Here is a 258,006-nt window from a genome sequence, read left to right as displayed (position 1 = left end):
CTAGATCCCTAGGTGGACAGAAATACCCTGAATAGGTGTGATCTGGATTGAAGATCCGCAAAAGAATCTAGAAACGAATGAGAATAAAAAAATCTAGAACAAGTGTTCTCTATATTGAAGTTCGTGAAAAGAATCTAGAGCCCATTCAGGACAGAATTCCCCAGAATATGTGTGATCTGGATTGAAGATCCAGAAAAGATTCAAGAAATGAATGGGAATAAAAACTTCTAGAACAAGTGTTGTCTGGATTGGAGATCGTTAAAATAATCTAGAATCCAATGCGGATAGAAATGTGTGGAAAAAGTTTGATTTGTATTGATGATCCAGAAAAGATTCAAGAAATGAAAGGGAATAAAAAATTCTAGAATAAGTGTTCTCTGGATTGGAGATCGTTAAAATAATCTAGAACCCAATATGTACAGAAATACCCAAAATAAGTGTGATTTGGATTGAAGATCCACGAATGGTTCTAGAAATGAATGAGAATAAAAAAATCTAGAACAAGTGTTCTCTGGATTGAAGATTGTGAAAAGAATCTACAACCCAATGCGGACAGAAATACCCAGAATAGGATCTCGTATTAGGTATTTTTGTCCATTGTTTTCTGTATCCTTTATCCAGATACCACTTTTTGTAAGGATTCCTATCCGTATTCTTTTCTAGATTGTGTTCTGGATCTTCAATCCAGGTCACACTTGTTCTACATTTTATTATCCCCAATTTTTCCTAGATATTTTTCTGGATCTTCTATCCAGATAACACTTGTTATAGATTTGATTCTCTTCATTTTTTTCTAGATTTTTTCTGGACCATTAATCTAGAGAATACTTTTTCTAAGTAATTTTGTCCCCATTCTTTTTTAGATTCTTTTGTGGATCTTCAATCCAGAGATCTGAATAACACTTATTCTGGGTATTTCTGTCCACATTGGGTTTTAGATTCTTTTCTGGATCTTTGATCCAGATCACACTTGTTCTAGGATTTTTTTAATTGTCATTCGTTTCTTGATTCTTTTCTACATCTTCAATCCAAATAACACTAATTCTGCATATTTCTGTCCACAGTAGGTTCTAGATTCTTTTCAGGATCTTCTATCCAGATTACACTTATTCTGGATATTTCTGTCCACATTGGGTTCTAGAATATTTTCTGGATCTTCTATCCAGATAACACTTGTTCTACATTTTTTTAAATTATCATTCGTTTCTAGATTCTTTCCAGGATCTTCATTCCAGATAACACTTATTCTGGGTATTTCATTCCTGCCTGGGGTTCTACATTCTTTTCAGGGTATTCAATCAAAATAACACTTGTTCTAGATTTTTTTATTCTCATTCATTTCTACATTCTTTTCTGGATCTTCAATCCAGATAACACTTATTCTGGATATTTCTGTCCACATTGGGTTCTAGATTATTTTTTGTATCTTCAATCCAGAGAACACTTTTTCTAGGTATTTCTGTTTTCATTATTTTCTAGATTCTTTTAATATATATTCTTTAAAATAAGTAAAAAACCCTTGAGTGTTCTCAGAGTGGATAATATCATTATATTCAATCGTTTGAGTTTTCTTTTTTGAGTTTTTTCTTTTTATTTATAACTTTTTATTGACAGAACCCATGCCAGGGTAAATTTTTACAACATTATCCCTTGCACTCATCTCTGTTCCGACTTTTCCCCTCTCTCTCTCCTTCCCCTTCCCCAGATGGCAAGCAGTCTTATACATGTTAAATATTTTGCAGTATATCCTAGTTATAATATATGTGTCCAGAACTAAACAGTTCTCTTGTTGCTCAGGGAGAATGTGATTCAGAAGGTAGAAATAACCTGGGAGGAGAAACAAAAATGCAAGCAGTTTACATTCATTTCCTAGTGTTGTTTCTTTGGTTGTAGCTGCTTCTGTCCATCCTTGATCAATTGAAACTGAGTCAGATCTTCTCTTTCTCGAAGAAATCCACTTCCATCAGAATACATCTTCATACACTGTTGTTGTTGAGGTATATAGTGATCTCCTGGTCCTGCTCATTTCACTCAGCATCATTTCATGTAAGTCTCACCAATTCTCACTGTATTCATCCTGCTGGTCATTTCTTACACAATAATAATCTTCCATAACATTCATATACCACAATTTACTCAACCATTCTCCAATTGATGGGCATCCATTCATTTTCCAGCTTCTAGCCACTACAAACAGGGCTGCCACAAACATTTTGGCATATACAGGTCCCTTTCCTTTCTTTAGTATCTCTTTGGGGTATAAGCCCAGTAGAAACACTGCTGGATCAAAGGATATGCACAGTTTGATAACTTTTTGGGCATAGTTCCAAATTGCTCTCCAGAATGGCTGAATATATTCACAATTCCACTAACAATGTATCAATGTCCCTGTTTTCCCACATCCCCTCCAACATTCCGCGTTATCTTTCCCTGTCATTCTAGCCAATCTGACAGGTGTGTAGTGGTATCTCAGAGTTGTCTTAATTTGTATTTCTCTGATTAATAATGATTTGGAGCATACTTTCATATGGCTAGAAATAGTTTTAAATTCTTTGTCTGAGAATTGTCTGTTCATATCCTTTGACCATTTATCAATTGGAGAGTGGCTTGATTTAGTATAAATTAGAGTCAATTCTCTATATATTTTGGAGATGAGGCCTTTATCAGAACCTTTGACTGTAAAAATATTTTCCCAGTTTGTTGCTTCCCTTCTAATCTTGCCTGCATTAGTTTTGTTTGTACAAAAACTTTTCAATTTGATATAATCAAAATTTTCTATTTTGTAATCAATAGTGATCTCTAGTTCTTCTTTGGTCACAAATTCCTTCCTCTTCCACAGGTGTGAGAGATAAACTATCCTATGCTCTTCCAATTTATTTATGATCTCATTCTTTAGGCCTAGATCATGAACCCATTTTGACCTTATTTTGGTGTATGGTGTTAAGTGTGGGTCAATGCCTAGTTTCTGCCATACTAATTTCCAATTTTCCCAGCAATTTTTCTCAAATAATGCATTCTTATCCCCAAAACTGGGGTCTTTGGGTTTGTCAAACACTAGATAATTAAAGTTATTGGCTGTTTTGTCCTTTGAACCTAACCTCTTCCATTGATCAACTAGTCTATTTCTTAGCCAATACCAGATGGTTGTAGTAACCGCTGCCTTATAATATAATTTTAGATCTGGTACAGCTAGGCCACCTTCATTTGATTTTTTTTTCATTAATTCCCTTGAAATTCTTGACATTTTGTTTTTCCATATGAACTTTGTTATTTTTTCTAGGTCATCAAAATAGTTTTTTTGGAGTCTGATTGGTATAGCGCTAAACAAATACATTAGTTTAGGTAGTATTGTCATCTTTATTATATTTGCTCACTCAATCCAAGAGATTTAATATTTTTCCAGTTGGTTAGATCAGACTTAATTTGTGTGGAAAGTGTTTTGTAGTTTTGCTCATAAAGTTTCTGATTTTCCCTTGGCCGATAGATTCCTAAATATTTTATACAATTAGTAGTTACTTTAAATGGAATTTCTCTTTGTAACTCTGACTGTTGGGTTTTGTTAGTGATATATAAGAATGCTGATGACTTATGTGGGTTTATTTTATAACCTGCAACTTTGCTAAAGTTGTGGATTATTTCTAATAACTTTTTAGTAGAATTTCTGGGGTTCTCTAAGTATACCATCATATCATCAGCAAAGAGTGATAATTTGGTTTCTTCATTGCCTGTTCTTATTCCTTTAATCTCTTTCTCAACTCTTATTGCCAAAGCTAGCATTTCTAATACAATATTAAATAGTAACAGTGATAGTGGGCAACCTTGTTTTACTCCTGATCTTATTGGGAATAGTTGCAGTTTGTCCCCATTACATGTGATGCTTACTGCTGGTTTTAAATAGATGCTGCTGATTATTTTTAAGAAAAGTCCATTTATTCCTATACTCTCAAAGTGTTTTTAATAGGAATGGATGTTGTATTGTATCAAATGCTTTTTCTGCATCTATTGAGATTTTCATATGGTTTTTGTTACTTTGATTATTAATGTGACCAATTATACTGATAGTTTTCCTACTATTGAACTAGCCCTGCATTCCTGGTATAAATCCTACTTGATCGTGGTGTATTATCTTGGGGATAATTTTCTGTAGTCTTTTTGCTAATATTTTATTTAAGATTTTAGCATCAATATTCATTAGGGAGATCGGTCTATAATTTTCTTTCTCTGTTTTCAACCTACCTTGTTTAGGTATCAGTACCATGCCTGTGTCATAAAAGGAATTTGGTAGGACTCCTTAATTCCCTATTTTTTCAAATAGTTTATAAAGCATTGGGACTAATTAATTGTTCTTTGAATGTTTGGTAGAATTCACATGTAAATCTATCTGGTCCTGGGGATTTTTTTTTTTTAGGGAGTTGGTTAATAGCTTGTTCTATTTCTTTTTCTGAAATAGGACTATTTAAGCATTTTACTTCCTCCTCTGATAATTTGGGAAGCCTATATTTTTGGAGGTAGTCATCCATTTTGCTTAGGTTATCAAATTTATTGGCATAAAGTTGGGCAAAGTAACCCCTTATTATTTCTTTAATTTCCTCTTCATTGGTGGAAAGGTCTCCCTTTTCATTTTTAAGACTACTAATTTGATTTTCCTCTCTCCTTTTTCTATCCAAAGGTTTATCAATTTTATTGGTTTTTTCATAAAACCAACTCTTAGTTTTATTTATTAGTTCAATAGTTTTTTTACTTTCAATATTATTAATTTTTTCCTTTTAATTTTAGTATTTCAAGTTTAGTAATTGATTTGGGGGTTTTAATTTGTTCTTTTCTAGCTTTTTAAATTGCAAGCCCAATTCATTGAGCTTCTCTTTCTCTACTTTATTCAAGTAAGCCTTTAAGGATATAAAATTTCCCCTTATTACCACTTTGGCTGCATCCCATAAATTTTGGTATGATGTCTCACCGTTGTCATTATCTTGAGTAAATTATTAATTGTGTCTATAATTTGCTGTTTCACCCAATCATTCTTTAAGATGAGATTATTTAGTTTCCAATTACTTTTTGGTCTATTTACACCTAACTTTTTGTTGAATGTAAGTTTTTATTGCATTGTGATCTGAAAAGAAGGCATTTACTATTTCTGCCTTCCTGCATTTAATTTTGAGGTCTTTATGTCCTAATATATGGCCAATTTTTGTGTAGGTTCCATGAACTGCTGAGAAGAAAGTATACTCCTTTCTGTCACCATTCAGTTTTCTCCAGAGATCTATCATACCTAATTTTTCTAATATTCTATTTACCTCTTTAATTTCTTTCTTATTTGTTTTGTGGTTTGATTCATCTAAATCTGAGAGTGCAAGATTGAGATCTCCCACTATTATAGTTTTGCTGTCTATTTCTTTTCGCAGCTCTCTTAACTTCTCCTTTAGGAAATTAGATGCTATACCACTTGGTGCATATATGTTTAATACTGATATTGCTTCATTGTCTATAGTACCCTTTAGCAAGATATAGTTTCCTTCCTTATCTCTTTTAATTAGATCAATTTTTGCTTTTGCTTGATCTGAGATAAGGATGGCTACCCCTGCTTTTTTTGACTTTACCTGAAGCATAATAGATTCTGCTCCAGCCTTTTACCTATACTCTGTATCTATCTCCCAGGTTTTAAATCTACCTGTAAACAACATATTGTAGGGTTATGACTTTTGATCCAGTCTACTATCCGCCTCCTCTTTATGGGCGAATTCATCCCATTCACATTTACGTTTAAAATTACTAATTTTGTATTTCCTGCAATCCTAATATCCCCAGATTATGTTTTTCTTTTTTTTGCCCTCCTTCCCCCTTCCCTAGTATTAAACTTATGGGCTCCACATGTGTCACACAGCTCTCTCTCTTTAGGATCCTTCCCTCCTCCCTTTGAATCCCTTCCCCTTTCTTGTGCCCTTCCCTTTTCCTCTCCCACTTTTTAATGAGGTGAGAGAATATTTTCTGTAAAACAAATATGTCAATTATTTCCTCTTTGAACCAACTATGATGAGAGTAAGATTCCCACAGTGTTCCTCCCCCTCTCTAAGTTCCCCCAGATATAACAGGTTTCCTTTGCCTCATCATCTCATGTAGTTTCCCTCTTTTTATCTCCCCTTTTCCCTTTTTCTGACACTGTCCCCTTTCCATTTATACTTCCCTTTTTATGCTATATCAGTAAAATCAAATTATACATGTGGTTTTTATGTATATCCACAACAAAAATACAGTTCTCAAGAGTTCCTTTTACCTTTTTCTACTTCTTTTGAGTCCTGTTGTTGGAGATCAAATTTTTAAGTCTGGTTTTTTCCTTAGAAACAGATGGAATGCCTCCGTTTCATTACATGTCCATCTTCTTCCATGGAAAAAATGCTCAGCTTAGCTGGGTAATTTATTCTTAGCTGCATTCCAAGTTCTTTTGCTTTTTGGAATATCAAATTCCAGGATCGAAGGATCCTTCAATGTTGAGGCAGCCAGATCATATTGCTTTTTTAAAAATAGCTTGTTGGAGGGTATATGGGAAAACTGGGATACTAATACATTGTTGGTGGAGTTGTTGGTGGAGTTTTGAGCTGACCCAACTATTCTGGAGAGTAATATGAAACAATGCCCAAAGGAATATCAAACTGTGCATACCCTTTGACCCAGCAGTGTTTTTACTGAGCTTATATCCCAAAGGGATCATAAAGGAGGGAAAGGGACCCACATATGCAAAAATGTTTGTGGCAACCCTTTTTGTAGTGGCAAGAAACTGGAAACTGAGGGGACATCCGTCAGTTGGAGAATGGCCGAATAAGTTATAGTATATTAATGCTATGGAATATTATTGTTCTCTAAGAAATGATCAGCAGGATGATTTCAGAGAGGCCTGAAGAGACTTACATGAACTGATGCTGAGTGAAGTGAGTAGAATCAGAATCACTTTGTACACAGCAAAAACAAAATTATGGGGTGAGCAGTTCTGATGGATATAACTCTTTTCAACATGAGATGATGCAGGCCAGGTCCAAAGGTCTTGTGATGGAGGGAGCCATTTGCATGCAGAGAGAGTTTTGTAGGGACTGAATTTCCTGCATTATTGTATCAAAGTTCTCTTTTTGGTCACAGCTTTCAGACAGTCCAATTATTTTTATATTTTCTCTTCTTGATCTGTCCTCCAGATCTGTCATTTTTCTTATAAGATGTTTCACATTCTATTCTATTTTTTTTCATTCTTTACAATATGTTTTGTTATTTCTTGATCTCTCATCATTTCACTGGCTTCCCCTTACCCAATTCTAATTTTCAAAGAATTATTTTCATCTTTGAAACTCTGTACCTCCTTTTCTAGTTGCTTAACTTTTCCCCCCATTGAAAACATCTTCACAGTTAAAGGTTCTGATAAAGGCCTCATTTCCAAAATATATAGAAAATTGACTCTAATTTATGAGAAATCAAGCCATTCTCCAATTGATAAATGGTCAAAGGATATGAACAGACAATTTTCAGATGATGAAATTGAAACTATTTCCACTCATATGAAAGAGTGTTTCAAATCACTATTGATCAGAGAAATGCAAATTAAGACAACTCTGAGATACCACTACACACCTGTCAGATTGGCTAAGATGACAGGAAAAAATAATGATGAATGTTGGAGGGGATGCGGGAAAACTGGGACACTGAGGCATTGTTGGTGGAACTGTGAATACAGCCAGCCATTCTGGAGAGCAATCTGGAATTATACCCAAAAAGTTATCAAACCCTTTGATCCAGCAGTGCTACTACTGGGCTTAAACCCCAAAGAGATAATAAAGAAGGGAAAGGGACCTGTATGTGCCAAAATGTTTGTGGCAGCCCTGTCTGTAGTGGCTAGAAACTGGAAAATGAATGGATGCCCATCAACTGGAGAATGGTTGGTTAAATTGTGGTATATGAATGTTATGGAATATTATTGTTCTGTAAGAAATGATGAGCAGGAGGAATACAGAGAGGCTTGGAGAGACTTACATGAGCTGATGCTAAATGAAATGAGCAGAACCAGTAGATCATTATATACTTCAACAACAATACTGTATGAAGATGTATTCTGATGGAAGTGGATTTCTTTGACAAAGAGACCTAACTCAGTGTCAATTGATCAAGGATGGACAGAAGCAGCTACACCCAAAGAAAAAACACTGGGAAAAGAATGTAAACTGTTTCCATTTTTGTTTTTCTTCCTGGGTTATTTCTACCTTCTGAATCCAATTCTCCCTGTGCAACAAGAGAACTGTTCGGTTCTGCACACATATATTGTATCTAGGATATACTGCGACATATTCAGCATATATAGGACTGCTTGCCATCTAGGGGAGAGGGTGGAGGGAGGGAGAGGAAAAATCGGAACAGAAGTGAGTGCAAGGGATAATGTTGTAAAAAATTACCCTGGCATGGGTTCTGTCAATAAAAAGTTATAATAATAATAATAATAAAAAACTTTTCCCTCCATAATCTTGTTTTTCTTGGATGGTTATTATTTTAAAATTTTTAATTTTTAATTTTTCCTTTTTTTAAAATTGTTTTTTGAGTTTTTCTATAAAATTTCTGAATGGGGAGTTATTTCACATTATTTTGGGGGATAGAACCTTTTTTTACTTCAGCATCCTCCTCTGAAGATGAACTCTGGTCTTCCCTGTTCCCATATGTTTCAAGGGTGGGATTCTTTTTTCTTTGCTTGTTCATTTTTTTAATAAGAGGTATTAATGGAGTGAGGGAATGGTCCCTTCAGTTCTTCCCTCTGACCAGAAATTCCAAAGCAAGAGCTCCATCCTCTTGCAAGTGCCCACAGCCAGCAGTGTCCCTGCCCAGCTGCCTCAGCCAAAATAATCTAATTAAAAACAAAAAAGAAAGTATATTTTTCATGTGAGATTAAATTTTTATTCTGGTTTAATTTGTAATTGGGCTATTGCCCAATCCTAATACTTTCAAAAAATAAAAATACAATAACAACAACAATGAAAACAAACAAACAAAAAACCTCTGATATCCTCAACCATACAGCCAAAAGAGTATGATAAAAGTTTGATTATTTAATAATTAGCCAAAAAATCTTAGAATAACAGAAACTTAACAGGCTGAAACAAAGGTAATTCCTCTTTTGATAAAGACTGCTATTGTTATTACATTTATGGTAATCAGTATAGTCTTTTTCACAAATAAGTAAGATGTTCAGTACTGAGGATTCCGAAGGGGCACCACTTTAAAATCATTATATCAACAAAAGTGTAATATATTCGTTTCTAAATAAATTAAAATAAAATAAATCTGCTATTTATATCACAGTTAACAATAATTAATATGCTGCTTTTTTCTAAAGCTGTTAAGTACATAGGATTTTAAATAATTTTATTAATAATGTTGAGGTTCAAAAGGAGACCCCAAAAGATTAGGGGTTTGCAGACCAATGTTGCGAGGTGTCTCAAAAGAATTTGCAGGCTTGAACCCATATTCAAGTCAAGGGGCAAAATTTATTGTAATTTTAATACGAATTGAAGCAGGCTAAGTTCCAAAAGAATTTAACAAAGAATAAGAGTAAGGAGATAATTTGTAGGACACAGTTAGCTCAGAGCTTACTTATTTGCTATTTTTATGGCTTTCAGGTAGATTTGAGGGGTGGTGTATTCATTATTATCTCAGGAACTTGGTTATCACTGACCAACAGATTATCTGTCAGCCAGTAATGTTTTTAGGACTATTCTAAGGCTAGAAGACTTTAGAATCATTGACAGATTGTCAGAATAATAGCACTCTAAGGTAAGAGGGTCTCAGGAGCACTAATATATCTTTCCTAAAGTCTAAGGGAAGAAATATTATTATATTTCTAGGCCAGAAAACTTTTACAATTATCAACAAACAGATTATTAGAACAGTAGCATTCTAAGGTGGGGGCAGGGAACCTCCTTACTGCTGTGTGTGTGTGTGTGTGTGTGTGTGTGTGTGTGTATATATATATATATATATATATGTATAGGTATGTGCATATATATATAGTATAGAAGCTGTATTCCATCAGTAAGTCACATTTGCATCACAATGAATTACAAATAAATGAAAAAAATTAATTCTAATATGTCACAGTTAGATAAAACCTTAGAACATAAATTTTTTTGGTTTCCAGGTAATTTTCAGGGAAGAATATTGCAGCTGAAAGAGTTTAAAATACAGAATTTTCTATTTGGGAGGTAAGTACTGATTATAAATGTCACAACTTGTGTTGAACATAGAAGTAAGACCTGGGAGGAATTTATAATATACAATGTCTGAGCTTGTATGAAATTTTTAATCAGAGAATACTCAGCTGGATTGGGACAAGTTTAAAATGTTAATTAGGACTTTGTTATCACTAAATTGAACAATGTTCAAAATCAGTGGGATTGGGAGTAGCCATGGAGAAGATATAATACCACTGGAGGAACTGAGCAAGACAGAGATTAGAGAACAATTTAATAGTTTATTAAATGAAGAGATTTACTGGGACCAAATGATCCATGTTTGGTCCCAGGGCTGAACAAGAATATCGTTTCAAAGAATCCAGCTCTGAATATCAGACAGCAAGACTCTTTTATAGGATAACAAAAACAATGACCTAATGGGGGAAGTTCCTGGATGGGGATAACCTAATGGGGGGAAGCTCCTAGGATGACATAATGGAGGGAGGTACTGGAGAGGTTACTGATATTTTAATGGTATCTAAAATGGATAGACTTTTATCCTGTCAAACATTAAGAAGGAATGATTATAGTCTAAAGATATAAAACCTTTATCTCATCGAACATTAAGAGGGAAAGGTTACTTGTCAGGAATAAAGAAATCATAGAATTTAGAATTGACAGAGACCTTAGGGGACTTTTAGAAAGAGTGTTGAACTCAATAATCTATATGGTCCCTTCCAAATTGGAAAATTCATAATGTCAAAAAATGATTTGACAAAATGCAACTGGTCATCAGTGTATAGGGAGTAGGGCTTGGAGTTAGGAAGAATTAAGTTCACATTCATCCTCAGATACTCAAATAGCTGTGTCATCCAATATTAACTGCCTGTTTCCTTAACTGTAAAATGGTAATCATCACATATAGGTGCTTAATGTTTGTTCCATTTTGTTTGACCCTTGTAAGAGTCCTCTGCCTACCTTAGATTTTTCAAGTTGAGGCCTTTGATTCTTGTAGTATCCCAGTAGGGGATACTTTTTTAAAAAATAGATTTCTTACTTCCAACATTAGCAAGATTCTCAACAGAGCCCACACTGTATAATTCAAGCCATTTTCCCCTTCACTTTCTGCCCTGTAATCAGAGTAGTCACTTGAGCAAATCTAATTAGGAGGACATAGTAACATCTCCTTTCCTTGTAATTTAAAATACAACTCCATACAAGACAAAACAAAAGTATATTACTATCAAATGGATGTTAACTGTGGAATTTCACTGGAAGGAAGGTTAAAAACTTGACAGGGGTGAAACAGAATCAGCCTTCAATAAAATGGTGAATTCTCTGTCTCTAGTGCTTTCAGATTTCTCTTGCCACGGGGCTCTTGGGGAGGCTTCCCATCATCTGTCTTCATGCTATCAGGATAGCAAGGAGAGTTACCTGTAGGGTAGGAAGGTAGGCCAAGAAGTGCAATCTCTGAATCTGTTGGGTGAAAGAAGCTCAAGCTTACTGTAGAGTTGACATGACTGACAAAACAGAAGTGTCAAAAGGGTCAAATGAGCCCTCTTTGTGAAATAATAATATAACTATGAAGAGTTTGGTTACCAATGTGGTTTTCTCTATGTGTCTTTGTGTTCTTTTATGTAGTGTCTGGCCCTGGAGAGAGGTTTTTTTGTTGATTTGTTTTATATAGTGGGCAGTACCTCAAATTGCTGGAGCTCTTAAGACAACATGCTCCTCAAGCCTGAGCAGTTAGGGGGAAAAAAAAGAGGGAAAGGTTATAACCTGAGGCAGAGGAACTAAATAGGACAATTAGAGAAACTGGTTCAGGACATTAAAAGGGACCCGTGGCACAACAAAGAGAATGAGAAATGTAGAACTCTTAGAAAAAGGTCTGTTAGAGAGAATAGAGCCCTATGATCCAAAATGCCCTAATTAAGTAGTCTTAGAACATAGATTTCCCCAACTGAGATGGTCTGTAGAATTGATGAGGTTACTGGTAGTGAAGAGGTTCTAGAATTGGGATGGGGAATCCCCTCTGATTGGCACAGGTCTAATGCAAAAGAATTCATAAACCCGAAAAGTCTGTGTGGCAAAAGGGATTTTTATTGGCACTGAGAAGCCAGCTTTGCTAGGAAGACAGACTTCTTAGTGGCAAAAGGTGAGCAAAAGTCCTGGCAGGCAGCCTTGCCAAGAAAAGTGCTTCCTTGGCAAAGCAAATTCCTGTTTTGGACTTCTGCAAAGATTTGGAGTTCAGAGTTGTCTGAGGCTTGGGCTTCCATTCAAAATTGAATGAGATTCCTTCAATGTTATCAATACCTGGGGCTTAGATTTCCAGTTGAAAACAGATTACTTATCTTGGAGTTTAGGGCTATCAGGCAGAGATTTCCAACTGAATAAAATTACTTAACTGGGGAGGAGGGCGTTGTCTGGGAAAGGTATGCTTTTCCCAGGGGAGAGCCTGAGACCTGAGTCACCTTTCTTTTACAGATTAAGGGGGACACAGTTTCATGGTTCACCCCCATCATTTCCATGGTGGCCTAGTGGTTAGGATTCAGGTTTCAGGGTTCACCCCCATCAGAATGAAGGTGTTTTGTTATGTACCCAGTGAGCCAAAATAATTGTATGGGCACTTTAACTTGAGAAGCATTAATTGTATGAATTTGATTTGAGATAAAAATTTCAAGTTATGTTAACATAGTAGTAATGCTTGAATTAAAACACCTCCTGCATCACACTGTAATGTAAGCAAAAGGTATAAATTCTATGCACATAATCTTGTCACCAAAGAACCAAACCAAAACACAAAATATATTTCTTCCCAATTCCTTCATCAGCCAAGACTTCCTTTTCAATTTTAGTATTAATAATGAATGTGGAACATTTTTAAAATGTATTAATTGACCAGTAATTAAAAGGGACATTGTTTGTTGTGCTATTAATTTTTTTAAATTAATGACACTAATGAGCTATAATTTTAAAAAGCAGAGGAAAAAAGTGAAAAGGAAAAAAAATGCCTATCATAGAACAAGATTGGGCATTAGAACACAGATTATCAGAACAAGATTACCCTTTAAACTATATAGTGTCAGACCATGAGAGCTCTAAGAACATAAATCTTCAGAGCTAAGAGAGGATTTAGAATACTCAATATTATAGCTTGAAAAAAAATTTTTCCAGTGACAATAGTATTTTATTTTTCCAAATACATGTAAAGATAATTTTCAACATTCATTTTTGTAAGATCTTGAGTTCCAAATTTTTTTCCTTCCCTACTTCTTCCTCCCCAAGATAGCAAACAATCTGAATAGCTTATACTTGACAGTACTTGGAATCATATTTTCACATTTGTGTCATGTTGTACAAGAAAAATCAAACAAAAAGAGAAAAAAATGCATGAGAAAGAAAATGCAAACAAGAAAAAATGAAAATATTATGCTTTGAGTCACATTCAGTTTTCTAGTTCTCTCTCTAGATGCAGATGGCATTTTCCATCCCAAGTCTATTGGAATTGTCTTGGATCATATTATTACTAAGAAGAGCTAAATCCTGCTATGCCTCAGTTCTCTTTAACTGTTCTGACTTGGTTTCCCCTGAACTAGTTTCCTTTGTCTCAGTTTCCTTAGCTGTTCTGTTAAATCCCCTTAGTCGTAAAAACCCACTTTAGTCCATTAAGACTGGGAACCTTTTACTCTAAGGTTATAAATTGCTAGCAAGATAAACAAGAGAGCAGAACTCCTGACCCTCCCCAGTCCTCAAGAATTTACAATATCCCTCTAAAATATTCCAAGATACCTCACTTGTTGAGGTCAGGAACCGAATGTTGAGGTGTAGACCACATGTTGAGGTCTACATTTGGGGTACCTAAATGAAATTAGGGTTTAGTTAAGGTCTAGTGGCAGGTTTGGGGTACAGGGAGTCAAACAGAGTTCCCCTGCAACCCCCTTAGATTTGGGGCAAGGATACGGCGGTATAGAAGCAGCAGCGGGGATTCCCAATAAAAGCATTTATTAGCCCAGAGAGCTAGATTAATAAAAGAGGTTTATTATTGAGTTTAGAAGTAGGAGATAGGTGAAGGTAGAGATAAAGAGGGCACTGGACAGAGGCTCCAGTGGACAGAGGGTCCTCACATGGCGACCATGTTTGGAATCTCTGCAAAGAGGGGTTCCCAGTGTGGTCCTTTTAAGTCGGAGACTTAGCTCTAGGGGCTTTGGGGTGTAGCCCCAAAGTTGGCTCAGATCTGGGTGGGGCTGGGATAGGTCCGGACCTTCTATTGGAATTCAAAGGGACCAGGATTTGTGAGTCAAAGGGTAATTTACATTAGCTAGGGGGGTTGGGAATCAAAGATTGGAATCTTTCCCCCATCACACTGACATCTTTATCTCGGGGTATTCAGACATCCTGTCTCTGGGGCTTTTAGGAGTTATGGTCTCCCCCCAACCTGACAGAAGCCTTCCCGCCTTTTTTTGGGTCCTTTGTCTAAAGAATATTTAAGGTCCTGAGATACACCCATTCGGGGCTGCATTCTTTGAGATGACAGCCCTGGGACCAACATGGTTTCCTTGGTCCCAGTATATCTTTATCTCTCTCCTGCCTCAGTTTCTCTGGCATTACAATCCTAGTTGATCATCATATAATCTTGCTGTTATTGTGTACAATGTTCTTGGAAAACATTTTTTAAAAATGTTTATGAATTCAAAGTATTGGGAAGAACAGTTTCATTTTAAAAAAATAACAACTAAACTATTTTGGCAGGAGATAAAACATTTATTTCAGAATAATTTATATCAGTACAATGAATAAGTTTTGATTAAAACTCAGGTCCTTAATTACACAGCTAAATAAGAAAGATGAAAGTATTGTGCTTTATTTGGCTTTTAAAACATACACACAGAAAATAATGTAATTTCTCCAATTACTTCATTGTGTAATACTGCTATTGCTATTAATATTAATGATAATAAACACTGAATATTTTTTAAAATAATGTTAAATACTTAAAAATGAAAGGTACCATCATTCATTTTAAATTATTGTAATTAAAGACATGAAACTTATAGCAGGGTTGTTCTTTAGAAGATAGACTATCTGGTCTAGCTGGATGGTGACTTTTTAGGGAGAATGCTGGAGTTGGAAAGGGCTTAGAATATAGAATTTCAGAGCTTGGAGGGCAATTCAGACTCTGAATGTCAAAACTTGAAGCAGAATATGAAGCTTACATCAGTTTTAGAAGAGCATTTAGAACATATAATTGCTGAGCTGCATGTGCTCCTGGAACTTGGAATATCAGACTTGATGGGGACCTTATAACTCAGAATGTGGGAGAATTTTATTTTATTTTATTTTTGATTAAAGCTGTTTATTTTCTTTTTTTTATTGTGTAGTAAATTTATATATTTGTAAATCACATTTCTTTATAAATCATGTGGGGAGAGAAAAATAGGAGCAAAAGGGCAAAACCATACATGGAAGAGATTTAAAAAAAAACAGAAAAACAGAAAAAAGAAGTGAGCGTAGCATGTGTTGATTTACATTTAGTCTCTTTAAATCTTTTTCTGGATGCAGATGGCACTTTCTATCTAAAATCTATTGGGATTGCTTCAGATCACTGAATCACTGAAAAGAACCAATCCTTTCATAGTTGATCATTGCATATTCTTAATGTTATTGTATACAATGTATTCCTAGTTCTGCTTGTTTTGCTCAGCATCAATTCATGTAAATCTTTCCAGGCCTTTTATAATCAGCTTGTTCATCATTTTTTATAGAACAATAATATTCCATTAGCTTTGTGTACCACAGCTTGTTCACCACTCCCCAATTGGTGGACATTCACTCCTTTTCCAATTCTTTGCTACTACAAAAAGAGCTGCTAGAAACATGTGGGTTCTTTTCCCTCCTTTATGATTTCCTTGGGTTACAGACCCAATAATGGCACTGCTAGGTCAAAGGGTATGCACAGTTTTATAGTCCTTTGGGCATAGTTCTAGATTACTTTCCAGAATGGTTGGCTTATTCCATTTAAAGCTGGAGAATACAAATTGGCTCCTAGAACCTTAGCACATACACTGTCAAGACTGGGAACAGACATAGAAGAGAATTTCAGAGGTAAGACAACCCTTAATGTCAAAAATAGCAGTGTCCTTAAAAAGCACAGTATGTTCAACCTCTGAACCACAGAGTTGCAAAATTGGAAGGTCTCTTTAGAACACACAATATCATTGCTGGGAAGTTTTTTGTCTCTTTGTTTTTAATTTGCTCAGTCTGGCATGGGGAAGGCTAGTGTTAGACATACTGCTCTAATGCCTGCATTCCTCTTTGTTCAGATTAGATCCTGGGATGAAATGAAACATTAGAAAATCATTCACCATTTAATAGGTTTACCTTGCTCTAACAAAGCAAGGATACAATGGATACAATGACAGTTATTCTTCGCACAAACTCTCTCATCTCCATATTGATATGTTGGATAAGGTGACTAGTCTGAGGGACTTAGATTCTATATATGTGCCTGGCCCTTAGAGGATCAGCAAGTTTCAGGAAGGTTTTGTTTTAAACCTGCCCCATGGAGGCTAGAGATTAGAGTGGGTAGGGAAACTGGGACCAATCAGATTCTGGGGACAGCTTTGTCTAATTTTAGGTAAATCTTCCCAATGTTATGAATGGGGGAAAGAAACTGACTTAGGGAAATGCCCTAATAAAATGCCCTAAACACCTGTCACCCTTTGTTGGCAAGATCCTAAAGATCTGATATCAGATCTTCCACAATTTAAATGCTTACAGGGCTGACAGTCCTGCTGAAATGGGGAGTACAAAGGGTAGAAAGTGGAAAAGAGAAAAAAAAAAACCCCACAAGATTGTGGAGAATAAAAATCAAGTACTTTTCTAACAACCACATCATTGACATTTTTGGTCTTAGTCAGCAGTTCTTCCTCACATAGCTAGTTAAGAGATCATTGTATTCAATGTATTCTTGTATTCAACCAGTCTAGATCCCTATCTAAATACTGAGACTTTCTTTGAGTAATTATCCATTGAACATTTCCTGGCCACATGCCAAAACTACCCCCTTCCTGAAAGCCACATCAGTGGAATGATGCAAAATCTCCCCCTTTAGAAACCTTTGTGGAAGGGCTGACCTTTTTCTTCCACAGGGGTTTAATAGAGACTGTCAGGAACCAACACCTCCTCCTTTAACAGTCTTTGTTCAGGTGGCCTTCTCCCCTCCCCAAAAGCAACTGCACTCTTAGTTAAATATTTCAACGAATTGATTAGATCCTGCGGACGTGATAAACACACCTGTTTGAAGAAGAATGCTTCAGAGCACAATGATCCGAGGGGTCCCAGGAAGAACATTAACCACAGAGCACAATGATCCAAGGGGTCCTAGGAAGAACATTAACTACAAGGACCATGTGAACTTTGACACAGAGATAATGGTCTCACGTAGCAGTATAGCATAAAAACAACACCCATTGCATGAATAAAGTTGAGCTGTGACAAAATTTGCTCGGTCTCCCTCCTCTTTCTCGCCCGTTTCTCTTTCAGGCTGGGTCCCCCTCGATCCCCCGAATAACTGAGTCCCGCTGGACGGGACAAGAGACTCTTTCTCATGCTCATCCAGTGACTCAGAAATACTACAAAGTAAACTAAGAAATCCCTTGTCTTTCAGGTCAAAAAAGCCCACCAAAATTATATAGTGATAGCTCCTCCTCTCCCTTGCAATTAAAAAGTAAGGCACTTTCCAACAATACAGCCTTTTGATTCCCCAAATCCCTTTTGTGGAAGTTGTCCCGACTATCCCAAAAGAAAGGAAGTTTTCCAGTTGTGGAGAACCTCAGATACTTCTCCAGAGCATATAGAGCCCTTTGCGGGGGATGTTTCTAAGCTAAGGGAACTCTGCATTGCAGAAAGAAATGACTAGGGAGGATCAGCTATAACTATATCCAAAATTCATACTTTCTTATTAGATAAATCTAACTGGAGATGATCTCAGAAACCACTAGATTAGAAAACCCTTTTCCTTCCCATTGTGGCATTGATTTGTCACAGACATGGATTCTATAAAGTTGGAAGCTCATCTGGACTATCAGATGCATAATGATGCAGCTGTTGACTAGCAGAGGCAAACTTCTGTTGTTCTTGAAACAGTTTCAACCTGCTCTTTGACTTGCCCCACAAATAAGCACATGCACTGTGAGGTATCAGAATAATTCTTCCATTGGTCGATTCCAAAGGGGAGGCTTTTCAGTATACAATCCTGTATGATCCAGATCCCAGATTACTTGGCCAGACCTATGGCCACTGCCCCGGAATTACTACAGATGAAGATCTTCTATGCTCCACACCTCAAGGCTTTTAGATGTCTAGTATACAGATTGGAATTCCACCCACTAGAAGGACTTGCCAGGACTGCCATTCCCTTAATTATCTCCCATATTTTAGGTATATCTCCAATTTCAGTACATACTTCATTCGATTTCAATTTAAGAATGAGATGAGGCACTGTAAATCACTGAAAATTTATCAAATCAAGTTTACTTTGCCAAACAAGCAAGGATACGCAGGAAGGATACAATGGCACTTAGCTCTAGCTTTGGTAGAAGAGGCTTCCCCAATATCTGATAACAGTGATTCTCATGGTCTTGGGCACCCATTAAGTCCCAAAAGCCCACACCACATGCAGGTGGAATTTTTTATGCTTTATGACCAAAAAGGTCCATGAGGAATGCTGAGATTGTTCAGGTTGTTTGAGGGGAGGAAACTATCTTGTTACTGGATTATTGGAAATTGAACTCCAATTGCATATTTCTCTCTTGTAGCAGATGGAACTGCCAGAGAAACTGAGGCAAGATAGAGATTGGTTTTTAATCTTTTAATGTGGAGAGTTTAGACTAGCCAACCGAATGGAACTCCCGTTCAAAACTATTTAGTATAGAGTGACGGTGGCACAGCATTTATATAGGACTGTAACTAGCAAAGCCTAAAGTAATAACCAGATGCATACAATGATGGGAATGGGCTTGGGATCTATACAATGGTGGGAACAGGATGCATACAGTGATGGGAATGGTCTTAAGGGGACCTTCCAGAGTCAGTATTTTAGGAGAATAATAACTGATCTTATCTGTAGAAGCACCTCACAGGTGTAATGCCCAAGTAAACAGAAGAACAGAAATAGGCAAGGTCACTCTGTGGTTATGCTTGTCACTTTGATCTAGTGTGTGAGGCTAAGTTCAGCTTCTCATGAGAAACTTACAGGGTCCTTTTTGGTTCAGCAGAACCCTAGATTAAATAGGCAAAATGGGTGTTCCTTAGGCGTTAAGTCCTTACAGGTGAGAGTCAGGAAGACCTGAGTTCAAATACTATCTCAGACGCTAGTTTTGTTACCCTGGGCAAGTCAAACAGTGATCATACTAATATCTATCTCATAGTATTGTTGTCAGGTTCAAATTAAATCACATTTATAAATCACCTAGCAGTGTCTGACATATATTTGGTGCTCAATAAAGGCTTGTTCCCTTCTGCCAAACAGCTAAATGTAACTCCTCTCTCTATTCCCATTGTGCCATATAACATCAGTACTTACCTAAACCACCACTGTTCCAACTTCCTGCTCAAATGTCACCAATTGATCAGCCCACATCTGCACGATTGCTTGTCAGGGAAATCCATGGCTAAAGTCTGAAACCATTAAGGCAGGGCTTTACCCAGATCTAACTGCCATTGAGACTGAAGTGTTATTGGGCTGCAAGCTGTTGGGGGGAGGGGCATAATCTAAATTATTAAGCCCATTTCTTTTAAACCGTCACCCCTTTCATCTTCATTTTCTATCAGCATGCACTCCTTGGACTGGATTCTACCACCCTCTATTCCTTTCATCTTTCTTTTGTTTTGTTTCCCTTCATTATGTAGTAAGCTCCTTGAAGGCTGAAACTGCTTTATTCCCATCTGTATCCACCCAAGTCTGGCATAAGCTAAATGCTTAATAAATGCTTATTGACTGAGTCCCTCCCATGCAGATTGGGGAACTTGCTGCAATGGGAATTCATCTTTAAAAGTGCAAACATATCTCCATCTTAGCCACTTAAAAGAAGACTAAGTGCATTCCTGGCTGGAAACTCTGGTAATTTAAGTTGATTATAAAAGTTGAATCTCAAAGAGTTCCCCAGGCTAGAGAAGGCAGCGATAACTCCATTCGACCAGTGACCCAAGGATTTGATTTTGCCCTAATACAAGAACATGCAACAAGGCCAAGGGGCATCGGTTCCCTGGATACAGCTTCTTTTTGCCTCCCCTCCCTCGCTCGCTCTCACGGAAAACAACAGGGTCAGCGAGAGACCAACCTACTGGGAGAGGAACAATCAACTGCCAAGGATAGCTTTGTCCTAGCCTATCAGAGGTTGGTGGGGAAATGGGGAAAGGCAGCTAAAGGAAATCGGATCCTAGAGGCAGCCATGTTAGCTTTGAAGGCAGAAAGGGGGTGGGAAAAGGAAATCGTCAGAAGATCGAGGGCCAATCAGATCCCAGAAGCAGCTTTATTGTTGGCCTATCCCATGTTTGTTGCTAAGGTGGAAGGTGGATGGGTAGGAAACTACGGCACTGACTGCGCCAATCAGGAGGTCTGAGACGCAGTTTTGTCCTTGGCCTATCCCATGTTTATTGCTAAATTGTAAGGTGGGTGGGTAGGAAACTGCAGCACTGACCGCGCCAATCAGGTTACAGATGCAGCTTTGTCCTTGGCCTATCGCCTGTTTGTTGCTAAGTTGGAAGGTGGATGGGTAGGAAACTGCAGCACCGGTTGCACCAATCAGGTTCCAGACGCAGCTTTGTCCTCTGCCTAACCAGTTTTTGTGGTGAAGGTGGATGGGCTAGTATTCAGCTCCTCTGATGTGCTTTTGTCAGGTCCCAGAGGCAGCTTTGTCCTCGGCCTATCCAACACGAATGTGGAGGGGGGGAGGAATGAAGTGCAGCAGAGAATCCAGGGCCAGCCAGGTACCAGGGGCAGCTTTGTCCTCGGCCTATCCCATGTTGGCTGGTAAGGTGGAAGGTGGATGGGAAAGGAATCTGCGCCACTTATCTGCGTCCATCAGGTCTGAGAGGCAGTTTTGTCCACGGAGTTACTGCTGTGAAATTGGAAGGTGGGTGGGTAAAGTAAGCTTTGCCAGGAAAGCTGGAAGCTAATCAGGTCTCAAAGGCAGCTTTATGCTAGGCCTAGCCGGTGTTGGCCGAGGAGGGGAAAGTGGAATAGAGGAAGGAAAAGTGCGTCATAGGATTCTGGGCCTGTCAGTTGTGGGTTTTTTTTTTTTTTTTTTTTTCCCCTTTCTTCCAGACGTGTAGCCGGTGTTCGCCGCGGAAATGGAAGAAGAGCAAGGGATGGAAAGTGCATCATTAGGATTCGGGGCCTTTCAGTTTTGTGCTAGAGCTAGCCGGTGTTGTCCGAGGAGGGGAAAGGGGAGCAGAGGAAGGAAAGTGCGTCATCGGATTCTGGGCCTGTCAGTTTTTTTCCCCCAGACATGTAGCCTGTGTTCGCCGCGGAAGTGGAAGAAGAGCAAGGGATGGAAAGTGCATCGTTAGGATTCGGGGCCTTTCAGTTTTGTGCTAGAGCTAGCCGGTGTTGTCCGAGGAGGGGAAAGGGGAGCAGAGGAAGGAAAGTGCGTCATCGGATTCTGGGCCTGTCAGTTTTTTTCCCCCAGACGTGTAGCCTGTGTTCGCCGCGGAAGTGGAAGAAGAGCAATGGAAGGAAAGTGCGTCATAGATTCGGGAACAGTTTTGTTGTTGTTGTTTTGTTTTTAACCCAGACTTAGCCGTTGTTGGCCGCGGAGGGGAAAGGAGAGCAAGCGAAAGAAAATGCGTCATAGGATCCGGGGTCTGCCAGATCCCAGAGGTAGCTTTATTCCAGGCCTATTTAGTATTCATTGCGGAGGTAAAAGGAAGGAAAGAAAATTCTTTGTAGACTCCGAGGCCTCTCAGATCCTAAGAGGCAGCTTTATTCTAGGTCTATTTCTCAAATGTTCGTTGCGGACTTGGTAGGTGGCGGAGCGGGGGTTGGGGGAGGGAGGAAAGAGAGGAAGAAAATGCGTCATAGAATCCTGAGCCTGTCAAGTCCTTCAGGTAGCTTTGTTCTAGTCCTTGACAGTGTTTGCTGCGAAGGTGGAAGGAGGGAGGGGAAAGAATTTACGTCAGAGAATCCAGAATCAATCATGTTTCAGAGGCAGTTTTGTCCTCGCCCTAGCCAGTGTTTGCCGCAGAGGAGGAGGGAGAGGGAGAAGAGTGGCAGCTTTATTCTAAACCTTGCCTGTGTTTGCAGCGAACTTGCGAAAGGGGGAAGGAAGTTACGTCATAGAATCCAGGACCAATCTGATCGCGGGAGGGGCAGAGTCTTCAGCCTATACAGTATTTGCTGCGGACGTTGGGGGTGGGGTGGGGAAATTATGTCATAGAATCCAAGACCAATCAGGTCGTAGGAGCCTATCTCCTATATTACCTGCAAAGGTGGAAGAGAGCTAACGGGGAAGGTGAGGCCGAGACAAAAGCCAATCAGAACCTAGAGTCAGCTTTGTCGTCTTTGAGGTAAATCATCTTTTAACTGTGGGTAGGTGGGAGAAGAGAAGCTGCGTCTTCGTTAGTTACATCTCAGAAGACGAAAATTTAGCTCTGTGGACAGCCTTAATGTGATAAGACTTATTCATTATTATAATTGGTAATGAATGGGGGACTTTTTTTTTAAGGTGTCACATAGGAATTAAAAGGGATACTATTTGTGATTTTAAATCATTGGATTGTTGATATATGAGCCATATGATAAGATTAAAAATGAATGAAAATTGAAAAGGGGAAAACCCTGAAAGGTTAGAGCATGGTGGGTCTTTAAAACCCATAATCTCATAGCTGGATTGTTGTTATCTCCCCACCCCACCCCTTTTTTTTTTTTTTTTGAATGTGCTGAATTGGACAAGGTATTGGGATTCACACCTTAATTTTGAAAAATAATAAAAGATCCTTTGGTATGAAACATTATTTTAATATAATTTGTATCAGCACAGGGGGTGATGCTCTGAATTAAAGCTCAGTTCCAGAACCACACAGCCAAAGAGGAAAGATGGAAATGCACTGTTATATGTTGGGGGGAAAAAAGGTAATTATTTTCATGGCACTGATCAGGTAAGATTTAATTAATAATTCATTTCTATTTATGGGGGGGGTAAAGTGTATCTGAGGTTTGAAAGAGTGTATATGAGATTTAAAAGAAATACCATTTGTGTGCTTAGCAATCTGAAGGGATTACTAAGAAAAATATACAATGCTATAAAATATAAATAAATAGGTTAAAAAGTACAAACATCCTAGCAAATTAAAGTTGAGTGGGACCTCGGGTAAGTCCTTAGAACATAGCATATCAGAGCTAGAAGGTGCTTTTTGAGTAGTGAATGTTAGAGTGTGAAGAGAATAATTTAGAATATAGTATTTCAGATATGAGAAGGCAATTGAGGCTCTTAAAATGTCAGAATTGGGAATGAACATAGAAACCAGAATACCAGATCCAGCTAGATTCTTATAACCTAAAATTTCTGAGGTGGTAGGTGTTTAGAATCTAGAGTGCCAGACCTGAAAGGATCTTGAGAACAAGGAGAATCGAAAATAGGAAGAAAATTAAAACTCAGAAAGTAGGAGATCAGAACTGAGAAGCCAGGATGACAGCTGCTGGGACCTTCAAATGTCAATGAATGTCAGAACTAAGGGTGTCCTTCAAACCATTTAATATCAGAGCTTTAAATAAGTCAGAAAGACCTTTGGGATACACAATATAATTTTACTTAGCAAGTTATTGAAAGGGATAGGTTCCTTTAAAAATACTGAAGTACATTTTTTGACATGCAAAATGTATTTCAATTAGTTATACCAGCCCAGTTTTGATATTCTGAACTAAAAGACAGCTCTTAAAACTTGAAGAAAGGTATATAAAAGTCTAGTGCTTTCTCTAAATACCAAAAAAAAAATTTCCTAGTTTAGCCTTGATCAGTTAACACTGCTAATGATATTAATGCTATTGATAATGAATTGTTTACATTTATTGAAAAATATAAAGAATTAATGTTTGAAAGGGTCATCATTTATGCTGGATTGTTAAGAAAAATCTACTGTTATAAAAAGAAAAGAAAAAACCTTGGGTCAGAGCTTGGTGAGGCTTTTAAACATAAAATGTGAAGACTGGAAGTACCTTTCAGAGTAAAATAGTGCAAGTGGGAAAAAGCTTTACAATAGAAAATCTCAGACTTGGGCTAAATTGAGAGTGAACATAGAAGCCAGAATATTAGACCTGGGAGGGGACTTAGACCATGGAATATACATGTTCCTTCTGTAGTTGGGAGATATCTTAGCATCTAAAATGACTAAGCTGAAAGGGTTTCTAGACAAGGGAATGTCAGAAGTAGGTAAGAAAAGAATGTCAGAAAGTAGGGAGATGGTCACAGTTTAATTACAGAAATTATCAAAGCCAGTGGGCTTCATATAGAGCATGAAATTTCTGACCTAGGAGACATAAATTTAGAGGAACCTTATAAGAAAGGAAGGGGAAGATGGTCAGAGAATCATCAGAACTATCAGAGCCCATAGCCCATTAAGAGATAGAATGGTAGGCCTGGGACTAGCCCTTGAGAGGAGAATCTCAGAAGTGGTAGGACGCTTAGAACACACAGTATCATTAGCTGGGCTTCAGATTATTTTATTTGCTTCATTGAGTGAATGAATTATTGGAAATGACTGATTAAATTTTAAAAAGAATTACAAATTACAATTGTGATCAAGAACAGTAATAAATACAGTTCTTTATCTCACCACCAAAAACAATAATTCCCTCTGTGACCTTGATCAGGTAAGACTGCCATTGAAGGAAATAAAGTGTAAAAAGCTTCAAAATTCATGCTTTTAAATCATGGTAATTCTAAGACACATATGCATTGTGATAAAATCAAAATGAATAAATAAATGTCAAGGGTAAAAATAAATCCCTAATAGATCCAAGCTGGGTAAAGTCTTAGAGTACACTGTATTAACCCAGGGAGGTTCTTTTGAAGGGCACTATATGGGAAAATAGCGGAAGAATGCTTAGAATACAAAATTTCAGAACTGAGAAAATAGTTGAAACACTGTCAAAAATGTGAGTGACTATAAAAACCAGAATATCAAACCTGACTCTACTCTTGGAAAGTAGAATTTTTGAGCCTGGAGGCATCTTAGAGTCAAGGATACTTGATTTTAACTGAAAAGATCTTGAGAACAGGAAATATCAGAAATAGAAAGGAGCTATAAAACTAATCAAGCAGAAGACAGTAAGAGCCTGAGAACCCAGAATGACAGAGTCTTAGAAAAAATATTAGAACAGTGAGAGGCCTTTGAACACAGAAAGTTGAATCACAGACTATTAGAGCTGGGAAGGCCCTTGTAACTGACTGTCAGAGTTAAGAAGGTACTGAGAACAGGAAATATCATAACTAGAAGAAAGGGTTTTGGTGTGGTGTTTAGTTTAGTTTAGTTTTTGATTTTTGCTTTTTACTGTGCTTACTGAGAGGCAAGGTGTTAGGAATGACAGTTCCAAATGATATATTTGGTATGAGGTGAAATATTTATTTCATTATAATTTATAGCAACACAGTGGTGATACTCTGAATTAAAACATGTTCCAAATCATGTAGCCAAAGGGCAAAAGTAACTTTCTTTGGCTTCCCAACAAACCAAAAACAAACAAATAAAAACATAATTCCATGCAGTGACTTCCCCTGGAAAGACTCCTATTGCTATTTTTTTAGATTTTTCAGTACACAGGATTTTAAATCACTGTATTGCTAAGACATATGTAATTTAATAAAAATTAAAATGAATATGTAAATTAAAGGTAAAGAAGAAGCCTAGAATATTAAAAGAGTGAGGAGGGGCTTAAGACAACAAGGCTAAGAGATTCTTTAGATTCAGAACATGAAATATCTCATTTGGAGATATGTCTTTTAAGAGAATACACCAGAAACTGGCTATAGTTTAAAATAACAAATTTTGGAGATGGGGTGACCTAAGAATCACAGAATGTCTGAGTGGGGAAGGCCCTCAAAACATAGATTGTGAGAGCTGGGAAGGGCCTTCCAATGCATAATATCATAGCAAGGAAGAAGGTTTTTAAAATATGTTCATGGGTCAATGTATTGGGAAGGAAAGTGAGCAAAAAGGTATTGGGTGGAATAGGTAAATTAAAAAAAAAAAACTGGTAACAATGTATATTTATACAATGAGATGTAACATATGTTTCAATATAATTTAATTCTGCACAATTTTGACATTCTGAATTAAAAGTTAGGTACTGAACTTCGTCGCCAAAATGGAAAGGTGAACATACAGTTGTCTTGTTTGGATTCCCCCCCCCAAAAAAAAAAAAATTCTAAGCATGGATCAGGTAAGATTGTTATGGATATTAATATTGTGTGATGCCGGGCATAGAATACTGGACGTGGAATCAGGAAGACCTAAGCTTAAATTTGACCTCAGACACTTACTTTGCTGTGTGACCCAGGACATGATTTGGTTGCTTTCTTTTGAAAAATATAAATTGTTAAATATATGAGATTTTATTAAAAAGGACATCATTTGTGTTTTTTAATCACTGTATTGCTAAATATATGCAATGTAATAAAGATGAAAAAATAAAGTAAAAAGAGAACCTTATGTTATCAGAGAAGGAACAGGACTATGAGGTTCTTTAGAATATGGAATGTCTGACTTGGAAGTGCCTTTCAAGACAATATACTGAAGGCTGGATATAGCTTAGAATGGTGCATTTCAGAGGTGGAAATGATTTAATCACAGAATGTCAGAGTAAGGAGAGCCCTTAAAACAGATTGTCAGAGCTGGGAAGACTGGGAAGAAGTTTTCGGAGGACCAGAGTATTGAAAGGGACAGATAAATTTTTAAAGATAATATGTGGTATATGATATGAGATAATATTTATTTTGATATAATTTATTTCTGCACAATTTTGATGCTCTGAATGAAAAGTCAGGTCCTGAACTACACTGCCAAAATGGAAAGGCAAACATATAATGCCTTAATTGGATACCAAAAAAAAAAAAAATTCCAAGTATGGATCAGGTAAGATTGCTCTGGATATTAATGTTATTTATGTGCTGCAGTGTATAGGGAGATTGACCTGGAATCAGGAAGGCTTAAATTCAAATGTGGCCTTAGACACTTGCTATGTGAGCCAGGACATGAATTAGTTTTATTGAATAATGTAAAGTCTTAAGTTCACAAGACTTAAAAGGATACCACCTTGTGCTTTAACATCATTGTAAACATATGCAATATCATAAAATAAATAGGCAAAGGAGAAGAGAAATAGTCCTAGAAGGTCAGAATGAGTTTGGGTCATAGTCCAAAATACTGTAGAAGGAGTAAGGGACAGGTAGAATTTTGAAGGTGAGAGATAGTTTTAGCTAACAATTTCACAGATGGGAGTTTAGGCTACAATCTAATTTGCATGACCAAATTGAAATTGGGAACAGATGCTAGGATATCAAACCTGGGAAGATAATTAAGAACATGATGGAAGATTCTTAGCATCCAGAAACCTGGAATATCCCAGTTTGGAGGGATTTTCTAACATAGGAAGCCTGTAAGAAATTAGGACATAGAATATACGGCCTGGAAATCGCGCTAAAGAGGAGAATCTCAGTGCTGAAGGGGGACTTAAAACACACAGTCTCAAAAGGTAGAGTACAGTGGTTTTTTTTTTATTTGCTCAGGGCTAAATCATTGGGGGGAATGATTAATTTAGAAAGAAGAACAACAAAGCTTATTTATGATATGTATGTGATGCATCATGCATTTCAACATAATTTAAGTCAGCACAGTTTTGGTACTCCGAATAAAAGTCAGGTTTTGAACCACAGACACAAAAAAGAATAGTAACAATATTTTGCTATATCTGGCTGCCAAAAAAAAGTAATTCTCTGTATGACCTTGATCAGGTCAGAGTGCCATTGATACCAGTGTTATTGGAAATGAATTGGTTGAATTTATTGAAGGAAATAAAGTTTTAAATATTCAAGATTCAAAAGGGGATGCAAGTTGTATTTTTAAATTGTTACATGGAAAGAACAAAAACTCTTGAAGATCAGAGTTGGGTGGAACAGTGAAACTTAGACTGTTAGTGCAAGGAGGTCCTTAGAGCATGGAATGTTTGTACTAGATGTGCCTTTTGAAGGGTGAATGTTAGAGCAGGAAGAGCAGTCTGGATACTGAATATCAGAACTTTGAGTGGTCATAGAAGTCAAAATATGTGAACTGGGAGGGCACTTAGAATATAAAAGGTCTGAGCCTGGAAACCTCCTATAATTAAGAAGCTGAAAGGATCTTAAGAAGAGGGTGGATTTTAAATGTGGAAGGGATATTAAAACTCATATAGTTGGAAATGAAGAGCAGGTGAGAATCCAGAATGTCGAAGCTAGTGGGACCTTAGAACATGAATCCCATAGCTTGGTAGGCCCTTTCACAAAAGGATACCAGAATTAAGGAGGTCTTGAAACACAGGGGATGGCAAGGTTAGAGGAAGGCTCAAAAATTATTTCTGAGTACTGCTTTGATTGGGTAAGAATAAAATTGATACTAATGTTGTTGACAATAATTGGTTGTTTTTATTGAAAACATAAAGTACTTTATATTTAAAAGCACCACTGTTTGTGCTTTTAAATCACTGTATGGCCAAAGAACATATGCAGTGTCAAAAAAAGGAAAAGAAAAATCCCTAGGAGGTCAGAGTTGCCTGAGACTTCAGAATATAGAATGTCCAGTTTGGGAGGTCCTTAGAGAATATAAAAGCACTTGACTAAAGTTAAAATTTGAAAATTCAGTTATTTTATCAGGCTAAATAAAAAGGACTAGTTCATGCAGTATTTTAGTCACAAAGACATCTGGTGTCATTAAAATATAGAGTTTCTTTAAAAAGATGTTAATTGCACAAGATCTAAAAGACATTTTTTGTGCTTTTAAATCATATTACTGAGACCCATGTGCAGCATAGGTATAAAAAAAGGAAAAAAAATATCTCCAATGTCAGATCCAGATGGGACCAAGGATTATTAAAACACAGAATGTGTGGATGTCGTAGGTATCTTTCAAGAGAGCATGTTGGAAGTAGGAGAGTTTAGAATACAGTTTCAGAGTTCAGATAGTCAAAATTGGGAATTGACATAGAAGAATGACTATCAGATCTGGGAGGAAACTTGGAATACAGTGTTTGTGAGCAAAGCAACCTCTTAGAATCAAGAATGCCTGAGCTGGATGGGTCTCTAGAACATGGAATATCAGATGTAGAAAAGGACCTTATTTATAATTCATAAAAGTGGGAGATGTTCAGGACCAGAGATAAAATTGTCAAGAGCTTGGCATATCTTAGCACACAGAGTGTCAAGTCTGGGAGTAAACACAAAAGAGAAAACAGCTAGGAGAACCCTTCCAAGACAGAATATTAGAACTAGGAGTGGCCATAACACCAGAAGGTTTCAGGGATGGGATTGCTCTTAATGCTTAAAATCCAGAGGTAAGTGGAGTCTTCAAAACATAATAGCAAAGCTGAGAAAGCATTATGTTTTGTTTTGTTCTAATCTCATTGAACCAAGGTATAGTCAGGTGGGTTTTTTAAAAAGCAGTGATAGAATGATATGAAATAGTGATTTCAATGAAATTTATATCAGTAAAGAATGATGATGTTCCAAATTAAAATTCAGGCCACAAAATTAAAGGAGAAAAATATAGTGCCTTCGTTGTATTGCCCTCCCCCCCCCCCCAACACACACACGGAATGATTCCATGCAATTCCTTAACAGACTTAGAACACAAATTATCAAAGCTAGAAAAGGCCCTAAATTGCATATTATAACTGGGAACAACTTTAGTTTGTATTACGTCATCCAAGATATTGGGAAGGAACAGGTTAATTAAAAATTAATAAAGTCCATTCTTGGCATAGTATACAACATTTATTTCAATATAATTTATATCAGAATAGTTATAATGTTTTGAATTAAAAGGGGTTGTACCATGCCTTATCTGGCTACCAGGAAAAAGTAGTGTCATGTAGATTCTTGATTAGATAAGACTGCTCTTGAGAGAAATAGTTATTTGTACTTAATTGACTATATTTATTGAAGAAATAAAGTGTTAAGGAAGGGTGTATTTATGAATGTTTAACAATGGAGGGGGGGGGATTGACACATGACACATTTAATCTGCTCTAATAACATTTTTTTCTATCACTTTGAACCTAGACAATAAACAAAATAAATCAAGCTTTAATTTTTAGCTTTTGTCAGTTTCCAACATGTAAATGATTACAGTAAAGATTTTAATATTAGGCTTTCACAATCCAGTAGAGGCTGGCTAGAGCAAACCACCGTTAAGTATACAAAATTTAAAAGGAAAATGCTTTTTTATATTACTGGATGACTGAGAACCATAATCAACGTCACAGAATAAACAGAAAATATCCCAGTTTCATGGGGCCTTCGAAGATGAGAATTGGGAGGTGTCTTTGAAGAATACAGAATTTCAGAGGGGAACTTAGGAATGTATGAACTAGGAAGCATCTTCTAGTACAGCATGACTAAATTGAAATTGCCAGGGGATTATTAGAAGGTAGAACGATCTTCCTCTGGTTACAGAAATTGTTAGAGCTTACAGGACCTTAGGAGACAATAGCATATTTATTGTCTTTTAGCAACAAAAATGGGCTGATGGAACCCATAACCCTATGCTTTGGAGACACCTTATAACTCAGGAAATACGAGATGGTCAGTCTGAGAATCTAAATTGTCAAAGCCCATGAAACCTTTGAACAAAGAATGTCAAGCGAGGAAATAGCTCTGGAGAAGGGAGTGTCTTGGTGTTGAGGCCACATTTAAAACAAAAGACCATAAGTCTAAGGGAGCCCTCAGAACACAGAATATTAGAAATTGGAATAATTTTAAAATCCCACAGTGTGAGAGCTGGGAGGGCTCTTAACATACTATACTATATCATCATATACTATCATATCTGGGGCAGAATGGTTTTGTTTAATTCATAGACCAAGGTACTGGGTGGGGAAAGTTATTTCTTTAATATTAAATATTTAATATAATTTATGTCAGCACTATTGCACCATCTTAAACTGAATTACAAATCTGATCCTGAACCATAGTGACAAAGGAAAAGGTGATATATGCAGTCTTAACTGAATACCAAAAGAAAAATAACTACAGTGATGGTAACACTGATATTAATAGGCCTATTAATGAGTTGGCTGTGTTGAGGGAAAAAAATTGAGTGTAAACAAGATTCAAGGGGAGTTTCATTTGTATTTTAAATAATTGGATTGTTAAATTACATGGAGTGCAACCAAGTTTTTAAATTTAAAGGGAAAAATAAGATTGAAGCAGAGACAAGTTTATTGAATACCAGGGAAAATGTTGAAGTGGGAGAGCACTTAGAATATAGACTTTCATATATGTAAAAGTCCAAACATTAAATAGAACTAAGAATGGGCAACACTCTTAGAATACAATGTCCAAGGTGTCCTGGCATCTAGAATGCCTTAGTTGAAAGGAACTCCACCTCAATAGTAAAAGTGTGGAGGTACCTTAAAGCTCAGAAAACAGATGTTGAAAAAAGAGTATCCAGAATCTTGGGTTCAGTGGACCAAGTGGGACCTAGGATTCAGAACATCAGGCCTGGGCATACCTTTAAATAGGTTAATATCAGAGCTGAGAGGACACTTTGAGCAGGAGTTAACATTTAAAGTAGCCTTAAAACCACAGGTTGTCAAGAGTTAGGAGGGCCCTTAGAATGTAGTTAGAGTTGAAAGGGACTTTATAAGCCAAGTGCCATGGCTGAGAAGGAGTTATGGGGTTTTTAAATATATGATACAGATAGACATATTAGTATAATTTTTATCAGCATAGTTTTGATGCTGAGTTAAAACTTGTGTCATGTAACCATATAAAGAGGAGAGGTAAAAATAAAGAGCTTCATTCAAACCAAACAAAATTCTGTTTACTTCCTTGATTAGGTAAGGCAGCTGCTGAGCAGTTCTTCTTATATAAATTGTCAGAATGCTTTGGACCTTAGCCTACAGAATGTTCAAAGCAGAAGTCCTCTAAAATAACTATGTCTGAACTAAATGGAGCCCTAGATAGCAAAGATCTTGTGAGATGGGAGATGGTCAGAATTACAGAACAAATTATCAGTGGGTTCTGGGTAAATGGAGTGTCAGTCCTGGGAGTAGCCATCAAAAATAGAATGTCAAAGGGGTGCTTAGAACAGGGCTGTCAGTACTAGGAGAGCCATTCCTACCCAATTTTTGGAACAGGAATGATCTTAAAACCTCAATGACAGTACTAAGACTTTTAGCATATATCCTGTTATCTGGGAAGTTTTTATAAATTTGCTCAGTGTGCTAAAGTATAAGTATTATAATTTTTAAAGGCAATATCATACCAGCAAGATGGTGATGCCCTGAATTCAAACTTGGGTGAATTCAAACAGTCAGAAAATGAAGTACCTTAATTTCATACTGTGCCTTGTTGCAAAACAGTAGTAGTAGGGACTGTCACTGATATGAAGGGACCCTATAATTGGAAAGATGGTCAGAGTTGCAAGGAAGGAAACATTGTTTATTTTTGTACTTGCTTTGTGCCAGGTGCTGTGCAAGTATTTAATTTAATCTAAAGCTTTATTTAGATCATATTTCTATACTAATCTAAATTGTCCCCATGGGACTTTGACATACAAAGTATTCTACTCAGGCATATTTTTAGAGAGAAGAATGTCAAGAACTGGGGGGTCACTTAGAACAAGGGGCTATCATAGATAGGAGATCTTAAAAAGCAATGTCAGATCTAGGTATGACCTTAAAACCACAGAATATGAGCTGAATGGGCTTTTATAACAGTGGGGAGGAGCCTGAGAATACAATATTGTGGATGGGAAGAAGTCTTTAAAAAATTTGCTTAGTGGGGGTAGCTGGGTGGCACAGTGGATAGAGCACCAGCCCTAAAGTCAGGAGGACCTGAGTTTGGCCTCAGATACTTAATACTTCCTCGATGTGTGACCCTGGGCAAGTCACTCAACCCCAATTGCCTCAGCAAAAAAAAGAAAAGAAAATTGCTCAGTGGTCTAAAGTATTGCAAGGAATTGTTTAATTTTGTGAAGATAAAGTGAATGGTGTGATATACAACATTTCAGTATAATTTATATTGGTACAGTATTCATGCTACAAATTAACAATAAATATGAACCACATAAGAAAGGAAAAATAAAATAGTGCCTGCTCTGGCTGCTAATTTTAATTTCCTGCACTGTTTTATTCAGGCAAGGAATTGTCTTGAAATTGTCATTGGTAATGAAGTTTGTATATGGGAAGGGATAAAATCATTTTGATGTTAAGTTACTGAATTACTAAGAAACATGTATTGCCATAAAATTAAATAAAAAGGACAAAAACAGGAGTAGGTCAGAACTAGATGGTGCCTAGAACAAAATGTCAGCCCTGGAAGGTTTTTAGAGTATAGAATATTTGATTAGGCTGTAACTATCAAGGGAGAATGTTGGGGATTTGGAGAATATAGAAATTGAAAGCTGGGAGGACTGTTAGTTTAGAAGGTCTGAATTGGGAGTAAACTTAGAAGCTAAGTTCAGAACACTTAGACCATAGCTTTTCTGAATTGGAAGGTGTCTTGGAATCGAAAATGTCCAGCTTGGATGACACCCTAGAACTTGGAATAGCTGAAATAAAGGGGGCTTATAAAACAGTGAGCAAGCCTGAGAAAACAAGGTGTCAAGTCAGTGGAGATTGAGAACATAGATTGTTGAGCCTTGGAGTACCCATAGAGAGGAAACACAGACCTGGGAGGTGACATTAAAAAGAAAGTATATCAGAGCTTGGAAAAAAGCTTTAGAACACAATGTTAGAAGTACCCTTAAAATCATAGATTATCATTGATGAGAAACTTTACAGAGGTGAAAGAATCCTTAAAGTATACATTATCATTGAGGCTTTTTTTTTTTAACCTCTAAAGTTGGTGAAGGTAATCAAGACACATTAATTAAAGAAAAACAACACCAAAGTGTATGGTATGTGATATAACATTTATTTCAATGTACAGTAGTGGTGCTTTAAATTAAAACGGGTCCTGAGCCTCACAGCCAAAGAAAAAAAAATGTAGACTTAATTAATTTTTCTAAAAAATAAAGTATATGGCATAATATGCAACACTTCAATATAATTTATATTGGCATAATATTCATCCTCTGAATTAAAATTTTAGGTTTGAATAACATAGGAGAAGAAAAATAAAAGCAGTAAAAGTCTACTGCCTTTTCTGGTTCAAAGACAATTCTGTTCAATGCCTTGATCAAAACATGGCTATTGATACTACTATTTTTGGTAAGGAATGGGGAGTATTTAATGAAAAAAATTAAGTTTTTGTATATAGCATTTAAAAGGAACATCATTTGCACTTTTAAAATATTGTATTACTAAGTTATTTATGAAATACAAGAAAATAAATAATTCCTAGAAGACCAGAGCAGGTTGGGTCATGATACAGAGAATATCTGGGCTGGGTTAGCCTTTCAAAGAAGAAAGTTGAAATTGGGAGAAACTTTATTATACAGTATATGCCAGCTAGAAGGGCACTTAGAATATGGGATATCAGAATTCTTAGAATGAAGACTGTCAGAAGTGGGAGTGACCTAAAAAGCATGGAATGCAATAGATGGGAAGGGTATTAGAACTCAGATGTTCTGAGCTGGGAACACATTGTGATATCTCTGCAACATTTATTTTTACGGAATTTATATCAGTGCACTGGAGATTCTTTGAATCAAAACTTAGGTCCTTAACCACACTGCTAGAAAGGAAAAGAAAGTGTGTGGTGCCTTTTCTGGCTCAAAACAAATTCCAAAAAAGCAATTTCCAGGAAGTGTCCTAATTTGGGAAAATTGCTAACGATATTACTATTATAGATAATAAAGAAACAGTACTTATTGATTTAAAAAAAAAAAAAAGCTTTTAACTACATAGGACATTAAAACTATTTTAAATCAATTTATTGCTAAGAAATATTCCGTATAAAAATGATAGAAAAAAATAGCCTACTATGTCAGAGCAAGATTGGAACGGAGAAAATAAGATTGTCAAAATGGGGAGGGTCCTTAGATTATCAGAACTGAGACAACTAGATAGAATCAGGAAGACCTGAGTTCAAATACAGCCTCGCAAACTTCCTAGCTTTAAGACCCTGGGCAAAGTCAATATCTGCCTCAGTTTCCTCAGTTTGATTAATGATAACAGCTACCTGATAGGAGTGTTGTAAGGATCAAATGGAGTAAAATGAGATATGTCAAGCCCTTAACAAAGTGACTGGCATATAATAGATACTTAACAAAACTTCCCTTAGAATCAAGAATGACTGAGCTGGAAGGAACCTTTCAAGGGAGAATGAGTGTTGGAGAGAGGAAAGCTTAAAATGTAGAATTTCAGAGCTGGGATTCCCATCTAAGCACCTCAGTGTTAGGATAGGAAGTGAATAAAGAAGCCAGAATATCAGATCTGGGAGGGTACTTAAAATAGGGAATATTTGAGCTAAGAGTTGTTTTAGAATCAATAAGTTGTGTGATAGCTAGAGCCCTACAGAGGTAAGAAGGCAATTATAACACGAAGTATGAGCTAATTAGACTAGCCTTAGAGCACACACCTTGAGTCTGGGGAGTTTAGATCATAGAATTTAAGTCTTAGAGTTAGCCAGAAAGAAGGGAATGTCAGATTGATAGGTGCTTAGAACTAGGGATATCAGCGCTAGGAGAGCTAGACCACAGAATGTCAGAGCTGGAATGGACCGTAGAATGTAGATCTTTAAACTTGTGGGGTTCTTTAGAGCAGTGATACCAAGCTCAAAAATTAATCTCTGCTGACTGCATACTGACTTAATGACATTTGAATCTGATAGTGGCTCTATGCTCAGGATTTTACTGCTCTGAGTTTGACATTTCTGTTTTAGAACACATTCCACAGCTAGAAATGGAGAGTTTTTTTTGTTGATTTGTGGGGGTGGGGGGGTGAGTAAGTGAAAATAATGCAGTAATCAGGTTAATTTGCAAAATAATTGAAATGTATGTGATGTTTTATGCAACTAAATGTTTCAGTGTCATAGCAACACAAGATTGATGCTCTGAATTAGGATCAGGTATTGAATCACAAAGCCAAAAAAAAAAAAAAAAAGTGAAAATATACTGCTTTATATGGCAAAAACAAAACACCCTACAAAAAAATCATGCAATGCTTGAATCCAATAAGATTTTTGATTGATATTAATATTATTGATGTTGACAAAGGGGAGTATTTATTGGAAAAAATACATGACATAAAAAGAACATCATTTGCCTTTTAAATTATTATTTTGTAAAACAATGTTAACATGTTATGATAGAATAAAATTAAATAAAAGGAAAAAATTCTGGAAGAGCAGAACTGGATAGGGTATCAAAGCATAAAATATCAGGATCTACTTAGCACACAGGATGCCTGGACAAAGAGGTGATTTTCAACAGAAAATGTTGGATTTGGTAGATGATTTAAAGTACAGAATTTCAGTTCTTTCTGGGTATTGAGTATCAGAAAGAAAGTTTGAAATACAGTCAAAATATCAGAGTTGGTAGATCCCTTAGAACAAGCTCTGAGTTGTCTTAAAATAGAATAATTCTGAGCTGGATGAGGTCCAGAATCCTAGAATATAGGAAGTGAATGAAGCAAGAGATATCTTAGAAGACAATGGGAGGTAGACTGAGCTGAGATGGTAGAACTGTGGCACATAGATGTGAAGCCTGGAAGTGGGCATTGGTAGGAAGATTTTGGAGTACTGCGAGTTAAAAATTCTCAGATTTGTTAATGGCAGTAAGACAGACAATACAGATCTGAGAAAGGTTTTTTGTTGTTTTGTTTTTTTTAGTGTATTCAGTGAGTCAAGGTATTGGGAAGCATAAGTAAATCTAAAAACCAAAAAGCATATTTTGGTTTATTATACAAAATTTCCATATCATCGCCTTGATGAGGTATTTAAAACTCAGATCCTAAAACAAAACAACCAAATGGGATTGTGGGGAAATGTAGTACATTATTTGACCTCCTCCCCACCCCCTACCCCCCCAAAAAAGGATGAAAAAAGTAATTCTATGGAGTGCCTTGATCTGGCAAGATATTACTGTTATTATTAAGAAGCAACAGATCTTTTTTGCAAAAAAAAGTAGGTGTTAAGTACTTGGGTATTAAAAAAAGACACCAGTTGTGCATTTTTAATATTGTATTGCTAAGAAACATACATTACACCAAAATAAGTATTAAGAAATGAAAAGAAAAACTCCCTAGGATGTCAAAGCAGAGTAGATTCTAGATGTCTAGGCTGGAAGAGCTTGTCAAAAGAAAATGTTGAAGGTGGGAGAGAACTTAGAATGGAGAATTTGAGAACTAGAGGACAGTCCTGCCTCTTAATGGCAAATATACTGTGAGCACACAGAGAAACTAGAATAGCAGAATTGGGAGAGCATCTATGAACTGAGAGGTATGTTCAAATCTTGTGCTTGAGCTGAATGGGACTCTAGAATATCAGAGCCTGGGCATTCAGGGACCCTATAACATTGACAGTGGTCTATGTTGAGAGTCTATGAAACATTAGAGCTGTTAGGACATGTAGAACAGAGAATATCAAAAGGAGGAGGAGCCTTAAAATAACAGAATATCAGTGATGGAATAAATGTTAGAATATAGAACTTCTGACTTGCGAGGGACTTTAAAAGAAGCAGTGGTATAGCAGGGAAGAGTATTTTTCTTATTAATGTGCCCAGTGAGTCAATGTATTGGCACCTGCAAATAAATTTTTAAAAATAATTAAAAAGTTTGTTTATGGTAAATAATAAACATTAATTTTCATGTAATTTATTTCAGTGAGGTGGTGCAGCTCTGTATTAAAACTCAGGGACCGAATTAACAGCCAAAAGGGATTGGTGAAAATGTAGTGCCTTATTCAGATCCATAAAAGAAAAAAAAAGGGCAAAAAAGTGATTCCATTCAGTGCCTTGATCTGGTAAGGACTGATATTCTTGTCATTATTACTGGTAATGAGTGACAAGTTGAGTGACAAGTTTTTGTTGAAAACTATAAGGTGTTAAGTAAATAAAATTTAAAAGGGACACTATTTATGCTTTTAAAATACCATTTTTTCCCCTACAAAATCAGTTTTTATTCAAACAATAGAAAAAATGATAACTAGCTATTTGGATTTATCTAAAAAACAATCAGAACATGTTCATGTTTATTAGATTTTTTTTATTCTTGAAATAAAATGCTTAAATGCAGTTAAAAGTCAGAAAAATCTTTTTTTTTAAACAGCTTTTTATTTACAAGTTATATGTATGGGTAATTTTACAGCATTGACAATTTCCACACCTTTTGTTCCAATTTTTCCCCTCTTTCCCCCCACCCCTTCCCCTAGACGGCAGGATGACCAGTCTTAGATGTTAAATATATTAAAGTATAAATTAGATACACAATAAGTATACATGACCAAACCATTATTTTGCTGTACAAAAAGAATCGGACTCTGAAATATTGTACAATTAGCCTGTGAAGGAAATCCAAAATGCAGGTAGGCAAAAATATAGGGATTGGGAATTCAATGTAATGGTTCTTAGTCATCTCCCAGAGTTCTTTTGCTGGGCGTAGCTGGTTCAGTTCATAAAATACCATATTGATAAGACATTTGGATGTCCAGTTAGACATCTTAAATTCAACATATCTAAAACTGAACTTATTATCTTTGCCCCTTACTCCTCTTCCTCCTCCCACCTTCCCTATTACTGTAGAGTATAACACTGTTCTCACAGTCCTTCAGTATCAAACCCTTGGAGTGATCCTGAACTTTTCCTTTTCTTTTACCCCCCAAGTCCAATTCATTGACAAGGCCTATCAATTTCATTTTTGCACTCTCAAATAAATACCTTCTCTCCTCTGCCTCTGTTTCCACTCTGACAAAGGCTAGACTATTACAGTAGCTTGACGATTGATCTGGCTGCCTCAAGTCTCTCCCCACTCCAAACCATTTTTCATTCAGTCACCAAAAGTGTCTGTGGTAAAGGTCAGATACAACCATGTCACTTCTCTGCTCAATAAACTCCAGTAGGTCCTTGTCACCCTCAGAATCGAACACAAAATCCTGTTTAATGCCAAAAGTCTTTCACAATCTCCCCTCGCCCTTCTTGCCTGTCAGTGTTTCTTATACTTTGATGTAAATCAGTTCAGTGACATTCCTCGCCTTGCTGTTCCATAAACAAAACATGGTTCTGAGAATTTTTTCTGGCTTTGACTAACCCCCATGCTTGAAATGCCTATTTTTTCCATTCATCCTCACCTCCTGGCTTCTCTGGCTTCCTTTAAGTCCCATTTAAAATCCTATCTTCATAGGATATCTTTTGTAGCCTCTCAATTCTAGTGCTTATCCTCAATTACATCTTATTTATTCTGTATACAGTTGTTTGTATCAGATTGCTTACTGTTCTTAGATAGTAAATTCCTTGAGGAAAGGAACTAGGGTTTTTTTTAGTACGATTTGGCACATAGTCAAGTAGACACTTTATAAATGTTTATTGACTGACAATATGTAATGTAATAAAATAAATATTAAGAAATGAAAAGATAAGTTCCTAGCATGTCAGAGGAGGTAAGACCTTAAATAATACACTGAGCTGGGAGGTACATTTGGTAGCCCAAACTCCAGATTGTTAGAAGTGGAAGAGAGCTTTGAGCACTGAGGAAAGTCCTGGCCCTGAATAGCAGACTAAGAAGGGGATAGAGAAGCCAGAATATCAGATATGAGCGCGCATTTAGAACTTAGCACTCTCGCACCTGGAGTGTCTGGGTAAGGTATAGGATACATTCCAACACAGAAAGTAAAAGATGATCTGAATCTTAGACTAGACTGTCAGAGTGTCAGGCCTGAGTGTGTGCATAGAGAGGAGAATGTCTGAGCTAGAAGAACAATAGAATAGAGTAGGTCAGAAGTAGGAATGGCCTGAAAACCAAAGATATAGGTCAACCTTAATATATAGATCTTACTTGTGAGGGACTGATCCAAAGAATACACAGTATCATAGTGAGAAATGTTCTGCTGTTGTGTTTTTTAATGTGTTCAGTAGGTTAAATACTGGTATTGGGAAGCACCAGTTTATTTATAAAATAAGAAAGTGAAATTATGCCATGATATGTAACATTAATTTCTACCTAATTCATTTCAGCTCAGTGGTGAACCTTTGAATTAAAACTCAGGTATTAAACCAATACAGCCAAAGAGGAAATGTGGGGAATGCTGTGCCTTCTGTGGCTCTAAAATAAGGAAAACCAGGCAAAAAAAATCTCATTCAGTGCCTTGTTCTGGTAAGTCTGCAGTTGAAATGGAATTATTATTGGATAATAAATGAGGAATCTGTGGAGAACAATAAGATGTTAAGTTCGTAGGTTTTAAAAGCAACACTGTGTTAAGAAACATAAGCAGTGTAATATAATAAATAGTAAGAAAAGAGAAGGAAAAATTCCTAGGATCCTAGATGATCGTTTGGGAGCTGCTTTTGAAAGGAGAATGTTGGAGTGAGGGATTGTTTAGAATGGAGAATTTGAGAACTGGTAGATGGTCTTGCCTCTGAATGGCAGCTTATGCAGGGGGGCACACAGAGAGGCCAGGACAACCAAGCTGGGAGAACATTCAGAAGGGAGCACTGTGAGCTGGAAGGAATGTTCTGGTGCAGAATGTATGAGCTGTGTGTGGCCTTAGAATTTGCACTATCAGAGGCGGGCATTCAGGAGGACCCTATAACACAGAAAGTGGGTGGTGGTGAATGTTTTGAGAACTCAGATTGTCAGGATCTACAGACCTTAGCACGGAGAATATCAGGTCTGAGAATGGAATAGATAGAAGGATGGAAGAGCAAGGAGAGCCCTTAGAAAAGAGAATTTCAGATGCAAGAGTGGCCTTAAAATCACAGAATGTAAGAGATGGGCAGCTGACCTGTGAAGGGTCATGTTGGAGGAAGAGTATCTTTTTAATGTACACATTGGGTTGAGGTATTGGGAAGCAAGAAATTTAAAAACAATGAGAAAGTGCAATTTTGTGAAGATATTCAGCATTAATTTCTGTATGATTTCTTTCAGCTCAGTGGTGATCCTTTGAATTAAAACTCAGGTATTAAACTAATATAACTAAAGAGCAAAGAGGGAAATGATGTGCCTTCTGTAGCTCTAAAATAAGGAAAACCAGGCAAAAAATAATCCCATGCAGTGCCTTGTTCTGGTAAGTCCACAACTGACATTATTATTATTGGATAATGAATGAAGAATCTTAGTTGAAAACAAAAAGGTATTAAGTACATAGTTAAGTACATCTGTTTAAAACAGATACCTTATTCATCTGGTCTTTGAAACTAATGTGTTGCTAAGATACACACACACACACACACACACATATACTCTGAAAAATGAAAAAATCCTGAGCGCGTCAGAAGTTGATAGGATTTTATATCCTAACTAGCGAGGCAAAGAGGTGCTTTTCAAATGATATTAGTAGAGGTAGGACAGAGCTTAAAATAGCTAATGTGAGAGCTGGAGGGTAGTCCTGTCTTTGAATGTTGAAACTTGCAGTGGTCTTCAGGTGAATCTGGCAGAGCTTTTAGGATATAACATTTGTGAGCTGGGAGGTATGTCCCAGTCCAGAATGACTAAGCTGGGTGGGGCCCTAGAACCTGGAATATCAGAGGTGGGCATTTAGAGGAACCTGTAACTCAGAAAATAGAAGACGGTGAACATCTTGAGGAAACAAAGTAATAGCTCCTGAGGCATCTTCATACTCAGAACATCAGACTTGCAGCTAGTCTTGGAGGAGAGAATGGCAGAACTACAAAGGCACTCTGAACACGGATAACAGAGCTCATGAAGCCCTTAGAATCAAGTCGGAGTGAACTTAAAATACCAGAATATCAGTGATGGGGTAGCCCTTTAGAATATAGATCTTCTGACCTGTGTAGAACTTTAGCATAAATAATACATATGGGGGAAGTGCTCAGGAGGTTAAGGTATTGGGAAGCATCAGTAAATTTGAAAACAAGTGAAATGATGCCACAATATATGGCATTAATTTCTGTATAATTCCTTTCAGCTCTATGGTCATCCTTTGGACTAAAGCTCAGGTATTTAACCAATATATCCAAAGAAAAAAAGGGGGAAATACAGTGCCTTCTCAGGCTCCATAAAGTGGAAAAAAACCGGGTAAAATATGCAGTGCCTTGATTTGGTAAGATGGTTATTATTGTTTTTGCTATTATGGGGACAGTTTAATGAAAGCCAAACCCGTAGGATTTAAATTTAGTACATAGAATTTTAAAAGGGGGCATCACTGGTTCTTTTAGAACATTGTTTTTGTAGTGGAGTATAATGAAAAGTAATAAATGAGAAAAATTCTTGGATATCGAAATTAGTAAAGTCTCAGAACAAAGAATGACAGTGCTGGGAAGGCCCTTGGAATCTAGGATGTCTGGGTTGGCAGGTATTTGTAAACAGAATGTTTAGATGTGGGAAAGAACTTAGAAGAGAGAATTTGTGTGCTGGAGGGACTCTGGGCTCTGAAATGGCAGAATAGGCAATAGCCACAGCAGCCAGAATATATCAGATCTGAGAGAGCATTTAGAACAAAGATATTCTGATCTGGAAGATATCTGAGAATCCAGAATGCTGAGACTTAGAAGGGGCCCTAGAACCTTGTATGTCAGACATATTCAGGAGAACTTATAACACAAAAAGTGGAAGGTGGTCAGAGCCTGAGAACACAAACTGGCAGAGAAAACTCAGAAGATCTTAATACAGAGAATGTCAGGCTTGGGAGTTGCTTAGAGAGGAGAATGTCAGAACCTCTAGGACCTTTTGAACAAGCTCTAGAAGAGCCCTTAGAACACAATATGTAAGAAGTAAGAGTGGTCTTGAAAAATTACCGAATGGCATAGATGAGGCTCTCAGAACATACTTCCCAATCAATCAATAAACATTATTGTTGAAATTATTATAGTTAATATAATAAATATATAAGTAGTTATTAAACACTTACTATATGTATATTCTGCCCTATGAGGGACTGTTAAAGAACGCACAGTATTATAGTGAGAAATGTTCTTCTGTTGTGTTTTTTTAATGTGCTCAATAGGTTGAGTACTGGTATTGGGAAGCACCAGTTTATTTACAAAATAAGGAAGTGAAATTATACCATGATATGTAACATTAATTTCTACCTAATTCATTTCAGCTCAGTGGTGAACCTTTGAATTAAAACTCAGGTATTAAACCAGTACAGCCAAAGAGGAAATGTGGGGAATGCTGTGCCTTCTGTGGCTCTAAAATAAGGAAAACCAGGCAAAAAAAAGTCTCATTCAGTGCCTTGTTCTGGTAAGTCTGCAGTTGAAATGGAGTTATTATTGGATAATAAATGAGGAATCTGTGGAGAACAATAAGATGTTAAGTTCATAGGTTTTTAAAGCAACACTGTGTTAAGAAACATAAGCAGTGTAATATAATAAATAGTAAGAAAGGAGAAGGAAAAATCCCTAGGATCCTAGATGATTGTTTGGGAGCTGCTTTTAAAAGGAGAATGTTGGAGTGGGGGATTGTTTAGAATGGAGAATTTGAGAACTGGTAGATGGTCTTGCCTCTGAATGGCAGCTTATGCAGGGGGGCACACAGAGAGGCCAGGACAACCAAGCTGGGAGAACATTCAGAAGGGAGCACCGTGAGCTGGAAGGAATGTTCTGGTGCAGAATGTACGAGCTGTGTGTGGCTTTAGAATTTGCACTATCAGAGGCGGGCATTCAGGAGGACCCTATAACACAGAAAGTGGGTGGTGGTGAATGTTTTGAGAACTCAGATTGTCAGGATCTACAGACCTTAGCACGGAGAATATCAGGTCTGAGAATGGAATAGATAGAAGGATGGAAGAGCAAGGAGAGCCCTTAGAAAAGAGAATTTCAGATGCAAGAGTGGCCTTAAAATCACAGAATGTAAGAGATGGGCAGCTGACCTGTGAAGGGTTCTAGAACAAACTGTCATGTTGGAGGAGGAGGATCTTTTTAATATACATATTGGGTTGAAGTATTGGGAAGCAGGAAATTTAAAAACAATGAGAAAGTGCAATTTTGTGAAGATATTCAGCATTAATTTCTGTATAATTTCTTTCAGCTCAGTGGTGATCCTTTGAATTAAAACTCAGGTATTAAACTAATACAACTAAAGAGCAAAGAGGGAAATGCAGTGCCTTCTCAGGCTCCATAAATAGGAAACAAAACGGGTATTAAAATTATTTCCATACAGTGCCTTTTTTTGGTAAGACTGCCACTCTTAATACTGCATGAGTTTTCATGTATAATTGATATTATGTTGCTTGCCTTCTCAATGGAGGGGTGGTGGAAGGATGGAGGGAAATTTAGAACTCAGATTTTAAAAATACAACTATTAAGAATAAGTGAAAATTTAACAAAAAATGCCTGACCTGGGAATAGGATTCAAGGACCTGCAATGTCAGAGGTGGAGAGACTGAGAGACGACAACACAAATTGTCAGAGCCCAGGCAATCTAATTGCTTTGAATATCAGTCTTGATTGTTGCATGCAAAGAAGAATGTCAGAATTTCTAGGATATTTTGGACAATAGACATTAGAACTAGGCATACACTTAGAACACCTGTGAGGCACTCTAGAACACAGATAACATATTGAAGAAAGGTGTTTATTTTTAATGTGCCCAGTGGGTTAAGGTATTGGGGAGCACCAGTAAATTTATAAACAATAAGGAAGTGAAATTATGCCATGGTATGTAACTTTAATTTTCATAAAATTCATTACAGCTCAGTGGTGAACCTTTGAATTAAACTCAGGTATTAAACCAATACAGCCAAAGAAGAAAGGGAAAAATGTAGTGCCTTCTCTGGCTCCATAAACAGGAAACAAAACGGGTATTAAACTATTTCCATGCAGTGCCTTGATTTGGTAAGACTGATATTAATGCTTTTGCTACTATGGGGAGTGCTTAATGAAAGAAAAATAATTGTTTAGTAGATTGAATTTAAAAGGGACATCATTGGCTCTTTTAGATTATTGTCTTACTAAGCCCCACATACAGTGGGACATAATAAAATATAGATGGGAGGAAAAAAACCCACATTTGGATATTAGAAAAGGGTGAAACCTCAGAACATAGAATAACAGAATTCTGTAGAACTTAATAGGTCTAGGTTAGTGAGGGAGGGAAATGCCTTTCAACACAAAATTTTAAATGTGGGAGAAAATTTAGAAAAGAGAATTTGATAGCTGTGAGGGCTGTGGACTATGAATGGTAGAATAGACAGTATTCATAGCAAGCATATATGTATTGTGTGTGTGTGTATATATGCTGGGTCTGGATGGGACCTTAGAACCTCAAATATCAGAAGTGATGGGATTTTCTTTTGGGGGGGAGGTATCATTTTATTCAACCTTATTATTTATCCAGCCCATGCATGTGTGCTTTAAGAGACAGCTAGGTGTCAAGGTAGATAGAGCTCTGGGCCTGGAATCAGGAAAATCTGAGTTCACATCCAACATTAAACAGGTACTAGTTGTGTGACCCTGTTTGCCAGAGTGAATGTCATCCACAGGACAGCTGTGGGATCAGAGGTGAAAGAAGATCATATTGGGGAACACATTTTTTGGTTTTATTTTTTAAAATGTGCTTAGTGGGGTTTGGGTATTAGGAAATACAAATAAAATGAAAAATAATTAGAAAGTATAATCATGCCATGTTATTTAATGTTAATTTCCATGTAATTCATTTCAGCTCAGTGGTGAACCTTTGAATTAAAACTCAGGTATTAAACCAATACAACTAAAGAGCAAAGAGGGAAATGCTGTGCCTTCTGTGGCTCTAAAATAAGGAAAAAGCAGGCAAAAAAGTAATCCCATGCAGTACCTTTATCTGGTAAGAATGTTATTGATATTATTATTAGTAATAATGAATTAGGAGTTGAAAAATAATCAGTAAACATACATTAAGGGCCTACTATGTATTAGGCACTGTTTTAAGTTTTGAGAATAAAAAAGACACAAGACAGTACCTGCCCTTAGGAGGTTTAAAATCTATTGGGGGAGCCAAGATGAATACATCTAAGCAAAGGAAATTTTATGTAGGGTAAATAGGAAATGATTAACAGAGGGAGGGCACTGAAATGAAGAAGGGTTAAAAGAAGACTTTCTATAGATTGTGAGGCTTTAGTTGGGACTTAGAGGAAGCCAAGGAAATTGGGAGTCAGGGCCTAGGAGGGAGACCATTTTAAACCTGGGGGAGCAACTAGAGATAATGTCTAGTGCCATCCCTTGGCACTAGAGATGGAGGGTTTTATTGGTGGTGGAACAGCCAGAAAGCTGGCACCACTAGTTCAAAGAGTTCATGTTTGAGTGTAAGATTTTACAAGATGGAAATGTAGAAGGGATTAGGTTATAAAGTATTTGATATGCTCTGGCATTTTATATTTGATCCTTAAATATAAGGTTTTTATAAATGTGGGTTTTAAAAGGGATACCAGTTGTGCTTTTAAAATACTGTATTACTAAAATACATATGCAGTGTGCTTAAATAAATATTACAAAATGAAAAGAAAAAAATCCCTACGATGCCAGACTGGGAAGGATTCTTGATTTCTAGGCTGGAGGTACCTTTCAGAAGAGAATGGTGCAGATGAGAGAGAACTTAGAATGGAGAATGTGAGAACTGGAGGGCAGCCCTACCTCTAAATGAAAGTGTATGCATGTGTAACACAGAATGGCCGGAATAGCAGAATGGGGAGAACATTTAGAACCAGTATTTGTGAACTGGGAGTTATGTTCAAATCTAGGATGCCTGAGCTAGACATGGAGCCCTAGAACATTCAGGATACCTTGTAACACAGAAAGGGAGTGATAGGCAGAGTTTATGAACACTAATTGTCAAGACACTTTAGGGTGGGAGTAGGCATGCACAAAAGTATCAGAGATAGGAGGATATTTACAACAAAGATTTAAGAGCTAGATGAGCCCTTAGAAACAGGTCTTCTGGCCTGTGAGGGACTGCAAAATAAACTATTGCATATTTTTTAGTGTGCTTTGTGTGTTAAAGTATAAGAAAATAATAGTAAATTGAAAAACAATAAAACAGTGGTGTTATGATATTAATTTCTGTATAATTTCTTTCAGCTCAGTGGTGATCCTTTGAATTAAAACTCAGGTACTAAACCAATTCAGCCAAAGAGGAGAGGGGGAGATGCAGTGCCTTCTCAGGCTCCATAAAGAGGAAACAAAACGGGTATTAAAATTATTTCCATGCAGCGCTTTGATTTGGTAAGACTACCATTATTGATAACTGCTACTATGGGGGCTATTTAATGAAAAAAAAATGTTTCATACATAGGATTTAAAAGGGACCTAATTTATGCTTTCACACTTGCTAAGTCCCATGTGTGATAGAACATAATAAAAATAAATGAAAAAAATAGCCTTGGAGATCAGAAATGAGTGGGACCTCAAAACAAAGAATGATAGTGCTGGGAGCATCCTTAGAACCTAGGATGTTTAGGTTGGCAGGTACCTGTAAACACAAAATGTTAAATGTGAGAGAAAACTTAGAATAGAGAATTTATGTGCTGGTAGGGGAGGCAGAGGAGAACTCCGGCTCTGAATAGTACAATAGGCAAGAGCCACAGCAGCCAGATTATATCAGATCTAGGAGAATATTTAGAACAAAGCTGTTCTGATCTGAACTGTATCTTAAAATCCACAATTTGTTGGGACCCATTACCTGGAATGTCTGGGACAGAGGGAGGGAGACTGAAGGATTCTTACAACAAAGAAAGTAAGAGATGGTCAGAACCTGAGAATTCAGATTGTCATAACCAAGGCAACCTTATTAGCACTCCAAATGTCAGATCTGAGAGTTGCATTGAGACTAGAATGTCAGAACCTCTAGGGTATTTTGAAGAAGGGATATCAGAATAAAGAAAGCCTTCAAAACACAGAATATTACAGACGGATGGATTTTTCTAACATTTTGATCTGTGATGAGCTTTAGAAGAAACAGCATCATAGTGGGGGCAAAGTTTTTAATATGCTTTATGGGTCTATATATTGCAAAGTACAAATAAAGTTTAAAAACAGCAAAATGCTATATTTGTGATATTATCTGCAAAATTAATTTTTATATAATTTATTTCAGCGCAGTGGTGCAGCTCTGTATTAAAACTCAGGGACTGAACCAATACAGCCAAAGGGGATTGGTGAAAATGAAGTGCCTTATTTTGTTCCACAAAAAGAAAAAAAACGGGCAAAAAAGTAATTGCAGAAGTGCCTTGTTCTGGTAAGACTGTGATTAATATTACTATTAATTGGTAATGAATGATAAGTCTTTGTTAATAATAATAAAGAGTTAAGTACCTAGGTTTTAAAAGGGAAGCCACCTGTCTTTTTAAATTACTGTGTTGCTAAAACATATTTGTGTGTGTGTATATATATATAGATGCATATATACATACATATACATATATGTATTGTAATAAAATAAAAAGAAATTAATGGAAAAAAAAATTCCTAGGATGTAGGGCTTTAGCTCAGAGATACCTAGGATGGGAGGTGTGTTTCCGAAGAGAAAGTTAGAGGTAAGAAAGAGAGCTTATAATGGAGAATATGAGAGCTAGTGGGTTGTCCTGCCTCTGAATGATAGTATACACAGAGGGCAGACAGAGAGGTCAGAACAGCCAGGAGAGAAGCATGGAGAATATTCAGAAGGGAGCACCTGTGAGCTGGGAGGAATGTTCCAGTGCAGAATGTGTGAACTAGGTGTGGGCCTAGAATTTACAATATCAGAAGTGGGCATTCAGGAGAACCCTATAACACAGAAAGTGGGTGATGGTGAATGTCAGAGAACATATTATCAGGGTGTGGGAAAAGAGAATGTCAGGCATAGGGAAGAAAATATTTGAACCATTAGGGTTATAGAGAAGAAGGGAAACCAGAGCTAGCAGCACAGAGGATGTTAAAAGTAAGAATGGCTGGGACATCACGGAATGTCACAGATGAGAATGCCTTTATAATATGTCTTCAGACTTCCAAGGCTCACAGTACCATAACTGGGATGGCGAGTTTGTTTTTATAAAAGTACTCAGTGGGCCTAGTTATTGAGCAGCACAGGTTAAGTTTAAAAACACTGATAAACTATATTAAAACATGTCTAAAGTAGAAGTAGCCCCCAAAATCTCAGAATACTTGGACTGGCTTGAGTCCAAGCTTGAGACTGGCTTAAAAGATAGTAGCTCTTCTGAGCTGAGAGGCACCTTAAAACACATAGTAGAGCTTCAAAGAATGGTTTTTGTCCTCGGGGAGAACAAGTGAACAAAGGTAGGAGGGAGAGACAGATTCAGTTAAAAAAGAATACCAAAAGTTTATTTATCTTATAAAATGGAATATTTATTTAAGCATAATTTATATTAAGATCAAGGTGATGCATGAATTGAAACTAAAATCTTAAACCAGATAGCTAAAAAAAACGATGAAAATACAAGTGTCTTATGTGACTTGAAAAGAAAGGCAAAAAAAAAAATTATTACATGTAATTTTTGATATAATAAGATTGCTATTGAAATGACTACTCCTAATGGGAAATATTCACCGATTTCCATCATGTGTTAAGTAGTGTACTTAAAGCTAAAATAGAAATTGCTTTTAAATAATCCCATTGCTAAGATATTTAGACTGCAGTAAGATAAAAATAAATTCAATAATGAAAAGAAAAAAATCCAAACTTGTGAGGAAGATGGTGATATAGAACATTGATTGTCAGGTCTGAGAGAGACTCTTGCCTGGGAAGTATCATGTAAGGAAAACTATTGGCAGTGGAGAAGACATTTGAATACAGATTTTTAGAGCTGGCTAAGCAGATTTGGGAGTGAAAAATGAAGCCAAGGTAGGTAATAAATGGAGATGGATATGTGGTATAGAGAATATCGAAGGTGGATGAGGTACTGTAGCCTGAAATATAGATTTTTTTTTTAAGGTTGGAAGGGGACTGAGAATGCAGAAAGTAGGAGATGGTGAGAAGCTGAGAACACAAATTGTTGTGGCTGATAGAAGCCTAACAAATAGACTGTCAGATGAGAGAGTAACCAAAGAATACAGAATGTTTCATCTAAAAAGTGCTTTTTAAAAAACTAAAAATAGATGTTGGAAATGAGAGAGAACTAAAACATCTGGAGTTTTAAAAAAAAATTTCAGTGTAATCTTTGAAAAGATGAAGTTTTTTGATGTACTTAGAAGGCCAAGGAATGAACGGAGATAGCTTGACTAAAAACCCAGTAATAAAGGATATTTGTTGTTTAAATGCAGAACTTATTAAAATTTAGGTCCTAGACCACAGAGCCAAAAGTATAAGTTTAAAATCTTGGAGCTTTGTATGGCTCCAAAAAATAAAAATCTCCTAACAAGAGAAGTGATAGGGCATTAATCAGATAATGTTGATATAACTACTTAAAGAAGGGAGGCATTGATTTGATTAAATGCAGCTCCTTAATTATGTAATATTGCTATTGGTCATAGAGAATATATAATAGTAAAATGGTAATTGTGAAATTGCATGTTTAAAAGATCCAACATTGGTGTTTTTTCAGTCATCAATTTTCTAAGACATTTGCAATATGAACAAATAAAAATAAACATTAAAAAACCCTCAAATTTTAGCGCAGAGTGGGCAGTAGAACATAGAATGTCAGAGCTATTAGGGTTCTTAGCACATAGAACATTATAGCCTTTCAAGGGACAATAGTGAAGGGGACAGAGAAGAGGATTTCAGAAAAGGGAAAGCAGTCTTGAATGTCACAAATAGGAATGGACATTGAAGACAGAATATCAGATCAGAGAGGGTATTATAATATAAGATAACTGAATTTGAAAGAAATTTATCATCTAGACTACCAGATCTCAATAGGGACCAAGAGCCTATATTATGAGAGGTATTAGGGATTTAGAAGAAAGAGAGTGAGAGATAGAGCCACTTGACTGAGCCAGTCAGTGGGTTCTAAATTTTTAGTGTGAGAGGGTTCTGAAAGAATCAAGCTTATAAAGAGCCAACATTTTCAGATCTGAAAGGTGTCTAAGAACTCTCAATGAATTCCTTGAGATCAGTTTTTTGTAATATTCTCAGGGGACTGAAGAATAGAGAGAGACAGGATAATTAGAATTCCAGTAAGAGCTTGGAGGAAATTTAGAATCCAGACTGTTGGATCTGGATGAACCCTGTAAGAGGTAAGAGAGACTTTAGAAGGCATTTTGCCCCCATTTAGATAGAGAGATAGAGTGATAGGAAAAAATAGTATTAGTCATTGGAACCTTAGTAGATAGACTCAAGGGTCTAAGAGTAGAGGTAGTGAAGGGAATGGGAAAGCTGGGAGGGCTACCTAAAAACAAAGGATATCATATCAGGATAGCACATGAAATGTTGAATTTCTGGTTTGAAACTGTTCTAAAAGAACAGAACTAGGAAATGCCATAGAATCTAGATTTTATAAACTGGAAGGAGCCTTGAAACACTAAATCATAGCCTTGGGTTGTTTTATATTCTCTGGTTGATAAGACATGGAGAGAGACAGGGTAGGTGACACCCTAGTAAGAAATGATATTTGTGGCTTGAAATGCTACCTTTATTTCCATATAATGTATATACAAAGGATGGTAAACAACCCCTGAACAACACAGCCAAAGGTAAAAATTTATAATCCAGTACCTTATGTGATTTTAAGAAATAAAAACACTCTCAGAACATAAGCAGTTCTTTGTACTATGCTAATAAGGTTAGACAAATGAATCAGTTCCTTGATTACTTAAGCCGGCCAGTGGTAATAACTAGAGAATATTTATTGCCCACAACAACTTTTGAAAATAATGAATTAAAAGGGAGCTCATAGAAAACTGAATGTCTGATCTCTGAGGGGAATGACATTAGAGAGCCAAGGGGACAACAATTTGCATTTTCAGAGGCAGTATGGGCAGTAGAACTTTCAATGTCTTTCTTGAGAATATGTTTTTTTTGGTTGTTTTATTTTTGTTTTGTTTTGTTTTATTCTCAGATGACCGAGGGAGAGGGAGAGAGAGAGAGAGAGAGAGAGAGAGAGAGAGAGAGAGAGAGAGAGAGAGACAGGGACAGGTTAGTAAAAATTCCAGTGAGATCTTGGAAGAAATTTACAATCCAGACTACAGGATCTTGATGAGCTTTAGAACCATGAACTTGTAAAAGAGGAAAAACTTTCAAAGACAGAAAGTGGGAGATGGGACAGTGCCAGGGAACTAAAATCCTCCAGGCCAATGTGATCTTAGTCTATAGACTTTGATACCTGAAGGAAGACATAAATAAGAGCTTATCTGAGCCAGTGGGGGAAAAGGAGATTAAAGGAGTGAGGAGGATGGGAATCTAGAACAAGAGATAACATCAGGAGAGAAGATAGAATTCTGAATTTCTACTTTGGAACTGTTATCAAAAAAGGAAGTATTGATAAGATTAGGGTTCCTGGTGGTCAGGGAGCTAAATGATGAGGTTAGTAGCACGTTTGGGGTTCAGGGAACCAAATGAAGAGGTTTGCTCCCCTAAACTTTTTTTTTTTTTTTTTTTTTTTAGAATTTTTTTTTAGGATTCAACACAGGGCAGGGAGTTGTGGGAACCCCCTTCTGGCGGCACAGAGGTCCTTCATAAAGGAATTTATGAACCCGAAAAGCTAGATCGATAAAAAGTTTATTATTGGCATTGGGAAGTCTGCCTGTGCTATGCATGAATAGAAAGACTGAATTCCTTAGTGGCAAGATCCCAGCAGAGAAGTAAAGTTTCTAGTAGAGAAATCCCAACAGAGAGGTATAAAGTCTTGTTAGGGAAATAGGTGAGACAGATAAAGAGTGGGTAATGCTGAAAGAGAATTTCATTTCAGTGGGCAGAGGTTGCTGCTATGCATGGCATGGCATGTTAGGTCTTCTGCAAGGACTGAGCCCCAAGTTGGCTCATTTTATGGCTACAAGCTGGGGTTTGCTCTTGATGGGGGCTGGTCAGCTTGAGCTGGAATTTGAATAGAACTGAATGAGTCTCTGGGCTTATCTTTTAATTTAATAGGGTTGGGATTCTCCAGCTCTGGACTCAACTAACCCCACCTCGATAACAGAATAAAGTTGTTTATCCTGTTTCCCTCGGGTGGGGTCTTTTACAGAGGCCAGAATTCAAGGAGAACCTCTCCTTCAAGGAATTTTAGAGAGAGTTTCAGGGCTCCCCCCTCGTCAGTGTCACAGAACCTAGATTTTCAGAGGTGGAAGGGGCCTCAGAACTCTCATTGACATCTTTGAGAACATGGTTTTTTTATGTTCTCAGGTTACCAAAACATGCTGAGAGACAGATTAATTGAAACTCTAGTAACAAAGGACATTTTGGCTTGAAATGCTACCTTTATTTCCATATAATTTATATCAGGAGAGTGGTCATTGTCTGCATTAAAATTTATTTCCTGAACAACATACCAAATGTATAAATTCTAGTCAAGTACTTCATATGGCTCCAAGAAGTTTAAAAAAATCCCATAAGAGAACTGATTACTTTTAGTGGACTGATTACATTAGACTTCTATTAATATTCCTGTTATTCAAAATGGATCAAGAATATTAACTTGCTACCATAGTTTTTAAATACAAGGTAGTTTTTCAAAGAGAAACAATATGTGCTGTCACTTTACAACTAAGACCATGGGTGGTGCAATAAGAGAAAAATGCACCTTTAAATGCATAGAGCATCATTGGAGGGATTACTTTGGAACATGAAGTGACAGAACTATTGAGGGTCACAGACAGTTTGGACTGAGAGGTACTATTCATGGGAGGAGAATATAGAGTACAGACTATTAGAGCTGAAATTTCGGAAAGTCATATATAAAAAACAAAATCAAACCCACAAAATAATGGCTATTAATGTCATTCTCTGATAATTGTTAATTACACAATACGCAATGGCTAAGGAACTTTTAGTGCCTACAATAAATTTTGAAGAAGAGTTTCTCTCAAAAGTTGCCCATCAAATGCTGAATATAGAGGTATCTGAAATTTTAGAGGTAAGAGAGGCAATAGGATTTAGCAGAATGGGCCTGAGAAATGTTAATTTCACCCTTAAAAAGATGTGTATTTTATATTTTATTTTTAAAGGATAGGGAGAGATTAATTGAAACTTCATTAAGATCCTGGAAGAAATTTAGAATCTAAATTGTAGAATCTGTATGACCAGTAGAATCTGGAATATGAGAGTTAGAAGGGAATTTCACAGAAAGTGGGAAAAGAATAGAGCCATAGGAAAAAAAATTTAGTTTGAGCCAGTGGGACCTTAGTATGTAGACTCTGAGAACTGAGAGTAGCCATAGAATAAAGAGAATGTGAGAAGTAGGAGGATACCTAGAAGGAAAATATCTGTCTTAGCAAGAAAACCCATAGAATGTTGAGTGTTTTGCTTAGAACTCTTCTGAAAGAACAGAGCTAGGAGCTGTCATAGAATCTAGATTTTCAGAAATAGGAGGAGCGTTAGAATGCTCAATAGCATTATTTAAAATATAGGTTATTTTATGTTCTCAAGTCAACAAGGCATTGGGAGAAACAAAATAATTGAAACCGTAGTAAGAAATGATATTTGTGACTTGAAGTGTACCCTTATTTCCACATAATTTGTATCAGGAAAGTGGTGATTGTCTGAATAAAAACTTTAGTTCTGAACAACATAGCCAAAGGTTAAGTTTATAACCTAGTACCTTGTATGACTCTAAAAAATAAAAACAAGCGATTCCTTGTAGTGCACTGATTAGGTTAGACCAAAATAAAAATGACCATCTGTTTGATTCCTTTTAGTTCTTGAATACTTAAGATTGCTATGGTTATAACTAGGGAATATTTATTGTCTACAATAATTTGAAGAATAGTGCATTTAAAAGAGAACACCTAGAATGCTGAATATCTGATTTCTGAAGGGGATGAAATTAGATAAAAAGGGGCAATAGAACTTATATTTTCAGAGACAGTATGGGCCATAGAATTCTGAATATTATCCTTGATATCATAGATTTTTTTTTTTAAATATTCTCAGTTGGACAATGAATAGAGACAGGTTAATAAATATTTAAGTTAGAGCTTAGAAGAAATTTAGAATCCATACTGTGAAATCTAGATGAGATCTAGAACCTGAAATATGAGAAGGAAGAAGGATTTTTGAAGACAGTAAATGGGAGATGTACAGGGCCAAGGAATTAAAATAATTTGGGTTAATGGGGTCTTAATACATTGGAATGTTTGATTTGGGGTTTGGAACTAGGTGGTGCCATAGAACCTAGATTTTCAGAACTGGATGGTGCCTTAGAATGATCAGTGGCATCTTTGAAAACATGACTTACTTTATGTCTTCAGGTTGACAAGGCATGGACAAGATAATCAGAACCTTAAATTATATTTGTGGCTTGAAATGCTATCATTATTTCTGTATAATATATCTCAGGAATGTAGTGATGGTCTGAATTGAAACTCAGCTATCAAACTCCACAGCTAAATGTGTAAGTTTATCATCAAAGACTTTACATATTTCTAAGTAGTAAAAACAATTTTCTGACAAGATAAATGATTCTTTGTAGTGCCATAATCAGATTAGATTTCTGATAATATATCCAATACTATTCCAGTTATAATAATATTTCTGGACGTGATTCAAATGCGGACTCAATTCCATAAAGTATTAAGTAAAGGAATTTCAAAAAGAGAGATCATTTGTGCTGCAGTATTATGACTAAGACCTATGGTCAGTACAATAAGAGAAAAATCAATAAATAGAATATAATAGAAGGGTCTTCTCTTAGAATATAACGTCAGAGGGTTCTTCTGAAGATCCTTAAAACATAAAAAAATCTAGACTGAAAAGTGCCATTTATGAAGAATTTTCCAGGAAGAAGAGAGCTAAGACTACAATTCAATATTCAAGTTGGGAGGATAGAACTACACAGTATTAAATTAACCAAAAATTAAAATGAAAACCAAATCAAAATGGTCATCAATTTGATTTTTTGCAGATCCTTGATTATTTAAGTCTACTATTGGTAACTAGGCATAACTTTTGAAGAAGAGTGCTTTTAAAAAGGAGCACATTGAATACTGATATCTGGTCTTGTGGGGGGGTCTCAAATTTGAAAGCTAAGGAGATTGATATGACTCAGTTTGAGCCAAAAAACTCTTAATTTTATCCTTGAGAAAATTACTCTTATGTTTTCAGAGTAACAGGACATTTATAAAACCTTAGTAACAAAGGATATTTGTTACTTGAAATGCTACTTATTTCATATAATTTTATCAGGTTATTTGAATTAAAACTCAGGTCCCAAACTACAAAGCAAAAGGTATAATTTTATCATCAAGTATCTTATAGGATGTCAAATTATCTTTTGACAATACAAGTGGTTCTGATCCTTCTGTTGTCAGGAATAGATAGGCATTATCTATTATAAGTCCTGAATATAAGGTATTTCAAAGATAAGCCATTTGTATTGTCACTTTATGACTAATATCTATGGATAGTACAATAAGAGAAAAACAAACATAGATAGACTATCAAAGAAGGGTTCACCCTTGGCAGGTAATTTGCTAGAAATATAGGGATCTTTAGCACATAGAAAAGCTTAAGAAATACCATCTGTTGGTGGGGGTTTTTTTCCAGGAAATACAAACTGTTAATGCTGGGAGAGCAGAAACCACACCATATAAAAGCAAAATGAAAAACACAAAATGGTGGCCATCAATTCCACTCTGTGCATATCCTGAATTATTCTACTTCTATTATTAATGAGTAGGGAATGCTCACTGCCTATAATAAATTTTTAAGTATGAATTTTAAGAGGAAAGAGGGGCAATAGAACTTAGATTTTCAGAGCCAGCATTGTCCTTAGAAATCTCAGTGTCATCATTGAGAAGATCAATTCTAAAAAAATATATTTTCAGTTAACCAAGGAATAGAGAGACAGATTGAGTCTCCATTAAGATCACAGAAGAAATTTCTAATCTAGACTGCAGGTTCTGAATGACCTGTAAAAGTTGGGATATAAAAAGTAGGAAAGAATTTCACCAAAAGAAAGTAGAAGGGCAGAGCCTTAGAATAAAACTACTTTGAGCCAGTGGGATCTTAGTAAAATGACTAGAAGACCTGAGAGAAACCATAGAGAAACTAATATTGGAGCTGGGAATGCACATAAAACAAGGGAGAACCCATAGAATGTTCTGAAAGAATAGAGCTAAGAGGTAGAACCTCAGTGACATTCTTGAGAACATACATGAAGAGAAACAGGATAGTTAAAATCAGTAAGAAACGATATTTATGACTTAGAATGCTACCTTTGTTTCCATATAATTTATATCAGGAGAATGATGATTGTCTCAATTAAAACTTAGCTCCTGAACCACAGAGCCCACTGTAGAAGTTTATAATCAAATACCTTATTTGTGTCTATAAAGTGTAAACATTCCCTTAAGACAAATGTTTTCTTGTAGTGACCAGTCAGGTTAGGCTTCTTTTGATATTCCTCTTATTAGGAATGAATGGAGAGTATTTACTAAATACCTTAATAAGGTTTTAAGTACTAGGCATTTATTTCAAAGAGACATAATTTGTGTTATCACTTTGTGACTAACACAATAAAAGAAAAATATGCAAGTCAATTAAACAAATGGAACATCTTAGATGCCTTTGGGACATAGAGTCAGAACTATGGGAGTCCTCAGCACATAGAGAGGCTGACTAGTTTGAGAGTTGCCATCTAAGGCAAATTATTCCTGGGAGACAAAGGAAGCTTAGAGTACAGACTCTTTAATCTGAGAGAGCAGAACTTTACCATTAAAAAAAAATCAAAATTTCAAAAAAATGGTCATCAATTTCATTCCATATGGATACATAATTACTAAATTCTATTTGGGAGTTTGGGACTAACTAGGAAATATTTATTGCCTTCAATAACTTTTGAAGACTAGTACATTTAAAAGGAAATACAGGGAATACAGTCTCATCTCAGTGGGACATGAATGAAATTAGTGAAGAAGAGAAATAGAACTTAAATTTTCTGAGGCAATATGGGTAATAGAACTTTTTTTTTTTTTTTTTTTTTTTTTTGGCTGAGACAGTTGGAGTTAAGTGACAAGTCACACAGCTAGGAAGTATTAAGTGTCTGAGGCCAGTTTTGAAATCAGGTACTCCTGACTTCAGGGCTGGTGTTATATCTGCTAAGCTGCCCCAGTAATAGAACTTTCAGTGTCATCTCTGTGATAAGAAACTGTTGAGGCCCCAAAACAATAATAATGGCTAGTATTTCTATAACACATCAAGGTTTGCAAAAAAATTTTATCCTCAACAGCCTTGGGAGGTAGGTAATTATTACTTATCCCCATTCTATAGATAAGAAAATAAAGGCTAATGGAAGTAAAATGACTCCAGCAGAGTCACACAGCTTAATAATTACCTGAGGCAGAATTTAGAGTCTTTCTGACTTCAGAATTTTTGTTGTTGTTTTCCACTGGCAAATTGAGGCAGGTTAATTGAAATTCCAATGAGTTCTTGGCAGAAATTTACAATCCAGACTGGGGGATTTAGATAAGCCATAGTAAACTGGAATATGAGAAGCAAGAGGGACTTTGGAGACAGAAAATGGGAGATGGACAGTACCAAGGAACCAGAATAATTTGAGTCAATGGGAACTTAGTACAGAAACCATGGGATTTTAAAGTATTCAGAATTAAGAGATATGAGATTGGCAGTGGAGGGAGATGTGTAGAGCATGTAGAAGAAGGAATGACAAAATAGCAGAGCCCACTCCAAGGCTGTATTTCTGGTTTGGACCTATTCTGAAAGGATAGAACTAGGAAGTATAATAGAACCTAGATTTTTAGAGCTGGAAGGAAACTCAGAATGCTCAATGGCATCCTTGAGAACATTTCATGGTAAGATTTGTAGGAAATTATATGACTTGAAATGTTACTATTATTTCCATATAATATATATCAGGAGAATGTTTATTATCTTCATCAAAATTAAGGCAGCAGACCATGTAGCCAAATACATAAATTTATCTTCAAAAGCCTTGTATGTCACTAAGAAGTAAAAACAATCTCCCACTAGGACAAGTAATTCTTGTAGTGCCTTGATCAGGTTAGATTTCTTTTGATATTCCTGTTACTTCAAATGAATCAAGAATATTTACCCATTACCATAAGTGCAAGTCTTGTCAAAGAAAGTGCATTTGTGCTGTCATTCTATGACTAAGACTCATTGACAGTACAAGAACAGAAAAATAAACAAAACACTAAATGGATAGAATATCATAGGAGGATTAGCCCTTAGAAGAAAATGTGACAGAACTGTGAAGCTTTTTATCATATGAAAAGGTACCATTAGAAGGTACCTTTTTTTAGAAGGCACCATTCATGGGAGAATTTTCCAGATAGAAGACAGCTTAGAGACATAGAAAAATAGAAAAACAAAACAAAAATAAATGGTCATTTTGTTTCTTTGCAAATCCTTGCTTACTTAAGACTGCTATTGGTAATGACTAGGAAGTGTTTGTCGCCCACAATAACTTTTGAAGTACAATGCCTTTAAAAGGGAGCATCTGGAATTCTGAATGTCTGATCTTGGAGGAGTGTAAGATTAGGGAGGTAATATAGGAGCTATATAACTTTGATTTTTCAGAGGCATTGTAGGCTATAGAACTCTCCATTTTATCTTTGAGAAGATGGGTTTCTTTTATGTTGCCAGGGCATCAGAGCAGAAAGAGAGACAGATTAAGTGGAACCCTAGTGACAAAGGATATCTATAGCTTGAAGAGCTACCTTTTATCCCATACAACTTATTTCAGCAGAGCAACAAATTTTTGACTTAAAACCCAGATCCTGGCCACAGATTCAATAATATAATTTTATCATCTAGAGACTTCTATGGTCCCCAGTAATGATAACAATCTCCCAACAAGACACACAATTCCTTAAAGTGCTCTAATCAGGTAAAACTGTAATTGATATTCCTGTTATTGAGAAAGGACAGAGATATGATACCAATACATTGAAAAGGTCATCAATTGGATTCCTTTCAGTTTCTTTAAATTACTAGGGAGTATTTATGATCTACAATACATTTTGAAGTTGTTGTTCAGTCGTTTTAGTTGTGTCTGACTCTACAGATGGAGAAACAGGGAAACAGGGTTAAGTAACAGGGTGATACAACTAGTAAGTGAGTCTGGATTTGAACTCCGGAAGATATCAAAGCAGTAAGAAGAATAGAATATTGACTTTCCAGTTTGGAATAGAGAAGTCTTATGGAACCTAGATTTTCAGTTTCAGTTCCTTAGAATCCTCAGTGACATCCTTGAGAACATAGGTTATTTTATTTTCTTAAGTCAACAAAACATGTAGAAAGACAGAAACCATATTTGAAAAACCTATAATAATGGTCATAAGTTTTGTTCTATGCAGATCCTTAATTACTTGGTACTATGATTGGTATTGACTAGTAATTGTTTGTTGCCAATAAAATTTGAAGTGCAGTGTCTTTACACAGTACCACATCAAATACTGAATATGTGATGTTGTTGAGGTCTGAAATTATGATAAGGTAAAGGGGATGATAGAATTGGGATTTTCACAGTCAGTATAGACCTTAGATATCTAAATGTCAATTTTTAAAAGGTGACCATTTTTATGTTCTCAGAGGGCCAGAGAAAAGATACAAATGTAACCTTAACAAAGAATGATCATGACTTGAAAAAGTACCTCTCTTTCCATATTATTTATATTGAGAGAGTAGCAGTTGAATTAAAACTTAGGTTTTAATGATATCACCAAAGGTACAAGTTAACAATTCTGTACCTTATTTATCTCTAAGAAGTAAAAATTGAATTTCTAATATTATGTGACTGTTATTCATATCAGATTATTTATTTACTACCTTAAGTTTTTAAGTGCAAGGCATTTCAAGAGAGTCCATTTGTGCTGTCACTTTACAAGATCCCTGGACAGTGAAAAAAGAGAAAACCAAACCAATAAATGTATGGAATATCATAAGATAATCTGTCCTTAGAACATATAGTATCAGAGTTATGATCATAGGTCTCTCGGCACAAAGAAAGTCTTAATTGGGAGGTGTCATTTCAAGGGAGAATTTTCCAGATAGAATTGATCTTATACTATACTACATAATATACTGTAGTATATAGTTTAGTATACTTATACTATAGAATATATACTCTTAGAGCTGAGAGGTCACAATAGCATCAGTTTAAAAACTTTTTTTTCCCTCAATTTAATTCTTTTCAATTCTTTTATGACTTAAATTAGCTATTGGTAGATGTGAAATTAGGGAGGTGTAGAAGAGGCAACAGAACTTCAGAGACAGTATGAGCCATAGAACTCTCAATGTCTTCCTTGAAAACTTGAGGTTGTTTGGGGTTTGTTTTTAGTTGTCCAAAGGAGAGAGAAAGACAGGTTAATAGACACTCCACTGAGATCTTGAAAGAAATTTAGAATATAGACTGTGGGATCTGGATAAGCCCTAGTACCTGGAATATGAGAGGGAGGAAGTACTTTTGAGAAAAGAAAATATGAGATATTACCATTATTTCCATATTTATATCAGGAAAGTGGAGATTGTCTGAATTAAAATTCAGGTCTCAAACTACACAGCTAAAGATATGTGTTTACAATCAAGTACCTTATTTGTTTTAAGAAATTAATAGCATCTTGAACAGGTTAGATTATTTTTTTTATTTTTCTCAAATACATGTATTTTTTTTTAAACATTTGTCTTGTAAAAGTTTGAGTTCCAAATTCTGTCCCTCCTTCCATTCATCCCCTCCCTTCTCCTTGATAATGCAAGCATACATGTGAAGTCATTCAAAACATATTTCTATATTAGCCATGTTCCCAAAGAAAACACAGACAAAAAAAAAGAGAGAGAGAGAAAGCAAACAAACAAAAAAGTATGCTTCCATCACATTCTTTCTCTGGAAGTGGATAACATTTTTTATCAAACAGCATTTGAAATTGTCTTGGATCATTGTAAAGCTCGGAATTGCTAAATCATTCCCAGGTATACATATAGTGTTGCTGTTAGTGTGTACAATGTTCTCCTAGTTTTTCTCACTTCACTTTGTGTCAATCTTTGCAATTTTTTCTGAAACCATCCAGTTCATCATTTCTTACAGCACAGCACTATTCCATTATAATCATACCACAACTTGTTCACCCATTTCCACATGGGGATCTTCTCAATTTCCAATTCTTTGGCACCACTTTTCCTTTTAATTTGATTTGGGTGTAGCTTTTTAGAATGGTTGGACTCACAGCTCCACCAACAGTGCATTATTGTCTCAATTTTTCCACATTCCGTCCAACATTTGTCATTTTCCTTTTCTGTCCTGCTAGTCAATTTTGATATGTGTGATGTGGTATCTCAGAATTATTTTAATTTGCATTTCTCTATTCAGTAATAATTTGGAGCATTTTTTTTTCATATAACCACAGAAAGCTTTGATTTCTTCTTCTAAAGACTGTCTATTCATTTCCTCTGGCCATTTACCAATTGAAGAATAATATGCATTCTTTTAAATTGACTAATTTCTCTCTGTGTTTGAGAAATTTCATCAGAGAAACTTACTGTGAATATTCTCCCCACTCAATTTCTGCTTTTATTCTAATCTTGTCTTCATTGGTTTTGTTCATGTAAAACCTTTTAAATTGAATATAATCAAAATTATGCCTTTTTCATTCCATAATTCTATTTCATTTAGTCATGATCTTTTCATTTATTCATAGATCTGACAGGTAAAGTTTTCCATGCTTCCTTAATGTTCTTATGATATCACCCTTTATTTCTAAATCATGTACACATTTTGAGCTTCTCTTAGTGTACAAGTATGTGTGGTATCTGGTAAATTTCTTTCCAGTTTTCCCAGCAATTTTTGTTAATAGTGAGTTTTTGTTCCAGAAGTTGGAGTTTATCAAACACTAGATCATTATGGTAATTTACTATTGTATATTGCATACCTAGTCTATTTCTACTCTATTAGCTAGTATCAGATTGTTTTGATGATTACCACTTTGTAATACACTTTGAAATCTGGTATGCCAGGTGGACCACCTTTCTTTACTTTTTAAATTGATTTTCTTGATATTCTTGACCTTTTGCTCTTCCAGATCAATTTTGTTATGATTTTTTTCTAGCTCTATAAAATTTTTTGGTAGTTTTATTGGTATGATGCTGGATAGGTAAATTAGTTTAGATGGAATCACTATTTTTATTGTATTGACTTGGCCTACTCATGAGAAATTAATATTTTTCCATTTGTGTATATCTGACTTTATTTGTGTGAAAAGTGTTTTACAATTGTGTTCATATACTTCTGGGGTTGTCTTGGCAGGTAGACTCCCAAGTATTTTATATTGTCTGTAGTTATTTTAAATGATGGAATTTCTCTTTCTATCTCTTTTTGCTGGACTTGGTTTTATGCATATATAAAATTGCTAATGGTTTATATTAAATTCAGCAGCTCCACTGAAGCTGTTAATTATTTCGGCCAATTTTTTAGTTGATTTTTCTAGAATTTTCTAAATATGCCATAAATTATCTGCAAAGAGTGATGGTTTTGTTTCCTTATTATTTATTCTAATTCCGTCAGTTTCTTTTTCTTCTCTTATTACCATAACTAGCATTTCTATTTATTTATTTAATATTTTTCCCAGTTATATTCAAAATTTTTAAAAATTGTATTTGTTTCTAAAATTTTTGAATTCTAGGTTCTCTCCCTTATCCTTAGCCACAATTAAGAAACTACTTGTGAAGTTATACAAAACATTTCCATAAAAATCAAGTTGTAGGGGAAAAAAAAGCATAGATATCTCACCCTAATGAAATAAAAACCTTCAAGAAAAATTGTTAAAAAGAGAGAGAGAATACTTCATTCTGTATTCAGACACAATCAGTTCCCTCTCTGAGAATGGATAAGATTTTTCATCATTAGTCTTTCTGAATAGTCTTGGATGATTGTACTAATGAGAATAGCAAAGCCATTCACAACTGGTCGTCCTGGACATTGCTATTACTTTGTAGACAGTACAATTCATTTTGCTTGTGTTCATGGAGAACTTCCCAGGTTTTTTTTTTTCCTTGAGAGTATCCTCCTCATCATATAGCTAGCATTTCTAGGACAATAATGAATAATAGTAGCGATGATGGATATCCTTGCTTCACCCATGATCTTATTGGCAAATTTTCTAGATTATCTTCATTATAGATAATATTTGTTTATGATTTTCATAGATACTACTCATCATTTTAAGGAAAACTCCATTTATTCCTATTTTTTCTAATGTTTTAATTGGAATGAGTGTTGTTTTATCAAAAGCTTTTTTGCATCTATTGAAATAATATCATTTTTGTTGGTTTTGTTATTGACATAGTCAGTTATGGTGGTGGTTGTTTTAATTTTGAATTACTCCTGCATTCCTGGTATAAATTCTACCTGATCATAATGTATGTATGAGCGTTATGATATATTGCTGTGATCTCCTTGCAAGTATTGTATTTAAAATTTTTGCATCAGTATTCATTAGGGAAATTGTCTATCTTTTTTCTCTGTTTTTGTCCTTGCAGATCCTTAATTACTTCTTTTGATAATTACTAAGATTTATGCTGCATATCTGATCTCAAAAGGGTCTGAGATTAGAGAAGTAAGAAGGGCTATATATCTTAGATTTTCATAGGCAATATGGGTTATCAAACCGTCCATATCATCCTTGAGAAGATGGGCCAAAGGTATACATTTCTCATGAGGGCCTTGTATTTTCAGGTCACCAAGGCATGAAGAAAGACTGGTTAAATGAAACTTGAGTAACAAAAGCTATTTATGGCTTGAAATGTTACTTCTGTTACCACATAGTTTATATCAAGAGAGAGGTTATTGTCTGAACTAAAACTCAGATCCTGAACCACATGGCCAAAGGTATATGTTTATCATTAAGTGTTTTATACAGCTACAAGTAACAATCCACAAAGAGAACATATGATTTCTTTTGGTGCCGTGATTAATTAAGGCTGCTATTGATATTCTTGTAACTGGGAATGGGTGGAGAATATTGATTCACTACCATAAAATACTAGATATAAAACATTTCAGAGAGACCATTTGTACTGTCCCTTTAAAGCTATGACCTATGGATAGTGCAATAAAAAAATAAACCACTAAATGGATATAATATCACAGAATTAGAATATTTTGATTCAGAGCTAGGGGGATCCCATAGCACATAGAAAATCTTGACTGGCAGGTGCCATTCAAGGGAGAGTATTCTAGTTACAATTGAGCTTAGAGTATAGACTGTTAGAGTTAGGAAGAAAGAAATGCAAAATAAAAAAAAAAAAAAAAAACTGCTCATTAAATTGATTTCTTGCTTACCCTTGATTACTTAATAGCAGCAATGACTATGGACATTTATTGCCTAAAATAACTTTTGAAAAACAGTACATTTAAAAGGAATCACATAGAATGTTGAATGTCTGATCTCAGAGGGAAATGATAGAATATCACAGAAGGGTCTGCTCTTAATGGGGATGCTGCTGCTTAGATTTTTCAGAGACATGGAATATAGAACTCTCCTTTCAGTCCTTGAGAAATAAGAATTATTTTATAGTTTCAGGGCCCCAAGGCATGGAAACAGATAGGTTAAATGAAATCTTGTAACAATGGATAGTTTCGTCCTGAAATGCTCTTATTTTCATATAATTTACCTAAGGAGAGTGGTGATTATCTGAATTAAAATTCAGGTCACAGACCACTGAGTGAAAAGTATAAGTTTAACATCTAGGGTCTTATTTGACTCCCAGAATTTTTAAAAAAAAAAAAAACCTTTTGACAAGACAAATAATTCATTTTAGTGCCTTGAACAGGGAAGACTGCTCTAGCTATTCCTGTTGTTAGGAGAGGATAGAGAGTATTTATTGATCATAGTAGCTTTTGAAGAACAGTGAATTTAAAAATGAGTTAAATTATTAAATATCTGATATTAGAAGAGTCTGGAATTACAGAGCTAAGAGGGATAATAAAACTTAATTTTTTCAGAACTGTAGAAATCCCAATGTCATCTTGGGAAAATAGGTTTTATTTTTATGTTCTCAGGTAGTCAGGAAGAGAGAGACAGACAGCTAGATGGCGCAGTGGATAGAGCACTGGTCCTGGAGTCAGGAGGACCCGAGTTCAAATTTGGATTCAGACACTTAACACTTATTAGCTGTGTGATCCTGGGCAAGTCACTTAACCCCAATTGCCTCGCAGAAAAAGAAAAAAAAAAAAGGAAAAAGAGAGAAGTTAATTGAAACTCCAGAGAGAACTTGAAAGAAATTTAGAATTTAGTCTGCAGGATCTAGATCAGACCCAGAACCTGGAATAAGAGGTAGGAAGGAATTTCACCACAAGAAAGTAAGAGAGGACAGAGCCACACAACAAAATTGTCTGAACCAATGAGAACTTAATACATAGACTATTGGAACTGATAATAGCCTTATATGTCTCCAGTGCCCCAACAAAACAAGTGATTCCTTGTAGTTCCTTGATCATATTCCTCTTATTCAGAATATATACAGAACATATATGCAGAATATTTACTCACTACCATAAGGTTTAAATACGAGACATTTTATAGAAATATCACTTGTCCTATCACTTTATGACTGAGATGCATGGACAGTGCAGTAAGAAAAAAATAAACCAATGAATGGCTAGAATATCAGAGGCATCCGCTCTTAGAACATATAATCTCAGACCTATGAGGATTCTTAGCATATAGAAAATCTTTTCAGGGAGATGTCACATTTAAGGGAAAACAATCCAAGTAGAAGACAGCTTAAGAGTATAGACTATTTCAAGATAGAACAGGAGAACTGTACCTCATACAAAAAAAAAAAAAGAACACAAAAAGATGTTTATTAATTTTATTCCAACCAGATCCTTCATTACTCAATGCCACTATTGGTAATGACTACAAAATAATTATTGCCTACAATAATTTTTAAAGAGTAATTCTTTAAAGGGAGTACACAGAATGCTAAATACCTAGTGTAAGAGTGCTCTCAAAACTGATGTTAATTGAAGTGAGTAAACCAAGAGAACATTGTACACAACAACAACAACATTAGGTGATGATCAACTATGATAAATTTGGTTCTTTTCAACAATGAGGTGATTCAAGTCAATTACAATAGACTTGTGATGGAGGGAGCCATCTGCATCCAGAAAAAGGAATATGGAGACTGAATGTGAATCACAACATAGTATTTTCACCTTTTTTGTTGTTGTTTGTGAAGCTTTTTTATCTTTGTCATTTTTTTCCCTTTTTGATCTGTTTTTTCTTGTGCAGCATGATAAATGTGGAAATATGTTTAGAAGAATTGCATATGTTTAGCTTATATTGGATTACTTGCTGTCTAAAGGAGGGGGGTAGGTAGAAGGGAGGAAGGGAGAAAAATTTGAAACTCAAGGTTTTACAAGGGTGAATGTTGAAAACTATTTTTGCATGTATTTTGAAAATAAAACCTATTAATAAAAAAGTGCTCTCAAATTAGGTTAGAGAGGTGATAGAACTTAAGTTTTCTTTGAGAAGATAGGAAGTTTTTGTTAATAGGTGGCCAAGAAATAGCAAAAGTCAGACTATTTGAGATCCTTAAAATAATTTGAAGTCTAGGCTGTATGATCTGGATGAGCTTTAGAACCTGGAATATAAGAGGTAGGAAAGAGTTTTAAAACACAGCAAGTAGAAGAAAGACAGATATGGTCACTGGGACCTGAGAGTAACCATAAGAAATAGAATGTGATACCTGGGTGGCCAGGACAAGTGGGATCCAAGACAAGAGTAGAAAAGTCTATTATTGAATGTTAAATTTCTGGTTTTGGCAATGTTCTGAAAGAAGATAGGAGTTGTTATAGAATCTAGGTTTCTGACTGGAAGGGGTAGAAATCTCAATGACATTGTTGAGAACATGGTTTTCTTTATGTTCTCAGGCCATCAAGGCATGAAAACAGGATAATTGAAACACTACTAAGAAAGGGTAGTTGTGGCTCAAAATGCTACCTTTATAACCAGATAATTTATATCAGGAGAGAGGAGATTGTTGTACTTAAAAAAACCCAGGGTCCAAATTACCAGCCAAAGGTATGTTTATAATCAAGTATTGTATATGGCTTGAGGAAGTAAAAACAGTTGCCCTCAAAAAAATAATTCCTTTTAGTGACCTGATCAGTTCAGACTGCTATTGATATTCCTCTTATTTGGAGTAAATGGAGAAGATTTATTCCCTACTATAACATTTTAAGTACAAGTCATGTCGAAGAAAAACCATTTGTGTTGTCACTTTACAAGTAAGACTTATGGGCAGAGCAAAACATGAAAAATAAAGCACTAAATGGATAGAATATCACAGAAGGATCTGCTCTTAGAAGAGAATGTATCAGAGCTGTGAGGATCTTTATCATATACAAAGTCTTGGGAGGCACAATTCATGAGAGAATTTTCTTGGAAGAAGAGAGCTTAGAGTACAGAATATTAAAGCCAGGGGAAGAGGGAGAGAACCACACATTATTATTAAAAAAGAAAAAGGTCACCAATTTTATTCTTTGCAAATGCTCTATTACTGAAGATTGATATTAGTGATGACTAAGAGTACTTATTGCTTACAATTACATTTAAAGAGCAATATATTTAAAAGGGAGCATATAGAATTCTCAATATCTTCTCTTATATGGGTCTGAAATTGAAGATGTAAAAGGAGTGATTGATCTTTGATTTTCTGTGGCATTGTGAGCCACAGAATTCTTTGTGTTATCTTTGAGAAGATGGGCTAGTTTATGGTTTCAGGGCACCAGAGCAGGGATAAAGAGGTTAAATGGAATCCCAGTAACAAAGGATAATTATATTTTGAAATGCTGTCTTTATTCTCATATAGTTTATATCAGCAAAAGAGCAATCAATTGTCCAAGGTCTTAGACAAAAGAGCCAAAAGTATACATTTCTCATATAGGACCTTATATGGGTTCAAGTAATAAAAACAATCCCCCAACAAGACATGGGGTTTCTTGCAGTGCCCTGATCAGTTAAGATTGTTATTGATATTCCTATTATTGGGAACAGAGAGAAGAGTATTGATTCACGTACCATTAAATAGTACAAGGAATTTCAAAGAGAGACTATTGGAGCTGTGATTTTATTATTAAGACCTATGGGCCATGAATTAAGAGAAAAATAAACTAATAAAAGAATAAGAGAGTCACTGCTTAGAAAATAATGTTTCAGAGCTCTTAAAGCTCCTTATGTAACACAGAAAATCTTAACTAGGAGGTATTATTCACAAAATAGAGCTGGGAGAGCACAGCTTCATTATATAAATATAGGGGAAAATAGGGTCCCTATTCCTTTAATATTCCTTTAAGTTCTTCAGACTGCTATTGGTATTGACTAGAGAATATGTATTACCCATAATAATTTTTGAAGAACAGTGCATTTAAAAGGGAGTATATAAGAGGGGTCTTAAATTAGAGAGGTAAGAGAGTAAATAGAACTTAGGTTCTGACAATCAGCATAGAGCAAGGGAATCTCAATGTCATCTTGGCGAAGATGTGTTTTGTTTTTGTTTGTTTTTAATGCTTTCAGTGGGGCAAGGAATAGAAAGACACAGTCTAATTGAAACTCCATTAAATCATGGAAGAAATTTAGGATCTAGGCTGCAGGATCTAAATAACCTGTAAAACTTGGAATAAAAGATAGGAAGAATTGCTCAGAAAGAAGAAGGAGAAATCTAAAGAACAAAAATAGTCTGAGCTGATGGAATTATGTATGTAGATTAGGGGACCTTAGAGTAACAATAAAGAAGAGAATATGAAAGCTGAAAGGACAGCTAAGAACAAGGGATATCAGAGCAGGAAAACCAATAGAGTGTTGAATTTCTGGCTTGGAATTGTTGTGAAATGTCAGGGTAATAGAAACTAGATTTTCTAAGTTTGAAGGGACCTTAGAACACTCAATGGCATCTTCGGAAAATGAATAATTTTCTGTTCTCAAAGCAATGAGACTTAGAGAGAGACAGGTTAATTGAAATTCTAGGAAAAAAAATTTATTTTATATTTATATTTGTGTCTTGAAATGCTGCCATTATTTCCACATAATACATATTAGGAGTGTGGTGATTGTTTGAATTATAATTCAGATATCGGACAACACATCCAACAAATAAGTTTATCATCAACAGCTTTATATGTTTTTAAGAAGTGAAAACAATGCCTTGTGATGACAGTTTATTTCTTGTCCTAAAACTGTCCAACCCTGATCAGGTTGGATTTATTGATATTCCTGTTATTTGGAATGGATCAAGAATGTTTATTCACTAACCTAAAGTTTTAAATACAAAGTATTTCAAAGTGAGGATAGAAAGCCACCATATATATAAGTAGAAGCAAAAGTATGGCCATCAGTTTGATTCCTTTCATTTCCTTGATTAGTTAAGGCTGCTGTTGGTATTAACTTGGGAATATTTATTACATTTAAAATTTTTGAAAAAGATTGCATTTAAAAGCTCACACATGGAAAGCTAAGTGTATAGGGGAAAAAAATCAATAGAATTTAGATTTTCAAAACCAGCACAGGCCTTAGAAATTTCAATGTCAACCTTGAGAAAATGAATATTTTTTTGTTCCCAATGGACCAAAGGGGAGAGAAAGAATAGTTAATTCAAACTCTAATAGGAGCATGGAAGAAATTTAGAATCCAGACTGTCTGATTGTGATGAATCCTAGAATCTGAAATATGAGAGATCAGAAGGAATCTTTTAAAATGAAATGGGGAGAACAGAGCCATAGAACAAAATAGTTTAAGCCAGTAAGATCTTAGTACCTAGATTATGGGATCTGAGAGAAGCATAGAAGAAAGAACTCCTGGAACACAGTGCATGAGAGCCCATTGTTCTGAAAGAACAGACCTAAAAGGTGAACCTTGATTCTCAGATCTGGAAAGGGGCCTTAGCATACTCAATAGCATCTTTGAGAACCTGGATTTCTCTATGTTCTCAGAGCACCAAGGTATGGTTAATTGAAACCTTAAAAAAGAAAAAAAATATTTGTAACTTGAAATGGTTTCTTTATTTCTACATAATCGTAATCAGGAGAATATTGCCTCCCTGCATTAAAACTCAGATTGCAGAACAGAGAACTACAGGTATAAGCTTACAATCTAGCTCATTATATGGCTCCAAGAACTAAAAGTGATCTCTTGACAAGACTGTACTGCCCTGCTTGCATATTATTGCTGTTCATATTCCTCTTATTGTGAATGGATGGAGAGTATTTACTCACTACCATAAGGATTAACAAAGAGAGACTGTGCTGTCATTTTATGACTAAGTTCCATGGGCAGGGCAATAAATGTTAAATGAACAAACCTATAAATGGATAAAATATGGGAAATTTTGCCCTTGGCTAAGAGGTCTTTTGCACATAGAAAGGCTTGACTGGAAAGTGCCATTTAAGGGAGAATTTTTCAGGTATAAGAGAGATTAAAGTATATTCTGTTACAGCTTGAAAGGAAGAACTATACTATATTTTAAAAAAAAAAAGAAAAACAGAAAATTGGTTATCAGTTTGATTCCTTGCAGATCTTTGATTTCTTAAAAATGTTATTGGTATTGACTAGGGAACATTAATTATTCACAATAACTTTGAAGTATAGAACATTGAAAAGAGAATATGTGGAATAGTGATTGACCTCAGAAGAGTCTGAAATTAGAGAGGAAGGAGAGGTGATAAAACATCTTCGGAGTTAGTACAGCCAATATAAATCTCATTGTCATCCTTGAGTAAATGAAAAGTTTTATGCTCCCAGTAGGTCAAGAAGTAAGTATGGTTAATTTAAACTCCAGTAAGAGCATGGAAGAAATTTAGAATCCTGACTGTGTGATGATTGCAGTGAGCCCTAGAACCTAGAATATGAGAAGCAGGAGGGTCTTGAGAAGGCAGAAGGTAGCAGAATTTCAGCCACAGAACAAAAATAGGATGAGGCAAATGGGATCTTATTAAGTAGATTCTGAGATCTGAGAGTATCCAAAAAGGAGGAAATGTGAGAGCTGGAAGGGCACATAGACCAATAGGTGTCAGAAGAGGAGAGCACATAGAAAGTGGTATTTCAGGTTTGGAATTGTTCTGTGAGAACAGAGCTAGAATGTTTAATAGAAACTATTTTTTAGAGTAGAAGGGACCTTAGAACTCTCATTTTCATCTTTGATAATAACTTTTTTTTAAACAACTTTTTATTGACAGAACCCATGCCAGGGTAATTTTTTACAACATTATCCCTTGCACTCACTTCTGTTCCGATTTCCCCCCCCCTCCCTCAACCCCCTCCCCCAGATGGCAAGCAGTCCTATACATGTTAAATAGGTTACAGTAGATCTTGGATACAATATATGTGTGCAGAACCGTACAGTTCTCTTGTTGCTCAGGGAGAATAGGATTTAGAAGGTAAAACTAACCCGGGAAGAAGAACAAAAATGCAAGCAGTTTACATTCATTTCTTAGTGTTTTTTCTTTGGGTGTAGCTGCTTCTGTCCATCCTTGATCAATTGAAACTAAGTTAGATCTTCTCTTTGTTGAAGAAATCCATGTCCATCAGAATACATCCTCATACAGTATCGTTGACAATAACTTTTTTAAGTTGTCAGGACACCAAGGCTTGGGGTGAGACAGGTTAATTGATCTTTTAATACTGAAATTAGTATATTTAGTTGTATATATAGTTATAAGGAAGTATATATTATGAGAGTGATGATTTGTCTGATTTAAAACTCAGGTCTCAGACCACAGAACCAAATATATAAGTTTACAATTGAGTATCTTATATAGCTCCCAGAAATAAACACAGTTTCTGACAAGACATGTGATTGTAGTTCCAAGATCAGATAAGGCTTTTTTTGATATTCCTATTATTGGAAAAGGATGAAGAATGTTTACTCACTACTGTGAGGTTTTAAGTATTAGGCGTTTCAGAGATTTGTGCCGTTACTTTGTGATTAAGGGCATGCGCAATAAGAGAAATTTTTTTAAAAAAAGATAAATGGATAGAATATCATGGGAGTGTTTGCCCTCAGAACATATAATGTCTAGGATAAGGAGCCTTAGTACAAAGAAAGGATTATTTGGGAGGTGATATTCAAGGGATTATTTTCCAGGGAAAAGAGAGCTTAAAATAGAGATTTTTAGAGGTGGTAAAGCACAATTAAAAAAACACAAATATAAAAATATAGTCATCAGTTTGATTCCATGCATATCCTTATTTATTCACTACTGCTATTGGCAACAACTGAAGAGTATTTATTGCCCACAGTAACTTTTGAGGTACAATATTTTTTTAAAACACATTGACTGCTGAATGTCTGATATAAGAGGGGTCTGAAATTACAGAGGTAAGAACAATAGAATTTAGATTTTCAGAGCCAACATGAGCCATAGAAATCTCAGTGTCATTCTTGATAAGATGAATTTTTAATATATTTAAGGATCCATGCAGAAGAGATAGGTTAATTATAATTCAAGTTAGAGCTGGACAAAATTCAGAGGGTCAACTTTTGGATCTGGATTAATCCTAATCATGGAATATCAGTCATTTGGAGAGGTTTTGGGGAAAAAAAAGTTGAAAGGACAGAATGAAGCATAAAAAATAGTTGGAGCCAGTGGGTATAATAAAAAACGTGGGTCATGAGTATAGCCAGAGGAAATGTTCTCACATTGTAAAGGTATGAAGAACAAAGGATATCAGGGAAGGGAGCACATAGAATGTGGAATTTTTGGTGTGAGAGAGTTTCACAAGCACAGAGCTTTGAAGTACTATAGAACCTGTATTTTCTGACCTGGAAGTTGTCTTTAGAATTCTCAATGGCATCTTTCAGAAGATGGATTTTTTAATGTTCTCAGGACACCAAGGCATGTAAAAGATGTAATTTCTATCAGGAGAGTAGTGATTGAATTAAAACTTTGGTCCCCAATCACACAGCCAAAGGTATAAGTTTATAATCAAGTATTATATGTACCTTTAAGGAATAAAAATGATTCCTTAAGACAGGTGATTCTTGTAGTGTGATGCTGATCAAGTTAGACATGCATTGATATTCCTTAAATTAAAATACCTTAGTGTTTTAAGTACAAGTCTTTTCAAAAGAGGCCATTTCTACTGTCATTTTATTACTAAGATTTAAATGTGCTGTAAGAGAAAATAAATAGCATTTAGAAATTAATATGTCAAGAGATATATGATTCCTCAGCACATAGAAAGGCTTGGTTGGAAGGTGTTATCCCTTAGAAAATTTTCCAAATATAAGAGAATTTGGAGTATTAAGTATTAGAGCTGGGAGTTCAGAACTACACAATATTAAAAAGAACAAGAAAAATGATCATCAATTTAATTCCTTGCTGATCCTTGATTGTTCAGCATTGCTGTTGGTAATGAATAGGGGTCGTTACTGTCCACAATAACTTTTGAAGTATGATACATGTACAATAGAGCGCCTGGAATGCTAAATGTCTGATCTCACAGAGGTGTGAAATTTGAGGGAAGAGAAGGGATAAAATTTAGATTTTCAGAGGCATTGTGGGCCATAGAACATTATATGTCATCCTTTATAAAAATGAGTTATTTCCTACTTGAAGGTCAAGTAAGAAAATTATTTGTGGCTGGAAATGCTACCATTATTTCTATATATAGTATATACCAGGAGAGTATAATTGTCTGAATTAAAATTCAGATACTAGACCACACAATCAAAAATAGAAGTCTGTCATTGAGAGTCTTATTTAACTTTAAAAAGTAAAAACAATCCATAACACAAGTCACTCTTTGTATTGATCCCATAGAGATGGAGCAAGAGTATAGACTGAGTACTAGGTACTTACGCTTTGAAACAAAGACCAGTTGTGCTATTGCTTTATAAGGAAGACCCACAGGCAGTGCAATAAGAGAAAAAGAAATAAACTAATGAATGTACAACAAAGGAGGGTCTGCTTTTAGAACATATAGCGTCCGAGCACATAGAAAAGCTTGATTGGGTTGTCATTCAAGGGAGAATTCTTCAGGTATAAATAAGAGCCTAGAGTAAAGACTGTTAGATTTATCAGGGCAGGACTACATGATATAAAAATAAGAAAAGAATCCTTGGGGCAGCTAGGTGGCACAGTGGATAAAGTACCAGCCCTGAAGTCAGGAGGACCTGAGTTCAAATGTGCTCTCAGACACTTAACACTTCCTAGCTGTGAGGCAAGTCACTTAACCCCAGTTGCCTCAGCAAATAAACAAATAAATAAATAAGAAAAAAATCCTCTTCTCTACCTCCCACCCCACAATGGTCATCATTTTGCTTCTTTCAGTTCCTTGATTACTTAAGACTATTAATGGCTCATGAAAGACTGCAGGATCTAGATGAACTTTAGAACTTAGAATATGAAAGGTAGGAGGGAGTTTCAAAGCGTGGGAGAAAGCTTTAGCCATAGAAGAAAAATAGTTTGGGCCAGTATGGCCTTAATATATAGAACAGGCATTCTGAGAATAGCCATAGAAAAGAAAATGTTAGAATTGGGAGGGCATCCACAATTAGGGATTTTAGAGCAGGAAAACACAAAGAATATTGAATTTCTTGTTTGGAACTGTTCAGAAAGAACAGAGCTAAGAGGTGAGAGAACCTAGATTTTCAGAGCTGGAAAGGGCCTTAGAATTTTCAGTGACATTCTTGAAAATATGTATTATTTCATCTTCTCAAATGGAAAAGACATGAAAAGATAGAGGTTAATTGAAATCCTTCGTTAAAATGATATTTGTGACTTGAAATGCTACCTTTATTTCCACACAATATATATAGAGAGAGTTGTGTGGTTCAGAAATGGTGAGGGATCACCACTCAATAAAAAAAAGCTGGAGAGATCTCTAGAAGCAAAGCAAAGTTTATTATACATTCTCACGAGAAGGGCGTCCCACCCATCGAGCAGACAGTCGAAGGGAGGAAGCATGGTAGGGAGCAGGGTCAACACTTTTAATCTCTAATGCAAATACCCCCTCCCACCACTGACCCTCATCCTTATTGGCTGAGGATCTTACATTCTAAATGTGGGAACTACTCAAGAAATTGAACTTGACCAATAAGTACATAGTTGCCAATATTTGACTGAAATAGGGAGACACTGATGTCATAGGGGGATAGCAGGAAGGGGACTTAAGTATGCCCTTGAGTCAATGCTTAAAGTCCATCAGGCCTACTCAAACTCTGAAGTAGATGAAGTCTTACTCGATTTTCACAACTGTCTTGAAAGATCTCACCTCATCTCGTTCAGAGGGATAATTTTCTAAATTAAAACTCAGGTACCAGACCACACAAAGTTATAAATTTATTATCAAGGGCCTTTTATATTTCTAAAAAATGAAAACAATCTGCTAATACAACAAGTGATTCCTTATAGTGCCCTTCTCAGGTTGGATTTAAAATTGATATTTCTATGACTGGAAATGGATAAAAAATATTTAAGGTACACCATAAAGCATCAATGATAGGGGAACTTCAAACTAAGACTATGTCGCTTTATGTGACTAAGTCCCATGGTCAGTGCAGTAAAAGAAAAATAATCAAATCAATAAATGGATAAAATAACATAGAATGGGTTGCCCTTAGAACATATAGTGTCAAAACTATGAAGTTCCTTAGCACATAGAAAGGCTGGACATTTGGAGGTGCCATTCAAGGCCAAATATTTCAGGTAGAACAGAAATTGCATACCATTAGAGCTGAGCGGCCAAAACTGCACCATGTAAAAGTAGGGGAAAAAAAATTGGTCATCAGTCTGAACCTTGCAGATCCTTGATTATTTCATACGATATTGATAATGATTTGGGAATAGTTACCACTAATAACCATTGAAGTACATTGCTTTTAAAAGAATATATACATTATGTATACTAACTGCATGATATAGGAGTCTTACAGAGGTAAGAGGGGCTATAGAATGTTGATTTTGAGAGCTAATATGATAGAACCTCTATTTTCAGAACCTGTATTTGTTGTTGTTCAGTCATTTCTATTGTGTTCTACTCTTTGTGGCCCTATTTGGGGTTTTCTTGGTGGAGATACTGGAGTAGATTGCCATTTCCTTCTTCAGTTCATTTTACAGATGAGGAAACTGAGGCATTCAAGTGACTTGCACAAGTTTACACTATTTGAGGTCAAATTTTCACACAGGAAGATGGGTCTTATTTAATTCCTTGACTGGTATACTATTTACTGCAGTGCCACCTAGCAGTCTATATAGATAGAACTAATATTTTAAAGAGCTGGAAGATGCCTTAGAACTTTAAACTAACTTAAACTTTAGAAGATGGATTTCTTATGTTTTTAGGTCACTAAAGCATGGAGAGAGACAGGTTAATTGAAACTCTAGGAGCAAAAGATATTTATGGCTTGAAATGCTACCTTTATTACCTGATAACTTCTACAAGGAGAGGGAAGCTAGATGGTGTAGTGAATAGAACACTCGTCCTGGAGTCAAGAGATCCTAAGTTCAAATCTGGTTTCAGACATTTAACCCTTTCTAACTGTGGGACCCTGGACAAGCCACTTAACCCTAATTGCCTCACAAAAAAGAAAAAAAAATTATATAAGGACAGTGGTAATTGTTTGAATTAAAACTCAGGTCTCCAAACATAAAATAGCCAAATGTATAAGTATATAACCTACTACCTTATATGCCTCTAGGAAATAAAAACAATTCCCCCAAGATAAATAATTCCTAAAAACATAATGATCAGGTTAGACTTTTATTCATATTCCTGGTATTGGGAATTAATTAGTAATACTCATTACCATAAGGTTTCAAGTCCAAGGTATGCCAAAGTAAAGCCATTTATACTGTTACTTTGCTACTATAGGCAATGCAGCAAGAAAAAAAGTAATTAAATTGATAAATGAATAGAATATGAAAGTATTCCCTTTTCTCCAGTTAGAATTAGAAAAAAAATAGAGGATAAACTATTGGATCTAGATGAGGTCTAAACCTGAACTATCAAAGTTAGGAGGGACTTTGGAAGAAAAAAGTTGTGAGATGCACAGAGCCAGTGAATGAAAAATAGTGTGAGCCAGGAGGCAGCAGTATATAGAACATAGATCACAAGACTCGCCAGAAAGGAGAAAAAGTGAGATCCAGGAGGGTACCTAAAACAAAGAATATCAGTGATAGATAAGACTGCTCTCAATATCCTGTTATTGGGAAGTAATTGACAGTATTTATTCACTATCATAACTTAACATAGGGGCAATTCAGTAAAGGAAAAATAATCTCTGAAATGGATAGAATTCATAGGAGTGTTTACCTTTAAAACAAACTATGTCAGAACTAGGACAATCCTTAGCACATAGGTAGTCTGAAATAGGAGGTACCATTCATGGGAGAATATTCCAGGGAAGTACTGAATCAGGGCTACCCGATCATGATGAGTTGTAGAACCTAGAATGAGAAATTGGAGAGACTTTAGAACATAGAAAGTGATAGCTGGACAGAGCCATAGAACAAAAAGTATTCTGAGCCAGTAGGACCTTACTGCTAGAGTGTGGAACCTGAGAGTTGCCATAGAGAAGAGAACATGAGAGCTGGAAGGGCATTTAGAATAAGCAGTGTCAGAGCTAGAGGGCACACAGACCATGGGATTTCTGGTATGAATGGCTTCTGTAAGAACAGAGCTAGAAGGTGTTATAGAACCTAGGTTAATAATCTAATAATGTAGATTATTAGAGTTAGTAAGTCTTATACCAAAACATAGAAAGGGACAGGGTATTTGAAACCCTACTTCCAAATGAAATTGGAGGTTTGATCTGCTATATTTATGTCCAAATAATTTATATCAAGAGAGAAGTGAGTGCCATAATTTAAAATCAAGCCCAAGATCATAGAACCAAAGGTGTAAGTTTACAATCTAGTACTTTACATGGCTCCACAAAATAAAAACAGTCCCTGACAAGACACCTTATTCTTTGTAGTACCCTGATCAAATAAGACTACTATTGATTTCCTTTTTGGGGATATGGATGGAAAATATTTAATATCTACTCTAAACTTTTAAGTACTTCAAAGAAAGGCTGTTTGATTTTATAACCTCCATACTAAACAAATGACTCCTTATGGAGCCTTAATCAGATCAAATTACTATTTATATTACTATTATTGGAAATGGATAGAGAGGATTGATTGATTATTGTAAAGTACAGTGCATTTTTTTCCTCAGTAGTATTTTATTTTTCCAAATACATGTAAAGGTAGTTTTCAACATTCATTTTTGTAAGATTTTGTGTTTGAAATTTTTCTCCCTCCCCCCTTACCTCCACCCTATCCATGAAATACATGAATATGAAATACAGTGCATTTCAAAGGGAGATCATTTGTGCTGTTACTTTATATTAAAATCCATGGATAGTGCAAGAAGAGAAAAATAAACCAGTAAGTGAATAGAATATGTCACAGGAATATTTGTCCTTGGACTATAAGATATCAGAGAATGTGAGTCCTTGGTACATGAAAAGTCTTGGTTGGGAAGTGCCATTCAAGAAAGATATTCCAGGTGGAAGACAGTTTAGAGTATAGAATAGAAGAGCTGGAAGGGTATAAGTGCATGATAGAAAAAGTAAAATTCCAAAAAATGGTCATCAATTTCATTCTATGCAGATTCTTGATGACATAAGATTGCTATCAGTAATGAATAGCAAGCATTTTTTGCCTAAAATAACTTTTCCAGGACAATGTGTTAAAAAGACATTCTTTTTTTGAAGCGTATTGCTAACGAACATTTGCAGTCTACTTAAACCAGTAAAAATAAAAAATGATGAGGGAAAAAGCCTAGAATTTTGGAGCCAGGTGGGGCATAGAATATATTAAGACTGTTAGAGTCCTTAGCACACAAAGTGTCATGGCAGAGAGTGGTGAGAAGATAGCATAATTTTGGAACAAGAATAGACAGAATGTCACAAATGGCCACTGAAGGCAGAATATCAGCCGGAGAAGGCATGTGAAAAAATAGAATATCTGAACTTAGATTAAATTTAGAATTCAGACTGCCAGATCTGGTTTGAGCCTTAGATCCTAGAATATGAGGGAGGAGTTACTTTAGAAGATATAAATGGGAGATAGAGCCAGAGAATAAAGATGATCTGAACCATTGGGACCTTCTTGCACAGACTGTGGATCTTAAATGAAACCAGAGAAGAGAATGAGAGAGTGAGAGGGCACCTAGAACAAAGGATAGTAGAACAAGAGAGCACATAGGATTTTGATTTTTTGGGGGGTGTGGGAGGATTATGTAGCAACAGAGCTAAGATACAGCTTAGTTCTTCTTTCTTTTTTATGTCTGACAAAGTAAGCCTTATTTTCCTTTGAGTTAACCTTGCCATAATGTCTTTTTTAATTTTAAAATTTTATTTAGTATTTTATTTTTCCTGTTACATGTAAAAATCATTTTTTAGCATTCATTTCTAAAACTTTTGAGTTCCAGATTCTTTCCTTTCCTCTCTTCCCACCCATTCCCTGCATTGTGAGAATGCAAGCAGTTTGATATAGGTTGTACATATGCAAGTCACTACCATAATAGTCATGTTGTGAAAGAAAACTTAAGAAAAAAGTATGCTTCAATCTCCCAACACCATCAGTTCTTTCTCTGGAAATAGATAGCATTTTTCATTCATAAATCCTTGGATCATTGTATTGCTGAGGGAGAGTTAAGTCATTCACAGCTGATCATCTTTGAATATTGCTGTTACTTTGTACACAGTACATTTTACTTTGCATCAATTCATGGAAGTCTTTCCAGAGGACCTAGATTTTCAAAATTGGAAACCATTTCTGAGGGTGCCAAGGTATGGAAAGAAATGGCTTAATTGAAACTTTGAAACTCTTGTAAGAAATGATATTTTTGTGGCTACATTTATTTTCAAATAATTCATATTATGAGCGTGGCAATTGTCTGAATTAAAACTCAGATTCTGGTCCAGACAGTCCAAGGCATAGGTTTATATTCAAGATCCATATGTGATTCCAAGAAATAAAAACAATCCCTGACAAGATATGTGATTTCATGTAGTTCCAAGATAAGGTAAGATTCTATTGATATTTCTGTTATTGAGAATGGCTAGAGATTATTAATTGACTATTATAAGATATCAAAGGAAGATCATTTGTGTTGTCCCTTTTTTACCCCTGAGCAATGCAATTGGAAAAAAATACACAAACTGATAAATCTGGATATCTTAGGAGAATTGACCTTTAGACCACAAACTTTCAAGGCTCTTAATCCTCAACATATAGAAAATCTTGTTTAGGGAGTACCATATTAGGGAGAAAATTTGAGGGAGAGGAGAGTTTAATTGGAAGGGAAGAACTGCATAGTAAAAAACCACGAAATCAAATCAGACAAACAACTGGGCATCAATTGGATTTGATCTAGTTCCCTGAAGGCTTTAGGACTGCTACTAGTGAAAAATAGGGAGTATTTATTGACTATAATAAAATGTAAAGGACAGTGTATTTAAAAGTGACAATATTGCTGCTTTTAAATCATCATGTTTCTAGGATATATTAGCAGTATGATTATGTAAAAATAAATAAATAGATAAAAAAGAAAGAAGATTTTAAAGTAGAGTAAGATCTTAGAACATAGTATATCAGGGCTGTTAAGAGTCCTCTGAATGTACAAAGTCTTGATCAGAAAGTACCTTTCAAGGGAAAATGTAAGTAGGAAAGAAAATTGTAAATTTTAGTACAAAGAAGGCAGTCTGACCTTGAATTTCAAAACTGAGAATATACATTGAAGACAGAATATGAAACCTGAGACAGTATGTAATACATAGGATGTCTGAGTTTGAAGGAAATTTAGAATCCAGAATGCTTGATTTGTATTGGGCCCTAGTCTCTGGTATATCAGAGGTAGGAGGGACTTTAAAAGATAGAAAGTGGGAGATTGACAGAACCTGAGAAGAAAAATTGTCTGAGCCTAGCACTTCAGTATATAGACTAAGAAGCTTGAGAGTAACCACAGAGAAGAGAATATCAGACCTGGGAGGGCACTGGAAAAGAGACTATCAGAACTAAGAGATTACATAGAATGCTGAATGTCAGCTTTAGGAATGGTCTGAAAAGGACACAGTATTCAAGCTGAGAGAGGACTTAGAACATTGATTTTCACAGTTGACATGGGCCTTAGAATTTACAGGATCACAGTTGAAAAGGACCTCATTTTTATGTGCTCAGTGGACAATAAATATATTCATGGAGAACATAAGAGTAAAAACAACATAGTTTATTTATGGTCAGAATTACAGCAGTTATTTTCAATATGCTTTAGATTAACACAGTGGTGTTACTGTGAATTATAGCTCAGTTCCCCAACTATCTCAGAAAGGTGAAATAATTAAAATATAGGTCTTATCAGGGGCAGCTAGGTGGCACAGTAGATAGAGCACCGGCCCTGAAATCAGGAGAACCTGAGTTCAAATCAGATCTCAGATACTTAATACTTCCTAGCTGTGTGATCCTGGGTAAGTCACTTAACCCCGATTGCCTCAGCAAAAAAAAAAATATATATATATATACACACACACACACACAGAGGGAAGGAAGGAGGAAGAGAGGGAGAGAGAGAGAAAGGTCTTATCTATCTCTAAAAAAAGATTGATTCTCCACACTTCCTTAGTGTGATAGAGTATGAGGAATAGAAAGTTCTGTGCTCTATAAGCAAAGCAGAATTGTGGGAATGCAAAACAAATGTGAGATGTGCACATTTAGAAATATCTCCTTCCTGTTTGTGCCCTACCTTCTAAGCTCAGATTAATTTGATCAGCCATGGCCAGATATACTGTACATTGACCCCAACACCATGTTATAATTTTGGTCCTCTTTGAGCATGAAGGAGAAATAACACCATTTTATTTAAAAGATAAGATATTTTCACTTTTAAGCCAGTGGCTTGTTGAGACATATAAAGTTCATTAAGACAAGAAGAAATCGAGAAATGAAAAGAAAACCATACAATTTTAGAGCAGGTAGTACCTTAGACAAGTGGTATTAAGCTCACATAGAGAACCACAAAATTGTAAGAATCCCCTTGGACTGCATATTGAATTATTTTTTAAATATAATGTTACCTATTTCTTATTGTATTTTTATTTATTTTTTTAAATATTTACATTTTTACATGTTTTAAATGTTCACATTTACATTTTAATCTGATTTGACTACACTTCAACTATTGTGAGTCTAAAGCCACATGTTTGATACCTTTGCCTTATATAATAGAAAGCAGGATTTTTCTGTTTTCTTAGCACATAGAAAGCCTTATCTGAAAGGCGTTTTTGAAATAAGAATGTTAGAGGATGAGAATATTAGAAGTTATAATATTAGTTTGCTGAGCAGAACCACAGAGTGAACATTTAAGCCAGACTATGAGGCTTGGGAGAGTCTAAGGTACATAGAATGTTTAACCTTGGAGGAAAATTAGAACAAAGAATACATAAGATAGATGGTTCCTGAAACCTGAAAGATGGGAAGTAAGAAGTGCCTTAGAACACCTAAAGTAGCCGATGGTGAGTGCCTGAGAACGCAGAGTGAATGTTAGAGCTAATTGGACCTTAGCTCAAGGGACTTAAGACCTGGGAGCCCTCACAAAATAGAGTGTTTGATCTAGGAGGCTCCTTAAAAGCAAAACTAATCTCAGAAGTGAGGGGAACACCATAGAATATAGATCTTCAGAGCTAGGCAGTGCTTTAGAACTCTCAACATTATTTTGTAGTCAGTGGCCTAAGGCATGGAGAGGGACAGTCTAATAGACAACTCAATAACAAAAGATATTTGTGGTTTGAAATAGATAATTTATTTCCTAACATTTATATCGGGAGAATAGTGACTCTGATACATTTGACTCTGAATTAATTTGCCTCTCTATATCTCTTGTTTTTTCAACTGTAAAATGCCAGTAACAACAGTACTCAAATCATAGGGTTGTTGTGAGGATAAAAATAACATATTTAATGTACTAGCACAGTGCCTAGTATGCAGTAGACACCATATAAATAATTATTCCTTTCCCCTCTCTTTTTAGATCATTGTATTGCTGAGGTATAATTAGTTTTGTTTGTTTTTTTGAGGTATAATCAGTTTAATAAGATAAAATTAAATACTAAATGAAAAGAAAATTCTAGAATTTTAGGATAGATATTGCCTTTGACCATAAGCTATCAAAGTTGTTAGTCTTGGCCTTTAAGTGTTATTGAAAGAAAAATGTAGCTAGAGAAAAGTTTCGAATACAGAGTTATTAGAGCCAGTTGAGCAGAACTGAGAATGAACAGTGAAGAAAACAGAATGTGGTATACAGTATTTGAACTGCCAAGAAATTTAGAATGAAAAATGCCTATCATGGATGGGATTTTAGAAGCTAGAATATCAGAGATAGGAGATGCCTTAGAGCACACTTAAACTATCTCTGATTCTTGGCAAATCACTTAACCTCACTTTGACTAAGTTTTCTCAATTGTAAATATAGGGGTAAGAATAGCACCTGCCTCAAAGAATTGTTTTGAGAATCAAATGAGACAATTTTTGCAAAAGTGTTAACATGATGCCTGGTACATAATAGGCACAATATAAATGCTTATTCTCTTATGAGACTCAAAAAACCAAAAACTACTTATTTTTTTAAGAAGTGATTCCTTGATCACTTAAGACTACTTATTGAAATTGCTGCTATTGATAATAGATGGAGAGTATTTATTGACTACTGTAAGATATCAGGTTCATTCCATTTCAGAGAGAAACCACTTGCATTTTCACTTACTGTCTTAATAGTCCAACATTCAGTGTAATCAGAGAAAAAACAAGTTACAGGAGGATGGGACATAAGAACAGAGAATGTCAGCGCTGAGAGAGACTGTAGAACAGGGAGTGTCCGAGCTTAGAATAGTATGACAGGACTGGGCTGGGTTTTAGAACAGAAACTGTCAAAATTGGGAGAGGCCTTAGCACAGAGAAAATCTTTGTTGGAAGGTACTATTCAAGGGAGAATATTGGAGGTGAGAGAGAAGATAGAATAGAGAATTTAAGAACAAAGAAGGTAGTCTGGACCTTGAATGTCACAACTGGGAGTAGACATTGATTAAAAATATTAGACCTGGGAGAGGATGTAATATACAGAATATCTGAACTTGGAAGAAATTGGGAAACCAGACTGCCTGATCTGCATGAGTCTTAGAACCTATAATATGAGAGGCAAAAGGGACAGTAAAACACAGAAAATGGAAGATGATCTAAGCCTGAGAACACAAATGATCTAAGCCAGTGTACCATAGTACACTGGTAGTAGGCATAGAGAAGACAGTGTGAGAGATGTGATGGCATGTAAAGCCAGGATTATCAGAGTATAGAATGTTCAGTGACTTGGGAGGAACCTTAAAAAAATGTCAGAGCTGAGGAAGTGAGGGGATATAGTAGATTTTTAGTGCTGAGTAGTATAATTTTTGAAGAGATTATTTTTATGTGCTCAGTTGGTTAAGGCATGCAGTATTTATTTTCATATAATTTATATCAGACAATGTTGGTTATGTGAATTAAAACTTGGGTCCTGGATCACAGAGCTAAAAGGCATAAATTTAAAATCTTGCCCCAGATGTGGCTCCAGAAATTAAAGCAAGACACATGATTCCTCATAGTTTCCTGATTAGGTAGGACTACTAGTGATATGATTATCATTATTACTAAAAGTTGAAGAGTTTTTATTTAAAAGGAGACTGTTTATGCTATCAATTTTTTGCTAACACCAATATGCAGTGTAATAAAAGAAAAACAAATAAGGAGGAACACTAACATTTTATAAGAGATGTGGACCTTAGAATTTAAAATGTTAGAAGAGCTGGGAGAATATTTAATATATAAAATTTCTTGGCTTAGATGTTCCTTTCAAGGGAGATTAATTTTTTTTTTCTTAGAACACAGAAATAGCAGGGCTTAGGATTGTCTTGTCTGCGCTTGACAGTGCCTTTCAAGAGTATATATAGGAAGGTAGATAGCACTTAGAATAGAGAATTTCAGGGCTGGAATGGCAGTCAGGATCTGAGTAGCAGATCTGGGAGTTGACAAAGAAGTCAGAATATCAAATATCAGAAAGCACCTTGAATTTCGAATGTCTGAACTTGGATACAATTTCAAGTAGGAGCTGGATGGGTGGCTTTAAATCTGGAATATCACATGTGGTAGGGCCTTTAGGACATAGGCACAATACAAACTGTTCTCTTTATTGTGACAGCACACAGAATGTAGGCTTGAAAATAACTAGAGAAGAGAATGTCAGAGGTACTTGGATCCTTAGAATAGGCAATCTCAGAGGCAGGAAAGCTCTTTAATGTCAGAACCAGCAATAACCTTAAAAACCACAAAATGACAGAGCTAGGAAGGGCCTTAGAAGATGCTATCATTTCTGGAAAGGAAGTGTTTTGGTTTTTTTTTGTTTTTTTTTAATGTTCTCAGTAGCCAAGATGTTATGAAGGTTAGATAAAATTTAAAATCAAGTTTGCTTATGGTATAAGATGCAATCTATCAGCAACATGATGATATCCTGAATGAAAAACTTAGGTCCTGAACCACGCAGAGCCTATTTTGACTTCTCCCAAAAAATGTAGGAAAGAAAGCGGGGGGAGTAATCCTATGCAGAAATGGGGAAAGACTGCTATGATTATTACTATCATTGTAAATGAAGAAATAGTATTTATTGAAAAAAATAAGGTAAGTACACAGGATATAAAAGGTTTAAAAGGTACATACCATCTGTGACTTAAAATAATTCTACCATAATACATATAAGTAATGTAATAAAACCCAATAACTAAACAAAAAAAAATGCCCTAGAATATCAGAGGAGGAACATTAAATATCAGTGCCAGGTTAACCTTTAGAAAGTAGGAAGGCCTTAAAAACACAATGTCAGGAGGAGGAACATCTTTAAAACCTGTGAGGGCTCTTAGGACATAGATTATTTCAACTTAGAACACAATGTCATCATTGATGGGAAGGAGGTTTCAATGGTTTTTTCAAGATATTAGGATTTTAAAATGATGAAGTATCTTTTGTGGCCTGAGATGCATCATTTGTTTGAATACAATTTATATCAGCACAATAGTGATGCTCGGAATTAAAACTCAGGTGGTGAACCACACAAAGAGGAAATGTGAACATACTGTGCCTAATCTGGCTCCTCCCTTCCCCCCCCCCCCGCCTAAAAAAAAAAAGAAAAGGAAAAAACCCCTACAAAAAAAGTAATCCCACACAGGGCCTTGAAGGGTAAGATAGCTGTTGTTATTCCTATTATTCTTAATGAATGGAGAGTATGTATTGAAAAAAAAAATAAGGTAAGTTCACAGGATTTAAAGGGGACAATATTTGGGATTTTAAATAATTTTATTTTTAAGACTTGTACCTAAAGTAATAAAACTGAACCAATAAATGAAAGGGGAAAAAACCTTTGATTATCCAAAAAAAAAGTCAGGAACCAAAATGTCAGAGCTGGGATGGTCTTTAGAACATGCAGTGTTTGGCCTTTCAGGAGAACATCTGGCATCTGGATAAAGCTTAGAGTAGAGAAATTCGACATTTGGATAGTAGTTATTAATTTGAATGTTGGAGGTTTAAATAGAAGCTATAATATCTAATCTGGGAAGGCACTGAGACTGTCTCAGCTTGGAAGCAAGTTTATATTAAGTGCCTGACTTTGAATGGGTCTCCAGTCTGGAATATGGAAGGGGGAGGGTGTTTAGAACCTGAATTGTCTAATTTAATGGGATCTGAGCCTATAGAATGTCTTGTCTGAGGGTAGCCAGAGGGAACATAATGTTAGAGCAGGTAAGACTCTTGGGAATATCAGAGCCAGGAGATGCTTTGCAACAGTCACCAAGTAAAATGAGTGTCCAAGCTGGGAAGATGGACTCTTAGAGCACATATTAGCAGATTGGAATTGGACCTGAGAACACACAGCATCATCCCAGGGAAGGAGCTTTGTTGATATGCTCAGGGGTCCAAGATATTGGGAGTCACAGGTAAATTTAAAAGGCAACAACAAGTTCTCTTTATGGTATGAGATGCATATTTATTTGAGTTTAATTTCTAGTAGCACAGTATTGACATCTAAAATAAAACCCAGGTCTTGGGGTCCATAATCGAAGAGAAAAGGTGACAATATAGTGCCTTTAATAGCCCTTACCCCTACTCCCACCCCCACCAAATGTCCTTGAAAAACAATAATTCTGTGTACTGCCTTGACCTGGTTAGGCTGTTATCAGCATTCCTATTGCCAGTGAATGGAGAATATTTATTGGAAAATATAAGGTAAGTGTACAAGATGTGAAAGCAACATCATTTGGGATTTTAAATTATTGTATTGTTAAGATACATATAAGGTAGTAGAATATAAAACTTAAAAAATAAGTTAGAATTTAAAATACTCTAAAATATGAGAGGTAGAAGGACCTAAGAACATAGAATGTCTGGTAGTGAATGTACCTTTGAAAAGGATAAACTGGAGGTTGGAGGAAGTTTTGAATATAGAATTCTAAAACTGAAGTTTGGGCAATCTGGCAGTCCAGACTCAAAATGTCAAAACAAGTTGTTGATAAGAAAGTCAGAATATCAGGCCTGGGAAAGAATATAGAACACAAAATGAATGGGCTGAGAGGAAATTTAGAATCCAGAAGGTTGAGTGGAAACCTGGAACCTAGAAGATCAACCATGGAAGGGATTCTAAAACACAGAAGGCAAGAGAGGATTAGAATGTGAGAGCAAGATTGTCTAAATCCCAGGAAGCAAAGTATACAGAATATCAAGTTTGGGAGTAGCAGGAGATAAGGGAATTGTAGAGCCAGGAAGACACATGGAGTAAGCTTAGTACATGAGATTTAGGAAGGCCCTTAGAAAACACACTGTCAAAACTAGGAGTGCCCTTAATACCTTGGAGAGCTCTTAGAGCATGGATTGGCAAAATTGAAATGATACTGAGTATATACAATAACATCTCTGAGAAGGAATTTTGTTGATATCCTTAGGTTTCTGAGCTTTAGGATGGGGCATGTAAATTTAAACAGTAATAAAATATATATTATGAGAGGCAACATATGTTTCAGTATAATTTATATCAGCATAGTGATGGTGCTCCATATTAAAATTCTGATTCTCTGTCACATTGTCAAAGGGAAAAGGATATTCATTGCCTTGCCTTACCTTACTTAGGGAAAAAAATGAAAAGCCTTGGCAGAAATAGTACTTTTAGTGTATTGCTTTAATCCGATCTGCTATTGCTATTATTGAAACTAGGTGGTAAGTGCATAGGAGCTAAAAGGCATATCATTTCCTCTTTTTTTAAATCATTATGTTGACAAGGCTCATATTCAGTTTATTAAAATAAAAATAAGTAGATAATAGAAAAAGAAAAAAAATCTGAAATATCATACCCACTTGTGGCCATAGAACATAGAATTCAGGCCTAGGGAGCAGGGGCCTTTAAATCTGGGTTTGTGAGATCAGAAAGCTTAGAATGGAGAATTATCAGAGATGAGAGGGTAACCAGGACTCAAAATGATAGACCTAGGAGTAGTCACAGAAGTCAAAGTATCAGATCTGAAACGGTACTTAGAACACAGGATTTCAGAAGTTGGAGAACATAAAGAATCAAGAATGCCTGGATTAGCTGAAGCCCTGGAAGCTAGACTATCTGATCTGGGAGGACCCTTAGTCACAATATGTCAAACATTGGTCATGCCCACAAAACTCCCAAGTGCTTCCTTAGCTAGCTTAAAATGAAATTGAGAACTACAAAACAAAATCAGTGAAAACACAGTACAACATAGATAACATTGCATTTAAAATCAAGTTCATATATGACGCTCTAGGATCCTTAGGTAGAGACCCTTATTTCTAGTGAGTTTGTCACCACTGTCTTAGACCACAGAAAGTGGGGGATGATCAGAGCCTACAAGCACAAATTGTCCAAGTTGTTAGGATGTTAACAAAGCCAAGACCAGAGCTGAAAGTGGTCATATCATCCCAGAGATATGAAATTCAGAGCTGGGAAGGTCTTAAAAGAAGGGAATCTTAAGAGTCAGGAGAGCCATTCCCATACTGAATGTTAGCACCAGGAGCTTCCTTAAAACCAAGAATTTCAGAGCTGGAAGAGCTCATAGAAAAGGGATTCTGAGAAATGAAAAGGGCCTTGGAACACCTAATGTCATACGTGGAAAGAAGGGTTGTTGTTGTTTTTTTATTTGCCATATGACATAAGTATTGGGAGGGACAGGTAAATTTATTTTTAAAAATACAAAGTGTATTTATGGTATGAGATGCAACATATATTTCAATATAATTTCTATCAGCACAATTGTGATACTCTGAATTAAAACTCAGGTCCTGAACCACACAACCAAAGAAGAAAGGGGAACATACAATGCCTAATCTGGTTCAAAATTAAAAAAAAAAAAAAAAAAAAAAAAAAGTAATTACATGCATTGCCATGACGGGGTAAGACTGCTGTTGATATTACTATTATTGTTAATAAATGTGGAATATTTATTGAAAAAAATAAGGTAAGTACACAGGATTTTAAAGAAATATCATTTGAGATTTTCAATAATTGTATTGCTAAGATAGATATGTGATATAATAAAAGTGAATAAGTAACTGATAAAAATAAAACCCCTAGACTATTCAAGGAGGGAGGAAATTTAAAATGTAAACTATCAGGAAAGGAAGATCTTCAGAAGCCAGAATAGCTGAGCTTGGAGTTGCCTTTCAGGTTAAGGTATTGAGTAGAAGATACAGACTTTCAGCCCTGGGAAGGCAGTTTGGGTCTGAATGTCAGAACTGGGTGTTGACACAGAAGCCAGGATATCAGACCTAGAAGGGGACGAAAAGCATGGACTGGCTTGAGAGTGGAGGCAGTTTAAAATCAGACATGCTGGTTAAGGTGTGAGAACCTGGAATTTTAGTGGTTGAAGGAAACCTCAAATACAGAAAATAGGTTAGAGTCTGAGAACACATATTGTAAGAATCATCATTTATATAAGTGCAGTGATGTTGCTCTGAATTAAAGCCCATCCTGAACCACACACCCAAAAAGAAAAAGTGAAATATAGTACTTCATCTAGTTAAAAAATTTAACTCCATGATCTGTCTTGTTTCGTTAGGACTGCTTTTGACATTTGTATTATTGGTAATGAATTGGGAGTATTTTTGAAATAAATAAGGTAGGTGTTAAGTACAGAGTATTTAAAAGGGATCTCATTTTTTCTTTTGAATCATGTTGTTTAGAGATATTCAGTGTTATAAAATAAAAGGAAATGAGATTGAGGGGAAAAAAAAAACAACATAGACTATCATACTAGGATGTGGCCTTATACCAGAGAATTTGAGGACCCTTAGAACATATAATATCTGGATTAGAATATGCCTTTCTAGATAAAATAGAGTGATTGCTAAAGAGTTTAGAAGGCAGTCAAGCGTTCTTTATGACAGTAATGGAAGTTAACCACATAAAAGCCAATAATATAGATCAGGGTAGTCACTTGGAACATCGAATGGCTCAATTTGAAGGAAATTTAAACAACAGTGCCTTGAGCCCTGGAATATCAGAAGCTGAAGAGACCTTAGATCCCAGAGAGTAGGAGGTGATCTGAACCTGAGAACACAAATTGTGCAAATCAGTGGGCCATTAGGAAAAAAAAAAAAACGTTGGACCTCAGAGAAAATTTAGAGAAGAGATTGTCAGAACTGGTAAGGTTCTTAAATAGACTATCAAAACTAGGAAGGAAATTTGCTTTTTTAAATTTAGATGCTCAGTGGGCAAGGTATTTATTTATTTATTTTGCTAAGGCAATTGGGGTTAAGTGACTTGCCTAGGGTCACACAGCAAGGAAGTGTTAAGTGTCTGAGGCCAGATTTGAACTCGGGTCCTCCTGACTTCAGGGCTGATGCTCTAACCACTGTACCACCTAGCTGCCCCTGGGCACAGTATTTCGATGAAAAATAAATTAAAGAAAACAATAAATGGCAAAAAATATTCATAGGATTAAATACAACATATATTTCAATGTTACTTATATCCAGCACAATGGTGATGCTGGAAACTAAGTCAAATTTTGAACTCCACAAAGATCTAAGTTGAATAGACTGGGCGTAATAGGGCTTAAAAACAAAACCAAAAAAGCAAAGTCAAAAAAAAGTCAATAAAAAAGTAATTCCTTACAGTGACTTGCTAGGGTAAAACTACTGTTACTATTATTGTTAATGAATGGGGACTATTTATTGTTTTAAAAAACCAAATACCAAACAAAACAAAGGTAAGTACATAGAATTCAAAAAGGCATCATTTTTTATTTTAAATTATTATTTTTGCTAAGATATATGTAACAAAATGTAATGAAACTAAACAAACAAAATTAAAAGAAAAAAATCCTAGATTGTGAGAGGAGGGGGCAGCATTAGAACATAAAATATTCTTACACTGTCTAGTCTTAATGGTTCCTTTCAAGAAAATATATTGGAGGTGGAATAAATTTAGAATAGAGAATATTAGCACAGAGATATCAGATCCAGGCCTGAATATCAGAACTAGGAGTTGACACAGAAGCCAGAATATGAGACTTGAGAGCACACATAAAATATAACCTATATGAATGTGCAGGAAATCTGGACTCTAGAATCCCTGAGATGAATGAAGTCCTAAAACCTGAAATACCAGAGGTAGAAGGGACTTGAGAAAACACAACAGCAATTGGACTGACCCTGAGAATACAGCAGCAGTAGGATCTTGGCACAGAAAATATTAAACCTGAGACTAACCATAGAGAATGTGAGAGCTGGGAACGTACATAGAACAAGGAATACCACAGTTAATCAGCATCATACTGATTCTCCATATTACAATTTACATCTCCAAACCCAGCCAGTAAGGAAAGGTTAACATATATTGTCCAAAAGAAAACAGTGAAAGAAAAAAAAAACTGACCAGAAAATTTCATGCAGTGTTTTGAAAGGTAAGGGCCACTGTAGGTACAACTGTTTTTAATCAACAGAGAGTATTTGTTGGGAGAAAAAAGTTAATTTAAAAGGATACAATTTTTCAATTTTAAGTCATTGTTCTGAGACCTATGTATAATTCAATATAATAAAGGGGGAAAAACAGAAGAGGGAGGGGTACTTTGAAGATAAAATGACAAGGCTGAGAAGATCTTTACAAAATACAATGTATATCTTGGAAGTTGGCTAGAGCTAAGAATAGAGACTTTCTGTCCTGGGAAGCCAATTCCGCTCTTGAGTGTCAAAACTGGAAGTTGACATAGAAGCTAAAATATCAGATATATGAGCCCATCTAGAAGATAAAATATCTGAGCTTGGAGGCAATTTAGAATCAAGAATCCAAAAGCTGCATGAGACCAAGTGAGAAAAGATCAAGACTTAAAAACATTGATTGTTCAATTGGGTGGGATCTGAGAATTTTGAAGGTCAGACCCCAGAGAAACCATAGAGAAGAGAATATCCTAGCCCTCAGGGAAGATTAAGCAAGGGATATCGGAGCCAGAAAACTGGAGAGTGTCAGAGGGAGGATGCTGTTGAGAATATACATTGTCATATTGCTGAGAAATAGTTTGATTAATGTGCTCCTGGTAAGGAACAGGTATATTTTTTTAAATTATATTTAGGGTACATGATGCACCAAATGTTTCATGAAGATGCTCTGAATTAGAATTCACATATTGAGTCACAAAATCAAAGTGGAAAGGTCACCATATAGTACCTAATCTGACTCAAAAAAAAAATGAAAATAATTTCATGCAGATTCTTGAAGGCTGAAGGCTACTGTAAATATTATTGTTAATGTTAGTGAAAGCTGGGAACGTACATAGAACAAGGAATACCACAGTTAATCAGCATCATACTGATTCTCCATATTACAATTTACATCTCCAAACCCAGCCAGTAAGGAAAGGTTAACATATATTGTCCAAAAGGAAACAGTGAAAGAAAAAAAAAACTGACCAGAAAATTTCATGCAGTGTTTTGAAAGGTAAGGGCCACTGTAGGTACAACTGTTTTTAATCAACAGAGAGTATTTGTTGGGAGAAAAAAGTTAATTTAAAAGTACACACTATTGAAAAGGGAAACAATTGTGATTTTAAAGAATTATATTACTAAGACACATATAATACAATAAATTGGATAAAGAAGTAAAAAAAAGAAAAAGACCCAAGAATATCTGAGGAGAGAGGATTTTTGAAAATAAAATCATAAATCTGAGAAGGTTTATAGAACACAACTTTTTACTTGGATGTACATTTCAAGAACATATATTGGAAGGTAGAGAGCTTAGAACAGAGAATTTTACTGTGGGACAATAGTCTAGACTCCAAATATCAAAACATGAAAGACAGTATATCAGACCTTGATTATCATAAAATGAAAGGACTTGAAGGTGAGTTAACCTGAGCCAGATTGAACCCTGAAACCTGGAATATCTAACCTGGAAAGGACTTTAGAACAACAAAACGTGAGAGTTGGTCAGAGCCAGAGAACAAAAATTGAAAAACTCCATGAGATGTGAGTGCAAAGAATTTAGGGCCTGGGAGAAGCCACAGAGAAGAAAGTGTCAGAGCTGGCATAAAGAACAAGGGATATGTATTTAGGAAAGCCCCTAGATTATATAATGTCAGGGCTAATTTTGGCCATATCAGCCATTCAGATTTGAGACGGCTCTTAGAACATAGATTATTATACTTGAGGTGGTCCAGGTAACATACAATATCATCCTTGGCAAAGAGTTTTATTCATTTGCTCAGGATTCCAAACTATGAGGAGGAAAACATAAATCTCAAAAACAATCACAAAGGATATTTTTAGTATAAGATACATATAATTTATAAAAGGACAATTACAGTGGTCTGAATTAAACCGTCCTTGAATCAACCAAATTGGTTAGTTAAAAATATATTTGATTTACTTAAAACAAACCTGTCAGACTAATTCTTTGCCAAAAAAAAAATCTGATTAAGACTACTTGCCATATTGCTTTAATTGGCAATTAAACAAATTGTTTCAATAAAAACTCGCTTTGAAAAATGAGATTTTAAACCATATTATTGCTAAGACGTTTTATTTGCTATAATAAAGCAAAATAAATTAATGAAAAGAAAAAACAGCCATTGAATGTCACAGAAATGAGATGTCTGAACTTAAAATGACAGAACTGGGAGGTTTTAGAACATAAAATGTCTGATATAGAAGCATATCAAGAGAATATTGGAGCATAGAAAGAGCTAAAATATAGAATTTCAGACCTGGGAGAGAAGGTAGGACATAGAATGTTTGAATTTGGAGGAAAACTTAAAATCAAGAATGCCTAATATGAATCCTCTGAAAGCCATAATAGTAAAAGTGGGAAAGATCTTAGAACATAGAATCTGTGAGATGTTAAGAGTTTGAAAAGAGAACTTGTCTGATTTCATGGAATGCAAGGACATGGAAATGTCAGTCCTGGGAATCAAATAAGATGATATTTGTAAAGCACTTTAGCATAGTTCCTAGAACATGGTGGGTGCTCTATAAATTTTACATTAAATTAATACTAGGAAAGCATTTAGAACATACAATACCAAGACTCTTTAAAAAAGTATCACAGTTGACAGAGTTCTTAGACACACATTTGTCAGGGCTGAGAAGGTCCTGTGAACACAAAGTGTCATTGCTGTTAAGGAGTCTTCTCAATAGGATCAGAGGTCCAAGTCATGGAGAAGGATAGGAAAAATTTTAAAATAATAGAGCATATTTATGGTATGTAGTATAATATACATGTACATACATACTTATTTCAATATAATTTAATATTAGTTCAGTGGTGATGCTCTGAATTAAAATTTGTGTCCTGCAACTTACAGAGTTGCATATTTGAAAACACAGTAAGTGTATAAGTATCTTCAAGGTTTACAGCTGCAGTGGATGTCACTATTACTGGGGTTTTTTTTGTTTTTGTTTTTTTTTTTTGCTGAGGCAATTGGGGTTAAATGACTTGCCCAAGGTCACACAGCCAGGAAGTGTTAAGTGTCTGAGACCAGATTTGAAGATTTGAATAAAGAACACATTATTCAAAGGAAAAACAATTTATGCTCTTAAATAACTTGAATTTAATATAACTAAACTGAAGAAATCAATGAAAAAACAACCTTAAAATGATAGAGCTCTGAGAAGCTTTAGAAACTGCAATGTATGACTTGGGGCTATCTTCCAAGGTAACTTTTTGGGGGATCGATAGAGTGAAGAATATTAGTTAGGATGGCAGTCCAAATTGCATATCAGAACAGGGAGTGGGCTAGTCATATCCGGAATATGAGAATTGAAAAGGCATGTCTAATATAGAATGGCAATTCAGAATCAGTCGGGCAAGAGCTAGCTGGGGCCCTTCAACCTAGAATATCAAACTTGGGAATAGGGATTTTAAATCATAGCAAGTAAGATGATTATAAGCAGAGTGCAGAGATTGTTTGATTCTACCGTGTCTGAGCACAGAATATGTCAGATCTGGGAGAAGCTATAGAGAAGAGAACTTCAGAGCAGGCAAGCTGAAGTGGTGAAAGCTAGTTAAAATCTGTAGAAGTTACTATCTCAGTATTATTTGTGGCCATAAATGGTATCAAAGCTAGGTGGACTTTAGAACATGGATCATCAATGTTTAGATGGTCCTTATTAGTAGGAGCAAGTTTTGTTTCTATGTTCAGAGTTTCAACTATAAGGAATGACTGGAAATGTAAACAGCAATAATATTACATATTTAGTGTTTAGCATATAATTCAGTGTAATTTATGGCAGCACAATGTTGATCCTTTGAATTAAAACTTATGTACTGCTGAGAAAAGTGAGAATATCATGCTTAATTAGGTTCTACTCACCCCTCCAAAAAAAGAAAAGGAAAAATAACTAAAAACAGTAATTATATGCATTGTCTTGAAAGGTTAAACCTATTTTAAATATCACTATTGTTAATGTCTGAAAAATACAGAGAATTAAAATGAGAAAGAGTGTGTTAAGTAATTTCATTGCTGGCACATGCAGTTTTAATATAGTAAAAAGTGAATAAATAAGTGAAATCGAAAAAGTAATGCTAGAATATCAGAGCCAGGAAGTGACTTTAATCATAAAGTGACAGGACTAGAAATGCCTTTAGAAAGTAAAATGTCTGACATGGAGGTGCCTTTTAAGCAAATGTATTGGAAATTAGAGCCTAAAAGAGAGAATTCCAATATTGGATGGCAATCCAGGCTCTATGTATGAAAACTAGCAGTTGATATAAAAGCAAAACTATCAAACTTGGGAGAGCATGTGGGATATAAAATAAGTTTGGAGAAAATTTAGAATCAAGAGTGCTTAAACCTGAACTATCAAAGGTAAGCTTAGAACAATAGTAAAAAGTAGTCATGGGAAAAGAACAGAAATTGTGAGATTCCTTGGGAAGTAAGCATGTCAAGTCTGGAAGAAACTCTAGAAAAGAATGTCTAGGTATAGTGGATAGAACAAGAGCCAGGGAAGCTCTTAGAACATACAAGTTCTAGACTAATAGTTGAAAAACCACAGTGTCCAAGCTAGGAGTGCTACTAGAACACAGATTCTCTGAACTTGGATTATAGGTCCCACAGCATCATTGCTGGAATTGATGTTGTTTCTGGGTTCAGTTTCCACTTAACGAGGAAATACAGATAAAAGTAAACAATAAAAAATTATAGTGTTATGAGGTGCAATATATAATACAGTATAATTACATTAGCATAATTGAATTAAAACATCTCACATCATACAGTAGTAGAAGAAATTTGCATATACAGAGCCTGATCAAAATTATAAGTAAACTGATGAAAAGAAAAAAATAACTGATAAAAAGTGAATTATGCAGTGTTTTCAAGGGATAAAGCTGCAGTTCATATTACTATTATTGTTCATGAATGGGCTATATTCATTGGAAAGAATAAGGTAAGTTTGCAGGATTCATAAGGGAAATTATTTGTGATCTTAAATATTTGTATTGTAATAAACATGTCATTTGACATAAAAATAAATGAGGGAAAAATGCTCTAGTACATCAGAGAAACAAAATAGCTGGGATGGGAGAAATTTTAGTGAATGCAATGTGTGATTTAGAGGTGCCTTTTAAGATCATATAGTGAAGTGTGATTAGAAATTAGAATGGGTTGGGATGGTAGGCCAAAATCTGAATATGAAAACTGGGAGATAACATGGTAGCCAGACTATGAGACTTGAGAAGATGTGTCCAATAGAGAATGTCCAAGCTTGGACAATTTAGGCTGCTTAGAATCAGTAGGGCTTGAGGTTGATTCCATTCCATACAGAAATAATAATAATATGTACCAAGCACTCTGTTTAACATTAGGGATACAAATAAGAAAAAAGAAAATTGGCCTCCAACCTGGAGACAGTGGAAGCTGGAAGATGACAGAACCTGGGGAAGGCCAGCAGAAAGAGGCAGGGAAATCTTATTCCCTGGAGTTGATACTAAGTAGAGCTAAGGTTGCAATGCAGAGTGAACTATAATGTCCAGGTCTAGGCTTTTTAAAAGAGTAACTTTGGATGGAGTTTAGTGCTCTACCCTCCAGTTCTCAAGTCAGAAGGGAGATGGAGAAAATGGGAAGTGGTCATGAGAACAGTGATTGATTTTTTTTTTTTTTTTAGAGGCACTCAGGGTTAAGTAACTTGCCCAGGGTCACACAGCTAGGACGTGTTAAGTGTCTGAGACACTTCAAATCTGTTTGAACTCAAGTCCTCCCGACTTCAGGGCTGGTGCTCTATCCACTGCACCACCTAGCTGCCCCCAGTGATTGATTCTATGGGATGTAAACACATAGGATGGAGGGCCTGGGAGAAGATAGAACAGAATGCCAGAGTAAGCAGGGCACTTAGGGGATGTAAACCAGGAAAACCCTGGAAATTATGATTTTAGGATTAACTTTGGCCATAACATCACAGAGTGTCAGAGCTGAGAAATCCCTTATAATATAGGTTGTAAAAGCTTGGATGCATCTGAAGAATACATATAACATTGCTGGGAAGGAGCTTTTCTGCTCAGAGTTTCAATTTGGGGGGAGTGGTGACTAAATTTATAAATCTAATGCTAATGCTCTGATTTTAAAAGTTAGATCCTGAGACACAGCCAATGAGGAAAGGTAAAAGTATATTACCTTAGCTGTGTGATAATAAGAAAAAAAAATATGCTGAGGATCATAAAGTTCCATGCACTTCCTTGCTCTGTTAAGATTATTATTGATATTTCTATTATTTGTAATGAATGGGGAGTGTTTTAAACAAAATTATAAGTACCCAATTTTAATGTGGATACCATTTGTGATACTATATATAATTTAATAAAATTGAATAAGTGAAAAGGGTAATAAAACAAACATTAATGGAGTTTAAATTTTTAAAAAAGACAGCTGGCACGTTCTTTAGAAGATATATTTTACTTGGCGATACATTTCAAGAGAATATAGAGTGTAGAATGGAGGGTTTTTGCATAGCTATAGCAGTCTAAACTTAGGGTACTGGAAAAGTTTTCAAATAGAAGCCAGAATACCTGACTTCAGAAGGGATATAAAGAACAAATCATTTCAACATGTGAGGTATCTTAAAAAACAGAATATGGGAGATGTTCTGTGCCTGAGAACAGAAATTGTCTGATTAAGTGAGTTGTGAGCATGCAGAATGCAGATCTAGGAGCAGCCAGAGAGAAAAGAAGGGTAGAGCTGGCAAAGACCTTAGAGGAAGGGCTAGAAGAGCCAGGAAAGACCTTAGCACATACAAGTTCAAACTAGTTTGGGCTATCAAACCACACAATGTCAGAGTTGGGGGGACTCTTACAACAAATGTGAGCAATCAGATGGGCCTGAGAATACATAATAACATTGCTGAGAAGGAGTTTTGTTTTTGAGCTTAGTTGCAAAGTTATGATGATAGATGAGTAATTTTGGATGACATAAAAAGTTTCTTTAGGTTTTGAGAAGCAAGAGTATTTATTTTGGTTTGGTGATTCTTGTAGTTAAAACATGTTTTATATCACTCAGTCAGAGACTAAAGATCGACATATGGTGCCTAGTCTAATTAAAACAAAAAAGAAAGAAAAGAAGAAAAAAACCCGAAAACTATAATTGCACAGTGTCTTATTGCTGTAGATATCACTATTATTAATGAATAAATACTGTTAAAAAATAAAGAACGCAGAATTCAAAAGAAAAATCTATGCTCTCAAATGAGAACATATACGTACATTCATGTAATTTAATATACCTTATATACATATTTCTAATTTTATTTTCCAAATCTGAAGAAATAAGTGAAAAGAAAAAAAAAACCTTGGAATCAGAGGAGGTAGGAGACTTTGACTATAACATGCCCCAGCTGAGAGGGAACATTCATAATAGTGTCTGACTTGGAGGTACTTTTCAAGAGAATATGTTGGAGATTGGAGAGAGCTCAGAATAGAGATTTCCAATGCTGGGATAGCAGTCCTGGCCCTTAGTATGAAAAGTAATAGTCAACATAAAAGCTAGAATATCAGATTTGGGAGAGAGTATAGAACAGAAATAAATGAGTTTGGAAGCAATTCAGAACCAAGAAGACCTGAGCTGAATGGAATCCTAGAATGACAACAGTGGGAGAGGATTTAGAACACAGAAAAGGAGAGAACAGAAATTGTTTGATTTTGTGTGATATGCGAGTCTGGGAAAAGCCAGAGAAGAGAGAGTGCTATAGCAGGCAAGACATTTAGAAGAAAGGATATCAGAACTAGGAAAGTCCTTATACAATTTCAAGACTACTTTGGGCTACACTACCAATATCAGAGCTAGGAGGGCTCCTAGAACAATGATGATGAGAGTTCAAGAACACATAATATCATGTGCTCAGAGATTTATGGGCAAAACAAGTTAAGTTTAAAAAATTTATATATAGAATAAAATACACCTATGTGACAGTAGACTATCAATAAGCACAATGGTGATCCTTTGAATTAAAACTCATGTTCTGAATCATACAACCAAAGTGGGCAAAGTGCCTAATCTGGGTTAACAGGAAAATGTTGAAAAGTGGGAGGGAAAATAGCAAAAAGTAAAAATATTGTTTTTTTCCAAGGATTTCCATTGTTCCTTAGCGGGGTCTATTTATTAGTGGAAAAACGTGGTAAGTATACAGGATTTACAAGGGAAACATTTTGTATTTTTAAATAATTGCATTGCATATATATGTCATTCAATTTATTAACACACAAAAAAAGTGAAAAACGAAAACATTCCCTCAAATAACACTGGAGTGGGGGAACTTAGACCATAAAATGACAGAGCTTGCAAATAGATGAGTGCATAGATTGCTGATTTGGAGATGTATCTCAAGATAATATATTGGAGATTGGAGAGTTTAGAATGGATGATTTCTATACTGGGATACCAGTCCGCGCTCAAAATGTTAGAAATTGCTTTTTATTTAAAAAAAAAAAAAAAAAAAAAAAAAAAGCTAGACTCTCAGTCATGAGAGGATGCATGTAAAATGTAGAATGTCTGAACTTGTATACAATGTAAGGTCTCAGAGCCTCACCCTGGGTCCCGTCATATCAAAGGTTGGAACTTTATAACATGGAAGTTAGAAGATGTTCCATGCCTACAAACAAGAATTGTCAGAGTGAGATATTTACATGTAGAATGCATGCCTAGGAGAAGCCAGAGAAAAGAAAAGGGTAAAACTGACAGAAAAGTTAAGGAAGATATAGGAGAACCAAGAAAAGCCTTAGCACATACACATTTAGGACTAATCTGGGCCATCAAACCACATAGTATCATAGCTGAGAGGCCTCCTAGAATACTTTCAGAACTCTGATGATCCTGAGAATACCTTGTCTTGTTTCTCTGCTAAGGGATTCAAGTCGGGATGAAGCATTAAGTTAAAAGAATTTCCAAGTATATTTATGGTATGAAATACATACCATGTAATAACTATATGCACAGTGATGATCTATAAATAAAAACTCATTCTGAATACACAGGCAAAGTAGAACTTTAAATATACCATGCTTAATCCAGATGTAAAGGGAAAAATGAAAAAAATAGAACTGACCAAAAACTTAATTGCAGTGTTTTCAAGTGGTAAGGCTGTTATTACATAATACCATTATTGTTCGTGAATGGACCATTATTTGTTTATTAAAAGATTATAAGGACACAGGAATCAGAAAAGATACAGTTTATGATCAGATGTTTATTAGGAATGCAATACTGATTAAGTGAAAAGAAAAAAAAAATAGAATATCAGAGGAGGGAGGTGCTATGCAGACCATAAAATAACTAGGCTGGAAAACTCTTTAGAAAATAAAATGTCTGACTTGGAGATGCCTTTTGAGAGAATGTATTAAAAGTTAGAGCTCAGAATGGAGAATTTTGAGGTTAGAATGGCAGTCCAGGATCTGAGTATCAGAACTGGACATTGACATATAATATGTCACAATGTGAGACTTGAAAAGGTATGCCCAATGTAGAATGTTTGAGTATGGTGATAACTTAGAATCCAGAACTGGATGAAACTTTCTCACTGGGATCTCCAAATTTGGGCAAGATTTTAGAATACAGAAAATGAGGGACGTTCAGAGCTTGATAATAGAAACAGTCTTATTCTGAGAGATGTGACCGCATATGATATCAGGCCTGGCAGATGCCAGACAGAAAAGAATGACAGTGCACTGAGAAGGAGGAATATCAGAAGTAGAAATTTAGAAATTTAGCAACTTAAGGGCTAGCAGTGATTATAAAACTGCAGTGGAGTCTAGTTTCTGCTCAGAGGTCCAATATTACAGGAGATTTAAATTTTTAAAAATATATAAAATGTATTTAGAGTATGACATATAATATATGCTTCAATATAATTCCTACCAGTACCATGCTGATATTTTGATTAAAAAGTCAGATCCCAAAATAGCCACTAAGGAAAACTAAAATACCCCAGCAGGATGAAAAATCTGAAGAAAACAAAATATATGTGTGTGAGAGAGACTGTTAATATTTCTGTTATTGGTAATGAATGAGGAGTGGTTTTCTTTTTTAATACGGATTTAAGTATACAATTTTAATAGGGACACCATTTGCAATTTTAAATAATTATACTGGCATATGTAATTTAATAAAACAATAGATAATTGAAAAGGAAAAAAATTAAAAGCCCTTGAATATTACCAAAACGAGAAGCCTTTGAACTTAAAATAACATAGCTAAAAAATGTTTTAGAGAACAAAATGTAAATTTTGAGATCCATTGCAAGAGAATATGCTAGTGGCTGCAGAATGGTCTAAGTTTAACATGATAAAAATGGGTCTTCAAAAAGAAGCCAGAATTACAGTGAGGAAGGCATATAGAACAAATAATATTGAAGGAGTGAAGGACCTTAAAACCCAAAATGTGTGACATGGTAAGAGAGTGCAATCTAGTTATGAGATGTGAGCCCACAAAATGTTGGATCTGGGAAGAACCATGGAGAGGGGAATGTTAGAACTTGGAGGAAGGGCTAAAAAATTCAGAAAAGGCCTTAGGATACACTCTTTCAGGACTAGTTTGGGCCATCCACACATACAGTGTCAGAGCTGGGAGGGCTCTTGGAACAAGAATTATAAGAGTTGTGATGATCCTGAGAACTCACAAAAAGTATTGCTGGAGAAAAGTTTTATTTATGTGCTCAAAACTGCAACTTACAGGGAAAGATAGGATTTGTAAACAATAGTAACTAAGGATATTTAGAGTTTGACATGAAACTTATATTTTATTATAACTGATATTAACACAACTGAAAGCCTCTGAATTAATTTTCAAGTCCTGTATCACATAGTCAATATTAGAGAGTAAATATATTAATCCGCTTCTAATAAAAAAATAGAATTTGATGCTAATTTTTAAAAAAGAAAGGAAAAGAAAAAATAGACTGTGCAGTAATTATATTTAGTGTATTGAAGGGTTAAGGCTGCTAAATATATCACTACTGTTGTTAATGAATGGTCAGTATTCGCTGAAAAAATAAAACAAATACATAGAATTTGAAAGAGAAACATTTTCTATTTTCAAATGATTATATTGCTTATATACACAATATGTGTACATATACATTTATATGTATATGTATGTAGTTTAATAAAATTGAAGACATAAGTGAAAAGTTCACATATCCTTAAGAATATCCGAAGAGGAAGGGGACTTTGACCATAAAATTACATGGATGAAAGCATCCTTCCATAGTAGTGTCTGATTTGGAGGTGCCTTCAATTGCAAGTTGGATAGCGATTTCCAGTGCAGGGAAAGTAAACCCTTGCTCTAAGTATAAAAAGAAGGAATTGAGGGGCAGCTAAGGGGCGCAGTGGGTAGAGCACCAGCCCTGAAGTCAGGAGGATCTGAGTTCAAATCTTATCTCAGACACTTAAACACTTCCTAGCTGTGTGACCCTGGGCAAGTCACTTAACCTCAATTGCCTCAGCCAAAAAAAGAAGGAATTGACACGAAAGCCAAAATACCAGATCTAGATTATATAGAACATAGAATTGTTGAGGGGTGAAATAACTTAACAGCAATTGGGGTTCCCAGGCTGGTATCGCAAGTTTTGTGAAAATATTTGCAGTCCCAGTCTCCAAGCAAGATTTGGCAAAAAGGGTTTATTTTCACTGAGTTCTTTCTCTCAGTGGGCCCCTTCCTGATTAGGAAAATAGCAAAGATTGGGTTACAGAGTTTTGATTTTATTTAGCTTTCTATGGCTTGGGGGCTAGGGAGCAATTTGAGGGGCTAATTTCCAAATCAATAAGGGTAGTGATCTTTCCCAGGCCAAACTGATTCCCATATCAATTGGAGGTGGGAGTTTCCCTGTGGGAACCAGGTAGGAAGGTGGGAATCATTTTAGGAATTTTCCTAGAGACCTGGAAGGGTTGAGATTGAGGGTTTTTCTAACCCAGGTCCACCCCCACCCCCCAGAGATTAGGGGCACACAGTGTCCTATTACGTCAGAATGACCTTGGAAACACCAAGACTGTGAGCCTACAGGGGCCTTAGAACTTGGAATATCAAACATGGGGAGATTTAAAACACAGAAAGGTAGTGATAGGTCAGAACCATAGAATAGAAATTGTCTGATTATGTAGGATTTGAGCATAGAGGATGCGGGGCCTGGGGGAAGCTATAGAAGAGAGAATGGCAGAGCAGACAGGGCACTTGGAAGAAGGGTTAGCAGAGCCAGGAATTCTATAGAACATACATTATCAGGTCTTGGTTTGGATAAAACTACACAGTATTATCTTTGAAAGTGCTTTTAAAACATAGATTAGCAGAGCTCCCATGAGTCTGAGAATGCACATTATGATTGCTGAGGAGGAATCTTGTTTATGTGCTCAAAGGTCCATGTTATGGGAATGGTAAGTTAAATTTTAAAATACTTAAAATATATGATTTGAAATGCAACATGTATGTCAATATAATATCTATAAGCATAATGGTGACCCTCTGAATTAAAATTCATGTCCTGAATCACACAGCCAAAATGGAAATGCCTCATCTGGATTAAAAAGGAAAGCAATGAAAAGAAGAATTAATGATTTAAAAAAAGTAAATTCATACAACATTTTAAAGGATCCCTTACGTAAGCCTGCAGTATCAGATCTAGGTGATGACAACCAAGAGTGAGCCAGCAGTTCAATGGCTCTGAATCTGAAGAACCTCTTAACAGGCTGAGACTGAGTTGATCAGCAGTCTACACACACTCAAATCATACACAAGCAAATGGAACCAAACCCAGTCAGGAATTTGCAGAGCACAGACCAGGAGGACAGTGACCACTCCCTCTCTTCCAGCTCACACTACTTTGGAAACATTGAAAACTTTTAGGCCCCTAGACTGAGCTGTGAAAGCATCAGAAGGACACAAAAGACAGAAGCTCAGGCCAGTCATTCTCCCTGGAGGTGAGCAGAGCCCTACTCTAACAAGTCTAAATTCAAGAAATATTGCTGGGAAATGACCAAACAACAACAAAAAGAACCTGATCATAAACAGCTACTATGGGGACAGGGAAGCTCAAGAAACGGTCAGAAGAATATAATGATTTGAAAACATCTCTAAGTAAAGACTCAAAGAAAATGCAGATTGAGCATAAACCCACCAAAAATTCCTAGAAGAAATAAAAAAAGAAAAAGATTTTAAAAATAGAAAGCAAACAAAATGGTTTTAAAAATCAAGAGCAGAAGAGGAAAAATTGGGAAAGAGGAGCTATGCTAGAAATTATGAAAAGAGATTTAACAGGTTAGTAAAAGAAATACCAAAAATACCAAAGAAAATAATTCCTTTTAAGTCACAACTACCCTAATGATAAAAGAGGTACAAAACTTCACTGAACCTTAAAAATTGGAACTAATCAAGTAGAAACCAATTATACCAGAGACATCAAGAAACAGTAAAACAAAGTCAAAAAACTAAAGAAGAAGAAAATGTAAACTATTTCATGTGAAAAACAACTGACCTGGAAAATAAATCAAAAAGAGAGAATTTTAAGAACTACTGGAATACCTGAAAGCTATGAACATAACAAACTGGCATCTTAGAACCTTAGTGCAAAGTAAAAATTGAAAAAGCAATTAACATCACTCTGAAAGAAATTTCAAAATAAAAACTGTATCCCATAAATAGCCTTTGAAGCATAGATTAAAATTAATTGAAAACTAAATAAACTAATGAGTGGGTCAAATAACAAATCATGGGAACAATCGATTTCATCAACAATAACAATTATGAGATAACATAGCAAAATTTGTGAGATGCATTCCAAGCAATATTCAGGAGGAAATTTATATCTCAATACTTAGAACAGTCAAAGAGTTTTCCTGAGATCAAAGAATCAACAACAATAGCAAAAAGACAACAGACCCTAGAAAAACAAATTTAAAAGCCCCAAATAAACATCAAAATAGTAATTCTGAAAATCAAAGGAGAGCTAAATTGAAAGTTTAAAAAATAATCTAATAAAAACAGGAGCTATTTTTTTTGTTGTAAAAAAAAAAGATAAACCATTTGTAAATTTGATTTAAAAGGGAGTGGGAGGGCAGCTAGGTGGCAAGTATATAGAGTACCAACTTTGGAGTCAGAGGGACATGAGTTCAAAACTGGCCTTAGAGACTTACTACCTATGTGTAAATCTGGGCAAATCACTCAACCTAGTTGCTTCAGACTATCACAATATATCACAAAGATCATACACCATGACTATATGTATACCATGGGATGTATACCAAAAATTCAGGGTGAGTCCAATATTCTTTAGACTATATTATCAATAAAACCCAGCAAAAGGGGCAGCCCTGAAGTCAGGAAGACCCAAGTTCAAATCTGGCCTCAGACACTTAACACTTCCTAACTGTGTGATCCTGGGCAAGTCACTTAACCCAGTTTCCTCAGAGGGAAAAAAAAACAGCAGGAAGGGAAAGAGAAATTCCATTTAAAATAATTACAGACAATATACAATGTTTGAGTCTGTCTGCTAAATATACCCAAACTATATGAACACATTTATAAAACACCACGCAAACGAACATCTAAATAATTGGGAAAATATTAATTACTAACAGGTAAGCCAAGCCAATATAATAAAAATGACAGTACTACCTAAATTAATTTACTTAGTGTCATACTAATCAATATATCAACATATTTTATAGAGGTAGAAAAAATAAAATTCATCTGGAAGAATAAAAGGCCAAGAATATCAAAGGAATCAATGACAAAAAATCAGAAGGGGGCTCAACAGTACCAGACCTTAAGTTATACTACAAAGTAGTAATCATCGAAACAGTTTTCTACTAGATAAAATATAATAGAGTGTTGAGTCAAATGTATAAAAATGACAGTCATTCCAAATTGTTAAATGGCCAAGGAATATAAACGGGCAGTTTTCAGAGGAAGACCTCAAAGATATAAACAAACATGTAAAATGCTCTAAATAGCATAATTAGAGAAATATAAATGAAAATAACCCTAAGGTATCATCTTACATTCATAAGATTGACTAAGATAACAATAAAAAAAAAAATGACATTTCTGTAGGGGATGTGACAAAACCATCACATAATAATGGTGGAACTATGTATCACAACTATTCTGAACTATAAAAACATGCATGCCCTTTGACTTAGCCGTTTTGTTTATACCACAACGAAATCAAAGAAAAAGGACAGTGAACCATATGTTTAAAAAATATATAGCATCTCTTTGTGGTGGCAAAGAAATGATAAAGGGGATGGTTCCACAGAAATATGGGAAGACTTAATGGAATAGATACAAAGTGAAGTAACAGACTCAGGAATGTGATGTAAGCAGTAACAGCAATTCAACTATGGAAGACTTTTGTAACTGATCAACACAATAACCCACCACAGTTCCAAAGGATTCATGATGAAGCATGCTATCCATCTCCAGATAGAAAAGCAATGGACTCAGTATAGACTGAAGCAGATTTTTTTCTTTCTTTTTCTTTTTCTTGTGTGTATGTGTTTTTTGTTTTGTTTTGTTTTTAAGAACATTGCTAAGGCAGACATTTGTTTTCAATGGCTTCATATTTGTTAAAAGTTTTGTATTTTTACCTTCTTATTGGTCGGGGAAGAGGGTGGAGGGGAGGGAAAAATTTTGAAAATGAAAATAAAACTGAATTTTAAAAAAAGAAAATTAGAATTCCTGGGCTTGGAAATGCCTTTCAAGAGAACATATTGGAGAATTCTAGCCAGAACTTAGAATGCAGAATTTCAGTGATGAGATGGCAGTCCAGGCTTAAAGTATCAAAAAAACCAGAATGAGACTTTAAGAAGATATGTACAACACAGAATGTGTGATCTTGGAGGCAATTTAGAATAACTGGGGCCTGAGCTAAATGGACCCTTCTGACTTAGAATATACCACTTGAGAGGAATTTTAACAGAGAGTGAAGGTCAGAGAACTTGTGGAGAAATTGATTCTATGGGTTGTAAGCCCAAAATGTAAGACCTGGGAGAAGTCTTTAAAAAGAATGTTAGAGCTAGCAAAACTTTTAGAAAGGAAATCAGCACCAGGAACGCCCTTAGAATATATAATTTCAGGACCAGCAGTAGCTATAAAACCAGTGTCAAAACTAGGAAGGCTCTTAGAACAAAGATGATCAGATCACAAATGGTTCTGAAAATATTAAGTATCACTGCTGGAAAAGTCTTGTTCAAATACCCAATTTATGGGAGAAGCAAGTTAAATTTTAAAAGCATTTTTACAGTATGTTTATTATATAATATGCAACATATATTTTGATACAATATCTGGGATCACAAAAGTGATCCTCTGAAATAAAACTCTTATCTTGAATCACAACAGCCAAAGTAGAAATTTGTATATGCAGTATCAAATCAGAAAACAGTGAAATGAAAAATAAATGACTAAAAAAGTTAACATATGCAGTGTTTTCAAAGGGATAGGCTACTACATGTTGTTGTTGATAATGATGAATTGGGTGTATTTATTGAAAAAAAATAAGGTAAGTAATCAAGTTTCACAAGAGAAATAATTTGTGATCTTAACCAATATGAAATAAACATTGATTAGGTTCCTACTATGTGCCAAGCACTGTGTTGTTTGCCTCAGGGGTGCAAATACAAAAAGAGAAAGTCAGCCATAGTCCTCTAGGAGTTTAAAATCTAATATGGGAAGATTAAATTATAAAAGGAAGTCCAAAGGGGGGGGATTCAGGAGGGTTAGGGTTAGGAGCAGGTTGGGGAGAGGAGGTACAAAGCCCTGGGGCATAGTGAAGTCTATCAGATGATCCCAAAGTAATGCATCCAGGTGAAAAGTCTGACTTGGCACTTCTCCTGAAATGGGTTGGAGTTTATGATCTTGCCCTCTAATCAGAGAAGTATAAGTATTGGTGAGTTCTTACAGGATGATCAAGGTCCAAAAATAGTACAGCTAGGTGAGAAATCATACTTCTAAGATAATGTGTGTCATTATGCAAAAACTGATTAAATAAGTGAAAAGAAAAAAAAAACTAGGTATATGAGAGGATGGAATGGCTTTTGAACATAAAATAACTAAACAGTGTCTGAGTTGGAGATGCCTTCCAAGAAAACACTAGAGGATGGATAGAGTTTAGGAGAATTTCAGAGCTGGGATAACAGGCCAATCAATCCCTTCAAAATTGGGATGACATGGAAGCCAGAATATGAAACTTGAGAAGGTGTGTCCAACATAGAATGTGGACATGGATCATCAATGAAGTCTGAGCCACATGGAACCTCCAACCTAGAAAATCAATAACTTGGGAGAAGGTGCTTTGAAATACACAAAATGAGAGACAGAACATAAATTGTCTAATTCCATGAGATTATAGAATATCAATTCAATATGAAATATAACACATAGAATGTACAATCTGACAGAAGAGAATGTTAGAACAGACAGGGCACATAGAAGAAAAAATAATAGAACTAAGAAAGGCTTTAGAACATTTGATTTGAGGACTAGCCTTGGCCATGAAGCCAAGAGAAACCTGTTAGAATGCATATTTTCACTTGGTTCTGAGAAAATGCAGCCTCTTTTCTGGGAAAAAAAAAAATTTGTTTCTGTACACAAAATGATAGCTGATGAGGAACCGCAGGCAAATTATTATGACAAAAATAAAGTTTATTTAGGGCAGGGGTCCTCAAACTTTTTAAATAGGGAGCCAGTTTACTGTCCCTCAGACTGTTGGAGGGCCGGACTATAGTAAAAACAAAAACTCTGTTTTGTGGTCCTTTAAATAAAGAAACTTGGTAACCCTGGTTGAGGAGGATAAACGTCCTCAGCTGCTGCATCTGGCCCGCAGGCCATAGTTTGAGGACCCCTGATTTAGGGTTTATGCCACCTCGATTTCAGCACATTGTGTTATCGGCAGAACTGAGAGTGATGCTTTCAATTAAAACTCATGTATCACATAAAGAAGTAAACATATGATGCTTAACTTGAGAAAGAAATAAAAGGAAGGAAAGCAAAAAATAACCACTGACACATTAATTGGATGAAATGTCTTGAAGGATTAAGGCAGCTATAGATATCAATATTATTGTTAATGAATCATTAGTATTCATTGAAAAAAATATAATACACAGAATTCAAAAGAGAAAGAACTTGTGCTCTCAAATAAGTGTAATGCTAATCAACCAATCAATAAACTTTGTTTATTGATTAAGTTCCTACTGTGTACCAGGTACCCTGTTAAGTGCTGAGGATACAAAAAGAGACAAGAGACAGGCCCTGCTATCATCTAGTTGGGGAAACATTGTGCAACCAAATGTATACAAAGGATAACTAACTTAAGGTATTAAAATTAAGGGGGTTGGGAATGGGTATTTCCATAAGTTATGGGATTTTAGCTGAAATTTAAAGGAATCTAGAGGCAAAGCTGAGGAAGGAGACCATTTGAGTCTTGGAGGACAGCCAGAGAAAACACCAGATGCCTAAGGATGGAATGTCTTGTTTATTGAATACAGAGGCAAGTGTTATTTGGATTGAGTACCTACTAGGGAGTAAGATATAAGACAACTGAGAAAGTGAAAGGGAACTAGGTTATGAAAACTTTGTCAAACAGCATTATGTATGTGATCCTGGAGGTAATAGGGATCCACAGGAGTTTAGTAAGTAGAAGAATGAAATGACCACAGATCTGTGCTGTAGAAGAATCACTTTGGAGGCTGATGGGAGAATGATTTGGAATGGGGAAGATTTAAGGCAGGCATGCCCATCTGCAACTATTCCAGTAGTCCAGGAGTGAGGTGATAACTACCTAAACTAAAGTGGTGGCAGCATTAGAGGAAAGAAGGAGATGTTGTAGAGATTAACATTTCTACAGTTTTGTCAATATCATGGATCTGGGAGGTGAGAGAGAGTGAGAAGTCTAGGATGACTCCTAGGTTGTTTGTGATCTTGAAGGATGGAAAGGATAGGGTTTTCCTAGGCAGTAAGAGTAGAAGTAGAAGGGGAAGAGAGTGTAGGGGTTAAGATCATGAGTTCTGTTTTGGCTATGTGTAGTTTAAAAAGTTAACTGGATAGCCAATTTGAGATGTCTGAAAGGCAGTCAGAGATGCAGCATTGGAGATCAGCAGAGAGACTGGGTCAGGACAAGTAGATTTGAAAATCATCAGCATAGAGATGGCACTTAAATCACTCACCAAATGGAGTTGTGTGGAGGGAGAGGAGGACCCAGGACAGAGCCCTGAGGGATACCTATGGTTAGATGGTATGATCTGGAGGAGGAGGAGAATGCCAATACATATATGTAATTATATCTATTAAAACTGAAGAAATAAGTGAGAAGGAAAAAGCAACCCTGGAATATTTGGGATTGTATCCTTAAAATGATAGGCAGGGAAGTTCTTAAAAATTAGAATGCATGGCTTGGAGGTGCTTTCCAAGAGAATCTTTGAACTGTACTTCAGGTTCTCAATATTAGAACTGAAGCCACTGAAACCAGAATATAAGATCTGAAAGAGAGTGTCTATTACAGAACGTCTGAACTTGGAGTCAGAGAATAGAAATTATCTAATTCCATGGAATCTGAGCACACGTAATGTCAGTCTCAGAAGAAACCATAAAGAAGGAATGTCAGAACTCAGAAAACCCTTAGAATCTGCAAGTTTAGTATGAGCTTTGCCTACACAGTATCAGAATTGAGAGGATTAGAACCTAGGTCTCAAAATGGTCCTGAGAATCCACAATGTCATTAATGAGAAGTTGTTTTGTTTCAGTGCTCAGAGGTTGAATTAAATTATAAATAAATTTAAAACAAAATAAAATATATTTTTTCTTTATTGTTCAATTATATTTTATTTTTGGTTCCAAATTCTTTTCCTTCTCCCAATACTTGCCCCAACAATTGACAAGGCAAAAAATGTTAAATCCATTACAAATATAGACACATGCAAAACAAATTTGCACATCATCCATGGAAGCAAAAGGGTTCAATTTTCATTCTAACTCTCTCTCTGGGGATGGATAGAATTTTTGACCATGAGTCCTTTGGAATTGTCTTAGATCATTGTACAGATTGGAGTTATTAAGTCTTCCACTACTAATTATCTTTACAATATTACTGTTACTATTTAAATTGTTTTCCTGATTCTGCTCACTTAAATTTGAATCAGTTCATGCAACTTTCCCCAGGTTTTTCTGAAACAATCCCCATCATTATTTTATATAAAACAATGGTATTCCATCACAGTCATTTAACCCAGGAGATTCTTTAGAATGTAGAATGTTTAACTTGGAGATGCACTAAAGCAAAATATCTCAGAGGCTAGAGTTTCAAATGGACAGTCTTTGCACTGGGATGGCAATCCAAGCTCAGGATGTTAGAAATCAATTTTTTTTATTATAACTTTTTATTTATAAAACATATGCATGGGTAATTTTTTCAACATTGACACTTGCAAAACCTGTTCCAGATTTTCTCCTCCCCCCACCCCGCCCCTAGATAGCAGGTATTCCAATACATGTCAAATATGTTACAATATAAAATATATGTTAAATTCAATATATTGTATACATATTTATATAGTTATCTTGCTGCACAAGAAAAATTATATCTAGAAAGAAAAAAACCTGAGAAGGAAAACAAAAATGCAAGCAAACAATAACAGAAAGAGTGAAAATGCTGTGTTGTGGTCCACACTCAGTTCCCATAGTCCTCTCTCTGAGTGTAGATGACTCTCTTCATTACTGAACAAGTGGAATTGATTTGAAGCATCTCACTGTTGAAGAGGGCCACATCCATCAGAATTGATCATTGTATAGTCTTGTTGTTGCCGTGTATAATGATCTGGTTCTGCTCATTTCACTCAGCATCAGTTCATGTAAGTCTCTCCAGGCCTTTCCAAAATCATCCTGTTGGTCATTTCATACAGAACAATAATATTCCATAACATATACCATAATTTATTCAGCCATTCTCCAATTGATGGGCATCCACTCAGTTTCCAGTTTCTAGCCACTACAAAAAGAAATCAAATTTCATATAGAAGACAGGATATAAGAATTGGGAGGGGCATATAGAATACAGAATGTCTGAGCTTGGAACCGATTAGAGACTATGGGCCCCTCAAGTCATAATATCAAAGATGTAAGGGATTTTCAAACACAGACTGAGAGCCTGAGAAATGGAACAATTTAGTGAGAGATGAGCAATCAGAATGTCAGGCCTGGGAATGTCAGAGCTAGCAGGCTAGCTAGCCCTAGTAGAAGAAGGCATATCAGAGCCAGGAAAGTCCATAGGATTTCAGGAATAACCTGGGTCATAAAACTGCAGTGTCAGAACTGGGAGGGCTCTTAGAACATAAATCATGAGAACATGAATGGTTCAGAAAACACAGTATCATTGCTGGGAATTTGTTTTGTTTTGGTTTTCCCTTGTGTTCAAAATGGGGAAAGATAGGAATATGTAAACAAAAATAACAGTATATTTAGTATATGAAATGCCATATGTATTTCAGTACAATTGATAGCATAATGGGAATCTTCTGAATTAGTTTTCATGACCTTCATTATACAATTAAATATGAAAGGTGAACATACAGTGGATAATCTGGTTCTAATAAGAAGAAAGGAAAAACAAGTGACAGTAATCTCAAAGGGTTAAGGCTGCTGAAGATAGCACTGCTGTTGTTAATGAATGATCAGTATTTATTGAAAAAATAATTACAATTCGAAAGAAAATTTCTACTCTCCAATTGTGCATTATTAATACATATATGTAATTTAATGTAGTAAAATGAAACAATTGCCAAATGAAAAGAAAAAAAACTGCTTTAGACTATTAGGAAGGGGCAGGGACCCCTAACATGACCCAGCTGAAAGGGAACATTGATAATAGTTTCTGAATTGGAGGTTCTTTTCAAGAGAACACACTGGAGGTTGAAGAGAGCTCAGAATACAGACTTCCAGCTCTGGGACAGCAGTCCTGGCTCTAAATGTGAAAAGCAGGAGTTGACAAAAAGCCAGAATATTAGACCTGGGAGAGAATGTAACACATAAACTGAATCATTTCTGAGGCAATTTATAATCAAGAGTACTTGTACCAGAAAAGTGGAATCAAGATGGCAGAAGGAAAGGTAGAAATTTTGCCTTACTTTCACATTCTTCTCAGTCATCTAGAAAATGCACCAAATTGGGGGCAACTAGGTAGCACAGTGGATAGAGCACCAGCCCTGAAGGCAGAAGGACCTGAGTTCAAATTTGATCTCAGACACTTAACACTTCGTGTGTGTGTGTTTGTGTGTATGTGTGTGTGTGTGAGAGAGAGACAGAGACAGAGACAGACCCCCAATTGCCTCAGCAAAAAGAAAGAAAGAAAATGCATGATCAAAACCTTCCTCACCCAGCTCAGTGATTCCCTATTGACTCTAGGGTCAAATGCAAAATGTTGCATTTACCATTTAAAGCCCTTCATTATCTTGCTAAACAAGACATTCCATCTTTCTGGTCTGAGGATTTTCTTAGTCTGTCACCCATGGTTGAAATGCTCTTTCTCCTTTGCTGACGATTGACTTCCTTGCCTTCCTGTTAAGTCCCTACTAAGATTTCACTTTTACTGGAAACCTTCCTTAATCCCTCTTAATTCTGGTGCCTTCCCTCTGTTTATTTCTTATGTGTATATCTTGTTTTTATATATGTGTCCTTATGTAGTCTTCCCCTGAAAGGGATGGCTTTTTGCTTCATTCTGTAACACGATTAATATATTACTGGGAACATAGCAGGAAATTAATAAATGTTAATTGACTTCAAAGCCATGGAAGGGGAGGGTAGACATCCTATATCTAGAAACCACAAAGGAAAGTGCCCCAATATCTAAGAATGAGAGGACAAAAGTGGGAATTTAAAGAATCTGCCAATTATCTCCTGAAAGAAAAGACAAAATGAAAAATTCCAAATTATAGGTGACATCCAGAATTTTGAAAGAAAGAAAAAAAAAAGTACCCAGAAAGAAATAATGTAAATACCATGTAGCCACATTCAGGATCACATGATTTTAGCAACTATTACTTTAAAGGAATTGACGTCTTAGAATATGAAATTCTAGAAGGCAAAAGAATAAAGATTACAACTAAGAATTACCTATCCAGCAAAATTTAACATAGTCCTACGCTGGAAAAATTGACATTTAATAACACAAAAGACATGAAGGATGAATTTTATAACCAGTAAAGAATTTAAAAAGCAATTATTAGCTATCTTGCCCAACTATATTGATGTAAATTGTGTCCCCTTTAATCTTGGGGCGGGGGAAGGGTCAGAAAGGAATCTTTGGGGAAGGGTGCTCCTGACTCTCAAAAGCACTCCTGGTCTCTGAGGGAGACCACACCCATTCAAGATAAGTAATCTCATTCAATTTTGAATTGAATTGAATTGAGAATCAGTCTTAGGTAAAGGAGTCCTACCAAATCCCTGTTATATAAATATGTTCTTGATACCCACATCAGATAGAGCCAAAAAAGAGACTGGATGCTTTACAAAAAGAATCCTAGAAAATCAAAGATACTAGTCAAAACAATGAACAACTTCACCAAAGTTGCAGGATATAAAATAAACCCATGAAAAATGATCAGCATTTTTATACATTGCCAACAAAACTCATCAGGAAGAGCTAGAAAGAGAAAGTTTAAAAATAGCTGGAAACAATATAAAATACTTGGCAGTCTATCTGCCAAGACACACACATGAACTATGTAAACACAATTATAAAATACTCTAAATAAAGGCAAATGTAAATAATTGGAGAAATAGTAATTGCTCAAGAGTAGGCCAAGCAAACAGAAAAATGTAATATTACCTGAATTAATTTACTTATTTATTGCCATAACAATCAAACTGCTAAAGAATTACTATATAAAGCTAGAAAAAATAACAAAATTCATTTGGAGGAATAAAAGTTCAAGAATGTTAGGAGAATCAAAAATAAATCAGAAGGAAGGAGGTCTAACAGTCCCAGATCTCAAATTCTACAAAACTGTAATCATCAAAACAATTTGGTACTGGATAAGAAATAGAGTATTTAATCAGAGAAACAAGATAGGTATGCAATGTACAGAAGCAAAAGAGCACAAGTAACCCAGGATTTGATCAATCCAAAGATTGCAGCTATTTGGGACAAGAATTCACTATTTGACAAAAACTAATGAGAAAAGTGGAAAATAATCAGTCAGAAACAAGGCATAATCCTACCATATATACAACATAAACTCAAAATGTACCCATTATTTAGATATAAAGTATGATAGCATAAGCAACCTAGGGGAGTGTGGAAGAAATTACCTGTCAAGTCAATGGGTTGAGGAAGAATTTATGGTCAAACAAGAGATAGGGCCATGGGAATAAATTAATAAATAAAAGTAATAATGTTGACAGCATAAAATTAATATTTGCATAAGTAAAATCAATACATCCAAAACTAGAAGAAAAGCAAAAAGCTAGAAGTAGGTGGGGGGAGGAGGGAAGGAATTTGTGTTAGCAAGCTTCTCTGATAAAGTTCTCTTTTTCAGATTTGTAGGGAAGTAAACCAAACTTATAAGAATAAGAGCCATTCTCCAATTGATAAAAAGTCAAGGAATATAAGCAGGCAGTTTTCAGAGGAAGAAATCAAAACTATAATATGAAAAAATGCTCTAAGTCACTAGTAATTAAAAAATGCAAATTAAAAGAATTCTGAAGTATCATTTCACTATCAAATTGGCTAAAGTAACAGAGAAGGAAAATGACAATTGTTAGAGGAGATGTGGCAAAATAGGCATATTAATGTACTACAGGTAGAACTGTGAACTATTCTAATCATCTGGAGAATAATTTGGAACTCTTCCCCAAAACTTATTAAACGGTACATACCTTTGACTGCAAAATTCTACAAGGTCTATATGCCCAAAATGATCAAAGGAAAAGGGAAAAAAAAACCCTCATATATAGCAGCTCTTTTTGTGGTGGTGAAAAATTGGAAATTAGGGGATATCCATTAATCCCACTAATGGCTAGAAAAGTTGACTTATTTGAATCTGATGGAATACTGTTATGCTGTAAGAAATGATGAAGGGGATGGTTTCAGAAAAAAAAAAAAAAAACATAAGACATATATGTACTAATGCAAAATGAAGTGAGCAGAACCAGGAGAACATTGTTGTTTGTCCTTCATTTTTGAAGAGGATCAGTGACATCATAGTCACATGTCTTGAATTGTATATGAATTGGATTTAGGTGAGGCAGATTTGCACAAAGTCCATAGCCTCATTCTGTCTTCCCAAGTCATCAAAGTTCAATAGCAAGACAAAAGTCAAAACAACTGGCAATGGCCTAGGATAAAGTAGATTTTGGAAGCTCTAAGTAATCCACAGTACCTGCTTCAGTTGCCTTCATGCCTGTTGGAACAAATTGTTCTCATCCATCTATTCTGCCAGGGGAAGTTTTCACATGCTTGTAGTAAACATCCCCCAATTTACCAATGGGTTTGAAGCTCATCAGTTACCCTCAACCTGATTTATCCCATCTGCCCAGTAGGTTTACCAGCGTATGGCCAATGTGCATTCTACAGGATTCTGGAGTTTCAAGTGAGAACCGAGTGCTAGGTAGACAACAGATATGGATAAGCAGCCTTGAAAAAGGGCTCAAAAAGCCTCACACCAAAGGTGCTGGTCCTCCCTAATCACTTCATACATCCCACCAGGGGAACAATACACACTGTAACATCAATATTGTAAAGATAATCAATTGAAAGGCTTAGTGACACTGATCAACACAATGACCCGCCACAGTTTCAAAGGACTCATGATTAAAAATATTACCCACTTGTAGAGAGAGAGCTGATGGACTCAGTGCTAAGTGAAGCAATTCTCTCCCTTCTTCCCTCCCTCCTTCCTTCCCTCCTATTTTAGAAGACAAAAAGTTAAAGATGGTCAAACAAAAAGAACAGAATTTGTCAGCTTTTGTGGGATTCATATAAATCTAATATTAGGAAGGAAGGAGATCTATCTATAAGGATAGAGTTTCAGAGAATGCAGGAGACTTAGAAGAAGGGATATCAGAGACCTCATCACAGGAACTTAAGAACAAGTTTTGACCATAAAATAACAGGGTCAGAGGTCAGAAGGCTCTTATAATAAAGATTATTAATAATAATATAATATAATAATATAATAAAGATTAAAGTTTGGATGAAGCTGATAACACAGGTTTTTAATTCAGGTAAGCAATCTTACTTTTGAGTTCAGAGGGTCAGATTACTGAGAAGGAAATTTAAATTTAAAAAAATTTAAGTATATTTAGGATATGAAATATAACATTTATGTTAATACATTTATAAGCACAATTTTGGACCTCTGAATTCAAACTCACAAACTAGAAATTTGAAGATACCTTGCAGAATGTGGATTAAAAAGAAAGAAAAAACTTGACAGAAATGTAAATGCATTCAGTGTCTTCACATAATATTAAAAAAGAATCATAGTATAAGCATAGCAATAATAATAATATTATTGTTATTGTTAATGAATAGGTCATACTTACTGGAAAAATTTTGATAAGGACCCAGGAATCACAGGAGAAACAACTTGTGATCTTATGTAATTGTTTTGTTAATAAGGGGCAGCTAGATGGCTCTGCAGTGGATAGAGTACTAGTCCAAGTCTGGAAGACCCGAGTTCAAATGTAACCTTAGACACTTACCAGCTATGTGATCCTGGGCAAGTCACTTAACCCTGTTTGCCTCAGTTTTCTCATTTGTAAAAAAAAGAAAATAAAATATCTGACTTGAAGGTACATTCCAAGGGCAGTTATAGGCAGTTATAGGATGGGCCTGAAAACACACAATATCGGTGCTGGGAAGGAGGGCTGTATATGTACTCAGGCCTCTTAAGTTATAACAAAAGCAAGTTAAATTTAGAAAACACTTCCCAGTGTTATAAAATAGAAGGTATATGGAAGTTTAATATTAATAAGCATAATGATGATCCTCTGGATTCAAAATACCATCCTCAATCATACAGCCAAAGTAGAAGTTTGAATATGTCATTCCCCATCTGGATTGTAAAGGAGGAAAAATAGGGAAGAAACTGATTTTAAAAAGTGATTGCCTGCAATGCTTTCAAAAGGAAAGGCTGCTGAATATTTTATTGTTATTGTTATTAATGAATGGCCCGTGTTTATTAAGAAAAAGGTAATTCACAGGGCTCACAAGAGAAGCAATTAATGATTTTAAATAACTGTACTGTTGAGTAACCATATGCAGTCTATGATTAAAACTGATTAAGCAAGAGAAAAGAAAAAAAGTAACCTATTAGATGACAGAAAGGCTTTTAAAAATAAAAGTTCCGGATCAGGAGGGTAGAAAATAGGATATCTGACTTAAAGGTGCCTTTAATTAAAAACATTTATTGAATGGTGAAGAGATGATAGAATTGAAAATTTGAGTGCTGGAATGACAGAGTAGGCTCTTGATATTAGAACTGAAAGGAGGTAGAATATAAGACTTGAGAATGTATTTCCAATTCCTGAGCTTGAAGTTAATTTGGAATCAATGGGGCCTCACATTGTTGGATTTTCAGGCCTAGAATATAAAACATGGGAGGGATTTTAAAGCACGAAAAGGAAAAGCTAGAGACAGAACTGAAATTCTCTGATTCCATGGGATTTAATTAAACAGTATGGCAGAGCCAAGAGAAGATACAGAGAAGGATACGTAAAACCTGCCAAGGCAGGTAGAACAAGTAATGCCAGAGGCAGAAATGCCCTCAGAATGTATCATTTTCAAACTAGTTATGCCCAGGGTTAGAACTGGGAGGACTCTTAGAACTTGGATTAATAAACTCAAAATGTTGGGAGAAAACACAATGTTATTCCTGGGAATAAGTTTTGGTTTTGTACTCAGATTTCTGTGTTAGGAGGAAGGACAGGAAAATTCATTCAAAAAGAACCAAAGTAGATATAGGGCATGAAATCATGCATGTCAGGATAATAGATTAATAGATACCTCAGGACGATGAAGATCCTCTATATGAAAATGCATTTTCTATATCACCCAAAGATGAAGTGTAATTGTATAATGCCAAAACTGCTTGAATCAAATACCCGTCCAAAAAATTTTTTTAAAAAGGAAAGGAAAAGATAATAGACATGGTTATTATTTCTCATACCTTGAAAGATTAAAGCTGCTGTAGATGCCACTATAACAACAATAGTTCATGAATGGTCAGTTTTCATTAAAAAAGTAAACAAGTCAAAGGAGAAAGAATTTGTACTTTCAAATAATTAGACTGCTATGAATATGTACAAATGTATAAATTAAAAGGCATATGTAATTTAATACATTAAAACTGAAAAAATAAGTGGAAAAGAAAAAAAAGTCAGAATATAAAAGGTGAGAGGGATGTTTAATCTTAAAATGATATGTAAGGGAAGGTTGTTACAAAACTGAATGTCTGCCTTAGAGGTGCATTCTAAGAGAATTTATTTGGCCTCATTCTAGGCCTTAAATATCAGAACTGAGTATTCAGCCTAGCTGAAGGGGGCGCTCTAGTGGAGAATATAAAAAGTGGGAGGAACTTAAAACACTAAAAGAGAGAGCTGAAGAAAATCTTTGATTCCATGGGATTAAAGTCAATTGAATGACAGACTCAAGAGAAGTCGTAAAGAAAAAATTGTCAGAGGTGGAAGGTACTTACAAGAAAGAATATCAGATTATGCAAAGTCCTCAAAACATGCAATTTTAGAATTAGCTTTGGCCATAAAACTACAGTGTCAGAGTGTGAGGGTTCTTAAACATGGACTGTCAGAACTCAGAGGTTTCAGAGAAAACATAGTATGATTATTGGTAACAATTTGTTTTGGGCTTTTTTCTCTCAGTGCTCAGAGTTCCACCCTATAAGGAAAGGCAAATTTACATAAGAAAAGCAAAATAGATTTATAGGGCAAGATTCCACGTATATGTTAATATAACAAATAACAGCGTGATAGGGATCCTCTTAATTAAAATTCATATCCTGTACCACCCAGTCAGAAATGAAGGGAACATACAGTATTTGATCTAGTGCTAATGAAAAGAAGGAAAGGCAAAAACAACAACAACAGCAACAACAAAAAAAAACAAAACAAAAAAAAAAAAACAAAGAAATTGAAAGGAAAAGAACTGAAAACAATAATTTCAGGCAGTATCTTGAAGTGCTAAGTAAGGCTGCTGAAGATATCACTATTCTTTTTAAAGAAGAGTCAGTATTTTTTGAAAAAGTAAGTTCTTAGAATTTAAAATTTAAAATTTAAAAATTTGAATTAAAAAAATGAATTTCTGTTCTCCATTGATTGTAATGGAAATCTATATATGCAATTTAACATAGTGAAAGTGAAAAAAATAAGTGAAAAAAGGAAAAAAATTCCTTAAGTTATCAAAGGAGAGAAGAGACTGACCCAAATATTAATTGGCTGAGAGGGAACATTGGTAATAGTGTCTAACTTGGAGATATTTTTGAAGAGAATACATTGAATGTTGGAGAAAACTCAGAGTGGTCTTCCAGTGCTGGTACAGAAGTCCTGACTCTAAGAATGAAAAACAGGAGTTGACATGAAAGCCAGAATCTTCTGTGTAGAATGCAGAAAGAATGAGCTTAGAGGCATCCCAAAATCAAGAAGGCCTGAGCTGTATGAGGGCCTGAAGTGGTTAGAGGCAGAGAACAGAAATTATTTTTCTCTTTGGGATGTGAGCACATAGGATGTAGGGCATGGGAGAAGCTATTGAGGAGAGAACGTCGGAATAGGCAGAACACTTAGAGAAGTAGGGAAAGCAGAAACAGGAAAGTCCTTAGAACATGTGATTTTAGGACTAACTTTGACCATCAAATCACAGAATGTTAGAATTGGGAGAGCTCTTAGAACACAGATGTTGAAATTTCAGATGAGCCTGAGAACATGCAATATCAGTTCTAGGAAGGAGTTTGGTTTCTGTGCCCAAGGCTCCAAGTTATAGAAAAAGCAAGTTAAATTTAGAAAGCATTTTCCAAAGTATTTTATGTTATAAAGTATTGTTATATGGCAATATAGTATTAATAAGCATAATGATGATCCTTTGGATTCAAAATCCTGCTCTGAATCATATAGCTAAAGTGGAAGTTTGAATATATCATTCCTAATCTGGATTTAAAAGGGGGAAAATAGGAGGGGGAAAACTGATAAAGTAATTGGTGACAGTGCTTTCAAAAAGGGAAAGGCTGCTGGATATTTTACTGTTATTATTAATAAATGGACTATAGTTATCAATAAAAAGGTAATACATGGAGCTCACAAGGGAGATAATTGTGTTGCTAACAACCATACGCCATTTAAAACATTAAAACTGTTTAAACAAGAAAGAGAAAAAAGTAACCTATCAGATGACAGAAAGGCTTTTGATCATAAAATTCCTAAGCTAAGAGCATCTTTAGAAATTAGAATGTCTGACTTGGTGCTTTTAAGAGCATATATTGAATGATGAATAGCGTGTGGAATGGAAATTTTCAGTGCTGGGCTGTCAGTGTAGGCTCTCAGTATCAGAACTGGGAGAGGACATGGAATCCACAGTGTGAGACATGGTATGCCCAATGTAGAATGTCTGAGCTTGGAGACAATTTGGCATTCAAGGCGCCTGACCTAAATGAGATCCTTTGCTATGGAATATCAAACTTGGAAGGAACTTTATATCACAGAAGGTGAAAGATGGTCAGAGCCAGACAACTGAATTATCTGATTCTGAGGCATCTGAGCATATAAGGAATGTTGGAGTTGGGCAGACACCTAGAAGAAAGGATATTTGACTTTGCAAAGCCTTCAGAACATGCACTTCAGGATTACCTTTGGTTATACAACCACACAGTGTCAGAGTTGGGAGGGTTCTTAGAACATGGGCTGTCAGAGCTCAGATGATTCCAAGAAAACACAATAGTGTCCTTAGGAAAGAGTTTTGTTTCCTTTATAAGGAAGGGCCAACAAATGAACACAACAAAACACAGTGTATTTAGGGTAGATGATCCTGTATATGTAGTATAATAGACACAATGGGGAATCTTCTAAATCAAAAGTCATGTCCTGGACTACCTAGTCAAAAAGAAAAGGGGAACATACATTACCAAAACTGTTTAATCAAAACAACAACAAAAAGTGAAAAAAAGGAATAGATAATGGATAGCATTTATTAGTTATGGCACCTTGATGGTATGAAGTGGTTAGTAATCATTAAAAAAAATGCAAAAGGGGCAGCTAGGTACTTCAGTGGACAGAGCACCAAGCTCTTGAGTCAGGAGGACTTGAGTTCAGTTTGGGCTCAGACACTTACTAGCTGTGTGACTCTTGGGCAAGTGACTTCACCACAATTGCCTCCAAAAAAAAAAAAAAAACCCCATGAAGTATTAAAAAAGAAGAAAAATACAATAAGTACATATACGCCAAAAGAAAAATAATTGTGTTCTTGAATAATTATACTACTAATGAATATATGTAATTAAATGCACTAAAACTGAAGAAATAAGCAAAAATGAAAAAGCAAATGCAGAAAATAAAAGGTGGAAGGATGTTTAACCTTAAGATGACATGCAAGGGAAGGGTCCTTAGAAAATCAAATGTTCTCCTTGGAGCTGCCTTCTCAAAGAATGTCTTTGGACCTCATTCTATGCTCTGGACATCTGAAATCTGAAGCCACACTTAAGAACTGTGTTTAACATAGAAGGTTTCAGCTTGGAGGCAACTTGGAATCTCGGGATTATAATCCAGATGGTTCCATATAGTTTAGATTATCACATGTGAGAGGAACTTTTGATCACAAAAAGTAAAAGGTGGTTGGTTAGAAACAGAGATCAGAAATTGTTAGGCTCAAAAAAAGTCAGAAAAATGAGAATATCAAAGCCAGCAGAACACTTAGAAGATGGAATATCTGAGCCAGGAAAGCTTTTTGATCATAGATCTAAGAAGACTCTAAGAATGAAAATGATCAGAATTCAGATGGGCCTAAGAAGAACCTATCATTGCTGGGACTTAGTCTTGGTTATGTGCTCAGGATTATGTGGAAATTATAAGAAAACAAGTTTAATTTTTAAAAACATTCTTTTAGTTTCCAACATTTATTTTTATAAGATTTTGATTGCCATTGTTTTCTCCCTCCCTCCTTCTCCCCCTCCTCATCAAGATAGCAAGTATGTAAAGCATGTAAAATCATATTAAACATATTTCCACATTAGTCATTTTGTAAAAGAAGAATCAAACAAAAGGATAAAACCATGAGAAAAAAAAAAGTGAAAATAGTATGCCTCAGTCTGTATTCAGACTCCATAGTTCTTCCTCTGGGTATGGTTAGCATTTTCCATCGTAAGTCTTTTGGAATTAAGATAAGTTAAACTTTTAAAACTTGAAAACATATGTATGGTATTAAATGCAACATATATCAATATAATATCTACAAGAAAAATTGTCACACTCTGAATTAAAATTCACATCTTGAATCATACTGCCAAAGTAGAAATTTGAATATGCAGTACCTAATCTTGATTAAAAAGAAAATGATTAAAAAAAAAAAACCTGTCAAAAATGATTGTGAGCTGTTTCCAGAGGATAAGACTGCTATATGTTGCTATTATTGTTGTTGAATATTTACTGTATTTCTAAAAATATTACAGTAAGTACCCAGAATTCACAAGGGCAAAAATTTGTGATTTTAGACATTTGCATTGCTAAAACATAGATATCATTTAACATACTAAAAACTAGTAATAAGTAAAAAAGGAGGGAATTCCTTTAGATATTTTGGGGGTATCTTTAGGAAATATAATATCTGACCTAGAGCTGCCTTTCAAGAATGCATACTGGAGGATAGATAAAGGATGAAAATAGAATAGAATGGAAAATATAGAATAGAAATTGTAGTTCTGGGATAGCAGATGAGACTGAATATTAGCACTGGAAATTCATATAGAAACAAGAATAGAAGACTTAAGGTAATGTCTAGCATTGAATTTCCGAGCTTGAAGGCAATTTAGAATCAATATGCCCTGGGGTAGCTAGATGGTACAATGAATAGAGTAGTGGTCCTGGAGTAATGAAGACCTGAATTCAAAATCCAGCCTCAGACAGCTAATATTTACTAGCTGTGTTTACTAGCTGGGCAAGTTACTTAGTCCCAATTATCTTGAAAAAAATCTCTTAATATTAAAAAAAGAATCAATGTACCCTGAACTGTCTGGGACCCTCCAACCTAGAATATCACACTGGGGAAGGACTTTAGCACATAGAGAGTGGAAGGTGATCAAAGCCAGAGAATTGAAATTGTCTGATTCTGGGGGATTTGAATATATAAAATGTCAGGCCCAGGAGAAGCTAGAGAGAAGTGAATGATAGAATTGGAAGGCCTATAGGACCAATGTTATCAGATGTGGGAGAGCTCTTAGAATATACATGTTCAGAACTAGAAGTAGCCTTAAAACTTCAGGGTATCAGAGTTGGGAAGAAACTTAAAACAGATTATCAGAGTTGTAATGATCCTGAAGAACATAACATAGTGGGATAGCTAGGTGGCACTGCAGTGGATGGAATACTGGTCCTGAATTCATATGTGGACCTCAGATACTGGACAAGTCATTTGACCGCCATTTATCCTCACTGCCTCAAAAAAGGGGGGAAAAACATATAATAACCCAGCTTCAAAGAAATTTTGTTTGATCCCGAGTTCAAACATAAAAGGATTGGCAGGTAAATTTAAAATATTAAATAAGTACATTTAGTGTAGGAAGATACAAAATGTATTTCAGCATAATTTATGTCAGCACAATGGTGACTATTAGTATTGGAATGGAAGTCCAGGCTCTGAACATCAGAAGTGGAAGATGACATAGAATCCAAAACATGAAATTTGAGAAGGTATGTTGTGAACCAAGAGTCAATTTAGAGATACTGGGGTCTGAGTTGGATGCAGCCCTGTGATGTAGAGTAGCAAACTTGGAAAGGACTTCAGATCACAGAAAATAAGAGACAGTTGGAGCCAAAAGAACTTGCATGATTTGAATGTGAATTGTGATAGAATATATTGGAAGCTGGAGAGAACTTAGGATGGGTGATTTCAGTGTTGAGATGGCAATTGAAGTTCAGATTGTTAGAAATGGGTATTCAAATGAAAACTAGTATTACAGACTTGGGAGGGTATGCAGATCTTAAGACTCAGAATGTGGAAGATATTCAAAACCTGACAACAGAACTTGTCTGATTCTGTTGGATAGAAGCACACAGAATGTCAGCCTGAACAAAGCCATAGCAAAAAGAATGTTATAACTGGCAGGGAACTTGGAAGGAAGGTTTTGAGAGCCAAGAAATGCCTCAAAACATGCAATTTCTATACTAGTTCAGGCCATAAAACCACGGTATGAAAGGTGAGAGGTCTCTTAGAGTATAGATGATCAAAGCTCAGATGGTTCACAATATACAGTATCATTGCTGGGACTGAGTTTTGTTTCTGTTTTCAGGACTGCAAATTATGGAGAAGTGCAGGTAAACTTAAACAAAATTTTAAAAGTTTATTTAGGATATGAGATGCAGCTTCTATTACTGCATAATTTATATCAGCACAATGGTGCCTAATTAAAACTAATGTCCAGCATCTCTAAGTCAAAGATAGTGGATAGGGCATAATTCGGTTTATCTTTTTTTTTTAAAGAAAAGGGGAAAAAATTTCAATATCACAGTGATTACTAGCAAGGTCTTAAAGGATTAAAACTTTGGTAGCTATGACAGTTATTGTTAATGAATAGTCAATATTCATTTTAAAATAAATACAAAGAAATTCAAAAGATAAAGACTTTGTACTTTCAAATAATTGCATTACTACTGCATTATTTAATTAAATATATTAAAACTCAACAAATAAGTGAAAAGGCAAAACAACTTTAGAATATAAGGGGTAAGATGGAATTTAAATCACAAAATGATAGGTCTTTAGAAAATTCAATGTCTGTCTTTCAAGAGAATGTATTTAGAATGCATTCTAAGAGCTGATTATTAGAATTGATCATTGACAAATAAAAACCTGATAAAAAGACTTGAAAGGGAATGTCAAGTGAATATCTCATCTCGGAGACAACGAATTCATATGAGTTAGATGGGGCCCTCCAACCTAGAATATCAAACATGAGAGAAGCTTTAGATTACAGAAAGCAAGAGATGATCGGAGCCAGCAAACAGAACTTCTCTAATTCACAGAAAATTAATTCCTAGAGATAGCATAGAGAAGGAATGCTAGATATAGGGGAAGGAATGTCAGAGTAAGGAAAGCCTTTTAAACCTGTAATTTCAGTACTAGACAGCCATAATTTCACATAGTATCAGAATTACCAGGACTCTTGGAACACAGATTTACTAGGACTTAGTTGTTTGTTTTCTATGAATACAAATTATCACTGCTGGGAAGGAGTTTTGTTTCAAAAGGTTCAATATTTAGAGCCATAAATAAATTTAGGGACAGCTAAGTGGTGCTGCAGTGGATAGAGTGTTGGGCCTGGAGGCAGGAAGACAAATCTTCCTGAGTTAAAATTTGGCCTCAGGCACTTACAACAGTAAAGTATGTAAATTGTATGACACTAGGTAAATCACTTTACCTTATTTGCCTCCATGTTCTCATCTGTAAAATGACCTGGAGAAGGAAATGGCAAACCACTCTAGTATCTTTGCCAAGAAAACCCTATATAGGGTCACAAAGAGTTGGACGTGACCGAAATAATGAACAACAGATAAGTAAATTGAAAAATAAATATCAAAATATATTTAGGGTATGACATGCAACACTTTTCAATATAATATCTATTAGTACTATGCTGAGGATGTGACTTAAAAGTCAGGTCCTGAAACATAGCCAATGAGGAAAGGTAAAAATTTATTAATTTAGCTGGATGGGAAAAAAGAAAAAAAATATGCTGGGGAAAAAAATCCATATACTGATTTAATCTTGTTAGGTTGCTATCGATTTTTCAATTATTGGCAATGAATGGTGACTTTTTCAAAATTTAAGCGCCCAATTTTACAAAGGAAGTCATTTGTGATTTTAAATATTTGTATTGCTTGAACATATAATCATATTGTATAAATAAGTAAAAATTAAAAAAAAAAAACTTTGACTTTTACCTGAGGGCAACAACTTTGTTTTTTTTTTTTTTTTCATAAAAGATTTTCCCCTGTAAGATTTATTCAGTTTTTTTTTACATGACCAAAACGTTATTTTGCTGTACAAAAAGAATCAGACTCTGAAATATTGTACAATTAGCTTGTGAAGGAAATCAAAAATGCAGGTGTGCATAAATATAGGGATTGGGAATTCAATGTAATGGTTTTTAGTCATCTCCCAGAGTTCTTTTTCTGGGCATAGCTGTTTCAGTTCATTACTGCTCCATTGGAAATGATTTGGTTTATCTCGTTGCTGAGGATGGCCTGGTCTATCAGAACTGGTCATCATTTAGTATTGTTGTTGAAGTACATAATGATCTCCTGGTCCTGCTCATTTCACTCAGCATCAGTTCGTGTAAGTCTCTCCAGGCCTTTCTGAAATCATCCTGTTGGTCATTTCTTACAGAACAGTAATATTCCATAATATTCATATACCACAATTTATTCAGCCATTCTCCAACTGATGGACATCCATTCAGTTTCCAGTTTTTAGCCACTACAAAAAGGGCTGCCACAAACATTCGGAGGGCAACAACTTTGAACAAAAAAATGTCAGAATTGTTAGATTCTATAGAACATAGAATATCCATCTTGGAGTTGCCTTGAGTAAATATCCTGGAGACTGGAGAGAGCTTAAAATGGAGAATTTTTACCCTGGGATGGAAATCTAAGTTCAGCATGTTAGAAACTGATTTTCAAATAGAAGACAGAATATCAGACTTGGGAAGGCATGTGAAAGAAATTAAATTTAAGTATGACGGACCTTCAAAAACAGAATGTGATTCATTGAGATGTGAACAAATAGAATGTTGGGCTGGCTACTAATGCTAGAGAGGACAATGTTAGAGCTGATAGAGATCTTGGAAGAAGGGATAGCAGAGCCAGGAGAACTCTTAGAACAGGCAATTTCAGGACAAGCATGGGCCATCAAATCACACAGCTGGAAGATAGTCTTCAAATAGGGACAATTAGAGCCCAGATGGTCCTAAGAACATATACTGTCGTACATGTACTTTGCTGGGAAAGGGTTGAGTTTTTGTACTCAAAGTAGCAACTTATGTGGAAGGGCAGGAAATGTAAACATCAAAACCAAAATATATCCCCTCAACAATGAAAGGTGAATATACAATGTTTATTCTAGTTCTAATTTTAAAAAGAAAGAAAGGAAAAGAAAGGAAAAAAATAACTAACAGTACATTAATTTCAAACAATGTCTTAAAGGGTTAATCTTAAAGTATAAATATCACTATTAGTGTTAATAGTGATTTTTTATTGCAAAAATAAAACAAATACTCAGAATTCAAAAAAGAAATAATTTCTGCTCTCAGATTATTGTATTACTTATATATGTGTGTATATATACATATGTATGTGTGTAAACCACATATGTATGTGGTTTAATATAATAAACCTAAAGAAATAAATGACAAGTCAAAATAACCTTTGAACATCAGAAGAGGAAGGGGACTTTGATCATAAAAAGATATTGCTGAATGTCTTTACATAGAGATATCTAATTTGTAGGGCCCTTTGAAGAGTATGTATTGGAAGTTGGAGAGAGCTTAGAATAGAGATTTCCAGCATGTGACAGCAGTCCTGGATCTTAGTATGAAAAGTAGGAGTTGACATGAAATCCAGAATATCAGACCGGAGGGAGAATATATAACAGATGAATGAGTTTGGAGGTAACTCAGAATCAAGGATGCCTGAGTTAGATAGGGCCCTGCAATCTGAAATATTAAACATAGGCGGGATTTTAGAAATACAAAGTGAGAGGTGGTCATAGCCAAAGAAAAGGAAATGTTTGATTGATTCTGAGTGATGACTGGGGAGAAGCCACAGAGAAGAGATTTTTGGAGAAGGCACTTAGAAGAAATAGCAGAACAGGAAAAGCCATTAAAATATTCAATTTTAGGACTAGATTAGGCTACAAAACCACAGTGTCAGAGCTGGGAGGGCTCATAAAATAAAAATAATGAGAGTTCAGATAGGGCTGGGAAACACAGTATCTTTGCTGAGGACTCTCTTTATGTGCTCAGGGCTCCAAGTTATGGGGAAAGTAAATTAAATTTTAAAAAATTTAGAAATATATATTTATGGTATTAAATGCAACATATATAGCAACATAATGCCAATATGCACATTGGTATTGCAAATCACACAGGCAAATCACACAGGCAAAGTAGAAGTTTGAATATGCCATTTCCAACCTTGATTTAACCAAAAAAGAAAGAAACTGACAAAAATATATATAATTGTCTATGGTATTCTCCGGGAGAAAGCTACTTTACAAATTACTATTTGTATTGTTAATGAATGGGTCATATTTTTTTTAAAAGGCAAATACACAGAATTCACAAGGGAAAAATTTGTATTTTAAAATAATGATATTGCTAATATACTTATGCCATGTAATATTCTAAAATTGATTAAGAACTGAAAAAGCAAAAAAGTGTAGAATATCAGAGGATGAAAAGGTTTTTGAACATAAAGTAACTGGTGTGGGAGGGTCTTTAGAAAATAGGATATCTGACCCGGAGGTGCCTTTTACAAGTATATACCGAAGGGTGGATAGAGCTTAGAATGGAGAATTGGCAGTGCTAGGCTGTCAACACAACAAGCCCTGAAGATTACAACTAGAATGTAAAGCTTGAGAAGATATGTCCAACATATAATATTTGAGCTTGGAAATAATTTAGAATCAATAGGGTCCAAGCTAGATGAGGCCCTCCAACCTAGACAGTATCAACTTGAGAAGGACTTTAGATCATAAAAAGTGAGACAGAATTGGGGGCAAAGAATTGAAATTAGCTGATTCTAGGGGATCTGAGCACTCAGGATGAAGACGTCATAAGGAAAAAGACTTGTCAGAGCTGTCAAGTCACATAGAAAATGGAATATTTCTTGGTCAGCTCTTAGGCCATGCAGTTTCAGGACTAATTCTGGCCATAAAATTGCACCATGTTAGAGAGATGAGGGCTCTTAGAAAAGAGATTATCAAAGCTCAGATGATCCTGAAGACACACAGTATCATTGATAGTAAGTTTCATTTCTGTGCTAAGCAGTCCAAAATTGGAGGAATGATAAATAAATTTAAAAATCATTGTCAAAATATATTTAGGAAATGACATGCCTCATGTTTCAATATAATTTCTGTAAATACTATGTTAAAGATCTGATTTAAAGATTAGATTCCAAATAATGACCAGTGAGGAAAAGTAAAAAATATTTTATCTGAATAGGATGAAAATTAGAAAAAAAAATGCTGAGAAAAAATACTCCATGCATTTCCTTAATCTGTTAAGACTATTATTGAAATTTCTAATATTTGAAAGGATAAGGGAGTGTTTTTTACACAAACAAGGTATTAAAGATCCAGTTCTAAAAGTAATTTCATTGGATATTTAAAATAATTATGTTGCTAAGACATACATAATTTAATATAATAAAATTTAATAAATAAGTGAAAAGGGAAAAAAAAAACCCTTGAATATCACTTGAATAAGGGGCCTTTGATGTTGAAAATGAAATGAAAGAGCCAGGAGATTCTTTTAAGCATCAAGTCTTGGGAGTGACTTTAGATCATAGAAACTGAGAGATAATTGTATTCCAAGCAAATTATCAGAGAGACTTGGCTAGAGCTTAGAATGGAGAATTTCTGCCCTGGGATGATAGCCTGAGTTTAGGATGTTAGAAATAGGTTTTCAATATTGAGAAACCGGAATTATAGCTTGGTAGGGGGCCTGGAGAACATAGAATGTCTGAACCTCTAGGGAATTTAAGATCTGGAGCATACAAGAACACACAATATCATTCATAAGAATGAGTTTGGTTTCTGTGCTCAGAGGGGCAAGTTGTGAGGATAGACAGATAAATATGAACAAAAAACGTTTATTTAGAATGTTACATTATAATTTCTATTGATACAATGGTTCCAATTTAAAAAAAAAAAAAAAAGAAAGGAAAGGAAAGGAAAAAAATAACTGAAAGTGATTATAAAGCTCAAGTATCAGGCATAGGGGAGAATGTAGAACATTAGAAAGAATGAGCCAGGAGGCAACTTAGAACCAAGAGTACCTGAGCTAGATGGTACTTGAATGTGGAATAACATGGGAAGGCTAGAACACAGAAAGTTAGAGATGGTCAGAGCTAGAGAGTATAAAGTTTCTGATTCCATGGGATATGAGTACATAGAATGGAGGAACTGGGATAAAGTACAGAGTAGGGAGTGTTGGAATAGACAGAACATTTATTTTTTTTTTCTGGAAACAAAGTTCCACCATTTATTTTACTTCTGCTATTAAGTAGTCTTTCACAAATCTTCTTTCTTTTCTTTAAATTTAAGAGTGAAGTGCAATCCTCTGATATGAATTTAAAGGGAAAAAACCTCATAATAAATTCAACACAGTGTTTTCAATGGGTATGATGCTCTATATAGTAAAAGAATGACCTGTATTTATAAAAAAATAAGCTAAGTACACAAGATTTACAAGAGATACAATTTCTGATCTTATTGATAATAAACATTTATTTTACAACATAATAGTAAGTGAATAGGAAAAAAACACCTCTAGAATGTCAGAGATTGTAAAAGCTTTTGTTTTTTTTTTTTTTTTTTCACTTTAATGACTTTATTTTTCTTTTTTTTTTTTTTTTTATTTAATAGCCTTTAATTTACAGGATATATACATGGGTAACTTTACAGCATTAACAATTGCCAAACCTCTTGTTCCAATTTTTCACCTCTTACCCCCCCCCACCCCCTCCCCTAAATGGCAGGATGACCAGTAGATGTTAAATATATTAAAATATAACTTAGATACACAATAAGTATACATGACCAAAACATTATTTTGCTGTACAAAAAGAATCAGACTCTGAATTATTGTACAATTAGCTTGTGAAGGAAATCAAAGATGCAGGTGTGCATAAATATAGGGACTGGGAATTCATGTAAAAGCTTTTGAACACAAAATAACTAAGGTTCAGCTTATTATTTCAATGACTAAGTCCCTTTTAAAGGTGTTTAGGAACTAGAATCTCTGACTTGGAAGTGCCTTCCAGGAGAATGTTTTAAAAGATGAATAGATTTTAGAATGGAGAATTTCAGGGTGTTGACAAAGAATCCAGAATGTGAGATTTGAGAAAATGTCTGTCCAACACAGAAGGTCTGAGCTTGAAGAGAATTTCCAAACAAAGGAGATTGGCTTAGATGGGGCCCTCCAACCTAAAATATCAAACTTGGGAAGAATTCTAATCACAGAAAATGAGGAAGAGAAGAGAAATTGTCTGAATCTGTGGTATGGAAGCACATAGAATGTCAAGCCTGGCAGAAGCCATTGAGAAGAAAATGTCCTATGTGGCAAAGCAGATAAAACAAGTGATAACCAGAATCAGTAAAAAATCTATAAAACATTTAGTTTGAGGTTGAATTGTGGTCAGAAAATGGTCCATGTCAAAGCTGGGAAGGCTCTTAGAATATCAATTATCAGAACTCAGATGGGCAGGAGGACATGCAATAACATTACTGGAAATAAATTCTGTGCTGAAGGGTCCAAATACTGGCAAAGAAAGTTAAATTTTAAAGACATTAAAATTGTATTTGGGAAATAAAATGCAGGTTACATGTGAATATTCTACTTATGAATACAATGGTGATCCTCTGAATTAGAACTTGTGTCCTGAATCACACAGCCAAAGGGCAAATTTGAATACACAATACCTAATCTGGATTGAAAGGAAAACAATGAAAAGGAAAAAATGACCGACAAAAACATAAAAGCATATGATGTTTTCCAGGCTGCTGTATATGTTGCTCTTACTATTAATTTACCATTATTCTCTTGTTTATTTTTCTAAATAATCATATAACTAATTTATATATGTCATTTAAAATATTAAAACAAATTAAGAGAAAAGGGAAAGACCTCCTAGAATATCAGTCAGATGTATTTTTAGAACATGTAATTTTAGAGCTAGCTTGGGCCATCAAACTGCTCGGTGTCAGAACTGGGAGGACTCTTAGAACATGGTTGATCAGAGTTAACATAATAGCACTGCTATGAAGGAGGCTTTTTTTTTTTTTTTTAATGTGCTCATGGTTTCTAGTTTGGGGGAAGGCAAGTTAAAATTGTTAACCATTTAAAATGTGTTTTTATGGTTTAAAACATAAGGCTTTTGCCAAATATTATCTATAGGCCAAATGGTGGTCCTAAATTAAAACATGTCCTGAATCACACAGCAAAAATGGAAATTTGAATAGAATGTCTTAATTTGTATTAATGGAAAACATTTTTAAAATGACAACAAAGTAAAAAGCATATGGTGTTTTCAAGTTTCAACTGTTCATGAATGGAGGCATATTTATTGAAAAAATAGAGTAAAGTGTACAGGATTTACAAAGGAATTATAGTATGGCATATATATGTATAGGTGTGTGTGTAATGTGTGCATGTGGTGTGACTGTGTGTGTGTATGAATCCCCTCCTGGATCACTGCCTTGCCGTGGCGGAGGGGCTTGTGTAACTCAATGAAACTATGAGCTATACCATGCATGGCTACCCAGTGTGGAGAGGTCATAGTGCAGAGTTCTGACAAAAAGTGATCCACTGCAGAAGAAAATGGCAAATCTATTCCAGTATCTTTGCCAAGAAAACCCCATGGACCATATTAAAATTATAAAAGTTATGACACCAAAAATATGACACTCAGATCAGAAGGTATCCAACAAGCTCCTGGGGAAGAGCAGAGGACTACTACAAATAGCTCCCGAACTAATGGAGCAGCTGGGCCAAAGTCCAAAGGAAGCTCAGCTGAGGATGTTCTTGATGGCAAAAGGACAGTCCGATGCTGATGCTGTACAGATTAATATTGCAAATGTATCTGGGATGTAAGATCTATGAACCCAGGTGAACTAGATGTGGGCAAACAGGAGATGGAAAGATTAAACATTGACATTTTGGGCATCAGTAGACTTCAATGGGAAAATGAGAATAAGAGTTTGATTCAGATGACCACCACAAATAATAGTGTGGTCAAGAATCCTTTAAAAGAAATGGAGTAGCCCTTGTAGTCAATAAAAGGGTGATGAAAGCAGCATTGTGATGTCATCTCAAAAATGACAGCATATCAAAGCAAACTGTTCAACATCACAGTAATACAAGTCAATTCTCCAACCACTGATGATGAAGAGGTCAAAGTTGATCAGTTCTATAACATTTTCTGGAAATAACACTCCAAATAGATGCCACATTGATCATAGAATATTGGAATGTTAAAATAGGAAATCAAAAGATAATTGGAATAGCAGGAAGTTTGGCCTTTGAGTACAAAATGAAGCAGGCCAGAGGTCAGTAGAGTTTTATGAAGACAGCTCACTGGCCATAGCAGATGCTATTTTTCAGCAACACAAAAAGTGACTCTACATATGAACATTTCCAGATGCTCAAGAGTGAAAAAGAATTGTGTATATACTTTGCAGGCAAAGGTGGAAAAGCTCTATACAAGCAAGTAAAACAAGAACTGGAGCTGACTGTGGCTCAGACCATGAGTTTCTTATTGCAAAATTCAGACAAATTGAGAAAGTAGGGAAAACCATAAACCATATGGATATGGCCTAAATAGCATCCCTTATCAATATGAAGGGGGAAGTGATGTATTGATTTAAGGATTTAGGTCTAGTAGAAAGAATGCTTGAATAGGTATGGACAGATGTTCCCAATATTGTATAGAAGGCAGCAACAGAAGTGGAAAACCAAAATGCCTCTATGATGAGGCTTTATAAATAACTGAGGCAAGAAGGAAAGGAAAAGGAGAAAGGGAAAGACATGCCTTACTGAATGCTGAATTCCAGAGAATAGCAAGGAGAGATAAGAAGGTTTTTTTAAATGAACAATATAAAGAAATAAAAGAAAACAATAGAATGGAAAGACAAGAGATCTCCTGAAGAAAATTAGAAATACCACAGGAAAGTTTCATATAAAAATGACCATGATAAAAGACAAAATGGTAGGGATTTAAAAGAAGTAGAAGAGATTAATAAGAGGTGGCAAGAATATACAGAGGAACTATATAAGAAAGATCATATTACCACTACAATAACCACAATCATGTGGTTACTGATCTAGAGCCAAATGGCCTAGGGAATGAAATCAAGTAGACCTTAGGAAGCACTGCTAATATTAATGCTAGAGAAGTGATGGAATTCCAACTAAGCTATTTTAAATCTTAAAAGATGAATGCTGGTAAAGTGCTGCACTCATTATGGCAGCAAATTTAGAAAAACTCAGCAATTGCCACTGGACTGGAAAGTTTACACCCTAATCCTAAAGAAGTACAATGTGAAAGAATTTTCAATTTACCAAACAATTAAACTCATATCACACCAGCAAGATTATGCTTAGATTCTTCAGTAACCTGTAAACCAAGAATTACTAGAAGAATAGGCTGGTTTTTCAACAGGCAAAGGAAGATATTCACTGGATTATGAAGAAATCATGCGAGTTCAAGAAAAACATCTATTTCTCTATGGATCTCAACAAAATGTGGCAAGTCCTCAAAGAGGTAAGAGTATTAGATCATCTGACTTGTCTGCTGAGGAATCTGTCTGAGGCTCAAGAAGCAACAGTTAGAACTGAAGATGGAACAATTGATTCATTTAAAACTGGAAAAGGAGTATGATGTATATATTGTCACCTTGTTTATTTAATTTATAGACTGAGTACATCCTGGGAAATGCCAGGCTTGAGAAATCCAAAGCCAGAATAAGGCTGTTGGGAGAAATATCAACAATCTCAGATTTTCTTTGAGTGTTTTGTTTTTCCTTTGTATTCCTATAGACATAATTACATGTTACATTACTGGAAAATATTCTGACAAAAGAAATGGTTCAATAAATATAAGCTTCTGTTTTAAAAAAAAATGATAGCCAATTATTTATCTTCTCAAGACCAGGGCCAAGAAGTAGAGATAGAATTTGGGACTCAAAATTTTAAAAAGAGTTTGCAATTTTTTTACATGTAATTGGGAAATATTTGGTTAAATAAATATTTTTAGAAGAAAAAATATAAGCTTCTGATTAAAATATGCATAAATGACAACCAATTACTTATCTTCTCAAGATTAGGGACAAGAAATAGAGATAGAATTTTTTAAAAGTTTGCAATTTTTTTACATATAATTGGGAAATATTTAATGAAATAAATATTTTTAAAAAGAAAAAACTCAGATATAAAGGCAATACTACTCTGATGACAGAAAATGAAGAATAATTCAGAAGCCTCTTGATGAGGGTGAAAGAGGAGAGTGAAAGCTACCTTTAAGCTTAACATCAAAAAACAAAACGAGAAACAAACAAAAAACACTTAAGATCAGTGTAACTGACTGCATTGCTTCCTGGCAAACTGAGGGAGAAGAATTGAAGCAATGTTAGATTTTATATTCTTGGACTCACAGATCACTTCATGTGTAACTAAAACCATTAAAAGACACTCCTTGGAAAAAAAGCTATAGAAAGTCTGTACAGTATACTAAAAAGCAGAGATATCATCTTGCTGACAAAAGTCCATATACTCAAAGCTTTGATTTTTACAATAGTAATCTGGGTCTGTGAGATTTGGACCATAGAGAAGCCCTGAGCTTCACAGAATTAACACTTTTGAATTGTGGTGTTAAAGAAGACCTTTGAGAGTCCTTTGCACACAGCAGGTGGATCAAATTTGTCAGTACTTAAAGAAATTGATTCCGGTTGTTCACTGGAAGAACAAATACAGAAACTTAAGCAATATGTTGGCCGAATGAAGAGAAACTAGGACTCATTGGAAAAGACCCTAGATTCTGGGGAAAATTAAAGATTAAAAGGAGAAGGGGAAGGCAGAGGAGATAAGAGGGACATTATCACAGAAGCATGAGTTTGGACAGACTTCTGAAGATAATGAAGGATAAAAGGACCTGGTATGCTATGGTCCATGGGGTTACCAAAGCAAATATGTGTGTGTGTGTGTGTGTGTGTGTGTGTGTGTGTGCTTAAACACACATATATATGTCGTTTAATATACTAAGTCTGAATAAATAATTGAAAAGGAAAAAATTTCCTCAAATAATACTCTAGTGAACAGATTTTAAACATAAAAGGACATAGATTAGAAAGTCTTTAGTACTTCAGTTGTCTGACTTGGAGACACGTTTGAGGATTTTAGAGACTGGTTAAAGCTTAGAATTTCAAATTTCTGTACTTGGACAACAGTCTAAGCCCAGGGTATTAGAAATGGATTTTCAAATAGAAGCTGGAATATTAGACTTGGGTGGGATCAAATAGAACAAAGAACTTTTAAATTCAGAGACAGATTAAGATCCTGAGTGCCTCTGGATGGGGCCCTACAATCCATCATGCCATAGGTGTGACACATTTCAAAAGAACTTTATGAGGGAAATTTTGAGACCCAGAGAAGAGAAATTGTCTGGCTCCAGAGAAAATGACCATTCAGAATGTCAGGCCTAGAAGGAGTCACAGAAAAAACAAAACACAGAAGGCACAGGCAGGGCATTTAGAAGAAGAATATATGAGATGGGGGGAAAAAAGACTTTGTAAGATACAATTTCAGGACTAGATTTGACCATAAAGCCACAGTGTAAGAGGTGAGAGGGCCTTGGAAGTAGGCTCTATGGAACACAGTCAAACATTAAAGATGCCAAGATCATCCATTGCATCCCAGGCCACCACAGTCCTCTTGACTTTTGTTTTGCCACTGCGTTCCAATGTTAGGAAAGGATAATAGAGGCAGATGACTTCATGCAACTCTGTCTCACTGAAATCCAATTTACATGTCAGTCAGAAGGCATCACCCACACCATTTCACCATTTTATGTACTTCAAAAGTCTTGTGGCAATAGGAAAGTGATGATGTAATAGGTATAGATACCCTGGGAGCTGTAGTCACAACCCTGCACACAGGTGGCCTTGACTATAAAGTTCTCTTCTCACTCTCCTGAAGCAGCAGTGGGATTGGGCAGCTCCCTAGGTATCTGAGTAATCTCTTAAGGACCACACTGCTCACCTCCTTTTGTGAGGAAAGAGCTAGAAAAGGTGCCTTAAAATTGTTTGCTTCATATAACCCTGGCCTGCTTTCTGTGGCAGGTAAGAATCCCACCCTGCAGTCAAAACTAGTCACCAAAAAATATACAGAAACTTTTGTGAAGATTATTCCATTCCTCATTAGTACATGGAATGTGTACATGCTTATGGACCACACCAAATTCAGTAGATCTTAAAGATGAAAAGCTCTAGTTGCAAGAGAACTTGGCAGATGTCACATTCAAATAGAAGCCCTATATGAAACAGGGAAGCAAGCTAACCAAAGTGGAAACTGGATGCACATTTTTCTGGAGTGGCCATATGATGGGGAGTGCCATGAAATTGATTTAGGTTTCACAATCAAATCCAATCTAATCAACAAGATTATATGCTTCCCAAAAGGAGGCTCATGACAATGTGATCGCCACCATTGGTGCATATGTTTCCACAATGACAAACCCTGATGAGGTCAAAGAAAAATTTTGTTCTGAAAGAGGACAACCTTCTAATTCAGGATGATTTTAACACCAGAGGAGACAAGAACTATCAGACACGGCAGGGAGTCCTTGGGAAGAATGAAGTTGGAAACAGCAACATTGGTCACTTACTATTGAAGATTTTTACATCTCTTAATCTTCTAATCACCAATACTGTTTTCTGTTTACCTAAATGCAAAACTTCACAGATGCACCCTGTCAGCAAACATTGGCATTTAATAGACTATGTCATTGTGAGGAGAAGAGATAGAACTTGAGAATGAGGAAGGCAGTGTGTGAATCATAGACTTATCCTCTCCAAGCTAAACATTTACATTCAATATAAGCAGCAGTCCCAAGGCATAATAAATATAGAAGGCTTAAAATCAACAGAATAGAGCACTTTTTTGTATGAACAGTTTGTTACTGACTTGAAAAGAAAGGTGAATCAACACACTTGATAATGGTGGAACAGAAAAGGAGTGAGCAGTTTTCAAAGATTTGGTGTACAGCACCAAATATACTATGTGGCTCAGAACAATCAGAAAAATTAGGATTGATTTGATGAAAATGATGGAGAAATTCAGAAGCTACTAAATAAAAAACTATAGGGTATACCATCTGTCTCTGAGAAGGCAGTGTTTACTTCAAAAGTAAAGTACAAGTAAAGCTTAGAAAAATGCAGAAATCTTGGTTCAGTAAGAAGGCAGATGAAATTCAATTTTGACCTGACAGAAACAATCCAAAGCATTTTTTACAATGCCCTGAAGGCTATTCTACTTAGTCCTAATGGAGCTCACTGATGATTGATAAGGAGATGATCTTGGAGAGATGGACACTTGGCTAGTGTTCTTAACAAACTAACATCAACCAATTCTGAAGCTATTGACCGTTTTCCTCAGATTGGAGTCAATCTCTCTCTAGCCAAACTTACAACTTAAAAGAGGTTTTGAATGCCATTAGGTTCCTTTCCTATGGCAAAATGTCTGGTGCTGATTCCAATCCAGCAGGGGATCTACTGCTCATACAGAGGCTAACTGAAATCTTCCAGGTTATATGGCAAGAGCAAGTTATTCCCCAGAAGTTCAAGGATGCTTTCATTATCCATCACTATAAAGGAAAAGGAAATAGGTTGTCCTGTGAAGGTCAAAATAGGGTTCTCTCTCTTAGTCCTCCTTAATTGGCTGATCCTTCACCTGGAGATACTCATGGGTTCTGAGTTGGTAGGACAGTCCAGATTCTGAATATCAGAATTAGGAGGTGACCTCAAAGGAAAAATATGAAACTTGAGAAGCTATGTCCAACATAGAATGAGCTTGGAGACAATTTAAAATCAGTAAGACCTGAATCAGATGAGTCCTTCCAATCTTGAATATCAAACATGACAGGAAATTTAAAGCACAGAAAGTGAGAGGTGGTCTGAGGAAGAGAATTGAAATAATCTAATTCAGTTGGATCTGAATAAAAGAGAATATCAGAGCCCACAGAAATCATGGAGAAGATAATGTCAGAACTGATGAGATCCTTAGGAAATGGAATGTCAGGACCAGGAAAATATTTTTACTGTGCAATTTCTGTACATAAAACCAAAACATTAAAATTAGGAGGGATCTTAAAAAACACAAAATAGTATTTCTATGAAGGTATCTTTTATATGCTCAGAAGTCAAATTATGGATAAGGAAAGTTGAATTGAAAAAATTTAAAAGTCATTTATGGTATAAAATGCAATACTTATTTCAATAAAATTTGCCTAAACAGGTTAGTCATTCTCTTATTTAAAATTCTTGTCCTAAATCATATAGCCAAAGTACAAATTTTAATATAAAGAGCCTAGTCTGACTCCAAAAAAAAAAAAAACTGAAAAGAAAAATAAATAAGTGATAAAAAAAAGTATACAATGTTTTCTAGGAGTAAAGCTTCTATAAATATTGTTATTAAGTTAATATATGGGCCATATTTATTGAAAAAATAATGTAAATATACAGAATTTACAAGGAAAACAATTTATGCTCTTAAATAATTGGATTGCTAAAATATATGTCATTTAATACCCAGCTTCTTAAACTGTGGATCATGACCTCATATGGGGTCTTATAACAATGTGAGGGCAGCAAAATTATATTTGTTATCAATAATTGTTTGATTTGTATACTTATTTTATAAACCTATAAGCTTAGGATCACATAAAAATTTCTTAGGTGGAAAGGGGTGGAAGCCCCGATTTAATATATGAAATCCGAACAAATGAATGAAAATTGAAAGAAAAAACACAACAACATCATTAGTATATTGGAGAAGGAGACTTTGACCAAAATAATACAGTGCTGGGAGAGTCTTTAAAAAAAAGGTTTCTAGCATGGTAGTATGCTCAAAGAATATATGGAAGGATGGACAGAGATCAGAATAGAGGCTTCCAGTGCTAGGATCACAGTCCTGGCTGTAAGTATGACATAAAAGCCAGACTAGCCTGTCTGGAAAAGAATTTTAAACATAGAAGGCAGGAATGAGTTTGAAGATATCTTTGAATCCAGAAGGCCTTAAGCAATCTGCAACATCAAATGTGGGAGGAATTAGGGAGAGAGGAGGGGCCACCCACTCAGTGACAGGTGGTCAGGGCCAGGGATAGTTTCTGAGTCCATGGGATGTGAGCATATAGAAGAGAATATCAGAGAATGAAGAAGACAGAGTTTGGAAAGCCTATAGGACTGAACATTTCAGGACTACCTTGGGCCCCAATACCACAGTGTCAGAGTTAAAAAGGATCTAGGGTTGCAGATTATCAGATGGTACTGAGAACAGATAATATCAGTGCTGAAAAGGACTCTTGTTTATGTGCTCTGGATTCCCAGTTATGGGGAAAGAAAATGAAATTTTACAAATAGAAAAAGTATGTTTGTGATATTGAAAGCAACATATATTTCAATATAATATTTATAAGCACAATAATGATCTTCTGAATTTAAAATCATGTTCAGAATCACATAGCTAAAGTAGTAGTTTGAATACACCATGCTTATTTTGGATTAAAAGTTAAAAAAAAAAACTAAAAAAAAAGTAATTACATGCAATGTTTTCAAATGGAAAAGGCTGCTGTAACACATTAGTATTATTGTTAATGAGTGGGCCATGTTCATAAAGAAAATAAAGTAAGTATACAGGAAATTCAATGAAAACAATTTTGAATTTAAATAATTTTATTGCTAATAAACCTATGCCATTTAACATACTAAAAATGAATAAATAAGTAAAAGGGAAGAAAATTCTAGAATATCAGAGGACAGAAAGGCTCTTCAGTATTACACAATTAGGAAAATGAGAGTGTTTTTAGAAACCAGGATGTCTGACCTGGAGGTGGCTTTGAAGAGTGTGAATTAGAGGAGAGATAGAACATAGAATGGAGATTTTCTGGTGTGGGAGGACAGTCAAGACTCTGAATATTAGAAGCAATGAGGAAGTCACAATATGAGACTTGAGAGGGTCTGTCCAACATAGAATGTCTGAGAGTGGAGACAATTTAAGATCACTGAGGCCTGAGCTGGATTAGAATATCTCCAACCTAAAATGTCAAACGAGAGAGATTTTAGAGCACACCAAGTAAGAGATGCTCAAAGTGAGAGACTAGAAATTCCATGGAATTCCATGGGATATGAGCACAGAAAATGTAAGGCCTCAGAGGAGTCATAGGAAGAGAATAACTGAGCTGGGAAAGCAATTAGGACACATGATACCAGAGCCAAAAAAAAAAAACAAAACCCTTAGAACGTACAGTTTCAGGATTATTTTGCCCGTGAAACCATTCGCTATTATAGCTGGAAGGGCTTTATTCCATATAGCTTATCAGACCTCAAATGATCCTGAGAATACATGGGATTGTTGCTGAGTACAAGTTTGGTTTCTATGCTCAGTGCTATGTTACAAGGACAGGTAGAGAAATTTATGGAACAAAAACAGAGTATATTTAGGGCATGAGATGCACTGTGTATTTCAGTATAATTTACAGCAGAAGAATAGTGATCTTCTGAATTAAAATTTGGGTCTGACATTACAGTTACAGAGGAAAGGTGAATATACAGTGTCTAATTTGGTTCTCATAAGTGAAATGAAAAGATCAGGAAAAAATACATGAAAACACAATAAATCCATGCAGTTTCCTAAAAGGTTAAAGATGCCATAGATGTAACTATAATTGTTAGTTACTAGGATGGTCACTTATTGAAAAAATGAATTATGTACATAAAAATCAAAAGATAAAATTTGTGCTCTTAAATTATTGTATTGCTAATATATAGATGTAATTCAGTGTACTAAAACTGAAGAAATAATTTTTATAATTAATTTATAAATAATAAATAATATTTTTTTCTTTTGAAAAAGAAAAATATATGCTGAGTTCCCATTGAAGAGGAGGGACAGGTAAATTTAACAAACAATAACAAAATATATTTAGTGTAGAGTCAGTGCCATAATGTACATAGCGTTCATGTGGAAGAAAATGTGATTTTAAATAATTGTATTGCTAATATACAGATGTCATTTAATATAATGAAATTGATTAAATAGATTAAAAGGGATAAAAACAACCTTTGAACACCAGAGAAGAGAGTGGACTTTTAAGTATCAAATGACAGGGCTGGGAGGGTCTTAAGAAAATACAGTCTCTGACTTAGAGGTACCTTTCAGGGAATATATTGGAGGATGGATAGAACTTAGAATGGACATTCGCAGTTCTGGAGTGGCAGTTGAGGCTCTGAATATCAGCATTAGAAGTTGCCATATTATCCAGAAAAGGAGACTTGAGAAGACATGTCCAGTGTCAGAATATCTTAGCTTGGAGGCAACTTAGAATCAATGAGGCCTGAATTGGATGAGCCCTTCAAATTAGAATGTCAAACATGAGAGGAATTTTCAAACACAGAAAATTAAAGAAGAGCTAACCCAGAGAGTTAAGATCAAGGGTAAATTATGTCAGGACCCAGAGAAGCCACAAAGAAGGGAATGTCAGAACTGCCCGGGCATTTATAACATGCAAAGCCAAACTTAAAAGGGTAGGACTTCAATCCACAGAGAATGAGAATAGCCCAAGCCAGGAACAGAAATGCTCAGATTCTGTGGAATTGGAGCACATAAAATGACGGGCTCCAAAGAAGCCAAAAAGAAGGAAATTTCAGAGATGGCAAGAAAAGCAGAAAAGTTGATATCATGGATAGCAAAGCACTTAAAACACAGCATTTAAGGACTAATTTGGGAAATCAAAACACTGCTAAAGTGAGGAAGGCTTGTAGAAACATAGATCATCAAGGAGACATAGAAGCCCTTAGCACATCCAATTTCAGGACTAGCTTTTGGCATAAAACCAAAGTATTAGAAATGGTGGGAGCGCTCTAAGAATATAGATTACCAGAGTTCTGAGTCTTGATTACATACAATATCCATATTGGAAAATACTTTTATTTATTTGCACAGGGTTCAATGATACAGGAAAATCAAGTTAAAATTTTAAAATATTTTAAAAGTATTTTATGATAGGCACTATATATGTCAATATAATATCAATAAACACAATAGTGATCCATTGAAATAAAATAAAACTTATGCCTTGAAACACATAGCCTTATCTGGATTTAAAGGGAAAATACAGAAAAAAAAACCTGAACAAAAAATTAATTCCATGTAATATTTTGAAGAGTACATTTGAAGAGTATTATGGTGCTCTGCATATAATGATTATTGTTAATGAATGGGTTATAGAAATTTATATATAGAAATTAAAGTAAATGCACAGGATTTATAAAGTAAATTATTTTAAATAATTTTATTAATAATAAACATGTCATTTAACATATTAAAACTGCATGAGTAAAAAGTAAAAAAAAAAAATCCTAGAATATCAGGTGACAAAGAGGCTTTTGAACATAAAATAACTAAGCTCAGAGAATCTTTAGGAAACAGAATTTCTAACATGGAGGTGACTTCTAAGAAAATATATTGCAGCACACATAAACCTGGGAATGGAGAATTTCAGGGCTAGATGGTGTCCAGATTTAAATATTAGAACTGGTAGTTGATATAGTATCCAGAATGTGAGACTTGAGAAAATATGTCCAAAAATGAAGACCTAAACTTGGAGGCAATTTAGAAACAATGGGGACTGGCCTAGATGGGTCCTCTGAACTAGATTATCAGATTTGGAAGGGACTCTAGATCACAAAAATAGAAGGTGATCAGAGATGGAGAGAAATTGTCTGAATCCATGGTAATCCACATAATTCAGGCCCAAGATAAACCGTGGAGAAGGTGATGTCAGAGATGGCAAGGTAGATAAGATCAAATAACAACAGAGATACTAACGCCTTTAGAACAGACAACTTCAGTACTAGTTTTAGCTAAAAAAAAGGACCCATTATCAAAGGGAGAAAAACTCTTAAAACATTGATTATTGAAGTTCTTATGATCCTGAGAACTCATAATATAATTGTTAGGAATGAATTTTGTTTTTGTTCTCAAGAGCCCAAATTATAAGGAAAAAAAAGTTAATTTTTTAACATTAAAATTATATTTTGGTTATAAAATGCAACATATATTAAGCAAAACGATGATTATGTCAACGTTTTGAATCACACAAAGGAGAAAGTTGAATATATAGTGACTATCTGGTTTAAAAGGAAAATAATGTGAAAGAAAAAAACTGACAAAACATTAAAAGCATGTGATACTTTCAAAGCTATTATACATGTTGTTATAGTGTTCATGTAACACTTGAAAATTATTGTTCATGTAATAATGGAAAAATGATCAGTTGACTAGATTTAAAAGGGAAACAATCTGTGATCTATTTTGTATTGCTAATACACGTCACATAATATACTAAAACTAATTAAATGAGTTAAATGGGAAAAACCCTCTAGTGTGAGGTAAGGGACTTAGACCATAAAATGACAGGTCTTTGGAAACCATAATATCTGACTTGAATTGCCTATCAAGTGAATATATTGGAGATTTTCAGGGCTGAGATGATAGTCTAGGTTCTGGATATCAGAACTGGAAGTTGACTTAGTATCCATAATATGAGACTTAAGAAGCTTTGTCCAATATAGAGTATCTGGGCTTAGAGCATATTTAGAATAAATAAGATCTGAGGTTAATGGGACCCTCCAATCTAGAATATCAAACTTGGAAGATACTTAATGACACATAAAATATAAGGTGATCAGAGTGAGAGAAAAGAAATTGTCTGATTCACTGAGATGTGAGCTCATAGTTTATCAGTCCTGGGAAAAGTCAGAGAGAAGAAAATGTTAGAGGGGGAAGGCAAGTTTAAGGTTAGTAAGTATCACGGCCTAGCAAAAATCCTTAGAAGATACAAATTCAAAACTAGTTTCAGCCATAAAAGCATACCAAGTCAGAGCTGGAAAGGTTCTTCAAATACAGATTCTCAGACCTCAGATGATACTGAAAACAATAAATCAAGAAAGCTTAATTAAGTGCCTACTGTATGCCAGGCACTGGAAGCAAAAGACAGACCCTTCCCTCAAAATGCTTACAGCCTAAAAGGGGAAACAACATATAAGCAAATATATACAAAGCAAACAATATACCCAGTAAATATGAAATAACAGAAGGAGGACACTGGAATTAAGAGGAAGACTTCCTGTAAGACTTCCTGTAGAAGGTAGAATTTTAATTAGAACTTAAATAAAAAAGGGAGGTCAGTAGTCAGGGCAGAGGAAAAAGAACAAGGGGGATAGCCAGGGAAAGTACCTGGAGTCAGGAATAGAGTACCTAGGTCATGAATTCTAGCCAGTAGTCTGGGGTCACATGATTAAAGAGTACAGGTCAAAAAGAGAGCTTAAGAAAACTGGAAAGATAGGAGGGGGCTAGGCAATTAAGGCCTTTAAATGCCAAACAGAATATTTTGTTTTTATTTTTTTATTTTGAGGACAATAGGAAAAGCATCTTAAATTGGCTGGGAATGAGTTTTATTTCAGTGCTTAGAATTCTAATTTAGGAGAGATAAATTTACAAAACAAAAATATTGTATATTTAGTATGTGAGATGCAAGTAGCTATAATTACTGGAAATGATTTCTTTTACTATGCTCAGAATTTAAATTTATACAGAATGACAAATACATAGAAGTCACAATTGTTAAAATTTGTACAATTTGTATCAGTAAAATTGTGATCCTCTGAAACTTAATGTCCTGAAGAACAAAGTCAATGAGGAATGGTGAAATCAAGTACCTAATCTAGTGCCAATTTCTTTAAAAAAGAAAAATGCCTAAAAACAAAGAAAGTGCATATAATCTCTTGAAGGGTTAATTAAGACTTAAGTATCACTATAACTTTTAATAAATGGTCACTACTGAAAAAGTATGCACACAAAAAACTGAAAAGATAATTTATATATGCAAAAAGGTTATTGTTTATGATAGATGTAATATAATACACATGCATTGTATTTTTTGAAATTGATATCAGGAATGAAAATACTCTTTTATAAATGCCAGGTACCGAAACACAGTCAATGAAAAAAGAGAAAAATTGGTGAGATGAAAATCCAAAATGAATGTTTGTATGTATATGCATATATGCAGCCTAAAATAAAGTCCCTATACAATATTAATCTCCCAAAACAACTGCTGATGATCTCAGCATTGAAAATAAATGATGATATGCCTTTTTAAAACAAGCTATTAAGAACAACCTTTTAAAAAGTATACCATTTGTGATTTTAAATAATGGGTAATATCAATATGTAATTCAATAAAATTCATGAATACAAATTTTTGGTATATCCTTTTCCTCTTTGACTGATGGAAACATTTATAAATTTTCCCTGAAGTATTACTTGATTATCATCTCACAGATTTAGGACTGTTTTCTCATTTTTATCATTGTCTTTAATGAAATTATTGATTCCTCCAATCTTGGCTACTATATGCCTCATTCTTTAGGAATAGATTATTTGGTTTCTAACTAAATTTTAATGTATGCTTCAGAAACTCTTTCTTAAGTGTACTTTTCATTGCATTATGGTCCCCAAATGGTACATTTAATATTTTAGTTTTCTACATTACTTTCTGAAATGTTTATGCCCAATTAAAATATCAGTAATTGGGAAGTAAATGGGAATCCATGCAGAGCTGAGATAAAAAGGGATAATCATTTCTGTTGCCATTCAATATTCTTCAGAAGCCTAGCATGGCTCACATTTTAAAAATTCCATACCTCCTTAAACTTTTTCTTAGTTATATATTAGTTAAATATTTTCTTAGTTATTGTATTAACTAAGTCTTTCAAGGAAAAAATGGAGAGACCCCACTGTTAAAGCTTTACTGCCTATTTCTTGTTGTAAGGTACTTAAGTTTTCCTTTAAGCACTTGAATGTTGTGCCACTTGATGCATATATACTCAGTAACTATGGCAGCTTAAAGAAAATGTAATTTCCCTGAACCTATCTTTGAATTGGATCTATTTGTACTTTTCTTTGTCTAAGATGATGCTTGCTAACTCTGCCTGTTTTAATTCTTTAGAAACACATTAGATCCTGCCCCAACTCTTTCTTATAACTCTGTGTGTCTTTTTGTTTCATGTCTCTCTTGTAAACATCATATTGTTGGGTTCTGATTTCTAATTCACTCTATTATCCTCTAAAATTTTATAGGTGAGTTCATTCACATTCACATTCAGGACTGCTAATGGTACCTTTCTTTTCATACTATTCTCTACTCTTTATGCTTCTCTTTTTTAAATCTGAATAGGAAGTATTAGTAATATGAATTAACAATACAAAAGTCTATTTTGCTTCTGACCACTGCCTCACTTAGTATTCCCTGCCTCTTAATACACTCATGTCCCAGCCCCATCATAGATTTTGCAATCCTAATTCTGTTTTGGGAAATGCAGATGAATTTCTTTACTCAATTGTGTATGTATATATACTCTTCTCTCATTGAACTAGCTCAGATATGAGTGAAGGCCAAATATTGTCCCTCTCTCCTTTCTTATTTTCCCTCTATGAGAGCAGCTATTATGTGAGTGAAATTCCCTATTTTTTAGATTCTGTCCCCCTTCTCCTAGGGTATCTTTTTTTAAATCATCCTTCAATTCTTCTTTGGAGGTCATCCTAACACAATATTTCCATACTCCTACCCACTGGTTAAGTAGACTCCTTCTAACTGACATAATGATGATTGTGTTCTTTTTTTTTTTTTCATAATTATAACTTTTTATTGACAGAACCCATGCCTGGGTAATTTTTTTACAACATTATCCCTTGCATTCACTTCTGTTCCGACTTTTTCCCCCCCTCCCCCCTCCCCTAGATGGCAAGCAGTCCTGTACATGTTAAATAGGTCACAGTATATCCTAGATACAATATCTGTGTGCAGAACCAAACAGTTCTCTTGTTGCACAGGAAGAATTGGATTCAGAAGGCAAAAATAACCTGGGAAGAAAAACAAAAATCCAAACAGTTTGCATTCATTTCCCAGTGTTCTTTCTTTGGGTGTAGCTGCTTCTGTCCATCCTTGATCAATTAAAACTGAGTTAGCTCTTCTCTTTGTTGAAGAAATCCACTTCCATCAGAATACATCCTCATACAGTATCGTTGTTGAAGTATATAATGATCTCCTGGTTCTACTCATTTCACTTAGCATTAGTTCATGTAAGTCTCTCCAAGCCTCTCTGTATTCCTCCTGCTCATCATTTCTTACAGAACAATAATATCCCATAACATTCATATACCACAATTTACCCAACCATTCTCCAATTGATCCATTCATTTTCCAATTTCTAACCACTACAAACAGGGCCGCCACAAACATTTTGGCACATACAGGTCCCATTCCCTTCTTTAGTATCTCTTTGGGATATAAGCCCAGTAGTAGCACTGCTGGATCAAAGGGCATGCATAGCTTGATAACTTTTTGGGCATAGTTCCAAATTGTTCTCCAGAATGGTTGGATGTATTCACAATTCCACCAACAGTGTATTAGTGTCCCTGTTTTCCTACATCCCCTCCAACATTCCTCATTATCTTTCCCTGTCATTCTAGCCAATCTGACAGGTGTGTATCTCAGAGTTGTCTTAATTTGCATTTCTCTGATTAATAATGACTTGGAATATCTTTTCATATGGCTAGAAATAGTTTCAATTTCTTCATCTGAGAATTGTCTGTTCTTATCCTCTGACCATTTAGATGATTGTGTTCTTATTGGTTTCATGTGTCATCTTCCATATGGAAATGTTAGCCGTTTAACCTGGGTAAGTGTTATGATCTCTCACTCTAAATTTTTCTTAAATCACTCTTGTTTTCAAGACATTGTCTTCTTCTGAATTCATACTCTGAGTTGCCCTTTCACCGTAGTAACTTTATGGTCAGGGTTTCTTTTGTTTGCTCATTTCTTTAGTCTCCATCTTCACTTTGAATTTTGTGTTCAAGTAGGGCTCAGCTCTCCTCTAGAGGAGAACACTGGCAGGAATTTCTATTATGTTCTGCTTTCACAAGTTGATCTATGTAACTGTAGGTTTGGGGTGCTTCCAACGTGGTGTGATAGAGGTCTTCTCACTGTCCTTATGAACTGAGCTGTGGTCATTACTCGGGTAGGACATCTCCTTTATCAGGACCACCACCACTGCGTTCTACCTTGGAACTGTAACTCAGAACAGTAATGGGTGACAGAGCTAATAAATGGCACCTGATCCTGTGCCTAAGTGCTTGTAAAGGCATCCTCTTCTCAATCTCCTTTGCATTCCTGGGCACTGATGCCGCTGCCTCCAGTACCACCACTGACACACCTCACTGCTGCGTGCCTTCAAGCTTCTTCTGGGGCCACACCTGCCAGGCCAAGAGCAACTGTCACTCCAGCGTCTGCACAGTCTTTCTTCCATCTTCCCCTTCTGCCTTGTGTTGGAAAAAGAACTCACTGTGAGTTTTTTTTGACTTTCTCACTAAGAAATCTATTTAGGATTTTCTATGGTTTCTTTGTACAGGAGGTAAGAAAAAATTTAATGAAATGCAGTGTTTTCAAAAGGACAGGTTGTTTTACCTATTATTGTTATAAGTGAATTTGTATTTATGGAAAAAACAATGTGGCTATATGTTATTGAAAAAGGAAGCAATTTCTGATTTTAAATAATTTGCATGTCATTTAAAAAGCCAAAACTTATTTGGCAAAAACTTATTTAGGTTTTGAGATATAACATAAAATACCATATAAATTGTATCTGTAAAAAAGTAATCCTCTGAAAATTTATGTCCTAAATGACATATTCAGTGAGTTATAAAGTTAGCATCAATTTCCTTTTGTGATCCCAATTTCTTTTAAAAACAGAAAAGAAATCCAAAAAGAAATAAAGTGTATGTAATGTCTTGAAGGGATAAGATATCTATAGATATCACTATTATTCTTTAAGAAATCATTACTATTTATTGAAAAAGTTAGCACACAGAAATTCAGAAGATACAATTTATGTGTTTTAAACAGTGTACTGCTCCAAACATGGTTATAATTAAATATACTGTAATTGAATAAATGAAAAAAAAACCCCAAAGTGCAAGTATTTGTCCCTGCTATGAGGAGAGACAGATGTATTTAACAATGAAAAAGTCTATTTTTTGAAAAATAGTAAATCAACACTATGCTAGTGCTCCTTAGTTAAACCCAAGTCCTAAAACAGAGTAACTGAGAAAAAGAGAAACATATATTCCTTTAGTGAGATAAAAATATAAAATATACATTTGTATGTAAGTTAATACACACACACACACACACACACTCACACACACACACATACACACACACACACACACACACACACACACACACAAAGAAAATAGATTGCTGCACTGCCTTAATGTAACAAGACTTTTGCTAAAGTTCTCATTCCTATAAATACTTGAAGAAGTCTTATTTTGTTTGTTTGCATGTTTTTGACCAATAAGTTGTTCAGAATCTACTTTTACGAAGTACACCATTTATGATTTTAAATAATGGTTAACACCAAGATATAATTTAAAATAATTCATGAATACAATTTGTTGAAGTGTTCTTTCCATGTTTTATTGACATAAGCAGTTACAGTTACAAATGTTCCCTTAAGTATTGCTTTGTCTCCATCCCACATTTTTGCTATACTATTTCATTTTTTTCAATTTCTTTAATGAAATTATTGATACTTGGTATCATGGCTTCTTTGGCTCATTCTTTCTTTAGGAGTAGATAATTTAGTTTCAAATGAATTTTTTTTCTTTTTTTTTCCCAGCATTTTTTAAAATAACTTTTTATTGCCAGAACCCATGCCAGGATAATTTTTTACAACATTATCCCTTGCACTCACTTCTGTTCTGATTTTTCCCCTCCCTCCCTCCACCCCCTCCCCCAGATGGCAAGCAGTCCTATACTATATATATATACTTATAACTATAACCTAGTTAAAGAGGTTACAGTATATCTTAGATACAATATATGTGTGCAGAACCAAACAGTTCTCTTGTTGCACAGGGAGAATTGGATTCAGAAGGCATAAATAACCCGGGAAGAAAAACAAAAATGCAAGCAGTTTACATTCATTTCCTAGTGTTCTTTCTTTGAGTGTAGCTGCTTCTGTCCATCCTTGATCAATTGAAACTGAGTTAGATCTTCTCTTTGTCGAAGAAATCCACTTCCATCAGAATACATCCTCATACAGTATCGCTGTTGAGGTATATAAGGATCTCCTGGTTCTGCTCATTTCACTCAGCATCAGTTCATGTAAGTCTTGCCAATCCTCTCTGTATTCATCCTGCTGGTCTCAAATGAATTTTTAATGTATACTTCAAAGGCCCTTGTTAAATGTGTATTTCATTGCATTATAGTCCCAAAAGAACTATATATAAAGCACTTGATATTTAATTTTCTTCATTTCATTCTGAGATGTTTATGCCCAAATACAAGGTCATTGTCTATGAAGCTACCATGTAAAGTTGTGGGGGAAAAGGTATACTCGTTTCTATTGTCCTTCAATATTCTTCAGAAGCCATACTTATCTCACTTTTCTAAAAATATACACATCTCCTTAAGTTATTCAATGAATAAATTGAATGGTTCCATTGTGAAAACTACTACCTTTTTCCTATTGTAAGGCATTTAATTTTCCTCCAAGTATTTGAATGCTGTTATTTGATGCATATATATATATATTCAGTACTGAGGTTAAATAATTATCTATGGCAGCTTTAAGCAAAATGTAGTTTCCATAAAAATCTCTTTGAATTGGGTCTATTTGTACTTTTCCTTAGTCTGAGATGTTGATTGCTAATTTTGCCTATTTTATTTCAGTTGAAACAGACTGGATTCTGTCCCAACCCTTTATTGTAACTCTGTGTGTATGTGTGTGTGTGTGTGTGTGTGTGTGTGTGTGTTTCGTGTCTCTCTTATAAACAACACATTTTTGATTCTGATTTCTAATTTTTTCTACTATCCTCCTATCACCATTTTATGGGTGAGTTCAAACAGTTTGGATTGCTAACGGTCTCTGTACCTCACACCATTCTCTACTATTTGTGCTTCTCTTAAAAAAAAATCAGATTAGAGGTTATAGTAATAGAAAGTAGCAGTACAAAAGTCTGTGTTGCTTCTGACCACTGCCTCTCTTTTTCTTTACTACCTCTTATTAAGGCCTACCTACCTCCAAGGCCCCTCCCACTCCTACTTTTTGTTGGCAAATACATATAAATTTCTAAACCCAACTGTGTTTGCATACATATTCTTCCTTCACTGAACTAGTTCAGTTTTCCATGAAGGTGAAACATTACCCCTCTTTTCCCTTTCTTTGTAAAAATCTTCCATGAGAGCCTGTGTTATTTCAGTGAATGTTTCCCATTATTTCTCTTTTCTAGGGTTTTCCCTTTTCTAGGGTTTCCTTTTTTTCCTCCCTTTTCCATTATTCTTTGGAGATTATCCTAATACAATATTCCCACACCCATACCTGTTGTTTAAGTAGACACTGTCATAATGATGATTATGTTCTTATGGGTTTCATGTGTCATCTTCCATCTGGGAATTTAAATAGTTTAACCTTTATAATTGTTATGATCTCTTACTCACAATATTCCTTATATCACTCTTGTTTTCAAGACATTGTTTTCTTCTAAATTCATGCCCTGAATTGCTCTTTCACAATAGTAGCTTTGTATGCTCAGGTTCTCTTTTGTTTGCTCATTTTTCTAGCCCAAATGATTATTTTGGATTTCATGTTTGAGTTGAGCTGTGCTCTCCTCTGGATGAGAGAACTGACTAAAATGTCTATTATGTCCTTCTGCTTTCACAAAATGATCTAGAAGTCTATAAGTTTTTGGTGTCTCCAATGTGGTGATAATTAGAGTCCAGTCACTGTCTTTATGAACTGGGCTGTGGTCACTACTCAGGTAGGATACCTGCTTTATCAGGACCACCGCCTTGGAAGCTTTCCACCTTGGAACTGCGACCAAGAACTGTGTAATGGGTGACAGAGCTAAATCATGGCACCTGATCCTGTGCCTAGTGTTTGTAAAGGCATCCTCTTTGAAGTCTCCTTTGCATTCCTGGGCACTGGTGCCGCTGCCTCCACCACCACTGACACACCTCACTGCTGCGTGCCTTCAGCATCTTCTGGTGGAGTACCCACCAGGCCAAGAGCAACTGCCACTCCATTGTCTGCAGGCCTTTCTTCCATCTTCATCTTCTGCCTTGTGCTGGAAGAAGGCTCATTGTGAGTTTTGTTTGACTTTCTCACTCAGAAATTTATTATAGTCTTTTCTGTCGTCTCTTTGTATCAGATGTAGAAAAAGAGAAAATGTACTCCAGTGCAGTGGTTTTAAAAGTTTCACCTATTATTGTTCTAATGAATGAATAGGTTGTATTTATGGAAAAAGGAATATAAGTATACATGATTGACAAGAGAGGTAATTTATGTTTTTAAATAACTTTCATGTCACTTAATAAACTATTACTGATTAAACCAAAATGTATTAACTTATGAGATAGAATGTAAAATATCATATAATCTGTATCTGTAAAAGAGTAATCCTCTGAAAATGTATGTCTTGAATGACATATTCAGTGAGTTATAGTTAACATCAATTTCTTATTGTAGTTCCAATTTTTTAAAAAACAGAAAAGAAATCTGAAAAAGAAGGAAATTGTATGTAATGTCTTGAAGGGATAAGGTTGCTGTAAGTATCAATATAATTTTTAAGAAATCATTACTATATATTGACAAAGCACAGAAAAAATTCAAAAGATACAATCCATGTGATCAAAACAGGGTACTGCTCAAACCTAGATGTAATAAAATACACTAAAAATTAAGAAATAAGTGGAAAAAAATACAAGTGTTTTGTCTCTCCTATGGGTAGAGACAGATGCATTTAACAATGGAAAAGTCTCTTTTTTGAAAAATAGTAAATCAGTATTGTGCTAGTCCTCTTTAGTAAAACCCAAGTCCTGAAACAGAGTTATTAAGAAGAGAAAAATGTATTCCTTTAGTGAGATGAAAATATAAAATATATGTGAGTATGTAAATATGTATGTATACATGGATATAATAAATACCTGCACTGCCTTAATCTGGCAAGACTTTTGCTGAAGTTCTTGTCTCTGTAAATACTTGACAAGGTCTTATTTTGGTTGTATGCTTGTTTTTTGACAAATAAATTGTGCAGAATTTACTTTTACAGCATACAGCATTTGTGATTTTAAATAATGTCTAAGATCAATATATGATTTAAAATAATGTATGAATACGATCTGTTCTCTTCAAAGATATCTTAAAATGTATTTTTCATGGCTGATTCCCAAAAGGTACATTTAATATTTTAGTTTTCTACCTTTCTTCCTAAGGTATTTATATGCAGATATAAGGTCAATTTCTGTGAATCTACCATGCAGTGCTGCGAAAAAAAAAAAAAGGTATGCACATTTTTGTTGACCTTCAGTATTCTTCAGAAACCAAGCTTATCTCACTTTTCTAAAATTCCACATATCTCCTCAAATTCTTTCTTGGTTATTTTATGATTTTATTTATCTAAGGCTTTCAACAAGTAAATTGAAAGGCTCCATTCTTAAAACTTTCCTAGCTTTTTCCTGTGGTAAGTTATTTGACTTTTCCTTAAAGTATTTGGATGTTGTATCATTTGGAGACATATATGTTCAGTATTGATATGAATTCATTGACTAAGTCAGTTTTCAGCAAAATGTAGTTTGCTTGAACACTACTTAGAATTGGGTCGATTTCTACTTTTCCTTTGTCTGAGATGATGATTGCTAACTTTGCTTATTTAAGTTCTCTAGAAACATACTAGATTCTGCCCTAACTCTTTATTGTAACTTTATATCTTTCTGTTTCATGTGTCTTTTGTAAACAACATAATGTTGGGTTCTGATTTCTAATCCATTCTTTTATCCTCTACCATTTTATGAGTTCATCCATTCTAATTCATAGTTAAGACTGCCAATGGCATCTTTCCCTCCATATCATTCTGTATTATTTCTGCTCCTCATTTTTTCTTTTTCCTTGGATATGAAGTAATAGTAATAAGAAATAAGAGAATAAAAGTCTGCTTTGCCTCTGACGACTTCCTCTCTTTATCTTTACTACCTCTTATTACATCCCTTTCCCCGCCAAAGCTCTTTCCCCTCCTACGTCTATGTTGGAAAATACAAATGAATGTCTAAACCCAACGCTTTATGCATACAAACTCTTCCCTCACTGAATTAGTTAAGATACGTGTGTGAGGGCCAAACATTGCTTCTCTCTGTCCCTTATTTTTCCTTCCATTTTAAAACCTCTTCCATGAGAGTCTCTATTTATGTGAGGGTACTTCCTACTTTCTTTCTCTCCTATCCACATTTTCCTAAGATTTCTTTTATTTTTCACCCTTCTTTTTTCTTTGGAGTTCATCCTAACACCATATTCTCATACCCATGCCCACTGCTCAAGTAGACTCCTCCTCACTGTCATAATGATGATGATGTTCTTATGGGTTTCATATGTCATCTTCCTTCTGAGAATGTAAACAGTTTAACCTGGGTATTGTTATGATCTCTCACTCCCAATATATCTTATCATTCTTGTTTTCAAGACATTGTTTTTTTTTTTCTGAGTTCATGCCCTGAGTTTCCCATTCATCATAGTAGTTTTGTATGCGCAGATTCTCTTTTGTTTGTTCATGTTTCTAATCTTTGTTCATTTTGGATTTTCTGTTAAGAGTTGGGCTCTGGATGGGAGGACTGGTCAGAGTTTCTGTCTGTTATGTTCTTTTGCTTTCCCAAGTGAACTAGGTGTCTTCAGGTACCTTCATTGTGGTGTGATAATTAGAGTCTAGTCACTGTCCTCATGAACTGGGCTATAGTCACTTCTCCAGTAGGATACCTGCTTCTCCATGACCACCACCACTGCTTTCCACCTTGGAACTATGACTCAGAACTGTGTAATGGGTGACAGAGCTAATAAATGGCACCTGATCCTGTGCCCAGTGTGGAAAAGGAATCCTCTCAGTAATCCACTTTCCATCTCTGGGTACTGATGCCGCTGCCTCCAGCACCACCACACACTTTACTGCCACATGCTTTCAAGTGTCTGGGGCCACACCTGCCAGGCCAAGAGCAACTGTCACTCCAGTGTTTGCAGGCCTTTTCTTCCATCTTCCTTTTTTGCTTTTTGCTGGAAAAAGGACTCACAGTGAGTTGTTCTTGGCTTTCCCAGTCAGAAATCTATTTTGTAGTTTCTGTGCTCTCTTTCTACAGGAGGTTAAAAAAAATAATGAAATGCATTGTTTTCAAAAGTACAGGTTGTTTCACCTATTATTGTTCTAGTGAATGAATAGATTTTATGTAAGGGAAAAAACAATATAAGTATACCTAATTTATAAGGGAAGCAATTTCTGATTTTGAATAATTTTTATATGTCAGAACTAAAACTAATTATACAAAAATGCATGTATGTTATGAGATGCAATATAAAATATTGTATAATTTGTATCCATAAAATAGTAATCTTCCGAAAATTTGTGTACTGAATGACTTATTTAATGAGTTATAGTTAACATCAGTCTCTTATTGTGGTTTCAGTTCTTTTAAAAACGGAAAAGAAATTTGAAAGAAGGAAAGTGCATGCAATATCTTGAAAGGATAGGGCTGCAGTAGGTATGAATATTATTTTTTAAGAAATCATCACTATTGACAGCACACAAAAATTCAAAATATACAATTCATGTGTTCAAAACACCATATTCCTCAAACATAGATGTAATTAAACATACTAAAATTAAAGAAATAAGTGAAAAAGAAAAAGACAAATTATAAGTGTTTGGTCTGTCATATTGGAACAGATAGATGCATTTAACAATGAAAAAGTCTATTTTTTTAAATAGTAAAACAATTCCATGCTAGTGCTCTTTAGTTAAACCCAAGTCTAGAAACTGAGTCATTGAGAAAAAGCAAAAAATGTATTCCTTTGCTGATATGAAAATCTAAAATACATATGTGTATGTAAATATATACACACACCCAAACATGAGGAAAATAAAACTCTGAATTGCCTCAATCTAGCAAGACAATTGCTATCTCATTATTGTAAATAATGATGAAGTGTTATTCTCAAAGTGTTTCTTTGCTTGTTTTTGACAAACGAGGTTTTCAGAATTTCCTTTTACAAAGTATACCATTTGTGATTTTAATAATGTCTAAGACAAATATATAATTTAAAATAATTCATGAATGCAGTATGTTGAACTCTTTGATCCATCTTTTATTGATATAAGCATTTTCAATTATAAATTTTCCCTTAAATATTGATTTGTCTCCATCCCCCATTTGTTGTCATGCTGAATACCATTTGCCTCATACCACTTGCTATCATGACTTCTTTGATCCATTCTTTCTTTAAGAGTAGATTATTTGATTTCAAACTAATTTTTAATCTATGTTTGAAAGACCCTTTTTGTTAAATATATTTTTCATTGCATTATGGTCCCCAAAGGCTACTTTTAATATTATTGTGAAAATATCATGCAAAGATGTGAAAAAGGGTATACTCATTTCTGTTGCCCTTTAATATTCTTCAGAAGCCAAGCTATCTTACTTTCTAAAATTCCACACTTCTCCTCAGATTTTTTTCTAGTTATTTTATGATTACATTTATCTAAGGCTATTTTTGAGTAAATTGAGAGCCTCCATTGTTAAAAGTTTTACTAGCTATTTCCAACTATAAGGCACTTAACTTTTTCTTCAAGTATTTGGATGTTGGAGACATTGGAGAAATATATGTTCAGTCCTGATATTAATTCATTATCTATGGCAGCTTAAAGCAAAATGTAGTTTCCCTGAACATGTCTTTGACTTTGATCAATGTGTACTTTTCCTTTGTCTGATATGATGATTTCTAACTCTTCCTGGTTTTAATTTTGTTGAAACAATTAGACCCTGACACAAAATCTTTATTGTAACTCTGTGTGTCTTCATTTCATGTTTTTCTTGAAAACAACATATTGTTGGGTTCTGATTTCTAATCCATTCTTTTATTCTCTACCATTTTATGAGTGACTTTATCCATTCCCATTCACAGTTAGGACTGTTAATGGTAGCATTTGTGCTTCTCTTTTTTTACCCTGGGTAAGAAGTAATATTACTATGAAGTAACTGTCAAAAAATCTTTTTGCCTTCTGACCATTACATTTCTTTTTCTTTACTACCTTTTATTACAATCCTCCCCCTCCCCCACAGTCCTTTCCCCTCCTACCTCCCTGTTGGGAAATATAGATGAATATCTAAACCCAACTGTGTGTGTATATATTCTCTTCTCTCACTGCACCAGTTCAGATGTGCATTGGGGCCAAACATTGCCCCTTTCTGCCCCTTATTTTCCTTTCCATTGTAAAAACTCTTCCATGAGAGTCTCTATTTTGTGAGTGAACTTTCCTTATTCTTTTTCTTCTGTCCCCCTTTTCCCAGGTCTTCCTTTTTTGACCTTTCCATTTGGGGGGGGAGGTCATTCTAACACAATATTCCCACACCCATACCCACTGCTTAAGTAGACTTCTTTTCACTGCCATAATAATGATGATGTTTCATGTACCATCTTCCATTTGGGAATGTAAGCAGTTTATCCCTAGTAATTGTTATGATCACTCACTCCCAATTTTTCCTATATCACTCTTGTTTTCAAGACATTGTTATCTTCTGAGTTCATGGCCTGAGCTGCCCTTTCACCATTGTAGCTTTTTATGCTCAGATTCCATTTTCTTATTTTGCTCATTTCTTTAGCCTATATCTTTATGTTCAGGTTGGGCTCTGTTCTCAGAATGGTAGGACTGGCTGAAGTTCCTATTATTTCCTTTTGCTTTCACAAGAAAATCTAGGGGTCTTTGTAATATTTTTGGCACCTGCAACATGGTATAATAATTAGAGTCTGGTCACTGTCCTTATGAACTGGGCTGTGGTCACTACTCAGGTAGGACATCTGCTTTATCAGGACTGCCACCACTGCTTTCCACCTTGGAACTGCGACTCAGAACTGGGTAATGGGTGACAGAGTGAATAAATGGCACCTGATCCTGTGCCTAGTGTTTGTAAAGGCATCCTCTTCTCAATCTCCTTTGCATTCCTGGGCACTGGTGCTGCTGCCACCACCACCACTTCTGCATTTCTTCAGCATCTTCTGGTGCAATACCTACCAGTCCAAAAACAACGACCACTCCAGTGTCTGCAGGCCTTTCTTCCATCTTCTTCTTCTGCCTTTTATTGGAAAAGGGGCTCACTGTAAGTTTTTCTTACCTTTCCTATTCAGAAATCTATTTAGTATTTTCGGTAGTCTGTATAAGAAATAAAAAAATGAACAAGTAGTGGGGATTTTTTTAAAGGTTGTTTCATCTATTATTTTTCTAGTTTGTGAATATGTTGTACTTATGGGAAAAACAATATAAGAACATTTGAGTGAAAAGGGCAGAAATTTCTGATTTAAAAATTTTTTTAAATTAAAACTTATTAAACAAAAATGTATATAGGTTATAAGAGACAATATAAAATACTGTACCATTTATATCTGTAAAAGATCAATTTCTGAAAATGTAAATCCTGAATGATATATTCAATGAGTTATACTTAATATCAATTTCCTATTGTGGTTCCAATAAAAAAGAAAAGAAATATGAAAAAGAAAAATGCATGCAATATCTTAAAGGAATAAGGCTACTGTAGGTATCACTATGATTTTTAGGAAATCATCATTATTTATAAAGTTAGCACATAAAAAATTCAAAAGATACAATTTATGTTGGGGGCAGCTAGGTGGTGCAGTGGATATACCACCAGCCTTGAAGTCAAATCTGACCTCAGACACTTAACACTTCTTAGTTGTGTGGCCCTGGGCAAGTCACTTGACCCCAGTTGCCTCAAAAAAAAAAAAAATACAATTTATGTGTTCAAAACAAGGTACTGTTCAAACATAGACATAATTGAATGTACCATAACTGAAGAAATAAGTGAAAAGGAAAAACCTCAAAGTGTAAGTGTTTTGTTTCTCCTACGGGGAGATATAGATGCATTTAACAAAGAATGAAAAAGGCTATCTTTTGAAAAATAGTAAATCAATACCGTGCTACTGCTCTTTAGTAAAATCCAAGTACTGAAAGAGTCTTTGAGAAAAAGAGAAAAATGTACTCCTTTGGTGACTTGAAAATATAAAATATATGTGTGTATTTATGTAAATATAGACCTGTGTGTGTGTGTATGTGTGTATGTTTATATATACATACACACACATATATATATATATGTATGTGTGTATGTATATATATACATACATACATACATACATATATATATATATGAAGAAAATAAATTGCTGCACTGCCTTAATCTGGCAAGAATTTTACTGAAGTTCTCATCATAAATACTTAATGAGATCTTATTTTGTTTGTTTCCTTGTTTTTGACCAATAAGTTGTTCAGAATTTACTTTTACAAAGCCTACCATTTGTGATTTTAAATAATGGCTAATTTAAAATAATACCTGAATACAGTTTCTTGAACTGTTCTTTCCATGTCTTATTGATATAAGCATTTACAGTTACAAATATTCCCTTAAGTATTGTTTTGTCTCCATCCCATATTTTAGTTACACTATCTCATTTTTTCATTTACTTTAATGAAATTATTGACACTTGCCATCATAGTTTCTTTGATCGATTCTTTCTTTAGGAGCAGATTATTTGCTTTCAAACTAATCTTTAATGGATGCTTTAAATGCCCTTTGTTAACGAATTTTTTTTGTTGCATTATGGTCCCTAAGGGGTACATTTAGTATTTTCATCTTCTGCATTTTTTGAGGTGTTTATGTCCAAATGCAAGGTCAATTTCCATGAACGTACCATGCAGAACTGACAAAAAAGTTATACTCATTTCAGTTACCATTCAGTATTCTTCAGAAATTTATCATTTGTCACTTTCCTAAAGTTCCACACATCTCCTTAAAATTCTTTCTTTATTATTTTATGATTATGTTTAAGTTTATCAAGGAGTAAATTGAGAGGACTCTACTGTTAAAGTTTTACTTCCTATTTCCTGTTATAAGGCATTTAATTTTTATTCAGGTATTTGGAGGTTTTTCAGTTTGATGTGTGTGTGTATATATATATATATATATATATATATATATATATATATATATATTAATTCATTGTCTTTGGCTGCTTTTAACAAAATGTAATTTCCTGCTTTTAACAAAATGTAGTTTCCCTGAACATTTCTTTGAATTGGATTTATTTGTATTTTTCCTTTGTTTGACATGATAATTGCTAACTCTGCCTGTTTTAATTTGTTCATACTAAAATCTGCTCCAACTCTTTATTTTAACTGTCTTTCTATTTCACATCTCTCTTGTAAGCAACATAATGCTGGGTTCTGGTTTCTTATCCATTCTTCTATCCTCTACATTTTTCTAAGTTCATCCATTCATGTTCATAGTTAGGACTGGTATCTTTTCCTCCATACCATTTTCTATTATTTTGCATCTCTCAATCTCTCTCTCTCTCTCTCTCTCTCTCTCTCTCTCCTGGATATAATGTTATAGTAATGTGAAGTAACAGTACAAAAGTCTGTTTTGCTTCTAGGCACTGCCTGTCTTAATCTTCACTATCTCTTATTACAGCCACCCTCCTCCCCAAAGCCCCTTCTATTCCTGCATCCATGTTGGGAAATAAAAATGAATTTCTATAAGCAACTTTGTATGCATATGTACTCTTCCCTCTCAGTGAACTAGTTCAGATGTGAATGAGGTTCAAACGTTGCCCCTCTCTGCCCTTTATTTTCCCTTCTATTGTAAAAACTATTCCATGAGAACCTGAATTATGAGAGTGAAAGTTCCCTATTTTTTCTTTCCTGACCTCTTTTTCCAGGGCTTCCTTTCATTTCTCACCCTTCCCTTCTAACACAATGTTCCCACACCCATGCTCATTGCTTAAGTAGGCACTCACTGCCATAATGATGATGATGCTATGGATTTCATGTGTCATCTTCCATATGGGAATGTAAACAGTTTAACCTTGGTAATTCTTATGATCTCTTGGGACATTTTTCTTGTATCACTCTTGTTTTCAAGACATTGTTATCTTCTGAGTTCAAGCCCTGAGTTACTTTTTTCACCATAGTTGCTTTGTATGCCCAGGTAATTTTTTTTGCTCATTTCTTTCCTACTTCTTCACTTTAAATTTTATGTTCAAGTTGGCTCTGCTCTCCTCCACATGGAAGGACTGGCCTTAATTCCTATCTATTATGTCCTTCTGCTTTCCAAAGATAATATATGTGTCTGTAGGTTTTGAGTGCCTTCACATGGTGTAATAATTAGACATCTGGTCACTGTCCTTATGAAGTGGGCTGTGGTCACTGCTCAGGAAGGACACCTGCTTTATCAGGACTACCACCTTGGAAGCTTTCCACCTTGGAACTGCGACTCAGAACTGTGTAATGGGTGACAGAGCTAATACATGGCACCTGATCCTGTGCCTAGTGTTTGTAAAGGCATCCTCTTTGAAGTCTCCTTTGCATTCCTGGGCACTGGTGCCGCTGCCTCTACCACCACTGACACACCTCACTGCTGCGTGCCTTCAGCATCTTCTGGTGCAATACCCACCAGGCCAAGAGCAACTGCCACTCCAGTGTCTGCAGGCCTTTCTTCCATCTTCCTCTTCTGCCTTTTATTGGAAAAAGGATTCACTGTAAGTTTTTCTTACCTTTCCTACTCAGAAATCTATTTAGTATTTTCTGTGGTCTCTTTATTAAGAATTTAAAAATATGAATAACATGTAGTGGGGATTTTTTTAAGGTTGTTTCATCTATTTTTTTCTAGTATATGAATTTGTTGTACTTATGGGAAAAACAATATAAGAACATTTGATTAAAAAGGGAAGCAATTTCTGATTTTAAAAAAATGATATGTAATTCAAAATTAAAAGTGATTGAACAAAAAACTATGTAGGTTATAAGATACTTTACAATTTGTATCTGTAAAAGATCAGTCTGTGAAAATGTAAATCCTGAATGATATATTCAGTAAGTTGTAGTTAACATCAATTTCCTATTGTGATTCCAATATTAAAAAAGAACAGAAAAGAATTCTGAAAAGAAGAAAAATATATGTAATGTCTTGAAGGAATAAGACTGCTGTAGGTATCACTATTATTTTTAAGAAATCATCATTATTTATAGAAAAAGTTAGCACATAAAAATTTCGAAAGATCCATTTATGTGTTCAAAACAGGGTACTGTTTAAACATAGATGTAATTAAATGTACTCTAACTGAAGAAATAAATGAAAAGGAAAAAACTCAAAAGTGTAAGTGTTTTGTCTCTCAGGGAGATATAGGGGATATAGGGAGATATAGATGCATTTAACAAAGAATGAAAAAGTCTGTCTTTTGAAAAATCGTAAGTCAGCACCATGCTAGTGCTCTTTAGTAAAACCTAAGAAATAGAGTTACTGAGAAAAAGAGAAAAATGTATTACTTTGGTGAAATGAAAATCTAAAATATATGTGTATATATATGAGTATATACATAAAGAAAATTAATTGCTGCACTGCCTTAATCTGGAAAGAATTTTGCTGAACTTCTTATTCCTGTAAATACTTGACTAGGTCTTACTTTGTTTGTTTACTTGTGTTTGACCAATAAGTTATTGAGAATATATTTTTACAAAGTATACCATTTGTGATTTTAAATAATGATTAAGATTAATATATAATTTAAAATAATTCGTGGATCCAATTTGTTGGGCTCTTTTTTCCCCAACTTTTATGGAAATATACATTTTTAGTTAAAAATGTTTCCTTAAGTATTGCTTTGTCTCCATCCCATATTTTGGTTCTACTATTTCATTTTTTGTCATTTTCTTTAATGATATTATTGACACTTGCTATCATGGCTTCTTTGACCCATTTTTTCTTTAGTAGTAGATTATTTGGTTTCCAACTAATTTTTAATCTGTGCTTCAAAAGCCCTTTCTTGAATGTATTTTTCACTGCATTATGGTCCCCAAAGGTCACATTTAATATTTTACTTTTCTGCCTTTCTTTCTGAAGTGTTTATGTCCAAATATAAGGTCGGTTTCTTTGAAGGTCCCATGCAGAGCTGCGGGGAAAATCAAATATACTTATTTTTATTGCCTTTCTTTAGAAGTCACACTTATCTTACTTTTCTAAAATTCCACACATTTCCTCAAATTCTTTCTTGGTTATTTTATAATTGCATTTATCTAAGGCAGTCAAAGACTAAAGTTGAGGGCCTCCACTTTTAAAATTTCCTAGCTTTTTCCTATTGTAAGACATTTAACCTTTTCTTCAAGTATGGGAATGTTGTGCCATTTTATATATATGTTCAGTATTGATATTAATTCATTGTCTATAGCAGCTTTAAGCAAAATGGAGTTTCCTTGCCCATCTCTTTGAATTGGGTCTATTGCGACTTTTCTTTTGTCTGAAATGATTTTTGCTAACTATGCCTGTTTCATTTCTGCTGAATCGTACTAGATTCTTATTGTAACTGTTTGCCTTTATATTTCATGCTTTTTGAATTTATGGGTTCTATTTTAATTTCTTATTTTCTTCTTTTGTAGTTGTTTCCCATTATATTATCTCTAATCTATTTTCCCTAATACCATTCCATTATTTGTTAAGTCTGTTTTTATTTTATTTTCCCTAATAATTAATATTTTTAAATTTTAAAGTTTTTTTTTTTTTTTACCTTTTTTTTTTATACCTTTTAAGCCCCCCCCCAAAGCCCTTCCCTCCTTTTTTCTTAAAGTTGTTTCCATATTCCTGTTTTCCACTTTTTTCCCTTTTCCTTTTTTTCTGAAATCTGTATTATGTGGGTTTCCCATTCTTTCTTTTCCATTTTTCCATTTTTCTTTCTTCCTCCCTCCTTTTCCCCTTTCCTCCTTCCCTCCCTCCCTCCTTCCTTCCCCCCTTCTTCCCTTTCCTCCCTTCCCTCCTTCCTTCCTTCCTTCCTTCCTTCCTTCCTTCTTCCTCCTTCCTTCCCTCCCTTCCTTCCTTCCTTCTTCCTTTTTTCCTTCCTTCCTTTTTCCTTTCTTCCTTCTCCTTCCTTCCTTTCCCTTCCTTCCTTCCTTCCTTCCTTCCTTCCCTTTTCCTTCCTTCCCTCCCTTCCCTCCCTCCCTCCTTCCTTCCCCTTTCCCTCCTTCCTTTTCCTTTCTTCCCTTCCTTCCTTCCTTCCTTTCTTCCTTCCTTCCTTCCTTCCTTCCTTCCTTCCTTCCTTTCTTCCTTCCTTCCCCCTTTCTTCCTTCCTTCCCTCCCCTTCCTTCCTTCTTTCCTTCCTTCCTTCCTTCCCCCTCCCTTCCTTCCTTCCTTCCCCTTCCCTTCCTTCCTTCCTTCCTTCCTTCCTTCCCCTCCCTCCCTCCCTCCTCCTTCCTTCCTTCCTTCCCCCTCCTCCCTTCTTGCCTTCCTTTTCCTGTTTTTTTTTGGTTTTTTTTCAAAACAATCAAGGATATTTTCGGGCCCTTGAAAAAGGTTTCATTTCTCCCTTCCCGCCCCTTTTTTGATGGAAATTCAAAAATTTTAAGCTGGTAAAAAAATATTCAAAATCAAATGGCTTATTTAACTTCTTGCTGGAAAAATCGATCAAAGAGGAAAAAAAAGAAAGAAAAAAAACAAACAAACAATTAAAAGTTGAAAATTTTTTGATCCATTCAGTTCCCACAGTCTTCTCTTTGGGTGTAGATGGCTCTTCATCACAAGATTACTAGAACAGGCCTCAATCATTTTCATTGTTGAAAAGAGCCACGTTCATCAGAGTTGATCATTTTATAATCTTATTGTTGTCATGTACAGTGATCTCGTGGTTCTGTTCATTTCACTCAGCATCAGTTCGTGTAAGTCTCTCCAGGCCTCTTTGAAATCATCCTCCTGATCATTTCTTATAGAACAATAATATTCCATAACATTCATATACCATAACTTATTCAGCCATTCTCCAAGTGATGGGCATCCAACTTATTTTTCAGGTTCTTGCAATTACAAAGAGGACTGCCACAAACATTTTTGCACATACGGGTCCCTTTCCTTCCTTTAAGATCTCTTTGGGATATAAGTCCAGAGGAAATACTGCTGGGTCAAAGAGTATACACAGTTTGAAAGCCCTTTGAACATAGTTCCAAATTGCTCTCCAGGATGGCTGAATGTGTTCACAATTCCACCAACAATGTATCAGTGTCCCAGTTTTCCCACATCCCCTCCAACATTCCTCACTATCTTTTCTTGTCACCTTAGCCAATCTGAGAGGTGTGTAGTGGTACCTCAGAGTTGTCTTAATTTTCATTTCACTGATCAATAGTGATTTAGAGCACCTTTTCATATGACTAGAAATGGTTTCAATTTCTTCATTTGAAAATAGTCTGTTCATATTTTTTGACCATTATCAATTGAGAATAGCTTGAATTCCTATAAATTTCAGGCAGTTCTTTATATATTTTAGAAATGAAGCCTTTATCAGAACCCTTCAATGTAATAATGTTTTCCCAATTTATTTATTTTCTTCTAACTTTGTCTGTATTAGTTTAGTTGTACAAAAACTTTAACTTAATATAGTCAAAATTATCTATTTTGTGTTCAATAATGAGCTCCAGTTTTTCTTTGGTCACAAATTACTTCCTTTTCCACAGATCTGAGAGGTAAACTATCCTATGTTCTTCTAATTTGCTTATAATATCACTCTTTATGTCTAAATCATAAACCCATTTCAATCTTATCTTGGTACATGGTGTTAGGTGTAGGTCAATGCCTAATTTCTGCCATATTAGTTTCCAATTTTCCCAACAGTTTCTGTCAAACAGTGAGTTCTTTTCCCAAAAGTTGGGGTCTTTGGGTTGGTCAAACACTAGATTACTATAGTCATTCATTATTTTGTCCTGTGAACCTAACCTGTTCCACGGATCAACTACTCTGTTTCTTAGCCAGAACCAAATGGTTTTGATGACTGCTGCTATATAATATAGTTTTAGATTTGGTACAGCTAGGCCACCTTCATTGGTATTTTTTTCATTGATTCCCTTGAAATTCTTGACATTTTGTGTTTTTCAGAGTTTCCTTTCTTTTTTCACTTTTCCATTCTTCTTTGAAGACCATCCTAACACAATATTCCCACATTCGTGCCCATTGCTTAAGGAGACACTGTCAATGATGATTTTGTTCTTATGGGTTTCATGTGTCATCTTTCCAATGTGAAGGTTAACTGTTTAACATTGTTAATTGTTATGAACTCTTACTACCAATATTTCTTATATCACTCTTGTTTTCAAGACATGGTCTTCTTCTGAGTTCATGCCCAGGTTTTCCCAGTCACCATATTAGTTTTGTATGCCCTGGTTCCCTTTTGTTTGCTCATGTTTCTAGCCTACATATTCATTTGGTTTTTATGTGTGTCTGGCTCTGCAGTCCTAAGGATGGATGAAATGGCTGGAGTTTCTCTCTATTATGTCCTTCTGATTTCATAAAATGTTCTAAGGGTCTGTGGATTTTTGGGTGCCTCCACCATGGTGTGATAATTAGAGTCTAGTCACTGTCCTCATGAACTGGACTATAGTCACTTCTCAGGTAGGATACCTGCTTCTTCATGACCACCACCACTGCTTTCTACCTTGGAACTGCGACTCAGAACTGGGTAATGGGTGACAGAGCTAATAAATGGCACCTAATCCTGTGCCCAGTGTGGAAAAGGAATCCTCTCAGTAATCTACTTTCCATCCCTGGTTAATGATGATGCTACCTCCAGCTGCACCTCACTGCTGCGTGCCTTCAAGTGACTTCTGGGGCCACACCTGCCAGACCAAGAGCACTCTAGTGCTACAGGCCTTTCTTCCATCTTCCTCTTCTGCCTCATATTGGAAAAAGGACTCACTGTGAGTTTTTCTTGGATTTCCCACTAAGAAATCTAGTCTTTTCTGTTCTTTTTTATAAGTGGTCAAAAAAGAGCAAATGCACTCTAGTGTAGTGGCTTCAAAAGGACAAGTTGTTTCACCTATTATTGTTCTAATCAATGAATAGGTTGTATTTATGGAAAAAACAATGTAAGTATATGTGCTTGACAAGGGAAACAATTTCCAAATTTAAATAACTTATATGTCATTTAATAAACTAAAACTTATTAAACAAAAATGTATTTAGGTCATGGATGCAACATCTAATTTTTATCTGTAAAAGAGTAATTATCTGAAAATATATGTCCTGAATGAAATATTCAGTGAGTTATAATTAACATCATTTTCCTATTGTGGTCCCAATTTTTCTAAAAACAGAAAAAGAAACCGAAAAGAAGGATAGTGCATGTAATATCTTAAAAGAATAAATCTATTATAGGTATCAATACTATTTTTAAGAAATAGTCACTATTTATAGACAAAATTAGCACACAAATAATTCAAAAGATACAATTTATGTGTTCAAAACAGGGCACTGCTCAAACATAGATATAAAATAAATGTAACTAAAGAAATAAGTAATGGAAAAAAACTTGTGTGTTTTATCCCTCCTATGTGAAAACTCATAAACATTTAGCAATGAAAAAGTCACTCTTTTGAGAAATAGTAAATTGGAGCCCTGCTAGTGTTCTTTAGTAAAACCCAAGTCCCGAAACAGGCATGAGAATAAGAATAAAATGTATTTTTTTGGTGAGATGAAAATCTAAAATATATATGTGTATGTATGTATGTAAATATAAAAATATATGTACATGAAAAAAAGTCAATCACTTGCCTTAATCTGGCAAAACATTTATTGAAGCTCTCGTTCCTGTAAATATTTGACAAGATCTAATTTTGTTTGCTTGTTTTTGACCAATAAGTTGTTCAGAATGTCCTTTTACAAAGTATACCATTTGTGATTTTACATCATGGCTAAAACCAATATACAATTTAAAATAACTCATGAATACAATTTGTTGGGCTCTTTTTTTTTTAATATAAGCATTTACAGTTACAAATGTTTCCTGAAGTATGGCTTTACTTCCATCCCACATTTTTGTTATAGTATTTCATTTTTATCATTTTCTTTAATGAAATTATTGACGCTTGCTATTATGGCTTCTTTGACCCATTCTTTCTTTAGGAGTAGATTGTTTAGTGTCCAACTAATTTTTAATCTGTGTTTCACAAGCCCTTTCTCGAATGTATTTTTCATTGCATTATGGTTGCCAGAGGGTGCATTTAATATTTTACTTTTCTGCATTTCTTTCTGAGGAGTTTAATGCTCACATACAAGATCAATTTCTGTGAAGGTCCCATGTAGAGTTATGGGGGAAAAAGGTATACTCATTTTTGCTGCCCTTCAATATTCTCCAGAAGCCAAGCTTATCTCAGTCTTCTAAAATTCCACATATCTCCACAAGTTCTTTTGTGGTTTTTTATGATTGGAGTTGTCTAAGGCTGTAAAGGAGTAAATTGAGAGGCTCCACGGTTATACTTGACTAGCTTTGTCCTGATGTACCTTTTCTAACTTTTCCTTCAAGTATTTGCATGTTGTGCCATTTGATGCATATATGTTCAGTACTGATATGAATTAATTCATTGTCTTCTATTATATTTGCACCTTGAAGCAAAATGTAGCTTCCCTGAACATTTCTTTTAATTGGGTCTTTCCTTTAACTGAGATAATGATTACTAACTCTGCCTGTTTTACTTCTGTTGAAACACACTAGATTCTTATTTTTACTCCATGCGTCTTTCTGTTTCATGTCTCTGTTGTATGCAACATATTGTTGAGTTCTGATTTCTAATCCAGTCTTTTATTCTATACTATTTTATGGGTAAGTTCATCCATTCACATTCATAGTGAAAATTTCTAATAATATCTTTTCCTCCATACTATTTTGTCCCAATTATGCTTCTGTTTTTTTTTTTTGTTTGTTTTTTTGTTTTTTACCCTGGATAGGAAGTAATAGTAAGATGAAGTAATTATATAAAAGTCTATTTTGCATCTGACTACTGCCTCTCTTAATCTTTACAGCTTCTATTACAGCCTTAACCCACTCCCAAGGCCTATTGCCCTCCTACTTCCCTGTTGGGAAGTGCATATAAATTTCTGTAGGGAATTATGTGTGCATATACATTCTTCCCTCACTGAACTAGTTCGTGTGTGTGTGTGTGTGTGTGTGTGTGTGTGTGTGTGTGTGTGAAAGTCAAACATTGCCCTTCTCTGCCTCTTATTTTCCTTTCCATTCTAAAAATTCTTGCATGAGAATCTTTATTATGAGAATAAAATTTTACCATTGTTTTTCTCCTGTTTCTCTTTCCCAAGGTTTTTTTTTTTCTTTTTCACCCTTCCATTATTCTTTGGAGGTCATCCTAAACACAATATTCACTCACCTGTACCCACTACTTAAGTAGATTCCTTCTTACTGTCAATGATTATGATGTTCTTATGAGTTTCATGCGTCATCTTCCTTCTGAGATAGAAATCAGTTTAACATTGTTAATTGTTATTATCTCTTACTCCCAATATTTCTTATATTACTCTTGTTTTCAAGACTTTGTTTTCTGAGTTCATGCTCTGAGTTGTCATTTCTCCATAGTAGTTTTGTGTACTAAGGTTCTCTTTTATTTGCTCATGCTTCTAACTTACATATTCATTTTGAATTTTATGTGACTATGACTCTGCAGTCCTAAGGATGGAGGAACTAGCTGGAATTTCTGTCTATTGTATATTTCTGTTTTCACAAGATGGTCTAAGAGGTTTGTGACTTTTTTGGTGCCTTCACATGGTGTGATAATTAGAGTCTGGTCACTGTCCTTATGAACTAGGCTGTGGTCACTACTCAGGTAGGACACCTGCTTTATCAGGACCACCACCACTGCTTTCCACCTTGGAACTGTGACTCAAAACTGTGCAATGGGTGACAGAGCTAATAAATGGCACATGATCCTGTGCCTAGTGTTTGTAAAGGCATCCTCTCAGTAGTCCACTTTCCATCCCTGGGTACTGATGCCGCTGCCTCCAGTACCAACACACACCTCGCTGCTGCGTGCCTTCAAGCGCCTTCTGGGGCCACATCTGCCAGGCCAAGAGCAACTGCCACTCCAGTGTTTGCAGACCTTTTCTTCCATCTTCCTTTTCTGCCTTTTGCTGGAAAAAGGACTCACAGTGAGTTGTTCTTGGCTTCCCACTAAGAAATCTATTTAGGATTTTCTGTGTTCTTTTTGTATGAGAGGAAAAAAAATGTACAACAGTGCAGTGGTTTAAAAAAAACAGGTTGTTCCACGAATTCATTCCAGGGAATGAATAGATTGTGTTTATGGAAATAAATGTAAGTACATGTGATTGACAAAGGCAGCAATTTCTGATTTTAAATAACTTATATGTCAGTAAACTAAAACTTATTGAACAAAAATGTATTTAGGTTAAGAGATGTAATATATAGTGCCATACAGTTTGTATCTATAAAAGAGTAGTCTTCTGGGGCAGCTGGATGGCACAGTGGATAGAGTGTCGGCCCAGAAGTCAGGAGGACTTGAGTGCAAATGTGGGCTCAGACACTTCCTAGCTATGTGACCCTGGGCAAATCACTTAACCCCAATTGCCTCAGAAAAAAACCAACAACAACAACAAAAAAAAAGAGTAGTCTTCTCAAAATGTATTTCCTGGATGACATATTCAGTGAGTTATAGTTAACATCAATTCCTATTGTGATTCTAATTTCTTTAAAAACAGAAAATAAATCTGAAAAGGACAATGCAAGTAATATCTTGAAGGATTAAGTCTTCTGTAGATATCCTTACTTTTTTTAAAAGAAATCATCACTATTTAGTCATAAAATTAGTGTACAAAAAATTCAAAAAATACAGTTTATACATTCAAAATAAGGTACTGCTTAAACATAGATATAAGTAAATGTACTGTAACTCCATATATAAGTAAAAAAACAAAATGTGAATGTTTTAACTTTCCTATGAGAAGAGATAGATGTATTTAACAAACAATGAAAAAAAAAATCTCTTTTAATATATTAAATCAGCACCATGCTACTGCTCTTTAGTAAAACACAAGTCCTGAACTAGAGTTGCAAAGCAAAAGAGAAAAAGGTATTCCTTTGTTGAGATGAAAATCTAAAATATATGTATATGTATGTATGTACATATATAAGTATATATACATGAAAAAAATCAATCACTGCACTGTGTCAATATGGTAAGACTTCTGCTGAAATTCTTGTTCCTGTAAATACTTAACAAGGTTTTGTTTTGTTTCTTTGCTTGTTTTTGTCTAAGACCAATATATAAAATAATTAATGAATTTTCCCATCTTTTTTCCATCTCTTATTGATATAAGCATTTACATCTACAAATATTTCCTTACTATCTCATTTTTGTCATTTTCTTTGATGAAATTATTAACACTTGCTATCATGGCTTCTTTGACCTATTTTTTCTTTAAGCTATTTAATTTCTAACTAATTTTAAATCTATGCTTCAAAAGCCATTTCTCAAATGCATTTTTCATTTCATTATGGTTCCCAGAGAGGGCATTTAATATTTTGCTTATCTGCATTTCTTTCTGAGGTGTTTATGCCAAAATACAAAGTCAATTTCTGTGAAAGTCCCATACAGAGCTGTGGGGAAAAAAGATGTATGCATTTTTGTTGACCTTCATTATTCTTCAGGAGCCAAGCTAATCTCATGAGCCTATAATTCCACACATCTCCTCAAAGTCTTTCTTGGTTATTGCATGAGTACATTTATCTAAGGCTGTCAAGAATGAAATTGAGAAGCTCCACTGTTACAGCTTTCCTAGTTTTTTCCCATTGTAAATCATTTATCTTTTCCTTCAAGTAATTTAATGTTGTGAATTTTTGATGCATATATGTTCAGTATTATTATTAATTCATTTTCTATAGTAGTTTTAAGCAAAATGTAGTTTCCCTGAACATAACTTTTATTGGGTCTATTTGTATTTTTCCTTTTTCTGTAATTATGACTGCTAACTCTGCCTGTTTTACTTCTCTTGAAACACATTATGTTTCATGTCTCTGTTGTAAGCAACATATTGTTGAGTTCTGATTTCTAATCTATTCTTTTATTCTCTACCATTTTATGGCTGAGTTCATCCATTTACATTCGTATTTATGACTGCTAACAGTATCTTTTCCTCCATACCCATTCTTTATTATTTGTGTTTCTCTGTGTTTTTTTTTTAACTCTTAATAGGAAGTAATAGTAGTATGAAGTAAGAGTTTAAAAGTCTGTTTTACTTCTGACCATTACCTCTCTTAATCATTAACATTTTTTGTTAAACCCCCCACCCCACAGTTTCTTGTCCCCCTACATCCGTTTAGGGAAATACAGATTAATTTCTATATCCAACTGTTTGTGCATATATATTCTTCCCTCATTAAACTAGTTCAGATATTCCTGAGAGTCAAACACTGTCCCTCTCTGTCCCTTTTTTCCCTTTCCATAGCTAAAACTCTTCCATGAGAGGCTCTATTATGTGAGTGAAATTTCACTATTTTTTTACTCCTGTCCTCCTTCTGCCAGGGATTTTTTTCACTTTTCATTTATCTTTGGAGGTCATCCTCAACACAATATTCCCATACCCATGGCCACAGTGTAAGAGGACTCCTTCTCACTGCCATAATGATAATAATGTTATTATAGGTTTCATGTGTCATTTTCCATCTGCAAATGTAAATAGTTTAACCTTCATAATTCTTATGATTTCTTACTCCCAATATTTCTTATATCACTCTTGTTTTTAAGAAATTGTTGTCTTCTGAGTTCATGCCCTCATTTTCCCAATCACCATAGTAGCTTTGCATGTTCTGGTTCCTTTGTATGCTCATGTTTCTATTCTACATATCACTCAGCATGGTGTAATAATTAGAGTCTGATAATTGTCCTTATGAACCGAGTTGTGGTCACTACACAGGTAGGACACCTGCTTATCAAGACCATCACCACTACTTTCCACCTTGGAACTGCGACTCAGAACTATGTAATGGGTGACAGAGCTAATACATGGCACCTGATCCTGTGCCCAGTGTGGAAAAGGAATCCTCTCAGTAGTCCACTTTCCATCCCTGGGAACTGATGCCGCTGCCTCCAGCACTACCACACACTTCACTGCCCCTTCTGGGGCCACACTTGCCAGGCCAGGAGCAACTGCCAATCCAGTGTCTTCAGGCCTTTCTTCCATCTTCCCCTTTTGCCTTATGCTGGAAAAAAGACTCACTATAAATTTTTCCTGGCTGGCTTTTCCACTCATAAATCTATTTAGTCCTTTCAATTCTCTCTTTGTAGTAGTTGGAGAGAGAGAGAGAGAAAATATACTCCTATGCAGTGGTTTCAAAAGGACAGGTTGTTTAGCTATTATTGTTTTAGTGAATGAATAAGTTGTATTTATGGAAAAAAAACAATGTAAGTACATGCACTGAAGCAATTTCTGAATTTAAATAACATATATCATTTAGTAAACTAAAACTGATTAAGTAACAATGTATTTAGCTCATGAGATGCAATATAAAAATACCATATAATTTGTATCTGTAAAAGATTAATCCTCTGAAAGTATGTCCTGAATGACATATTCAATGAATTATGATTAATATCAATTTCCTAATGTGGTTCCAATTTTGTTAAAAACAAAAAGAAATTTGAAAATAAGAATCACTACTATTTTTAAGAAACAATCACTATTTATTGATAGTTAGCACACACAGAAGTTCAAAAGATACAATTTATGTGTTCAAAATAGGGTGCTGTTAAACACAAATTCAATTAAATGTATTGTAACTAAAGAAATAAGACAAAAAAAAGTGCAAGATTTTTGTCTTTATGGGGAGAGACACCTGCATTTAACAAACAAGGTAAATTCTCTCTTTTGAAAAATAGTAAATTAGCACTATGCTAGTGCTCTTTAATAAAATTCAAGTCCTAAAATAGAATCACTGAGAAACATCAAAAAATGTATTTCTGCAGTGAGATGAAAACCTAAAAAATATATGTGCATGCATGCACACACACACACACCTACACAAAGAAAATTAATCACTGCACAGCCTTAATCTGGCAAGACATTTGCTGAAGTTCTCAATCCTGTATATAATTGATGAGATATTACTTTGTTAGTTTGTTTGTTTTTAACCAAAAAGTTGTTCAGAATAGAATTTTACAATGTAAACCATTTGTGATTTTTAAATAATGGCTAAGATCTATATATAAAATAATTCATGAATACAATTGTTGGGCTCTTTTTCCCATCATTTATTGATCTATTGATTTACAGGTAGAAATGTTTCCTTCAGTATTGCTTTGTCTCCATCCCATTTTATAGATACTGTCTCGTTTTTGTCATTTTCTTTAGTGAAATTATTGGTGCTTATTATAATGGCTTCTTTGATTCATTCTTTTAGGAGTAGATTATTTGATTTCCATCTAATTTTAAACATAGGTTTATGTTTAAGATCATCAAAAGCTCTTTCTCAAATGTATTTTTAATTTCATTATAGTCCCCAATTTTTTTTTGTATTTCTTTCTGAGGTGTTCATTTGCAAATACAAATTCAATTTCTGTGAAGGTCCCATGCAGAGTTGCAGGGGAAAAAAAGTATAAGCATTTTTATTGCCCATTGATATTCTTAAGAAACCAAGCTTATCTCACTTTGCTAACATTCCACATATCTCCTCAAATTCTTTTTTGGTTATTTTATAATTACATTTATCTAAATCTGTCAAGGATGAAATTGAGGGCCTTCACTGTTAAAGCTTTCCTAGATTTTTACTGTTGTAAGTCATTTATCTTTTCCTTTTCTTCAAGTATTTAGATATTGTGCCATTTGATGCATTCAATATAATTCATTATCTGTGGCAGCTTTAGGCAAAATATAGTTTCCCTGACTATCTCTTTGAATTGGGTGTATTTGTACTTTTGTTTGAGATGATTTCTAACTGCTTTTCTTACTTCTTTTGAAACATATTAGATTCTTATTGCAACTCTGTATGTTTCTTTCTGTTTCATGTTTCTCTTTTAAGTATTGTTTTGTTAGGTTCTGATTTTGAATTCATTCTCCTCTTCTCTACCATTGTATGGGTGAGTTCATCCATTCACATTCAGTTCGTACCCCTTATAATATCTTTCTTTCCATACCATTTTCTACTATTTGTGCTTCTCTTTCTATCTTTTTTTTTCACCCTGGATACAAAATGATACTGATATCAAGTAACATTTAAAAAGTCTGTTTTGCTTCTGACCACTGCCTCAAAATTTACTACCTTCTATTGCAGCCCTCTTCTACCCCCACAGTCCCTTGCCCTCCTACATCTGTATTGAGATGATGAATTTATCAACTCAACTGTGTGTGCATATATGCTCTTCTCTTGCTGCACCAGTTCAGATGTTCATTGGGGCCAAGCATTGCCTCTCTCTGCTCCTTATTTTTCCTTCCCTTGTAAAAACTCTTCCATGAGAGTCTCTATGATGTGAAGAAACTTCCTCCATTCTTTCTCTCCTGTCCATTTTCTCCCAGGATTTCTTTTATTTTTTACCCTTCTTTCTTCTTTGGAGTTCATCCTAACCCAATATTCTCACATCCATGCCTGCTCCTCAAGTAGACTCCTCCTCACTGTCATAATGATAATGATGTTCTTATGGGTTTTATATGTCATCTTCCTTCTGGGAATGTAAACAGTTTAACCTGGGTAATTGTTTTGATCTCTTACTCATAATTTTTCTCATATTACTCTTGTTTTAAAGATATTATCTTCTTCTGAGTTCTTGCCCTGATTTTCCATGTAACCATATTAATTTTATATAAGTAGGTTCTTTTTTGTTTGCTCATATTTCTAACCTACTTATTAATTTTAGACTTTATGTTCAGATATGGCTCTACACTCCCGTGGATGGGAAGACTGGCCAGTGTTTTTGTCTATTTTGTACTTCTGCTTTCACAAAATAATCTAGGCATCTGTGGGTTTTTTGGGCTCTTCCAGCTTGTTGTGATAGAGTCTGGCCACTGACCTCATGAACTTAGCTGTGGTTATTGCTAAGATAGGACCCTTACTTCTTCATGACCAACACCACTGCTTTCTACTTTGCAACTGTGACTCAGAACTGTGTAATGACTGAAGAAGTTTAGACATGGCAATTGAATCGGTGCTTAGTGTTTGAAAAAGAAAAGGAATCCTTTTAGTCCACTTTCCCAAAACTAGGCACCGATTCCGCTGCCAGCACCACCACACACCTCACTGCTGCGTGCTTTCAAGCGACTTCTGGGGCCACACCTGCCAGGCCAAGAGCAACTGCCACTCCAGTGTCTGCAGGCCTTTCTTTCATCTTCATCTTCTGCCTTGTGCTAGAAAAAAGGACTAACTGTGTGTTTTATTTGGCTTTCTCACCCGGAAATTTATTTAGTCTTTTCTGTTCTCCCTTTATATCAGAGGTAGAAAAAGACAAAATGTACTCCAATGCAGTGCTTTTAAAAGGGCGCATTGTTTCGCCTATTATTGTTCTAATGAATGAATAGGTTGTATTTATAGGGGAAAATGTAAGTACATGTGATTAACAAGGGAAGCAATTTCTGATTTTCAATAAGTTATATGTCATTTAGTAAAGTAAAACTGATCAAAGAAAAATGTATTTTGCTGAAGAGATGCAGCATAAAATTCCTTATAATTTATATCTATAAAAGAGTAATTCTCTGATGTATGGCCTGAATGACATATTCAGTGAACTATAGTTAACATCAATTTCCACTGTGGTTCCAATTTTTTAAACAACAAGAAAAAAATCTGAAAAGGGCAATGCATGTAATGTCTTGAAGGAATAAGGTTGTTGTAGGTACCCTTATTATTTTGAATAAATCACTTTTTATTGACAAAGTTAGCACGCACACAAAATGTACAATTTCTGTGTCCAAAACAGGTTATTGACTAAACATAGATATAATTAAATATACTATAATTGAAGAAATAGATGAAAAAGAAAAAAAAAGCAATGCATGATTGTTTTGTCCCTCCTATGTGGAGAGAGAGATGCACTTAACAATGAAAAAGTCTCTGTTTTAGGCAATTAAACAACTCCCTAAGAAAAAATCCCCAGGACCAGATGGATTTACATGTGAATTTTACCAAACATTTAAAGAACAATTGGCCCCAGTGCTATATAAATTATTTGATAAAATAGGGAATGAAGGAGTCCTACCAAATTCCTTCTATGACACAGACATGGTACTGATACCAAAACCAGGTAGGCTGAAAACAGAGAAAGAAAATTATAGACCAATCTCCCTAATGAATATTGATGCTAAAATCTTAAATAAGATATAAGCAAAAAGACTACAGAAAATCATCTCCAAGATAATACACTATGATCAAGTACGATTTATACCAGGAATGCAGGGCTGGTTCAATATTAGGAAAACTATCAATATAATTGGCCATGTTAATAACCAAATTAACAAAAACCATATGATCATCTCAATAGATGCAGAAAAAGAATTTGATAAAATCCAACATCCATTCCCATTAAAAACACTTGAGAGTATAGGAATAAATGGACTTTTCCTTAAAATAATCAGCAGCATCTATTTAAAATCATCAGTAAGCATCATATATAATGGAGACAAACTGCAACCATTCCCAATAAGATCTGGAGTGAAACAAGGTTGCCCACTATCACCGTTACTATTTAATATTGTATTAGAAACACTAGCTTTAGCAATAAGAGCTGAGAAAGAGATTAAAGGAATAAGAATAGGCAATGAGGAAACCAAATTTTCACTCTTTGCCGATGACATGATGGTATACTTAGAGAACCCCAGAGATTCTGCTAAAAAGTTGTTAGAAATAATCCACAACTTTAGCAAAGTTGCTGGTTATAAAATAAACCCACATAAGTCATCAGCATTCTTATATATCACTAACAAAATCCAACAGTCAGAGTTACAAAGAGAAATTCCATTTAAAGTAACTACTGATAATATAAAATATTTAGGAATCTATCTGCCAAGGGAAAATCAGAAACTTTATGAGCAAAATTACAGACCACTTTTCACACAAATTAAGTCTGATCTAACCAATTGGAAAAATATTAAATGCTCTTGGATAGGGCGAGCAAATATAATAAAGATGACAATATTACCTAAACTAATCTATTTATTTAGCGCTATAACAATCAGAGTCCCAAAAACTATTTTAATGACCTAGAAAAATAACAACAAAGTTCATATGGAAAACAAAAGGTCAAGAATTTCAAGGAATTAATGAAAAAAAAATCAAATGAAGGTGGCTTAGCTGTACCAGATCTAAAATTATATTATAGAGCAGCAGTTACCAAAACTATTTGGTATTGGCTAAGGAACAGATTAGTTGATCAGTGGAATAGATTAGGTTCAAGGGATAAAACAGTCAACAAATATAGCAACCTAGTCTTTGAAAACCCAAAGATCCCAGCTTTTGGGATAAGAACTTACTGTTTGATAAAATTGCTGGGAAAATTGGAAACTAATATGGCAGAAACTAGGCATTGATCCATACTTAACGCCGACACCAAGATAAGGTCAAAATGGGTTCATGACCTAGGCATAAAGATTGAAATTATTAATAAATTAGAGGAACACAGGATAGTTTACCTCTCAGACCTGTGGAAGGGGAAGGTCTTTATGACCAAAGCAGAACTAGAGATCATTACTGATCACAAAATAGAAAATTTCGATTATACCAAACTGAAAAGTTTTTGTACAAACAAAACTAATGCAGACAAGATTAGAAGGGAAGCAATAAACTGGGAAAATATTTTTACAGTCAAAGGTTCTGATAAAGGCCTCATTTCCAAAATATATAGAGAATTAACTCTAATTTATAAAAAATCAAGCCATTCTCCAATTGAAAAATGGTCAAAGGATATGAACAGACAATTCTCAGATGAAGAAATTGAAACTATTTCTAGTCATATGAAAAGATGCTCCAAGTCATTATTAATCAGAGAAATGCAAATTAAGACAACTCTAAGATATCACTACACACCTGTCAGATTGGCTAAGATGACAGGAAAAAATAATGATGATTGTTGGAGGGGATGCAGGAAAACTGGGACATTGATGCATTGTTGGTGGAGTTGTGAACAAATCCAACCATTTTGGAGAGTAGTTTGGAACTATGCTCAAAAAGTTATCAAACTGTGCATACCCTTTGATCCAGCAGTGTTACTACTGGGATTATATCCCAAAGAGATTATAAAGATGGGAAAGGGACCTGTATGTGCATGAATGTTTGTGGTAGCCCTTTTTGTAGTGGCTAAAAACTGGAAACTGAATGGATGTCCATCAGTTGGAGAATGGCTGAATAAATTGTGGTATATGAATATTATGGAATATTACTGTTCTGTAAGAAATGACCAACAGGATAATTTCGGAAAGGCCTGGAGAGACTTGCACGGACTGATGCTGAGTGAAATGAGCAGGGCCGGGAGATCATTATATACTTCAACAACAATACTATATGATGACCAGTTCTGATGGACCAGGCCTCCTCAGCAACGAGATCAACCAAATCATTTCCAATGGAGCAGTAATGAACTGAACCAACTATGCCCAGAGAAAGAACTCTGGGAGATGACTTAAAACCATTACATTGAATTCCCAATCCCTCTATTTATGCCCACCTGCATTTTTGATTTCCTTCACAAGCTAATTGTACAATATTTCAGAGTCTGATTCTTTTTGGACAGCAAAATAACGTTTTGGTCATGTATACTTATTGTGTATCTAATTTATATTTTAATATATTTAACATCTACTGGTCATCCTGCCATCTAGGGGAGGGGGTGGGGGGGGGTAAGAGGTGAAAAATTGGAACAAGAGGTTTGGCAATTGTTAATGCTGTAAAGTTACCCATGCATATATCCTGTAAATAAAAGGCTATTAAATAAAAAATAAAAAAAAAAAAAGAAAAAGTCTCTGTTTTGAAAAATAGTAAATTAGCACCATGCCAATTTACTAAATCACAAATATAATTAGTCAAACCAAAGTGCTGAGTCACTGAGAAAAAGGGAAAAGTGTATTCCTTTAGTGAGATGAAAATCTAATACATATGTGTGTACGTAAATATATAAGTACATATACATGAAGAAAATAAATTGCTGCACTAGCTTTACCTGGCAAAACTTTTCCTGAAGTTCCTGTAAATACTTGACAAGGTCTCATTTTGTTATTTGCTTGTTTTTGACCAATAAGTTGTTTAGAATTTAGTTTTACAAAGTACACATTTGTGATTTTTCCATAATATCTAATACCAATATGTACTTTAAAACAGTTCATGAATACAAGTTATTGAACTCTTTTTTCACCTTTTATTACTATAAGCATATATCATTACAAATGTTCCCTTAGGCATTTGCTTTGTTTCCATCCCATTTTTTTGTTATACTATCTCATTTTTGTCATTTTTAAAATGAAATTATTGATACTTGTTATATTACCTTCTTTGATCCATTCTTTCTTTAGCAGTAGATTATTTTATTTCCAACTAATTTTAGTGTATATTTCACAAACTGTTTCTTGATTGTAATTTTTATTGCATTATGGTCCCCAAAGAGTGCATTTAATATTTTACTTTTGTGCATTTTTTCCAAGGTGTTTATGCCCAAATATAAGGTCAATTTCTGTGAAGAAACCAGGCAGAGCTGTGGGAGAAAACAGGTATTCTCATTTTTGTTCCCCTTCAATATTCTACAGAAGACAAGTTTATCTTGCTTTTCTAAAATTCCATATGTCTCCTCAAATTCTTTCTTGGTTATTTTCATGATTACATTTATCTAAGGCTATAAGGATGAAACTGAGAGGCTCCACTGTTAAACCATTCCTAGCTTTTTTCTGTTGTAAGGCATTTAATTTTTCCTTCAAGTATGTGAATGCTGTACCATTTGATGTGCATATGTGTGTGTGTGTGTGTGTGTGTGTGTGTATATATATATATATATATATATATATATATATATTCAGTACTGATATTATTAAAGTGTCTATGATAGCTTTAAGCAAAATGTAGTTTCCCTGAACATCTCTTTCATTTGATTCTATTTTTAATTTTGTTTTACTGAGATGATAATTTTAACTCTGCCTGTTTTATGTTTGGTGAAACATGATAGTTGCTCATTGTAACTTTCAGTGTGTCTTTTTTTTTTTTTTTGTCTCTCTTGTAAGGAACATATTGTTGGGTTCTGATTTATAATCCATTCTCCTATCCTTTACCATTTTATGTGTGAGTTCATCCATTTACATTCACAGTTAGGACTGCTGATAATATCATTCCCTCCTTACCATACTCTACTATTTCTGCTTCTTTTTCTCTTTCTCTCTTTTTTTATTACCCTAGATACAAATTAATAATGATATGAAGTAAAAGTACTAAAGTCTATTTTGCTTCTGACCAATGCCCTTCTTAAACTTTAGTACCTTCTATTATAGTCCCCCCAGCTCCCAGCCTCTTTTCCTCCTATATCCATATAGGAAAATACAGATGAATTTCTGTACCCAATTCTTTGTACATATATATGCTTCCCTCACTGAACTAGTTCTGAGATGAATGAAGACTAAACATTCCTCCTCTCTACCTCTTATTTTTCCTTCCATTGTAAAAACTCTTCCATGAGAGTCTCTAATATGTGAGTGAAACTTCCCTATTCTTTTTCTCCCATAACCCTTCTCCCAGGATTTTGTCTGGCTCTGCAGTCCTAAAGACAGGTGGAATGGCAGGAATTTTTGTCTATTTTGTTCTTCTGATTTCATAAGATGGTCTAAGGGTATATGCTTCCAGCATGGTGTGATAATTAGAGTCTGGTCACTGTCTTTATGAACTGTGCTGTGGTCACTACTCAGGTAGATACCTGCTTTATCAGGACCGCCACCACTGCTTTCCACCTTGGAACTGCATAATGGGTGACAGAACTAATGGCACCTGATCCTGTGCCCAGTGTGGAAAAGGAATCCTCTCAGTAGTCCACTTTCCATCCCTGGGTACTGATGCCGCTGCCTCCAGCACCACCACACACCTCACTACTGCGTGCCTTCAAGCAATTTCTGGGGCCACACCTGCCAGGCCAAGAGCAACTGCCACTCCAGTGTCTTCAGGCCTTTTCTTCCATCTTCCTTTTCTGCCTTTTGCTGGAAAAAGGACTCACTGTGAATTTTTTCTGGCTTTTCCACTCAGAAATTTTTTTAGTCTTTTCTGTGGTCTCTTTGTATCTGATGAGAAAATGTACTCCAGTGTAGGGGTTTTAAAAGAACAGGTTACTTCACCCATTATTGTTCTAGTGAATGAATAGATTGTATTTATAGAAAAAAACCTATGTAAGTACATGTGAGTGACAAAAGAAACAATTGCTCATTTTCAATAATTTATAAGTCATTTAGTAAATTAAAACTGATTTAAAATGTATTTAGATCAAGAGATGCATTAAAATACTGTATTATTTGTTTGTATAAAAGAGTAATCATAAAGAGTAATCATAAAAGTTATGTCCTGAATGACCTCTTCAATGAGTAATTCAGATCAATTTTCTACTGTGATTCTATTTTTTTAAAAAACAAAAAAGAACACTCTTATTGGAATAAGGCTGCTGTAGGTATCACTACTATTTTTCAGAAATGGTCACTATTTATTGATTAATTTAGCATGCAAAAAATTTAAAAAATAGAATCTATGCATTCAAAATAAGGTACTGCTTAAACATAGGTATAAGTAAATGTACTATAACTCCATATATAAGTGAAAAAGAAAAAAGCCAAAGTCTTAGTGTTTTGTCCCTCCTATTAGGAGAGACAGATATCTGCATTTAACAAAAAATGAAAAATTTTCTTTTTAAAAAGAGTAAATCAGAGCTTTAGTAAAACTGAAGTCTTCAAACTCAATGAGAAAAAGAGAAAAATATATTTCTTTGGTGAGATGTAAATTTAATATATATAATGTATTACATATATATGTATATATGTATGTATGTATACATACACGAAGAAAATAAATCATGGCACTGCCTTAATCTGGCAAGACTTTTGATGAAGTTCTTATTCATGTATATATTTGATGAGGTCTTATTTTTTTTCTTTGCTTGTTTTTGACCAAAAAGTTTTTCAGAATTTCCTTTTACAAAGTATACCATTTGTGATTTTAAATAATGGCTAAGGCCAAGATATAATTTAAAGTAATTCATGAATACCATTTGTTGATCTCTTTTTTTCCATCTTTTATTGATATAAATAAGCATTCACAGTTACACATGTTCCCTTAAACATTGCTGTGTCTCCATCTCACTTTTTTGTTATCCTATCTTATTTTTGTCATTTTCTTTAATGAAATTATTGACACTTGCTATCATGGCTTCTTTGACCCATTCTTGCTTTGGGAGTAGATTATCTGACTTCCAATTAATTTTTAATCTATGCTTCAAAAGTCATATTTCGAATGTATTTTTCATTGCATTATGGTTCCCAAAGGGTGCATTTAATATTTTATTTTTTTCTCCATTTCTTTTTGAGGTGTTTTTGCCCAAATACAAGGTCAATTTCTGTGAAGGTACCATGCAGAGCTGTGAGAAAAAAAACAGGTACATTTTTTGATTGTCCTTCAGTATTCTTCAGAAGCCAAACATCTCACTTTTAAAAAATTCCACATATCTCCTCAAATTCTTTTTTAGTTATTTTATGATTACATTTATCTAAGGCTATCAATGATGAAATTGAGGGGCTCCACTGTTAATGCTTTCCTGGTCATTTAGCTTTTCCTTCAAGTCTTTGGATGTTGTATCATTTGATGTATATGTGTTCAGTACTGGTATTAATTCATTTTCTGTGACAGCTTTAAGCAAAATGTAGTGTCCCTGAATTTTTCTTGAATTGAGTCTATTTGTACTCTTCCTTTGTCTGAGATAATGATTGCTAACTCTGCCTGTTTTACTTCTCTTGAAACACACTAGATTTTTATTTTTACTATGTGTATCTTTGTGTTTCATGTCTTTGTCGTAAGCAATATATATATATATATATATTGGGTTCAGTTGGGTTCTGATTTCTAATTGATTCACCTATCCTGTATCATTTTATGAGTGAGTTCATTCATTCACATTCATAATTAGAATTGCTAATAGTATCTTTCACTCCCTACTATTCTTGACTCTTTGTGCTTCTTTCTCTCTCTCTTTTTTACCCTGGATAGAAAATAATAGCAATATGAAGTAAGAGTACAAAAGTCTGTTTTGTTTCTAACCACTGCATCTCTTAATCTTTAATGCTTCTTATTAAATTCCCCTACCCCATGGTCCCTTGACCACCTACATCCTTGTTGGAAAATACAGATGAATTTCTAAACTCAACAGTGTGTGTAGATATATTCTTCCCTCACCAGTTCAGATATGAACCAACCATTGTCACTTTCTGCCCCTTATTTTTTCTTCCATTTTAAACACTCTTCTATGAGTGTCTCACTTATGTGAGAGAAATGTCTATATTCTTATTCTTCTGTCCTCCTTTTCCCCAGTCTTCCTTGTTTTTACCCTTCCTTTCTTTTTTGGAGCTCATCCTAACACAACCATATTAATTTTGTATGCTCAGGTTCCCTTTTGTTTGCTCATGTTTCTAGCCTATATATTCATTTTGGATTTTATGTTTGAGTGTGACTTTACATTCCTATGGACAGGAGGACTGGACAGAGTGTCTGTCTTTTATGTACATTTGCTTTCATAAGATAATCTAGGCATCTGTGAGGTTTTTTTTGGCTCATGTTGTGATAAGTAGAGTCTGGCTACTGTCCTTATGAACTGGGCTGTGGTCGCTACTGAGGTAGGACCCTTACTTCTTCATGACCACCACCACTGCTTTCCACCTTGGAACTACGACTCAGAACGGTGTAATGGCTGAAGAAGTTTAGACATGGCAATTGAATCAGTGCCCAGTGTTTGAAAAAGAAAAGGAATCCTCTTAGTCCACTTTCCCAAAACTAGGCACCGATTCCGCTGCCACCGCCACCACACACCTCACTGCTGCGTGCCTTCAAGCAACTTCTGGGGCCACACCTGCCAGGCCAAGAGCAACTGCCATTCCAGTGTCTGCAGGCCTTTCTTCCATCTTCCTCTTCTGTTCTGTGCTAGAAAAAGGACTCACTGTGAGTTTTGCTTAGTTTTCAGACTCAGAAATCTGTTTAGTATTTTTTGGGCTCTCTTTGCATAAGAGGGGTAAAAAGAAAGATACTCCAATGCAGTGGTTTTAAAAGGACAGCTTGTTTCACTTATTATTGTTCTAATGAATAAATAGGCTGTGTTTGTGAAAAAACTAAGTACAGGTGATTGACAAGGGAAACAATTTCTGCTTTTCAGTAACTTATATGTCATTTAATAAACTAAAACAGATTAAACAAAAATGTATATTCAATGAGTTACAGTTAACATAAATTTCCTATTGTGGTTCCAAAGTTTTTAAAAGCAAAAGAGAAATCAGAAAAGAAGGAAAGTGCATTTAATATTTTCAAGGAATAAGGCTGGTGTAGATAAAACTATTATTTTAAAGAAATCATCATGATTTATTGACAAAATTAGCACACAAAAATTCAAAAGATACAATTTATGGCTTTTAAATAGGTACTGCTTAAACATAGATGTAAGTAAATATAGTTTTACTGGTGAAATAAGTGAAAAAGAAAAAAAAAAAAGAAAGTGTGAGTGTTTTTCTGTCCTTTGGTGACAGACAGCTGCATTTAAAAAACAATGAAAAAGTCTCTTTTGAAAAATAGTAAATCAGCACCATGCTAGTACTCTTTAGTAAAACCCAAGTCCTAAAACAGAATCACTGAGAAAAAGAGAAAAATATGTGCCTTTGGCGAATGATAATTTAAAATATATATGTGTATATGTATGTAAATATATAAATATATATACACAAAGAATATAAATTGCTGTACTGCCTTAATCAGGTAAGACTTCTGCTGAAGTTTTCATTCCTGTAAATACTTGACAAGATCTTATTTTGTGTTTGCATCATTGTTCAGAATCTCTTCTTAGAAAGTACACAATTTGTGATTTTTAAAAAATGGCCAAGAACAATATATACTTTAAAACAGTTCATGAATACAATTTATTGAACTGTTTTTCCACCTTTTATTGATATAAGCATTTACAGTTAGAAATACTCCCTTAAGCATTGCTTTGTCTCCATCCCATGTTTTGGTTCTACTATCTCATTTTTGTCATTTTCTTTAATGAAATTATTAACACTTGCTAGCATAACTTCTTTGACCTGTTCTTTCTTTAGGAGTAGATTATTTGGTTTCCAATTAATTTTTAATCTGTTCTTCAAAAGCCATTTCTTGAATGTATTGTTTGCTGCATTTTAGTCCCCAAAGAGTGCATTTAATATTTTATGTGTCTGCATTTCTTTCTGAGATGTTTATACCAAATACAGGGTCAATTTCTGTGAAGGTCACATGCAGAGGTATGGGAGGAAAAAAAGGTATACTCATTTTTGCTGCTTTTCAGTATTCTTCAGGAGTCAAGCTAATCTCACAATTCTGTAATTCCACACATCTCCTCAGAGTCTTTCTTAGTGATTTTATGATTACATTTATCTAAGACTGTGAAGGACAAAATTGAAGGACTTCACTCTTAAAGCTTTCCTAGCTGTTTCCCATTGTAAGGCATTTAACTTTTCCTTCATGTATTTGCATGTTGTGCCATTTGATGCATATATGTTTAGTATTTATTCATTAGTACTTATTTAGTACCTATTCATTGCCTGTGGCAGCTTTGAGCAAAATGTAATTTCACTGAACATCTCTTTGAATTGGGTCTATTTGTACTTTTCCTTTTTCTGAGATGATGATTGCTACCTGTGCCTGTTTTAATTTTGATGAACTAAAATCTTGTAATTGTGTGTCTTTCTGTTTCATGTCTGTTGTAGACAATATGTTTTGGGGTTCTGATTTCTAATCCATTCTGTTATCTTTTATCTTCTTCTGTGCAAGTTTATCCATTCACATAAATAGTTAGAACTGATAATAGTATCTTTCCCTCTATACCATTCTCTACGATTTATGCTTCTCTCTCTCTCTCTCTCTCTCTCTCTCTTTCTCATTTACCCTGGATAAGAAATAATAGTAATATGAAGTAATCATATAAAAGTGTTTTACTTCTGACCAATGCCTCTCTTAAACTTTACTAACTTCTATTAGAGACCCTCCCTCAGCCTCCTGGACCTTTATCCTCCTGCAACCATTTAGGGAAATAAAGATGTATGTCTCTACCCAACTCTTTGTGCATATATATTCTTCCTTTATTGAACTAGTTCAGATATGCTTGAGAGTCAAACTTTGCGCCTGCTAACCCTTATTTTCCCCTTCCATTGTAATAAAACTTCCATGAGAGTATTATGTGAATAAAATTTCCCTCTTTTTTCTCCTGTCCCGCTTCCCCCAGAATTTTTTTTCACCTTTTTTCCCCCCAGAATCACCGCTTCCCCCAGAATTTTTTTTCATTCTTCTTTGGAAATCATCCTGACATAATAATCCCACACCCATGGCTGCAATTTAAGTAGACTCCTCACTGCCATAATGATGATGGTGTTATTATGGTTTTCATGTGTCACCTGCCTTCTGGGAATGTTAACCATTTAACCTGGGTAATGTTATTATCTCTTACTCCCAATATTTCTTATATGACTCTTGTTTTCAAGACATGATCTTCTTCTGAGTTCATGCCCTGGTTTTCCCAGTCACCATATTAGTTTTGTATGCCCTGGTTCCTTTTTGTTTGCTCATGTTTCTAGCCTACATATTCATTTGGTTTTTATGTGTGAGTCTGGCTCTGTAGTCCTAAGGATGGATGAAATGGCTGGAGATTCTCTCTATTATGTCCTTCTGATTTCATAAAATGTTCTAAGGGTCTGTGGGTTTTTTGGTGCCTCCAGCATAGTATGATAATTAGAGTCTGATAATTGTCCTTATGAACTGAGTTGTGGTCACTACACAGGTAGGACACCTGCTTATCAAGACCACCACCACTGCTTTCTACCTTGGAACTGTGACTCAAAACTGTGTGACAGAGGGTGACAGAGCTAATCAATGGCACTTGATCCTGTGCCTAGTGTTTGTAAAGGCATCCTCTTGATAGTCCACTTTCTATCCCTGGGTACTGATGCTGCTGCCTCCAGCACCACTACCACACACCTCACTGCTGCGTGCCTTCAAGCGCCTTCTGGGGCCACACCTGCCAGGCCAAGAGCAATTGTCACTTCAGTGTCTGCAGTCCTCTCTTCCATCTTCCTCTTCTGCCTTGTGCTAGAAAAAAGGACTCACTGTGAATTTTTCTTGCCTTTTTTACTAAAAAATCTATTTATTCTTTTCTGTTTTCTCTTTGTATAAGAGGTTTAAAAAAGGAGAAAATGTACATCTGTGCAGTGGTTTCAAAAAGACTATTATTGTTCTAGTGAATGAATAGGTTGTATTTATAGAAAAAGCAGTGATTACATGTGATTGAAAAGGGAAGCAACTTCCAATTTTTAATAACCAATATGTTAGTAAACTAAAACTGATTAAAGAAAAATGTATGTAGCCCACGAAATGTAACATAAAGTACTGTATAATCTGTTTTGTAAAATAGTAATTTTCTGAAAATATATGTTCTGAATGACATTTTCAACATATTGTGCTTAACATCAACTTCCTATTTTGGTTCCATTTTTTTTAATCAGAAAATTAATCTGAAAAGAAGGACAGTGCATGTAATATCTTGAAAGAACAAGGTTGCTGTAAGTATCACTACTATTTTTAAGAAATGATCACTATTTATCGACAAAGCACACACAAAAGAATTCAAAAGATACAATTTGTGTGTTCAAAAAGGGTACCACTCAAATATAGATATAATTAAATGTACTATAACTGAAGAAATAAGTTAAAAGAAAACCCTAAGTGTGAGTGTTTTTGGCCCTCCTATGGAGAGAGAGATGCATTTAACAATGAATAAATCTGCCTTTTAAAAAATAGTAAATCAGCAACATGCTAGTGAGAAAAAGAGAAAAATGGGATGAAATGAAAATTTTAAATATATGTGTGTATGTATATAAATGTATACATCTATATACATACACACACACACATACACAGAGAGAGAGAGAGACAGGCAATTGATCACTGAACTGCATTAATCTGGTAAGACATTTGCTGAAATTATTTTTCTTGTAAATATTTGATGAGCTCTTATTTTGTTTGCTTTAATGAAATTTTTGACACTTGCTATCATGACTTTTGTGACCCATTTTTTCTTTAGGAATACATTATTTGATTTTCAATTAATTTTTAGTCTATGCTTCAAAAGCTCTTTCTCAATTATATTTTCCCATTGCATTATGGTCCCTAAAGGGTGCATTTGATATTTTACTTTTCTGCATTTTTTTCTGAGGTGTTTATACCCAAATACAGGTCAATTTCTTTGAAGGTCTCATGCAAAGTTATGGGAGGAGGGGAGTATACTTATTTTTGTTGTCCTTTTGATATTCTCCAGAAGCCAATCTTATCTCACTTTTCTAAAATACCACACATCTCCACAAATTCTTTCATGATTATTTTATGATTACATTCATTTAAGGCTGTAAAGGAGTAAATTGAGAGGCTCCACTGTTAAACTTGCTTAGCTTTTTTCCCATTGTAAGGCATTTATTTAACTTTTCTTTCAAGTATTTGCATGTTATGCCATTTGATGCATACATGAATACTGACATCAATTCATTGTCTATGGCAACTATAAGCAAAATGTTGTTTCCCTGAACATCTCCTTGAATTGAATGTATTTGTACTTTTCCTTTTTCTGTCATGATGGTTGCTAACTAACTCTGCCAGTTTTACTTCTGTTAAAATACACTATGTTTCATGTCTCTCTTGTAAGCAGCATATTGTTAGGTTCTGATTTCCTCTCTATTTGTTTTATTCTCTACTATTTTATGGGTGAGGTCATCCATTCACATTTATAGTTAGGACTACCAATAATTTCTTCCCTCCATACCATTCTCTACTATTGTTGCTTCTTTCTCTTTTCTTTTCTTTTCTTTTTTACCTTGGATAGGAAAAAAATAGTAATATGAAGTTAGAGTAAAAAATAAAGTCTGTTTTGCTTTTGACTACTGCCTCTCTTAATCTTTAATATTCTTGTTAAAAAAAAAACCTATTCCACAGTCCCTTGGGTCCATATTGGGAAATAGATATAAATTTCTAAACTCAACTGTGTGTGCATATATATTCTTCCCTCATTGAACTAGTTCATATGTATGTGAAAGTCAAACATTGCCCCTCTCTGCCCCTTATTTTTCTTTCCATTGTAAAAACTCTTCCATGAGACTATTATGTGAGGGAACTTTTCCCATTCTTTCTCTCCTGTCCTCTTTTCTTGAGGATTTCCTTTCCTCTCTACCCTTCCATTCTTCTTTGGGGAATCATCCTAACACAGTATTCCCATACTCATGCCCACAGCTTAAGAAGACTGATCACAGGAATAATTATGATGATGTTCTTATGGGTTTAATATGTCATCTTCCTTCTGGGATGGTAATCATTTTAACATTGATAATTATTAGGATCTATTACTCCCAATTTTTCTCATATCATTCTTGTTTTCAAGACATTTTCTAATTTGAGTTCATGCCCCGAGTTGCCCTTTAACTAAATTATGTATGCTCTGATTCTCATTTGTTTGCTCATGTTTCTAGCCTACATATTCATTTTGGATTTTATGTTTGAGTGTGACTCTGCACTCCTATGGATGGGAGGACTGGCCAGAGTGTCTGTCTCTTATGTGCTTCTGCTTTCACAAGATAATCTAGGTATCTGAGTTTTTTTGGCTCCTCCAACATGTTGTGGTAATTAGAGTCTGGCTACTGTCCTCATGAAGTGGGCTGTAGTTGCTACTGAGGTAGGAACCTTACTTCTTCATGACCACCACCACTGCTTTCCACCTTGGAACTGAGACTCAAAACTGTATAATGGCTGAAGAAGTTTAGACATGGCAATTGAATCGGTGCCCAGTGTTTGAAAAAGAAAAGGAATCCTCTTAGTCCACTTTCCCAAAACTAGGCACCGATTCCGCTGCCAGCACCACCACTGATATGCCTCACTGCTGCGTGCCTTCAAGCGACTTCTGGGGCCACACCTACCAGGCCAAGAGCAACTGCCACTCCAGTGTCTGCAGACCTTTCTTCCATCTTCATCTTCTGCCTTGTGCTAGAAAAAAGGGCTCACTGTGAGTTTTCCTTAGTTTTCAGACTCAGAAATCTGTTTAGTATTTTTTTGTGCTTGCTTTTTTGAGGGGAAAAAATGTATTCCAGTGCAGTGGTTTCAAAAGAACAGGTTTTTTCACCTATTATTGTTCTAATGAATAAACAGCTTATATTTATGGGGAAAAGTGTAAGTACATGTGATTAACAAGGGAAACAATTTCTGGTTTTAAAATAATTTTTATTTCATTTAATAAACTAAAACAGGTTAAACAAAAATGTATTTAGTTCAAGAGAGGCAACATAAAATACCATAAAATTTATATCTGGGAAAGAGTAATCCTGAGAAAATGTATGCCCTAATTGATATTTTCATTGAGTTATATAGTTAATATCCATTTGCTATTGTGATTCCAATTGTTTTTAAAAAAACTAAAAAGAAATCTCAAAAGAAGAAAGTGCATGTAATGTTCTGAAAGAATAAGGGTGCTTATAGGTAAAACTATTATTTTTAAGAAATCCCCACTATTTATTGATAAAATGAGCATACAAAAATTCAAATGATACAATTTATGTGTTCAAATTGTGGTACTGCTGAAACATAGTTTTGAGTAAATATACTATTACTGAAGAATAAAAACCCATCATTTGAGTGTTTTGTCCCTTCCTTGGTGAGAGGCATTTAAAAAACAATGAAAAAGTCTCTCTATTAAAAAATAGTATATCAGCACCATGCTAGTGCTCTCTAATAAAACCTAAGTCCTGAAATAGAATCATTGAGAAAAAGAGAAATTTTTTTTTTCTTTAGTGAAATATATGTGTGTATATGTAAATAGATAAGCATATATACATGAAGAAAATAAATCATTGCATTGCCTCAATCTGCCAAGACTTTTATGGACCTTCTACTTCATGTAAATACTTGACTAAGCCTTATTTTATGTATTTGCTTGTTTTTGACCAAGATATTGTTCAAAATCTCCTCTAACAAAGTACATAATTTGTAATTTAAATAAAGACTGAGGCCAATATATAATTTGAAATAATTCATGAATACAGTTTGTTGAACTCTTTTTTTCCATTTTAGTTGATATTAGTATTTACATTTAGAAATGTTTCCTTATGTATTACATTTGTTTCCATTCCACATTTTTATTACATTGTCTCATTTTGGACTTTTTCTTTAATTAAATTACTGACACTTGCTAACATGGCTTCTTTGACCCATTCTTTCTTTAGGAGCAGATTATTTGGTTTCCAATTAATTTTTAATCTATGCTTCAAAAACTCTTTCTCAATTGTATATTTCATTGCATTATGGTCCCTAAAGGGTGCATTTAATATTTTACTTTTCTGCATTTCTTTCTGAGATGTTTATTCACAAATTACAGGGTCAAGTTCTGTGAAGATACCACATAGAGATGAGAGGGAAAAAGGGTATACTCATTTTTGCCTGCCCTTCAGTATTCTTCAGAAGCCAAGCTTATTTCACTTTTCTAAAGTTCCACACATCTCAGATTCTTTCTTGTTTATATTATGATTACATTTATCTAAGGCTATCAAGAACAAAATTGAGGGGCTCCACTCTTAAAGCTTTCCTAGGTTTTTCCCATTGTATGTCACTGAAATTTTACTTCAAGTATTTGTGCCATTTAATGAATATATGTTCAGTACTGATATTAATTCATTATCAATGGCAACTTTAAGTAAAATATAGTTTCTTTAAACGTTTTTTTGAATTGTGTCTATTTGCACTTTTCCTTTGTGTGAGATGATAATTGCTAACTGCCTGTTTTACTTCTGTTGATACATGCTACATTCTTATTGTAACTCTCTGTCTTTCTGTTTCGTGTGTCTCTTGTTGTAATCAACATCTGACAATAGTCAGATGTGATTTCTAATCATCCATTTATTCTCTACCATTTTATGGGTGAATTCATCCATTCACATTCATGCTTGGGACTGCTTATAGTATCTTTCTCTCTATACCATTCTCTTCTATTTATGCTTCACTCTCGCTCTTGCTCTCACTCTTTTTTACCCTAGATAGGAAAAAAAGAGTAATAAGTGTCTTTTTGCTTCTGACCACTGCTTCTCTTAATCTTTACTACTTTCTATTATAGCCCTCTCCACCCCCACAACCTACAACCTCCTACAACTGTATTGGGAAATATAAATGAATGTCTAGACCCAACTGTGTGTCCATATATAATCTCCCCTCACTGCGTCAGTTCAGATGTACAGGAGGACTAAACATTCTCCTCTCTGTCCTTTATTTTCCCTCTCATTATAAAAACTCTTCCATGAGTCTCTAATATGTGAGTTTCCCTATTCTTTCTCTCATCTTCCTTCTCCCAGAGTTTTTTTTTTTCTTCCTTTTTCACTTTTCCATTCTTCTTTGGAGCTCATCCTTATACAATATCCCCACGCCCATGGCCACAGCTTAAGTAGACTCCTCACTGACATAATAATGAGGATGTTCTTATGAGCTTCATGGGTCATTTTCTGAGATAGAAATCAGTTTAACATTGTTAATTGTTATGATTTCTTACTCCCAATATTTCTTATATCACTCTTGTTTTCAAGACATTGTCTTCTAGTTGCCCTTTCACTATATTAGTTTTGTATGCTCTGATTCTCTTTTGTTTGCTCATGTTTCTAGCCTACATATTCATTTTGGATTTTATGTGTGAGTCTGACTCTGCAATCCTAAGGAAGGGAGAACTGGCCAGAGTTTCTGTTAATTATGTATTTTTGATTTCACAATGTGATTTAGGTGTCTGTGGGTTATTTGACTGTGTGATGGTGTGATGATTAGAGTCTGGTCACTGTCCTTATGAACTGGGCTGTGGTCACTACTCAGGTAGGACACCTGCTTTATCATGACCACCACCACTGCTTTCCACCTTGGAACTGCGACTCAAAACTGGGTAATGGGTGACAGAGCTAATCAGTGGCCCTGATTCTGTGCCTAGTGTTTGTAAAGGCATCCTCTCAGTAATCCATTTTCCATCCCTGGGTACTGATGCCGGTGCCTCCAGCACCAACACACACCTCACTGCTGCGTGCCTTCAAGCGCCTTCTGGGGCCACACCTGCCAGGCCAAGAGCAACTGCCACTCCAGTGTTTGCAGGCCTTTTCTTCCATCTTCCTTTCTGACTTTTGCTGGAAAAAGGACTCACTGTGAGTTTTTCCTAGTTTTCTCACTCATAAATCAATTTAATCTTTTCTGTGCTCTCTTTGTATAAGAGGTAAAAAAAAAAAAAGAGAGAGAGAGAGAAAAGGTACTCCCAGTGCAGTAGGTTTAAAAGGACAGGTTGCTTCACCTATTAACACTCTAGTGAATGAACAGGGTGTATTTATGGAAAAAATATATAAGTACATTTGATCGACAAGGGAAGCAATTTTTGATTTTCAATAACTTATATGTAATTTAGTAAACTAAGATTGATTAAAGAAAAGTGTAGTTTGGTCAAAAGATGCATCATAAAATGTCACATAATTTGTATCTAGAAAAAAGTATTCCAGTGAAAATATATGTCCTGAATGACATATTCAAAGAGTTATAATTAATATCAATTTTCCATTGTGTTTCCTTTTTTTTTTTAAAACAGAAAAGAAATCTGAAAAGCAGGAGAGTGCAGGTAATGTCTTGAAGGAAGAAGACTGCTGTAGGTATCACTACAATTTTTGAGAAATTGTGACTTTATTGACAAAGTTAGCACACAAATTCAAAAGAAACAATTTATGTGTTTAAAACAGGGTACTACTCAAACATAGATATAACTAAATGTAGTATTAGGGAAGAAACAAGTGAAAAAGAAAAAACCCAAAGTCTGAGTATTTTGTTCCTCCTATGGGGGAGATATGTGAATTCAGCAAACAATGGAAAAAAGTCTCTTTTGAAAAATAGTAAATCAGCACTATGCAAGTTCTGTTTAGTAAAACTCAAGTCCTGATGTAGAGTTACTGAGAAAACAGAAAAATATAGTCCTGTGGTGAGATGAAAATCTATAAATTCTGTTTGTGCATGCTTGTGTGTGTGTGTGTGTGTGTGTGTGTGTGTGTGTATGTATGTGTATACACACACAAAGAAAATAGATTCCTGCACTGCCTTAATCTGTTGAGACATTTCCTGAATTTCTTGTTCTTGTCAATATCTGGCAAGGTCTAATTTTGTTTGTTGACTTGTTTTTGACCAATAGATTGTTCATAATTTAGTTGTACAAAGCATACCATTTGTAATTTTAAATAATGGCCAAGACCAAAATATAATTTAAAGTAATTCATGAATGCAATCTAGTCAGTCCTTTTTTCATCTTTGTTGATTTACAGTTACAAATATTCCCTTCAGTGTTACACTGTCTCATTTTGAATCTTTTCTGTAATGAAATTATTGACACTTGCTATCTTGCTTTCTTTGACCCATTCTTTCTTTAAGAGATTATTTGGTTTCCAACTAAGTTTAATATATGCTTCACAAGCTTTTTCTTAAATGTATTTTTCATTGCATTTTGGTCCCCAAAGTGTACATTTAATATTTGATTTTTGTGCATTTCTTTCTGTGGTGTTTATGTGCAAATACAAGATCAGTTTCTGTGAAGGTCCCATGCAGAACAGTAGGGAAAATCAGATATACTTATTTTTGTTGCCCTTCAGTATTTTTCAGAAACTAAGCTTATCTCTAAAATTCCACATATCTCCTCAAATTCTTTCTTGTTCTTTTTATGATTAGATTTATTTAAGGCTGTCAGTGATGAAATTGGAGGTTCCACTTTTAAAGCTTTCTCAGGTTTTTCCCATTGTAAGGCATTTAACTTTTCCCTCAGGTATTTTCTTTTTGTGCCATTTGATACATATATGTTCAATATTAATTCATTGTGACAGCTTTAAGCAAAATGTAGTTTCCCTGAACATTTCTTTGTATTGGGTCCTTTGTACTTTTCCTTTGAGATGGTGATTGTTAACTCTGCCTGTTTTACTTCTACTGAAACACATTCGATGTTTATTGTAACTCTGTGTCTTTCTGTTTTATGTCTCTCTTGTAAGCAACATATTGTTGGGTTCTGATTTCTAATCTGTTTTCCTATATTTCATGGGTGAGTTCATCCATTTACATTCACAGTTAGGACTTCTAATAGCACCTTTCCCTCCATATATTTCTCTACTATTTGTGCTTCTTTCTCTCTCTTTTTTTATCCTAGATAAGATTTAATAATGATATGAACTAAGAGTACAAAAGTCTTGTTTGGCTTCTGAGCACTACCTGTCTTAAACATTTCTACCAGCTCCACTCCACCACCACAGACCCTTGGCCTTCTACATCTGTACAGAGAAATACAGATGAATATCTAAACCCAAGTGTGTGCATATATACTCTTCTCCCATTGCACCAGTTCAGATGTGTGTTAGGATGAAACATTGCCTCTCTTTGCCTCTCATTTTTCCTTCCATTGTAAAAGCTCTTCCATGAGAGTCTCTAGTATGTGAGTCAACTTTCTCCATTCTTTCTCTCCTGTCTACTTTTTTGTAGGGTTTCCTTTATTTTCGTACTCTTCCATTCTCCTTTGGAGATCATCCTAACAAAATTTTCTCATACCCATGTCCAATGCTTAAGTAGATTTCATCATAATGATGATGATGTTCTTATGGATTTCATATGTCATCTTCCTTTTGAGATAGTAATCATTTTAACATTGGTAATTTTTAGGATCTATAACTCCCAATTTTTTTCATATCAATTTTTTTCAAGACACTGCCTACTTTTGCTCCCGTTTCTTTTTGTTTACTCATGTTTCTAGCCTACATATTCATTTTGGATTTTATGTTCGAGTGTGACTCTGCAATTCTATGGATGGGAGGACTGGCTGGTATTTCTGTCTATTTTATACTTCTGTACACTTCTGATTTCACAAAATAATCTAGGCATTTGTGGTTTTTTGGGGCTCTTCCAGCTTGTTGTGATAATTAGAGTCTGGCCACTGATCTCATCAACTGAGCTGTGGTTACTGCTAAGATAGGACCCTTACTTCTTCATGACCAACAACACTGCTTTCCACCTTGGAACTGCAACTCAGAACTGGGTAATGGCTGACCAAGTTTATAAATGGCAATTAAATCGGTGCCTAGTGTTTGAGAAGGAAAAGGAATCATCTTAGTAGTCCACTTTCCCAAAACTAGGCACCGATTTCGCTGTCACCACCTCCACCACTACCACCACCAGAACCATCACGACCACACCTCACTGCTGCATGCCTTCAACACCTTCTGGGGCCACATCTGCCAGGCCAAGAGCAGCTGCCACTCCAGTATCTACAGGCCTTTCTTCCATGTGCTAAAAAAAGGATTCACTGTGTGTTTTGCTAGGTGTGTGCATTCAGAAATCTGTTTAGTATTTTTGGGGCTCTCTTTGAAAAATAAGTGCATTTCAATATAGTGGTTTCAAAGGAACAGGTTGTTCCATCTATTATTGTTCTAATGAATGAATGGGTTATGTTTACGGAAAAAAACAATCTAAGTACATATGATTGACAAGGAAAGCAATTTCTGGTTTTCAATAACTTATAGGTCATTTAATAAACTAAAACTGATTAAACTAAAATGTTTTTAGATCAAGTGATGCAACAACATGAAAAATTGTATAATTTTTAATCTGTAAAAGAGTAATCCACTGAAAATGTATGTCCAGACTGACATAAAATATGTCAGTTAACATCAATTTCCTATTGTGGTTCCAATTTTCTCAAAAACCAGAAAAGAAATATGAAAAGATGGACAGTACATGCAATTATTTGAAAGAACAAGGCTGCTGTAGGTATCATTATTATTTTTAATAAATGGTCACTATTGACAAAGTTAGCACATAAAAAAATCAAAACATACGATTTATGTGTTCAAAATTGGTACTGCTCAAACATAGATATAACTAAATGTAGTATTACAGGAAAAAATAAGTGAAAAAGAAAAAACCCAAAGTAAGAGTGTTTTGTCCCTCCTCTGGGGAGAGACACATGAAATTAACAATAAAAAAATCTCTCTTGAACAATAGTAAATCTGCACTTATGCAAGTGCTTTTTAGTAAAACACAATCATGATACAGAGTCACTGAGAAAAAGAGAAAAATTTATTGATTTGGTGAGATAAAAATCTAAAATATATGTGTGTATGTATGTAAATACTTATACATATATATATATATATGAAAATATGTGTATGTGTATATGCTATATATATATATACACACACAAATAAAATAAATCACTGCATTGTCATATTTGTTGAAGATCTCATGCCTGTAAATACCTAACAAGGTCTTCTTTTGTTTGCTTGTTTTTGACCAACAAGTTGTTCAGAATTTAGTTTTACAAAGTATACCATTTGTGATTTTAAATAATAACCAAGACCAATATAGAATTTAAAGTAATTCATGAATTACTTTACAATTTGCTGGGGTCTTTTTTTCCATCTTTTATTGATATATACATTTACAGTTAGAAATGTTCGCTTCAGGTTCTATCCCACATTTTTGTTATGCTATCTCATTTTGTTCCTTTTCTTTAATGAAATTATTGACATTTGTTATCATGGCTTCTTTGATCCATTCTTTCTTTAGGAGAATATTATTTGGTTTCCAAGTAATTTTTAATGTATGCTTCACAAGCTGTTTCTTGAATGTATTTTTCATTACCTTATAGTCCTCAAAGGATGCATTTAATATTTTACTTTTTTACATTTCTTTCTGTGGTGTTTATGCCCAAATACAAGGTTAATACCTGTGAAGGTGCCATAGAGAACTATGGAGAAAAAAAAGTTATACTTATTTTTGCTGCCTTTCAGTATTCTTCAGAATCCAAGCTTATGTCATTTTAATAATGATTAATTATTAAATAATAATTAATAATGATTAGTAATTCTTTCTTGTTTTTTTTATGATTTCATTTATCTAAGGCTGTGAAAGATGAAATTGAGGGGCTCCACTGTTAAAGCTTACCTAGCTTTTTTATATTGTAAGTCATTTAACTTTTCCTTCAACTATTTGGATGTTGTGCCACTTGACGTACATATGTTCAGTACTGATATTTGTCTAAAACAGGTTTTAGTAAAATGTATTTTCCCGGAACATTTCTTTGAATTGGATCTATTGGCACTTTTCCTTTGTCTGAGATGATGATTGCTAACTCTGTTTTATTTCTGGTGAAACACAATAGATTCTTATTGTAACTTTCAGTGTTTCTTATTATTTCTTTTGTAAGCAACATATTGTTGGGTTCTGATTTCTAATCCATTCACCTATCCTCAACCATTTTATTTGTGAATTCATCCATTTACATTTACAGTTAGGATTGCTAATAGTGTCTTTCCCTACATCCCATACTCTTATTATTTCTGCTTCTTTCTCTCTTTCTCTTTTTTTTTAACCCTTGATACCTATTAATAGTGATATGAACAGAATACAAAAGTCTATTTTGCTCCTGGGCACTTCCTGTGTTAAACTTTACTACCTTCTATTATACCTCCACTCACCCCTACCCCCACAGTCCCTTGCCCTCCTACATCTGTATTGAGATGATGAATTTATCAACTCAACTGTGTGTGCATATATACTCTTCTCTTGCTGCACCAGTTCAGATGTTCATTGGGACCAAACATTGCCTCTCTCTGCTCCTTATTTTTCCTTTAATTGTAACAACTCTTCCATGAGAGTCTCTGTTATCTGAAGGAACTTTCTCCATTCTTTCTCTCCTGTCCACTTTCTCCCAGGATTTCTTTTATTTTTCACCCTTCTTTCTTCTTTGGAGTTCATCCTAACCCAATATTCTCACACCCATGCCTGCTGCTCAAGTAGATTCCTCCTCACTGTCATAATGATGATGATGTTCTTATGGGTTTCATATGTCATCTTCCTTCTGGGAATGTAAACAGTTTAACCTGGGTAATTGTTTTGATCTCTTACTCATAATTTTTCTCATATCACTCTTATTTTAAAGGTATTATCTTCTTCTAAGTTCTTGCCCTGATTTTCCATGTAACCATATTAATTTTGTATCTACAGGTTCTCTTTTGTTTGCTCATATTTCTGGCCTACTTATTAATTTTAGACTTTATATTCAGATGTGGCTCTATCCTCCTGTGGATGGGAAAGTTGGCCAGAGTGTCTGTCTCTTATGTGCTTCTGCTTTCACAAGATAATCTAGGCATCTGAGTTTCTTTTTGGTTCCTCCAACAGGTTGTGGTAATTAGAGTCTGACTACTGTCCTCATGAAGTGGGCTGTAGTTACTACTGAGGTAGGACCCTTACTTCCCCTTACTTCTTCATGACCACCACCACTGCTTTCCACCTTGGAACTACGACTCAGAACTATGTAATGGCTGAAGAAGTTTAGACATGGCAATTGAATCGGTGCCCAGTGTTTGAAAAAGAAAAGGAATCCTCTTAGTCCACTTTCCCAAAACTAGGCACCGATTCCGCTGCCAGCACCACCACTGATATACCTCACTGCTGTGTGCCTTCAAGCGACTTCTGGGGCCACACCAGCCAGGCCAAGAGCAACTGCCACTCCAGTGTCTGCAGACCTTTCTTCCATCTTCATATTCTGCCTTGTGCTAGAAAAAAGGGCTCACTGTGAGTTTTCCTTAGTTTTCAGACTCAGAAATCTGTTTAGTATGTTTTTGTGCTCGCTTTTTTGAGGGGAAAAAAAATGTATTCCAGTTCAGTGGTTTCAAAAGGACAGATTGTTTCACCTATTGTTGTTCTAATGAATAAACAGATTGTTTTTTTATGTGAAAAAGTATACATGCGTGTGATTAACAAGGGAAGCAATTTCTGATTTTCAGTAACTTATATGTCATTAGTAAACTAAAACTGATTAAAGAAAAATGCATTTTGGTGAAGAGATACAGCATAAAATATCTTATAATTTATATCTATAAAAGAGTGATCCCCTGAATTTGTATGGCCTGAATGACATATTCAGTAAACTATAGTTATTAATTTCTACTGTGGTTCCAATTTTTTAAACAACAAAAAAATATGAAAAGAAAGACAGTGAATGTAATGTTTTGAAGGAATAAGGCTGTTGTAAAAATCACTACTATTTTTAAGAAATGATAACTTTATTGCACATTTAGCACAAGAAAATATTCAAAAGATACAATTTATGTGTTCAAACCAGGGTAATGCTCATAAATATATGTAATATAATAAAGAAATAAATGAAAAAGAATAAAACAAAGCATGAGAGTTTTCTCCTTTTCAAGGGAAGAGACAAATGCATTTAACAACAATGAAAAAGTCCCTCTTTTAAAAAATAGTAAATCAGAACTATGGAAGTATGCTTTAATATAATCCAAGTCCTAAAACAGAGTCCCTGAGAAACAGAAAAATGAATTCCTTTGCTGAGATGAAAATCTAAAAGATATGTGTACATGTGTTTTTGTAAATATATATAGCATATATACATATATACAATATATATTTTGCATATATATTTTATATATTTGTAAAATATACATAATGTGTATATATATATGTGTGTGTGGGTACACACACACACACACACACACACATACACAAAGAAATTAGATCACTGCACTGTCTTAAACTGGCAAGACATGCCGATGTCTCATTCCTGTAATACTTGGCAAGGTCTTATTTGGTTTGTTTTTGACAAGTAAGTTGTTCAGAATTTAGTTTTACAAAGTATACCATTTGTGATTTTAAATAATGGCTAAGATCAATATATAATTTAAAATAATTCATGAATACAATTTGTTGGGCTCTATTTTCCCATCTTTCATTGATATAAACAATTACAGTTAGAAATGTTCCCTACAGTATTGCTTTGTCTCTATCCGATATTTTTGTTATATTATCTCATTTTGGTACTATTCTTTAATGAAATTATTGACACTTGCTCTCATGGCTTCTTTGACCCATTCTTTCTTTAAGAGAAGATGATTTGGTTTCCAACTAATTTTAATGTATGCTTCACAAGCCATTTCTTGAATGTATTTTTCATTGCATTATTGTTCCCAAAGGGTGAATTTAATATTTTATTTTTTGCATTTCTTTGTGAGGTGTTTATGCCCAAATATAAGGATAATTTCAGGAAAAGTCCCATTCAGAGCTGTGTGAAAAGAAAGGTATCCTCATTTTTGTTGCCCTTCAATATTCTTCAGAAGCCAACTTAATCTGACTTTACTAAAATTCCACACATGTCCTAAAATTTTTAGGTTTTTTATGATTACCTTTATCTAAGGCTGTCAAGAATGAAATTGAGGGGCTCTATTGTTAAAGCTTTCTTAGCTTTTTCTTGTTTCAAGGCATTTAACTTTTCCTTCAAGTCTTTGGATGTTGTACCATTTCGTGTATATATGTTCAGTACTGATATTAATTCATAGTCCATCGCAACTTTAAGCAAAATGCACTTTCTGTGAACATCTTTTTCAACTGATTCTATTTTTCTTTTTCTTTTACTGAGATGATGATTTTTAATTCTGCCTGTTTTACTTCTCTTGAATCGGCTTAGATCCTTATTGTAACTCTGTATGTCTTTCTGTTTCATGTCTCTTTTGTTAGCAACATATTGTTGTGTTCTGATTTCTAATCCATTCATCTATCCTCAACCATTTTGTTTGTGAATTCATCCACTTACATTCACAGTTAGTACTACTAATAGTTCCTTCCATGCTATACTCTATTTCTGCTTCTTTCTTTTTTTGTTGTTTTTTTTTAACCTTAGATACAAATTAATAGTGATATGAAGTAAGAGTGTAAAAGTCTCTTTTGCTTCTTTGCACTGCCTCGCTTAAACTTTACTACATTCTATCACAGCCCCTCTCTATCCCCACAATCCCTTGCCCTCCTGTATCCATATTGGCAACTACAGATGAATTTATCAAGTCAACTGTGTGCATATATGCTCTTCTCTCGCTGCACCAGTTCAGATGTTCATTGGGGCCAAACATTGCTTCTCTTTGCCTCTTATTTTTCCTTCCATTGTAAAAACTCTTCCATGAGAGTCTCTGTTATGTGAAGGAACTTCCTCCATTCTTTCTCTCCTGTCTACCTTTTCCCAGGATTTCTTTTATTTTTTCACCCTTCTTTCTTTTTTGAGGCTCATCCTAACCCAATATTCCCACACTTCTGCCCACTACTTAAGTAGACTCCTCCTTACTGTCATAATGATAATGATGTTCTCATATATCATCTTCCTTCTAAGAATATAATCAGTTTAACCTTGGTAATTGTTATGATCTCTTACTCCAAATTTTTTCTTATATAACTTGTTTTCAAGACATTGTCTGCTTCTGAGTTCATGTTCTGAGTTGCCTTTGAACTTGATTAATTTTGTATGCTCAAGTTCCTTTTGTTTGCTCGTGTTTCTAGCATAAATATTCATTTTGGATTTTATGTTTGAGTGTGATTCTGCACTCCTATGAACAAGAGGACTGGCCAGAGTGTCTGTCTCTTATGTATTTCTGCTTTCACAAGATAATCTAGGCATCTGTGATTTTTTTTGGCTCCTCCAATATGTTATGGTAATTAGAGTCTGGCTACTGTCCTCATGAACTGGGCTGTGGTCGCTACTGAGGTAGGACCCTTACTTCTTCATGACCAACATCACTGCTTTCCACCTTGGAACTACGACTCAGAACGGTAGACATGGCAATTGAATCAGTGCCCAGTGTTTGAAAAAGAAAAGGAATCCTCTTAGTCCACTTTCCCAAAACTAGGCACCGATTCCGCTGCCGCCACCACCACACACCTCACTGCTGCGTGCCTTCAAGCGACTTCTGGGGCCACACCTGCCAGGCCAAGAGCAACTGCCATTCCATTGTCTACAGGCCTTTCTTCCATCTTCCTCTTCTGCTCTGTGCTGGAAAAAGGACTCACTGTGAGTTTTGCTTAGTTTTCAGACTCAGAAATCTGTTTAGTATTTTTTTTGTGTGCTCGCTTTTTTGAGGGGAAAAAAATGCACCCCAGTACAGTGGTTACAAAAGCACAGGTTGTTTCACCTATTATTTTTCTAATGAACGAATAGGTTGTATTTATGGAAAAAAACAATGTAAGTACATGAAATTGACAAGGAAAGCAATTTCTGATTTTAAATTACTTATATGTCATTTAATAAACTAAAAGTGATTAAATAAAATGTATTTAAGTCAAGATACGGCACAAAATACAACATAATTTGTATCTGTAAAAGACTAATCCTCTAAAAAATGTCCTAAATGACATATTTAATGAGCTAGTTTACATCAATTTCTTATTGTGGTTCCAATTTTTTAAAAAACAAAAGAAATCAGAAAAGAAGTACATGTAATGTTTTAAAGGAGCAAGGCTGCTATAGGTATCACTATTATTTTTAAGAAATTGGCACTATTTATTGACAAAATGAGCACACAAAAAATTTCAAAAGATATTTATGTGGGGCAGCTAGGTGGCGCAGTGCATAGAGCACTAGCCCTGAGTCAGGAGGACCTGAATTCAAATTTGATCTCAGACACTTAACACTTACTAGCTGGATGACCCTGGGCAAGTAAGTCACTTAATCCCAAATGCCTCAGCCAGAAAAAAAAAAAAAAAAGATATTTATGTGTTCAAAACAGGAAACTGCTGAAAAATCGATGCAATTAAATATACTATAACTGAAGAAATAAGTGAAAAAGAAGAAAATCAAAGTGAGTGTTTTGTAAAAAGCATGTAACAATGAAAAAGATCTCTCTTTATAAAAATAGTAAATCAGCATTATACTAGAGCTCTTTAGTAAAACCCAAGTCCTGAAATGGGATTACTGAGAAAGAGAAAAATGTATTCTTTGGTGAGAAGAAAATCTAATATATGTGTGTGTGTGTGTGTGTGTGTGTGTGTGTGTGTGTGTTTACATATGTAAATAAGAATATATATGTATACAAATAAAAGAACACACACACACACACATGAATAAAATACATTGTTGCTGTGCCTTAATTTGGCAAGGGCTTTGCTGAAATTCTTGTTCCTGGAAATAATTGACCAGGTTTCACTTTGTTTCTTTGCTTGTTTTTGACCAATAGATTGTTCAAAATCTTCTTTTACAAAGTACACTATATATGATTTTAAATAATGGCTAAAACCAATATATAATTTTAAATGATTAATAAATGCAATTTGTTGAACTCTTTTTCCCATCTTTTATTGATATAAGCATTTGTAGTTACAAATGTTCCCTTAAGCATTGCTTTATCTACATCCCACATTTTGTTATACTATTTCATTTTTGTTATTTTCTGTAATGAAATTTTTTACGCTTCCTATCATGACTTTTTGACCTTTTTTTTTTCTTTAGAGTACATTATTTGATTTCCAATTAATTTTTAATCTGTGTTTGAAAAGCTGTTTCTCTAATTATTTTTCATTGCATTATGTTCCCCAAAGGGTGCATTTAATATTTTACTTTACTGCATTTCTTTCTGAGCTGTTTATGCTCAAATACAAGGTTAACTTCTGTGAAGGTTCCATGTAGAGCTGTGAGGAAAAAACAGGTATACTCATTTTTACTTCCTTTCAATATTCTTCAGAAGCCAAGCTTATTTCACTTTTCTAAAATTCCATGCATGTCCTCAAATTCTTTCTTGGGCATTTTATGATTACATTTATCTAAAGCTGTCAAGGACAAAACTGTGGGGCTCCACTGTTAAAGCTTTCCTAGCTTTTTCCTGTTGTAAGGTATTTAACTTTTCCTTAAAGTATTTTGATGTTTTTGATGCATATGCTCAGAATTGATCTTATTTCATTGTCTATTGAAGCTTTAATTAAATGTAGTTTATTCAAACATTTCTTTGAATTGGGTCTATTTGTACTTTTGTCTGAGATGATAATTGCTAACTCTACCTGTTTTACTTCTGTTGAAACATAATAGATTCTTATTGTAACTCTATGTGTGTTTTTTCTGACTCATGTCCCTCTTATAAGCAACATATTTTTAGGTTCTGATTTCTAATCCATTCACTTTTCCTCGATATATTATGTTGAATTCATCCATTCACATTCATAGTTAAGACTACTAATAGTATCTTTCCCTCCATACCATTCTCTACTATTTGTGTTTCTCTCATTTTTTTCTTTTTTTTACCCTGGTTAGGAAATAATAATAATATGAAATAAAAGTATAAAGGTCTGTTTTACTTATGACCATTGCTTCTCTTAAACTTTACTACCTTCTATTCCAGCCCCCCTACCCTCACCCCCCACAGCTCCCTTTCTTCCTATATCTGTGTTGGGAAATACAGGTGAATTTCTAAACACAACTGTGTTTTCATATATATTTTTCTCTCACTGACCTTTCCATTCTTCTTTGGAGATCATCCAAACAAAATATTCCCACACACGCCCGTTGCTTAAGTAGACACGCATATAATGATGATTATGAATGTTAACCATTTAACATTGTTAATTGTTATGCTCTCTTACTCCCAATATTTCTTATATCACTCTCATTTTCAAGACATGGCCTTCTTCTGAGTTCATGCCCTGGTTTTCCCAGTCACCATATTAGTTTTGTATGCTCTGGTTCCCTTTTGTTTGCTCATGTTTATAGCCCACTATTAATTTTGGTTTTTATGTGTGAGTCTGACCCTGCAGTCCTAAGGACAGGTGAAATGGCAGGAATTTCTGTCTATTTTGTCCTTCTGATTTCATAAGATGGTCTAAGCCTCCAGCATGGTGTCTCCTTATGAACTGGGCTATAGTCACTTTTCAAGTAGGATACCTGCTTCTTCATGACCACCACCACTGATTTCCACCTTGGAACTGTGACTCAAAATTGTGTAATGGGTGACAGAGTTAATACATGGCACCTGATCCTGTGCCCAGTGTGGAAAAGGAATCCTCTCAGTAGTCCACTTTCCATCCCTGGCTACTGATGCCGCTGCCTCCAGCATCACCACACACTTCACTGCCCCTTCTGGGGCCACACCTGCCAGACCAGGAGCAACTGCCACTCCATTGTCTGCAGGCCATCTTCATCTTCTGCCTGGCTTTTCCACTTGGAAATATATTTAGTCTTTTCTGTGGTCTCTTTTGTAAATAAAAGAGAAAGAGAAAATGTACTCCTGTGCAGTGGTTTCAAAAAGACAGGTTATTTTAGCGATTATTGTCCTAGTGAATGAATAGATTATATTTATTGACAAGCAATTTCTGGTTTTCAATAACTTTTATGTCATTTAGTAAACTAAAACTGATTAAACAAAAATGTATTTAAGCCATGAGATGCAACATAAAAAACTATATATTTGTATATGGAAAAGAATAATTCTCTGAAAATGTATGTCCCAAACGTCATCTTCTATTATGGTTCCATTTAAAATAAAAACAAATGAAATCTGAAAAGAAGGATGGTGCATATAATGTCTTGAACGAATATGGTTGCTGTAGTGATCACTATTATTTTAAAGAAATGGTCACTATTTAATGACAAAGTTAACACACACAAGAATTCAGAAGATATAATTTATGTCTTCAAAAAGGGTACTGTTTAAACATAGAGATAACTAAATGTACTATAATTGAAGAAACAAAGGAAAAAGAAAAAAAAATAAAACCAAAGTGTGAGTATTGGTTTTGTCCCTCCTGTCGGGAGAAACAGCTGCATTTAACAAACAATGAAAAAGTCTCTCTTTTGAAAAATAGTAAATTATCTCTTTAGTAAAACCCAAGTCCCCAAACAGGGTCACTGAGAAAAAGAGGAATTCCTTTAGTGAGATGAAAATTTAAAATATATGTGTGTGAATGTATGTAAATAGATAATATATATACATGAAAAAATAAATTGCGGCACTGCCTTAATCTGACAAAACTTTTGCTGAATTTCTTGCTCCTGGAAAATACTTAACACGGTCTTATCTTGTATGTTTGCTTTTGACTAATAAATTGTTGAGAATCAACTTTTACAAAGTATATGATTTGTGATTTTAAATAATGGCCAAGATCCTAGAATGACAGGGAAAGATAATGCAGAATGTTGGAGGGGATGTGGGAAAACAGGGACACTAATACATTGTTGGTGGAACTGTGAATACATCCAACCATTCTGGAGAACAATTTGGAACTATGCTCAAAAACCTATCAAACTCTGCATACCCTTTGATCCAGCAGTGTTACTACTGGGATTATATCCCAAAGAGATCATAAAGAAGGGAAAGGGACCTGTATGTGCACGAATGTTTGTGGCAGCCCTTTTTGTAGTGGCTAGAAACTGGAAACTGAGTGGATGCCCATCAGTTGGAGAATGGCTGAATAAATTGTGGTATATGAATATTATGGGATATTATTGTTCTGTTAGAAATGACCAACAGGATGATTTCAGAAAGGCCTGGAGAGACTTACACGAACTGATGCTGAGTGAAACGAGCAGGGCCAAGAGATCATTATATACTTCAGCAATAATACTATATGATGACCAGTTCTGATGGACCTGGCCATCCTCAGCAATGAGATCAACCAAATCCTTTCCAATGGAGCAGTAATGAACTGAACCAGCTACACCCAGCGAAACGACTCTGGGAGATGACTAAAAACCATTACAATTCCCAATCCCTATATTTTTGCCCACCTGCATTTTTGATTTCCTTCACAAGCTAATTGTACAATATTTCAGAGTCTGATTCTATTTGTACAGCAAAATAACGGTTTGGTCATGAATACTTATTGTGTATCTAATTTATATTTTAATATATTTAACATCTACTGGTCATCCTGCCATCTGGGGGAGGAGGTGGGGGGTAAGAGGGGAAAAATTAGAACAAGAGGTTTGGCAATTGTCAATGCTGTAAAGTTACCCATACATATAACCTGTAAATAAAAGGCTATTAAATAAAAAAGAAAAAGAAAAAGGAAAAAAAAGAATAATGGCCAAGATCAATATATAATTTAAAATAATTCATAAATGTGTTTTGCTGAACTCTTTTTTCCATCTTTCTTTGATATAATCACGTACAGTTAGAAATGTTCTCTTAAATATTGTTTTGTCTCCATCCTGTTTTGTTTTGTTTTTTTTGTTATAGTATCTAATTTTTGTCATTTTACTAATGAAATTACTGACACTTGCTATCAAGGCTTTTTTGACCCACTCTTTCTTTAGGAGTAGATTATTTGCTTTACAATTAATTTTTAATGTGTTTTCAAAGGCCCTTTCTGTAATGTATTTTTCATTGCATTATGTTCCCCCAAAGATGCATTTAATACTTTACTTTTCTACATTACTTTCTGAGGTGTTTATGTGAAAATACAAGGTCAGTTTCTGTAAAGGTTCAATGGGGGAAAAGGTTCTGGGGGAAAAAAGCAGATACACTTATTTTTTGTGCAATATTCTTCAGAAGCTCATCTTATTTTCTAAAATTCCACACATCTCTTCAAGTTCTTCCTTTGTTATTTTATGATTTCTTTTATCTAAGGCTGTCAAGGTCAATATTAAGGGGTGTATTTTTCCCATTTGTATATCATTTAAATTTTCCTTCAAGTATTTAGATGTTGTGTCTTTTGACTGAACATATGTTCAGTACTGATATAAATCCATTATGTATGTCAGCTTTAAGCAAAATGTAGTTTTTCTGAACTTCTCTTTGAATTGGGTTTATTTGTACTTTTTTTTGAGATGATGATACCTAACTTTGCCTACTTTATTTCTTTTAAAACATACTCAATTCTTATAGTAATTCTCTGTGTATCTTTATGGTTCATGTCTCTCTTGTAAGTAACATATTGCCGGTTTCTGATTTCTAATCCATTCTTTTATTCTCTACCATTTTATGGGTGAGTTTATCCATTGACATTCATAGTTGGTAATAGGTGATAGGTGATCACATGGTAATAGGTGAATTTCTGTACCCCATTGTTGGTTCATATATAATCTCCCCTCATTGCATCAGTTCAGATGTGTATGAGGGCTAAACACTCCTCTCTGCCCCTTGCTTTTCTTTCCATTTGTAAAATCTCTTCCTTGAGAGTCTCCATTATGTGAAGGAATTTCTTCCATTCTTTCTCTCCTGTCTCCCTTTTCCCAGGGTTTTTTTTCTTTTTCATACTTCCATTCTTCTTTGGAGGTCGTCTTAACACAATATTCCCAATATTGGCCATAGCCACTTAGACTCCTTCTTACTGACATAATAGAGAGGATGTTCTTATGGGTTTCATGGGTCATCTTCTGTGAAGTTTTTCTGGAGGCAGCCTTAGTTTCAGTTACAATCAATAATTACTCCAAAATGCAGCCAGCTGGTAAAAATGCAAACATTTATTTCTCCTTCCAAATTAGCCCGGTTAGTTGAGGCCTAACTCTCTGCTTGAGCTCTTGCAGCTTTGTCCTTGGCTTCTGCCTCTGCTTTCTTCAGCTTCCAGCCAGCACCAAGTTGGAAGATGCAATGAATCTCTCTTGCCTCGAAGATAGGGCTTGTAGGCTTTCTTCCAGAGTCTCTGTCTCCTAAGTCCCACAAGAAGAGCTAAGCCCAAGCTTCAAAAGCTCCCTATATATGTGATCTCCCAAAGGTTAACTCCGCCTTCTGGAGGGAGAGGGATTCTGGGTTATCTCCCAGAGTGCAAAACCCTAACCCTGAACTCTCCCAAACGTGTGAACTCCATTGAGTACTTAGATACTTAGGAGTTCTCTAAAGGTGTGAACACAAGCATTGTTCTATTCAGTTCCACTTAGTACCTTGTTTCAAGTTCTGGCCCAAAATATCTCTTTCTAAGATCAAATCAACTCCAATGTCTTAACACTTTGTAAAGATTCCAACAATCTTCCTTCTGAAAGAGAAATCAATTTAATACTGTTAATTTCTGTGATCTCTTACATGGTATGATAATTAGAGTTTGGTCACTGTCCTTATGAACTGGACTATGGTCACTGGTCATGTAGGACACCTGCTTTATCAGGACCACCACCACTGCTTTCCACCTTGGAACTGCGACTCAGAACTGTGTAATGGGTGACAGAGCTAATAAATGGCACCTGATCCTGTGCCCAGTGTATGTAAAGGAATTTTCTTAGTAGTCCACTTTCCATCCCTGGGTACTAATGCCGCTGCCTCCAGCACCAACACACACCTCACTACTGCATGCCTTCAAGCGCCTTCTGGGGCCACACCTGCCAGGCCAAGAGCAACTGCTACTCCAGTGTCTGCAGGCCTCTCTTCCATATTCCTCTTCTGCCTTGTGCTGGAAGAAGGATTGTTGAGTTTTTTCTAGTTTTCTCACTAATAAATCTATTTAGTATTTTCTGTGCTCTTTTTGTATGAGAGGGGAAAAAATGGACAACATGCAGTGATTTTAAAAAGACAGGTTGTTTCACGAATTGTTGTTCCATGGAATAAATAGGTTATATTTATGGGGAAAAGTGTAAGTGCGTGTGATTAACAAGGGAAGCAATATCTGATTTTCAATAACTCATATGTCATTTAGTAAACTAAAACTGATTAAACAAAAAATATATTTAGGTGAGGAGATGCAACATAAAGTACCATATAATTTTTATCTACAAAAGAGTAATCTTCTGAAAATGTATGTCCTGAATGAATACGCGCACACACACACATTCAGTGAGTTATAGTTAACATAAATTCCTATTTGATTACAATTTCTTTAAAAACAGAAAATAAATCTGAAAAGCAGAAAGTGCACATAATGTCTTGAAGGAATAAGTCTGCTGTAGATATCCTTAATTTTTAAAGAAATCATCACTATTTACTGATAAAGTTAAGTGTACAAAAAATTCAAAGATATAATTTATGTGTTCAAAACAGGGTATTACTTAAACATAGATGTAATTAAATATATTATAACTTAAGAAATAAGTGAAAAAGAAAAAAACTCAAAGTGTGAATGTTTTGTCTTTCCTATGGGGAGAGACAGACGTATTTAAAAAACAATTAAAAAACCTCTCTTTTTTAATATAGTAAATTAGCACCATGCTGTTGCTCTTTAGTAAAACCCAAGTCCTGAACTATAGTAACTAAGAAAAAGAGAAAAAGATTCCTTTGCTGAGATAAAATCTAAAATACGTGTGTGTGTGTATGTATGTATGTATGTAAATATGTAAGTGAAGAAAAATGAAGAAAATCAATCACTACACTGCCTCAATCTGACAAGACTTTTGCTGAAGTTCTTTTTCCTGTAAATACTTGAAAAAGTTTTATTTTGTTTCTTTCCTTGTTTTTGATCTTTAAGTTGTTCAGAATCTCCTTTAACAAGGTATACAATTTGTGATTTTAAATGATGCCTAAGACCAATATATAAAATAAATCATGAATACAATTTGTTAAACTCTTTTCCCCATGTTTTATTGATATAAGCATTTACAGCTACAGATATCCCTTACTATCTCATTTTTGTCATTTTCTTTGATGAAATTATTAACACTTACTATCATGGCTTCTTTGACCTTTCTTTAGGAGTAGGTTATTTGATTTCCAACTAATTTTAAATCTATGCTTCAAAAGCCATTTCTCAAATGCATTTTTCATTTCATTATGGTTCCCAGAGAGGGCATTTAATATTTTGCTTATCTGCATTTCTTTCTGAGGTGTTTATGCCAAAATACAAAGTCAATTTCTGTGAAAGTCCCATACAGAGCTGTGGGGAAAAAAGATGTATGCATTTTTGTTGACCTTCATTATTCTTCAGGAGCCAAGCTAATCTCATGAGCCTATAATTCCACACATCTCCTCGAAGTCTTTCTTGGTTATTGCATGAGTACATTTATCTAAGGCTGTCAAGAATGAAATTGAGAAACTCCACTGTTACAGCTTTCCTAGTTTTTTCCTATTGTAAATCATTTATCTTTTCCTTCAAGTAATTTAATGTTGTGCCATTTGATGCATATATGTTCAGTATTATTATTAATTCATTTTCTATAGCAGCTTTAAGCAAAATGTAGTTTCCCTGAACATAATTTTGATTGGGTCTATTTGTACTTTTCCTTTTTCTGTAATTATGACTGCTAACTCTGCCTGTTTTACTTCTCTTGAAACACATTATGTTTCATGTCTCTGTTGTAAGCAACATTTTGTTGAGTTCTGATTTCTAATCTATTCTTTTATTCTCTACCATTTTATGGCTGAGTTCATCCATTTACATTCGTATTTATGACTGCTAACAGTATCTTTTCCTCCATACCCATTCTTTATTATTTGTGTTTCTCTGTGTTTTTTTTTAACTCTTAATAGGAAGTAATAGTAGTATGAAGTAAGAGTTTAAAAGTCTGTTTTACTTCTGACCATTACCTCTCTTAATCATTAACATTTTTTTATTAAACCCCCCACCCCACAGTTTCTTGTCCCCCTACATCCGTTTAGGGAAATACAGATGAATTTCTATATCCAACTATTTGTGCATATATATTCTTCCCTCATTAAACTAGTTCAGATATGCCTGAGAGTCAAACATTGTCCCTCTCTGTCCCTTTTTTCCCTTTCCATAGTTAAAACTCTTCCATGAGAGGCTCTATTATGTGAGTGAAATTTCACTATTTTTTTTTACTCCTGTTCCAGGGATTTTTTTCACTTTTCATTCATCTTTGGAGGTCATCCTAACACAATATTTCCATACCCATGGCCACAGTGTAAGAAGACTCCTTCTCACTGCCATAATGATAATGATGTTATAGGTTTCATGTGTCATCTTTCATCTGTAAATGAACAGTTTATATATTTTATAAATAGGCTATATTTATGAGGAAAAGTATAAGTGCATATGATTAACAAGGGAAGTAATTTCTGATTTTCAATAACATGTCATTTAATACACTAAAACTGGTTAAATAAACAATATATTTAGGTGAGGAGATACAACATAAATATTCCCAATATTTCTTATATCACTCTTGTTTTTAAGAAATTTTTGTCTTCTGAGTTCATGCCCTCATTTTCCCCATCACCATAGTAGCTTTGCATGCTCTGGTTTCTTTGTTTGCTCATGTTTCTATTCTACATATCACTCAGCATGGTGTGATAATTAGAGTCTGGTCACTGTCCTTATGAACTGGGCTGTGGTCACTACTCAGAACACCTGCCACCACTGCTTTCCACCTTGGAACTGCGACTCAGAACTGTGTAATGGGTGACAGAGCTAATACATGGCACCTGATCCTGTGCCCAGTGTGGAAAAGGAATCCTCTCAGTAGTCCACTTTCCCCAAACTAGGTACTGATTCTGATGCCCGCACCACCACCACACACCTCACTACTGCGTGCCTTCAAGCTCCTTCTGGGGCCACACCTTCCAGGCCAAGAGCAACTGCCAATGCAGTGTTTGCAGGTCTTTTCTTCCATCTTCCTTTTCTGCCTTTTGCTGGAAAAAGGACTCACAGTGAGTTGTTCTTGGCTTCCCTACCCAAAATCTATTCAATATATTCTATATGGCAGGTTTTGATGAGGTTTGGCTATCATAACGTTTACACCTTGCCATCTTCACTCTGTTCTTCAATATGGAATTGTGATTATATGATGCCTAATCTTAACCTAAACAAAAAAAATTTTAAACTATCAGAAATTTAATCAAATGCAGTAGTTTCCACAAGAAAGGTAATTTTGCTTATTATTCTTGGTGAATGAGTCATATTTATAGAAAATTAATGTAAGAACACAATTGAAAAGGAAAGCAATTTCTAATTTTCAATAATTATACTTCTAATAAATATGTGTATTTAATATACTAAAACTGATTAAACAAGTGAAAAGCAGAGAAACAACCCCATAATATTAGATGATCAAAAGTTTTCTTGCATAAAATAGGTATGGTAGCATGAAATTAAGAAAATACAATGTCTCATTTGGAGGTGCATTTCAAGAAAATATACAGGAGAATGGGAGGAGCTTAGAATCAGATTAGGGAATTACAAAATATCCAGAATATAAAAATTCAAAGGTTATGGTCTACAGAGAATATGGGAACTTTGAAGCAATTACAGCAGATGGAGTCTGAGCAGGATGAGATTCTCTAACCTACATCATTAAATCTGGGAAAGAATTAGATCATTGAAAGGGTGAAATGATCAGAATCAGAGAACTGAAACTGGCTAAGTGCATGGGATCTGAGCACCCAAAATGGCAGGCCCAGGAGAAACCAAAGAGAAGGAATTTTCAGAGCTGGCTAGGCATTTAGAGGAAGGAATATCAGAGCTCACAAAACCCTGCAATTTCAGGACTAGATTAGGCCATAAAACTAGAGTGTCAAGCTGCTCAGTTTCTTAGGGCTCAGGTTAGAGCTCAGCCAATTGTGATACTATACAAAATCATTGCTTTGTTTCTGTGATCAGATTTCCAAGTTGTTAGGAAGGACAAGTATATCTGAAGGAAAATTTATAAAGGATGTGAGATACAAGCCAAGTTATGCTATAATTTACATCTACACAATGATGATTCTCTCCATTAAAACTTATATCCTGAATCAGCCTAAGCAAAATCTGCATATGTATACAGTCCATAATATGGTTTAAAAAGGAAACAAAAAACCCTAAAAAACAATAAAAGCTTGTGGTGTTTTCAAAGGGTAAGCCTACTGCTTATTACTATGGCTACTAATGAATGAGCTGTGTTTATTTAAAAATAATGTAAGGACACAGATTTCAAAAGGGAAACAAATTGTGATCTTAACAATGCCAATATACAGATGTCATTTAACTTGCTAAAATGATGAAATACTCTAAAATAAAGAAACACATGAGAATAAGGAGGCAGCTTTGATCATAAAATGACTAGGCTGGGAGGGTCTTTATAAAGTATAAACTCTGATTATGAGTTGCCTTTCAAGGGAACATCCAGGAGAAAGGTTAGAGTTTAGAATGGAAAATTTCAAAATGCTGGGACTGCAATCTGGGCTCTCACTCTAAATTGAGCATTGACACAGAAACCAAAATAGGCAAAGTTGAACCATGGAATGCCTGAGCTTGAAGCAATTTAGAATCATTAAGGACTGAGTTAAGTGGGGACCTCTAATTGAGAATATTGGAAAGAACTCTAGCAAATTGAAAATGTCAGAGTTGGAGAACAATTATGTGATTCTGAGGCTTGGGAACACTCAGTAGGTTAGGCTAGGGAGACATTATAAGGAAGAAAAATATTAGAGATGGCAAGTTAGAACAAGTGTTAACAGAATTGGCAAAGCCCAAAGCATATATAACTTTGGACTAATTATGGAATTACATACATACTGTTAAAGCTAAAAGGGCTTTTAGAACATGAATTATAATACAACATTGTTGCTGAGAAGAAACCTTGCTTATATGTTCCTGGTTACAAATTATTCAAAACAAAAGTTAAATTTTAAAAAAAGAATCAAAAAAGTTTGTCATATAAAATGCAATATATATAGATATAGATATAGATATAGATATATATCAGCACAGTATCTATAAGCACAATGGTGATCCTCTAAATGAATATTCATGTCTTGAATCACAAAGCCAAAGCGAAAATTTGAATATATAGTACCTAATCTTGATTAAAAAGATAGCACTGGGAAGAAAAAAAAAAGTAAAAGCTCAAGATATTTTCATAAGGTTGCTGTGCATATTCCTAATGAATGGGCTGTATTTATTTTTAAAATTAGGTGAGTTTTCAGAACTTACAAGGGAAATAATTTGTGATCTTAAATAATTATATTGCTAATATAAAGATGTGATTTAGCATATTAAAACCAATTAAGTAAATGAAAAGAGAAAAACAAATTAGAGGAAGGAGGGAACTTGGACAATAAAAATACAATGTCTAACTTAGAGGTTTCTTTCAAGAATGTGTTAGGTATGTGGGATTAGATAAAATTGATTTTAGAATGGATAATTTTATTTTGGGATGATAATCTAGGCTCATAATATGAGAGAACTGGTTGGTGATATTGTCGAAAATTTGAGTGGGTATGGCCATCATAGAATGTCTGAGCTTGATGACAATTTAGGATCAATGGGGCCTGAGCTGTATGGGGCGTTTCAACTTCAAATATCAAACACTGAAGTGACTTTAAATCATGGAAAAGTGAGAGATGGTCAGTTACATAATGAATGTTGTCTGATTCTAACGGATCTGAGCACACAGAATGTGAGGCATAAGAGAAGCTGTAGGGAAGGGAATGTCAAAGCTGTCAGGGCCTCAGAAAAAGAGATATCAGAGAAAGAAAGCTGTAAGAACATAGACTTTCAGGACAAGCTTTGGCCAAAAAATGGTACAATGTCAGAGCTGGAAGGGCTCTTACATTATAGATTATTAGAGGTCAAATGGTCCTGACACTACACAGTATCATTCTAGGGAATGAGCTTTGTTCTGTGCTCAAAGTTGCAAGTTATATTTGGAACAATAATGAATGTTAATTTAGGAAATGAAATGCAGCCTATATTATTTTGTAATTGGTATCAACACAAAGGTTATCCTCTGAATTAAAATGCATGTCCAGCATCACTCAATCAAAAATAAAAAAATTCTCATTCTGATTTGAAAAGGAAAAAAAGAGAAAAAAGGAAAGGAGAAGAAACAAGAGGAGAGAAGAAGAAAGGAAATAAGAGGGGAGAGTGGAAGGGAAAGGAGAAGAAAATAACTGAAAACACAGTAATTGCATACAGTGTCTTGAAGGGTTAAGTCTGTAATGGATATTACTATTATTGTTAATGAGTAGTTATTAGTTGCTAAAATTATACAGAATTCAAATAAAAGCAATTTGTGCTCTTAAATAATTATATATATATATATATTAATAAAAATATTAAATATACTAAAACTGAAGACATAAGTGAAAAGGAAAAAAGAACCTTAGAGTATCAGAGGAAGAAGGGGATTTTCACCAGAAAATGACATGGCTGAGAGGATCCATTGATCATATTGTCTGACTTGAAGGGCCTTTAAAGAGAATATATGGAGAGCTGGACAGAGATCAGAATAGAGGCTTCCAGTGCTGGGATAGTAGTCCTGGCTAGTTCAGCTGGTTTGCCTGGGAGAGAATGTAGAACACAGCAGGCAGGAGTGAGCTCAAAGGTATTTTCCAATGCAGAAGGCCTAAGCTAGATGGGACCCTACAATCTGTAACATCAAACATGGGAGGGATTGGAGAGAGAAGAGGGGCTCCCAGACAGTAACAGGTGGTCCAGAAAGTTTGAGTCCATGCCATGTGAGCACATAGAAGGGAGAGCCTAAAAGAATCCAAAGAGAAAAGAATATTGGGGAAGGAAGGGAAACAAAGCTAGGAAAGCCCTTAGGACATAACATTTCCAAAACAATTTAAAATGTATGTTGATGGTATTGAATGCAACATATATGAAAAAAATATATGTATATGCTCAGGAATCCAAATTCTAGAGAAGGTAAATTAAATTTTTAAAATATCTTAAAATATATGTTCCCAGCATATAATGCGATATATACTTCAATACAGTATTTAACAGTCCAATGGTGATCTTCCAAATTCAAAATGATGTCCTGAATCATACAGCTGAAATGTACCATGATTAATTTTGATTTAAAGGTTTTTGAAAAACTGACAAAAAAAGTAATTTCATGCATCATTTTCAAGAGAAAAGACTGCTGTATGTATTACCATTATTGTTAATGAATGGGCCATATTTATAAAAAAAAAAATAAGGTAATTTTGAAGGGTTCATTTTTATTTTATTTATTTTAAATAATTGCATTGCATATGCTATTAAATAGGCTAAAACTAATTAAATAACTGAATAAGGAAAAGAAAATCTGGAAGATCAAAGCAGGGAGAGGCTTTTAAACATAAAATCAGTAGACTGGAAAGATCTTTAGAAAGTAAAATGTCTGATTTGGAGGTGTCTTTCAAAAGATTCCACTGAAAGGTGACAGAACTTAGAATGGAGATTTTCCAGACTGGGATGGCAGTCTAGGCACTGAATTTCAGAACTGGGAGCAAATATATGAGATTTGAGAAAATATGTACACCATAAGATGCTTGAGAGCTTGGAGGGTATGTAGAATTAATTATTGGGGCCTAAACTGGGACCCTCCAGCACAACATAATATCAAAGATGGCAGGGACTTTAGAACACACAAAGTGAGAGATGGTCAGAACCAGAGTATAGAAATTCCATGGCATTCCATGGGTTATGTGCACAGAAAATGGGAGGAGTCATAGAGAAGAGAACATCAGAGCTGTGAAAGCCGTTAAGGTTGGTGGTGTGGGTTTGACAAAAGGATTCATACACAGTCTCCAAGTTAAGGGGCAAAGATTTGCTATGCTACTTGACAGTGGGCCAATTTTCAAAGGAGTTTAGCAAAGGGTCAGAATCAAGAAGATAAACTTTATAGGAAGAAGTAACAAAGATTAGGTTGATATACTAATATTATGGTTTAGAGGTACAATTGCAAAGAGGTAGGGGTGGAGTAGTTCCCATCATTGAGTTCTACAGCTCACAGACCAACAGGATCAGTATTAAATTACTGCTATTAGTCAGCATTGTTTGTGGTGGTCCCAAGGCCAGATAACCTTAGGGTTTCACAGGCCTTGCAACTTTCTCAACCTCATCAATAACACAGCCAAGAAATCCCTTAGAACATACAATTTCAGAAGCATTTTGGCCATTAAAATACAGTTTTGGAATTTGGAGGGTTCTTCCCACATAACTGATCAGTCCTCAAGTGATGCTGGGAACACACAATACCATTGCTGGGAATGAGTTTTGTTTCTCTGCTCAGAGTTCCAACTTATAAAGAAAGCTAGATCAATATGCACAATAAAACCAATATATTTAGGGCATGTGATACCAATAGTGATCCTGTGAATTAAAACTCATGTTCACAGTCATATAGGAAATGTAAACATACAATGCCAAATCTGGTCCCAATTTTTCCAAAAATTAAAAAAAGGAAAAAATAACTAACAAAACAATAATCACATGAAATATTTTAGATGCTATGGATATCAATATTATTGCTGATAAATCATCAATAGTCATCCAATCAGTCATTGAAAACAAAGTAGGTTTCATTGCTGGGGATGAGTTTTGTTTCTGTGCTCAGAGTTGTAACTCATAGGAAATAGCAAATAAATATAAACAATAAAGATATACTTAGGGTATGAGATGTGCCATATGATACAAAATTATTTATATTAATATAGTGGTGGTCCTTGAATTGAAACTTGTGTTTTGCATTATACAAAGAGTTTAGGTCAAAATCAAGTATTTTAATATCAACTAGGGCATATTACAGCACAGTTGAGCTTTAACTTTATTTGGTGAATTGAATGCTTAAATACCCTTTACCCCGTTCTTCTGTTAATTTGGGTTAATCGTATGACCGCGGTGGCTGGCACGAGATTTACCAACCCTTTTTATTATGATTACTTAACTAATCTAGTTCTGATGAGGTGTGAGAATAGAGAGAAAGAGATCCCCTAACACCAATGGGATCCCTTTGTCAGGTGACAGGCTTTATTCAAGAATTCACAAACCCCAATGAATACAGGCATGAGGTTTGTGGCAGAGAATGGGTTTTAATTACACCAAGAAGCCAGCTTGCTAGGAAGTCAGCTTTTTTAGTGGGCAAGGAATATAGCAAACGTGGGTTACACTGAGAAGAAAATATCTTCAGCAGTGGGCAAGGTCCTGTTAGGATGGCTGTGAAGATTTGGGGTTCAGAATTTGTAGAGGGCCACAGACAGTGGGGAAATTCTGGGTGAGGTATAAGACCCTTCAGCCCAGAGGGAACCTGCTGACAATGTCTGGTTTGACTTCCCATCTCCCCTAAGGGCTCTCAGTCTTCCTGAGAAGTCAGGGGGCGGTGACAACCTGTGCTGAGATTAAGGCAGAGGGAAACCTGGTGGAAGCGTGATACCAGGTGGCAAACTACATACAATAGCAAGTTGTTTATGTGGTCCCATATGCACAGTGTTGTTTCTGTTACATTATATAAAAGGAATAGTCCTTGAAATAAACAGACTCCATTTTTCCACCATCTTTGGGAGTTCCGCCTTATCACTTCTCCACTAGGAAGGTATATCTTAATCACTCTAGTGTGGGGGCTCTAGAAAGCAATGGCATGTTTTGTCATCCCAACTTGGGGGCTCTAGAAAGCAGGACACAATATTTGGCGACCAATGTGGGGCTCTAGGTGAGGTCCTATACAAATCAGCTCAACTGACACAATCGGCCAAGTTCAGTGGAGAAGTCCCCATGACCTGGAATAGAGTAAGTATAAAAATAGGCAAGTGGGAAGAATCTGAAAGGGATAGTCTAGTCACTTTTGTTTTTCAGCCAAAATGGGGCAGATACTAAGAAAAGAGCCTCCCATCCAAGGGAAGTATGTAGCATGCTTAGCTAAGTTAACAGAGGAACAAGGTTTGTCAGTAACTTGGAAGCAGATCACTGAGTTCTCAGATGCTCTGGAGTGCATGTCTCTGTGGCTTTGTAAGAAGGAGTGTTTGGAGTCAGAGATGTGGAAGATAGTGAGAGAACAACTAACTGAATACAATGGAGTAAAATTGGTTTTAATGAATCCTACAAGTTTTAAAAAGAGGAAAGATTTTAACTTGGGTGGTCAAATCAGGAAGTATAAGGAAAAAAATAAGCAGAGAGTTGGTGCCTGTAGCCATGGAGAGTACAGCATGTGGGACAGAGCTAAGGAAGCTTTTTTTTTTAGTCTTTTACTGATTTCACTGGCCAAAGATTATGGCAAACACCGATATGTCTGGCATAAGAAGATCAATAGCAGCTGAACTTGGTACTGCCCCTTTGGGGTGGAGATTTGGGGATGGAGCAGGAGATTTTGCTCCTTTTTTAGTGTTAAAAAAAAGGTTCTCCATCAATCTATGGGGAAGAGACATCTTAGAACAGCTCCCCAGGAGGGGCTGAGACTCTGAAAGGGATCACAGATCAAAAGGAAATAGTTTCTTAAAGGGACCACAACTTCAGTAAAGGAAACAGTTACCTCCCGCTTCACATGTAGAACATAGAATATCTGAGCTTGGAGGCAATGTAAGATCGTGTATGCCTAACTCATGTTATCAAAGGTGGAATAGAACTTAAAATGCAGATTTTAGGAAATGTTCAGAGTCAGAGTACAGAAAATGTCTTAATCCTTGGAATGTGAGCGAATTTAGGGTTAGACTTGGGAGAAAGTAGAAAAAAGAGATTATTAGAGCTTGCCACTGCAAGGTAGTTTTCAAAAGAATCCAAAGCTTTCAATAGCCATATGAAAATTGCTCTGAATCAGTTATAATCAGAGAAATTGCAAATGATTTGGATTTAAGTGAGGCAGTGTGATAAAAAATCATCAGCCTCACTTTCTCCTCTGAAGCCATCTGGGACTAGTGGCAAGATAGAGATCAGTGACTAGAGATGATATTGGATGCAGCAGGACACCTTAGCCTTTTGGAGTTAAGGTCTTTCTCAGGTCTCAATTTCTCTGAGGCAATGCTCCTTTGGTGATTCGGCTAGGTAAGAAAATGGCCTCTTTTGCCTAGTCAAAAAAATCACTCTGGAAGAAGACAACCCTAGGGGTTTCTAGCCAAAACAGAAACAATTTACTCTCACTCTAAATCAACAAAACTGAAACAGTGACCAAGTGAGACTGAGACCTAAGGAATGGGAAGGGCTTCTGGGGACATCTCCGGTGGATTTCCATGCAGCTGTTAGTAATTCCTGACTTTTGTTGCTGACAGCAGCTAAGGAAAATGCAGAGGCGTTACTGTGCTCACCAAGTCTGCAGTGCTTAGTACTAGGGAACTGCATGCAGTTCTTTCTCTGGTCTACAGGTTACAGAACTTTGGATACCTGTCTTGGGATTCTAGACTTTGTTGAACCTAGCTCCTAAGCTCATTCTTGGACAATGCAGTGTAGACCAGGTCACCCGTGCAGCTGCTTGACCTTTCCTCAACTGCATCTCTTCTCTGGAAATGGAGGCTCTGGGTTGTTGGTGTTCTTTTTCCAAAACACAGCCAGGTGATAAAAGGTCAAATCTTTTATTGTGTCCTTCAATATAGCCCGGTTAGCTCAGAGACCTATCTCTCCCAAGAGCTCTTGCAGCTTTGTCCTTGGCTTCTGCCTCTGCTTTCTTCAGCCTCCAGCCAGCACCAAGTTGGAAGATATGATGAAATCTCTCTCGCCTCAAAGATAGGGCTTGTGGGTTCCAAGAGCTCTCTCTGACTCCAAGTAAAACTCTCTCGAGCTCCCAAGAAAAACTCTCCCAAGAAACCTCTCTCAAGTAACTAACTCAAGTAACTCTCCAAGCTTCAAGAGCTCCCTCTATATATATGATCTCCCAAAGGTTAACTCCGCCTTCTGGAGGGAGAGGGATTCTGGGTTATCTCCCAGAGTGCTCTCTGGCCCTAAGGGAGGTGTGAATTCGGTGTTTCTTTCTAAACCCTGAACTCTCCCAAACATGTGAACTCCACTGAGTACTTAGATACTTATGAGCTCTCTAAAGGTGTCAACACAAGCATTGTTTCTATCAGTTCCACTTAGTACCTTGTTTCAAGTTCTGGCCCAAAATATCTCTTTCTAAGATCAAATCAACTCCAATGGCTTAACAGTTTGTAAAGATTCCAACATCTCCCTTTTCTTTGATTTAGAACATAGGTGGTCATAGTGGTCATGACCTCCCTGACTTCTCATGAAGGGAGATGAAAACACCAAAGGAAATAGAAAATCAAATCAGATTAGCGGGTTTCTAGAGGGGCTCACTTGAAACAAGGTGTACATAAATCCACCAATATGGGAGGCATTACACATAGTTACATAAGCACATAGCAATATAACACAGGCGATTAGTCATGTAACAAACAACATGAATTAACATGAGAATTTACACATTTACGCATTGTCCATTAGTTCATGTGCCAGGAATCCAATGATTCCTTCATTGGAGCCAATGCTCCTTCAGTGTCAGATGTTTCTTGAATCGTCTGCTTTTTTTTCAAAGAACTTGAAACAGTCTCTTGTCTTAATACTGCCCCGTTTGATTAAAAGGCCTGTGTTCTCCCCAACTGTAATCCTGATTGCTTTTCTGTTGGTTGATGACATCAGAGTCCTGAATCTCTAAAGACTCTCTGGGTGTAAACTCAGCTGCTATCATGCCCCACCTGTCCTTTGATTGATACTTAGGAGCTGGGCCTTGCCTTTCACTTTGCTGGGTAGATTCTCTGTAGATTGCTACATTCAGAGGCCCAGTGAAAGCCTCAGTTGCATTTTGAACATGGAGTTTGGGGTTTTCTCTCACCCTGTCTTCTCATTCTATCTCCATATCTACATTGAGCTCTCAAATGTCCAACTTTTCCACACTGAAAACATCGACGAATTTCTCTAGAAGTGCCTTGCCAAGAAGGACCCTGTCTTTCCATGTTCGTCATAGTTTGGGTATAATAAGCATTTGTGCCCACTGTGGGCACAGCATCTTATGATCTCCTCTAAAGGAGCATCTTTGTCTAGTCCCCATATAATTCTTTTGCAAATCTCATTGGCATTTTCCTTAGCCAGATGTCTCCTCATTATTTCTGGAGCATCCTTATCTCCAATGGTTCTGATTACAGCTGTTTGCAAATGTGCCACAAAATCTGCAAAAGGTTCATTGGGATAAGGTCAAAATGGGTTCATGATCTAGGCATAAAGAATGAGATCATAAATAAATTGGAAGAGCATAAGATAGTTTACCTCTCAGACCTGTGGAAGAGGAAGGAATTTATGACCAAAGAAGAACTAGAGATCACTATTGACTACAAAATAGAAAATTTTGATTATATCAAATTGAAAAGTTTTTGTACAAACAAAACTAATGCAGGCAAGATTAGAAGGGAAGCAACAAACTGGGAAAATATTTTTACAGGCAAAGGTTCTGATAAAGGCCTCATTTCCAAAATATATAGAGAATTGACTCTAATTTATAAGAAATCAAGCCATTCTCCAATAGATAAATGGTCAAAGGATATGAACAGACAATTTTCAAATGATGAAATTAAAACTATTACTACTCATATGAAAGAGTGTTCCAAATCACTATTGATCAGAGAAATGCAAATTAAGACAACTCTGAGATACCCACTACACACCTGTCACATTGGCTAGAATGACAGGGAACGATAACACGGAATGTTGGAGGGGATGTGGGAAAACAGGGACACTGATACATTGTTGGTGGAATTGTGAACACATCCAGCCATTCTGGAGAGCAATTTGGAACCATGCCCAAAAAGTTATCAAACTGTGCATACCCTTTGATCAAGCAGTGTTTCTACTGGGCTTATACCCCAAAGAGATACTAAAAAAGGGAAAGGGACCTGTATGTGTCAAAATGTTTGTGGCAGCCCTGTTTGTAGTGGCCAGAAGCTGGAAAATGAATGGATGCCCATCAATTGGAGAATGGTTGAGTAAATTGTGGTATATGAATGTTATGGAATATTATTGTTCGGTAAGAAATGACCAGCAGGATGAATACGGAGAGGATTGGTGAGACTTACACGAACTGATGCTGAGCGAAATGAGCAGAACCAGGAGATCATTATATACCTCAACAACGATACTGTATGAGGATGTATTCTGAAGGAAGTGGATTTCTTCAACAAAGACAAGATCTAACATAGTTTCAATTGATCAAGGATGGACAGAAACAGCTACACCCAAAGAAAGAACACTAGGAAATGAATGTAAACTGCTTGCATTTTTGTTCTTCTTCCCAGGTTATTTATACCTTCTAAATCCAATTCTCCCTGAGCAACAAGAAAACTGTTCGGTCTGCACACATATATTGTATCCAAGATCTACTGTAATCTATTTAACATGTATAGGACTGCTTGCCATCTTGGGGAGAGGGTGGAGGGAGGGAGGGAAAAAATCGGAACAGAAGTGAGTGCAAGGGATAATGTTGTAAAAAAATTACCCTGGCATGGGTTCTGTCAATAAAAAGTTATTTAATAAAAAAATAAATAAATTTTAAAAAAAAAAAAAAGGTTCATTGGGACCTTGCTCTATTTTTGTGAAAGCTTCCCCTCAATCTTTTTGTCCCAGGAGAGAACACCAAGCTTTTATTGCAGCCTTAGAAATTTGCTCATACACTGTTATGTGATAATAAATCTGTTCTGAATTCTCTGCATACTGACCCTCACCAGCTAGTTGGTCAAAAGTGATTTGTCCAATAGCTCCTGTTTGCCTATTGCGTTGGGCTTGAATCCTACATAATTCATGAAACTCCGAAAGCCACAACAAATTTTGTCCCGGTTCTAAGCATGTTCTTGCTATGGATTTCCAATCATTCGGGGTTAAGATTTCATAAGACAAATTATCTAGCAACATCTTCACATAAGATGATGTAGCCCCATAAAGAGTCGGGGTTAGAGTCGGGAGGCGTCCTGCTGGTCATTTCTTACAGAACAATAATATTCCATAACATTCATATACCACAATATACTCAGCCATTCTCCAATTGATGGGCATCCATTCATTTTCCAGCTTCTGGCTACTATAAACAGGGCTGCCACAAACATTTTGGCACATACAGGTCCCTTTCCCTTTTTTAGTATCTCTTTGGGGTATAAGCCCAGTAGAGACACTGCTGGATCAAAGGGTATGCACAGTTTGGTAACTTTTTGGGCATAGTTCCAAATTGCTCTCCAGAATGGCTGGATGTAGTCACAATTCCACCAACAATGTATCAGTGTCCCTGTTTTCCCGCATCCCCTAACCCTTTTTCAAATCTTTAATTTTTTCCAAATTAAAAGGAGTGTATTGTCTCTCTTTTTGACCTGAAGGGTCAAGCTTTTCAATCACAGGATATGCATTTATAAAATCAGATCTATCTTCTCCTTTATTTTTTGCTTTAATTAATGCTTCTTCTAATCTTGTCATATTCTGCTTCACAGGAGAAGTTGACTATGTTTCTGCCTCTCTCTCTTCCTCTTCTTCCTGAGATGAGGAATGATCTAATTCCTCCTGCTGTGAAGTATCACACTCAGAATTGTACTTAACTCCATTCTTATCTGAATTTTCTTGCTTATCACCTAGTTTAGTTGGCACCTCTCCCTGCTGCACTTTCTTTTTCTTCATTCCAACACTTAAATAACTTCTTATAGCCAGTTGTATTAAATTATATGTATTAAGTATGTCTTTGAAAATTGCATTTTTATTGCAAAATTGACAACGATCCTCTTCTTCTAATTTCCACCCATTGAATTTGAATTAGATCTGTAGTATTCACCCACTTTTTCTCAATTAATTTCCACTGTCTAAATCCAATTCTTTTCCAGAGAGAAACAAGGATATATATATGTTCTTAACAGTTTCTAAAAGTTCAGTGATCTGCTCCATAATTATAAATCAAACCTTGGCTTTCCATAACTTTAACAATGCTCTCTAAACATTTTCCTTGAACAGAAACAAAAGGCTGTTTGTTTGTTTGGTTTTTTTTTTTTTTCGATTTATTTATTTATTTATTTTATTATAGTAACTTTTTATTGACAGAACCCATGCCAGGGTAATTTTTTTTACAACATTATCCCTTGCACTCACTTCTGTTCCGATTTTTTCCCTCCCACCCTCCACCCCCTCCCCTAGATGGCAAGCAGTCCTATATATGTTGAATATGTCGAAGATACAATATGTCCTAGATACAATATATGTGAGCAGATCCAAACAGTTTTCTTGTTGTTCAGGGAGAATTGGATTCAGAAGGTAAAATAAACCTGGGAAGAAAAACAAAAATGCAAACAGTTTACATTCATTTCCAGTGTTTTTTTTCCTTTGGGTAGCTGCTTCTGTCCATCATTGATCAATTGAAACTGAATTAGGTCTCTTTGTCAAAGGAATCCACTTCCATCACAATACATTCTCATACAGTATCGTTGCTGACGTATATAATGATCTCCTGGTTCTACTCATTTCACTCAGCATCAGTTCATGTAAGTCTCTCCAAGCCTCTCTGTATTCATCCTGCTGGTCATTTCTTACAGAACAACAATATTCCATAACATTCATATACCACAATTTACCCAAACATTCTCCAATTGATGGGCATCCATTCATTTTCCAGTTTCTAGCCACTACAAACAGGGCTGCCACAAACATTTTGGCACATACTGGTCCCTTTCCCTTCTTTAGTAACTCTTTGGGATATAAGCCCAGTAGTAACACTGCTGGATCAAAGGGTATGCACAGTTTGATAACTTTTTGGGCATAATTTCAGATAGCTCTCCAGAATGGTTGGAGTCATTCACAACCCCACCAACAATGTATCAGTGTCCCTGTTTTCCCACATCCCCTCCAACAATCATCATTATTTTTTCCTGTCATCTTAGCCAATCTGACAGGTGTGTAGTGGTATCTCAGAGTTGTCTTAATTTGCATTTCTCTGATTAACAATGACTTGGAGCACCTTTTCATATGACTAAAAATAATTTCAATTTCTTCATCTGAGAATTGTCTGGATTATTTCTAATAACTTTTAGTAGAATCTCTAGGGTTCTCTAAGTATACCATCATTGTGTTGCAAAGAGTGATAATTTGGTTTCCTATTGCTATTCTTATTCCTTTAATCTCTTTCTCAGCTCTTATTGCCAAAGCTAGCGTTTCTAATACAATATTAAATAGTAACGGTGATAGTGGGCAACCTTGTTTCACTCTGGATCTTATTGGGAATGGTTGCAGTTTGTCTCCATTACATATGATGCTTACTGCTGGTTTTAAACAGATGCTGCTGATTATTTTAAGGAAAAGTCCATTAATTCCTATACTTTTGATAGGAATGGATGTTGGATTTTGTCAAATGCTTTTTCTGCATCTATTGAGATGATCATATGGTTTTGTTAATTTGGTTATTAATATGGCCAATTATATTGATAGTTTTCCTAATATTGAACCAGCCCTGCATTCCTGGTATAAATCCTACTTGATCATAGTGTATTATCCTGGGGATGATTTTCTGTAGTCTTTTTGCTAATATCTTATTATAAGATTTTACCATCAATATTCATTAGGGAGATTGGTCTATAATTTTCTTTCTCTGTTTTCAACCTACCTGGTTTAGGTATCAGTACCATGTCTGTGTCATAGAAGGAATTTGGTAGGACTCCTTCATTCCCTATTTTATCAAATAATTTATATAGCATTGGGGCCAATTGTTCTTTAAATGTTTGGTAGAATTCACATGTAAATCCATCTGCACACCTACATTCTTGTGGAATGTTGCTACATGCCAGGTAACCAAGCTGTGTGACCTGGCTCTGGAAGGAGATTCTATGACCTCTGTGAGCTGGTCCAACCAAGGGCATCTGGGTCTGTCCTCGATCTCTTTGATCACATTCGGTAACTGCCAATCTCATACTCCAGGACCACCATCCTGTGCCATTTAGGTGAAACACCACTGACTCTGAGCCACGTGCAAGTATAGAAGGAACCCCAATGATCAGCTGGCCAAAAGGAAAAAAGGAGCAGGCCTGGAGAAACCTTCCTTCAAAGACTTTGTTCTCTACTTGATTGTGGATGTTGAATAATTGGGGAGTGGGGAACCACTCAGACTCTACGAGCCCATTCTTCACAGGGAGTGAGCAGAAGGACCAAACTGGGCTGGGGAGCTCCATCTCACACACTGGACCAGCCTGCTGTGTCCAGAACCAAAGAGGCCTAAGAACAGACTTCCCCCTTTTGCTCTGTCCTCTCTGGGAAGAGACAAAGAGATTAGCTTCTTTCTGGTGATTGTTGTCTGAGGGGGGTGGCAGTTGTGAAAGATGGGGCAGGGAAAAGGGGCCTTGGAGGCTGCAGGTGATCTTGGACTCAGACCAGCCTGAATTCTTCCATTCCGGTGGACTGCCCTGGCCACCTTTTGCTCCTTTGTGAACAGGGAGGGTGTTAGAAGCTGTGACTGTTCAGAAGGTGGCCTAGTTATACCAGGTCTAAAATTATATTATAAAGCAGCGGTTACCAAAACCATCTGGTATTGGCTAAGAAATAAGACTAGTTGATTAATGGAATAGGTTAGGTTCAAAGGACAAAATAGCCAATAACTTTAATAATCTAGTGTTTGACAAACCCAAAGACCCCAGTTTTGGGGATAAGAACGCATTATTTGACAAAAATTGCTGGAAAAATTGGAAATTAGTATGGCAGAAACTAGGCATTGACCCACACTTAACACCGTACACTAAGATAAGGTCAAAATGGGTTCATGACCTAGGCATAAAGAATGAGGTTATAAATAAATTAGAAGAGCATAGGATAGTTTACCTCTCACACCTGTGGAAGAGGAAGGAATTTATGACCAAAGAAGAACTAGAGATCACTATTGACTACAAAATAGAAAATTTTGATTATATCAAATTGAAAACATTTTTACAATCAGAAGTTCTGATAAAGGCCTCATTTCCAAAATAAAATTGACTCTAATTTATAAGAAATCAAGCCATTCTCCAACTGATAAATGGTCAAAGGATATGAACAGACAATTTTCAAATGATGAAATTAAAACTATTACTACTCATATGAAAGAGTGTTCCAAATCACTATTGATCAGAGAAATGCAAATTAAGACAACTCTTAGATACCACTACACACCTGTCAGATTGGCTAAGATGACAGGAAAAAATAATGATGATTGTTGGAGGGGATGTGGGAAAACTGGGACATTGATGCATTGTTGGTGGAGTTGTGAACGAATCCAACCATTCTGGAGAGTAGTTTGGAACTATGCTCAAAAAGTTATCAAACTGTGCATACCCTTTGATCCAGCAGTGTTACTACTGGGCTTATATCCCAAAGAGATTATAAAGAAGGGAAAGGGACCTGTATGTGCACGAATGTTTGTGGCAGCCCTTTTTGTAGTGGCTAGAAACTGGACAATGAATGGATGTCCATCAGTTGGAGAATGGCTGAATAAATTGTGGTATGTGAATATTATGGAATATTATTGTTCTGTAAGAAATGACCAACAGGATGATTTCAGAAAGGCCTGGAGAGACTTACATGAACTGATGCTGAGTGAAATGAGCAGGACCAGGAGATCATTATATACTTCAGCAATAATACTATATGATGACCAGTTCTGATGGACCTGGCCATCCTCAGCAACGAGATCAACCAAATCATTTCCAATGGAGCAGTAATGAACTGAACCAGCTACGCCCAGCGAAAGAACTCTGGGAGATGACTAAAAACCATGACATTGAATTCCCAATCCCTCTATTTATGCCCACCTGCATTTTTGATTTCCTTCACAAGCTAATTGTACAATATTTCAGAGTCTGATTCTTTTTATACAGCAAAATAACGTTTTGGTCATGTATACTTATTGTGTATCTAATTTATATTTTAATGTATTTAACATCTACTGGTCATCCTGCCATCTAGGGGAGGGGGTGGGGGGTAAGAGGTGAAAAATTGGAACAAGAGGTTTGGCAATTGTTAACACTGTAAAGTTACCCATGCATATAACCTGTAAATAAAAGGCTATTAAATAAAAAAAAATAATTAAAACTTAAATACAAAATGAGAAAAGAAAACAAAATAGAAAAAGAAAAAAGACAGAAAAAGACAAAAATAGTCATGTGCCCAACAGAACATCATGGAGGATTCAAAATATGTAACAGTAAATTTCTGTTTCAAGAATGCATATATAATAATATTAGACATTATATTCATGACTTTCCATTTTTATTTTTGCTTCCGTATAGGTTATTCTTTTGTTCTCTGCTGTGCAATTTTTATTTTGTTCTTTTTTTCCTCTTTCATCTTCCCTACCTCCCCCAAGCAGGTGACAGTTAAGCACAAATATATTTATATTATATATGTGTACATACATATATTGATAAACACATATACATATGCCTACCCACCTACTTACAATACATACTATATATATATATATATATATATATATATATATAATATACAAAATGCATATAAACATACTTGCATACATGCATCTAAAACAATATTAATGTAGGCTGACACGTAATGTAGATTTCTCTCGATTGAATTTTTAAGTTTTACTTTGTCTGAGATCAATGATTACTAGCCCTACTTTTTTTTCCTAATAAATTCTACTCCTGATCCTTGTTGTTATGTTTGTGTATATGTCATTTCCCATCCCTGCTAACTCTTCTACTTTAGTTTTTCTCCCTAACATCCAGCTATTACTTAACCTCCCCAACCCCTCAATCTCTCCTTTATCTTCTCCCTCTTTATCCCATTTCTATTAATCTTAAATACCTTGTCTCCCATAAATCCACAGACCCTTCTATACCCCACTTTATCCTATTCCCTCCCCATATTTCTTTTGGAGATTTTGGTGTATATGTGCACGCATATGTGTGTGTGTGTGTGTATACATATAGTTCCCTATTTTTCAGAACTAGCAGCCTTCTTCCCCATCTAATGCCTTTCTATCTATTCTTCCTCTGCACCTCATTTGCATAGCATTATACCTTTTTACCTTTTCCTAGATGGTTTTGCTTTTTATAGTTAAATCATATGTAGCTCTGCCCCAATATTTCTTTTGCACTGCCCAATTACTGATCCTAATCTTAGACATGTGGCTTAAATTTCCAGATATAAAACATAGTTTCTCCTTACTGAGTCCCTTGAAATTAGTCTTTGATCATGTATACTTATTTTTGTATTTAATGTATACTTTAACATATTTAACATGTATTGGTCATCCTGCCATCTAGGGGAGGGAGTGGGGGGAATGAGGGGAAAAACTAGAACAAAAGGTTTGGCAATTGTCAATGCTGTAAAATTACCCATGCATATAACTTCTAAATAAAAAGCTATTAAAAATTTAAAAAAGGAAATTAGTCTTTGATGCCGGTTCTTATATGTTAAATTTTCTATTGAGTTCAGGTCTCAAAGACAAAATCGGAAAATATGTGCCTTCATTGATCAAGATTTTTCTTTGTTCAGTATTGTACTTAATGTTGCTGGATATAATATTTTGGCTGCAGGCCTAATTCTTTTAGTTGTCAACATATAATATTCCAGGACCTGCACTCTTTTATTGTAGCTGCTGATAAATCCTGTTCAATTCTACCTGTAGATCCAGCATATTTGAATTGGTTTTGTTCATTTGTCATAATTTTTTTTTGCATTGATCTGGGGGATTTCAAAATTTAGGAAAGATTTTCCTATGTTTTCCCTGTAGGATCTCTTTAAGGTGGTGATTGATTTTTTTTTCTATTTCTATTTTTCCCTCTTGTCCTATCTCTTCAGGACATTTGTCTTTGATGATTTCTTGTATTATTCTGTCAAGATTCTTATTTTTTGGTCACAGTTTCAGATAGTCCAATTATTCTTGTGTTTTCTCTTCTTGATCTGTCCTCCAAATCTATTGTTTTTCTTATAAGATGTTTCACCTTCTCTTCTCTTTTTTCATTCTTTATATTCTGTTTTGTTACTTCTTGGTTTCTTATAGTATAATTTCACTGGCTTCCCCTTGCCCTATTCTAATTATCAAAGAATTATTTCTGTCTTGGAGATTCTGTATCGCCTTTTTTAGTTGTTTTTATTTTCTATTTCATAATCTGTTAAGTCCAAACCAGCTCCCTGGAGGTCTCAGGATCAGCCAGAGTCAGGACAAGCAAAAGTCCTTGGTCTTTAAGGGGAGAAGTTAAAGAAGCAGACAAACCTCCAAGAGTTTTGCCAAAGATATCTTCTCGATTCTGGAGTCTAGAATCTCTACCTTTCTCCTCCTCATTCTGCAACCAAGTGAGACTCTGACCTCTTGTCACCCCACCCTCTAATCCTTGCCTATCGTTAGGTTATCTTAACCCTAAACATTGAGCCAGCACCAATGGTGAGAAGGGCCATTTTTCCAAATATATGCTAATAAGACAATTGTCTTATATCAAATAGGTAATTATTAGCCTTAAGTGCTGGGTTGTGTGATTCAAGCATACCTTTTAAGAGTTTCAGCCCTTCATAATAATCTTTTTTTTTTCTTGAATGGTTTTGATTATTTCATTAGTTTTTTAGTTTTTTTCTCAATGTCTTTGATTTGGATTTTACAATTTTTTTTGAGTTCTAAAAATTCTCTCTGGGCAGGGAGCCATTTAATGTTACTCTTTGGGGTAGAAGAACCTTGTTTTTTTTTTTTTTAACTTCAGTCTCCTCCTATGAAGATGAACCCTGATCTTCCCTATTCTCATACTAAGTTTCTATGGTTTCTTCTTTGCCTGCTCATTTTTTAAAAATAGAACTTATTAATGTAACCACCTCTGGTCCTGGGATGGAGGGGATAGTGCCTCTGACTTCACTTCAGTTCTCCCCTCTCACCTCTGAAGGAAATACCAAACCCAAAATTCCCCTCCCCACTAATGCAAGTTCCAGCAGCCAGAAGCATCCCTACCCCACTGCTTCTGTACTCTCCCACTGTGCTGGTTCCTTCTGCCCATCCATCTTTGCAGCACTGCTGGACCTGGTGTTCCTAATCAACTGAAGGTTCCACAATCTTTCTGGACCCAGATCCTGGACTCCCTTCACTGTTCATCAGGTGAAAGTTTTTGTGGTTCAGCTAGCACCAGGGCTGCTTGCTGGGTGTTTCAGGGGAGCTAGCCTGGATGTGTTTATACTACACATGGGTTAAATCTCCATTCTGGGCTCTTTCTTCCCTTCTTCTCGGGTTGCCCCAGGAGAACCCCTGTTCTGCCCCAGTCTTATTTGTTTTTCACCAGTCTATGTTCACCCTCAAGTGCAATTTTGTTCTGTTTGTGAAAGAAATCTGCAGAGCTTGGAATTTTTTGACCTACTCTGTCATCTTCCCAGAATTCTCCCCTGCTCACTTTTAAAGAGCTCTTCTTTACATCAATCTTAAAGCTCCCTCTTTTAAAATCATGTCCTTTCCCTCCCAAACTGGTATCTCTACTTCCATTCTCTCACTCTCCAGATCTAGCCTTCCATCCAGCTCCCTCAGTGATGTTCCTAAAGCCCAGATCTAACTATATGACCCACTCCCTCTAAAACCTTCTTTGACTCCCTGTTACCTCTAAATTAAAATGCCAGTTCCTCTATCAGGCACAGAAAACCTTTTAGAATCAGTCAACAAGTGTTAAGTGATAACTAGATGCTAGGAGCAAAAATAAAACAGTCCCCACCCTGAAAGAGTTTATACTTATTTAGAAAGTGTCACATGCACATATAAGAAAATATTAGATATGGTCAAAGTAAAGTCAGGGTAATTTGGGGGGAGGGTAAGGAGCAAGTCAATAGTTAGGGGATCAGGAATGGCCTTAATGGGAGGCAATAGTATATGCTGCTTGGGCTGAGCCTTGAAAGAAGCTAGGGACTCTGAGAGGCAGAGGGAGGAGGAAATAGAATCCAAGAATGGGAGACAGCTAATCCAAAGAAAAGGAGATGGAAACAGAACTTCTTGTGTGAGGAACAAGTAGACCAGTTTGGAGAGACTACAGAGTGGATGAATGTGAAATCGGCCTGGAAGTATGGACTAGAACCACAATGGGAGAAATTTCAAGGACTTTGTCCCTTTACACTGTTCCAGGCTTCTCCTCAGACTATCAGTGATGTACTTGCTCTTCCTCCCACATGATGCTCATCCTTGCTCCTTTTAAGCTTTCCTTCCCCACCACCTCCTGGTTTCCCTGAAAACTCAGCTCCAGTCCTATCCCTCAGCTTTATACTGTGTGTGTGGGGGGGGTGTGGGTGTGTATTGTAGATACTTATCTTTCTACATGCCATCTCCACCATTAGAACATGAGCTCACGAAGGCAGGGCCAAATTTTTGCCTTTCTTTGTACTTACTTGGCACTTAGCCATAATGCCTGGCACATGGTAGCCACTGGCTGATGAGGTAAGAGGGAGCCACTGGGGTTTGAGCAGAGCAGTGTGAGGAGACTTGGACACTCTAGTATTTGTGTGGAATGACACACAAACACATACATATACACAAATATGTATACACCCACACACATATGTATTGAACAGGGGAGAGATTTGAGACAGTGGAGTCAATAAGAAACCTGTTACCTAGGCTACAGGGGATAAGGACATGAACTAGAAAAAAAAGGCTATGTGGTGATGAGATTGTGTGATCTTTGAGGGATCCTTGCCTCCTTTTGACCCCTCAGTGCCTTAGCACAGCACAGTTGGCCCACAGCAGGAACTTAATGAATGTTTATTAACTGATTGCTGAGGGTATAAGCAATGTGCAGGTAATGGTTTAACAACCAGTTCTCTCAAAAAATGCTTAGCTATACACATTTTAACTTATATTTTTTCTTCATCACTTTCTTACATTTAGAAAGCAACAAAACAAGCAATCGAGCCTTAATTTCTAGCCATTTTCTGATTTTTTTTCATTGTTCTATAAATCTGCTTGTTCCTCTTTTTATTATAATAACTTTTGTATTGAGAATCCATGCCAGGGTAATTTTTACACATTATCCCTTGCACTCACTTCTGTTCCGATTTTTCCCCTCTCTCCCTTCACCCCTCCCTAGATGACAAGCAGTCCTATATATGTTGAATATGTTGCAGTATATCCTAGATACAATGTATGTGTGCAGAACCAAACAGTTCTCTTGTTGCACAGGGAGAATTGGATTCAGAAGGTAAAAATAACCTGGGAAGAAAAACAAAAATGCAAACACTTTACATTCATTTCCCAGTGTTCTTTCTTTGGTGTAGCTGCTTCTGTCCATCATTGATCAATTGAAACTGAGTTAGGTCTCTTTGTCAAAGAAATCCACTTCCATCAGATTACATCTTCATACAGTATCGTTGGTGAAGTATATAATGATCTCCTGGTTCTGCTCATTTCACTTAGCATCAGTTCATGTAAGTCTCTTCAAGCCTCTCTGTATTCATCCTGCTGGTCATTTATTACAGAACAATAATATTCCATAACATTCATATACCACAATTTACCCAACCATTCTCCAATTGATGGGCATCCATTCATTTTCCAGTTTCCAGCCACTACAAACAGGGCTCCCACAAACTTTTGTGCACATACAGGTCCCTTTCCCTTCTTTAGTATCTCTTTGTGGTATAAGCCCAGTAGAAGCACTGCTGGGTCAAAGGGTATGCACAGTTTGATAACTTTTGGGCATAATTCCAGATTGCTCTCCAGAATGGTTGGATTCGTTCACAACCCCACCAACTTTGTATCAGTGTCCCAGTTTTCCCACATCCCCTCCAACAATCATCATTATTTTTTCCTGTCATCTTAGCCAATCTGACAGGTGTGTAGTGCTATCTCAGAGTTGTCTTAATTTGCATTTCTCTGATCAATAGTGATTTGGAACAGTCTTTCATGTGAGTGGTAATAGTTTCAATTTCATCATCTGAAAATTGTCTGTTCATATCCTTTGACCATTTATCAATTGGAGAATGGCTTGATTTCTTATAAATTAGAGTCAATTCTCTATATATTTTGGAAATGAGGCCTTTATCAGAACCTTTAGCTGTGAAGCTGTTTTCCCAGTTTGTTGCTTTCCTTCTAATCTTATTTGCATTAGTTTTGTTTGTACAAAGGCTTTTTAATTTGATGTAATCAAAAATTTCTATTTTGTGATTAATAATGGTCTCTAGTTCATCTTTGGTCACAAATTTCTTCCTCCTCCACAGGTCTGAGAGATAGACTATCCTATGTTCCTCTAATTTATTTATAATCTCATTCTTTATGCCTAAATCATGGACCCATTTTGATCTTATCTTGGTATATGGTGTTAAGTGTGGGTCCGTGCCTAATTTCTGCCATACTAATTTCCAGTTATCCCAGCAGTTTTTGTCAAATAATGAATTCTTATCCCAAAAGTTAGGATCTTTGGGTTTGTCAAACACTAGATTGCTATAGTTAACTCTTCTGTCTTGTGAACCTAACCTGTTCCACTGATCAACTAATCTATTTCTTAGCCAATATTAAATGGTTTTGGTGACTGGTGCTTTAAAATGTAGTTTTAGATCAGGTACAGCTAGGCCACCTTCATTTGATTTTTTTTTCATTAATTCCCTTAAGATTCTTGATCTTTTGTTCTTCAATATGAATTTTGTTGTTATTTTTTCTAGATCATTAAAATATTTTCTTGGAAGTCTGATTGGTACAGCACTAAATAAATAGATTAGTTTAGGGAGTATTGTCATCTTTATTATATTCGATCGGCCTGGAGGCAGTCTGTCTGGGTGTCCCCGGTCTGGAATGCTCTGTCTCCTCCCTTCTGCCCCTTGACGTCCCTGGCTTCTTCTAAGTCCCAGTTCCCATCCAGTCTTCTGCCAGAAGCCTTTCCCATTCTCTTCATTCCAGTGCCTTCCTGCTTCCATTATTTCCCATTTATCCTGCCTAATGTCTTTGCATAAATTTGTTTGCTGGTTGTCTCCTCCCTCATTGGACCCGGAGTTCCTTGAAGGCAGGGACTTTTTGCAAGTACCCCGGCATTTAATTGGTGCTTCCAAAGTGTTTGCCCGTGGCTGAAGGGCCTTCTGCTCTCCTTGGGGATCTCACTCTGATGAGCAGGCCTAAGGTCACAATAGCATGAGATGCCTTGAGGATCCCAGTTCAGGGCAAAGGACTGGAAAGGGGACATAGAATCAGGCCCTTGCCAGCCACTGTCTGCACAGTTTTCTGCAGTGATCTAAGCAGTGCTTTAGCTTTGGGACCGGATTCAGCAAGGCCAAAGATTTCAGTCTGGAAATAGACACTTGATTACATCTCAGTAAAATGGCCAAGGCCAGTGACCACATAGAGGTCCCCAGTGGATCTCCCTCCGTGCTAATAGACTAGCTAAGGACAGTGTCTGCATAGACAGGACACCAAGGGATCTCGGCTCAGAGAAGAATGGCCAAAGTCAAGGCTGGCCAAGGGGAGGTCTTAGACAATCATGGCCAAGGCCAGGGTCAGGAAAGCCATACCCTGCCCCTCCCTCGGCCCTTCCCCCAGTTGCCAGTCTTGGGCCGATGGCTAAGGTCAGCGTGGGGCAACGGAAGTCTCAATAAACGTGAGAATAGCCAAGGTCATGGTCACAGAAGAATCTCTCGCCCCCTCTCATCCACCCCTCCTTTCCCTGGCCTGCGCCTGTCCCTGCCCCCAGGAATGAAGGCTTGGGGCCAATGGCCCCTCAAGAGTCTCCCAGGGCCCAAAGAGGCACTCACGGTCTCATCTGGGTATTCTCACTGTGGTGAGAAGAGGGGAAAGGCTGAGGCTGGAGCCAGCTCCGCATGTAGACTCTGAAGCCCTACTGGGAGATCTAGACGCCCCACAGTGGACCAGCAGGGAAGGCCCCATGCCCCACCCATCCAATGGACCAGCAAGGGGGGGGGGCCTGATAACCCACCCCTACTCCTAATAATCCAGCAAAGAGGCTCTACCTAAAGGTAGGCCCAGATCACCTCTACATAGGCCTGGAAGCCCAACAAGTAGACCCAATGGCCCCAAGGTAGGCCTCTCGCACAGGTCACAGAGGTCACCTCATAGGTGCCTCTCACAGGCTCTGCAAGCTTGGGGAAAAATGGTCCCAAGGCTCCCCATCTCAGGCTGCTCTCAGAGTTTTTCCACTCTCTCACCCTCATGCTCTGAGGGAGGGCACCCTGAGCCATGTGGCAAGCACACAGCACCAGCCTCTAGCTTCACCCCCAGGCTCTGCTTCCTGCTTCTGGAGTGGATTGGCAGATCACTCTGCCCAATAGGAAGACTTCAAAGCACTGAGAATGGAAGGGCCGCTAGGTAGGCCGGCCTGAAATGACATCTTCCCGAATTCAAATATGGCTGTGGCACTTTGAGCAAGGCAATCACTGCATCCTGTTAGCCCGTTTCCTCATCAGCAAAATGAGCTGGAGGAGGAAAGGGCAAACCCCTGTAGTACCTTTGCTAAAATACTCAGACACCCCCTGAAACCAACCCACGACAACCATGAGCAAAAATTAGGAAGGAGGACAGGAAGGGATGCAGGAGAGGATGTCAAAGAGGAGAAGGGCACACTAGGAGGAGAGGCACAGACGGGGACGGGGTTTGGGATCGGGTTGGGGTGGGGGGGAACAGTCCTGTGCATGTGCCAGGACTAAGCTTGCTCCTAGAGGGCATAGTAGAGAAGGCTCCTGCCCACGACAGCCTTTGCAGAAGTGGGGGGGGCTCTAGGCGGGACATATCCTGCCACACTCCATTTAGGAGTTGATTGATTTGGCCAAGCTTGTACAACTGCCATTTTCATTCATTTCCCTCCCTGGGCAGCTAAAGGAAGGAGCCCAGGCAGGGACAAGGGACACAGGTGAACACAGAGGGGATAAGAGAAAGCACCTCTGCAGGGCTCTGGTAGAGGTACCAAACCAAGCAGAACAGAATTTCTTTTAGACCCATTGGATTTTTGTTTGATAATAGCTTTTTATTTTCAAAATACATGCAAAGATAGTTTTCAACAATCATCTTTGCAAAATCTTCCGTTCCAAAATTTTCTCCCTTCCTTCCTTCCCTCTCCCCTCTCCCCTAGACAGCAAGCAAGCAATCCAATATTGGTTGAACATGTGCAGTTCTTCTACACATGTTTCCACAATTATCATGCTGCATAAGGAAAATCAGACCAAAAGGGGAAAAAATGAGAAAAAAACAAAAAGCTACCAAACAACAACAAAAAAGGTGAAAATGCCTTGTGAGCCACATTCAGACCCCCACAGTCCTCTCTTTGAATGTGGATGGCTCTCTCTATCACAAGTCTATTGGAACTGGCTTGAATCACCTCAATGTTGGAAAGAGCCAAGCCCATCACAGTTGATCATCACAGAGTCTTGCTGTTGCCATGTACAATGTTCCCTTGGTTCTGCTCACATCACTCAGCATCAGTTCATGTAAGTCTGTCCAGGCCTTTCTGAAATCATCTTGCTGATCGTTCTTATAGAATAATAATATTCCATAACATTCATATACCATAACTTATTCAGCCACTCCTTAACTGATGTATCTGCTCAGTTTCCAGTTTCTTGCCACCACAAAAAGGGCTGCTGCAAACATTTTTTGTACATGTGGGTACTTTTCCCTTTTGTGTGATTTCTTTGCAGATCCATTATCTTTAAGTGGCTGCCTGGCAAATGCATGCTGGTCTGTAAGAATGTTGTAGGCCATGCTTCTTTTCTGTGGACCTGTGGACATTCTGTGGCAGGTGGCAGGGCCTTCATGAGCCAAAGAGGGGGGAGGGAAAAGGTCTACCCCCTTTCTCAGGGACAAGTTGTTCCCTGGCTGAGAGTGTGCATGGGTCCCGAGGAGAGGGACCCAGACAGCGCAAGGAAGTGGGTGCAGGGCTGGAAGTTCTTGGGCCCACAGTGGGCTATGAATGTTCCACGGGGGGGTCCTTGTCTCTTCCAGTTCATTTCCGATGCAAAGGACTCCAGCAGCTGTTCAATTCCTAGGCTAACACTGACACTCACAAATGCTTTCTGACAAGCGAGACAACTTGATTTTTCTGGATGGCCTCCAATGTGGTACTTCTTGGGCCATGGCTGGCATCTGTCTGCTACCCCGACAGGGCCCTGGGGTGGCAAAGGATAATCTGGTGAGAGGGAAGGCAATAGTCTGGTCTTCTTTCCAAAGAAGCACAGCAGAATCTCTTGTCCCAGCTCAGCCCCATTCCTACCACCACTCCCCACTCCCTCCACTCCATCTGTGGATTCTGAGAGTAGAACTCAGGCAAGACAGGAAAGCTGCTACCTACCTAGTAGCCAGGGCACTCTAAGAAGTCTGCTTCCAAGATCCACCTCTCCACACTCTTTCTCTTAGCCTTAATGCTTCCTGTGGAGCTGGAAATATTGCGTCTACAGCTCCATCCTGCCATCACACTGGCCACGTTACAACTGATGCCGCCTCAGTGACCCAGTGGACAGAGTACTGCCCTTGGACTCAGGAAGGCCCAAGTTGCCAATCCTACCTTAAACACTAATTATCTGTGTGACCCGGGGCCAGCACCTTACCCTCTCTTAACCTCAGTTTCCCCATCTCTTAGATGGAGATAACAATAGCACCTCCCTCCCAGGGTGGTTTTGAGCATGGAATGAGATACCCTAGGAAAAGTCCTTTGCCAACCTTCAAGTCCTTTGCAAATGTTAGCTATGACTACTGTGGTGATCATCATATAGACACATCACCATATACGTGAATGTGCACACACACATATTTCTTTTGGGGGGATACTTTTTTTGGATAATTCATTTTAAAAGAACATTACCATGGTCACAGCAGAACACAAGAGAGGATTCAGTAGAAGACAATGCATTTCCATGTCAAGAAAATCTATATAAAAAATACTACACATTGTTTTCGAAGCTACCCAACTTTGCTTTACTTCCTTGCAGGTTTTATTTTGTTCTCTTTTGTGCACTTTTTCTTTTATGTTTTCCCCTTCCACTCTCCCCTCCCCTTCCTCCCTTGCTGCCCTAAAGAAGGCTATAGTCAAACACAGAGATATATACATATGCACAAATTTGTATAGGCTTACACATACACATACACATATATACTCATGCATATATGTGATAAAGCATTCTGCATATTTCTACTTATGATCTCTTTCTCTGCAGGGGGAGAGCATCTTCCTTCATAAGTTCAAGCCTTCCTGGTTTCCTAAATAAACCAGATCATCATTTCCTACACCACAGCAATATTCCAAACCAATCACATTCTGTCTGAGACACTGTCTTATGAAAGTTCTCCTCCCCATTTTCTGCATTTCTTCTATTCTCAGATACACTGGCTTTATTTATACAAGTTTTTGCATTTAAAGTAATCAGAATTATATAATTTTACACTTAATAATGCTCTCAGTAGTTTAAGGTCTAATACTGCTGAATCGCCTTCCTTTACACCATATTTCCCCTGTTTTCTTTGAAATTCTTTCAAATGTCCTTGGCTATTATTTTTTTTTTAACTCAGTAAGATACTTTGTAATAATCTAACTGGGATGCATTGAATAAATAAATAACTTAGGTAAAATTGTCATTTTTAGAAATTATATTGGCTCTATCTACTCATGAACAACAAATTTTGCTCCAATTATTTAGATCTGATCTTATTTGCACAGAAAGGATTTTTATGTTTATATTATTCTGTTTCTCTTGGCAGTTACATATCTCTTTATGTTTCTATCTATCAATTGATCGATCTATCTCTAGCTACATCTATATATCTGTTATTTGCTCTTAAACCCATTCCTGATGAGAGTAGGGTTCCTTTACTACCCCACCTGTCCCCTATTGGCTTCTTCTGTAGCTGTTTTTCCCTTTATATCTCATTTATATAAGTACTCCTTTTTATGTCTCCCTACATAGTTATTTTTTTAGAATCACACCATCCTATGCAGCTCAGCCCAAATCTTTCTTTGAAACATTCTTCCTGCTTGCCGATTTTTATACTTACCCTATTCCGGGTCACTAGACTTCTCCACTAAAGTCGGCCAATCACGTCAGTTGAGCTGATGTGTGCAGGACCTCACCTAGAGCCCCACATTTGGCCACCAGAATGTTGTGTCCTGCTTTCTAGAGCCCCCACACCGGGGTGATTAAATATACCTTCCTAGTGGAGAAGTGATGAGGCAGGACTCCTGAGGAGGGTGGGAAAATGGAATCCGTTTATTTGAAGGGCTTTCCCCTTTTTATAATGTAACAACGTAGGACCACATAAACAACTTGCTATTATTGTATGTAGTTTGCCACCTGGTATCACGCTTCCACCTGCTATCCCTCGGCTTCAATCTCAACGCAGGTTGTCACTGCCCCCTGACTCTTTGGGAAGGCCAAGAGCCCTTAGAGGAGATGGGGAGCCGAACCAGAAATTGTGAGCAGGTTCCCTCTGGGCTGAAGGATCTTATACCTCACCCAGAGTTTCCCCACTGACTGTAACCCTCTACATTGAGCCTTGCAAAAACTTCTGTTCCAACTTTTCCCCTCCTTCCCTCTACCCTAGATGGCAGGGGGTCCCATATATGTGAAATATGTTAAAGTATATGTTAAATACCTATTAGTTGCTTTCACTCCTGCCAGACACAACCTCCCACCTCAGAGGTCAAGCCCCTTTTTACCTCCTGGGCCCACCCTACCAGCTGACCTGTGTACGGACTCTGTGGCACATCTCAGAGGGAGAGATCAGTGCCTCATTGTCCCTTACAAAAGGAGGCCCATTAATTGGGGAATGGCTGAATAAATTGTAGTATGGGATTGTCCTGGGATGTAGAGGGCTGAAACTCTTGAGTCAATGCACTGAGGTCAGGACGGCAGAGCACTTGAGGCTAACTACTGATTGGCCAATACTCTATGGGCCTTCCCACTATCCTGTGCTGGCTCGATGATTGGTGTATATAGAGGATTGTAGGAGGGACTAGGGGGTGGAGTAAGACGAGCCAGGGTCACTTTGGCGGTAGATGAGGAAGAAGGTGGTCAAGGAGATTCTGCCTCCATCCTGTCTTCTTCTTCTTCTTCTTCTTCTTCTTCTTCTTCTTCTTCTTCTTCTTCTTCTTCTTCTCCTTCTCCTTCTCCTTCTCCTTCTCCTTCTCCTTCTCCTTCTCCTTCTCCTTCTCCTTCTCCTTCTCCTTCTCCTTCTCCTTCTTCTTCTTCTTCTTCTTCTTCATTACTTTTTATTGACAGAACCCATGCCAGGGTAATTTTTTTTTACAACATTATCCCTTGCACTCACTTCTGTTCCGATTTTTCCCCTCCCTCCCTCCACCTCCTCCCCCAGATGGCAAGCAGTCCTATACATGTTAAATAGGTCGCAGTATATCCTAGATACAATATACATGTGCAGAACCAAACGGTTCTCTTGTTGCACAGGGAGAATTGGATTCAGAAGGTAAAAGTAACCCGGGAAGAAAAACAAAAATGCAAACAGTTTACATTCATTTCCCAGTGTTCCTTCTCTGGATGTAGCTGCTTCTGTCCATCCTTGATCAATTGAAACTGAGTTAGATCTTCTCTTTGTCAAAGAAATCCACTTCCAAAAGAATACATCCTCATGCAGTATCGTGGTTGACGTATATAATGATCTCCTGGTTCTGCTCATTTCACTCAGCATCAGTTCATGTCAGTCTCTCCAAGGCTCTCTGTATTCGTCCTGCTGGTCATTTCTTACAGAACAATAATATTCCATAACATTCATATATCACAATTTACTCAACCATTCTCCAATTGATGGACATCCATTCATTTTCCAGCTTCTAGCCACTACAAACAGGGCTGCCACAAACATTTTGGCACATACACATCCTGTTCACTTCTAACCCTAAAGACCAATAATAAAGACTGAGGACTTTTGCTTATCCTGAGTCCGGCTGATTCTAAGGTATCCAGGGTGTTAGCGCGGTCATCACACTGGGATATTACTGTTCTATGCTTAATGATGAGCAAGCTGCTCTTAGAAAAAACTTTGGAAAGTCCTCCTTGAGCTAAAGTAAAGTGAAACATATTATATGCAAAGTAACAGCAATGTTCTGGGATGACGTTGCTATTCTAAGCAATAGAACGATCCACAAGTACTTTGAAGCATTTATAATGAAAACTCTTATCCATATCCAGAGAAGAAAGTGATTGTGACTGAATACAGATTGAACCAATTCTCTCTCTCTCTCTCTCTCTCTCTCTCTCTCTCTCTCTCTGTGTGTATCTCTCTCTGTCTCTCTCTCTGTGTCCATCTCCATCTCCCCACTCTTTCTCTCTCCTTCTCTCCTCTCCCCTCTCTGTCTCTGACTTTCTCTCTATCTGTCTGTGTCTCTGTCTCTCACTGTCTCTGTCTGTCTGTCTGTCTCTCTCCCTCCCCCCTCTCTGTCTCCGTCTCCCCACCCTTTCTCTCACTCTCTCTCTCCTCCCTCTCTATTTCTTTTTCTCTCTGTCTGTCTGTCTCTGTCTCTCTCACTGTCCCTTTCTGTCTTTCTCTGTCTCTCTGACTCTGTTTTTCTCTTTGTCTCTGTCTCATAATTTCATAAAACGATTATCAGTCTGTTCACTCTCTGTCTCTTATTGTAATACCTCAGTTTCCCTGAATTGTAATACCTCAGTTTCCCTGAACCGTTCTGCCTCATTTTCCCTGGTGGCCACCCCCTACCCCAACTTGCTTCCTTGCCCCATTGGGACTGAGAGAATGGGGGCCTCGAAGCTCTGGCCACTCTCATATTCTAAAGAGTCATAAAACTCCAGATGGCTCATCTCAAAGGGGTAGCACTCACTATCTTTTTTGGCCCAAACTTCCTGTCTCCTGCTTTCAAGTCCCAACTTATCAGAATTGATGATCCTTTCCTGAAATTATGGCTTACCCAGTGTTCTGCCCCGCCTTGCCTTTGTTTCCCTGATAGCTGGAGCCCTAGAAAAGTCTCTGGAATTACTTGGTGGCTGCTGGATGCTTTGAGACAAGAGTCTCATCCAGCCAGCTGGCTTCACTAGTCTAAATTCTCCACTATTAAAATATTAAAAACCTAATCTCTGTCTTGCCTCGGTTTCTCTGGCATTACATTATTTGACCAAAAATTCATCCTCTGTCCACCGATCTAATAGGTGATTTTTCCAGTGCTCTTCTAATTTGTTTATGATGTCACCCTTCATAGCTGAATCATATAGATACATCCATTCTGCACGTTTCTTGATATACAGTGTGAGGGGCTGGCTTGTACCTCATTTTGGCCCAACTGTTTTCCAATTTTCCCATCAGTTTTCGTTAAATAGCAAGTTCTTCCAGTAACTGGGATCTTTGTGTTCATCAAATGCAAGGGTACTTTACTCTTTGCTTCCTTTTGTTTACTACCTAATCTCTTCTACTGATCAAGTTCTCTAAATGCTTTTCCAATACTAAATTGTTTGATGAGTCCATCCTTGCAGTACAATTTGAGTTCTGGTCCTTCTGCTTGTTACTTTTTTCCCCTCAGGAATTCTCCTGAGATTCTTGACCTTTTGTTGCTCCGTGTGAATTTTGGAATGACGATGATGATTTATTTATTTATTTATTTATTTTTTGCTGGCCCTGGATTGTAATCCAGTTCAACTACTGGTATGGCACAGAATTGCTAAACTGAGTGACAATTGTCATGTTTATCATATTGGCTCTGCCCACCAGTTAGTAATTGATTTTTCCCCAGTTGTTTAGTTGAGTAAAGGGTATTTTGTAATTGTGTCCCTATATCTACTCTGTCTGTCTTGACAAGTAGACTCCCAACTAAGTTTTTTGTCATTTTTGTTGTTTAAAAATGGTATTTTAATTTTTTTCCTGATTACATGTATAAATAATTTTTGACATTCATTTAAAAAAAAAATTTGTGTCCCCAATTCTCTCCCTCCTTCCCTCCTTCTCCTCCTCCCTCCTTGAGAAGGCAAGAAATTTGATAGAGATTATCCAGGTTATGCAAAACATATTTAGCCATGTTGAGAAAGAAAGCATAGAATAAAAACAAAAACAAGAAAAATAAAGTCTACAAATGCTTCAATATGCATCCATCAATTCTTTCTCTGAAAGTGCATAGCCTTTTTCACCACGAGTCCTTCAGAATTGTCTTGGATCATTATATTGCTGACAATTGCTAAGTCATTCACAGTTGATCCTTGGACAAGTTGTTATTACTGTGTACAGTCTTCTGTTTCTGTTCACTTCTTCTCTTTGTATGAGGTTATGTAAGATACCCTGGGTTTTTCTGAAAACATCCTGCTCATCATTTCTTTTAACACAATAGTATTCCATCACAATCATATACAACAACTTGCTCAGCCATTCCTCTATTGATGGAGACATCCCCTCAATTTCCAATTCTTTGCCCCCACAGAAAAGAGGTGCTCTAAATAATTCTGCCCCTATTGGCTCTTTTGCTTTTTCTTTGATCTCTTTGGAAGACAACCCTAGTTTGGTATTTCTGGGTCAAAGGATATGCACAGTTTTATAACTCTTTGAACATAATTCCAAACTACTTTTTAGAATCAGTTCAGGATCAGTTCACAGCTTCAACAGTACTGTAGTGTCTCAAATGTTTCCACAATCCCTTCCAACATTTGTCATTTGCTTTTTCTGTCATGTTAGCCAATCTGAAAGTAAGGTAGTACCTCAAAGTTGTTTTAATTTGCATTTCTCGAATCCACTGTGATTTAGAGCATTTTATCATGTGAGTATAAATAGCATTTTTTTTCTTCTGAAACTGCCTTTTCATATCCTTTCATCTTTTGTCCAGTGGTGAATGTCTCTTATTCTTATAGATTTGGATCAGTTCTCTACATATTTGAAGAATAAAGCTTTTATCCAAGAAATGTGATGTCAAAATATTTTACAAGTTTTTTGGGTCCGTTCTAATCTTGGCTGACCTTCTTCTTCTTCTTTCTCCTCCTCCTCCTCCTCCTCCTCCTCCTCCTCCTCCTCCTCCTCCTCCTCCTCCTCCGCCAAAGGAATGAGAAAACACAAAGTTCCTTATTTCAATTATTTCTAACAATCAATTGTCAGATCCTCTGCCGTTGGGGAGCATATGAACAGCTGTGGTCATTTGTGCACGACTCGGCCTCTGCTTACGGAGAGCACCAGGCTCAAGGCAGTTGTGCTGCCCATTCAGAGGGGCAGCTGGCTCCAGGGGAGGAGGGTGAGGCTTGAAGCGGCTCCACCTGTCCTGCCCAGAGGAACAAACGGGGCTGCCACTAGAATACAGATTTCTGAGCAGATTATGCACAGTTAGACCAAGGCAGGCAACCCCAAACTTTAGAGTCCTCGATATCAACAAGGTCCTTTTAAGTACGCTGAACTACTAATAAAGGACCTGGGGTAACAGGAGTGGAGAAACAGCTCAGAGAGACTGCCAGTTCCAAGACAGGTATCCAATTTCTGGTTGTTTCTAAAAAATAATCCCCAAAACTGAGTCTGCCAGGGCAATTCCAACAGAATAAAGGGATTTCCAAGTAAAAGCACAACCAGCAAATCATAGTCTAGTAAATTTAAGCAAGGAGTAAAGGACTTCCAATTAAATCTGAACTAGCAAGATACCAGTTTTCCCAATTTCCTATTTCTTCTCCTCTCTTTTTTTTTTCTTTTGGAAAGAAATTATCAAATGGCCATCCCACATATAAATCATATACATATGCATATACATAACAGACTAAAAGTCCCTCAAACATAACAGCAATAGTTACACAAGTTTAACAATTTCCATCCCAAGTCTTTTTTTTTTTTATTTAATAGCCTTTTATTTACAGGATATATGCATGGGTAACTTTACAGCATTAACAATTGCCAAACCTCTTGTTCCAATTTTTCACCTCTTACCCCCCCATCCCCTCCCCTAGATGGTAGGATGACCAGTAGATGTTAAATAAATTAAAATATAAATTAGATACACAATAAGTATACATGACCAAAACGTTATTTTGCTGTACAAAAAGAATCAGACTCTGAAATATTGTACAATTAGCTTGTGAAGGAAATCAAAAATGCAGGTGTGCATAAATATAGGGATTGGGAATTCAATGTAATGGTTTTTAGTCATCTCCCAGAGTTCTTTTTCTGGGCATAGCTGGTTCAGTTCATTACTGCTCCATTGGAAATGATTTGGTTGATCTCGTTGCTGAGGATGGCCAGGTCCATCAGAACTGGTCATCATATAGTATTGTTGTTGAAGTATATAAATGATCTCCTGGTCCTGCTCATTTCACTCAGCATCAGTTCTGTAAGTCTCTCAGGCCTTTCTGAAATCATCCTGTTGGTCATTTCTTACAGAACAGTAATATTCCATAATATTCATATACCAAAATTTATTCAGCCATTCTCCAACTGATGGACATCCATTCAGTTTCCAGTTTCTAACCACTACAAAAGGGCTGCCACAAACATTCGTGCACATAAGGTCCCTTTCCCTTCTTTATAATCTCTTTGGGATATAATCCCAGTAGTAACACTGCTGGATCAAAGGGTATGCACAGTTTGATAACTTTTTGAGCATAGTTCCAAACTACTCTCCAAAAGGGTTGGATTCGTTCACAACTCCACCAACAATGCATCAATGTCCCAGATTTCCCGCATCCCCTCCAACAATCATCATTATTTTTTCCTGTCATCTTAGCCAATCTGACAGGTGTGTAGTGGTATCTTAGAGTTGTCTTAATTTGCATTTCTCTGATTAATAATGACTTGGAGCATCTTTTCATATGACTAGAAATAGTTTCAATTTCTTCATCTGAGAATTGTCTGTTCATATCCTTTGACCATTTTTCAATTGGAGAATGGCTTGATTTTTTATAAATTAGAGTTAATTCTCTATATATTTTGGAAATGAGGCCTTTATCAGAACCTTTGACTGTAATAATATTTTCCCAGTTTATTGCTTCCCTTCTAATCTTGTCTGCATTAGTTTTGTTTGTACAAACACTTTTCAGTTTGGTATAATCGAAATTTTCTATTTTGTGATCAGTAATGATCTCTAGTTCTTCTTTGGTCATAAAGTCTTTCCCCTTCCACAGGTCTGAGAGGTAAACTATCCTGTGCTCCTCTAATTTATTTATACTCTCACTCTTTATGCCTAGGTCATGAACCAATTTTGACCTTATCTTGGTGTATGGTGTTAAGTGTGGATCAATGCCTAGTTTCTGCCATATTAGTTTCCAATTTTCCCAGCAATTTTTATCAAACAGTAAGTTCTTATCCCAAAAGCTGGGATCTTTGGGTTTGTCAAAGACTAGGTTGCTATATTTGTTGACTGTTTTATTCCTTGAACCTAATCTATTCCACTGATCAACTAATCTATTCCTTAGCCAATACCAAATAGTTTTGGTAACTGCTGCTCTATAATATAATTTTAGATCTGGTACAGCTAAGCCACCTTCATTTGATTTTTTTTCATTAATTCCCTTGAAATTCTTGACCTTTTGTTTTTCCATATGAACTTTGTTGTTATTTTTTCTAGGTCATTAAAATAGTTTTTTGGGACTCTGATTGGTATAGCGCTAAATAAATAGATTAGTTTATGTAGTATTGTCATCTTTATTATATTTGCTCGCCCTATCCAAGAGCATTTAATGTTTTTCCAATTGGTTCGATCAGACTTAATTTGTGTGAAAAGTTGTCTGTAATTTTGCTCATAAAGTTTCTGATTTTCCCTTGGCAGATAGATTCCTAAATATTTTATATTATCAGTAGTTACTTTAAATGGAATTTCTCTTTGTAACTCTGACTGTTGGATTTTGTTAGTGATATATAAGAATGCTGATGACTTATGTGGGTTTATTTTATAACCAACAACTTTGCTAAAGTTGTGGATTGTTTCTAATAACTTTTAGCAGAATCTCTAGGGTTCTCTAAGTATACCATCATGTCATAGGCAAAGAGTGATAATTTGGTTTCCTCTTTGCCTATTCTTATTCCTTTAATCTCTTTCTCAGCTCTTATTGCCAAAGCTAGCATTTCTAATACAATATTAAATAGTAACTGTGATAGTGGGCAACCTTGTTTCACTCCAGATCTTATTGGGAATGGTTGCAGTTTGTCTCCATTACATATGATGCTTACTGATGGTTTTAAATAGATGCTGCTGATTATTTTAAGGAAAAGTCCATTTATTCCTATACTCTCAAGTGTTTTTAATAGGAATGGATGTTGGATTTTATCAAATGCTTTTTCTGCATCTATTGAGATGATCATATGGTTTTTGTTAATTTGGTTATTGACATGGCCAATTATATTGATAGTTTTCCTAATATTGAACCAGCCCTGCATTCCTGGTATAAATCCTACTTGATCATAGTGTATTATCTTGGAGATGATTTTCTGTAGTCTTTTTGCTAATATCTTATTTAAGATTTTAGCATCAATATTCATTAGAGAGATTGGTCTATAATTTTCTTTCTCTGTTTTCAGCCTACCTGGTTTAGGTATCAGTACCATGTCTGTGTCATAGAAGGAATTCGGTAGGAATCCTTCATTCCCTATTTTATCAAATAATTTATATAGCATTGGGGCCAATTGTTCTTTAAATGTTTGGTAAAATTCACATTTAAATCCATGTGGTCCTGGGGATTTTTTCTTAGGGAGTTGTTTAATTGCCTGTTCTATTTCTTTTTCTGAAATGGGACTATTCAAGCAATTTACTTCCTCCTCTGTTAGTCTGGAAGTCTATATTTTTGGAGGTAGTCATCCATTTCACTTAGGTTATCAAATTTATTGGCATAAAGTTAGCAAAATAACTCCTTATTATTTCTCTAATTTCCTCTTCATTGGTGGAAAGTTCTCCCTTTTCATTTTTAAGACTACTAATTTCATTTTTCTCTCTCCTTTTTCTAATCAGATTTACCAAAGGCTTATCTTTTTTATTGGCTTTTCATAGAACCAACTCTTAGTTTTATTAATTAGTTCAATAGTTTTTTTACTTTCAATATTTTTAATTTCTCCTTTTAATTTTAGAATTTTCAATTTAGTATTTGATTGGGGGTTTTTAATTTGGTCTTTTTTTAGTTTTTTTAGTCGCAAGCCCAATTCATTAATCTTTTCTTTCTCTGTTTTATTCAAGTAAGCCTCTAAGGATATAAAATTCCCTCTTATTACCGCTTTGGCTGCATCCCACACATTTTGGTATGATGTCTCATCATTGTCATTATCTTGAGTGAAATTATTAATTGTATCTATAATTTGCTGCTTCACCCAATCATTCTTTAAGATGAGATTGTTTAGTTTCCAATTACTTTTTGGTCTATTTCCCCCTAACTTTTTGTTGAATGTAGTTTTTATTGCATCATGATCTGAAAAGAAAGCATTTACTATTTCTGCTTTCTTGCATTTACTTTTGAGGTCTTTATGTCCTAATATAGGGTTGGGAGAGGCAAGAATAAGTAAAGCATAATCTGGGGTTATTAGGATGGCAGGAAATACATATTTAGTAATTCTAACCATAAATGTGAATGGGATGAACTCCCCCATAAAGAGGAGGCAGATAGCAGAGTGGATCAAAAGTTAGAACCCTACAATATGTTGTTTACAAGAAACACATTTAAAGCAGGGAGATACATAGAGAGTAAAGGTAAAAGGC

The 258,006-nt window shown here is 35.6% G+C and overlaps 1 long non-coding RNA gene across 19 annotated transcripts; it reads left to right on the top strand.

Annotated features, from left to right (window-relative positions):
• Nucleotides 1-20,945: 20,945 nt before the first annotated feature.
• Nucleotides 20,946-205,901, top strand: LOC105751131. 19 transcript variants are annotated; one of them, XR_004230679.1, is made up of 14 exons: nt 21,021-23,325; nt 38,209-38,347; nt 40,554-40,692; nt 41,464-41,602; nt 42,464-42,598; nt 43,601-43,740; nt 44,527-44,670; nt 45,191-45,332; nt 46,159-46,299; nt 47,550-47,693; nt 48,565-48,705; nt 185,503-185,568; nt 188,404-188,471; nt 205,340-205,901. It is a non-coding gene; the product is annotated as an uncharacterized LOC105751131 (long non-coding RNA). The 19 variants fall into 19 exon arrangements; XR_004230678.1 differs by having other exon boundaries at nt 193,600-205,901; XR_004230677.1 differs by having other exon boundaries at nt 20,946-23,325; nt 185,503-188,471.
• The last annotated feature ends 52,105 nt before the right edge of the window (nt 205,902-258,006 follow it).

The sequence above is a fragment of the Sarcophilus harrisii genome, chromosome X (assembly GCF_902635505.1).
Source record: "Sarcophilus harrisii chromosome X, mSarHar1.11, whole genome shotgun sequence".
Classification (NCBI taxonomy): Eukaryota; Metazoa; Chordata; class Mammalia; order Dasyuromorphia; family Dasyuridae; genus Sarcophilus; species Sarcophilus harrisii.
Note: the sequence above shows the minus strand (reverse complement) of the source record. Positions and strands in the feature narration are given on the sequence as shown.